The following is a 286032-nucleotide window of genomic DNA, read 5'->3' as shown; positions in this document are numbered from 1 at the left end:
GCCATGCAACCTCGGCTCCCATTTCACAAAAAGGACAGAAGACCACCAGAGAAGGTCCAGAGGAGAGCGATGAGGAGCGACTGAGGAGGAAAGAGCGACAGGACTGAGAACACAAAGGAGGAGGTGACCCGATCAAAGAGTGGAACGACAAATGGGGACAACTGATCCTGCATGGGACTTCAAGGAGAACACGGGGACACAGAGGGAAAGGGGGGCACACGTAATAATAATAATAATAATAATAATAATACATTTTATTTATATTGCGCTTTATATTTTAGCAATCTCAAAGTGCTACAGAGTAAAAATAAAATAATAAAACAAGAAAATCTATTTCTACTTTAACAAAATGTCTCTCTGAGAAGATGAGTTTTTAGATTCCGTTTAAAAACATCAGTCGACTGGGGGGCTCTCAGGTAGTCAGGGTGGGCGTCCCACAGCCTCGGCGCCACCAATGACAAAGCCCTGTCACCCACACTGCGAAGCTTGGCTCTGGGGACTTGGAGAGTGTTAGTGTGGACAGAGCGGAGGGAGCGTGAGGAGGTACGAGGGGTAAGGAGTTCCTGTAAGTAAAGGGGGACATGTCCAGAAATGCACTGATGGGTGAGGAGAACGACCTTGGACTCAATTCTGAGTGGGACAGGGAGCCAGTGAAGGGTCTTCAGGATTGGGGTGATATGGTCATGCGTTCGCACCCTCATCAGGGTCCTGGCAGCGCTGTTCAGAATATACTGGAGTCTCTGGATACTCTTGCCAGTGTGAAGGACAGCCGGGTCCCATGCCCGGCAGGGACGCCCCTACTGCATCTGTTCCGGGGGAGCTACCATGGACAGCTCAATACCTCCCCTGGGACGCTTGGTGGCAGCCTCCCTGGCAGACGATGATTCCCCAACCTGGCGCATGGCTCCATGGGAGATGGAGTCCTCCACAGCCTGGTTGGGGGTTCGGATGGCCGCCAGGGGGAGCTGCATGGAGCCTGCAGCCTGGCTGGTCAAATCTTCAGCCCCACCCAGAAATGCAATTACGGTCAGGTGATCAAGCACCTGGAATACTTCTGGGTGGGGTATAAAAAAGGTCAGCCACCACCACTCAGGAGAGCCAGAGTCGGGAGGAGGAGGACTACGCCTGAGGAGGAGTGGTGGAGCCAGAAGCAATGTTGTGGTTATTGTGAGTGTTTTGGGATTGTGTTGCACCTGTGTGCCCCACGGCTGAAGAAAAATAAAAAAGTATTATTTAAGTACGTGCCTCTGCCTCAGTCTGTGCCGGGTCGGGCGCTATATAGCGCCTTTCACACCAGGAATCCCGATGAGGAGCGTATTACAGTAATCCAGTGTGGAGGAGACAAAGACATGGACGAGCTTCTCTGCATCTGCCAGGGTGAGAGTTGGGCAGAGTTTAGCGATGTTCTTGAGGTGGTAGAAAGAAGACTTACAGAGATGTTTGATGTGGGTGTCAAAGGTGAGTTGAGGGTCCATTTTAACACCCAGATTGGTGACAGATGTGGAGAGGGGGATGTTTTGGCCAGCAAAAGTGATACTGGTGATGGTAGAAGAGCGGAGATGGTGTGATGTGCCAACTAAGATGGCTTCTGTTTTGGATCTGTTTAGCTGAAGAAAATTGAGCCTCATCCACGCCTCTATCTCCTCCAGGCAGGTAGTCAATGTAGATATTGGCAGAGGAGCAGTAGAGGAGGTGGGGGTAGTCCTGAGGTAAAGCTGAGTGTCATCAGCATAGCAATGGAAAGATAAACCATGTCTGCTAATGACATTTCCAAGAGGGAGCATGTAGATGGTGAAGAGGATGGGGCCAAGCACAGAGCCCTGTGGGATACCACAGGTGACGCTGTGGGTGTGAGATTTTGCGCTGCCCAGGGCGACATACTCAGTTCTTCCAGTCAGGTAAGATGTGAACCAGTTGTGAACATTTCCTGAGAGTCCAATGGTGTATTTCAGGCGGTGAAGGAGGATGTTGTGGTCTGTTGTGTCAAAAGCAGCTGTCAGATCAAGGAGGATGAGTAAAGAAGGGGAACCAGTATCTGCCATCATCAGAAGATCATTGGTGACCCTGACCAGGGCTGTTTCGGTGCTATGGCCAGGGCGGAAACCAAACTGAAACTTTTCAAACAGATTATTCAGTTTAAGTTGATCATGAAGTTGTGCTGTTTTTTCCAGAACTTTAGAGAGAAATGGAAGATTGGAGATGGGTCTATAATTAGGGAGAACTTCAGGATCCAGGGTGGGTTTTTTTCAGTAGAGGTCTGATGACAGCAGTTTTTAGTGAAGAAGGAATATGGCCAGCCAGGAGGGACTGGTTTATGATCCTGGTGATAAGTGGAGAGACGGCAGAGACGTTGGCCCTCAGCAAAGCTGAGGGGAAAGGGTCCAGGGAACTGGTAGACAGTTTCATTTTCCTGATGACGTCCTCCACCTCTTCCCGTGTGGCAACAGAGAAGGAGCAAAGGGGCTGGACAGTCTCAGACAATGGGTCGACAGCTGGGGTTAGGATATCCATGGTGGAGAGGTGTAAGCAGATGTTATCAACTTATCAATGAAGAAATTGATGTGCATGTTGCACCTCTCATCAGTGGCCTCGGAGTGGGCAGGTGAAGGAGGTTTGAGAAGGTGATTTATACTTGAAAAAAGTTTTTTGGGGTTCCTGGAGCTGTTGCTGATGATGGTGGAGTAGAACCTGGACCGTGCAACCTTCAGAGCTTCTGTATACGCCCTCTTGTGTTCCCTGTAATCCTGTTTGTGGACAGTCAGCCCAGAGGCCTTGAGCCACCTTCATTTCAGCTCGCAGGTGTACCAAGGTGCTGAGCATGACAATGAGATGGACCTAGATGTTAAAGGGACGTAAAAGTCCAGGAGACTGCTCAGAGACTGGTTGTAGAGATCCACGAGGTCAGCAACAGAGCTGGAACTGGTAAGGTCAGAAGAAAGAAGTTTAAGGTCCAGGGCCAAGGCATCCACATTGATGTTCTTCAAATTTCTAAAGTGAATCTGTCGTTTTGGTTTGGTACGAGGAGAGAAAAAGGTCAGCTCCATTGACACTACTTTGTGGTCTGAAATACCAAGATCATAAACCTGTAAATTAAAGCAGAGTTTGAAATGACCAAGTCAAGTGTGTAACCCCTGGAATGTGTGGGGACATCAACATGTTCTTCTAAGTTGAGAGAATCTAACAGCTCAAGAAAATCAACAGTGAGATAACCGGTGGGATTGTCAACATGAATATTTATATCTCCCAGGATTATGATGTTGTCAGAGGTGGCACAAAGTGGTGTGAGAAGATCAGTCATTTCCGGGATGAAGGCAGAGTTGGGTTTTGGAGGTCGATAGATAAGAAGAACAGTCATGGGAAACGGGGGCTTACATTTAAATGCAAGACACTCGCAGGAAGATGTTACAGGTAATGAGATAGGGGACAACCCCAGGACCTGACGATAGATGATGGCTGGACCACCACCACCACATCCAGTGCTGCGAGCTGCCTCCAAATAACTGTAGCCAGGTGGACAGGCTTCATTTAGGGCAGAGTAAGCCTCTGACTGCTGCCAGACACATGAAGTCAAGTCCTTCTCCCTGACGTGTTCTTCAATCAGTGTGTGGATTTATTGCTGATGGATTGAGAATTAAACAGTTCAAATTTGAGCAGTGATTGTGGAGTACATCTCAAAACATTAGAATCCATTCCACAAAATAAATCCAGCCGGGGATGTAAGGATCTCGCGGTGTTTCTCACAATGGCTCGGGTGTTTCCCATGCTGGAGTGCAGAGATCTCGCGATACTTCTAGTACTGATAGTAGCTGACACAACGGTGCTCTGATGACACGTCAAACGTGTGACAAGTGACCAAAAAGATGGAATGTTGGTAGCAGAGCACTTTGGCTGGTTATGGAAAATGATCTTTCAACCGGAGCCTCTATGAGTGTAACGAGGACGGCCAAGAAGTCCAAGATCTTTAATGATGGAGATGTTAATTCCAGGAGTGGTTACAGGATTTAGTCGGTGAAGTTGCAAACTGGAATAGCTGAGCGCCATTCCAACCGAAGAAGGAGAAAGGGACGCCATCCAGACATCGCCACAAAGTCCACAACAAACGGTAAAACAGTATGAGTAGACAACAAAAACTTGATAAAAGTGCATAGAATCCGCAACAAACGATAAAACAGAGCAAGACATTTTTCAGAAAAGTACGAGACTTACTGACTAACACTAAAATGAGATCGTAAATGAAAAATATTAGCAAAATTAAACTCAGACTGAGTCAGAGGGAGACGCAGCAAACATTCAACGCCTCGTCCTCAAAGATAGACCACCACCACCACCAATGGAGAAAGCAGACCCCCGAGGGCCATGGCCAGGAGAGGACAGTGAGGAGACATTCTGTGTCACCTCGAGAAGTTGGCCAGAGTGTCCACCGTGTGTCCCCACGCCCGCCTGTGTGGTGGAGTCGTTACGGCTTTGAGGCCGTGGGTTCAAATCCCACCCTGAGCGAGTCACTCCACCTGCCCGTCTGCTTCAGGTCAGCACGTCAGAGGTGGCCTTGGGTGAAGGTGTCACCCCTCCGGCGGTCACTTCCTGCAGGGACTTGGCATTGCTGTCACAGGACTGCGACTTCTCTTGAACTGAAATGTTTGTAAACTGAACTTTCTTGACAAAGCCCCCCGAAGGACACGTGTCACACGTGTAAAAGAAGGCGGGGCTCTCTGACGAGGACAGACAGACATGGCGGTGACAGCAGGGGTGTCACTCCTGAATGTCACACCATGTCACCAGGGGCCACCCCGTAATAGGGCTCAAGATCGCCAAAGGGCAAAGCCCAAGAAGATGGCACACCTGCCCTGCATCATTTACAAGGCAGATTTGAGATGCCATTCCATCAGTGGGCACGCCTACTGAAGTGTGGGGATTTGGGACACAAGTAACCGATATGGTGGGATATGACAGTGTCCCACCCTGGACGGTCACCAACATCATCACGACACACTGCCCATCGTGACCCTCTTGGCAGTGAAGGAGTTGGCATGACGTCTCAAGACAAAAGCAGTCCATCGATAAGAAACAAGAGCAGCACCACACGCCAGTTAAATAAACTGAAGCAGTGTGCTGCACTGGCATCCACCTTCTCCCATCATGGCACCATCCTCACCCGGCACCTGCCATTCTGGACAGACCATTCTGTTATGAGGCCTCAGTGCCACCTGAACTTGGGCATTAGTGGCATGAGATGGGCAGCGCCCTGTGGGTGAAGTCCTTCTTATTTCTGTGGCCGCCAGTCATGGCACTTGGTGCAGATTGTCCAGACAGAGGCCTCCTTGGCACTGTGCCCACCGTCCCGCTGTCCCCACAGTTAACTGAGGCCGATTTCGAAATGGAGCCGCTCTTTAGGCCGTTACAGCTGGCGCCTCTGGTTATCTCGACTGCGGCCCCCCGCGCTCGCCGTCCTCCTCTGCTATGAATAGCTTGTGGCTTTTTTGTCATCCGCCTCAGTGCGGCTACTTCTGCAACTGTGTGTCATGACAATGGCAGCTCCGGTCACAAAGCAGTGGAAACAGCAAAGACGTCCGCAAAGCGCCAAATCAAACGGCCGCGGCCCTCACTTGCATCATGGAAGGAAGGCGGGTGACATTTCAGGCCGAGCGTTAGAGGCAGATGACAGGCTGGGCAGAGTGAAAATGTCAAACTGAAGGCCACCAGGACCAGGCGGTGACAATGAGTGTTTTGAACCAGGAGTCCTGTCAGAAAGCAGGGACATAGGGACATACCACCACACTTGGAGATGGCATGATGGACAGCTCAGTCAGCCAGGACAAGAAACATCAGACAAAGCCCCCCATTCCTGGCCATCATCCAGCACGCTTACCCGTCACCTCTGACTGGCACAGACAGTCCCCAGCATTACGTCTATAAATGGTTCACTGGACCCCATATGGCAGCCCAATTCCTGTGAGGTGCCACTGCTGGCATCCCTTGTGCAGTTCACTAATAGGCTGGACGTGCATGACTCACCCACTGAAGTGAAGGGGCACCGGCAGGTGACGTCACACTGGGCACCACCCTGGTGACCCGATCAGCAGCTTGGGGTAATCTGACTACCCGGCCTGAGACACACAGTGAGGTGCCCCCCTAACTGCTCACCCCACACACCCGCACAGCTCGGAGTTTATACCACAGTGTGGTGGTCTCCTCTAGGGAGCCGGAGAGTGCCACCTAGTGGCAAATAGCCAGTGTGTGAAATACCCAGAGACAACAGGAGGTCCTGTCCCTGGCACTGTGGAACATACGACACAAAACCGTGAAGGAAGTGACGCACACAATCCGACTGTCACTCGGGTCAAAGCTCAGGGTCCAGGTGGGCACGCTGTCATTGCAAGTTAAACCTTCAGCAGAACTAAATGAGCCGGAAAACCGGTATGAAAAGGGCAAAGATCTCCCCGACCCCACATACCCCATCCTGCCACGGACCCCCTAAACCTCTTCAGTTGTGTAGTAAAGACACACGGGGCCGCCATTTATACAAAAGAAAGCTGGGGGGGTGAAGGTGTTTGTACCATCGCGGCTAATTGGTGGGCATTTTATGGACAGGCCGTTTCTCCAGTCCGTCACTCCATGTCACCTCTCCTCGTTCAAATGCTGTGGTGGTCACGTGTGTCTCCTGAGGACCCCAGCCGTGCGAGCGAGAACGTTAAAATACGAATACAAAGTAAAAAAGGGGTGCGTGGGGTCCACCTGTGCATCTCGCACCCCGACGTCTTACCAGCACTGCAGACTCGACTGAAACACAAACGCCCGGCTCATCTGATTGCCCTGCTGCTTCTACAGAGCTTGTGTTTACCGTGAAAGGCGCTATATACATAAGAGCCAGATGGGGGGGGGGGGCGGGCTGGACCTGGAGTGCCCATTAGAGCAGGCGTTCGGGGTCTTCTTGTCGGCCACATTTCAGCTCATTTCTGACACTCAGATGGTGGCTTCTATCTTGTGCCCGATGCTTGCCAGGCTCGACTCCAGGTGCCCCCATGATGAAGCAGCGAAGCCCGAGCTCAGCAGGTCAGACGCATACGTTTGCACAGCACAGACCACCACAGCCACGTTCAGCGTTCTGGACCCCTTCTCTGTCTCTGAGTGGTGACGCTTGAGTTAGCTTCCACCGCAGTGGCGATGCAAAGAAAAGAACTGAGAACTTGTGGTGGCGGTCAGTGAAGCCTATCTTGGCGCGCTCTCTAGAAGGAGCGTCTCGCCGCACCCGCATGTCTCAGAGGTGGGCACAGACACACCCAAACTCAGAAGTCTTTGAGGGGATCCATTTGTGTGTCAGCCCCTCGGCCTGCTGTTTTGCAGTCAAAACAAAAAAGTGAGGAAAAAGACGGCATCTCTAAAACAGCGGGCAGCACTCGCATGAATGGCAATGGCCACCGACAGGACATCATGACCGAACCACCCACTGAAAGCCCCATAATGAATGAATTAGCACAGTACAGCACTTTACATTGGTACTTCCACCACCACCAATGGGCAGCACCCACCTAGATCATGTGATCGCTCCAATCTTGTGCCAGTCTAATGACCACACAGAGAGAGAGTTAGCCAATAAAGGACAGCAAATGATTAAGGGGGCAGAATGGACAAGGCCATGGTGGGCAATTCAGTCAGGACACTTCATGCCCAGGGGCCACTTTATGACCTCAGCTTTGCGTCTCATCTGAAGGACGGTGCCAGTTTTAACAGCATGGCGCCCCACACAGAGACCACAGGGTAAGTGCACCCCAAGATGATGTTGGACTGAAGGACTGCCCAGGCTTGAGCTGGCTTAGCTTTAGAGGCGAGTGACCCCACAAATCTGCGGATGACACCACTGTCACTGGCCTGATCACCAGCAACAACCAGACAGAGACAAGCTCATCAGCTGCCCCAAAAGTGCAGGGTGCCCATCTGAGCACCAAACCAGGGAGCTGGAAAAACACCTGAGGAGGAGGAGGAGGAAGAAGAAGAAGAAGAGGAAGGTGGTTGAGCACGCTGCCTGTGACACTGCAGGGTGAGCAGCTTTAAGGAGGAGGGACCACTGGTGACGATTTGAAGTGCCCTGGCACCTTAGACGTCAGCACGCAGAATTCACTCAAGGACAGCGCTGCCTGTGTCAAGGTGCTATATGACCCAAGTGTGGGCCTGCATGGGCACAGTGCCCAGTCCACTATGACATCTCTGTCCTTGTCCTAAGGTGCGTTTCAAGTTTCAAACAGTCAGTTCAGCGGGACCACCTGTAATCATTCTGCTGAGCGGAGGGTACCCACCATTTCACTTAGTTTGGGGTCCGCGTCAGACTCGGCCCGCTTGTTGCTCCCACTGTTGTCATCGCCTTCATTTACGCCTTCCACTTCCGCTTCACAACAAGACCACCTGGGGTCAAGTCCTGGGGGCTGCCACAGTCGCTGGACATGCAGCTTACTGGACTGGCGATGCTAAACTGAACCCTGGTGTGTGTCTATGCGTTCACTACATGGCGCCTTGTGCCCGCTGCCTTCTGGGGTGGGCTCCCTGTGACCTTAGGAAGTGGACAGGCAGACCGTTTCTCCTGGCACTGCAGAGTGTTGAGTGAATTTGGCTCCCCATGACTATGGCGAGTGCTACACGTGAGGGCGGCTCACAGTGCCCAGCAGAGGTGCCCACCCTCTGTGTCTGCATCACATCGTGCTATGGCACAGGGTCACAGGGCATCACACGCAGAACAGGAGGGGGGGGCAGGCAGGACCCGTGCAGCCTTAGTAAGCCGGTGGCCGTCCTGACTGGTCCCTGTCCTCGGTCCTCCATACCGGACCACTGGCACTGGCACCAGATGCTTCCTCTGCACAGATCGCCGTTTCTCGTGTCACTCCCGTCGCTGCTCTGAGGAGACCCTTGGGTTCAGAAGTTTGCATGACAGCAAACGAACAAAAAGGCCTCAAGACGACATGAAGGACAAGTGGATGGCAGCTTCTTGGGGACAACAGCGCCAGGCACTCGGAGCACCAAGCAAATGACAGTCTGAGGGGGCAAAAAAGAAAAGCCCAGCAAGTCAAAGGGCAGAACTGGAAAGAAATAAATAGAAGCAGAAAAAGCAGAAGGAGCAAGCGGGAAACGCGAAGGGGAAGAACCTTCTAGAGCGGCGTTACCGCTTATGGTGGGCACTCGGCCTCTGCTGTGTCATCAAAACAGGCGGTGTGTTAAAATGGAGACGTCCATGGGGGTCCACTGCTGCCATTGTGCACGGCGTGTGCCTCATGAGACTCGGAGTCACGGCAGAGGACAAAGACCTTCATCTGCATGTCCAGTGGTGGCACTGACTCAAAGCGGGTGTCACCGGTGGTGTCATCTGCCAGTCGCCTGTTGTGAATTGGGCAGGAGAATCTTGGGCCGCGTGCCCGCCATCCACCAGGTCAGGTTACCGACTGTTGAGAGCTCAAAACGAGACACGGGACATGGTGGGGTGATCCCACGGACCCCCATGTGTGTTTTGCCATGGACCCCAAGACACACGAGCAGGCAGCAGGCCCTCCATGCCATCTTCTCAGTCTTTGTGTTATGAAAAGTGGCACCTGAGTGAGACTCACCAATGGTGGTGCCGGACAGTGGGGACATGTGACAGTGTCACTGGACTGTGCGTTCAGGACAATTAGGACCCCTCCATTACTGTTGCTCTAATATATAGCGCCTTTCACATCTACCTAGCTACCTCCTACAGAGCGTCATTTCTCTCAGTCACTAATGTCACCTTGTGCCCCCCTCTACCCACCACACAGCACCTCACCTACCTGCCAGTGCTGACATTTCACAGGACTCCACTAATAATAATAAATGGCACTTTTCTATTTTGATTTACTGACCACTTCATGCCCTTTTCCTGCCCCTCGCCTCCTCTCCCTGTTTAATCCATCCTGGCACCCTCTCTACCAGTCTATTATATGGCGCCTTTCCTATCTTTTCATTATGTAGTGCATTGAGACGGCCCCTCTGCCCGCCCCCCGTTTACCTGCTATATAGCGCCTTACCTACATTGAGCCCTTAGCCCATGATGTTAGGGCTTTGCCGCACTCTGCCCGCTGACAGTAAGGGCCCCGTAAGCCTCAGTGTGCCCATGATTGTGCCAGGCAGCAGTACAGGACCCCCCCCCCGCCAGTCTGAACAGCGCCCCCCCTGTCTGCCTGATGCACTCTGCAGGCCCAGCCTGGCTGCGACGCGCGACTTCCCTTCTTCTCGACCACAGACGTGCACAGGAAGCGGTGGAGGAAGTGAAAGGCTCATTTCTTCGAAGCCCACTTCTTTCTCTCCAGCCTTGGATCGAGGGTCCGTCTTCTGGATTTGAAGACTGCGGCGCTGACCCGCTCGACGCCTTCACGTGCAACAGGAAATCAAGTTTTGCTGAAAAAGGCCCGGTGCCCGTGGCATGGTGGCCGGCCTACACACTTCCTCCATGCAGCTATAAAGCAGCAGCAGCAGCCGGGGTGGTGCTCGACGCCAGGGAGCCATTTTCTTTGGGCTTCTCGCGCCGAGCGGCATGAGCGAGTGACTTGGCGAGGCAGGACCAGAGGACAAGGACGCACTCGCATTGTCACCATGAACTTCAGCCACGTCCCGAGCAGATCTGAGGTCACACAGTGGGGGCCAAGCCAGCTGGCGGACTACCTGAAGTCGGTGAGTGGGGCGTCGCGCAGGGCGGGCGGCGGAGTGGCACTCGGCCTACAATCCTCTCACATCTCCACAGGAAAGCTGGGCGCGCCGCTCTCATGGATGTGAACGTTTGAAAATTGAAAGGCCGACTAGCGGGTCTGTGCTGAAAGCTGCCACCGTGGTGCGTTGTGTTGTGCGTTGGCGCACTCGGTGGAGAGGGCGACTTTGTTGTTTCCGGTCGAAGGCAAAGTCGGACGACAAAGACGCAGAGAGACATTAAAGATGGATGCCTGTCCACCCATTGAGGCACAAGCCATCCATCGGTGGGCCGTGATGCGGGCGTAACTGGGGCACCAGGCTGAAGGGCACCTGATACAGTGCCTTTAAGAGGGCACACCATGGCAGTGAGGAGCTCTGAAATGGCGCGTGGGCACCAAATTAAACCAACTGGTTGTGTGTGCCCCCGGGCGAGTTGGCTGCCCACCATGACAGTCCTGGCCACCCCTTTGCTTCTCCCCGTGTTCATGTCGGACACGCAGCTGAAGGGGACTCTGTGGCTCTCTGCAGACACCAAGATGGGCCGACGGATTGAAACCTCAGCAGCACAAGGATGTGAGGACGGTGACTTTGGTGCCCCTGGGCGATTTGGGCAGCAGGCCGTCCTGAAGTCTCGCGACTGATGGCTGATGCCAAGTTAGGCCGAGCAGACAAATCAGGGCGGAACTCTGAAATGGGACCCCTGTGGCAAACCTAAAAACAAACGCAGTGACTGGCCTGGCACTGGGCAGCGGGTCCACAGTGGCTTAGGAGGTGCCATCGTCGAAGGCAGAAGCAGAAATCATTCGGCCACATTGAGCTGTGTCACCGACCATCGGCCACACGTCAAGGTGGAAACACAAGATGGTCTGCAATCCCCCTAAATTGGGGGCGGGCAGGTTGGGCAGCGCAGTGGGGTTCAAATGCCAGCCGTGCCCTCTGGAGTGGCTCACCACCTCTGCCTGCTTCTTCTTCTTATTGATGTCTTTATCTAAGATGACACCCAACATGTCACCGGGGTACCTCACGGCTGAAGCGACTTCCAGGTGGGCTTTGCTGTGAAATCTGACTGGGCTGCTCCTGGGTGGTTTTGGTTATGAAAGGCGCTATATAACATGGCCAGGAGGGTCAGTGTAGGGCGCGTATCCCACAATCCTGCTGCTCTGTTCAGTTCCACAGCTCTTAAGCCCAACTTGTTCTGCCATCTGCATGACTTGGTGGGCCAGCGTAGCCATCAGCCAAGTACTCAGTTGTACCCTCGGTCCACCAGAAGGCCCACTGCTCAGATGGTCCCAGAATTCTAATGGGCGTCTTCTGATTCTCGACATGATGGCAGAAGACTCGGCAAGCTGAACGGCGACTGACAGATGATGGGGGCACGTGGCAGGGTGCGGGCACCCCAGGTTCTGTTTATTTACCTAACTCCCTTTAATCCTCCCTCCCTACACACCACTGTCTTGTCAGCCTTTAGCTTTAGGATGCCCTCCATGATGCCCTCCATGACAGTCATGTGAGGATTTCACTGTTCATACAAAGTCTGTGCCCACTCACGTGACGCATGACATAAAACAGATAAGTGTGCTCTGCCAAGTGGGTGTGACAGTGTGCCCACCTAGGAGTGGCAGCAGCGCCCACTGGGTGGCACTTCAAAGTGGGTTACAGCCCCTTGAATTGTCATCAAGTACACTTTCCAGATGTCACTGTGTCACTTCTTGTCACTGTAAAGTTGACAAGACGCCGGCACGACTCTCTACGTCCCACTCAGGCCCACCGCTATCAAAATGAAAAGTGCACAGAACGACACGGCCAGCTTTGGGGTGCCAGTTATTAAAATGGGGGCTTCTGTACACCCTGAACCACACACTTCCTCGCCCGGCCTGCTGATAGGGACAGACAGACAGAGAAAAGAAGCCAATGGGCATGACTGGCAGTGCCCCTCCGCCCAATACTAGCTGAGGTGGTGTTGGCTGTCTAAGGAGAACCTGCGGCTCCTCAGGTGCCCCTCCTGCCCTCACAGCAGCGAGTGTTCGACGCCATGGGCTGCCCCTCCATTACCGACTTTCTTTCCACTTGGCTCTCCTCGTCGTGCGATCTGAGGGGCGAGCGAGATGCCCAGAGGTGTGTGCCCTCAGGTCCCCATCCTCCGCCAAACCCGCCAGCTGTTCTTCCAATAGTTCAGGTTCACCATCTGTGACTGGCACATTTTACTTTGGGTGACGCCTTGGTGACCCGTGACGATGTCTTTATCACATTTTTACAAACAGTCAGTCAGCCTGCTAATGAGGAAGACTCCGGTCTGAAAACAAACATCTCGAGGTTTTCTTCACTGAATAAGAAGAGTGGGGCTCACGTCACCCAAAGTAATGGGGGATGATGGCGAGTTCTGACCGGGGGCACCGACGCTGAGATACAAACTGAACAGCCATCATGTGCCCCTTGTGGGGGGTCAGGGGTGGTCCGGGCACAAATTCACTCCTCATGTAACAGTGCCATTAGTAACACTCGCTGGCCGGTCACAGTGCCACTTCTAAAGACCACCAGCCCCTTCCTGAATGATGCCACTCGTGTGGTGAAGCTGTAGAACTTTTACCCCGATGGTTTACGGGTCCCGGTGGTCCGAGTGGATGAGGGCAGAGCGCCGTTTTAGTCAGTCAGCCGAAATTGCTTTCAAATGATTTCCACTCAGTGATGTGCCAAGAAAGCCTCGCAGTCAATTCAGGTCAGTTTACTTGTGGGCAGCGCGGGCACAGACCACCGTGACGAGTCCTCGGCTCAAATGCAAGTGCAAACGTCACACGTCACTAAACACGGAGTCCGCTAATCAGACTCACAGGAATACAAAACGGCTGGACAGCGAGCATCACAAATGGCGCCCCCTCCATCACCAGACGGCTGCCCCCCGTGTGAGTGAAGGGAACCTTCCGGCTTCTGTAGGCCGACATGTCAGCGGCACTTTGTTGCATTTGTGTTGTTGAGTTTCAAAACGGGAGCTACGATGAACACGGGCGCCACTCTTCTCTGTTGATTCCTTTTTATATTTGTGAGGCTGAGCCACCGGGGGCCCACCGGGTCATCGTCATGTGCCAGTCCTGCCAGGTGAAGATGAAGAAGAAGCAGACAGCTGGAAAAATCCAGAAGAGAAGAAAATGAAGTGTGTTTAAAGTGGCACACCGGTGAAGGCCTGGGGACGGAGAGGTCACATTCTGGGCTGACAGCGTGTGACACTAAGCAAGTCACTTCACCTGCTTGCGCTGTCACTGGAAAAAAACCAAACCAAAATGTCACCAACTGCATCTCAAATGTCACCTTGGATGACGACGTCAGGCAAACAAGTTTAAGTGACAAATGTCCAATCACTTATTCTTTACAGAAGAATGGCGTGTTTACCTTCCAATAGATCCTTTAGTGGGGGCCAAGGATCTTGAAACGGGGCAGGGAGGGGGGGTTTGGGGGTCCGCTGCCCGCTTTAAACTAAACGCCATATCAGGCGGTGTCCACACTCGCTCCTCGACACTGTCGCGTTTATGTCGCCTTTTCTACAGCAACCGCACGCTGGCATGGGACACGCGGACACGGCAGGGCGCCGCGCACCTCCACCGCACTTCCACGAAGGCAAACACAGCCGATCACCTCAGCGCGGCGCTCTGCTCCCGCCCGCCCCACAAGCCTCCGCGGCGCACATGCGCCCTCCGCACATGCCGCCCATAATGCTGATTGGCTGATCGCCTGTCCGTCACGACTGTGACCCGGCTGAGTCCCCGAAAAGCGGAGTTCAACTCGAAATGTCAAAAAAAAAAAAAAGAAGCAAAAGTCAGCACGACAACGGGGGGGCGTGAAGAGCTGCGACAGGTGACGAACGAGTCCTAGCGCGCTGGAGACCATTTGGGCTCTTTATCGTGAACAGCCTTTCGGTTTGGTTTTTCTCTCTTTCCGGGACACAAAGTGAAGCCAAGCCGAGGGCAGGTGAGGGGCAGGCTGGCCACAGGGTCACGTGTGGCGACACAGAATGAGGGGCTCCAGGGCGGGGGTCCTGCCTTGCGCTCTGTGCTAGAGGGACAGGCGACCCTGGCTTGAGGCGCTCGTGTGACGTGGCGCTGGCTTTCACGTACAAAACCCAAAAGCTGAGCCGCCGGCAGTGGGCTCGTACAAGCTGCACTATTAAGACCCTCCAGCACACCCCCCGACCAGAAAGTCACCTGAGCGCAGTGGAGTCACACAGGGTGTCCACAGGTAACACGGCTGGGCTCATCTGCTGTGGTCGTGTAAGCATATTCAGCGTTAGGGTCCAAGGCTCTTACGCAGTCAGGGTGGTCTCTGCCTTGCCCCCAATGCTTGTTCCCTGCTCTGGTTAGAAGAATGGATGGATGGATGGATGTCAGAAAGCGTGCAATGCGTCTTCTCAGCTGCAGCCAATTACATCACGAAAATGAAACAAACCCACGCGGGGACAAACGGCTTGAAACTTCCACCAAAATGGCGGACAGCGTTTGGCATCCAATTGTCTGCCAGCTCCATCGAGCAGCTCGTCACTTCACCCACACGACGTGTAAAAACGACACACTCCTGGAACTGTGATTCTCTCCGTTAGGAACAAGCGGTGTGGCGCACGGTTTGGAGGTCTTTATAGTGACTTGCCAAGACTGCCTTTGTTACGGAGAGAGGAGCGCGTGCTCATCAATAGTGACCTCTAGGGGGCGCCACTGTGCCCACTTAGCTCAGTGCTGAGAATGCTGCCAGTGGTGCTCTGTACTCGTTAGCACAGGGGTAGCACTGCTGCCCCACATCAGGGAGACCAGGGTTCAAGTCCCAGAGACACGCCGGTGCGGTCAGGTGGTGTGTGTGTTCACCTGCCCAGGTGTTCTTCCTGCCTCCCTCGCACCTGATGGTGTTCGCTGTGACAGGCGCCAGCTTCCCTGTGACCCTGTCCTGTATAAGTGGCTGTATGGATGGTCTGCTTTAAGCCCACGGGTGGCGGGGGGCTGACAAGTACCTTCTCTGACTTTGTCATCGCTGAGGCCACAGACGAGGTGTCCTCTCATTTGTGTTGTTGCCCAGGTCTGAGTCTGGACGCTCATGGGGTAAGCGTGCTTTGAGCCTGGTAAAGGCGCTATACAAATCAAATGTACCCCCATGCACCTTTTCCAGGGCTCACACAGTCCTGGCCATCTTATCCCTGATTTCCCGGACTTGCGTTTGGTGGCAGGGGTCACATGTCACTCGTCTTTGGTAACACGTATCCTGTGACTGAGATTCTGAAAGCTGCCTGCAGCTTTTACTTCACACATTATAAACTTGGGTAGCAGGCCTGGGCACATCTCCAGAAAAGCACTGCAGGCATTAAGAGGGTTTTAAGATGGCAGAAGCGCCAGTGTGCCACCATTGAGTTGGCGGCTCCCGCCTTGTCGCCTCTTTATTGCTTTGTGCAGATCAGTGAGAGCGCCTTAGTGGAGGGACTTAATGGGACTTGGTGCACAGGGGGGCACACAGCAGCATTTAATAATGGAAGAAAATGACTAAGGGAGCGGGCGAGGAAAATGAAATCTCCTCCAGCAGATGGCAAATGGTGTGCCGCTAGAATGAGGTCATTACTGCCGAGTGAGACTGTACAGTGTGCCAGCGTGCCACCATCACCCTGGATATTTTAATTGAAGAAAGTCCTACAGGGCAAGGCAGAGGAGAAAACAGGGTGGCATAGCAGTAGGCCGTGCAGAACATGACTGGCACCAGACGAGTCATTTGCCCTGCCCGGACAGCGCCCAATGTGTAAAAACGTAAAGCGCCTTGAGGGGACGTTCAGCGTAGAGAAGTGGCTGCAGAAGACGCGGGGTGACGGGTCGCTCAGTCTACCCTTTGGCGTTTTAATGGCCCCTTTGTGGATAATTCCCTGTTGTTTTATTGTGCTGTTATCCTCATTCGGACCCCTGTGTGACCCCCAGATTTCAGGCCCCCCATTTTCTTTTGTAACTTTTCCACTTTTCACTCTGAACGTCTGCTCTCAAAGGGAAGATGGCCTCGTTGGTTTCTGCAGGGAAGTCCCACACACGTCTGGATAGGGGCCGGGAATCTTAACTCCAACCGGCAGGGCACAGTGGCACAGCTGTCACCCTCACAAGACATTTGATTGTTGAGTGGCCCCACCTGAGTGCAGGTATGGGCCCGTCCAGGGTGGGTTCCTGGGTCAGACTCTGCCCCTGTGGCCCTCCCTTCCATAAAGTCCTGAAAACCATTAACACCATTTTATAGCACCTTTCAAAGAGTCCAGTCACTGGTGCCAGCCCTCTATATGCCAGGCAGTTCTGAGTCCAACAGGGTGACCTGCACTAACAAACGGGGCCCTCTGGGCACAAACATCTGCCGACGGTAGATCAGTGAACTCTTCGAGGACTTTGTGAGGTCGGCTGGGAATCGGGCTCCCAAAATGGGCTCCGGGGAAACTGGAAGGTTAGGCGAGAATGTGCGGGCGGAGTGTGCGGAGAAGAGCCGACTGGGCAGCGTCGCTCAATCCGTTAACTGACTATTGGTGCCACCTTTGGGCAACGGCAGTAAATAACTGGAAAACAACTGAGTAAGATGCCCACCCCAGGATGCCAGATGAATGTAAGGGACATCCTGTCTTTGCTCAGAGGGTCCCCTCTTTCCTCACCTCAGGCACCTTCAGCTTTATCTTGGAGGTCTGTCACACAGTGTCCTCATTTGGCACCAAGTGACGCCCGCTGGGACATCCAGGGATCGGTCGACTCCCTTTGTTAGCAGGGTGAACTTGTGGCTCGCTCGTGCACTTGCTTTTGTTAGCGGGGTCTGGACCTGCGGCCCCCTCGTCCAAGTCCAATACAGGACAGTTTTCTGCCACTCCAGTCCTGCACCCGTTGCCCTTGCAAGTAAGAGGGGCTTCTCCAGCCACGGGGTCTCCAGAGAGCAGATGTTACGACCGGGTGGAGCGTGGAGAGCTTGACAGGGGGAGCCCAAAGTCTTGCCATTGGGGTCTTGGGTGGGCACAGGACCACCTTTTTTGGTTGACTACCATAAAGGCCGCCAGTTGTTGAGTTTGGCTCTTTGTTTGAGCTTGGGTATTTAGATGGCACCTCTAGGATGTCACTTGGCTTGTGACCCATTGTTTTATCTGAGGTGACTGACAATGTTTGAGCTACAGTTGGTGGCACTTTTTACAACTGGAGCATAGGCAGGTGGCGTGACTTGCTTGCTGTCACATAGTGGTGTCTGAGGTCCAAAGCCTTACCCAGTGTGCCACACTGCCAGCCCCGATTGTCAGAACGGGCCCCGTCAAGAAGAAGCCGATTTTGAGCGTTTTAAGCCAGAACTTGAATAATGCCAGTCTGTCATACAAAGTTCCCCAGGTGATGCTGACACATTGACAAAAGCCCCCTGGGCGTGACTACCCTGTGGTCACTGGCTGAGTCTGTCACCACACGGTTGGCGCCCAGCTGTGCATTTTCAGCAGACATTTGTCACCAACCCCTCGCTTCTTGTCCTTCCACACATTAATGTCAGTGAAACAAGGGCACCCCCAAGTGAGCTGACGTCCCAAAGCCAGAGGGGTCCGGCTGCAGACCACCGGAGCCTTGGGAGGATCTTCATTGAAGAGCCAATCAGATTACACATTTGTATCACATAGTTTAAGTAAACCCACAGCGCTACATGACACGCCCACTATGAGGCACGCCCACTCGCCAGTCATCAGATAACTCCTCCCACAACCCTGAACTGTTAGATGAGATGTGCCCGCAAGATGACTGGGCACATCGCGTAACATCACTGGCGTGCAGCACCAAAGCCCACCAGACATCTGATTGGCTCCTCAATGGTGCAGAGCACTCGCCTTCTGCAGTTTGACTCTACTGGTGCCCAAAGCACGGGAGCCAAACGAGGCCTGTGGTAGCCCAAAGTTGTACAGAGCCCGTGGGTAGCACCGCTGTGATTGGCTGCAGGCAGGCCACGCCCCATGCCACACCTCCACGTCACTGTTTTACTCCGGCCTCTCAATTCCAAGGCTGCTCCATTGAACTCGGCCTCGACGGTGGGTCGCCGTTCCTCCGAGTTGTGTGGGCTTCCTCAGGACATCACTGGAGCCACTTGTTTAGACTGTTCAGGTGGGCATCCAAACAGAACACAACAGGAGCTGAGCATGCCATCCATTACTGCTGCCAGGACAGCCATTCTTGAACTGGCATCTCAGCTCCTCCTGGTCTCCTTCCACGACTTGGTATACTGCACGAGATGAGCTCCACGTGGTGGGAGGGCTGCTGCACGGGCAGCGTGGCAAGGGTGGGCGTTTTGTCTCTTTAGTCGTATTTGAGTTTCGATGTGCAGCCCTGATGAGTCTCCATTTCTTCTTTTTGCAGATGAACCTGAAAGACTGCGACAAGGTCGTCAAGAAGCACAACATCAACGGGCACCGCTTCCTGGTAAGTAGTCTGCCAAAGGGCACTGAGTCACCGTCCTGCCATTAGACTCGGTCAGAGCACCCAGCGTCTGGCTGCCATCGGCCGCAAACTAGGATGAAGTGGGCCTCAATCAGTGACAGGACCACTCGGAGCTCCTCGCGTGTCGTTGGGGCGGGGGGGGGGCACCGCACCGCACCACACCACACCACTTGACATGCTATGCCAGCATTCAACAGGGACCCGAGGTGACGGGAGCCGTTATCAGCATATCCACATCCATCTGTCTTCCTGTTTACTTATTGCGTGTGCTACAAAGAGTCCTGGCAGCACCACCTCCTGGCAGAGAGACGTCAGTTGTGCCACCCTTAATGGCCACGTGGCACTGAGTGAGTCATTTTGGCCACCAGGATTACAAAAGCAAGAAAGGAAGTGCAGTGCAGCGTGCTGCTGTGGAGAGGCACTATATATACAGTGACAACAGCACCCTCCGAGCATGTGACAGCGAGTGACTTCAGACTGTCCACACGAGGAAACAAATGAGCATCACACTATATAGCGTCACAAAGCCTAACAGCCAAGTCAGAATGTGACCCCGACAGAGTGACGTCGTCACCCCCAGGGTTGGCAGCGTGCATACGGAGCACACTCTCAAAAGGCGCTATATAGTGACACGACTCTGACCACCTCTCAGTATTCCCAACATGGAAGTGACTTTGAAGAGGCGCTATATTGTGACATGCCTCTGTGTCCCTCTGAACTCAGTGTCACCACGACTGAGTCATGTCACCTCTTAGCGCTCACACTGTAAACGTATGGAGGCGTCTCTCCCAGAACTGTAAAGCGACCTGGCATGTTTACTGTGGAAAGGCGCCATACACTGTCACATAGCAAATGCCAGGCGAGACGCCGCCTCGGTGGCAAACCAGCACAGCAATAGTGGGAAAGGGGCGGGGCTTGACAAGGCCACCACGGAGTCACCAAGTGAGCTTTGTGCGGCTTTGGGACATCAAGGAGGCCACCACAGAGTGTCCTGTGACAGCAGCTGCTCTGAACTTCTGGACTGGACGGTCCGGTGGAGCTGCAGGCTGGCCGACATTCAGGACCACCGATTAGGGAGGAGATGTAGCAAGTGCCACCTGCTTACTTTCTTGGATGCCCAGCCTTGAGTGGCACCATACATGGAAGTCAGACAGGGAAGCAAAAGGTCCCGGGTTCAAGGTGTGATCTTGACAAAGTCGAGACAGACGGGCACTTGGGACTTAAGTTTGACTTTCCGAGATTCTCGTCGAGTCTCAAGTGACCAGAAAGCCATTTAGTGACCTCCTCAACGCTGGACTTGAGGACAAGATGGCCTTAGCACGTGTGCTGCGGTCACATGGGGTGTAATAAACCAAAGGAAAAGGCAGGGATGGCACGAGGGGCACCTGGACCACAGCCTGGATGGGACATCAGTCCACGGCCCCGGCCGGCAGAGGGTACACGAGCAGAAGGGTCACTGCCTTGACCCCCACGTGGTGTTGCTTTGTCCTTCATCACCTCACCATCGTCCTCTTCTTCTTTCATTCCAGGAGCTCTCCGAGAACGACCTGCAGAAGTTCCCCAAGACGCACGCCCCGTGAGTAGACCAGGGCGGGTGGGACACCGAGGGGTCAACGCTCCCAATGACTCCTCAAAATGAGGGTCACATTGGCCACCCCACTGCATGGGGTGTCATGATTTAGTGTCAGTCATTCACCTGCATCTCCAGTGCCCCCCCCCCCCCCCCAGCATGCCCCAGAGGGTCTTATTGGCCTCTGAAATCTTGTTGGCATTCAGACGAGGGGGTAAGTGTCCCCCTTGCCCCAAGAAGCAGATCCTCCTACACGTCCCACCGCTCACCTCTCATCTTTAAGACTGGTCACATGACTGCCAGGGTCGCCCCCTGCTGGGCAGAGATGAACCTGCATGGGTAGCCAATCTGCCAACACCCAGACCAACCACATTGTGCCCATTCTGTGCCATTTAGTGTCCTCCAGTCTACATAAGTGATGCTGTGTGACACGCCCGCTCACTTTTGTCTTTGTCCACGTGCCCACCTCACATTTTCTGGTCCTAAAGCCCCCCTCACACTCGTTGAAGATTTAGATTCAGCAGACAGTTGTCATTTGTTGAGGTGTTCAGACTCCCCCAGGGTGTCTTACTGCCCAGTTCCTGCCCCATCAACTAAGACTGGACCCTCCAGGACCGTCATGTGTGCCCCTCAAAACCAGTTGCCAAACCAGTCTATGCATGCCCAGGACCCCTAGGTGGCGCAGGCCACGTACATCAGATGCACAAGGAGGGCAGATATATGGGCACTGCTAGCCCACCGCTCTCTGGTCTCGTGGCTGTCATCTGTGTCCCCATGCAGGGAGTCCCTGTGAGGGTCCAATACTTGTGCCTGGGCTTTACAGCTGTACCCTGGTAGTGCCATTTGCTGTGGACTGTGTACCCCAATGCCATGCAGAGACGAGAGGGCAGCACTGCAATGCTGGAACACCAGGCTTGGCCTGGCTGTGCTGGAGTGTCGCCAAGATGCCCACAGCCTGGCCTGTTGGATGGCACTGTGGCTAATAAACACTCAAAGGGAGGCTGCAGTGCCCATTACCCACAGCAGCCTGGCACAAGTCCTTTTGGTTGTGGCTCACTTGACCTTCAGTGTTTGTCGAACGTGTTGGGCACTGTGGTCTCTGCCCGACTGTCACGTGAGGCGCGTTGGCGTCGTCGGAGGGTTTTTTTTTTAGTCTGCCATAAACGGCTGACTTCACTTTTGATGTTCACCTCGATTGAAAGCTGCGTGCCCGTGCCATCTGCTATTATGCAAGGAGCAAAACTTGAAATGGAAACTTGCGACACATCCGGTGTGCTTGTGGCAGGGCGATGTGACGTCACAGGCAGGTCACATGGACCCTGTCAATGTCACAAATCCTTCTGGCTCTTTATTCAGATCACACAGTGGGCAAGGAGGGCAAAAGGGGGGCCGGCAGGTCTGAGTCAGTGCCTGGCAGTCAGGAGCTAAAAACACACACAAAAAATAAATACAAGAAAGACACCTGGGCAGCACCATAAGGTGCCCACGTCACTGGGCCATGTGCCCCATCATCAGCTGGCACAAACAGCACAATGTATAACTCAGTGGAAAAAAGTAAAAGGTGACACATATGGGTGTGAGCCCCCCGAGCTTGAAAATGGATGGTCACGGTCAGGGTGCCAGCTCCTCACTGGGCACAGAAGGTGAGGGGATGAGGGTGTTGCACAGGGAGAAAGTGTAGTGAGGCCTGCAGGGGCCAACTTGGACCTTAAAAGGGATTGAGGATGGCAAGTAAAAGATAAAAGCTGCAGGGCAGACAGCAGGTAGGTAGGCATGAAAGGCGCTATATATGAGGGCAGACTGGCAGACAGAAATGACAGACAGAGGGAGACAGGAAGGGAAATACGTACAGAGCAGTAACCGACGTCAAAAACTGAAATGAAAGGCGCCATATAAAGAGGGAGCGGTGAAGGGGACATTTACAGGGCAAAGGCGCAGATCTGAAAAGCGAGATACGGCATGAAAGGCACAGTATGATGGACAGACAGGAACGAGGCGGCCGTACATACTGTATATAGTGCCTTTCAGGTGTAGCGTGAGATATGAAAGGCGCTATATGGGTCATGAACTAGACTGCCCTTCACGTCTAGTTAAAAACCGAAAAGCGCTATATAAACGCAGAGAGATGTGAAAGGTGACCTGCAACAGGGACTGATGGCCATGAAAGGCGCTATATGGGATAACAGGCAGCCACTGTATAACTGTATAGAGATGGGTGGAGTCAGAACAGGTAGCTGTGAAGACATTAAATGGACACAAAGACTCGAAAAGCGCGATGTAAATGTGGGCACAGAACAGAGACTACACACGCAGTGGTGCGGCCAGGTGAAAGGCGCTATACAATCAGGTGGGCCATTTCACTGTCCTGCCTGCCCACCCCTTTAGCCTTGACCAGCAGCGCGCCTGCACTGGATGCCAGCCCCCCGGCTGAGGTACACCCCACATTAGCACAGGCTGCCCGCCGTTCTGCCCGTGTACCTTGGCATCGAGTCTCTGATCCCCCAGTGCGTTGGCCAGTCATTTCCTGTGGACGGTGGGCTCAGATGGCCGCTGGCTGGAACTTTTTTTTTCTTTGTTCACAGCTTAGTTACTCGTCTTTGCATCGAAATCAAAAAAAAGGAGGACCGCCGAGGCTTTTTCAGCAAAAAGTAAGTGCTGTTCTCGTTGCTTTGCCACCTCCTCGGTGCCCTCACGACACCCACTAACCAAGATCCTCTTCTTCACACAGGCCAGCAGCTCCGAAGTACCAAGAGCAAGGTAAGCAGGCTGATTTCTCGTCAAACTATCGGGCACAAGGCAGGTGCCAACCCAGGAGGTGGTGCCAGTCCATGACACTCACATGGGGCCGATTTAGGACCAGCAGCTGGTCTGTCACCCAGGTGACAAGCAACTTCCAGTGAGTGACGGTGGGGATACATGTGCCCCCTCCAGGGTGGTCCTGCAGTCACAGGCTTACCTTCTGGTCTGTTTATGTGTCTCCCAGCACATGAAGACTACCTAAACAAACAGCGAGGTCCAGCAGCTCTCTGGTGTCCCCCACCTCAGTGGGCTTTATGCCCAAGGTGTCCTCAGAAAGGGGGGCACAGTGCCCCTCGATAGCTTCTTGCTTTACTGCACCCCAGAGCTGCTGGTGGCCCGTCAGCCTTTCACTAAATGCAGCAGATCCACTACAGGGGACCCTCTGCCGGCTGGGTGTGACACCTTAAGGGAGGCCTTGTGGGGCTGTGATCTGCTGGTCACTCTCTCGCTCTCCTGGGGGTCCCGCCGACTGTAACTCCGACCCTTGTTGGCCGGTCAGCACACAGCATTCTTAGCACTGCAGCCCCTTCCCCCGACGTGTGAACCTGACCCTGGGTGGGAGGCCAGTCTGTCACAGGAGCCGCTGACACTCCCACTCACACTGACCGCTCACCCTGAGAGCTGACCCCGAGTTAGGTAAAACTTGGGAGGGCCACGCTGTGAGAGAGAACACTAAGCTGAGCCCCTTGGGGTCCACTTGGTCACCATGTTGGTCACTAACCACCGTTGTGTCTTTCATTGTCTCCTTTCTTACAGAATGCATGCAAGACGAAGCCGGCTGGGACTCGGAGGAATTTGTGAGTTGTGCTCCGTCCTCTTAGTGAGGGGGCCTGAGGCGGTAAAGACCACCGTGACGTGAGGGGGAGGCCAGACGAGCTGAGGGAAAAGCCGCAGCCCGAATGAGTGGCAAACGTCACCAAAGACAAACAAAATGGGCACTGCCATCTTACATGGGAATGGCACATGACTGGCAATGGGCGTGGCAACTGCAAGCAACAAAACAGGGCAGTGTAACTGTGACAGCCTGGCCATGACAGTCACGAGGGGGGCTGTGAGAAAGTATATGCCCCCTTCCTGATTTTGTCAGTTTTTGTGTCTTTGTTGAAATAAAAAACGCTTTAGATCTTCAGATGAAATGTAATCCAGTGTCAGTTCTGAACTGCAGTTTACGATTTTGAAATCCTAAAGTTACCCAACACCTGCCTTGCCCGTGTGAAAAGGTAATTGCCCCCTTTATTTACTCCCTCAAACAACAGATAATCTGAGTCAGCTGACTGAACACAGCCAGTCCTGTTACTTTAAAGCCCACCGTTTTTTGACCCTCACCGTGAGAGTGAAGTCCTCACCAGAAGAACACCATGGGTCCTCAATCAAAGGAAATTAAAGAAGAAAAAGGCTGTTGAAGACTACCAGTCAGCACAAGGTGACAAAACGTTTGTAAGGCGCCACAGTGGCAGCCATCATGGAGAACAAGTGGAGGATCTTCCGTTCCAAAATGACCTCAAAGGCGCCGCGAGGATCCTAGAAGACCACCCAAAGCCCCGCCGGTCTCTCCAGTTCCAGACTAAAGACTGTGGGAGAGGAGCACAGAAAGACCCGGATGATTCCCAGACCTTCGTGAAGAATGACAGACAAGTCAAAAGGTGAACTCCGTGGATGGCAAAGGGTCCGCAGGCAGAAGACCAGAGCCACAATAAAAGACGGCGCTGCTGCTGCGGCAAGGTGGGGCTCTTTGGAGGACCTGCCGCTGCTGAAGGTTCAGCCATAAATTGTGTACTTGAGCAGATTATCCTCACAGAGAACGTCTGCTCCTCTGTCTGTGAGCTGAAGCTGAAACGTCACTGGCTTTGTGCCGCAGGGTGACGAGCCAAAGCACAATGGCAGGTCAGTAACTGAGTGGCCCGATGACCTGAGGTGAGCAGTTGATGCCCACAAACCCACCAACCCAAGAGTCTGAATGAAGAGCGGCTTGTGTGGAAGAACAAGTGTGCTGCAGCCAAGGGTCGAGGCAATGGGGGCAAAGACTTTTTCACATGGATACCTCAAATGGAGGAAGTCGTCCACTCAGGTTCTCTTTCTGTAATGACGCATTTTGTCTGAAGGTCTCAGGCCATTCACTGTGCCAACTATGGGTGGGGGGAGATGTGATCAGGAAGGGGGCAATGACTTTTTCACATCGCTGTACAAAACACACCAAGTGGCGTTGCCAGAGCTAGGAAGGGCTGCCTTGGGGGTGGGGGTCCTAGAAACAAGACGTGATACGGCCCACCGGGGTGCTGCCCAAGGCCACAGTGATGTTGTGTTGTTTCCTTTTGAACCCCAAGCAGAGAGGGAGCGCTAACCGCTTTTCTGGTTGCTTCCAGGAAGACGACGATGACTACGAAAGCCCAGATGCAGAAGACGACATTGGCAGCGATGGAGATTACGAAGACCCAACCGAAGATGGCGAGGGGGAAAGTGACAACGAGTACGAGCCACCGCCTGTCGAGCCCAATGAGGAGCAGCAGAGCAGGATTCACGCGGCCAAGCCCATCAGCAACAATGCCGACTACATTGGTGAGATGCCAAGCACGAGCCTTCACCCTTCATAAACTCCAAATTCTTTAAAGAAAGCCAGCAAACCAATCATTGTTGACTGTGCCCTCAGATAACCCGAGCCGGGCACCTTCCATGAAGATGGCACCAAGTCAGCCCCCCATTCCTCCTCAGCGGCCAGGATCCCTGCCAGGCGGCCGCACCAACGTGAGTATCGCCTGTGGCAGAGCCCATTTTGTGCCTGCTCTTGTTCCCGCATGTCCTCATTCGCCTCTCTTTGGTTCCCCAGATGGCAGTCCCTCCGCCGCCCAAGAGAGAGGAGTCTCCTCAGCGAGGCTTTAGGCCACCCAAAGGTAAAGACGCACATTGGGGACGGGTGGTGAGGGGGTTTGTCTGGGTTTCACATGACTGGTACATTAGCGGCAGTTACTGGTTGCACATTAAGGGGACGGCTGGAATGAAAACCTCCAGGATTTGAGTGGGACCCCCAAGTGACCGCTGTGGTGTCTCGCATGACCCTGAGAATCGTGGCCACCCTACTTCTCTTTTTGTGGCTCTGGAGGCCTATAAATATCCGAAAGGGACAACAGGACAACGTCTCGGATCGGACCCACGGACGGGACAGAAAAAGGTCAACATTCCGGGGGCCGGCGCAGACGAGAAGTCAGGGCTGCAGTGGACCACACGTCTGCTCGGCAGCAGCTCCTCTCCTTGACAAGTTTCAAACAGAGAACTGAGACAAGCAAGCTGGCATCCTGTCTGATAAGCACTCCTTAGGGGGTCAGTTCTGTTAGGATGTGGTATTGGAGGGCTGATAAACTCCAACATGGCCGACTTCCACCAATCAATTCAGAGCTAAATGGGAAATAGTTTGGCTGAGCCACAGGTACAATGTGTGTGTGTGTGGAAGGGGGCCCTCTAGGACCAGGTGATTTGGGGTCTGCCGCGATCACACCGCTGACACCATTTTCTTCCTTGCAGCAGCTGCCTCTGCACCTCTGGGACCTTCGATAGACAGAAGTAAGAAGCCATCCACCTTGGAACGGGGCGCAGCGGGCCTCCCGGACAGAGACGCGCCTGTATTGGGTACGTTCAGTCGAGTCGTCTGTAGGCTCGTCCCGCTTCATGGGCTTTGTGATCCTTCACTTTGGTATTACGTAGAGCAGGAAATACACGAAAGGGAGGCTCTGGGTCAACGCCGAAGCCCCTCTGGGACCACCTAAACTCAATGCGCCCTCCTACCTCCCAGCCTTCCTCTTCTTCCCTCTGAGCGCGTGTGAATCCCCAAAAAGCAGTCCACGTGATCGGGGAGGGGAAGGGCACCACTGGCAGGCCGGGTACCTCTGTGCCCTCCACCTTCTTCCTTTTACACGACCGGGCATCACCTGGGAAGGTGGATATCGAGACTATGCTGTAAAAGCTCGGCCCATTTTCAAGTTTCCAGCATATGGTGAGCTTGTGACGTGCCAACAGCCAGTTAATGTGCCAGTGCTGCATGAAGGCCTGCCAGGTATGACGAGTTCGCCTTCAGTCTCGGCCCTTTCTTCTTCCATTCCGTTATGGACATCGGGGAGAGGAGCCACGACACCTGCTGTGTCCTTCTGTCCTTACAGCCACCTCATTGGCTCCCAGCTCTCGCACACTGGAGCTCCACCCCCATGACCCGAGACCCGCCTGACCGATTGGCTAATTTTATGGTTATGTAAATGAAGGCACTGACTGAAAAGTCACTTAGGGTGACGCCACCCTTCATGCCCAGGTGAGGCGTCCTGTGAAAAGCCCATTTCTGGTTTTAGGCAGAGGGTTTGAATGTCACCTGTCATAGTGACCAGGGTACTGACAGGCCACAAGTGACAGCTCAAGATGTTCTTGTGTTTCTTTTTGTAGGAAAGAAGCCCCCCTTTGCTGACAAGGTAGGTGTCTTTTACTTTACAACTCGGTCAGGGGAATGACGGCCATCTGCTCTTCGGCATTTACACCAACCCGATACGATGTCACCGTTACTGAACCCTGATGGGGCTGGCAGCCAGAAACAGTCTTGGGGTCTCCCTTGAGTGTGCCGTGAACTTCAGGCAGTAAAGGTGACTGTGACACGAGGCACATGGACCTGCTGGTGTCACCCCAGGGACAGGACTTTACAGTGTCTCACGATCTGCCTCCACTAACGGAGAAGAAGAAGGAGATCTGAGGGTCAAACCAGTGCAAAAAACTCACTGCTGGTGGGCCCATGCCAGGCTTCACCTGGTGTCACCTTCCTTCAGGTCATTCCCAACACACACACACGCACAGAGCATGTGAAGATGTCATTGTTGCTTTGCCAGGCCAGCTGATAGCTTCTTCAACGGCCCCTTATGTCTTACAAACAAGCACAAGTCACAGAGCAGGATGAAGAAATGTCACCTGCAAGAAGAGCATGTGTGCTGCTCCAGCTGTGACAGACACATCTAGTGGTGGTGTCAGTTTGAAAGTGGCAGCAGGTCTCCAAAAAGCCTCACCCCTGACAGCCTGGCCCCAAACTCAAATGGCAGGCCCAGTCAAAAACTGTCACGAAAAGGATGAGCGCTAAACGGCAATTCCAAAGTATTTTTATAGATAAAGAATCGTTTCTTATCAAACCAAAGCCAAGGCAGACCACAACTGGAGCTCGAACCCGAGTGTAAACGGCAGCCACACAATACAAACAAATGGCCCGACCCCAACATTCTGGGTGTGACAAGTCCAAAAGTGATGTGACATGGAAGGGCGGCCCCTCATGGGAGTAGAAGGGAATAAAAATGTTGCTGTCTACTAAAATGACGCCTCTCTGTTGCTTTCTAGGGCAACGTGCCACTGCCCAGGTAGGTCCATTACTGTTGATTCAGTCACCCTTATTGTCATTTATATGTCATGTCTCATTGTGTGTTAAGAAGTAACGGAGTATGTGACAAGTGACGCCATTTAAAAAAGGGAGCGTCTACCCGAGTGAGTGAGTGACAAGTGTCCAGCTGCAGTCAGGACAGTTTTAGGCCTCGGACAGATCTGAGCACTTCAGACACTATGACAACGCCCCCTTCTGAAGCCCGCCCCTGTTTTGCGGGTTACCTGACGCCCCTCATGACGATTTCAATTCCCTTTAGCTCCTGCACTCAAATGTGGATTCAGCGTTTATTACATTTCTAAACTATCGCGCTCCCTCAGTTCTACATGTGAAGCAGATGTTTTGGTGTCATACAGTCATATGAAGAAGTTTGGGACCCCCTGTCAGCCTGCATAATCATTGACATTCAACACAAAAGAGAACGGTGCTCTGTCTGTCATCTCCTAGGAGTCCTGCGCTGTTTTCTGAACAAAGATTTTTAGTGACGCAGTATTTATCCAACCCGCTGAATCCGAACACAGGGTCACGGGGGTCTGCTGGAGCCAATCCCAGCCAACACAGGGCACAAGGCAGGAACCAATCCCGGGCAGGGTGCCAACCCACCGCAGACGAAGTATTTAGTTGTATGAAATTAAATCAAATGTGAAAAACTGGCTGTGCACAAATGTGGGTCCCCTTGTCATTGTGTGACTTGAACGCCTGTCACTGCTCAATGCTGATTGGTTGGATGAGCTCGTTAAGCCTTCATAGACAGGTGTGTCCAATCAGGAGATATAAAGGGATTTAAGGTGGTCCATCGCCAGTTGTCTTCCCTTTGACTCTCCTCTGAAGAGTGACAGACAGCACAGGATCTTCAAAGCAACTCTCCAAAGATCTGAAGACAAAGATTGTTGAGTCTCCTGGTTTAGGGGAAGGCTACAAAAAGCCATCTCAGAGGTTTAAACTCTCAGTTTCTGTAACTAGAAGGAATGGAATCAGGAGATGGAAGGCCACAGGCACAGTTGGTGTTAAACTAGCAGGTCTGGCAGGCCAAGAAAAAGACTGGAGTGGCGTATGAGCAGGATTGTGAGAATGGTGACAGACAACCACAGATCACCTCCAAAGACCTGCAAGAACATCTGGCTGCAGATGGTGTATCTGGACATCGTTCTACAATTCAAACATCTGTATGGCAGGGTGATGAGAGAGAAGCCACAAACAGAGTCGCTTGTTGTATGCCAGTGCTCATCTAGACAAGTCAGATTCATTTGGGAACAAAGTGCTTTGGACTGATGAGACACAAATGGAGTTATCTGGTCAGAACAAGAACACCGCATTCCAAGATAAACACCTGCTACCTACTGTCACATTTGGTGGAGGTCATGCTATGGGGCTGTGTGGCCAGTTCAGGGACTGGGGCCCTTGTTAAAGACGAGGGTCACATGAATTCATCCCAATATCAACAAATTCTTCAGGATTCATGTTCAAGCATCAGTCACAAAGTTGAACTAACACAGGTGTTGGATATTCCAACAAGACAATGACCCAAAACACAAAGGCGTTTATGCAGAGGGAGAAGTCCAATGTTCTGGAATGGCCATCACAGTCCCCTGACTTGAATATCATTGACAATCTATGGGATGATCTGAAGCAGGCTGTCCATCAAATTGAGCTGAACTGGAGAGAATGGTGAACAAGACCTCCATCCAGAGTCAGACACTCGTCAGAGGCTATAGGAGGACAAAAGGAGGCTCAGCTGAGTATTGAGGTCACATCTGTGTTGGGGGGCCCACATTTATGCACCTGTTTAATTTTGTGATGATGCATATTTTCTGTTAAACCAATAAACTTCATGTCACTGCTGAAATCCGACTGTCACCATAAGGCAGGTCAGATATTAAAAGGAAGTTCAGCCAATGAAAAACACAAATCCAAAGAATTAAGAGGGGCTCCCAAACTTCTTCATATGACTGTGTATTAGAAACAAACTGAACAAAACATCTTGACATTGTGTATTGTACAGGATATGCCGGGTGTCATTCACGAGCGAGACCGCACTTTTCAATACGTTAGTTATATGCTGCGCTCAATGGACTAGCGGCTCTGATACTAAGGGTCTACTCAGAGGGCTGACCCCATAGAAAAATCGGAAATGCGAAGGAGAAGACGAAGAAGAAATGATACGTGGCACTCAGCTACGAGTAACGCTCCATGTGCTTATAGGCTCTGAATCGAATAAATCTGAGAATTGGTGTAAAGAGTCAAACCGGTCACTAGTAGGCGCCGGACAATTACGGGCTCTTTACACTCCTGTCTTTGTTCAATGGTTAGTCCTCCATTATTACTGGTCAGCATCAATCAGGGCGCAGTTTATACTCCAGAGGAGGTGTGAAGTAGTCGTTTGAGTCGTCCAGCTAAGACCTCTTCTGTTACCCCCTGGGGGTGACGGCTCGAGACGTTTATTACATCGACACGACACTTCATCCTGGTGAAGCTTTTTTTTTTTTTGTTTATAATAAATATTTTTTCGCTGGCCACCATTACTATAACAGCACATTTAGCACAAAGGGGGTGGGGCTGTGGAAAGTGGGTGGAGTCAAAAGAGGCGCAGCGGACAGGGGCCTCAGAACGTCTCCGGTCCCTGACTCTGTCCTGACTGCAGATGGACTCTACTGGGGTGAGTGGCTGACCAGCCAACTGCCTGCTCAGGTCTCGCTGAAGGCCCTCACCCTGAGATTTTTTAAAACGTCTTTGACAGAAGCTGATGGCCACTCACTCTGACTAAAGGGGCGATCTTTCAAGTGCCTGTCACAGGGGGGGTCCTCAGGGGTGCTCCCGGAGGGGATGCAGGTTTTTCTTCCAACCCGACGTCTTCATTAGAAGCCAATCCTTGCTGATGAGAGTCTCGTGGCTTTCATTCTGGCCATGCAGCACAGAGGGGGGACATGGGACATCCACGAGTTTATGTATTGAGAAGAAGCCACCAAGAGGTGACATGATAAGGAGACAAGCAGTTAACTTGTTCTCTGAGGACACAGCAGCGGGTTTACAAACACAAAGACGAGCCATAAATTGGTGCGACATTGCAGGGTACCAACGGTCAGAGATGGCACAGAAACATCAAATGGCGAGTCACGGTGGGCTGAATGGCCTCTTCTTATATTGTAGACATTCCCTGAATTGGGGGGTCACAGAAAGGCCAGGGTGGCACTGGTCGACTCAGACAGACAGCTGGCCCATCCAATCAAAACTGAGGGAATTTTATGGTTGGGACTCAAAGAGGAGGAAATAAAATGGAGATTTGTTTAAGGCAAATACAACTTATTTTTGTGTAGCCCAAAATCACACAAGAAGTGCCGCAATGGGCTTTAACAGACCCCGCCTGCCTCTTGACGGCCCCCCAGCCCCTCGACTCTCTAAGAAGACAAAGAAAAAACTCCCCAAAAAAAAAACCTTGTAGGGAAAAATGGAAGAAACCTCCGGAAAGGCAGTTTAGAGAGAGACCCCTTACCAGGTAGGGTGGGCGTGCAGTGGGTGTCAAAAAGAAAAGGGGGGTCCATACAATACAATACACAGAATAGAACAAATCCTCAATACTGTATAAAAATAAAAACTTTACAAGTACAGAGCAGAATTTAACAGCAGATGATATCCCATAAGAAGATTTGGATTTGTTTAGAGTCCTGGGGACCTCAGCCATCAAGCGGCCTCCCCCATTGGCTGAAACAGCGCTGGGCCAGCCAATCCGATGACAGGACCCCTCTACCCCATGATTCCTGTGATTCTCCATCAGGGATGAGTTTACCTTAGGCAGGCAGAACAACTTGACAGGTGGGCCGTGGGCACCAAGTGGCACATTTGGGTAATGAGAAGAGAAACAGAGCAGGTGAGGGTTGGTATCCAATTCTAACTCTCATGTGACTTCTGTTTTAGTGCTAATGACAATCTGCGCAGTTCATCAGCAGCTCTAGGCTGGGTGTGCTAAACTGAAGTCGTGAGTCCGAAGGGGCATCTCTTACAGTAGCAGGCAGATGAAATATAAATGACAAAGACGCGGCATCCTGAAGTTTATGTGGAAACTCACTGGTGGCACTCGTCAGGCTGCTTGTTACTCTCTGCGTTCTTTCAGTCACTTCAGCACCGGACCCCCCAGTGGTGTAGAAGCCTTGCCACGTGTGGCTTGTCCGTGATCATGTCCGGTCTCCATTTACTTAGTAGATAGATAGATTAATAAAGTATCTATCTACTTTCTCCTTATCCACCACCGAGTCTGAACAAATGTCTGCTCTTTATGGTCTCACTTCCTCTACCCAAACGAATGGCAAAAGGGCCGACTGCCATTAACTCCCCTGAAAAGACTGATGAATAATCGGAGCATGATGTGCACACTGAATTGAGACACGTACACCACCGCTCCCACGGGAGGTTTAGGACCACCTGTACCAAACTGTAAAGGTCCCCCAGCACACTGCCATCTGCGTCTTCTCCCTTGTCACGTGTCCTACTAATTCCCTCTATGGGGAGGGCAGCGACGGGATTAGGAAGAAGCCGAGTTTGAGTCTTCTGTCCACTTCCCCTCCTATTTGTGATTTCCATTACCTCCACACCCTTCACATTCTTCTTCCTCTTCTTCTTCTCGCCCCCGGCTGGCTGCTCTGAGGCACATCCCGTCCATCTTGCCCAGTGCAACATATCCAGAGGAAGGTGACTCCAATCCAAAGGGACTTCTCCACATTCCACACATGTTGCAGGGTTGGAGTTTTCTCCTCTCCGTATTCTCAGGGCTCCATTTTGAAACGCTGGCCTGAAGTCCGTATTAAAGAGAGCGTCACGTGACGACGCCAGACTGGGGGTTTCATGACGTCCCTCTGATCTGAAACCTTCCAAATGTTCAGACATTCTGCCACCCTCTTAGTCCTCCGCCATACGCCTCTTCGTCCCCACAACCTTGTGAGAGGCTTTAATCAAGAAGGGGAAAAGACGGAGCTGATGGTCTTACTTAGCAAACGTCCTCAGTTGAGTCTCAAGCCCACTCTCCCTACATGCCGCCACACACACACACTCTTCAGTATAACAATGTGACAAACACAAATGCACCACGGGTGCCTGTGATGTGACAACTGGCCCAATGTGCCTGTCCCATAAAGTCCAAATCAAACATATAAATGGCGGACTTAGCAGAAGATGACATCAGCAAATCATTTGAATTGAGGACTCAAACCCAGGAGGTCTGCTTTGTGCAGATGTTTCTCCCCGACGCCGCGTTTAGTGTTGTTGTTCCGGTTTTCTTGCTTGATCTCGTCTTCACTGAGCACTAACTGCCCTCCAGATGGCACTGTAATGTCTCCCATCTGCCAAACTCTCGCTGCGGGGGGTCGCACTCTGATCCTGGAGTGCCGCTGTGACCGCAGGTCCTCGTTCAGCCCCTCTTCATTGTTACTGCCTTACCCTGGAAGACTCCGAGGTGCACAGTGAGCTGACCGATGACCGGCTGACTCGGACCCCCGCTGGGCCACCATTTTGTTAACTGCCTGCCATTCCTGTCCTGTCCTGATCTTACTGCTCTCGCTTGTTCTGCACTTCCAGAGGGGCTGCTTCTCCTTTGTCTGAGAGCCTCCATGTTTTGTGGAGAAGAGCAGATCCAACCTTCTTAGACCTTCTCTTTTTTTTCTTGTCAAGTATTTGATGACATGACAGACACCTTGGATGAAGGTCACCTGTCACCTGTTTGCTTGCCGTTTGGGATGGTGGGTTCTGAACATTAAAAGGTCAAAAACACAGCTGGGGGGCTGCAGGCTCCCTGGACTGACCCGAGAGATCTGTGGCCCACACATTTTATTATAACAGCTGATGGGTGTGAAAGGGACAAGGCTGCACCCACCGGATAAGGGAATGCCACTCCGAGGCAGGCTGATGAAGGGCTGGGGGTCTCGACAAGTGAGGGAACTACAATGAGGCTCGTCGATGTCCCTCAAGCAATAACGGCTTCAGATTAGGAAAACAAATTGGAATAAAAGCCTGCAGCCACTGCAGCTCTCTGGGACCCCCTGCCCTAAGGTGGTCCTGATTTCAGCTTTCTTCTTGCCGGTTAAGTAAAGATGCTCTTTTTGCTGCTCTTCATTCAAGGCCTTCATCTGTAGAAAAGCTGCCAAACGTCAGCAAAGTAAGCAAACCTCCACTCGCCAACGAGCGGGCCGATGCCGGCATGGCTCGCAGACCACCTGCACAAAGGTAGGCCGACTTTAAGGCTCCACCGTCTCTTTTATATTTACCAGTCACAGGGGACAGGGTCCCAGGACCCTGGGTGGTACGGGCTGTGAGGTCTTCAGTTACCTAAACGCATTGTGAAAGGCGCTATATAAAGTAACGAGCCTCTGAAGGGCAAGCTGAAGTCTTTAGGGTCCACTACAGTCCTAGGAAGCCATCAGATATGCGCAACGTTTCGTCACACCACCCACTCCTGATGTTCCCTAAAGAGCTTGGGGCCTGTTGTGACACTCGAGTATTGTTGATTTAGTGTTTCTTGTTAGTTTGCAGCCACCATCTTGTTGCACTTTTTGTTTTTGCCATCATGTGACACCCCGAAGCTGTGCACTGTGACTCTGCTACCAGGAGGGGATTCAGGGCTGCGATGTGCACTTCCTGCTCTCCAAATCCCCTCGACAGTTTGCTCAGTTTGGACTCGACGTTGGTCTCGGTTACTGTTTGTGTAGTCTTTGTTATGTGCATTGTGTCTTGTGGGCCCTATAAAGGTGAGGGGTCCCCACAGTTCCTGGCAGTTCGATTTGATTGAGTTTCTGGTGTCTCTGCTTAGGCCTCTTGTGGTAGCTCTTGATTTTTTGACCTTTCCCTGCATTACTGGATTGGGACTTTGTTTCCATTAAATTTCCTTATTGTTTTGGGCGACTCATTTTGCCTTTTGTGCTCTATGGAGCTTCACTGCTATTGAAGAATAAATCTTGGATGTTATGAAGATTCTGCGCAGCCCTTTGTGTTATTTGCTGGGGATTCTGACAGGACTTCCCCCTCTAGTGGGCACTTTTGGAACTGTCTGGGACTTGTGTGCTTTCACGGCCCGTGGTCGTTTGTTTTTCTGGGCTAAGAGATGTCATCTGGGTTCATTTGGATTTCTTTTCTTGTGATGACATTTCTCATCTGGCCGTTGTTGTGGTTTCATTTTGATTTCCTGACCTCCACATTGTTTCTTATTCACTGCCTCCATCTTCACTTCCCTCTACCCTTCTCCAACTTAGGTGTTGTGAATTTCAGACTTCATCAATTTTTTGTGGCTCCTACTGTTTTTTCTCATTCATTTTCTGTACTATTTTCCATGTGTTTGAATATGCAAATTTCAAATATTTCATTATTTCCATTTTAATTGTGATAAAAATGAATTGTTGTTTGCTTTTGAGATAGGGGGTTTGCCAAGACCACGATAGAGTCAGACTGACTTGGAGGTGGCACCAGTTGTTCATGGAGGTGACATTCCATGTCCAACTCTGGCTCTTCTAAATACAGTGTACGGTGGAGTTTCACTCCCACCTTTGTTATGTGCGGTGTGTCCTGTGGGTGGTCCGCCTGCCCATCAGAGGGTCCCCACAGTTCTTTGAGTTTCCTGGTTTTGACTGTGCTCACTCGTTTCATGACTTTCCTGTCACCTCTTGGCAGAGACGTCCTGTGTGTGTGTCACCAAAAACACGCTGCTGGTCACATTTCATTTTCCTTTTTTTTTTTTACTTTGCAGGCCTTGGGCTCAGGACAGAAGAGATGAGGTAATAGCGAGTGCCACCCAAGTTGAAAGATGGCGTCCAGCCCCCCCGCTCTTTTAATAACGCCTCTCTATTCTTGTCTCCTTTTTCTTTTCTTTTTTTCCAGCCACATGACGATGGTGAGTAGCCCACCCTGCCACGCGCCTCACTGTGTGTCTGCCTTTGGTGCTCCCTCCTCATTTTCTATATTTCATCACAGGTTTGTTGCCGCGACCTCCGGTTCCTCAGCCCGGCAATTCTCCGTTCAATTCTAACACCTACCCTTCCAAAGCACTGCCACCCAAGCCGGGCTCGTTTGGTGCCGACAGGTAGGTGACCATCATATGTGACAACCCGTCCCTTGCTGAATGAAGAGGCCCACAGGCTTCAGCCACCAAGAGCTGCCACCCTACTACACCTACTTGCGCCCTTTTCACTTCTTTGAATCCTTGCTCTGCTACCCTGTGACATTTGCCAGGACGGCCCACCTGCTAACCTGACTTTCTGCCCTTTCTTCTCTTCTTTGGACACTTGGGCAGGACGCCCCCAGCTTGACTAGCTCAGCTCCCTCTAAAAGCCTCTGCTCACATGACAAGCGTTTGTGCCATTTCTAAATGTGTCTTCTCTCTCGTCAGCCAAGGGGCCTCCAGGACTTTGCCGCCTCGACTCCAGCCAGGTATGTGACCGACGGAATGGGTGGGCTCATGCAGTCGTATCTTTAAATATGTTCCATGTCCAGTTTCCCACGGGCGAAAGCAGTCAGCCATGTCGTGACGCAGACAGCTGGTGCTTGTTTATGTGGATGGGTGACTCTTTGCCAGTGGCACAGACATTGGCATGACGGGGCAGTAAGCGTTTAGACTTCACCTTAATTACATATGGGGACATGGCTCCGTCATTTTACAAAAAAGGTGGTCATGAGCATCGGCCATTTTAAACAGGGCACTGCTTCTCTCCTGCAGTGAGGTGAGCAAGTGTGGCCACATTTGAAGAACCCTTACTAACTAACGTAATGCTCTTAAAAGAAAATGTGACATGTAGCCCCCATAAACGTTAGTCAAGGTCCACCCACAGGTGAACAGGCAGCCGAGACCCCACAATCCTACAGATAGCATCAAAGTCTGTGTGGTGCAGAAATAAGCACCGAACTGGAGAAGGCCAAGGGTGTGTGCCAGGGCAGAAGTGGAGCAGGGTTGGCACAGAACAGCTGAAATGTAGAAAAGGGGACCACCACATTGGTGGTGCAGACGCCTCTCTGGCCTTGAGACCTTTCCAGCCGTACTCTTAATATGTTATCAAAGTAAAGGACTGGAATGTCAGCCGCTACCTCATTTGGTGCCCAGGTGGCCATGAGCTTCTGTACAGCTGCTCTTTTCAACATAAACGGGCTGTCCTAGGAAAACGCCAGTCGGGAAATCCAACACAATCACATTTTTAGTTTACTGTCACCTGTTAATTGGAGGACATAAATGTCAGATGAAGCGACTGGGCAGATCCCCCATACAGGGTGGGCTCCTACCTCGAGTCTGATGCTGCTAGGATGGGCAGTGGCTCTCTGAGACCCCAACACTTCTGGAAAATGAAAGAAGAATAGACAATTTAGTGCCACGTCTGCTAAACTGCTGACAATTTCTCTCCAGTATAGTAAAAAAATCCTGGAACAAGACGTGACTTTCTCAGAGAGACGAGACTTTGTGCCAAGAGATTTAAAAAGGCCCGGGGCGGAAATAAAAGACAAAGAGTAGATGACAAAGAAGAACGTCGTAAAGAATTCAAAAACGTTGGTGCGGTACACATGCAGAGCAGGTTAGAGATAACGGTGAGAATGAAAAGATTTGTTGTTTGGTGAAACCCACATATGCAAGTGGCTGGCATGTAGCGCCGGCCGGGGGGGTTGGAGGGCGATGCCCCCCTAGTATGATCATAAATAACACCGTTAACCATTGGCTGGGTCACCACAGAGCAGAGACCCCAGAAAATGCCAGAGCTATGGTGGGAGGTCACAGAGAGTGTGAACCATCTTACAGTAACAGTCAACTTCAATGCGCGTCTCACAACGGCGATGCACAAAACCCAAGCTGCACGCCGGAGATGGGACGATGACGTTTGCTTAACACACCAGTCCTGTCCCTCGATGGGAACAAACTGGGAGTCGTCTGCATGAGCGAAGCGGGCGTCCAAATGAGTCGACTGAACCAGCAGGGCCTAAACGTTTCACATGGTGATGCTGTTTTGTCTTTGTTTTCAGGTGTAAATGTCAACCGGTCACACTCGAGGGGACCCAGTGACATGAAGTCACCAGCACCCCCACAGCAGCCTCATCGGCCCAACGCAGCGGCGTCATCTTACGCTGCAGACAACCAGGTAGCCGCCCTCGGGTCCAATACCGTTGCACGAATGGCCGTATTTAAAGGGCCTTTTCTATTTATTTTCTTATTGTAAACCTGAAGATATTCATAGTACTGTGAAAAAGTTTGTGCACCCTGCCTAATCTCATCTGGCTACGGATGGTTGGCAAATGAATGGCCGGAGATCATTAGACACAATACAAGGTCAGAGGAATTCAACAATTCACAATGAGGACTTTATTTATTCAAGGAGTGATATCCTACACTCTTAGCAGCTTTGTGAGAAAGTAATTGCCCCCAGCGTTTCAAAGCTTAGCTGTAACACCTCTGGAAAGTAAATGCTTCCTGTCATTTGAGGTCGGTCTGCCACAATGCCCAACTCCTCTGTGCTTTAATTCAGACACATTGGCAGGTTGGCGAGCGTCCACTGCTCACCTTGGGGTAACGTCAGGACTTTGACCAGGTCACTTCAAAACTCCCAAGCCATTCAGTCGTGGACTTGCTTTTGTACTTTGGCTCTTTGTCCTGCCACACAACCCAAGGACACTTTAGCTTCAGCTTAGGGACAGCTGACTGGATGTTCTCCTTAAGAATGTTCTGGTCAAGTGGCTCCTTCAATAACCACCTCATCCCTCCAGCACCAGCATGTTTTCTTCATGTTCATACCACGTCATGTGTTGTTTGGCTTTTCACTCGTCTCTCTTTATTCCAAAAGGCTTGGAGATCATTCTGGTGCTTCTTCGCACTGATGTTCCTCACGGTAGAGCAGAGGCTTCCACTTTGCTCCTCACATGTTTTTCTCTGTCTCTTTCTTACTCTGGAGTCCTGAACACTGGCCTTAGTGGAGGCTAGAGAGGCCTTCTGTTTCTTGGATGTTCTTCTTCTTCTTGAAAGAGTTGTCAGTAGAGCTTTCCAAACGTCCTCCACTTGTAGTTAACGGCTCTCACCGGGGTGCCCCAGTTACGGCTTTGTTCACTTTTTCCATGTTCTCTTCTCGACCTCGTTTGATGGAGGCCTTGTGTTCTTCTAGAAGCTTTGTGGTGACGACTTCACGGTCATGGCGAGGGCCAGTATATGGGGAGCTTTACACGGACAGGGCAGGCTGTGTTCAGTCAGCCGAGTCAAATGATCAATGAAATTGAGTAATAAGGGGGCAGTTATGATGTGTGCACGGCTTCTTCTTTGCATGCTGTTCTTTATTATTCTTAGCTAATTGGAGTTTGTCTTTCTTTTCTTGTCACGGTTTCTCTGACATCCTGTAAAGCACTTTGAGCTCCACCTTGTGTATGAAAATGTGCTCTACAAGTAAATGGGCGTCTGGCCAACCAGGAAAAGAAAATCTGAGCACATGACACCCGTCTTAGTGCCGTTACGCCCGTCACCCGTACCCTTTAGAAATGTAACAATGGCCTATAAAGCCTTAAGGATTTATACTGCTCCTTCCTACAATACGTGTTGGAGTGCCTGCCCACCTACACTTCCAGATCTTCTAATGGTGGTCAGCTTGTCACTCCAAGAGCCAAGCATTGTGGAATGTTTCACTGACCGGCCACCACCACAGATCAAACACTGCCATATCGCCTAACAAACAAGATATGCCCAGAATGATCATCTTCTTCAATGAATCAAACACAATCACTTTTACTAATCGCTGCGCTGCCCTTCAGACTTGAACACACAACGCAGAGTTTCCTAATAGTCCATTCTGTGTGAAGAGCTGAAGCCATTCGTTGTGACAAATATCCAGCAACAGAGAATATCGGGAAGGGCCCAAATCTTTTTCACAGCACCCTGGTGTACGGAGCACTGATAAGCGTGGACCTCTGGCCATGTGGTCAGTTGGTGTGACCAGGTGCCGCTCACTTCCTCTCCCCTTTGTATTTCACTGTGCCTCCCAGCGCTGCCTGCCACCTGTGGAATGAACCACATGGAGGAGGGCGAGCTTTGCTGGGGCACACTGCTGACGACGATGATGATGATGATGCTAACTGTGGTCTTTCACACAGGATCTCAACTCTGAGTGGTACATTGCGGGGATAAGTCGCAAGGAAGCAGAGGAGTGCGTCTGGACAATGAATCAGGTACTGTGTCATAACAATGGTGTCCAGGTGACAGGGGGTACAGTGGAGACGGTGGCTACCCAAAGAATGTCTAAAATACAGCGGCATCTCAGAGGGTGCAAGTCGTGTTCGCCGAGTCCGAGTGGTCCACCTGCCCCTCAATTCTGTGAAATCACCACAGGCACAGCTGCCTGAACCTGTGTGTGTGTCTGTGTATGTATGTGTGTGTGTGTGTGCGCGGAGCAAAAAGGGCATCCGCATGAGGGGACAGCTTATCACAGGTGTACTGAAAATGGACCACTAAGGTGACACACATGCTGGTGACCAACAGAGAAAGACGCAGGTCGGCTACAGGCAGTAATCCACATTAGAATAGAAAATCCATCACACCTTGAGATGGGTGGGCAATGGCCGACTAAGAAAGGTGAATACTGCATGAGCTGCGCCAGCGGCTGGGGGAATTACAAAAAGAGCAGTGACTTCTAAGGCTGGAAGGACCAGGATTAGCAAAAGCTCCTTCAGGCCATGTTGGCTAGTGGCGGCAGTGTGATGGCACATGGTCATCGAGTCCCATCGTGTAAACAGTTCAGCGTTTAAATGCCATGGAATGTTTGCTGACAAGCTGGTGCCTCCCTGTGCGTGAACCTTCATTCAAGTCCGGGTGATGCTCAGTGGCTGACATAGTGGACTACAAAGGCTCAAATCTGTAAGATGAGATGGTACTCTTAGGGTCAGCCTTGGTGTGAAATTGAATTTTCACGTTTCTTAGCGACTCGCTGAGAATCAAATTTCTTCTGGTTGTTTTCATGTCTTACTTTGTCTTAAGGTGTTCAAATGCCATCTTTGATTCCTAGGGTGCCACCATGTTGTGGTTATTTTATTAGCAGCTGCTGTTAGTGTGTTTGTTGCTCTGGTGGGAAGACCACGCGGTGTCACAGGTGGTCCTGTAGAAGATGCTCACGGGTTGTCCGAGATTCAATCACAAGGAAACTACCCGTTCACGTCTGAAGCGGTTCTGCTTTTTGGTTCTTCCCTTTTACTCGTAATAATGTTGGTTTTGTTTTTCGATAAACGTCATTCTCCCATCCCTTTTTAATCTGCCAACTCTCCATCCTCCAGTGAAACAGGGAATGCTGTGAATCCCAGAGTCCGTTTATTTTATTTTCCGGCTTTAGACAGTTCTAATGTGTGGAGTCGGGTGAGCCAGCTGTATTTTTGAACTCGAGAATTCATGAAGATCTGCTTGGCGTGGCCACTCAGTATTGGTGTGAGTTTTTGTGATTTGAGTATCATTTGTGCCACTTTCTTTACCAGCTGCCACAACGCTTTGTGTGGGTAAAGGAATTACATCCGGTGATGTCACTGCCACTACGATTTAGAAGCTGGTAACATGTAGTTACCTGAATTCTTACTAACTTAAAGTGTTTTAGATTTTGATTCAAGGCAAATGATCAACAAAGCTGTGTTTGCTGAAGACGACTGGTTATCGTTGTTAAAGACAGGGCTGACTTAGTGGTGTTGACCTTAGCACAATTACTTCTCACTAAATCTTCTGAGCCATCTTTTCCTTCTGCCATTTTCCACCTGCCACTTGTCAGTATGTGACAATGCCACAGTTTGGACACCTCATTAAGTCCATGTGCTGACGCATTGAGACTCTTGTGAGAACCCAACCACCATGACAAGGCAGGGGGGCCCACAGAGCAGACGTCAATCCTGGGTGGCTCAGCACCACCGTCTGTTTGTAACTGAACTCCCACCTTTATGAAGCAAGCTGGCATTCTGGTGCCAATCCAACACAATAAAACGTTGTAATGTAGAAATTCATGTGAGTTACATGAGCGGGTCTGCTAAAAGGAGAAAGGGGGACCAGGAGAGAAATGTCAGGAAACAAAAGCATGAAATTCTTAAACCTGAGCGACCAAAACAACGCAAACAGAAAGTAGAAAACAAAGCAGATAATCAGAAGCAAAGGACCAAAAGCTGAGAGTTCTATGAAAACAGCAAAGTGCCAAGGACTGCAGATACTTACAGGCCGGCTTTTAGACCACCGCACCAGGGACTCAACTGCTAAGCTGCACCCCAGTGGTGCCTCACGACAACCATACAAAAAGGTGGCGGCCTGCTGATAAAACATGAATACGTTTTCAATCCGTTAAAATATCCACCTGAGAAGGTTTTTAACATCAGCACTGGAACCTTCAGAGTTAGACGTGGGCCCACAATGTATTTAAAGAGAAATACAACAAGACAGCAAAGCAAATCGTGCCGTGGAGAGAGTGTAGCGCATTTTCACCTTCGTTTTTTAATCCATCCTCTTCATCCTCCTCATGATTTTGACACCAACTACTGCAGGTCCTTCGAATATTTAAGCTGTGACTTCCTAACAGCCGCACCAGTGGGTTTGTCACTCGTGTCACTGCAGTCTTTGATTATTTTGTGCCATCTGCCCCCCAAATCAATATCAGGATACACTTAGGGAGCAAACAAGAGTAAGAAAACAATAGCGAAAGCGGTAAAAAAAAAAAACAATAACATTCCTCCATTTCTCATAAATGTAAACCTCACACTACTGAGCGTTGCTGAAGGCAGAATAAGAAGAAAAACACAAGAAACACCAATTACACAACTGATGGCTCACGGATTCCCAAACTGGGGACACCAAAGCCTCCGTCTTCTCGCAGTGTAGGCGGCAGCTGTCAAGTGGCTCTGGAAGACAGGAGTACACAACATGCGACGCCACCTTGGCGCTGTACTTCCTGACTCTCGGAGACTGGATTAAAAAACCAACCCCTGTGTGTGTTCTCTTTGGTTTGATGTTGTAAGTTACGACTCTGTGCTCAGAGCTTTGGACTTGGTCTTAGGATTCGGAGGACGGTCCTTCATTATGGTGGCCTTTTCTCCAGAATTCCCCAAGCGTGCACTAAAACTGTGTGACTAAACTAAAACACTGTGCCCACCACCATATCACGTATCACTTCTCCACCCACGGAGGAGGGCTGACCACATGTCTCCATGCCCCCTGTGTATTTCCCAGGCAGGATGAGAGACACGAGGTCCTCAGCATGTCCTTTATCTGCCGCGTCAACGACTCTGCTTACTGGGCCTCAAGCAACTTACAGAGCTCTGCACCGGAGCACCTTTGGGGTTTTTACTCTGGTCACTACCTGACCACAGGAGAGGACATGGATGTACGTTGACGGGTAAATGCACTGTCGAGGTCAACCACACGAACCTTGTAAAACTCTGTGGAGCGTCCGTGTTCAGAATTTGAGAGATGTGAAAGATCCCACACAAGACTCACATTTGGCCAAGGCCCACTAGATTTTACGTCGGCGTAACTCAGGCCTTTGTCCTCGACCCAGATGTGACATTCCCTATTCAAAGAGATGATGGCCTGCCAAATAACGACTGCAGACACTGCAGTTTTAGTAAATCTTTAATGGTTTCTATGGACTCCATGTCTTTGTATTAATACTTTCGATGCGGGCATCAACCAAAGTCGACATAAAGGGTAGAAGGCTAAACGTTGAGAGAATTCACCGAGACTGCACCATTTAGTCTTACCCAGTACATGGAATGAAAGAACCAAAGATAAATCGAATTGCCTTTCATTTTCCTCAAATCCCAGCAGTCACTTGATGATGTTTTGTGTATCGCCGATCACTCGCATTTGACAGTCTGATGGCGAGTGTGTCAGCCATGTAGGACATGTTACAAAGAAACAATGTCACAGGCCCCCAAATGATCACACACCGGGGTCATATATTTGTTAGTCGTACATCGACAAGTCAAGTGATAAAAATGGATGTTGGTGCTGACAAAAAAAAACAAAAACAAATCGGAGTTCTCTTAAAAGCCTTCAGCTTGTTACCATGACAAAGAAACAAAGACCCTCAAACGAGTTCAGGCATAAGTGGCTTTTATACACAGCAAGTATGAATGGGTAACAAGAAAACATTTTAGAGCTCCCTAGAACCTCAAACTTACTCAAGTCTCACCAACTATGGAGAAACCTTGTATGTCACATCTTTCACGTTTTCATCAGTGATGTCACCTGTATAATCACCGATTTCTAGATTTCACTTTTCCTGAGCTTCACGTACACAATGTTGTGTTATTCACAAATCAACACCACCTGCCATTCAAATCACGTGATCGTAATCAGACATTTTCATTGGTAGTGGAGCTGCTAGTGTTTTGTCTTGCAGTATGTGTCCACACGAGTGTCTTCCATCGTGCTATGACCGGATTGAAGACATATTTGACCATCACCCCTACCTTTTGACATCGTAACTCCAAAAACTTGAAGTCAATTTGGGAAACAATGTGATTTGTGATTTTTCAGTCCATTACTGTTACATATTCTAACTTCAAACAACATGTTTCAGGATGGAGCCTTCCTCGTCAGAGACAGCTCTAAGCGGTCCACCACTCAGCCGTACGTTCTAATGGTTCTCTACCAGGATAAGGTGTTTAACATTCAGATTCGCTATCAAGAGGAGCAAAGAGTGTACCTTTTAGGAACCGGAATCAAAGGAAAGGAGGTAAGGATCCCAACTTCTTTACAAGTCCCTGTTATGCTGCACAAACACCCTAATGGCATTTAGGCACGGTGTGCCAGGGGGAAACAGTCCCAAGGTCATTATGGTAGATCATTTAGCAGGCGGTGTGTATCAAGCGACTTTCACTGCTGGTGGTTTTATATTTAGCAACACTGCCATTAAATGAAGTGTAAAAATGAGTCTAGCTCCGTGGTGGTCTCAAGAACACGGTGGTGGGCTCTTAACTGCAGTGACAGCAGGATGTAAAAGTGTGACTTGTACTTTAATGTTACACGGTTTCAGGAGGTCTGTCTTCACACAAGCTAACTGAAATTTTTTTTAAAGTATCTGCCACAAGAAGGAGCCAACAACTAATATTGTCACAATTTATATCATGAGGCTGAAAAATATTATACATTGATATTAACAGCACTGCATCTGTAGCTTCTAATTCCTCATGGCTACTTCCTTGAACTTTTACCAATTTACTATGCGACCATACCACCTTTTCATAGCTTCGTAAGACAGAACGTCTATGAAATCACCAATGCAAGACCACCGCATCAGGTGTGAGCACATTCTAATGATCTCTTTGACCTGTGTGTTTTACAGAATTTCTCTTCAGTAACAGAAATCATTGAATACCACAAGCAAGCCCCCCTTCTTCTCATCGATGGCAAGGACCGTGGATCAGGGCACAAGAGGCAGTGCTGCCTGACATACCCGGCGCAGTACTGAGGGGGGTGCTTGGCACTCCTGCACATCTGAAAGCTGTAGAAGGCACATGGCATTTCTTAAACTTTACAGCAAGTAGCGGAATGATTCAATAAACCGTAATTTATTCACAGTAGCCCAGCACGTGCCCTTTTTCTTCTCCCGTGTAGGCAGTCTGAGTAGCAGGCTACTCCCAAAGATTTCTCGGAGCTGTAATACATGTGTGTAGTTTACCTAAATTGTGCCTTTTAATACATGCGTATGGACTATTCTTATTTTTCTCTTCTTCACTGGTTATTTTGGTGTCGTGACTTGGATTGCGGTTAGATTAGAATTGCCTGTTTGATTCTTTTGCCACCTAAACCTTGCCCTCCACATTAATGGTACTGAAGCGGCCTTGCCATCAGTTCAGGCTGGTGGTAAACCTGGAGCTGCGTGGTCCTCGGAGAGCTGCAGAGAAGGCGCCGCTCCTGGAGAGACTTCCCAGAAGTGAGACCCTCTCTCCTCGGCCACATTCAGCATTTTCACTTTCTCTGGGTGACTGAAGCACACGGTCAGACTGCACTGCAGGAGCTGAGTCTTAACTGAAAGAAAGCCAAATGACAAAAGACTTTTTATGTTTGTTTACATTTTTGTTTGTCTGAATATGAATAGACATTTCATGCTGAATCTTCAGGATTTAGATTTCAAATGAAGCAAAGCTAACATAAAAGCTACCAACCTGAGATTGGGGCGGCCGACTGACTTTTGAAAATGTGCTCTTCATGTGAAGCTGATGTTTACTGTTGTTATGTTATATCCATTTTTAACAAATAAACTCGTAATGTGTTTGCTGCACTTCATAAGTGGACGTCGTGGTGTTGTCACATGCCAAATGCATGCCCCCAAGGTGACCTTGGGATTCAGAGAGTCCCATCCAGGACTGGGCCACACTGCCAGCCAGAACTGAACTGGCATGGAAGAAAGTGGGACAGAGAGCAGGTCAGGAGGGCAACTCGGGGTCAATGGTGCTCTAGCCACCAGTCAAGTGAACGCAGTACAGTGACATTCTTACTTGTTCATCTCCTCAGAACAGCTGACAATAAAGCAAGATGCACACAGCATGTGACATAAATACACACACAATTATATAAAGGTTGTATTCATAAATATTACACGCACAGTACTAGGCAGCAGAGTTTAGGCACTTAGAATGACACAAAATGGCCATCTAATACAAAACTATCTGATTGGTGTGTCAGCAGAAAGGAGCCGCCTTCAGAGCTCCCAATACTCCTTTTGTAAATAAGTTAAGTAATACAAGAAGATATCAGAATATCTCAAAGCCCTGACATCATGCAGAGCACTCTAACACTCATCTAGTCCAGAGAAGTCCTAACAGAGGTAGTCTTCATGGAAGAGAAGCAACCAAAAGGCAATTCCTCTGGAGGTGGAAATAAAGCCAAACAACTCATGAAAACACAAGGACTGGGGTGCAGAGAAACGGCTAAATGCACTCTGGACTACATGAGTCCACGTTTGACATTTTCCTAGTCGTGATACAATGCCTGGGTGTCACACGGTTGCCAATCTGAAAAATTAACCAAAATGGTGGTGGCTTAAAATGAAATACAAATGATATTACAATTCTGTTGCACCCCGGAAATGCAGCCATGATCACAAAACACATAGAAACATGCAATCTGCACGGCCCAAACCCCCAGATTCAGCACTTATTGTCAGAAGGACAAAGTAGCAGGCTGACCTGCCAGGTCTTCTAGGTCTTCACACAGAGACTCCAAATCCTTCAGAATTTTCTCCAGACTCATCTTTTCAGTTTCTTTGTGCATCGTTCCTGAAACAAATTAAAAAACAATGAGTGCACTGCACTCTCATTATGCCCTCGACGTTGGGTGAGTTGTGGCGTCACCACATACAACTGCTTAGCGTTTTGTTCTGCAGTTTGTCTTTTTGGCCAGCGTGAGTGGACAGGGTGAAGAAAACACAAAGATTACCTGCACAAGGACCTTAATAGAGGCGGCTTGGGATTGACGCCCAAAACTGTACATGATTTCTGGGATTTGACAGAAGCGTACGTACATCACAGAGTTTTAAACACCAGGCAGAACAGCCAGGGAGAAAGGAAAGAAACTGACTAAATCAAACAGATCAACGACTGTATCGGCCATAACCGGTTACCTGAAGGGGTGAAGCACAAACTCGTCTAGTGGACCCCGGGGTAGCATGCTGAGGTTTTATTTTTACTGAGTGCTAAGCAGAGTTGAAGAACATTACTTTTAAAAGTACCTTAGTTTTTGTTGTAGATAATGAGGAATGTAACTAAGTCATGTGTTATAATTACCTGCCCTAAAATGGAATGTGTTATTAACAGTGCGGTACTTCAGAAATATGATGTCTTCTTTTGTATAAAAAGCAGCACGTTTCACTGGCCCGTCAGTATTTATTATTAAATCCTAAAGCCACAAATGAACCTTCATGGAATGGACCAGAAAGAGAAGCAAAAGTTGGTCATTTGATAAATTCATTTAGTCTTTCATGTGCTGTGACCCAAGGCGAGCCCCTGAAAATGGGTGGCTGAAGGCACAATATTCTTTTCCCTTTACAGGATGGTTGTACTTTGGCTTTGTGATGAACAGACCACCTATAAACTCAAGTGTGTACCCGGTAACTCGTGCCAGCTCTTTTATCCTGACATTCAAAATTTTTTAAAATTAAATACTGTTGTAAGAGCCAGTCTTAGGAAGTTAATGTTAAATACACACAAGTATCGGTTCTCAGTATCACAGAGTTAGATTATGGGATAATCTTTTACCCCTTGTAAGTTAACATGAACATAGCACATTCTTAGACTCCGACCACCTCCTTATCTTTCTACAAATGTTAATGAACACATGAAGCCGACTCTTTGAACATATTTAGAAAGAAATGAACCAAGATAAGTAAGCCTTAAACCAGGGGGCCCCCAACTCCGGTACTGGAGGGCCACAGAGGCTGCAGGTTTTCATTCTAACCCTTTCCTTAGTGGCCACTTTTGCTAATTAACTTCTTTTCAATTAAATTTTAATTGACTTGTTCCCCTGAATTGCTTCATTCCTTTCCTTAAATGGCACCCAAAGAGAAATGAAACGTGAAGTGAGTGACCAACAGAAGACCAGCGAAGTCAGGGCCTCAAACTGCAACCAATTTCACTCCAGCCAGCTGCTTCATCAGGCGCCGAGTCTTGTTAATTAAACCCGCTCTTTAATTCCATGGCTTGTTGCCTTTTCTCGTTGTGCAATAGCAGACATTTATGAAACTGTGGATTTTCTCTTTCCTAAGAGCTCTGTTAAGATGTTTTGGGGACCTGAGCAGATCCTCATTCCTAAGATCTTCATCTTTCTTTATTTTCAGATAGATATCGTATGATGGTCACAGTTTGCTGGTCAGGCTTTGGCTCATTTGGCTCAGCTCCTTATTGTTTGGCTGCTAATTAAGGAAAAAAAACAATGAAGGGGTCTGAGTCTTCAACAACAAGTCAATTAAAACAAATTCAAAAGAGGTTATTTAGGAGTAAAAGCAGGTCACTAATTAAGAAAAGGGTGAGAATGAAAACCTGCAGCCTCTGCGAACTTTACTTTTTTTATATCATCAATTTTTTTCTCTATTTTTGTATAAACTATTTTGCTTTGAATTTTACTAACTTTTAAAATAAATTATTTGAACATGCATCACACTATTAATGCCCGAATTGTTCTATGAAGAACAGTGAGCTAAAGCAGCAGACCCTTGGACATTTTGGACAAGCCCAACTACAACTGTATATTCCTTTTTTCTAAATGATGTCCTACATTAGTAATGCAGTAACGCAGATCTGTGTTTTTTTTACCTGAATGACAGAAGTACCACATTAGGCGACTCATAATCTGACAACATAACACCCGTTACTTTTAACGTGCTACTCCAACACTGCCGTTAAGACAATTTACATCCAAACTCCAACAAATCCAGCCGTCTGTTAACAAGTGGACTACAGTGGGAGCCTCAGGAGCGGATGAGGTGTGTAGCTTGTGCCAGGGCTGACGATTTGTGCTGTGGTGTTTGGTTTGTGTCGTCATTATATAAGAAAGTCACCACTGTGGTCGTCTTGGTTTCTGTTTGAGTCAAAAATCTGTGCCTCGACTCTCTATTGGTTACATTTCAGTTTAACGACGGCGATGTGCTCTGTGGGGGTGATACTGGCCTTTGCCCAACTTTGTTGCCTTGCTCATTACAATTTCATTGTTCACTCTCGGTTTGTTGCATAGTGACACGACTGAAGACATAACACCACCACACTGCCATATCTGCACTGCCCCTCAGCTACTGCTAAAGTCTACTGGTATTCAAGTTCTCTGACATTTTTTCCAACATAAAGAAAGCAGCAGTTTCACAGTCAAACATGGCACCAGGGAGTGGAGCTGTTAATGGACACTGAAGACAAGAAAATAAAGACCCTAGAAACCTGTTCTATAGCACCTTTCACATCCATCTACGTATTTGGGCTACTTCCACTCACTAACTAGCCCTGGAGCCAGAGAGTGGTGATGTGTAGCATGTTGATCAGCACATACAAGTACGAGTTTCACTGGACTCCACACATGAGACAATAAGACCCGTATGAACATGTAAACCCAAAACTTTAGAACTGTCAGCAATGTAAGCTCATAGAAGCTTGTCTCACAGGGCTGATGGAAATGAGGGAATCGGAAGAGGAGAGCCAGAGAACTGTCAACATGCAAGCAGAGGTATGAATCAGGAAATCAAAAGATCGACCATCAATACTGAGGAACATGAACTAAAAATTTGGTGATCAAAAAAGTTCGAACTAGTGTACCTGGAGATTCTCTTCTCCGGATTGAACTACACACTAAAAGGTGGTTTTATTTTAGCAAATATCCACGAGCTTGGGCTCTAGCAAAACCTTGGTGCCATTTTAAACAACAGTGTGAATTGTGAGACAAATGACTGGTAAGCATCCGGCCCATGTAGATGAGCTCAAGTACGCCGGGTGCTATTAGTGAAGCAGGGAGGTAAGCTTTGTCCTTCAATCTAGGAGTCTGCAGCCCTCCCCTCATCTATACTCTTGAGCTCTAAGTGTGAACTGTGGCTGCAGTGAGGGTCCTGTGCAGGCCTATAAGGAGCGCAGCAAAACGGGAGGACCCAGAAGCAGAACTGCTGCTTCTCCCCATCAAGAGGAGCCACTCGTGGTGGCCTGGGCACCCTCCTTGACGCCTCCCTAAGAAGATGTTCAGGGTATCGCCTGGGTACTGCGGGAAGATGCAGGTCAGGCCCAGGAACAATGATATTTCTCAGGTGTCCTGGAAGCTTCTGACAATTGTCCAAGTAAAGCCACAGAGTGTGTTCATATCACAGCTCTCATTAGAAGAAGTGGGGTGAAAATGAGGGCGATGATGGTATCTTTTTTATGAACAGACTTAACAAATGGGTTTGGAGTTAAATTAAATGTAGTTTAATGAAACTCGAACAAAAGAACAATATTCACAATCCACACACCAAGAACACAACATGGAGTCAACCTGGTATTTACTCAGGAATGCTTTGTTATGAACATACAGAACTCCTCTTACTGGTAACTGTAAGCACTTTTCATAAAGGTCAGTAGCAACTGCTTAAATCTGCCAGAGACAGTAAAAGTAACACTCTAAAGTTTACATCTGGTTGATAATACAAGAAGATTTCAATGGGAACTGAAGAGTCCAACACAGGAGAACTAAATAATCCAGTAATAAACCAGATCTACGGATACAGGACTACTCTTTAAAGGCCCATTTCTAATCCATTGCCTGATTTATATTGCAAGCTGACACATTTGCTTTGCACTCCACACTTTCCTGCTGTGCAACCTTTATACTCGACTTGCATCTCAAATATCCGTCTTCCATCTTCTTCATTGACTTCATCACTTCAGGGTTTGTGCGGAGAATAACCATGTCAGTCACCATGCAGGTCAACTGCACTAAAAGAAATCATAAAATCATATGCATTAAGCAGATACCCACGTGGTATGGATCAAGAAAATCACCAGGAATATTAGTATTAAAAGGGATGACCCCCCCCCCCCTTAAACAAATTGGCTAATCCCTTCAATGACTGCATGAATCTCCCAAACCATTTCTATATACTTATATAAATCACATTCCTGCAATAAACAGACATGTGCTAATACCTGCAACTAATCTGACATCCATACCTAATCTCCACGTCTTACAAACAAATGGTGGGCCACAAAAACACACCCCCTTGTTAGGAGTGGGGGATAAACTGGTTGATCCAGTGTGCCAGATGGAGTTGTTCTTCTGGAATGGATAATTCTATTTTACCGGTATTCTGAAAATTTTTGGAAAACTTGAAAAAACAATTAAACATCACACACACACACACACACACACACACACGTGTACAATGCGATTACCTGTCATTGCTTTAGCATCGTCGTGTACGGCCACGAATATTAATTGTGTACAATAGGTGAGCTCAGCCCTTCAAATGCATTACCCATAGTGCTGTGCAGTGAAACCCAATTGGCAGGAGGAAGCCACTTCTTGTACGGAGTTTCCTTGGCACAGGTACTGGTATCCGTTTGAGGGAGCTGAACACCCGTAATCAAATTCACTTAAGTAGCAGAGCACTAATAAGAGTCAACAGATAAATGGGCACCAGTGTGCACAAGGCATTGGTAGTATATGTTCTACTTGTTAAAAAAATACGTTTAGATCAGAAAAGTACAAACAAAAGCATTATAGTGGTATATAACAAAACTGACAGATCTTTGGTGGCAATTTATGCAAAAACATCTGAATCATTTTACATTGCCACTGTTGTGATTCCTGCCTAATGAAAACAGTAAAAAGGGGAATAAACCTCAAAAGATAATAAAACCTACTCTGCAGGTCTGGATTAACTGAACAGCCCTCACCCTCGGGTTTTGGATAAACAAAGACAATGTCCTTTAGAATTATATGTGAATTAAAGAATCCCCAAGAAATGAATAACCACAAAGAAAACCTAAAGAGGGGCCAAATCCAGTCAATGCTGGGGAGCACAAAACAAATTCCAGAGTACATCAAGAATGCAATGCTGAGGTTGCTACTCCATATGCAGCTTTGTCTCAAGTAGTGGTGGGGGCAGAGCCCACCTGTTATATCACGAGGCCCCCCACCCCTTAAGGCTCTACATAAAGAGGACAGGGCAATAAACAAGGAAAACCAATGCAGAGAAACCTAATACAATACAAAATTGAACAGGGATTAATAAACATAAAAATTAAATAACGAACAAAGAACAAAATCAAAATTAAAACACAATAAACAAAACTACATTTAAATAACAGAAAAAATAAATAAATAAACTTAAGCCAAACTAAACACAACAGTGAATGAGTACAATTCCCTATTAAAGGGTAGAAAAACGTGGCTGTTCCCCCTTAATTTCATGTGGGACCCTTCCATTTCTGATCACTTGTATATATGTTTGTTTTTTTATTATTTTAATTATTTTCCTTGTAATTGTGCTTTTCCTTTAGATTTTCCAGCTCTCCAAGTTGCATTTTTTGTACAGAAAAAGGGAAATCCAAAAAAAAGTTGTTGTTGATAAACTGGCAGAAAGCAGACTTACATACAACACCACATTATTCATTAGTTATTAAAAAATGTGTAGCTTATTCTTAATGCAAAATATATTTGTTTGCATAAACTTTAGAAAGAGCCTGTATAATGAATGGTGAAAGAGGACCGGGACAACAGATCAGTGCAGTTTGCACGTGAATTCTTAAAGGCGTATTGTTCAATACTTCAGTCAGTCCTTTCCGTTTATTAACAGTTTGTCTCAGGTGTGAACTGATTTACCAAAGGAATGAAATCACCAGAACTGGCTGAACTACTTAACAAGGTGAGAATGCTGCGTTTATTGGCACAGACAAGGTACAGGACTGGTGACGTGACCACATAACCAACATAAAACCACCTGTAGGACTTCTTGTGAAAGTCAAAATAACCAGCTGAGGTGTCCATTCACAGAGGATACACGCTTTTATAAATGTGACTTACAAGTGAATCCCAAGGCATTTTAAATACATTTATACTGCTAGCCACCTTGGGATTTTATCACGGATCTATAGAAATACAGCACAGTGACCTTACCATTGCCCTAAGGCACGTGTGTGCCCCTGTGTGTGTATCCATTTATATTGTGGCAAGGTGCAGAAACGACAGACTGTTGGATCAAAATCTGGGGAGGCATCCGGGTCGTCCTGTTTTTACATTAAAGAAAAAATAAAAGTAATGCCCATCTTGGTGTGAAATGGGCAAGGTTTAGGAACAAAAACAACAGAACGGTCACTTTCTAAAAGGAGCGGCATCAACCGGTTCGTCCTCATAACAACTGACTTCTCCTTCCAGCAATCTGGGGTTCTTAAGGATGGCAAACCAGAAGGAGCAGAGTTTGGTTTGGCTGCTGTCCTGAAAGTCCCCACATCTTATTAAAAACCAAGAAGAGAACTGGTGTCATCCGATACAGGTCTTGAGCACTGTTGGCTTAATTTTTGGCTTTTGGATTAAACAGATATTACTGAAATCTGGAATACACAAACTCACTCTGCTTTAGTGCAATGCATCAAAATGATCACCTCACTGACATATTAGTGGAGGGCTTACACTCAAATCACGTCTCATGTCACATAACAAGATTACAAGTCCTCTAAAAAAAAAAAAGATGGCGCCGACTGTTGAGGCACGCCGTCAGCCACTCTGGCTTTTGTGTTTCTTGTTACTCCTGCTTTTTTCTCGGCTTACTTACTCCTGTGATGCTCTTCCTGACTCGATCATTCGTTATAATCGCTTCACCCTTTTGGCTCTTCGAACGAGTGCGGGGGTTTCTCGACATTTGACTCCGGAGTTCAGTCAAACCTTTGGCCGACTGTTTGAGGAAGTCCCGGCCTTCCTCGTCACTGTCCACGGCTTGGCCGGTCGCCGATGGAAACGCCGCCGCCGTGGGAAGCGTGGAGGCACCAGGGCTCGGCTCCGAGCCTCCCGGATCCTCTCTAGGAACAACTCTCCTGGCTCCCAACATGAGTCAATGCTCCCGAAATGCCTCTTGCCCTCGGATGCTCCGGTACACTTCCCTGCCTCGCTCCGTCACCGCCGCCGGGGAGTGAACTTTAACAACCTACGCCGCATCACGACAATGTCAGCCGCCACAGCTGGTGCGTCTTTGTTAACGTCGTCCCAGCCGGTTCGTTTTTCACATCCCCGGCTGGATTTATTTTGTGGAATGAATTCTAAGCTGCGTAAAGTGGATTTTAATGTTCTGCGTCCTGTACAGAGATTTACTTCACAGTCATTGGTTAAATTTGAACTATTTAACTCTCAATCTATCAGCAATAAATCCATACTGATTGAAGAACACATCAGGGAAAAAGGACTTGACTTCATGTGTCTGACAGAAACCTGGCACCAGTCAGAGGTTTACTCTGCCTTAAATGAAGCCTGTCCACTTGGCTACAGTTACTTGGAGGCAGCTCGCAGCACTGGGCGTGGTGGTGGAATAGCTGTTATCTACCGTCAGGACCTGGGGTTGTCCCCTATCTTGATACCTGCAATATCTTCCTGTGAGTGCCTTGCATTTAAATGTAAGCCCCCGTTTCCCCTGACTGTTCTCCTTATCTATCGACCTCCAAAACCCAATTCTGCCTTTATTCCGGAAATTACTGATCTTCTCACAACACTCTGTGCTACTTCTGCCAACATCATAATCTTAGGAGATATAAATATTCATGTTGACAATCCCACAGGTTATCTCACTGCTGATTTCCTTGAGCTGCTAGATTCTCTCAACCTACAACAACATGTTGATGTTCCCACACATTCTAGGGGTCACACTCTTGACTTGGTCATTTCAAACTGTGCCCCAATCAGGAATCTACAGGTATTTGATCTTGGTATTTCAGACCACAAAGTTGTGTCATTGGAGCTGCCCTTTTTCTCCTCCCGTATCAAACCAAAACGACAGATCTACTTCAGAAATCTGAAGAATATCAATGTGGATGCCTTGGCCTTGGACCTTACATTTCTCTCCTCTGACTTTATCAGCTCCCTCTCTGTTGCTGACCTTGTGGATTTTTACAACCAGTCCCTGAGCAGTCTCCTGGACTTCCACGCCCCTTTAACATCTAGGTCCGTCTCATTCTCGTGCTCAGCACCTTGGTATACCTGCGAGCTGCGAAAAATGAAGGCGGCTGGGCGTGTCCTTGAGCGGCGGCTCAAGGCCTCTGGGCTAACTGTCCATAAACAGGCTTACAGAGAACACATGAGAGCGTATGCAGAAGCTCTGAAGGTTGCACGGTCCAAGTTTTATTCCACCATCATCAGAAATGGCTCCAGCAACCCTAAAAAACTTTTTTCAACCATAAATCATCTTGTCAAACCTCCTTTACCTGCCCATTCTGAGACCACTGATGACAGATGCAACATGTATATCAACTTTTTTAAACAAAAAGTTGATAATATCCGTTTACACCTCTCTACCAAGGATATCTTGCCCTTCCCAACTGTTGACTCATTGTCTGAGACCGTCCATCCTCTTTGCTCTTTCTCTGTTGCCACACGGGAAGAGGTGGAGGATGTCATCAGGAAAATGAAACCGTCTACTAGTTCCCTGGACCCTTTCCCCTCACCCTTGCTGAGGGCCAACATTTCTGCCATCTCTCCACTTAAAACCAGGATAATAAATCAGTCCCTCCTGGCTGGCCATATTCCTTCTGCACTAAAAACTGCTGTCATCAGACCTCTACTGAAAAAATCCACCTTGGATCCTGAAGTTCTCTCCAATTATAGGCCCATCTCCAATCTTCCATTTCTCTCCAAAGTCCTGGAAAAAATAGTTGCAGCACAACTTCACGATCATCTCAAACTGAACAATCTGTTTGAAAAGTTTCAGTCTGGTTTTCGCCCTGGCCATAGCACTGAAACAGCCCTGGTCAGGGTCACCAATGATCTTCTGATGACGGCAGATACTGGTTCACCTTCACTACTTATCCTCCTTGACCTGACAGCTGCTTTTGACACAATAGACCATAACATCCTTCTTCACCGCCTGCAATACACTATTGGACTCTCAGGAATTGTTCTAAATTGGTTTACATCATACCTGACTGGCAGAACTGAGCATGTCGCCCTTGGCAGCGCAAAGTCCCACACCCACAACGTCGCCTGTGGTGTTCCACAGGGCTCTGTGCTGGGCCCTATCCTTTTTACTATCTACATGCTCCCCCTTGGAACTGTCATTGGCAGACATGGTTTATCGTTCCATTGCTATGCCGATGACACTCAGCTTTACCTCAGGACTACTCCCACCTCCTCTACTGCTCCTCTGCCAACATCTACATTGTCTACCTGCCTGGAGGAGATAGAGGCTTGGATGAGGCTCAATTTTCTTCAGTTGAACAGATCCAAAACAGAAGCCATCTTAGTTGGTACATCACATCATCTTCGCTCTTCTACCATCACCAGTATTACTTTCTCTGGCCAAAACATTCCTCTTTCCACATCTGTTACTAATTTGGGTGTTAGAATGGACTCCCAACTTACTTTTGACACCCACATCAAATATCTCTGTAAGTCATCTTTTTACCATCTCAAGAACATCGCCAAACTCCGCCCATTACTCACCCTGGCAGATGCAGAGAAGCTCGTCCATGCCTTTGTCTCTTCCAGGCTGGATTACTGTAATGCACTCCTCATTGGGATTCCTGGCAAGAGTATCCAGAGACTCCAGTATATTCAGAACAGCGCTGCCAGGATCCTGATGAGGGTGCGAAAGTATGATCACATCACCCCAATCCTGAAAACCCTTCACTGGCTCCCTGTTTCATTCAGAATAGAGTACAAGGTCTCCCTTCTTACCCATCAGTGCATTTATGGACATGCCCCTCTTTATCTACAGGAACTCCTTACCCCCCATAACTCCTTACGTTCCCTCCGCTCTGTACTCACTAACATTCTTCAAGTCCCCAGAACTAAGCTCAGCAGCATGGGTGACAGGGCGTTTTCATCGGTGGCACCGAGGCTGTGGAATGCCCTCCCTGATTACCTGAGAGCCCCACAGTCGACTGAGGCCTTTAAGCGAAACCTAAAAACTCATCTTTTTAGAAAGTCATTTTGTTAAAGTATTTTATAGACTCTTCTGTTCTTTTTTTTTTTTTTTTTTTTTATTTTATTATTCTATTTTTACTCTGTAGCACTTTGGGATTGCTAAAATATAAAGTGCAATATAAATAAAATTTATTATTATTATTATTATTAATGTTTTGGGCAATCGTATGTGCAGGAAGTAAAGGCCTTCTAAAGGAGTTTAAATGGGACTCCCGGCTCAGCATGTTAAACTGTACAGGTTAGGATTTAATCATAATCTCTAAAAATTACTGACACTTCATTACAGGGATTTTAGAGGTCTAGAAATCTCATGGTCACATTGTTTTTTGTACAGGATAAGTTTTTAACAATGTTGAAAAGAAATAAGAAAAATGAAAAGACATTGGCACAGAATATTATTAGCATTGCCATTTTGAGAGTTTTTTGTTGATGGTTGCTATGCTGTTACTAAGTAAGGTCAACCAAAACTATGTGGTGCATGACATCACAAGTCGAGGCTATAAAGGAACAGACATGGACTCTCCCTAAAGACCTCTACTGTTACTATCTGTACGTGTATTATTCCCACACCGTTTCCCAACTGATTTTTGATACATGTCTTGAGAACTGTTTACCTAATTTTTAGTCTTTCTGGTTCTGACCCTTGGCTTGTAAATTTGTGACTTAGTGCCATTTCCTGATTCAATTCCACTTCAAACTGCTGCCACTCTGTGCTGTCGGTACAATATCTGGATATTACTGACCCACAATCCCAAAACCTCCCCAAGGCATTTAAAGCAGCCAAGTAAAGGGAACACACCTGGCACAAAATCATGTGCTTTTGACTTCAACTGTGTACTCCTTCTGAACTATTATCAGCCTGCCTGCCTGCCTTCCTTAACTACAGAGTTATTGCTACAGTATAAACTCAGCCAATGAGCAGTGGGCTGTTCTCAAGCAAAAAACATTTGTCTGAAAAACCACATAAAAAAACCCCATACAGACACACATACCTGAACACAAATAAGGAGAAAAGAGTTAAACTTTAACTGCTGTAGCTCAGGACAGCAAGACCTCTGCAAAATATTTAAAATGCATCAGTTGTAATTCCGCTCCACTGTCCAGCGCACAAGACATTCCAGATTAAACCGCACTTCAAAGTGAAGCCAGCTTTAACCACTTACCGTTTCAGTCAATGACTTCTTAAAGATCACTTTAAAAAACATATGTCGCTTGGCCGGTATCTGAGAGACCTCCTCTGATCCTTACAAGAAAAATCCAAGAGATACAAATATCTACTATAGAACTGCTTCTTGTACGAGGACCACCATAAAAATGACTTCCAGTCCAAGTAAGTGACCAATACCAATGTCATCAAATGTACTTGGCTTGTGTTTTTTTACGTCCGAGTCACTCATCAGATCATTCTTTTAAAAGGGGTCATCTTGTACACTATATTCTTATCAAAGTACATATTTGACTGACAGTGCATAACACCCGAGGTCCAGGACCCCCACCCTAATTAACCCTATGAAAACCCAAAAATCAAAATTGTGGTGGTTGCTTCAAAATTCAAAATGCGGAGTGGTGGCTCTGAGGCTAGGGGTCTGCACTGGCAATCGGAAGGTTGCCGGTTCAAATCCTATAAAATGCCAAAAGGGACTCTGCTCTGTTGGGCCCTTGAGCAGGGCCCTTAACCTGCAATTGCTAAGCACTTTGAGTAGTGAGAAAAGCGCTATATAAATGCAAAAAATTAATTTAAAAAAAATTATTAAAATAAATATTATTAAAAACATGTTATAAATCACGGTGTCCAATACCAGGTTTTAAAATAAAGTATTGCAGTGAGTTTGGTCCCTGAGGCTTTGGAGGAGGAAAAGAAAAAAAGAGCGGGCAGCAATCGTCAGAGAAAAGAATGAGCCGGCGTCCCAGGCAGGTGTGAGGGCTTGTCTTGGTGAGGGGATGGATGCCAGCTGCTGATGCTGCAGTACCAACAGTGTTTGCATTGCAGGGGAATAGCAAGAGGCTTGCTGCATCTCATTCCCTGCTAGCATTTGTTGCTTAAGAAGCATTTCTGTGGACTGCAGTAAATTACAGAAGATTCATAAAGTATTCAGACGCCCCCTAAAGTGTTGCAGCCTTGTGCTAAAATCCTTTAAACTCATTTCTCCCTTATCAAGTAACACTCAATACCCTAGAAATAGCTGCACGGGTAGTTAGAGTACCTGCAAAGCGCTGCTGCTGCTGCTTGACACACCTCTGACGGTGCCACTGGGCCAGATTCCATTTCTGTGTACCACGTGGTCGGTCTGCCTAAGTTTGACACGTCCTAACTGACAGCATTCTCCACAGCTAATGTACTGCATAGTAACAAAGCAAGATGTCAGCCAAAAATGAAGTACTAACAGGAATCACCACGGGGTATTTTACAGTCTAACGGTGTTACTCAACATAATTGCTTACTTCCATGGATATTTTTTTTTACCTTTGGAGATTAGGAAGGTTCAGTAACTTGCTCAGAATTGCACAGTCTGTGGGAGGCAGGGACTGAACCTGGAAATGCTCTCACTGTAAGACGCCATTTCCACAGGTAGATGGGTTTTCAAAATGGATTCTTATAAAGACAAAAAGTTTATGCCTCGCATCATTAGAACATTTGAACACTCTAGACGAGAACAGGCCATTCGGCCCAACAAAACTTGCCAGTCCTGTCCACTTATTTCTTCCAGGAAAACATCAAGTCGAGTTTTGAAAGTCCCTAAAGTCTTAAATGTAATAATGAGTGCTGAAATGAAACAGGAAAAGACCCCAATTTTCAAAAGAAGTGGGGCTCAAACCAAAGTTGTCAGTAAATTCGTTTTTCTTTCACTGAGATTTTTTGTTTCCATCTTAAAAAAATTTCAATAAATTAGCATACAAGAAGTATTGTTTAGGTAAAACGCTGAACAAGAAAGCTCTGGGCGATAATTTAATTATTATAAAAGGAAGCACATTTCAATAAATACACTTACATACCTGGAATTCCTTCAAATGATGTACATTCATAATTATGAATCTCCAGGATAAACTAGAAGTTTCATCTTTATACATTTCCTAAATATAATATTAAAGCTATGCTAAGTGAAAACATCATTAAAATGAAGGGCAGAAGCAGCCTAGTAATATTACCTGACACTTGTTCCATGTCGTCTATCATTTTTTCTAATTCCTTGTCTACATCACTAGGAACTCCTTCAGTAATATCTTCAGAAGGACTAGATGCTGCAGCCTCGGCCATCTAAAAAGTTTTAAATTAGAATTGCTCTGTTAAATTCATAAGCTTAGAAAGCACACTGCAAAAATCAAACATGTGTTTTAGAAATCATGAACAGCAAGAACCAGAAGCGGGTTGATGGCCTGCTTCCAGGTGCTTTTTTTTATTAAGAGCAAAAATGCTAAAGCAGACATTAAAAGAGTGCACTGATGGCATCAAATATTACCAATGGTTATTTGTGTACATGTTGGCTGGTAAAATACAAAGAAAAATACTGATGGTAATTGGCATTGTGAAACTCTTCAAATGCTATGACACGGGAGAAGGATATTTAAAGGGAATGACAGAAAAAATTAAGTGCGAGTACAAACGAGTGCAGATTCTACAGCTTCAGCACTGCAGTCCAACAATGACAGGACACATCAGGATGGTAAACAATGGCGTTGTCCTGCCTTCACACACTGTTGGACAGAACGGCTGTACGAGTTTTTCCCACCTGGAAATTTCACATGAATGTCCTCACAGTGACAGGTCCAACTCAGACAATTCTGAAAAACAACACTACCTGAACTCCCGGAGATGTGATGCTAATGCTGATTTTTCACACTCAGTCAATAATGAAAATGTATAATTGGGTCAGCCAGAAATGACATTTTTGCAAACCAAATTGTATTTGGAGAGACACAATACACTTAATGCATTTAGGTTGCTCTTTGCATTCAAACAAAAGTTATGCTTATCATTAAATACCTTCTGCGCAGTAAAAATATCAAACCAACAGCTACCAGAACTTTCTTACAATTCTGAACATAAACTCATGTGAACCCATCAAATCTGGAAGTTGAGAAGTGGGACCTTGAAAAACTCCCACTGCACACGAACGCAGCACAAAACACAACTTGCAAGGAGCAAGGCACAGTGATCATCAACAAGACAGTTGTACGCCGCTGATTAGCAATGCAACACACAAACTACTGGACAAGCAGGTAAGAAAACAGATGTAGGAAGCTTCATCTTCAACATTGTTCTCAATAAGGTATTTTGTACAGTGCTCTTTAACTAGTACAGACTCCAATCAAATGCACTTGCACATATTTGAAACTACAACGTATTAAAAGGAGATTCTTAAAACGTAAGCACACAAATTATGTTAAGTGCACAGCAAAACAGATGTTATTTCAATTAACAAAAACAGATCATATAGGCGAGTATACAAAGTTCTTTAAAAAGCTTCAATCAACAGCACTCCTGGAGCAAGCAAACCTGAAGCGGTCCACAGGTGAATAGGACAAACAAAGTGAAAGTACTGATGACATAGAGACTAAACTCCGTCCCTCTGCAGTGTCACGAGCACACGCTGGCCTGACCAATATGGAGAGGACTGAAACTGGGAGTCGCAGCTTGGCCATGCGGTACTGGCACCACATACAGCAGGAGACCAGGAAAAGAAACACAACGTGGGAAAACAAGTTACACTTTAGAAGATTAGATCAGGCTGTGAATGTTACCAGGTCTTCAAACTAAATGTGACCCTGCAAATGAGAGATGCTCTGTGTGTGTGTGTGTGTTATATTGTATACAGGTCTATACTGACAGCAGCAACACAAATTCATCAGGAACAAGAAAACTGGGGCACAAATGGACAACTACAATCAGATTCACTTTGTAAGAACAAGAGAAAGGAATTTACCAAGATACACATCTGTTTCTGTAACACAAATGGACTTTTTTATTTATTGGAACTTTGTTGATTATTCCTGATATAACCTGTACAGAAAAATCATGAATACATGAACTCTAATGGCTTCTAATCGCATTTTATAAAAAGTTTACATAGGGTCATAGCTGTCACACGTACAGAGTACAGAAAAATTCTTATTTGCATTTGCTAATTGTCTAGAATCAGTGGCGTAGCTGGGGGGGCAAGGGGGGGGGGACATCTGTCCCCGGGCGCAGCATCCAGGGGGCACCAAATTGATGTTCCCCATTACATTTAGGCAAACAGGAGGGGGCATGAAATCTTCAGTTGTCCCCAGGCACTGAAAAGCCTAGCTATGCCTCTGTCTAGAATCAATATCATCATGTTACTGTAAGACAAGTAATCAATGAAAAGTATCAATTCTCATATCATTTTGCTTTATTTTCTACTCATTCCTTCTCCCATCCAACTGGCCTATCTAGTCCAGGGTCACAGCCTACCTGGCAGCACTGAGCACAAAATGGGACGGAGACCAGCCTGGGACTTGGACACCACGACTCTGGAAATTTGAGATGGCAGCAGCACTGTGTCATGGCGCTGCCACATTTCACAAACATTTCTTGTTGTTAACTGTAATATTCATCTTCTTTACAAATGAGAAAACAAAAATCCTTGATGATAAAGAGTACAGTAAGCACCGGACTAAACCAATGAAGAACAAAATTTGCCATGTTTCAAGGGGCACTAATGATGTAGATGATACTACTCACTATCCCAGATCATTCAGGCACTTTCTTTTAAATTTTCCAGGTTGCCACTAGCATATTGTTACATTACGAGATGGGCCACACATTCACGGTCTGTAAAAAAACAAAGCCCTCATTCTTTAGAAATTGCAGAAAAACAAAGAATGAAATTCTTCACAACCACAAATAACTATGATAACTGGAAAAGCTGTGGGACAAAAAACTTTGTTTTCACACCAACTGACCTTCCATTAAAAGGATAAAAGTTCATCATTTCAACTATGCAAAGACCACAAATAAAGGTAACAGCTAAACTTGGAATGAAATGGGACTTGGCATAAAAAACTGATGGCTGCACCACAGACGTTTACTCCAAAGAGCCCAGGACTAAGCACACAGAATCTTGACAAAGGGCTAGAAGTGGGACAGCTGGCCACTCGCACGTCTTTCAGTTTCCTCCTCCGCTCCACAATGTCAACCATGAGGGGTGGGGACCTCTGGACCCCGTGCTCTTTGCCCACCTGCTGAATGACGTCACCGTACAAACCAACTCCTCCATGAAAAGCCGCCGCTCAATGCTCTCCTCTTCGACCACCGCCTCCTACTCGGCTCATCTGCTGACTCTTCGTTTAAAATACAGAAAGTCTTTATGAACCAGCAAAGCAGCTCATTTACCAAGGCATGCTGTGGTTTAATCCGATCACACAAGTACGTGTCTTAAATTATAAAAGGTTTAGGCATCTTTTGTACATTTTTCTTTCCAGTGGCTAACAGATGTATTGATTGGCACAAATGCTGCACTTTATATAAATAAATATGACATGCAACAACATCCAACGCCCCTTACGAAACGCAACCTTAGGGACGAGCTATTATTTCTTGACATTAGCGACATGTTGCAGGTTCCCTGAACCACCGGACTTATTTTTCTGAAATGGGCCTCCATGTCAGCGGGTTGCGTTCTCTCCACTGAGATTCGGCGGCTGCCCGCTCGGTGCTCTGATACTCGCGTTTTCAAACATTTTGTCTCCGTCTGTCTTTTCTGAGTTTTAGTCTCCTACTATAATATTGAACCACTTTGTGATATACCCTGCTGTTAACGTACAAAACACATACTTGATTTGAAGCTCCTAATTTATAGTACCTGTACTGTATATCCACACACACCTTGGTGATTTTACATTAAAATCGTGTGAATGGCTTACTTCGCTTACGCTGCTCCTCGACTATGTTCTCCGTCAAGTGTCCGCACACTGCAGTTTCTCGGCTTCCTCTCCTGAGCTACCGGCCTCGTGTCCACGCAGCCCCGCGACGAAAACGCGAACGTGGGCGTCCACGAGTGGACGTGCGAATGTCATTAGGTTTAGGCGCGAACACATCAGCCAATCAGGAGAAGACCGCTGGAATGGCCGGATGTCCTTGTTAAATCGCGCGTGCACTGCCAGCTCATCACCCCTGTAATTCTGGGGTTTCTTATCGGCAGTGTTTTAATAGACGTTTTATGAGATGTAAATGCCACAGTTTGCTCCTTATGATTAAATGTGCGTTTGACTGAAGCGGATTTCCACGATACGGGCCGCCTTCTGCCCGAGCGCCGACGCGTAACGTATTTCCGGTAGCTGCCCGCCTTCTTCGCGTGTTTGCTTATTGGTTGGCTGCGGCGCCTTTTCCTTTTCCCGCCTCTTGTCGGACTGCAGGTAATGACATCTGCGGGAATTCATTTCTTTGTATTTTGCTTTCTACAGCGTTTTGGTTTTATGATTCTACCGCATTCTTTAATGCTTAAAAATTGATATTTTATTCAAATGGACACTTGTCTGTTTTTTTTGTGCGGAACTGCAAGGATCTTTGTGGTTAATAGTGAAATAAAGCGGGACCACCGTTAGGGAGTAGAATGCTGTGATTAGCACCAGTACTGTAAATACTTTGTTAACATAAAGTGTCAGTTGAGTGCGATTTGATTTGGTGAAGTTTATAGAAGAAAAGAGGCTGTCAACAAGCAGTTTAAGGTCACACAGTGGTTCACAAAGAGGGTGACAGTGGAGGGAGTTGGTAATCAGCACTGGACACTCGTCTATAAAGTAACGGGCCTTCATTACCTTTTAATTACTCATAAAAGTTCATCAAATTAAACGTTGTGGTTTTTATTAGTACACTTGTACGAACAGTTGAATGGTTGCATTCTTTTTTCATAATCCTCTTTAATAAAATCCCTGTGTGCGTCCAGGGTGTCCTGTGTGTGTCTTCTGGTGAAGTGCGCATGCGCGAGGTCGCACCGCGTGTCGCACGGTGCCGTGCGCAATGTTTATGCCTACTGTTCTAGCGCCCGTTATTGTAACGGGGTTAATGTCTCGTAATAATAATAATAATGATAAGTTGCATTTATAGAGCGCCTTTCACAAACCCAAGGTCGCTTTACATACAGAGTAAAAAAAAAAGAAATTACACAGAAGACAAAAGTTCATAGAAGAGGAAAGTTTTCAGTTGAGATTTAAAGGCACAGAAAGAGGGGCAAACTCAGAGAGGGACTGAGGAAGAGAGGGGCCATAACACTGATGGACCTGCCTGTCCTCCCAGGGTGGAGAGTCTGGTGCGTGGGACAGTAAGGAGATGACCATTCGAGGACCTGAGAGAGTGACAAGGAGTGTAAGGAGCTGAGTGAGGTAGAGGGGGGCAAAGGTTATGTAGGGCTTTGAAGGTGAGAAGCAGAATCTTGAATTGAATCCTTGATGGCACCGGTGACCACTGAAGCTGGGAGAGAACTGGGGAGACGTGAGCAGAACGCTTTGTGTGGTTGTGGATTTCTGAATGTACTGCAGCTTCTGTGTCGATTTTGCAGGGAGGCCAATGAAGAGGGTATTACAATAATTAATACGAGACATTATAAAACAATGAACCAGAGTCTGAGCTTCATTAAAGAACAGAAATGGACAGAGGTGGGCAATGTTACGGACATGATAGAATGAAATTTTGGAAAGAGACCTAATGTGTAGCTCAAAGTTAAGTGATGAATCAAACAAGACACCAAGATTTCTGACAACAGGAGCAGGTTTGACAAGTGGACCATCAACAGAAACAGAGAAGCTGGACGCCTTAGAAAGTAGGGAGTTTGGACCTACCAGTAACACTTCGGTTTTTTGGCATTAAGTTTGAGAAAGTTATTTTCCATCCATAGCTTAAGATCAGTGATGCAGTCAGTGAGTGTGCTGGGAGGCGAGTCTGTCCTAAGATATAACTGTCTATCGTCTGCATAAGAGTGGAAGTTAAGGCCATGTCTGTGAATAATGTGAGCTAAAGGAAGAATATAAAGTAAAAAAGAGTAACGGCCCAAGGACTGAACCCTGAGGGATACCACGTGACACGGGTGAGGTGAAGGATTTCTATCGGCCGAGTGTGACAAACTGTTGCTTATTAGCGAGATATGATGTGAGCCATTGAAGGGCTGAGCCAGACAGACGTGACAGGAGGATTTCATGATTAACGGTGTCAAATGCTGCACTTAAGTCAAGAAGGAGGAGAATATGAAGTGAACCATAGTCTGCAGACTGGAGAAGATCATTGACTACATGGAGAAGAGGCATCTCAGTGCTGCGCTGTGTGCGAAAACCAAACTGAAAAGGCTCTTAGAATGTATGGTCTACAAAGAACGCATGGAGTTGTGTAGTGACCACGCGTTCCATCACCTTAGCCAGAAAAGGGAGATTAGAGACAGTCCTGTAACTGGAGAGAGAAGAAGGAAGGATCCAGGTCAGGTTTTTTAAGGACTGAGGTAACTGCAGCAGTTTGGAGGGCAGCAGGGACAGAACCTAAAATGAAACCTGCATTTATCAATGAGACAACAGGAATACTAGCTATGGATGAGCAGAGACGTGAGGACAGGAGGAGGAATGAGACTTATTAATAAGTTCAGAGATGGGATTTCAAAGGAACAAAAGTATGTACAGTAGTCCTATTTTATTTTATGTTTCTTTCAACTCAACAAATGTCTTAATATCTGAGGAAAAAACAAAGACCCTTACATGCACCATAACAACCCTTTATAAGAAGTGATTATTGGTTGGGAAAATTAGCAATTTTCATGAAACATTTTGAAAAGTAATGAAGTAGGTTAAACATTGTTATTCTTCATAGATAACATCGATAACCGCCACCAACACAAACCCGTCTCATCCTGCATGCTTTTCCTTGAGCTATAATGTAATACAATACCATTTGTTTTGTGTAGCCCAAAATCACACAAGGAGGTCAGCAAAGGGCTTTAACAGGTCCGGCCTCTTGACAGCCCCCCAACCTCGACTCTCTAAGAAGACAAGGAAAAACTTAGTAGGGAAAAAAAATGGAAGAAACCTCAGGAAAGGCAGTTCAAAGAGAGACCCCTTACCAGGCAGGCTGGGCACGCAGTGGGTGTCAAAATAAAGGGGGTCAACACAACACGATATACAGAACAGAACACAAGTCATCCTCAATACAGTCTAACAGTAATATTACAAGTACAGAGCCGAATTCAACAGTCCATGATATCCCATAATACAATAGGCGGAGTGGTGGCTCTGAGGCTAGGAATCTGCACTGGCAATCGGAAGGTTGCCGGTTCAAATTCCGTAAATGCCAATAGGGACTCTGCTCTGTTGGGCCCTTGAGCAAGACCCTTAACCTACAACTGATAAGCGCTTTGAGTAGTGAGAAAAGCGCTATATAAATGCAAAGAATTAATTAATTAATTTGAATTTGTTCAGCTGTTAGTGTTATGATGCTTAAACCGCCGTCGGAAACACAATGACACCATCAACTGCAGCCACAGTGCCCTCTGGTCTGGATTTACCAAACCGTCGAGAAGGGTCTGCTCCAATTACTTTGGACCTTTTCAAGTTTAAAGAGGACAAAGTCTGGTCAAGAGGTAAGTCTGGTCAGTTTAACACATCGAGATTTCACACAACTTGGACGCTGATTCTCGTATTGATGCCAGTCATTGATTCATTTGCAGAAGAGGGCAAGTTAAAATCATGTGCTTAGATAACAGAACAAACTTGACTGGGGCTGAAAGAGAGCTTCATGAAGCAGTTACAGATCGCGACCAAGAAAAAACGAGCAATGCAGCGATGAAGAAAGAAAACCAAATGGATTTTCAATCCACCATCAGCCTCTCAGCAAGGCGAAGTGTGGGAAAGACGAATCAGAAGCATAAGAAAGACTTAACCAGAAAACTCTGGACGATGTGAGACCCAATCACTTGCTGTTCCTGAAGACACAACCCGACATGACTCCGGGACTCTTTCCTAAAAACGTCCAATACACTTGAAGACACCAGAAGCAAACCTGATACATGGCCAGTTTGTTCTGGAAAACATCCAAAGTGGCTAAGAGCAAGAAGACGTTTTGAAGCAGGAGACGCAGTTTTAATAGTAGATGACTGAAGGGGTGAGTCATCAGGACAATGGCAGGTGCCAAAGGGGCAGTCAGAAGAGAGCAAAGCCAACATGGCTGTGAATGAACTGTGCCTGTGACAGGAAAGAGCCGACCATGGAAATGTGAAACGCTGAAGTGTCTCTCTGCAGTTCTTTAAAAAACGATATTTAGAGTACAGGAATAGTTTGTGGCTCCTTCTGAAGTCATTGCCGGTCACTTTCAGTGGCTAATTGTCACCTAACTAGTTGGAGCTCCACGTCCACAGAAGTTGGGTTTACGCTGGGAATCTGAAGAAGGCCTCCATCTACGGAGTGGAATAAACACACGGATCCCACGCGTGAGGCGACTGGCATCGCTAAGCCGTTCCAGGCAGGATATTCGGAAAACAGGATTTAAAAATCAGCACTAAACGTGTGCCTTTAGCTGTCATCCAGAATAGCAATTAGGAAAATGTCCTGATGGTGTAGGGTTACACTTGTCATTCTGAATAACCTGACGGCCAAATCCCAGCCGCCACAGACCCTCGATGCGAATGGCTGGCTGGCCTCTCTTCAGTTTGATCTTTTAGATTTTTGTAATCTCGTTAATGGATCGTGTAAAAGGTGACAAGACAGAGACAGCACCTTAATGGTGTGTGGAGGAGGCCGCAGTAAATGACAAAGCCGTCACAGACAGCGCTGGCAGCGGTGCCGCCCACTGAAGCACGTTTGTATTTTTGTGAATTTACAGAACAATTGTTTTTCACTGCGGTGGGCTGGCGCCCTGCCCGGGGTTTGTGTCCTGCCTTGTGCCCTGTGTTGGCTGGGGTTGGCTCCAGCAGACCCCCGTGACCCTGTAGTTAGGATATAGCGGGTTGGATGATAGATGGATGGATGGTTTTTCACTTTTCATTTTTTTACATTGGTAACAGGAATTGTCCTTTGGTTTTATCGATCAATGAGTGAAAGTGATTGTGTTTCCTGACTGCATATAATAATAAAGTCAAAAGCACCGAGCCCCCGAGGTGATGCCACGTCTAATCACGGGCAGCATTAGGGACTCCGATATCTGTGGGCGCTGAACGGGATTTGGTGATCGTGAACTGAAGCCTGCTGTGTCACTTCAGCGATACAAAGGCGCTGCTTACAGTTAAAGGCGCTACGAATGTGCCGTCTGCTCCACGTCTTGTTCAGTGTTACTGTTAGGATACAATGAAGTGCGCCAACTCCACAGAAAAAAAAGAGAAATAACAGAAGATGATAACAGAGAGCTGGGCAAAAAACACCCACAAGTATGGCAATGCGCTGTCTGGATGAGTGTGTGCCACCGACCGAGGGCAAGGACACAGCAAAAATCCAAAGAATCAGAGCAGAAGAACGAGCAGCTGATTAAAGAAGGAGCCCACTTCAAGGGCAGGGTCCGCACTGCTAATCAGAAGGGTCAACACGCCACTCCGGTGGGCCCCCAACCTGCAATGGCTTCGTCCTTGAAGTGACGTTAATCTCCGTCCAGCCCTGCCAGGGAAAAACCTGGGGCTTGGTGGCAGAATTGGCACTCCAGCCACCAGAACAAGAACCTCCCACTGGCACCATTGCACCTGAACTCGAGTGGTGCTGAGGGGTCACCCGTCGTCCTAATCTGGGATCCTGAGGTGGCTTGTCATGTGGTGAGTGTGGCAATGCGCTGTGTCAGCGTCAGCTCCTCCTCAGTTAAAGGGAAGAGGGCTCAGCGATTGAGAAGATGGCCATGAGAGTCTCTGGGACCGGACCTGGGGACCATAGTGCCACCCCTCTGTACATGTCTGGATGGCACAGAGTCCTCGTGCCAGTCCACTCGCTCATGAATCCCAAACTAAATTGTAATCCCCTGGTTTTGAACCCAGCGTCGAATCTCATCCTGGTATTTGAATTGTCTTCAATGGAAATGTGTAACCTTGTGACTTGGTGATGTGACAGTCGGGAAAGCAGTGGGAAGAACGTTTATAAAGTGAATAACTGTTGGAGTTGCTTGTGCTTTATACAGGGTTGGTATCGGCACTCAGTCATCCACAATACTATTAAGCCAATGATAGCTGTGCCAGGAATATGCCACCTTGGTGCCACATTAGAAAGAGGTTTTGCTTGAGGTCTAAGCGGATACCATTTTCCAAATTCATAATCATAAATATAAAATTGGCAAAGCAGAACATTAATTTGAAATTAAGATCGCATAATCTATCCACAAACGGCTCAACTTTCTTAATGTGAGTTAAGACGTGTAGGCGAGACAGGATGACTGGCGCTCTAATCTGAGGTGACACGTACCCACAGAAACACACGTGGAACTGACGGACATGTCAGGAAGTCTCTCTAAAGAACAACGAAGCTGAACTCCCCTGTTGATGGAGCAGCATAGCTTTCCTCAGCACTCGAATTAACACTCAGGGGTGCTGGAGGCCAGTGTGGGCTCAAAGGTGCAGTTCAGCCATCTTACCGCAACCCAGTCGCCCCACAAGGACATCTTGTGGTCTTGAACCTTGACCTTCACACCTGACATGGGTTATTCTGTCACACACACACACACACACTCATGTATGTGTAGTTACACAGTCGGCATCACTTCACAACATTTTGAATGGACAACATGCCACCGCACCCAGACTGTGACCAAGATGGACTATGAGCCGTCAGGCCGCTGGGCTGGCACTGTGTCACCAGAGACTGTAGAGTTTGTGGACATCCTGAATGTAGCGACCTTTTATTAGCTAACTAATTTAGTTTTTAGTAATTTTGTTTGCCAATGAAAGGTGTCGTTCTGCTTGACTTGTCACTACTTTCATGATGGCTAACACGGTACAGCACCCTAATACTATGTAATAATAATACATTTTATGTATATAGCGCCTTTCCCATGTACATCCTGAACAAATGGAAACAAGCATCATGACCAGCCCTGATTTATGTCAAGGTCCAGGACTAAATGATGACACTAACACTGCCTGCCTGCCACTACTTTTCATGAGGTCGTACGAAGGCGCCAAACACTCGTGGCCTTTCTTCGCTCAGCAGGGCTCATGTGCAGCGCCGCTCTGTCCAGCAGATGGCAGTCACGGACCTCTGAGCTCACAGGCTGAGCGGGCCGCTTAGACACTGCACGTGACCTGACACGTGACACGCCGCTCGGGGCTTTACCGTCACGAAGAGGATTTGGTGGAGTTTGTATATATAATACCCGGTATGCAAATCGACACGTTCATGTGCCCCATTGTGCCAGCGCAGTGAAAAGGCGCTCAGTCAGTCCGAGCTGCATGTCTTAAAGCTCCTTTGTAATGATAGGTGAGCTCATATTTTCAAAATGCGTTTGACTGTATAAGTGGTGAGACCTGGGGACCTGGGTTCGCTTCCCGGGTCCTCCCTGCGTCCTCCCCCGTGTCTGCGTGGGTTTCCTCCCACAGTCCAAAGACATGCAGGTTAGGTGGATTGGCGATTCTAAATTGGCCCTAGTGTGTGCTTGGTGTGTTTGTGTGTGTCCTGCGGTGGGTTGGCACCCTGCCCGGGTTTGTTTCCTGCCTTGTGCCCTGTGTGGGCTGGGATTGGCTCCAGCAGACCCCCGTGACCCTGTGTTCGGATTCAGCGGGTTGGGAAATGGATGGATGTATAAGTGGTGTATGGTGTGATCATTTCCATTTGGAGCACTGAGGGTGTAAATACCCTAAGTCTGTACTCGCTGTACAATCAAGTGGGTTACCATTTTCACGCTTGCGCAGTATAATATTTGCTAATTGCTAATTATTTTTGTTAGCAGACACAGACCTTCACATATAAATTGCTGTATTACAAAGGTAATGTGAAGAAGGAGGATCTACACAAACGGTCTTCAAAACCTGGCAGGATCTCATCAAGAACATTTTAGAATAAGCATTTAAATTGAGGAAGCGGGTTCTCTCTCCTCTTTTACCCCTTTTATCTTTATTCATTTATGACTTTATTTATTCATTTGTCTTAGTTTTACAATGCTGGCCGAGCTCTCTTTCTCAGGGGTGGGGGCTGATTGGTTTCGAACCTTTGTCTTTTTGTAAAACTCGAGTTATGTGTATGGAGTGTAATTTGATTTTAATCAATTCAATCAAATTAAAAATCAAAATGTGAAGAACAATGTCCAAAAATAATTTCATTACCAGATCTGTAGAGTGTGTACTTGGGTTAGACGGATGAAGAAGGCAGGTATGGGGGGCGAGTGTACCATTCACCCACCCAGCCACCCACGGGGTCAGTTGAAGACTCAAGAATTCCACACGCGCGTGAATCGGACACCGAGTGAGACAGCGCGTGTACCCCTGATTTCGAACAGAAAGTGCGAGGCTGCTCGTGTAAATGACTCGAAGGACATATCGTGTGAACGCTGTTGTAATCGAGCTCGGGCGGCGCACTCGCGCACTCGTGCACTTACTCGCTCGCGCACTCGCGCACTTACTCACTCGCGCACTTACTCACTCACTCGCGCACCTCTCCTCTTAGATAGATAGATAGATAGATAGATAGATAGATAGATAGATAGATAGATAGATAGATAGATAGATAGATAGATAGATAGATAGATAGATTATTAATCCCAAGGGGAAATTCACACTGCTGAAAAGGCTGCTACTCTCGGCGGCGCCCGAGTCATGTCATCTCTGAATCAACACTGGATGGGGAGAGTTACTCTTCTGTAACGTCTTGACAGCAGCGGAGTGCACGGCATTTTAGACATATTTGTATCATTGTAACATTTTGTTCTTATTTGGAATGGTGTAATAAACCTTCTTGAAACATCACCCCCTTGTCATAATGTCACCGCTCATCCTCATTGTCGCTGCACTTTTTGTCTTTTTTTTCTCTCCGCGCAGACTTGTTTTATTTCCTAAGGTGGCGGCCTCCTATTTGCATGAGACCCTTGACGGTTCTCTCACCGGGCTGGCGTGGGATTCACCTGCTCCTAGCTGTCACTTCCGTTAATTCTGAAACGTAGAAGAGCCCCAAACAAAAGCGCGTGCCAGTCACCGCCAGTGCTGAACCTTTCTCGTCATTGACGCTCGCCAAGTCCAATTCTCTTTTTAATAAAAGCCACAAGTGTCCACAAACAGACAAACACTCACCGTCGTACTCAAAACATCTCCGAAATTGCCAATCGCTTTACCGGAGATCGAGCTCAGAATTCATTGTCAACACGTGACAAACTCGTTATTTGTGTGTAAACACCACGGAGACGCGGAGGGACTCAGCCGTACAGAATATCCGAGGCGGCTCGGCGTTCTCTTCGCATCTGTCGGCACGTGCGCGTGTTAAGGTACTGGGGTCGGTTGGGGGGGGGGCGTGAATGAACCGAGAAAAGGAGCGAAAAACGTAACGTCAGGTCGTAAAGCGGGAGCCCCCAAGTTCTGACCGGAGGTCGGTGAGGTGGGGTTGTGTTGGGCATCGCCTTGGCATTTCGGTGTTGTGCCCGTTAAGAGCGAATTCGTCATTCAACGGGGATTTCCGTGGCGCCCGCACTTCCAGCGCTCTTTCTCGGTTTACGATGTCAATGAGAATGAGGCGACCCAAGAAATACAAAGAGGATGACAGTAACTTGTAGGGAATTCTGAGCCACGCCGTCCGTCCATTTCCCTGCAGGTCCACTTCATTCAATTCCGTGTCCCATTTTATCTCCAAAAACCTTTCACGAACTTCAGCTTATCACAAAGAGACATCGGAATGAAGGTGGAGGTGACATACAGAGCACTAGCTGGGACACTAAATCTTGGCCTCAATGTAAAGATACAAGTCCCGTGATGCGAGTGTAATAAAGTAAAACCCACAGATTTGTTGAACTCCGATTTAGCAATGAGGTGAAGTCCTAAAGTCTGCCTTCCCTTTGTGATGGCGATGCCTCATCGTGTGTCTGTCACGCCAGCCCTTCAGCTCTGTGTGTCACCCGTCCTCCTAAATCAATTCCATGCACTTTCCGATCTCCAGCGCTCTCCATTTTGGCCTGAGATTACTTTTCGATTTTATTAAAAGCATAAACAAATGTTCAGCTCTCAGTCTCCAAACCCCAAACACCAACTTCATACCAAGTAAGCAATTGAGCAGAACTCCACCCATTCAAAAAAACAAAAGCCAATTGTGAGCGAGACTACCTGAGGCAGAGTGAGCTGGGCCCACCAATGAGAGGAGAGGGGCGGGGCCGGCAGGTAGGTTTAAAATCTCTCCGGGCAGGTGATGTGCGTTCAAACACCTGCCAGCTACACGGCTCCGCAGAGAACGTACTGGAGAGCGAAGGACCAAGAGGAATGAGCTCCTACGACCCTCAGGCACAGTCACCCCATCGGGCCAGTCCTCAGTTTCCAAGCATTGGCCAGGAGCCCCCCGAGATGAACCTCTATGGAGACAACTACTACCACCCCAGCAGCCTGCCGAGCCCTCAGCGCCCTCCAACCTACGATCTGGGGGATTACAATGGAGCCGCCGCCAACCCCTACCTGTGGTTCAACGGCTCGGGCATCAGCAGCTCACCCTACGCCCCTCCGTCGGGCTCGGCCTCCTTTGTTCCACAGCCCTATGGGATGCAACGTCCATTCCTGCCAGGTGCCCCAGCGGACCTGAGTTGGTTCTCTCTCCCTTCACAAGAGGATCTCATGAAGTTGGTTCGCCCGCCCTATTCCTACTCGGCGCTGATTGCCATGGCGATCCATGGTGCCCCAGACAAGCGGCTCACCCTCAGCCAGATCTACCAGTATGTGGCGGATAATTTCCCTTTCTATAACCGGAGCAAAGCCGGTTGGCAGAATTCCATCCGGCACAACCTCTCCCTGAACGACTGCTTTAAGAAGGTGCCACGTGACGAGGATGACCCAGGTAAGAATCTTTAAAGGGGGCTAATGTTCTTGGTAGTTAATTATGCAGGATGGTAATGGTGACGTAACTCCCAGTAAGAGTCAGTGTTGTTAACTCTCGGTGGCTCAGAGCCCGAGTTAGTATGGGAATCTCCAGTGCAAACGCTGGCACCACATCCTGTGGGTCTGTCACAGGGGCCGTGCCCAGCGCCCAGAGCTGCCCAGACTCCACTCACTCATCCAGCATGTGACATTTTAAAGTGAAACCTCTGATAAGTAAAGCCGCCGTGCCCTGGTGTGGAGCCCCGTGGCACCGTCCCGCTTGGCCGCCCTCACGTTCTGCGCCCGGAGCTCCAGATCAGACTGCACTGAGCGAGCGAGTTGCTCCTCGGCCGCCTTCAGACGCTGCTGTCCCCTTAACTTACGTTTGCCTTGGAGGTTCTCACTGTGCCTGAACTGTGTGAGTACCCTCACCGTCTCCTCTGTGTGTTCTGTGCCAGCCGCTGGTCCACAGCTCCCCGAGTTGGTAATGTTTGTTCAAATGATAAACTTCAGAACATTCACACAGCTCAGAGTAACTCAATCGCCAGAGCGCCTCAAGTACGACGACGACAACCCCATTGAATATCTCAGCACATTCACAAAGAATACCAAAGTCGCTCAGACGTAGATAACTAATAGGAAGGCTCTGTAGATCGTGAGTGGCACCATGAGGGTTGGCACAGCATATCTCAAAGACTCCAGAGTGCCATCTTCTTTGCATTCCAAGTGGCATTTACAGCGACTCCCATTTTTGTTTTCTGTTTTTTTTTCTTCCAGGGAAGGGCAACTACTGGACGTTAGATCCAAACTGTGAGAAAATGTTTGACAACGGAAATTTCCGAAGGAAGAGAAAGCGAAAGTCGGACTTGATTCCCAGCGGCGGCGGCAGCAATGGCAGCGTCCTGAACCCCGAGCGTCCCGACGACGGCTCCTTGGAGAGCGGGAGTCCCCTGAGAGGGTCGTCCCTGGAGGACGGCAGCCCCAAGAGTCACGAGACCCTGCTGGAGACCTCCGAGGAGCACAACTCCAACACGCCCCTCGGCGCCACCTCCGCCTCCCCCTGCCTTGGCAGCTTTCTGTCCAGCATGACGAGCTTTGTGAACCCCGGCTCCTCTGCGCTGGCCAGGCCTGTGGCCTTAGGACTTGGAGGAGATCCGTCCCAGAGGGCCGGGCAGGTCGCCGGGGGCTTCAGCCCGTATTCCCACAACGCTGCCAGCCTCCCAGGTGTCACCGGGACAGAGTGGTCGGCTTCGGCTGCCCCGTCTCTCGGCTACAGCGGCTCAGTTCTGAACCAGTTCAACAGCCATTTCTATCCGGGCTTAAGCTCTGGGAGTCTCCTCTACCCGAGGGAAGGAACTGAAGTGTAGAGAAGGGGGGTCCGACGGGGGGACTTTAAACGCCACCCTGACCGCTCTACCTCCGAGGAAACAGGAGAATGGACAGCCTGGCACTGCCGGCGTGGGATGGAAGGCAGTGCCGTTGGGACTTGCTCAACAACATCTGGGGACTCTGAACTTTGTGACTCCTTCCAAGGGGTGAGGGCGGCATCTGTAAAATAGACGAGGAGAGGCACTGAGCCATCTGCCAGGCTGTCTGTCATGGCGGCCTCATGGCGGCCTCTTGTTTTTCTATGGTGTAAATGTCGAGGGCAGCGCTGTTCAGACCAGCCTGAGCCGACTGTGGCGTGCTGCTGCCGCTGTCACTGCTCTGTCCATGCCAGAAGACGGGGGGTCTGGTCGCTCAGTTTACCCGTGAGAGTGCCAGGATTCACCTGTAGCGTGGGCTGCCAGGAGCGGGCTCAGCGTAAGCCTGGTTTGCTGTAAATAGCGGCCTTTTGGGAGATGTGTTGAAATAAAAGTTGTGTTCAATCCAGCTGTCTGCCTCACCCTTCCTGTGTTTCAAGTCCTTCTTTACAACGCTGCCATCTTGGCACCTGTACCCCGCCCTCATGATGCCTGCTCTCGTGCCCTCCTGGTAAACCTTTTAAGTGATTTGTGTAACCCCTCTGACTTAACAGAGCGCCTGCGGGGGTCCATGTCGCTGACGGTGGGCTCGATGGTAAGGCTGGCAGCACTTCCACTGGTTCTGTCCTCGTATGTCCCTGACGATGCTGTGACTTTGGCGTTTCATTCAGATTTCGGTTTGTCCCCCATGTTGTTCTGTGCTGTGGACGCCCTCGTTAATATCGTGTGACGTCTTTTTATTAGGAATCCATTGGCCACTTTCCTCACGCCAGTGTTTCAGTGTGGCACAGGGCACCATGTGGCCCACACTTCTCATGCCAGTCACGCTCACCAAAGTGCTGCTGCCCCGTCCTGCCAGTTTTGTCTCCTCTCCGTATTCCAGATATAAAGACGTCTCTTTTGTTCTCGCTGCCCCCCCCTTATTCCCCCCCAATCCATCAGACGTTTCTGTTTGGTTTGTTTTTCTTATTAAGATAAAATGATGCCAACTGCTACTTCATGCATTCGTTCTCCGGCTCACTTTATCCTGTCCAGATTGGCAGGGAGCTGACGATGGGCACAGAATAAGAGAACATGCAGAGTGCACAGGGATGTGAGGTGGCACAGCTGCCCGCTATACCTCAATGATTTGATTTTACTCACAACTAACCAATGCAGTGGGCACACAGATCCTGTCTTTTGTATCAAATTGCTGTACAAAGTTGGCAAGTAAGACACACAAAGCTGGTTAACATGTAGTGCTGTGCGGCCGGGCATAGACAATGGCAAGGTAAGTCACTGCCAGGCCTTTCTCTGCTGGTGGCCCTGGAGTGGGCACCATATGGTCAGCTACTGTCAAAAGGTTCATTCATTCCTGGGCGGAGGGTTAGTGCTGGCACAGCTGCACCCAACATGCTGCGTAATGCCAGGTGTTCCAGGATGTGCTCCTGGTGTCTGTCCAGATGATCTCCGTCCTTCTTCTTCTCCACTGCTATCTTTGTGACCATCAGCTGGTCATCTCAGGTGAGGTGAGGGTTACTCCAGTCGAGGACTCTGCTCAGGCTGTGCCACGTCTGAGTCCTCATCGTGCTGCGTAACCCAATGATGGACGACCAGACGTTACCCTTCAGAATATTCCTTCAGTAATGGGTGGTCTTCACTCCTGCAGCGCCTGATGTTCGTCTTGTCCAGCGCCAGCTTGTCCTGTGTCCTCCACAAAGTCATCCTTTGACTCGCCTCTCATTATTCCAGAAGGCTTGGCGCTCGTGCCAGTGCTTCTATGTACCGATGCTCTTCTCGGGGGGCCGAGCCTTTACTGTAGTCTGGAGTCCTGAATGCCAACCCAAGCTGAGACTCACGAGGTCCGGCGTTCTTTTGATGTTCTGGGCTCCTCTGTGATGTCACAAGGGAGTCGTCACCGTCCCCTTTGGGTCCTTTTGCTGTTTCAGATGTCCTCCATTTGACATGACAGCTGCTTCAGTGCCAGGGCGTTAGGGATGGCTCTGCCCCCCCTTTTGAACAATTTGTTTTTGATCGAATCCTCGTGTTCTTGTTGTGGCGACGACTTGAGGAGTCGGATTATCGATGAGCTGAGCTCAGTTAGGGTCGAGTGAGTGACTAAGGGGGCAGCACGGGTCTATTCTAATACATTTATTACTTCTATGTATTTAGGTGAGGTGCGTCGTGTGCTGGGTGGGCTGTATCAGTGCATGCCCCCCAACCCCTCGCTATCTCTCTCTCTCTCATCTGCTTCTCTTTATCTAATATGAAGATCTGAAGTCATTCAATGTGACAGAAATACAAGCAGAGATGTGGAAGGGGCAAATACTTTTTCACAGCACCATGTCTGCTTCAATAAAATATCTGAAAAGCGAACGGCGAAGGTCTGACCAGCGCTGACCTAACCCTAACCGTAACCTTGAACCTTGAACCTTGTTGGTGGCGCCCTCTCTGAAAGTGGCAGCGTCAAGTGCCATGAACAGAGGAGTCACCGTCACGTTAAGAAAACGGCCTTAGTGAAGGCGAGACCCTCAGTCACGGCAGCCCATCCATCATCTGTGGGCATCCTGCTGCTTAAGGAAAAAAAAAAACAAACAACAAAGTGGTTTGAATCTTAGGGAGCAAGTCGGGTGACAATGTGCCACTAGCAGCAGGAAGAACTTGGCACCGGCAGCCGACTCTGAGAGCCCTGACTGGCACGACTAGCAAAGGCCTGTGCGGCTGTCAAGTTATTTAGGTTTACTGCATTAATGTCTGCCCAAAGTTGAAAAAGGCCCTTAGCTCATTAAAGAGGGGCGGCACGGTGGCGCAGTGCCTCGCAGTTAGGAGACCTGGGTTCGCTTTGCTTCTTCTTCCCATGTCCTCCCACAGTCCAAAGACATGCCAGTTAGGTGGACTGGCGATCCTAAATTGTCCCTGGTGTGTGATGTGTGCCCTGTGGTGAGTTTGTTTCCTGCCTTGCGCCCTGTGCTGACTGGGATTGGCTCCAGCAGACGCCCGTGACCCTGTGTTAGGATATAGCGGGTTGGATACTGGATGGTCAAAGAGGACTGAATTAGGAGTAAACACCTGATGACCTTAAACTCACCGTTTCATAACACACTCCTTCATTATTACTCTAATAACTACGCGCTAGTTACTAAAACCAACACGCTTCCTTCTTCTTTACCATAAACTACAGCCGTCACGAAGTCACAAACGTTTCACATTAAAAAGGGGAATTTTTTAATATATCAGTGATGTCTCCACATTAAGCTTTCTAAATCCTCCGTGAGGGTGGCACGGTGGCGCAGTGGGTACTGCTGCTGCGGGTTCACATCCTGGGTCCTCCCTGTGTGGGGTTTGCTTGTTCTCCCCGTGTCCTCCCACAGTCCAAAGACATGCCAGTTAGGTGGACTGGCGATCCTAAATTGTCCCTGATGTGTGATGTGTGCCCTGAGGTGGGCTGGCACCCTGCCCGGAGTTTGTTTCCTGCCTTATGCCCTGTGCTGGCTGGGATTGGCCCCAGCAGACCCCCATGACCCTGTAGTTAGGATATAGCGGGTTGGATAATGGAGGGATGGATTCCTCCGTGATGCTTTTTACTTTTTCGTTCACTGTTGCCTTCTCTGTGCCCTCTTTGATCAGCTAAAGGTTGGGCAGACATTAATACAGTAAACCTAAATAACTTGACTGGGGTTAAAGCAGTAGAAGTGCCCATCCCATGAGGGTGCCTATGCCGCCAATACCCTGGCAGCTGCTCTGACCAGTGTCGTGCCACCAGAGCAGGTGGCACGAGGGGTGAGAGTCGTTGCCCTGTAAATTAGTGTCGGCTTTCTGGCCTCTTCAATCAGATGTCGTTCCTTGTAAGTAAGTGGTGGGCACCCAAAACAAAGACCCCAGCGGGCAGCTCCTCCTGGCTCCAAAATGTACCATCTGCTCTGCTTCGCTTGGCGTCTTTGTGGTTCTGACCCCTGGCTCAGGACGTGTCCACCTGAGGTGTCCCGAGGCGTCTCCTGATTCCAGCTGCATTCCTTGCCATTTTGGACTTGCTGCTCCTCCGCTGCTTTCTCTGGTTTTAGATTTGTTTGCCTTCAGCTTTGCCTTCTTGTTACTTTTTTGTTTTCTTGGTACAATTTTGAATTCTTCTTTGTCACTTCTTTGTTTTGTGCCCCCCCAAACCCCCCCCCCACCTCCCCCCCCAGGACACTTTTAACATTAGAGCTGTCTCTCCACTGCTGGGCCTGTGCAGGCCATAAGCCCGCGTCTTGGTTTTGGGGCCAGACTGGCATGGAGTGGTGAGGCAGGTCCGCCTTTTCCTTTCTCGGCGTCGTGAACTGGTGGACGTCACAGCATGTAAAATATAAGGATGTGACACACTGTGGAGATGGCGGTCACCTGCCAGCATGGACAAGGACAAGGGCGACTCGCCATGATATCTCACACCACAAAAGGAAACGGCACGCACAAGGGACCAGGAAGAGCTGGGGTGCCAACCTGAGAAACTCCACTAAATGAAGGAGTTGGGGGACAAAAAGAGCAGCTGTGTCCATTGAGGGGGTCTCGGGCGACACTCCTGGGGGTCAAATGGTGGCCTCCAGGCTGAGGCTCCTTAATAGTTTGGAGACCGGAGGGGGACACCAGTGAGGTCCTCGTCAGACTGATGTGTGAAGGACATCGAGGGTCACAGTAATGCGGTGATAAATGATAATTGTCGATGATCGATACAAAGACAGAGCCGACTCGGTCACCAGTAGACAAATCAGAAAGAAGGACCTGCAAAGATGAGGAAGAGTTGGGAGCAGTCAGTCAGTCTTCGTCCAACCTGCTATATCCCAACATGAGGTCACGGGGGTCAGCTGGAGCCAATCCCAGCCAGCACAGGGCATAAGGCAGGAACAAACCCCGGGCAGAGCGCCAGCCCACCGCAGAGCTGGCAACAAAAGGCCAAAACATGAAAACAGGAAGCAAGAGCCCAAGACGGGAGGAGGAGGAGGAGGAGGAGGCCAAGAGCCACCCTGATGTGCTGGATGCGTGGCGAGGAGCAGGAAGGAAACGCGGACATCGCTGACTGGGTCTAGTCACCAAGTGCATTGTGGGTCACGACACAGAGAGACAAGGACCAGAAACGGGCAGACGCAGACGGCTCATTCTCTTCTTCTTCTTCTTCTGAACTTCACAACACCTCCGGGGTTTTCTTGCCGAGACAAATCATTTGTGTTGTTGATTTCTTGTCAGATAACTTCACTTTATAGTTGTTGTCAATGCTGCAGCGATTTTGAGAGCCTTGTGTCGCCCACTCCCATCATGCACCAGGAGTGTGAGCGGAGATTGGATTGGATCAGCTGACCGCGTGCTCCTCTTTGTCACTTTGGCCTTGAAGTGACACTTTGAATTGTCACTTCTTGACCTTAGCGTTGCTTTTTCACCTCGTGGTCCCACAATTCAAAGCTCTTCCTCTGTCCTTCGAGTTCTGAGCTGCGTCTCTGTCTCTCGTTTCTTTCTACTTTTGTCATCGACAATTCAAAGTGCTTTGCTGTTCTTCTTTCATTGGGACCCCACCATTTTGCGAACTCATTTTTTTGGGTGGTTGCCACCATGTTGCATGTGGCAGGGATGACTAGGAGAGGGTGACGTGTGACGTCACCATAGCAACGGTACACTGGTCACATGCTGACGTTGTTGTTGATTTTGATGTCATTTAGTGTTTTGGACTTCACGCTTTTAAGTCATTTGCTGGTAACGTCACCGAGAGGGCCGAGCGTTACACTTGAGTGGCATTTTGTTAGCCGGATTTCATTTTTTTGTTTGTATTAAAATTATTATCAACATCATTTGTTTTTTAGTATTTGCATATAATTGAGAGAAGCGCCTATTGAGATAGCCCTGTCTGTCTGTCTGTCTGTCCGTCCACATGAAACATCTTGTCCCCCAATGGTGTTGAAATGTGGCCCACTTAATCTTCACGGACGTTTGTCAAGTCAGTTAGGTTCTCTTTCCGTTGAACAGATGGCGCCGTTTTTTATTCCTCGTTGTAAATGTGCCCGTCTTAACCATCTGGGTGACGTCAGCTACGCATTAGGGTGCCATTTCTGGTGGCCTTTCACACCAGCCGAGCCTGCGTGCTTTGCTGTATTTTCCCTCTTTTTCTTTCCCGAGTACACGTCAGGTGACACACGCAAGCCCCCCGTGGGGAGAAACACACACAAGACGTGTCACCTGACTGAAACTCTGAAAGAGCGGGGGGCTTCAAGCTGCAGCGCCCAGTGCACCGCGGGGGCTCCAGCAGACGTCAGGGGTCAGGGTGTGCTGGGTGACTGAAGGGCGAGCAGAGAGTTGAATTTACCACCCGAGTGACCCGCTGGGGTTTTTATCTTAATAAAAATAAACTCCAGTTGGGCACAGGAGGTCCACGAGGGGTAGCAGCACGTCAGCCGGTGCCATCTGCATGTCACTTCAGCTCGAGGCTTCTGTGCAGGAAAGCCACCATTAGGCCCCCAAGTGTGCGTTTCACGTGCAGAAGTCACGCGGTCACATTCTGGTGTCACAGCTTCTGACTTTCACTGACGACTGGCTCTTTGATGACGTCACCAAGAATGTCAAACGTTCACATCGGTGAACTTTACACAGCGCACTGCTGCAGCTTCTAACTTGTTACATTTTGAGTTATTACTGCGGGCTGCCATTTTGTTTTAACGCCTCAATCTCATTGGTCAGTTTGAGCATTATGATGTCACCTATAGTGTCACCTCCCTATAGCATATCAGCAGGCCATGAGCTCCTTCTGGTGCCCAAGACACAAACAACTGCAGCAGGTCAGCAGGTACAGCGCTGTGACAACGATCTTTAGACGTTATATTAATAAACATACGCATATTAGGAAAGTGCAAAACGTACAAGAAGAGGCCATTCAGCCCACCAAAGCTCCTGCTGTCCACCACACTCCTTGGTCACTTAGTCCACATGTCTGTGCTTCTCTTCCTGATGTTGCTGTGACATTTCCCCTTCACAAGTCCCCAACTGTGTCTCCCGTGTTCTTGATGACCTCATTTTAAAGTCACCGTCTCAATCCACTGGACTCATGCCCTTCATCATCTTAAACACTTCGGTCAGTCAGGTGTCCTCTTCCCTGAATCAGCCGAGTCGTCTTCTCTGGACCTTCTCTAGTGCTGCTATGTCCTTATGGAGACCCAATCTGCACCCAGGACTCCAGATGAGGCCTCACCGGTGTGTTATAAGGACTTGAGCGTCACCTCCTGGGACTTGAACTCCACACATGTGAATGGCTTCTGAACACGGTCTGTCAGTGTCTCATAAGGTGGTCTCTCGATTTTCAGACCTCCCATTGTGTATTCAGACCTCACACGTGTCATTCTTGACATTTACTGACATTGAACTTCATCGTCCACAAATCTGCCCGCCCCTGTCTGCTGTCCAAGTCCCTCTGTGATGATTCAATGGATTCTCTGTGATCTGCCAGTCCACCTATCTTGGTATCATCTGCAGACTTCACCAGCTTGTTCCTTATGTCCATCCATCCATTCATTTTCCAACCCACTGAATCCGAACACAGGGTCACGGGGGTCTGCTGGAGCCAATCCCAGCCAACACAGGGCACAAGGCAGGAACCAATCCCGGACAGGGTGCCAACCCACCGCAGGACACACACAAACACACCCACACACCAAGCACACACTAGTGACAATTTAGAATCACCAATCCACCTAACCTGCATGTCTTTGGACTGTGGGAGGAAACCCACGCAGACACGGGGAGAACATGCAAACTCCACACAGGGAGGACCCGGGAAGTGAACCCAGGTCCCCAGGTCTCACCAACTGCGAGGCAGCAGCAATACCCACTGCGCCACCGTGCCACCCTTGTTCCTTATATTCCTATCTAAATCATTTCTTCTTCTTCTTTCGGCTGCTCCCATTAGGGGTCGCCACAGCAGATCATCTTCTTCCATATCTTCCTGTCCTTTCCATCTTGCTCTGTCACACCCATCACCTGCATGTCCTCTCTCACCACATCCATAAACCTTCGCTTAGGCCTTCCTCTTCTCCTCTTCCCTGGCAGCTCCATCCTTAGCATCATTTCTAGATATTAAAAATAGCAGCAGCTCCAGCTCTGCCCCCTACTGGTCACCCCTCTTAACAACACCTAATTCTGATGAGGTTCCTCACACCATCACCCTTCCTGTGTCTGAGCCAATTGACACTCCTCACCCTGAACTGCCATTTCTCTCAGGTGGCACCAATAATCTCATCTCCTCCTCGCTGGTCGTATCCTTCTGTTGCCTCCTCATAGAATTCCAGCCTGTTAGTCAAACACAACCTCCCTCTTCTGAGCCCATGCTAACTGTCCTATCCTTGCCAGGTGTTGCTCAATCTTCTCCTTAGTAATTCCTTCCATTCATTTTCCTGTGATGCCCCTTAAGCTTACTGGCCTGTAGTTGCTCTGATCTGCCCGCTCACCCTTTTTATATAATGGGATGATATTTGACATTTTCCAGTCCTTCTGGGTCTGTCCAGTGGCCAGAGACTTTCTAAAAAATGTGTGTCAAGGGTTTATATCTGCACTTGCTTGCCTCCTTTAGACCTCAGTGGCCCATATGATCTGGTCCTGGTGATTTGTGTGATTTCTGCCTATTTAATCATCACAGCTCTTCTCTCTCTTTACAATTCCCAAATCCCTCAGCACCTCCTTAGTAGTCCCTGTTACTGCTCTGAGGTTATCCACTTGCTCACCTGTGAAGAGCTCATTAAAATGTGACTTTAGAGGGTCCGCTATTCCACTGTCTGTATCTTTTAATCCCCCTTTACTGATCCTGATGCTCTTCACCTCCTCCTTGACTGATCTTTTACTACTCAAATACTCAGAGAATCTCTTAGGGTCGTCTTTCGCCTTCTCTGCAATTTTCCCCTCTAATTGTCTTTTAGCCCCACTGAAGATTTTAGTTTTATATGCCTTATTTGTCTGTTTTATCCTTTGCAGCTTCTTTTTCAGCTGTTTATTAACCCACTAAAAAGAGTTCTTTTTTTAATTTCCTACTAATTCCAAATGGAGGTCTGTGCCCGTCCTGCATTACCACATTGTAACTGTTCTACTGGTCCTCGACTGTCTCCGCACTTCAAATCTACCAAACCTGACAATGTGTGTGAATCAAAGCACAGACAGACAGACAGACAGACAGACAGACAGATAGATAGATAGATAGATAGATAGATAGATAGATAGATAGATAGATAGATAGATAGATAGATAGATAGATAGATAGATAGATGAAAGGCGCTATAGATAGATAGATAGATAGATAGATAGATAGATAGATAGATAGATACTATATAATAATAATAGATAGATAGATAGATAGATAGATAGATAGATAGATAGATAGATAGATAGATAGATAGATAGATAGATAGATAGATAGATAGAGTGAAAGGCACTATATAATAGATAGATAGATAGATAGATAGATAGATAGATAGATAGATAGATAGATAGATAGATAGATGAAAGGCGCTATATAATAGATAGCACTTCATGCGTCCTGAGGATGACTCTGAATACATACATACAAACATTCATGCAGTACATAAATCAATAAATAAATACACGCACCTAATGGTCTAAACACACACCTGAATGACTATAAAGGATGAAAATTAAAAAGGAAACCAAAGGTGTGCCTTGGCAGTGCCAGTGCCAGTGCGGTGCCATGCAGACATATTGCTGTCACATTTCTTGTGCTGAATGCCATGCTGGCTGACAGTCATCAGTGCTGGTGTGTCACAGAGAAGATGTGCTGCGCTGTTTGTCACTTTGCTTTTACTCCCCTCTTTTGCTGCCACCTCCAAGTGGTCCCATCAATGAGCCCACCTCCTTAATCCACTTGTCGATTTGGTGGTCTTCTCTTGAAGTGATGTTATCGGCCCAGCACACATGTGAAGGATGTCACACCTGCTCTGCCCTTTCTTCCGCTGTCCCTCGGTGTCATGATGCCAGTCCAGCCTGTCCTTGATGTGGACCCCTGAGTACTTGTGGCAGCAGTGACCGGACACAGAGGCTCTTTGGTGTGCTTCATTTTGCTGATGTTCAGCTGCTGACAATTCTCTGACTTGTCCCCCCCCCCAATAATCCGCTCCTCTCTCTCACCCCCCCCCCCCCTTATCCCCTAATCAGCCCATAAGTGCAGAGTGGTCCGTGTGAGGACTGACATGTGACCAGAGGAGATGTTTAATTGTAATTCCCACTGATAAAGATGCTGCAGCCAAGGACTGAATGTATGGATATGCCGTGACATTTTAAATTGGAGGACTGAGCTGGGTGGTGTGTGTGGTGAATAACCGTATGGACTTAAAAACTTCTCCAAGTGTTCCTCAGGCCTCCTTTCTCTAATATTGCATTTTGTCTGAAAGTCTGAGGCCATTCATTGTGTCAGATGCAGAAAAGAAGAGGAGATCCAGAAGAGGGGCAGATACTTTTTCACAGCACTATAGAAATACAGAACACCTCCAGGTCCGCTGACTTTTGGCCAAGTCCTTGCTGGTTTCCTTTGTGTTCTTCACTGGGGTGCCTTGTGGCTCGTGGCCCGAGGACTTTGCTGAGATGTCACCAAGGAGGGTCGGAGGGCCACGGAGTGAGCTGACACTGCTGTCATTATCACGTTTTTTTCAGTCGAGCGCCTTGAGTCGGGGGACTGCGATTCTCCCCTCCTTTGTGCAGATTTTGTTGGCCCCCCGGCCTTCCTTGAGCATCTGAGGCCTAAGCTGGTAGCAGAGGAGGAGGTGCGTGCCACCGGTGGGCCTCGTCCTAGAGTCACCTGCCACGGCTGAAAGTGACAGGCGCTCGCCCGACATGGCGCTGGGGTCTGGGCCGCTGTGAAGTGTGTGCTTTGTTTACGGGTAAACTGCAGTTACGCGCCCGAGGCGCTGCCTTTGCATCAGTAAACAGCTGGCTCACTCCTCCAACGTGAAGAATAAACAGAGGGGGTCAAGCAGGCACGGCTCAGTCAGACGCACCCGCCTCAGGGCCCGGGAGGGCTTGATCTCTATCAGGTCTCAACCTGTCATGTAACGATGACTCAAGGAGTGTGGGGGGCGCGGGGGGGGGGATGTCAAATATCACAACTGCACATAACGTGCCTCATGTGGCAAACGGTCTTTCTACACTTAAGTGCTGGATGGCACATTAAAGTGGGCCACGTGCCACCAGAAGCTGAGACAATGCCATTCTCTTTATTGTGATTTCTGATTGCAGGGTCACCCTTTCTGGGGTCAGGCGGCCGATGTTGGCAATCAGCATGTCTGCAGCGCCAGGGTAAGGCCAGTTTGGGTAGGCCTTGCCACATAGTTCATGGGGTGTGTTGTACTGTGCCATCGCTGTGTGCCCACACCTCCCAGGCCTCCTACTGTCCCAGGCAAAGTTACTGGGATGTAATGGGCAGGAGTGCTGGAAAGGGCAAAGCGAAGAGGGGAAGACCACCGAGGCCTTCTATGACTGATGGGCTGGCAAAGCTCAGGGACGTACAGTTCTCTTCATTTTTTTGGATCGTAGAAGGACCCGGCGTGGTGCCACATTGAGTTGACGGTGGTAACCTGCAGCTGGACCTACCTGCCCACCGACTTGTTGCACTGCACGTGTCTGCCAGTCTGAACTTCATGAACTGACAGGCCTGAGCAAAGAGTCAGGGGTCTGGGTGGACCATTGTGACATTCCAGGGTAGGAAGACAGAAGTTTCAAAGTCCGCTAGTCCTGCTCACTAAAGATGGTGGTGCCCCGCTTGCATGGGGCACGGATTTCACTGGACCACCTGTCTGTCTGTCTTTCTGTCTCTGTTTAGTCCTCCTTGCTTATCACAGCACCGCAGAGAGAGGATGTGTCATCTGTCACTTGGCACCTGAAGTCACACTGGACTGTGGACGTGTGACAGTAATGACCAGACAACCCTGTGGAGGACTCCCATGAAATCCACCTCACCGTGGCAGTAAACATGTGCCCATTTTGGGACAGCACAGAAAGTCCCCCCCCTTGTTACATTGGACCCCCTGGACTTGTTCTTGGACTCTGTAGCTGTTAGAAGCAGAATTCAGTGCCATCCTTGCCAGTCGTCTCCTGTAGTTTATTGATTCTTATTCATCATGGCGTCTCAGGACACGTGGACATTAGGAGCCCCTCTGCCACCGAGGGCCTGAGCTGTGCCATTGTTTGTAGCACTGCGACTGCTGTGCTAGACCCGCTGGCCTGGCTGTCTTTGTCACTCTCTTAGTCTCTGCCCGCTGTCACTGACCCTTCACTTGGTGTTTCTGCTCATGGGTACGACACGCTGGCCATGGAGTGAGAGATCGGAGTGGTTGGGGGCCTCAGCCCTGGCACCATGCTCAAGGTTTTGACAGTGAGTGTGGCATGCTGTGCCAACTTTGGCCTCGCCGTTGACCCCTTAAAGGTTTGTTTGTTTTGTTTTGTAGATTTGTTGTCACTGCAGTTCTGTTGTCACCCGGTCTGCTCTTTTGCTTGTGTGACGTCCTCTCCATTTTGTGTGTGTGTGAAGCGCGTTACGTAATCACAGCGTGAACTGAATGCCATTCAAGATTTCATCCTTACATGATGGCCTGCCTTGTTCTGCACGACTGACATGAAGACGGGGTGACAGTAACGGGCTTTAGGGGCAACACACCGACAACAGGACACGGCAGCCAAAGAGCCACTCGGGGACATCAGACAGCAGACTCAAAATCGATACTCTGTGCTGGCATCAAACTCCCCTCACGTCTGCTCCCTCAAACGTGCCACCCTCAGTCGATGACAGTGACCCGGCCGTCACTTTCCATTTCCGGATTATTGTTCTCGCAGTGTGTGGACGCTTAATGCTGATTGGTAGCCACCTGCATGTGGCCAATGGCGTTGGCTTTAGAGGACAACCCGTTCAGCTTTGTTGACATCCACCTTGGCACAGTCAGGTCTCATGCCACCTGTGTTTCTGTCCAACCCAGCGTACCTCACGCCATGCGTTCTGTAAAATGGAACAGCCATCTTGGGTAAAACATCGGTGGGTTCCAATGCCACCATCACTGCACTGGAGGTGGTGGGCTCTTTCCTAGGACCTTCCTGTCAGAGTCCATGCTAGCCGCAGCGGTGGCTTTCGTCCCCCCAGGTCCTGTTTGGAGGTGAGGCCACAGCTAACGAGCCGCCGTCCTGGTCTTGTGCCGTTTGTTTACCTCTAAACACGGGCATCAGGCCCACTGTTTACGTGTCGGGTGGGCGACTTCCTTAGACAGACGTTCACATTCATCTGATCTTCTGCTAACGCGCCGCTGATAACGCTGGGATGGGCGGCCCGGCCGGCCGGGAGTCACGGCCAAAGCAAGGCGCTTATCAGGAGTATCAGGGGACAAATGGCTTAGCGTTTTAGGGCACAGGGACATCAAACAGGGAGAGTGAAAGACTCTGAGATAACAGAAGCTGCGCGCCTGCAGGGTCTCGGTGTCACTCTCTGATAGGCAGGCAGATGGCAAAGGCGCCATATTGTGACATTCTCACCATCATGCAGCCAGGACTAGCGAGGAGGTGAAAGGCGCTACATAGCCGCTCTGTCACATGAGCAGACCTGCCATCAACAGTCAGTGGGGCACCAGTGGTGTCACCACACCATCAGAATGTGCTCGCCAGTGGTCCTAATGTCCCTCTTTACGGGGTTCGACTGGCGACTCTGGCCGGGTCACAGTGACCACCCGTCACTCCCGGCCTCCTCTTTTATTTTACGGACACAACGAGCTCCGCTTCAAACACAAAACTCTGCAGACTTTGATGTGGCCTCTTAAGTGACGGTCCCTCCGTCGACTAAAGCTAACGGGCACTGGGGGTCCTGTAAAATCAACAGACACGTGGAAACAAAGACTGGACGTGGTCATTAGTGGTCACTCTGCAGTACACACAAGTGCCACTCGCTGCCAAAATCGCTTGATGTGATGGGGGCTTCAGGCCACCAAGAGGTACCAAACTGGGGCTGGGGTCCCAAGAGCCAGTCATTAAGTGACACAAGGCACACATTTGGTGTTCAGAGGCTTTCCAAGCTCGTGTGTGTGTGTGTGTGTGTGTGTGTGTGTGTGTTTGGGGGGCCTCAGTAATAACACAGCGTGTTACGTGGAGCCGACTGACGAAGACGACGCGAAGAAGAGCAGCAGCAGCCCAAGTCTGAAGCTCAGGGCACCTCACGTGAAGAACCGATGACAAACCCAAGAGGACATGTCCCCAATGTGACCATCACTCGAAATATAAAAGTCCAAAGCCAAGGCTGTGGCCGGGACGGGACGGGGGGGGGGCAACTAAAAAGGGGGCATCAAGTGAACAGAACACTGGACAAATAAGAACGTGTCCTCCTCATTCTGGTCTTCAACTGCCACCATCCCCGCGTGCCCCCCGTCCATCACTGACCAGTCCTTGCCGTGAATGTGAGGGACTTGCAAAGTGAGACGTCCAGCCGAGAAGACCCCATTTGTACCCTTGACTGTCACACGCTGCATTAGAAAAGGGGCAGGTGAGGGTCTGAGAGCTGCCAGTCTGCCGTGCTCTGGAAAGCGGGAGCCCCCGAGAGGTCAGGAGGTCAAACAGGAGTGGCAAGGGTGACCCCCACCCAGGACTGTTTGAGCCCCCCAACTTAGCTGGGTACCCGCTGGCACACTTTGTTTCCCTTTATTAACACAGCAAATCAAAGGCGGCGAGTCGAGAGGGCAGCAGTGACCGTACGTGAAGTGGCCCCCGGGGGTCCGGCTTTGGTGTGCATGTCCCGCTGCTGAACAGGGGCCTGTCTCTTTAAAACTCGGGAAGACTTGCGAAGATTTGGCTTTTCTCTTTTTTTTGCTGGGAAACCGTTAAAACTGAGAAAGTGCCAGTCAGGAACAGGTTCCTCCTGTCTGAACGCCAGCAGCGGTTAACTGCACTTTGCCCCCTTAACTGCTTTCGTGTCAAATTGATCTTCTTACAGCTGCCTTCCTCGGGCTGTCCCTGCAACTGCTGCTTTGTGTCATCTGCGGCAGGCCCAGATGTGCTGAGACAGCGAGAAGGGCCACGTGTGGGGTGGTCGTGTCACAGAAGGGCAGAGGTACCACCACAGAGCGAGGGGGGCAAACTGAGCTGACCGTGCCTTGTGGTATAAAAGAAGGGGTTGTGTTGTCACACAGATGGGGACAGGGAGAGCCCAGTGACATGTCAGTAAGTTTGGGTGGATGGAAATAGAGAGCCTCGCTTTACTTAGTAGGAAACGTCATCATCATCATCATCATCACATGATATAGCGCCTTTCATGTCTGTCCTCATCGACCGACCTCTTTCTCAGTATTATATAGTGCCTTTTGTGCTCATCTCGCCAGTCTAGCTGTCCCGTATGCCACCCCTCTTGCCAGTCCGACACGCCGGCACACCCGTCTGTCTCAGTATTATATAGTGCCTTTCACGCTCCTCTCATTTACATCATCTATCCCTCCATTGTCTCACCCTGCTTTATCCTGATCAGGGTCGTGGGGAGGCTGGAGCCTGTCCTAGCAAGCATTGGGTGTGGGCAGGACCCGACCCTGGACGAGGGGCACAAACACACCCACCGCCCCACCCGACCTGCATGTCTTTGGGACATGCAAACTCCTCACAGGGACGTAGAAGCCCACGCCATCCTACTTCATGTCACGTCTCTCACACCTTGTCCCATATAGTGCCACTCATGGGGTGCCCTTCACATCTCTCTTTCATAGCACCTTCCAGGTGGCTCTTTGCACAGCACTGGCATCCAGACATCGGTGGTCCGGGCTGCAGAGGGGCCGTCACAGGTTGACATGGAGGACTTTAGCACCTCCCGCCGGCCCCCCGCGTTCCTGTTGTGGATGGGCTCCTAACTGACACGAGGAAGAGGCGGCACACACAAGGCAAGCCCGGGCATGCTGAGGCCCGGGTGCTCGCGTCACATGTCGGCGTCGAACTCGGGGCAATGCCAGCCTTCGGGAGGCCTCGGACAGGATATGCGGCCACACGCCAGCCGAGCCGCGGCCACTGCCGCTTGTTTATTGCCACAACAGGCCGAGCTTGACGTGTGGCTTGGGTTTCAAATGCTAATGGCCGACTCAAACGGAGAGCCTCTGCTTGCTTATAAACACGGGCAGATAAGCTTGTGGGGGCCGTCACCGTCAGTGCCATCAATGCCTGCTTTGTTGAGGCTCTTCAAAGGCACAAACCAGACGTGGCCTGCGCTCCGCAGCTTTAAGGCTGGAATGTCATGCATTCCTGCTTTGGAGGCACTGAAATCCAAAGCGACCTCCTCCTCCTCCTCGGTGCCCACAACGTGCTCTTCGGTTGTCGGCGTTTTTATGGACTCGTTCATCTCGGTTTGTTGTTTCCAGATGTGTGCCTCTGCCCCCCCTATCTGTCACCTCGATGGGCTCCTGCTTTGTGCCCCCATTGGCGAGGCTTCCTGTGGAGGGGGAGGACGAGTGGACACTGCTGGCCCACCAATGCCATTGTAAATAGTGTCACCTGTGCTGCTGACATGACTCGTGGGCACTGAGACAACAACAGAGTGACGAGCAGAGGGATCAATGGGACAGGCGCTGCATATTTAATAAAGGGGTACACAATTATGAGATGGGCACACAGACAGGACAAATGGCACCACAGAGTCAATAGGGGGACAAAAATAGCACTGGGGGCAGAACCCCGTTTAACTGATACACCCAATGGCACTATTAACAGGACAAGGGGGTCTCCTCATGGAGGTCTGCAGTTCGCTCGGGGACAAGGCCAGGTCCAAACAGCAGACCACCTCTTCATAGAGCAGTGCGGTGCCAGTTCTGGGCACTGTGGTTGGGTCAGTCGCGGCTATGGGTGGAAAGGGAGAGACTGCCCACCACAGCAGAGCCACGAGTGGGTGACAACAGAGGTGTACACACTGTAGATGTGACAGGCAGCACAGAGCTGGGGGACACATGTGACAGAGGAAGAGAAAAGGCGCTATATAGTCAGTGTAGGGAGATGATACACCAGAACAGCAGCAGCAGGGAGACACGCGCCAGGGAGAGCCCGCATACGTGTGCCATGCACTGGGTGGGTGTGTGAGGCGCTATATGGCTTGGTGTAAACGTGAAGCCACTTCATGTCACACACAGACACACTGACTGAGATGAATGGCTGCCCAGACTGAAGTGGTCCTTGTTGTTAGGTGTGCAGTCCGGTGACATTCTTACTTGCAAGTGCCAATCAGCACATGACCTGTTGTCACTTGTGGGCACCATGATTAATAATAGCTGTGAAAAGGCGCTATATGATAGGTTTGTAGGGTCCTTACTCTCACACGCACTCACATGTGCCAATCAGCACGCCACGCACTGTCACTCCCTGGTGCCAGGAGTAGTGATGGACAGATGGACCTGAAAGGCGCTATATAATTGATACATCGATGTGACAAGCAGATTAACCCTATGAATCCCTGAGAGGAGGTTTCAGAGGTACGACGTCCTGCGTTTTCAGGACCCTCATGTTCCGTCAAGTGAAGTGGCCGCTCATAGCCACGCAGGTGGTCTCCGCTCTCCGGCTCCATGGGTGGTACTTTTGCCCAGTAAAATCTCAGCCCAGGTCTGCCATTTGCAGTGCATGTCATCAGCACAGGTGCCAGCCTCCGCGTCTTCCACACCCACCAATGACATGCCCTTTTATTTCTGTGCCCATGACTAGCTGATGGCTTGCGGACCACTGGGGTGCCACACAAGTTCTCCCCCCCCCCTTCTGCGTTTGAAGTCATTTGCTGAACTGGTCAGGCTTGGCGAGGTGAGGTCATCCCTGAGGTCAAGCGCAGGGTCTTCCATATTTGTGTGGTGGGTACACAGGAGGGTAGAGTGGAGTTCCAAAGGGTCCACTGGTGGCACCATTGCCCTTAACGTGGTCTTTTTCTGGGCAAACATGGGATGTCTGCCATGGCTTCAGCAGCACTCAGGGAATTACGGGGTGTGGACAGTGGCATGTGGCAAGTGACATAGGCCACCGTCACAGTGACCATCTAGAGCCAGGGTAGGGGACAATAATGACCAGCAGGGTTGGGTAGCTCACCTGCAGGGACTCTGGTCAGCTACATCCAGTTTGGCAGTCTTGGCCCTTTCATGGTGCCAGGACACCATCAGATCTTGGTGGCACCGTGTCATAAGCAGTCTTCACAGGCCACAAGTGAGAGGGTCCCCCGAGGACACCTAAAAGGGGCTCCAGGATCAGGAGCGCTGGCTGTTGAGTCTGAACGCTGCGTCATGGCACGGGGTGCACATTCTTCATCAGCTCGCTCTTTGTGGTGCCCTATTGGCGTTGCTGGTGTGCCCCCTGCTGTTGACACCACAGCGTCAGGTTGGGTGACTTCTTTCCTTGTTTGCATGTAAACACAGACGTGTTGTCACATTTTTCTCATTTACAACATAATAAAAATGTGATCACAAAAAAAGGAGTGTGACAATGACATGACATGACATGTACACTGAGGCTGGCCCTGGCACCAGGTCTCCGTACGATGGGAGATTCCAGAGCAGACCCTCAGACTTGACCCACTAGAGTCATGCTGGAAGTGGTCACGGAGGAAAGTCAAGCCAGGTGCCTGTTAGAGCTGCGGGCACCGCATGCCCAGTGTGCCCTGTCTGTCCAGCTCGTGGTGACCCAACATCCAGGGAACACTCCACCCAGAACAGAAGGGACAGGCAGGCAGACTGGCACGGCTACACTACACAGCGGGCGTGTGACAGGTGGGCCGTGAGGGGCACATTCAGTCCATCATAAACATGTCATATGTGTGCCCGTGGTCGGTTATCAAAGAGCCACAGTTCTGCTGGTGCCCACCTCTTCTTGGCATGGCTACATTATGCACTTGGCATGTGCCTTCAGCTAACGGGTTCAAAGATAGAAGCCCTGGGCACAGGCCTGAGGGGCAATGGGGGTCTTTGAGGGTCTGTTGGCCATGTAGTTAAGGGGGGGTTGCCTTTCCGTTTGCAGTAAACCATCAGAGAAAAAGAGTGCCAGGGGCCGGGAGACCATTGTGCCAGGGTGTCTCGGGGAGTAGCGGCGGCCACAGACACAGAGTGACGTCCACCAGCAGCGCTCCAGGCCCCTCGCTGTGCCCTCATCTATGAGCCCGCGTCCGAGTGACGAGAGCAGCTCCAGCCCCGGGTACTTTTGTCCCCTTGTCCCCTGTCCCAGTGCCCCCTTCTTTGACTTGTCTTCGTCCTCGAGTTGCTGATGGACCCCAGCAGAGCCCCCTAGAGTGCCCATTTCTTTCCAGGATGGGGGCTGGTGGGCCGGCCACTCTCTCCTGGAGGTTCCTTTGCACCCTCTTCTTGTCCCCACCCCATTGTTTTTGTCACTGCACACAACACAGGTGGCAGTTCAAGGTGACTTTATCTGATGTCATCTTTAACAAACCGTAAACAGCTGACTGGGGACCCTGCACTGAGCTAGCGGGCCACTCGGCTTTGGGTCCCGGACTTTACAGCCTGGTCGGGCGGAGGGGGGGGGGGTCTTTGCCTAATATGGCGCCTTTCACCGAGATGCGGCGCGGGGGTCAGCACAAGGCCCCCCAGTAACGCTCCTCCTCTTGACGTGTCTGTCTGCCACCTGCTGCCTCCTCCAGGAGGCCGTGCCAGTTTGTGCTGGTCCCAGCTGCCTCCCCAGCTGCGGGTCCCGAGTGATCAGCTTTGGGGCGGTTCTGCCCGCGCGAGCGGCACGCCGCTGTTGACACAGTAAACACTGAGGCATGTCGCCCGGGCAGGGAGCGGCCGAGACCCAAAACAAAATGCTGGCGTCAGGCATTCCACTCACTTGGCCAGGAAATCAAACTGGTTCTGTCACCCTGGGCCCTCATGCGCGAGCGCGGGGTCTGAACGCTGCCACAGACCGTGTCCACTCGGCTGGGGGTCCTGCGAGGGACTGTTCATGGACACTGATGGGTGCCCACCAATTACCTCACTCAGCTATACACCGGGCACCTCTGGCAGCTCCTGTCACCTGAGCCTGTGCCAGCCTTCTGTCTGACCCCAATCCCTGTAATAAATACCCCTTTGAGTCCTCCTCTTTTATTAAATGCCCGTTCTTAATGCCCCCCCATCCTTACTTGTAAATCCCCCCAATAATAATTACCCATGTTGTGCCCATGAATGCCCTCCTGTCACGTTTCTGTTTGCCCATCAGTTAAACAGCCCTGCCATTCCCCCCCAGTGACTCTCCTGTCAGCCCCCCCCCCACCCCATGGCCCCCTAATCCTATAATCCAATGAAAAGAATTCCTAACCCTAACCCCTATTGTGCCCCTGCCCTCCATTAACTGCCCGCTGCCATATAATGAATACCCGGCCATTGCCCTCCTCTCATAATGAATGCCCTCTCCTGTCTGTCTGCCTTTAACAAGTACCCCCCGCCATGCCCATCTGCTTGTGATCCACCCCATCCCATATAATGATAGTCTGTCAGCTGTTATACCCCATAATAAGTGCCCTCTGTCTCGCCAGCGCTTATAATAAACCCCCTGTTTTACCCCGCCATTTCCTTTCTGTCAGGCTGGCACTGCTGCTTTACCCCAAATGCACGCTGGGTGGCACATGCAGTCCGAGATTAGCATCAGTACCTGGGCATAGTGACCTGGCATGGGCAGAGTCACCATCTTGACAATAAGTGACAGTATGTGGACACTCAAGGGCGAGTGGTCTGTCAGTGAGGTGCCCTTTGACCAAGAGGGTCACAAAGAGAAAAATCAGAAAGAGATGGCAGTGAGCAGCACCGGGCATCAGGTGTGTCGAGATGTCCACTGTGCCATTGTGGGACCCCCTTCTAAATGGGCCCTGAAGAACACTGGTGCTCTTTGCCACATGGGCACATCCTTCATTCCATTCTGGTGCCCTCCACTATACAGAATGCACCCTGTACACAGAGGCCCTGCTTCCATTTTGGTGCCCGCTGCTAAATGGGTGCATGCCCGTCTGATATTGTCACTTCATTTAGTTGCCAGTTCGGTGTGTCTGTGAAGTGTCCAGGGACACAGCTGTCACATCAGGATGAGGACCCTTGCCCACGGCTCAGGGACACCTCGCTCAGCTGTGTTTAGCCAACTCTCAGCTCGCCGAATCACAGCCCGCTCTGCCCTCGTACACCGTGCTACGCCGTGTGTTGTGTGTAAATACAGCTGCTCAGAGGGCACAAAGACGTGGGCGGGGGCCACAGACGAGACCCAGTTTGTGCCGAAAATGACAGCAGGCATCCCCTGGGGAAGGAAGAAGCTGCAGGACAACTTCAGTGGTATATCCCAGATGCCAGATTCTGCCTGTGCCCACCTGGCAGAAATATGACTGGCACCACCGAGAATCACTCCAGTCTGAAGGGGGGAGGGGGCAATGGCAGAGGGCAAACAGACTGGGTACCTGTGTGCCACCTGTTAGAAGGGTTTGTTCACATAGAAGAGTCTGAGAATAAACTCCTGATAGGACAGCAAGATGCCAGGGGCTGGGAGGGCAGCGCTTTCTTAAGAAATATGAAAAGGACACCCTATGGCATGAGGTGACGCTGTGCACCGTCTCCAGTTTGCCTCACTTTCTGGATTCCGTACCTGTAATACTAATGGCCCCCCTAACCCCCCCCTTCCACTCAGTCCATGCTGTCCCCTACCTCATGCCCCCCATTACCCCAGTCAGTGCCTCCTGGTGACCCAACTTGATGAGTTCCCCATCCGTTCCGTCCCCCTTAGCTTTCCTCTCTTCCTGATCTTCAGCCCACAATGTTCACTGTGCCCGCGCTGGGTCCCTCAATGCCCTCCTGCCATGTTTCTGTTTTCACTTGCGGACCCCACTGTTCTTAATACCCCCACCTACCTCCTGATTCCATAATAAATACCCTCTTGTTTGTAAGCCCCCATAGCTAATATACTCCTATATCGTGCCCCCCACTGACCCCCGCCACACTCTCGGCCCATCTTGCCCACGGTCCCTTAATAAACAGCCCTTAAGTGACCAAGTCGTCTTTAATGTCCCCACTTAGCTCATATTTCCCGTCAGCTTTCTGTTTTCTAGCACATCCTCTCTCGTGTGACAAAGACCCCACCAGTCCATAGCCAATATCGCCCTGCCCTGTCTGTCGTGCCCCATCGTGCCACACCCCTTTAGTGAATACCCAGTGTTGCCCCACTTAGTCACCTCTCTCCCACGCCAACCCTCCACCCCTGAACTGCCCCCCTTACTTGTACCCATTTAGTAAAGACCACCCCATCTTCTCATCACGAGCGCCCCCCAGCCATGCCCTTCCCCGTGCCCATTCCTGCCGCTGGCACTCCTCTGTCCTGACCCTTGCCCTCTTCCTTGTCCTCCATGGCTCCTCCTGTGACAGACGAGTCCCCGTGTGTCCAGTGTCCTTGCTGCCACACTGGTGGTCCCGGAGCGCCTGTATTTCCTGCCTCCCCATCACGTTGAAGGTGCCCATGCAGGTGCCCGGGGGGCTCCTCTCTCCACAGTCCTCCTCCTGCCGAGTGGCGCTCGTCCCATCAGTGGCCTTTTATACAAGAAGACTCACAAAAACTCGATGGCTTCGAGAAAATATTTGAAATGTCAACACAAGCAAAGTGCGCACAACAAGCCGATGTCGTCACCACCTGGCCACCCAGCGCCTGCCCTCACTGACTGGGCCGTGACAAAGGGGGCAGTGGGGGGGGTGGGTCCAGGTTCACCAGGGGTTACAGGGAGACCAGTCCAGTGGGCCACAGTGCCCATCTCCCTCGCATTCTGCCCGGCTTTGCCAGCTGCTGCCCACTTGTAATGTGCACTCAAACCCCAATGCAGACGCCGGGTGGCTGCACGTGCCACTCACTGTGGGCCGTCCGGTGTCCCTGGAAAACGTCCCAGAGTGCAGCCCCTTGTGTCACTTGTCACTCGTTGTGGCTTCAGGGAAGTCGGCGCTCACAACAAACCGCGGGTGTTATGAACACAAACAGCCGCAGAGACGCCAAGTCGAGTAAACACACCGGCTGGCATCTGGACGCAGGGCATCACCCAGCCAGCCCTCTGAGGAGCTGCCGCTGGGCTCCCCCAACCTGACATGATCTGTGCTCTCCATGCCATCCTTGTCTCTGTCGCAGATGGTATTTCCCCATTCCAGCCACTTGCCCCCCAGCATCAAGCTGTCATCTGGGCACCGAGGTTGGTGCAGCAAGTGCCTGCATTGCTTGTGCCTGCTGGTGGACTAGTGACCCTCCAAGGCTGACTTGAGTCATGCAGTGGAAGGGAAGAGGGTGAAGCAATGCCATGTGGAGAGTGGCACTACAGGCAGACATTGGTGTAACGTGCTGCCCCCAGGAGTTCTGCAGACACTTTGCTGTATAGGTGGATGCCATCAGGGCCAGGGGGCATATGAGTAAAGCACGGGCAAGTTGGGGCTGCACAAGAAGTGCCAACGGTGCCCCATCTGGCAGGTGAACATAGTGCGGCCATTTGCCACCCGTCACAGTGGACAGAGGGAGTTGTAGTGACACCTGGGGCCAGTAGGGGGAGAGCCGCCCAAGAGTTCCAAAGGCCAGCCAGGTGAACCAACAGGGGCTGGCAGAAGAAGGTGAAGTGAGGGGGGCTTCAGCTGGGCGACCCCCCGGGCAGACGTGGGTGTGGGCCCGGGGCTGCTGCTTGGCTCTTTGTTCCTCCTTTTCTTATTCATTTTTACTTTAACATTTGTGGGTGCCCACTAATCGTCCATGACAGACGTATGGAATGGGTAGCCAGATGGCATATCATTCCAGAGTTGTGTGTGCCCAACGTCTTTGCCATGTATTACATGCATCCTGCCCACCATGCCACTCTGACTTGATTTACAGAATACAGTACATTTTAAGTTTGTGTGCCCATTACCTGCCATCCATCCTATGTCAGCTGTAGCCCACGGGGGGCTTGTGGCCAGTGGAGTGCTGGATTGTCTACCTGGGTAATTCTTGTGTTAAGAATACCACTGGGGCAGAGCAGTGGGCAGATCACCGTGTTGAAAGTGCAGAAAGCTCTTCTTTCTGAGCTTATGCCACCTTGGGCACCTGGAATCTGTGCAGGTGGACACGTCCAGGCAATGAGAGCTCAGGTGGACAAAGACCCCCCTGTCACAGGATCAGCGAGCCCCCTGCTTATACAGCGCCTGTCCAGAGTGAAAACGCTGTGCTGAAGAGTGCCCGTCATCCTCCTGCCCTCTGGACTGTTGTGGATGGCAACACTGTGCAGAGCCCAAGCCCGGGGGGGGAATGCCGGCACTTTTAGAACTGTTAACTTTCCCGTATAGCGCCTTTCACTCCAAGTGCCATTAAAAGGTGCTTTACAGTGTGAGGGTTCAGTGTGCCCCACGACCCACTCAGCCAGGGTTTGGGGGTCCTAAGCTGCCTTCCTTCATCAGGAGTGCTTTCTGTTACGCTGGCGCCCCCTTGTGGTCTCTGGTGGCGTTTACTGCTGCGGCTCGACGCTTTCGTGTAACGGAATGCAACCCCCTCATACCTCAGGACAACGCGATGCCAGGCCAGTTTTGAAAGGCCATTTAACTGGCACTAACTGCTGCGCCACCACAGACTCCACTCAACCTCTTCATTCAAATCAGGGCTGTGGGTCCAAGTGACCAGGCTGCTGTCCTGCTCTCTCTGGCCAGTCAGGGCAGGTGGGGGTGGGGCAGTCGTCCTTCAGTAAACGCAGGGCATTGGCGCCATCTTGTGGGCACGCGCTGTAACTACAGCCCGAGAGCCAGCGTACGGTATCGTGGCAGTTCAGAGATGCCCATTTAACCCTGCAGATGGCCACTCCTAGTCCACTCTGCATGACCCCTGCCCATGGGCACAGCTGTCCAGCAGGCATCACAGGCCCTCAGTGGTCCCTAAAAGTCACAAAGGTTCACTGGACGTTGCAGTGGTGCTGTTTGTGATAGGCGCTATGAAAATGATGACTGACAGACAGTTGAGGTCAGCAGCTCTCCTGCCAGGGTGGTCTCAGGTGTGGTCCGAGACGGTGCCCGAGTGTTGTGCCCCTGCTTCTCCGGCAGGCCCAGGACTGAGTGACCCCAGCAGGAAGTGAGCCCATAAAGCAGACTGACCAAGTGAGCTGGCCGCATGTGAGGGGTCTTGTATGGAGTGACATATCCAAACTAACATCTGTCTCTCTCCCCCCCCCCCCCCCCAATTTGCTTGTCTCAGGAGAACGGGAGGTGAAATCTGACATAGTGGGCACCACAAATGGAGCCGTCGGTCCCCTGGTCTGAGGTGGCACCTGCAGGGCGCTATATATCATATATGTGTGTGTTCTTTAATGTGACTATTTTTCGGTGTTCAGAAAGGCACCTATGAATAAATAAAATGTATTAATTCTTCTTCTTCTATGGCTCTAGTTAGTTCAGTAAAGCCATCCCATCGTCACCTGCAGTCAAATGAGCAGGTGACCAAGACGCCCCTCATGACATCCTGAGGTCACTGCAGTCTGGCTGTCACCCTCTAGTGGCTGTCGAGAGCCTAACAGGCCTGGCCACATGGGCATCGGGAAGCAGAGGGCAATAGGGGCAATGATGCTGAACGGGTCGACTGAGAGGAAAGGCGCTACAAACATGGCATGGGACAGTGGGCATGGTGGTTGACAGGACTGTTGTGCCCACATTTTGACAGCTTGGTAAACTGGTTGTGTGTAACCAGCAGTGGCACAGCTCACACTCTTCTCCAGTGGGCTCCCGTTCACTTTGACTTGTGGACCACTGGTGTGACCAGTGCCCCCCCAACCCAAGGTCATCCCTTCATATTTCAGCACTTCATCAACCTCAGGATGAGTGGCCAGAGGGCACCTGAAGGACCAAACAGAGTGCAGGAATGTGTGGACCCCCACTGAGACCTTTAACTTTAAGGGGTGCCAGCAGCCAGGATGGAGAGGCAGTGACTCATCGAGTAGAGGGCACAGAGCATGGAAAAGGCGCTATATAGCACAGCTAAACATCACGCGGGGTCGTTGGGCTTGCCCATTTCCAGAAGGTGGCACATGCCCACCGATTAGAGGCAGCCACAAGGACACTCTCAGTAGAATGTGACCCGAGGCCACTGGCCATCCAAGTGAGACTGCGACTGAAGTTTGGTGAGCTGGACACCGATTGGGCTCTTGGTGCCCGTGCCCGTAATCGTCCCACACTGGTGCCCTGCACTTCATTCTCACAGCCTGCCCCTCCCTCAACACGACCCCCACTCTGTAAATTATTAACAAAACCCTTAGAATTGCACCCCCCCTGCTGATTTAAGCCTGATGGAATACAGATCTTACAATTTAATAATCAAAGAGCGCTGGGTGGGTGGGCACGTGTGAGTGGGCACACTAGTAAAGAAATGAGGGCGAGGTGCTGCAAACCTCCATTAAGTTGGGATTCACACTGCGGGACCCCAGCCTTGGCACACACTGGTGAAGGTTTTGTTCTCAGAATCGGACTGGGTGGGCACACAATTCACAAGATGACAGCCAGCGACCATGATGCCCAACAGAGCCAGCCCAGGGCATTGTGGGAGATGGCAGCACATACTGCGATGAAGAAAACAAAAGGAAATGTTCAATTAAAAAACAGAATCTATTTCAAGTGTCACCGGCAACGAGCCATTAAAAAAACAAAAAAAAAAAAAAAAGGGGGACTTGACGAAGGGCGCAGCTTTAGCGCTCCTCGTCCTTGTCATCGTCGTCTGCTGCCACACCAAACACCTTTCCGGTCCTCTCCGAAAGTCCAGACGGCTGCCAAGCGCCTCAGACCGGGGCGGGCAGGCAGGAGACCTCGTCCAAGCACTGCTCGTACGCGTCCTGGTAGTCGTCGTGCTGCTTGATCATCAACACACAGGTGGGCCTCTTGGACCCCGCAGACGAGCCCAAGTCCTGAAACACAAGGGGGACACGGGAGTGAGATGAAGGAGCGGACGGGGGTCTCTCTACAACAGGGTGACCTCGCCCCGCTAACAGCAAATCAGAGACGGTGGCCTCGGACAGTCGACGGGGACGTCACACGGCTCGGTCCGGGCTGGCACGGTCACTTTGTAAAAGCGTTCATGGAGTAAACCAAATGCCCAAAGAGCAGTGAGACCACCAAGCTGGACAGACGGGGGTCCTGCTACAACAGCTCAGGCCAGTCCAGGCCGGGTAACGCAGATGAGCTGCTGAAGCCACTGCTGGGTCACAGCACAGCGATTTCTGTTTGCCACGTCCACACACCACCATTTCTAAACCCTGGAAATGCCAGCTCAGGGCGCGGACCCGCCTGCAGACGCCATTTTAGTTCAGGAAGCCCCCCGCCCCGCTTGCATTTTTACATAAATCCGTCCTTCACTAAAAACACATAAACCTTTCCTACTGGACGTGCACAGTTGGTCAGTTTAGGGCAAGAACGCCAAGTGAACTGAAGGGGCCCACAGAAGGGACCACCTGCCTGCCTTCACAGGTCACAGACCCGTTCAAGGTGGGAAAAACTGCAGAAAACAGCGACTGGGGGGACCACCAAAGCAAACGTGGCAGGAAATTCAAAGCCGTCACCTGATGCAGAAACGTTAGGAGAGATGACAACAAAGCAGAAGCCAGCGCCCAGTTGAGTGACAATCGGACGTTCGCGTTTTCAACAATCGCCATCCACAAGGCGACGTGAGACTCGTCCCGCTCAAAGGTGCGCCCTCAAAAAGAACGCGAGGGACACGAAACACAAAAGTCAGCCAAGCAGAAGCAGGGCACATGACAAGTGACACTACAGGGGACACCCTTCATCGGTGTGTCAGCTCGGCCAACGTCACCACAGTTTGGAGTTCAGAGTCGAGCCACGAGCAGGGCTGTGTGGAGGGGGACGCCATCAGGGTACAATTCGTTATTCCCAAAAAGAGCGTCAACAGCCTTCCGGTCCCCTCTGCTACTTGACACGTGCAGTTCTGGACAGAAGACAAGGTCCCCCTGTCATGGCAGCCCACCCAAGTGACGTCAGGGTCCAAAACAGGCTCCCAATAGAGCAGCGCCCCACTTACCACTTTAGAGGGGATGTAGACGTAAGGAATGCTCTTATCTTCACACAGGACGGGGATGTGACAATAGACGTCAATCGGCAGGGTGTCACCAGCAAGGACCACAATCCTGTGGGAGAGACAGAAGATGAACACGGAGTCAGCCGAGAGGGACATCGACACATCGTGAATGGGGACGCAGCGCACTGCAGTTGAGCGCCGCGGGGACAATGACATGGACCTGAGGAGACAGATGGCCTCTTGCTACCCCCCCCCCCCCCCCCCCCCCAACAGTAGACACACAACGGCTGGTAATGTCACTCGCATTTCAAATCTGCAGATTTGAACTCCATTTTGACTTTTTAATTTATTTTTAACTATATTGGTGCCACCGTCTGCCACTGACTAAGTGACATGGTGGAGGGCATCAACAAACTGTACTGCTGTGCCATCTGTCTCAGTGATGACCTGAGTGCCCGGCAGTGGGACTGTCCCTGTCTCTCTATGGAGATCTGCCAGCCGAGTGGTAAGGCGCTATATGCACACAGGAGTGGCACAGACCAAACGCTGTGCTTTGCACCTTCACTGCCCCCCTTTTCTTGGTCTCACCTATGTATTGGTGGTCTCGACACATAAAAGGAGAGCATGGCATCAAGTACTCCACAAGTAACAAAGTGCGCTCCAAGTGAAAGGGGCTCGCAAACTGGGGGTGGGCACACGACACAATCAGACAGAGTGGCACACTCACCCCTTCTCTCCCTTGTTAATGAACTTCTGCACCTCCTTCACTCCACGCCGGACCTGCTTCATCTTGGTGGCTGAAAAGCACAAAGAAAATGACGGGTCAAGTTTTGGGAATGACGTGTGACTTGCATGATGGGCTTCATAGAAACGGGAAACAGTGCCAGGCGTGTGGTGCGGGACCGAGGGGTCCGAGCCGCCCAGGGCCAGCTTACTTGTGAAGGATGAGGCACACCAGGCCCACTCCTAGATCTTCAAATCCATCCAAAGGTCTCCTAAAGCATGCAGGTGGTTTTCCTCCCACGTCCCCAAAGCGTGCAGGTCTGAGTCTCTGCGGACCCTTCAGTGTCTAGATGCCCATTTATACGCATGGCTCTGCTAATCACCACACGGGCCCTAAGCTGCCTTTTATCTCCTTCGCGTAGCTGGACATCACTTTGTCACCAGACGCTCAACAAGTAAACACTCTTAGGACCACCAACAACCTCCTCTCAAAAACCCCAGAATTACTAAAGAGAAAGAAACCATCACACTTGGCAGTGCCAGCGAGAGGCTATAAAGACATGTTGGCACAGGTGTGTGTGAATGGCCGTGTGTCGACACAATAAACCCCTTTAAGCTCAGCAGTAAGCTCAGGGACCTGCATCTGCACACTTCATGGGGTCTTTAACCTCTTGACAGGCAGACCACCGGTGGTCACACCTTATCTTCCCTCACCCTGGCGCTCCACAGGGCTGGGTGTCGAGTCCTCTGCTGTACTCGACTGTGCCATCCATCTCTGTGCAGTCTGTCGATGACACAGCTGTGGTGGCCTTCATCTCCAATGACACTGAGGAGGCAGGACGGCGGTGACAGGACAACAGTCTTCTCCTGATTGTTGGCAAGACCAGGGAGCGGGCTGAGGCACTAGAAACCCTGCAGTATCAACAGGACTCTGGTGGAGAGGGTGGGCACAACACACGGGCAGCCCTCCCAGACACTAAACGATTTCTACAACCACACCGGGCCATAAAACGGGTCGGAGGGGCTCTGCAGAGTCACAGGCACCACCTCCAGGGCACGGAGAACACGCTGGCACCTTCTCTTGTGCTGCCATCAGGATAACCAGAGAGACTGGGTGGGGGCTTCAGTTCAGTCCACAGCCCACCCACATCCTCCACGAGGGCCAGCCTGTGCCGTGGGCTACGTGACTCCGTGTTGCTGAGCTCTACAAGTCGTTTGTCACAAACGTCGGTGACAGGCACAGCACCCAGGTGGCACGGAGATTTCGGTCGAAAGTCGTCTATTAATGTCGCCGTCATTTTATCTCTTAGTCTCTTAACTGTAGAGTCTTGGAGCTCAGCGACTACGCACTTCACGCCACGCGGTCCTGGAGGCGATGTGATGCGATGAAGGTCCCCCGGTGGCGTCTCTTTACACACTTCGTCTACCGCCAGCCTCTTGCTCATCTGTGCCCGCCTGTAGCGGACTGGCGTCCCGGCAGCAGCGGCGGTGTGACGAACGCAAAGGACGGGCGAACAGAAGACACTCGCACACGTCCAGCTTTTCACTTAATGCGCGATTTCACGTTACCAGCGGACCGGACACCGCCACGACACCACCGCAACAGGGCCTCGTCGACCCCCGACCCCCCAAACACACACTTTCTGTGGCTCCCCACCTTTCTTGATGCACTTATACAGCTTCTTGCTGAGCTTCCTGGAGGCCAGCGGCTGTGCGATGGCGTTCACGTTGGCGATCAGCTCCTGGTACGTTTTCTCATTACCACCTGACGCTGCCGCCTCCTCCTCCTCCTCCATCGCGGCCTTTTCTTTCTTCGATTTTGTCATAGCGAAAGAGTCCAAGGCTCCGCTTTACAAAACAAAAAACTGCGGAGTCGACTCGACTCCAAACGCGAGTTAAACTGTGAAAGGAAACAAACAACAACACCGAGCGCGCGCACGAAGAGCACACGTGCTGCGTAGCCGATTTCCTTTCCGGGTCAATGGTGATAAAGACCACGGATGTGACGTTGTACGCGCCCCTTCCCACCGATTCGAAGAAATTATGGGCGGGATAAATGTCAGTCATAATCGACTCAGCGAATCATGCTGTTGCTAGTGGCAGCCTTCAGCCAATCATGCTTGCCGCTGAGTTGGTGCGTTAACACACGAGCACCGTCAAGCTGCGCCTGCCGCCCGGTGACTCTCCGTTGAGAAGCCGGCAGCCGGCGTGAGTTCACCGAGCGGGTGGACGGACACAGATACGCGGACGGAGGGCCGGTTAGCGCCGCTCTTGAGGAGTTTTGTGTTGAACTCTCTTCGGTTCGTTTTTCTTTTGTCCGTCGCCTCCAGACTCCTGAACCCCCCCCCCCCGATGTCCAGTGAGTCAGGACGTCGACACCTTTTTGAGGCGCCCACCCTGTTTGTGACCCGAAAACAACACACTGCAGGAAGCGAGTTAACCAATAGGAGTCCTTGTGCATCAGCGAGCGCAGAGGGGCACCCTAATGGGATACGAGGGGCCACATGGGGATCGGCAACGTGGGCATGCGGAGGGTGTCGTTTTTGATATTCGGTGGTCCGAGCCCCATGAGAGTCACAGTGTCAGAAGGACATGCAGATGTCATTGTCGACCATTTCAAGGGCAGTGACTCTGAATCTGAGGTCGTCTTGGATTTCTGATCTTTTATTAGCCCTCTAAGGACGTCCATCAGAGGGTGACAGGTGACACCTTTCTGGTACAATCGACAATATTTAGACTTTAAACTGAAGGGCACATCTTAATATTTCAAATTGCTGACACAACTCCTCGTTTTTGTGATGTCTGGTTACCTCATGAAGTCAATCTTCACGTTTCTTCTGAAGTTCCCACATTAGGGGGGTTTACGTGAATTCAGAGCCTTACAGGGTGACTCTTATGTGTCATCTTAAAGGGAATTCTGCTGTCCTGAAGGGAGATCAAACTCAAATGCTGTTGGACTTGAAAGTGAAGAATTGAATTAAACGTCCACAGTTCCCGTTTGGTTTCCTTCATCTTATTGTTCAGCGTCGTCTACAGCGACTAACGTCAAAGTCTGAAAAACAATAAAAACACAAAGAAAATGAAAGAAAGCCATAAAACAAGAAGCACTGGAGAAGGGACAGGGACAGCCTCGACCCATCGTCACTCCACCGGATTGTCTGGTGACAGTGTGGTGACAAGTCCAGCAGGACGTCTTTGGGTGACTCCAGCGAGTCCTTAGTGAGGTCGTCTGAAGTTCCAGGGTGGCAGCATTAGTGACGGATATGAAAGGTAAACGGCCCAGAAAGAGCCCTGTGGGCTCCAGAGTGCAGGGTGGGTGCAGCGAAGTTCATGTCTCGGACTGTAAATGGACATGCCACACGGTGGCGCCATCACGCGTGAGCAGAACAAGAACATCTCAGAAATGCCTAAGTGGCAGGTAAATTAGGGGGAGGAGCCATCAGTAGTGCAGACAGCTGGGCGGGGCTACGTGTTTGAGTGGCAGTTAGCTGGGCGTGGTCACATGGGTCAGGGGCATTCGACTGGGTGGGGCTACACGGAGCTCCAGGGTCCCCATTGTCACCTGCACACAGCCCAGTGAAGCTCTCACTTGCATGTTGTAACTGACGTGCCACATGGTGCTGCTCTCTGGCGCCATCATCTGGGACTTGGGCTACCTGCCCTCGAACCTCCTGCCTTCTTGGGACCAGCATGCATTGCGGCTCTAACGTGAACTCGGGGACCACAACAACCACACAACTCTTGTTTCTAAATTGCGTTCTGCTCTGAACTGGAGAGCACAAAAAAAAAATCAGAAAAATGCCCACTAGAGGGGGCAAGAGCAGCAAGTCACAAAGAGGGTCTTTATGAATAAACAGCACAAAGGCAAAGCCTTCAAAATCGGCAAATCAGAGGCAACAAACACCCAAGACAAAGAACGTCAAGGGGGCCGAAAAGCAGAAAGCCACCAAAATAATACAAGAGAGAAGTCGCACACCTCGTCACATTCAGCGAAGCGCAAGGGGCTGAGGGATGGCTCCGCCTTTATAGGCGGTCCTGTGCAGTGATGGGCCGGTGACCCCGCCTCTTGGGGGACCACCCACAAAACCCAAGGAACGGAGAAGAAGATTCACCGAAACGTAACGACTAACAATAGAAAGTTAAACAAAGGAATCCAAAGGAACAAAACGGACAAGAAGCCCCCTTTTGAGGGCCTGCCTGACACACGGACCCTGTCCTGTCCTCGTCTGCACTTTGACAGCCTGACCCTACAAGCTTGTCAACTCCTGTCACCTCACTTCTCCAGAATGACACAAAGTGCCACCCTCTAGCAGACTGCTTGTCACAGAGACACTGGGACGTTCTCACTGTGCCCACGAGTGGGACTGGCAGTGTGTGCCACCCTGTGGTGGTCTGGCTCCTCGGGCTCTTTGCTTGCTGGGATGGGCATGACTCTGCCGTGGACAAGCAGACTAAGACGTCTTGTTTCATTGATGATCACTGGGGTCCACCGGACCCCCCTAACTTTGAGCACTTCATTCGGGTCCCCTGTGAGCTCCGTCAGACTCGCCCGTTGCCTGCACGTGGTCTTCAGACCCTTCACTTTGTCACCGTTTTTTTGTCACAAATCCTTTCCATTTCTTTTTTTCCTCAGAAGGACAAAACCAAAACTTTATGAGTTGAGGAATTTTAGCAAATGAATTAAAAATCAAAACCTGCGATGTGCTACTGAGGTGCCCCCCAGTCTATGAGTCAGCATGGAGATGTTTGAGGTCCACCTGTGGTCACTTCGAAGGACTGGCCCGGTTAGTAGCAAAGAGCGAGCCACCTGGAGAGTTGCAGCGTTGAGGGGTCTCCACACGTCTTATGGCATGGTGGGCTCTAAATGTCTGCTCCACGTTACTGTGTCACATCATCATGGGGTTGAGGAAGCCACCCATGGAGCCTACAAGCTGGGCCTTCTCGCTCCAGAGGTTTGTGACGTCACCAGGCCGGTGTGACCTCGGGTACTGCCACCTCTACCACACCTCCTGCGTGTTTTGGGGTGTCACCTGGTTTTCTGTTATAATGACATACGTGCTGACGGTTGTTGTTTGAGCTTACGTCCTCCTTGGGGACAACGGAGCGATTCTCAAATGGAATGTTTGGGACTGGCACAGAGGGCCACCTGCTCAAAGTGGGCTGACATGGCAGAGAGGACACAGAGAGAACCTGGGTAGACATGGGGGGCTACTTCCAGAAGGACAACTGTGACACTCTGCTGGTCTGGGCCTTATGACAGAGTGACCACACAGAAGTCTGTCCTCGGTGGAAGGGACAAAAACAAAACTGCAGCTGCGGTGAGGAGGACCACCAGTGTCGGCGCTCAGGGCCAGCGGAGTCACCTCATCGTCACGTGTGACGCAGGCGCTGCCACCGGCACTCCACCTGGCTGCTGTTCTCTGTGTCTGGGTGGCCCCATGGTGGCAGGAGGTCTCATCACCAGTGACAAGCCACCGTTTCCTTCGAGGTGTCACCAGCCAGAAGTTTGAACGGAGTGACTGGCGGTCAGAAGACAATTTGGAGAGGACGGCCAAAGTGAGACCACAAGACAGCCCACTCCTGGGAGGGCCACCACGTGTGCCCATTCTGATGGCCGCTGCTCCTTCTGTTCTTCCAGTATGGCACCTGCCAAAGGCCCCCCACCGGACTGAGCTCAGGACTCCATTTGGACCCCCGCGTGTTTGAATTGTCCTGCTAACCCTCGGCTCTCTCCAGGACCCCACTATGGACCCTCCGCCACATTTCACTGGAGGTTCTTTATCTTCCTTCGCTGCATTGCTGAAGACCTCCATGTTGGTTTCTCTGGTGGGGTCCGCATTGACCTGTAAAGCACATTGTGGTCTTGTGTGGGGCGTGCAGGGCGGCTTGGAGGTCTCGTGTATAAGTGTTGCGTCCCCCCGTTTCCAGGCTGACATCACGATGTCTAAACACTAAAGTTGGCATGAAGCCGTGGCCATTCTCATGCCAGCAGGGGGCATACGCCCGTATTCTACTCTGGTGGCACTCGGCGTCAGAGTGGTCCTGCCGTTCAGATTCACATCGATGGGTGGGATTTACGAAATTCACTGAAGTTCAATGCATGTCATTAATTAGTTTAAGGCACCTGATTGTAATCAGCTGGTGACAGCCGAGTGGCACACAGGAGGGACAAAGTCAAACCGCTCACTCTCAGTGCCCACTCAGACACTCAGAATATCGTAGCCCCCTAGATCTGAGGGTGGAGTCACAGCTCTGCCGCAGCTGATTGGCGGGTTGTGTTGAGGGCACAGAGGATTATCAGGGGGCAGCCACCAGTCCTGGAAGGCATTTAGAGCACCCGTTGCCACCTCAGCCATGCCAGAGTCTGTCAGAGACGCAGTCAGCCAGCCAATCAGCTGCTCCGGCAGAATCCCAACGACCTCACTGGACACGGGCACACAGCCTGAGCCGCTTTATGGACCCTTGGCACTGTTGGCATGGCACGCCCATGTCATATGTGGCTCATTGTTTTTGATTGCCTTATTATCACTTTTGTTATTTTATCATTTTATAGGAAAATCCGTTTATGGAGGATTTGCATATCAAACCTCATTGGCGCATACAAGGACAATAAAGGAATTCAATTGGAGAGATTTGGGAACTCTGAGACCCCCAAAAACGGGGCGACACGCCAAAACGCAATTGACATGTTGGTCGAGGGCCGCTTGTCTGTCACCAAGGCAACCGCAGGTTTGCAGCGCCACAGAGGCAACGGCAAGTTCACCGCCTCCTCGGGTGCCCGCTTGCTGGGCCCGTTTGCTGTGCCTGCAGAGTGGCAGCTCCTGCTGCAGTAACTCACCTTGCTGTTGCCATTCCTGTTTGATTACAGCGGAGCTCACAAATTCAATTGAATCTACAGGTGGTGGTGGTGATGATGATGATGATGATGATGATGACCGAGCTCTGCCCTTGGCGCCATCTGTGGTTAGAGTACCAAGATGTCTACTTGATCTCACTGTCAGGGTGAAGTGCAGTGAAGTTTAGAGAGAGATGTTACCTTCATTTAAATAATGGATACTGTTAACAGTTAAGTGGGCACGGTGGCACAGCGGTAGTGGTGAGCTGGCACCCTATCCAGGGATTGGTCCTTCCTCGCCGCTCTATGCTTGCTGGGAGAACAGATTGACGGAGTAAGTAAACACATATTCCGAAGATGTTTTAATGTTCCTTCAAAGTTTGGGAGAACCAGAGTCCTAAGCCCGGAGCGGGTTTGACATTTATTACAGATGCCATAGAGGGTCGTGCACAGCCAAGCAGGCATCTTGTGGGAGGCAGGACCAATCCTGGGACGGGGTGCCAGTGTGCCCCCATGTTTAACACCTGACGCCAAGTGTACATCTTAGTATTCTAAATGTCCATGGATGTCATGTGTTGTGTGTGGCCGTCGCTGCATCTGGAAGAGAAGCCCATAGAAGAGCACGTGGTGCACTGGCACTGCCAGTTACGGTCTACCAGTTCAGGAAACGTTTGTGAGCCTAACATGAAAACCCCAAAGCTGCCAGCGTGGCAGGGAGTTGGAAGTGAGGGCAGCAGCAAGCAGGGAGTGTTTGTCATCTCAAGCAAATCCTTCGCCATTCCCTGTGCGAAATGGAGGACGTCTGCTGGCACAGGGAGAGCTGGCATTCGCAGCAGAGAGTCGATTAAAACTCTTGGAAAGTAAGAGTTCAGATCCAGACTTCAATATTTCAATATGCAAAGATAGATATACATATAAGTGTGTGTGTGTGTGTGGGGGGGGGGGGGTCTACAATAAAACAAATCAGTTCTCAAATTACACATAAAGGAAAAATCACCTTGTAAAATCTTAGAAATAGTCATCATAAAGTCGCAGTACTGACCTTGGCCACCAGATGGAGTGCGCGTCTGTTGTAAGTTCATTAACCAATGAGACAGTCGCAATTAACATAAGCGCCTTATAAGAACGACAGCGACGATGAAAGTTCTCAGAGCAGACGTCATTTAACTTTAACATTGGAATAACTTGTTGGTTCTTAATGAAATATTTAGACTCAAACAACTTAATACGACAAAAACAAATGAGCCGAAGTTACGTCGCTCCGTTTGACGCCCACTGCCTCTCTGACGACCTGAAGAGCGGGGGTGGGGGTTTCACGCACGCGCACTCGCTCTTTCTCCCTGCTGCCCAGTCAGCACTTCTCTCGTCCTCCTCTTCCTAGTTATACGCCTTTATCTTGAGTGACTTTGTTAAAGTTCAGGTGGTCTCGGACAGACCCCTGGTCTTTAGCATCGTGCACAATAAAGAATGCTGAATGAGGAGGAGGAGGAGGCCCTTACACTGTAGAAAGCAATTGAAGGGACTCTAAGCATCACTTCATGAGGTGCGCGCCAGCGGGTTAAAAAGGCCACGCTGACCGGCACAGTGCGCCCCTTGGCAGACACCTAAGCTCACATTCCCTCGTTCTTTGATTGGAAAGCTAAATTGCAGCTCGCGTACCTCAACCTTGCTTAGTCTCCGCACGAAGCCCCGCCCACGTCTATTTGCATAAGGTCACGCCCCCTCCCACCGCACTGTTCCAGGTGTACGTGCCAGTGAACGTGCCAGTATTAGGCCTGGACCCTGTACTGTACTGAGTGTTGGCACAGATGATGGAGGGGCACACGCGGCCCGACTTTTTTTTTGGTAATTCCTGTTCTTATTTAACCCTTGAAGAGCCGTTTCCGTGGCTTTGTATTAAATTCCAGTCGCTGATCTGCGGTTGAAAACACGTAAGGCTCCGTCCAAAGAGCCCCCGTGAATATCTACACACAGGACATGGCACGGCGGGTCACTAACTGAGGGACATCACGTAGTTCAGATAAAGCAATTCAACTCTGGGGGGGTCAGCAGGACTTCTAGGCACCGATAGGCAAACATGACGAAGAAAACGAGCGAAACAACCGGCGAACGGCTCTGAGCGACTGGCACACCGTTTAGAAAGTCACTTCAACATCTGGAAGAGCCGCACGCCAGCTGTTTAAGGCACTGCTCGGGTGGATTGATGGCTGTCGTGAGAAGTTGACCCCTTTTATTGGCTGACTGAACAGGTGGGCACACGGCAGTGTCGCCATTGGTGGTCTCCCTCCTGGCGATGCCCAGTGTGCCCCTCCGCTGTGCTCCTGAGGGATCTCGACAGATAAATGAAAATGTTGGACGAGTGATGAGCACATTTGGGGTTCCTGGAGTCTGCAGACCCTCGGGACCAGGAGATGCCACAGTGTGTCCCGTTCTCGACGAAGGTCCCACTCAACTATAAGGGAGGTGTGCTGGTCCACCAGACCACTGCCACTCCTCCAGGGTCCCAATGGTAAACTGGACAGACAGACAGACAGGGTGCCAGGAGAGCCCAGCTGTGTGCCATGCCCTCCTCGTGTCCAGGTCCCCTTTTTGCCACATTGATTGATGTGTTCCTTGGTGTTAACTGCCACCTGAATGGATGCCAGGGGACTCGCTCGGTGCCACCCAAAGAGCCAGGAGTGCATCACCAGGGTTGTCCTCTCTTAAGCGCAGGACAGCTGGAGCCGATCCCAGCAAGCAGTGGCCAGTGTGGCATCGCCAGTCCAGGTACCCACGTCAGTGTGTGAGGATGAAGGTCTCGCACATTCAAATCGTCTTTCCCGTGAAGTGCCCAGTAGTGGAGGAGCCACTGGTGGCCATCGCTGAACATGGGGGTCCACATTCAGGCGTGGAGAGAAACACAAACGGGGGGGCCGCCAATTTACAAACAACTTTATTTACAAATTCCTGTGCAAAACGAGAGCCTCGTCCCCCCCAAGGTGCCCCCACGACACGGCCAACACACCGCTTGTCTTCTCTGGCCAGGACGTGATGAGCCTGACCGCCATGTTCTTCACCCGCAGGCCAAGTGCCCATCCTCGGCACTGGGCAGGCCTCAACAGTCTAATTTACAGTGGCGCCACGCAGGGCACTGACTGAGGGCTGGAGGTGACGCTGCTGCTGGCACGGTGGCACTCTGTGAGCCTCTCCTCCTCATTTCTTCATTTTCATATCTGCTTCAATAGCACAGCGGCGGCCTCTGGTCCCTCCGTCCTAAGTGAATGAAAAGCAACAAGTCAGCAGATGTCGCCCAGTCAGGCCGGTGGCCTTCTGCTCTCACGCACACACACACACACACACACGGCGGTGAGGCGCACCTGCACCAGGTGAACAGGAGAGACACAACGCCACGCCATGCCACGCCACTTCAAAAAGAAACCCAGAGATCCTCACGCTAATCAGACACATGAAGGCCACAAAACGACGAGCGCCACAGACGCCAACTTCACGTCACTGTCACACATCGCACGGCACTAATGAACACTTCTCCTGTCTACAAGCGGGCACAACCACCACATCCACACCCGGTCATCGTGCCGACACGTCTTCGATGCCATCTGCACACCTAAGAGGGCTCACGTCATGACATCATGTGTGTGTGGATACATCTGCACACGGCCCTAAAAGACAAAGCTTCATGGAGGTGACAAAAAGAGGGGCACCACACTGGAGAGCCCACAGATGGCACCTTTACCAACAGGGAGTCGACTGCAGGGCAGTGTGCCATGCCACCATCTGTTGGAATGAAAAGTGCAGGGCGTTACAAATTGGAGCCGCTGACGTGTCCAACGAGCGTAACGGGACAGACGGGGGGTCCACACAGACCTGCCTGCCATTTGTCACCATCTCCAAATCCCGTTCTTCAGGGAGGCAACAACACACCACAAAGACCTAAAATGGTCAGCGGCGCCTCGTCCTTGGAAGTGTTAGCTGGCCGACTCTGCAGACCTTCACCTTTTACAGAAAGACCCCCTAAACTGTCATCAAGCGTTTCTACCGTCTGAACAACTTTGTGTTCTCGGTGTCCACTATTGGCGGATTTTAACAGACACGTCGACGTGCCGACTCATTAGGACGACATCAACGAGGAGGTCCGCTGCTCTGCCATCACACCTCGCCCTCGGGTCACATCTGCGGTTCGCTTACCTCCCAGTAAATCAAAGGCTCGGCCTCAGAGACCCTCACACATTCCTTACAATCTCGGCCGTCTGTCCTTCACAATGCGTGTCTGCGGCTCCCTTAAAAGACGCGCCGCCGTGTCATTAATTCACACCTGAACTCGACGGGACTTGGGGCACACGAGGAGATGTCCTCCGATCAGATACTGAAACACAAAAGTGAACGCCATTGTAACAGAATACCGGAGCTCTTCTATCGACAACGAGACGGACAGTGTGGCCTAGTGACCGTTAGTGACCGCTCTGTTAAACACGGCTCACAACTCGTCTACCTCTCCGCCATGTTATGTTCCCTCAGCAGCCCCCTATTATAAGCGTCTGTCACGTATCCCCCCCATGATGACATCACTACGCCTACAGTTAACTCCCCACCCCCCCACTAACAGCCTCCATTACTCCAATTCTGAACAAACTGCTTTAGGCCCAAACATCCTGAGCGACTGTCGGCCAAACTCCGATGGTCCATTCAGATCTAAAGACAGCTGCCTCCCAACTCCAACTACAGTAAGTTCTGTTTCTCTGACGGCCTTCTTCAACACTTTTAGACGTCGTCCCGTCTTTCCAAAGACCCCCTTTGTTTCAATTTGGGTTTCGTCCTAAACGCATGCAGCACAGCGACTGTCCTGGTCAGAATCACAAATGATCTTCTCTGGGCAGCGGACCTCAGCTCCACATGTGACTCCGAGTCCCATCAGATACTTGGAATCGACTCTGTGGCCTCGTCCTCCTCACTATTTATAAGGGGCTTCCTTCACTCAGGGAGTCCCGCAGGGTTCTGTGTTGGGGCTTCTTCTTAGAGGTGGCACCTTGGTAATAAATGTCACTGTCACGCTGACGACACACAGCTCTCTCTAGCCACTAAATCCACTTCAGCTTTCCATCCAGATCCTCAGACGGTGCGTCTCTCAGACATCATAAAGACACGGCGGACCTCACTGGCTCTACAGCCACACTTGCTAAGGTCCTCGGATTCAATTGACAATACGAACACAAACCTCTCTAGCGGCCATCACTCTACACAGGACTCGTTCTTTTTCAGTTCTGTTTCTCCGACGGCCTTCTTCAACATTTCTGGACGTCGTCCTGTTCTAACCCAACGCAGTACTGAAGTCTCAGTTAACGGCCGAGTCACCTCACCTACACATCACTGTAGTGCCATCCTAGCTGGCGTCGCTTACAACGTCCTCAGAATTGTGCTACTGTTCTCAATCCAGCGACTCCGTCAACTACACAACACGACACACAATCCCGCTCTCAACAGACCGACGCTCCTCTCGCTCCCTCAGATCCTCGTCTGCACTTCGCCTTTCTGTACCACATGTCGCAACTCGAGCGTCGTCTCCCAGTGCCCCTCAACTCCGGAATTCTCTTCCCTCTTATATTCGTTCACTCGACTCAAGTTTTAAACTCTTATTATCTTTTCAAGCTGGCACACCAATTACTGCCAGTTATCTTTGTTTGTTTACCAATTATTGCTTTTTATCGTTCTCTATTTTTATTTTACTAATGTTGTTTAATCTTAGTGGGTGGCACGGTGGCGCAGTGGGTAGCGCTGCTGCCCCGCAGTAAGGAGACCCATCTGGGTTTGCTTCCCAGGTCCTCCCTGTGTGGAGTTTGCATGTTCTCCCCGTGTTCTCCTCCCACAGGCCAAAGACATGCCAGTTAGGTGCACTGGTGATCCTAACGTGTCCCTAGTTAGTGTGTGCTTGGTGTGTGTGTGTGTGTGTGTCCTGTGCTGGCTGGGATTGGCTCTAGCAGACCCCCGTGACCCTGTGTTAGGATATGGCATGTTGGACACTCACTGACTGACTGACAGTTTAATTTCATTGAGTGCTAAGAAAGGCGCCCATTAAATAAAGTGGATTATTATTATTATTATTATTACACCGACAGTCGTTTCATTTTCGTAATTCCTTAAACGCTGTTGTGTCCGTCACAAACGGACGCTCAGAGTGACGTATGGGCGGTCATTTTCACTCGTATCCGTTTCTTGTGATGTTTCCCAGTTCTGTACATTGTGAACTGTTTCATCACTTTTTTAATTTCATGCACACTTTTTGTCTGAGATTTCCATTTTTGGGGGGTCTGTACTTTGCCCAATTTCCCACCCTGCCCGCACTCGTCATCAGCAGTGTCCACAGAAGTGGCAGACAGACGAGTTTGCTTAACGCGGCCGACAGGATAAACGGACGCACTTCATGGCACTGGCTCTCCGTACGCCGATGCCCACTCTTGCTCGGCCAGTGGGCTGTGGGGGTCATTTTTTTGCCGTTTCCTTGACGCCATTTCCTCGTGTGCTCCTCCCCCTTCTGTGGTGACGCAGCCCCCCCTGGTGATCATTCCCCCCCCCCCCCCCCCCTTTCTGAGGTGAATCTTCATTTCTCACGACTTTCAGGTCATTTGTGGTTTTTTTTGGGGGGGGCACTCAGGATTAGTTTGTATTTGAAGGCCACTTTCCTCAGTTCTGTGGGTGGCATTGGGTGAGCTGGCCAGACTGGCATGGAGACCCCTCTTTTGCAGGCCTCCTGCACTTTTAACTACAGTAAGTGACAGGCCAGTGCTGGCAGTGCCACATGTACTGCCAACCCAAGGAGTGGCATCATATGGCTCAAAATGTCAGCAGCTCACACATTGAGGGTTGTGTACCAGTTTTGATGTCTTTTACCAGAAGGCGAGTCTCCTGAAGGAGTTGACACTAAGACCACTAAACTCGTAACGTCGGCTCACCTTAAAGCCCTTGGCACCTCCTCAGCGTCTTTAGTTCTGTGAATGTCACTCAGCACAGGCCGCCACCCCACCGACGGTGCCCACGTGTGTTTATTGTGGTGTGAGGTGCCCACAGTTCTCTCGTCAAGTGGAACACACGCACTTCAGATGTGATCCGAGGATGACGAGAGGACACGCTGAACACAAAACTAACAGAGAAACGTCTTCCCCATTACGGTGACAATGACGTGAAGTGACTGATGTGCGAAGTCCAAAGATCAAATAAATGCCATCAGCTCAGAGGGAGAGGCAAACTCCTTGGAAAACGTGAATGACGTCACTGACAGAAAAACAACGAGGAATTTAAAGAACACCAATTCACAGCGGGTGTTACAGACGCAAACCGAACGTACGTTAATATTATATAATAAGAATAAGAAGAGCAGCTCACTATTCAAAACGGGGAGAGAGCCGAGGCTCGAACCCGCAACCGTTTGGTTATCAGGCAGCAGCAGACGACGCGTCACCTTTCACTTGTCACTCATTCCGTGATTTCCTTTTGTTCAGTTACATTCCTGAATAAAGGCACACGTGTTTTGTCCTCTCTTTTGTGAAAGTGTTTAAGTCTTCACACATCACACACTTCACGTCTTTGTCACCGTAACGTGGAAGGCGTTTTCTGTGTCCTGTCATCATCCTCAGATCACACATGACGAGAGGTCATCTGCTGGGCACCTCACACCACGATAAACACACGCGGGCACCGTCGGTGGGGTGGCGAGGGGTCAGCAGGCGGCCTGTGCCGAGTGACATTCACAGAACTAAAGACGCGGAGGAGGAGGAGCCAATGAGTGGAAGGTGGTCCGACGTTACGAGTTTCTTTGTAGGCTTCAGGGATTCTAAAGTCAAAGGAGAAAACAAAAACAGCAAACGGAGTACAAGGATCAGCGCTCAGGCAAAGAAACAAACGGCAAGAACACATCGTCAGGGGGACTGGGAATTAAACCTGCAGCCACGGGGCGACCACCGGCTGGGGACCCCCCACACGGACACATCGCCTCTTCAGTTTAAAAGGGGTCCAGCACTTTTAGGTGTGCATGATGAGCAAGAAGAACACGGAGCCGCTCTGTGAGCTCAGGCGTCACTCACGTGTCACACACACACACACACACTCGCGTACATTAAAACGGTTTAAATGAGCGCAGCTGACAACGTGCACTGCAGCTAAACGACGCTCGGAGTCACAAGAGAACAAGTCTAGGGGTCCAACATCCTAATAAACAGCGGCGTGTGTACAACGAGGACCACGGAGCGGCCCAGAAACCACCGGATCCAATCAGACACCCCACTCGGGGGGGCAGACGGTGGAGGACACATTTCAAACGTCAAACTCATCCCATCACACGACATGCAACAGGGACCCTCCAATGTGGCCGTCTGCAGCTTTGTTTGTTTGTACTTGTTTGTGTCACAAGTGAGCCAGCCCACCGTGCAGCTCGGCCCCCCACGACTGCGCTAGCTTAAACCTGTTTGACGGCATGTGTGTGTGTGTGTGTGTGTGAGAGACTTCACACAGTGAGGGCAGGAGGAAGGACGCAGCACTTTCACGGATTCAAGCTGGAGGGGCGAATGGCAGCTGAGCACCAAGGACCACCTGGACTGACAGGAGGACTGACAGGTGTTAAGAAGTTTGTCTGTTAAAAGTCACAAATAAAACAATTGTCACTAAAACCATCTGAACTCAGTCAGGACACGGCCCACTTCCAGCAGCAGCCTTCATTTATCAAGCTGGGGGTCCACAAACCACAGAGCCAAGAGGCGACGCTGCGTCCGCAACACACAAGGGCGCCGATCACAAACACAGAGAGAAGCACACGGTGCAGAGCACAAGCGGTCACTCGGACCACCGCCGTCAAAGTTCCGCTCATTCCGAAGCAGAGAGGTGGGCCACATCAAAGATCTGGACCCGTCAGATGACCCCATCAGTACTGAGCAGCACACCAGGACTTGCAGCCATTCATTCGATACTTACAAAGAGAGAGAGAAGGAAGGCAGGAGAGCCCATGGGGACACTGTCCTGTGAGAGGACAAACAGAAACGCCAATCAGATTCCACAGAAACTGTTGAGGACTCACAGCCACACAAATAAACAACATGACAGACAAACAAACACAAAGAGAGTGACAAGGAAATGGGTCGATCACACAGAGAGAGGCTGACAGGTGACGAGTCAGTAGTCATGTCACATGCATATTCACACACAACTGATGTATGCCGTGTGTCTGTAGGGTGACTGGATGTTAAAAGTCATTGACAATGGATGGCGTGCATCAGTAGCCCACAGGAAGAGGAGATGATAAAGATGGAACACCAGAACAGAGCAGAGCGGAGGAGAGGAGAGAGGAGCTGCCGCTGTGCACGATGTCTCAACATCACCGGGCAGCACACTTACTTTGTCGGAGGCGTCCTGCTTGCGTGCCGAGTCCCGTCCTCGCAGGCTCTTGGCGCTGATCCCGGACTCTGAGGTCTGCATGATCAGCTGGGTGGCCAGGAATTGCTGGAAGAGAACATCAAGTCACTTTTTGAGACGGCCGTCCTCTGCTGTGTTCTACAACACTTGTGGATAAAACGTACAACAGAATACGTCAGACGCATCACGTCTTCATAACGGAGCAAATGGGAGGGCGACGAGCTGGCAACAACCTTCAGAGTCCTTGTCATCACCCTGACCGACGTCACCAGTGCATGCTGGACAACCCTTCAGGGCTGGAATGTGCAAAGCCGTCGGGGACGTCACAGGACTCGAGGGTCCCGCAACCATTCAATGGACAGGAGAGCGAATGCAGCTTGATGGAGCGGTCCACCTGATCAGCAGACTCATCTGTGGGGGTGAGAATGAAGGACCACGGTGGGTCACACTGGGCCACCACCTGTTTGTCAGAGCTGGGACTGCACGACATGGCAAAGTCAGGCCATTCAGAGGGCGAGTGGGCAGACAGCCTGCTATTAACAGAGACCACTCCGCACGTTGTCTGCTCTCCGTCGCCCAGCAGGTTTGGACATCACCAGTTCAAAGAACAGGGCACATGCTTCAGGGACACATCGCTTTTGGACGTTCAAGGTGGGCACAGGAGCATTCGCCTGAAGCATCAGCCTCTCACACATCAAGAGGAACGCAGTGCGGACCCTTCTGTGTGCATCCTCTACTTCTTCAAGATAATTTATGAAGCGGAGCACAGTAAAATGGCCACCTTTCAGCGTTCACCCTCTGGCTGCACGCACACTGCCACTATAACCGACTTCTCCCTTCCACTTTGTTGGTTTAAAAGCTCAAATTAAAATTTTGCAAATCATCCAAACCTGATATGACACGATGTCTTGAGGCACATTTGTGGGGAAGGTGACCCAACAAATCCTACAGCACTCAGTGACCTCCAGAACACTTAAAATGGAAAACATCTGGAAAAATGACCACCCCTCCTAGGGCGGAGCTAAACTGAGCAAGCGTGGGAGAAGGACCTCGGTAAGAGAGGTGGGACCTGAGTGGAGAGGACAGAAACTTCCAGGACGACCATCACTGCAACACTCCACCGATCTGGGCTCTGTGACAGAAGCCTCTCCTCAGTAAGAGACGCATGGAAGTGTTCTCAGAGTGTGAGAAAGCAACACTCGAATTAAAGTGTCTGGCCTCAGGTTCAGGGGTCACGTCTGGAGGAAGCACTCATTAGCTCATTCCAGGGCTAAAGTGTCATGGTGGTAGCATCAGAGACTGGTCAGGGTTGAGAGAACGCCAAACAGAGTCCTTTGTGAAGACCCCCTCAGAGCGCTCTGGACCTCAGGATGGGCCTAAGAGCATGGGGACATATCCTTGAGTGGAGTGCAGACATGAACCATGGAGACCAACCTGATGGAGTTTGAGAGGATCAGCAGAGTACAGCGACACAGAATCCCCAAATGTAGGTGTGTGAAGACTCGAGAAGACCCTGGGCTCAAATGGCTGGCAAAGCAGCTTCAATGCGGTACCAATTAAAGGGTCTGAGTACTCGTGTTAATTGGATATTGTAGTTTTTAATAAATGTGCAAACATCTCTAAAATTCTGTTTTTGTGTTGGGGAAATTCGAGTGGTGCTTGACGAGAGGCAAAAATGAGTGACAAAAGTGAAGGGGTCCGAAGACTTTTAAGCCCACCACGTGTCCGCCTCAGACTTAACAGCACCAGCCAGTCTAAAGCATTGGGATGATTTGTGTCACATGAGAGTGAATTCAGCTGCAGTGTGAATGCCAGAGGGTATCGCTTACCCTCAAACAGTGGGCAGTCAGTCAGTGCACGCACAACACAAAGGACGGCTGGACAGGCGATGCACTTTTGGGGGAGTCACAAGTTAAATTAATAGCAAACAGTGCGACTCTCCTCTCAAAGGTGGTCTTTGGTCCTGTTAAAACACCTAAAATGTGACAATTCGTAGGCCGTAAGCCACTTACTGGGCACAACACATGCAAACCTCAGAGTCCTGGTGATATAAAGTGACTTGTTTGCGGTCAGTCGCTGTCCACACAACACGCTGCTAAGACATTCTGTTTCGTGTTCACGAGCCGCGTTTGTTTTTGGCTGGTGACAAGCGGGCAAGAAAACTGCCTTAACATGTCTGATGTAAAAGAGAAGACCCCGAGTGAGTGCGGACCCTGGGGCTAGGTGTGATTTATAGCGCACTCCTCACGGTGGCTTGTTGTGAGAAGTTAACATGAACAGAGCATAATGAAGGGACACGAGCTCAGCTGTCCACTACCATTCGTGACATCACTTCAACACAGTGCTAGTAGGTTAGTGCTGGTCTGTCACTGCGTCACCGCACAAAAAGCATTTGGTGACCAGACCAACGGAAATTGTCTCCGTCCGATTAAGATGATCTCTTCTGTAAGCCGTGCTGGGTAAACAGCGTCTGCCGAAGGACTGTGCTCTGTGGTGGCCACTGGCCAAGTGCGACTCCCGAGACGAGAATCGGCGACCTTTGGGTTACAAGGGGGAAAGAAAACTGCGGACAGCAACAGGGGACCCTCCCACTACCTGGAGATGTGTGGTCATCAAGGCTCTCTCAGCCCCAGTGCTCCTGAGCGTAGTGCAGACCACACTGGACATTTCTCACGTGCAATGGAAACACCCAGGAGCCGCCACTTTTTTCCAAATTGAGTCCTTATAGTTTTTGGAGTTACTACGTCTTTCCTGATGTTCTAAGGTAGTGGTGATGGCCAAATGTGTCTTCATTCCAGTCATATCATGACGGAAGACACTTGTATGTACTCAGTATTCTATAAACTGCAAGATTAAAACCTAGCAACCCCACTGACCAATGGGGAAAGACTGCCTACCAATGAAAACTGAGGATTACGACCACATGATTTACATGCTGCGACTGTGTACGTGAAGCTCAGGGGAAATGAAACCTCAAGACCGTTAATTTGGGGAGGGGTCATCATTTACTCAATCTGCTGAAAACGTGAAAGACATACGAGGTTTCTCCATAGTTGGTGAGACTTAGCAAAGCAGACAGAGGAACTGCCTTCAAATAAAAAGAAATCCTTCTGGATTGTAACCTGGTGGTACCTGAATCTGCTCCAGGACGTCCCTCTGCATCTCCACAGCCATATGGTAGACATCGTGGTCAGAGCTGTTGTACATCACAGCATTCTGGAACATGAGCATGATATCCCTCTGGAACTCGGCGGTTGTGCGGATGAGACCGTTCTCGATGTTCTTCTTTATTGTGGACAGGTCCATAGGCCTGCAAAGGTCACCATAATCCATTAGTTTCCCAGAGCCACTCGTCTGAATTCACTGCTCATTAAAGCCACTCCTGCTGTAGTGCAGAATGCACTTTTGACTCCCAACAAGACGCACACGGAGAAGTCAAGGCAGGCAGACACACCCCAGATGATGCCCTTAAGCCATGGACACTGGCGTTCATAACCCTAATTGGCACTCGGTGCCTTCAGCTTTTTCTTTTCTCATATCTAAGGAACCAAATTTGTATTTAAAAGAAAAGCAAAAAAGTCAAAGGTGGTTCTGTTTGTGGAGATGTGCACTGAATGATGTTACAGAGGCGGCACTGACAGGAAAAGGGCACTGACAGGGTACCAGCTTGTCACAGAGTCCACTCACACACACGCACCCTAGAAATGGGACCACTTAAGCAGACCTGTAGGAGAACAGCTGGAGAACCCAGAAGAACAGCACAGACACACACGGGGAGCGCGCCAACGGCATGCAGACAGTCCGGTGTGGGATCTGAACCTGGCAGCGCTAATCACAGTGCACAGGGGTGCCACCTGAGCCACAAATGTGTCAACTACACTTCAGTGGAATCTCTCAAAGTCACACTTACAGCCTTAAGACTGCTGACTGGCTTTAAAGCTGCAGAAAGTTCAACTCGGTCAGGAAGAAATTTATGGAAAAAACCTAAAAACCTCAGGATTTTACTGCATCTGCGCATGTTATTTTACATTCTGTACACTCTTTATTGTTATTACTCTACTGACAGTCCAGTTTATGACTAAATATGAGTGGGAATATCTATGCGCAAAATGAAACACTTATTTAAAGCTAAAATGACAGAATGGCCGGCCAATGGTTTGAAAGTCTGGATAATAACTTTACAGCCGTTTATAAAACGTTGAGTAGATAAACATCAGTAAGAACAAGTGGCGACATTCCAAAAAATGACTCAAATATGAACATCAAAGTGCTTAATAAGTAAGAGTCTGAGAACCCCCTTTGTGTTAAATTTAAGGGCTGAGTGGGAATTCCTCCCAATTTTAAGAATTAAATTTCAAGCCCTGAAAACCCACCCAAAAAAAAAAAAGCTGTAAGGGGGTCCCAATGAGTGGGTGAGCACTTGGTCTGAAAATCCTGCTAACTCACATCAACCCCAAGGAGTGCTGCAGTGGGCTTTAACAGGCCCTGCGTTTTGACAGCCCGACTCCCTAAGACAACAAAATAAACGTTAAAAAACACACCTTGTAGGGAAAACAAAAGGAAGAAATCGTGTGAAAGGCAATTCAGAGAGAGAGAGAGACCCCCTTCCAGGGAGCGAGTGTCAAAAATACAACACAGAAATCAGAAGACGAGTAACCAGCCCTCTTCACAGAGCTCGGTGACCTCCTCCTCAGAAATACAACACAACGGTAAACCAGCCGAGGGATGTTGAGATGTCCGCCGTGCTGGACTCTTTGGTGGGCCGCACTTTTGTATTTACGTGTATCCAAGTAATAAAAATCTCTCAAACTCCAGTTCAAAGGGCCCTTTCGGAGTTTACCCACAGTGACCAGCTACCCTCCAGACCTTGGGTTACGCAGGGTTGACATTTTTACAGCCAGACGCCCACCGTGTTGCAAATCCCTTTTAGTCGCTATGTTTGACCCTCAGGCCACGGGGGGAAATTAAAATCCTCTCGATATTCTGAGAGCCTCAAAGCCTTGTTATGCCACTTAGGAATTCAGCCAACTGTTTTATGCCAGCACAAGCGCCCTCAAAGATGGAGAAAACACAAAACGAGGCAGAATGAGAAAGGCCTGAGCAGTGAGTACCCAAAGGCAGAAGATCACGACAAAGCACCTTTGTGTTTCATGTAAAGTCACTCAGCCCAATGAACGTCAGGGGCATCAAGCTACACGTGTCAAGAACGGGCACATTAACAAAGAGCTGCCATGGGATTAGACAGGGAGATTGCACTTCACGAATACGCTGGGACTCTGTGAAGGACCACCAAAAACAGAGGAGATTGTTGACCTCCTGATAAAACCTCACAAACTTAAGTGGGAATTTGAGGTGCACAATTGGAGCCGACTGAAGGGCGCCTCAAAACGGAGCCGTGGCCCTTTACTGGACTTAACTGATGAATGTAGGGCGGGGTAGGAGGGCAGAATCCATGGGCACCTAATATGGATTCTTGTCTAATGAGACGACATGACAGACTGATACTTAACCATTAAACTGCCACATGCTTGGGGGGGGGGGGGGGGGGGGGGGGTTAATACACCCCTGACGCCAAATGGTTTTTCAGGAAATGTCACAATTCACCAAGAAAAAGTGACATTTTAATGGAACACGTATTTTTTCATGCAAAGAGCATCACAATTACTGCAACACTCATCATTTTACACACTGGCAATGAACTGCAAAACTACTGCAACAATCTCTTATGTATAAGGTGCAAGTGACGCCACTGATGAAATTCAGCAAATCACCGACTGTGCCAACTGCACCTGAACTGGCTGCCAACGCCGAGGCCTGCAGGCCAGTCTAGTGCAGCGGCTGAACCCCAGGGACAGTGATTTTGATTCGCTAGGGGGCGCCAGTGGTCATGAGGGGGCTGCTTGACAAATGTACAGCATGGACTTATACACTTCGGCGTGCTGGCAAATTGCACTGGGAACCAACTATAGCCGGTTCTGGCAGTTTAAGGGTTAAAAGTACAAAACAACGTAAGGAGCCATGAAAACATTCAAGTGGCGCGTCTGTGTGACATCTGGTGGATCCTCAAGGTCAACGCTTCTTCAAATGTTATGAAGGCTGGCGTCCTTCAACATCTGCAATAAGATGCTGCAGATGTTCTATCAGACGGTTGTGGCGAGCGCCCTCTTCTACGCGGTGGTGTGCTGGGGAGGCAGCATAAAGAAGAAGGATGCCTCACGCCTGGACAAAATGGTGAGGAAGGCAGGCTCTATTGTTGGCATGGAGCTGGACAGTTTAACATCCATGGCAGAGAGAAAGGGCACTAAGCAGGCTACTATCAATCATGGAAAATACACTGCATCCACTGAACAGGATCATCTCCAGACAGAGAAGCAGCTTCAGCGACAGACTGCTGTCACCGTCCTGCTCCACTGACAGACTGAGGAGATCGTTCCTCCCCCACACTATGCGACTCTTCAGTTCCCCCGGGGGTGGGGGTGGGGGGGTAAACGTTAACATTATACAAAGTTATTGTCTGTCTGTATACCTGCTTCTCTTTAATTTAATATTGGTTTTTATCAGTATGCTGCTGCTGGAGTAGGTGAATTTCCCCTTGGGATTAATAAAGTATCTATCTACCTACCTACTAGGGGGCTATTCTCATCGAGCACAGCACATTCCGACTGGCCAGGCTATTCCTTTACTGGTTTCATTTTTGTTTTGGTTGCCCATCAATAATCAAACAGTATTGATCAAGAGAGCACCCATTCAGCCAACTACCAGGGAAACTGTCTGAATAAATGTGTGATGGGGGTCTTGCATTTTACTGAAATGGTTTCATATCTGTCCATCAGGACGGCATGCTGTGCGCCGAGAGCCAAACACGCTCACCACGTCCTGTAAAGGGACAGCAGCAGTTTCAGCTTCAAGTGTGACCGGCTGGCTCACATGTACCTGACGAGCCCACAAGGACCGACTGCATGGTGAAACACGATGGTCCTGCACTTGTAAGGTACGACGACATGGAAAGACCATACCTGTGCACGATGCTGTGGTAGCCGGGTGCGATGTCGTCAGTAACAGGCTGCAGAAAGACATTGGCATACCTGCATTGGAGAAACAGCAGCTATTGACAAAGCACCTCACTTGACATGACAAAGATTGGTCAAGACTTTCATATTTTTCATCCCACTAGCAAAGGGGTTTTTAGTGGTGATGGAGACCATAAAATATGTCGATCCTCACCGATGATTAGCGGCAGCTCTCCACACTAACATGATGGCCTTTTTCCAAATCTTCTGAGCCTGAATTGCTTCTTGGTCTTCACTACACATTGAGCTGTGAAAGAGAAGATTGGAGGTAAGCACTGGTGATGTGCAAGTTACTTGCTACTTTAAGTTTGTGGCCAGTCAAAGTTCAGCAAAAGGACCCCTTTTATTGGCTAACCAGAAAGATTACCATAGGCAGGCCTTCGAGGACCCTTCTTCAGGCGAGCCTGCATATTGTAATCTTGTTCAGTTAGCCAATAAAAGGGGTCCTTTTGCTGAACTTCTCACTACATCCATAATGGCTAACAGAGTGCAACACCAGAGTACAAGAAAGATCAGGCTTATCATTTAACAACTCTTAAGAAAAACAAAGAATAAAAATGCTCTTTGCTTCCTCTAACTTGGGGCAACAACAGAAGTAAAACGTAAAAAGACGCTGCTTCACACAGACGTCAACAGCATCCAGGAGGGTCCTGAAGATGACCTGCTCCCCACCGGAGGTGCACATAAGAATACAAACCACTGCACTCAGGCCACAAATTAAAAGTAAAGCATCGAGAGACCAAAAACAGAACAGCACACCCGCCATCTTGGTGAGACTCATGGGAAATGCAGTTAAAGTGACCAAGAGCTCCACGCAGATAAACAGAACACTCTCACCATCTAGGCAATACGCAAAGACGAGGACAGATCACGTGGTGAAATCTGTGAAACAAGGACATCATGAGTGGTCAGTAGGGGGCACTAGTGAGAGCTCATCTACTGTCCCGAGTGCAGTTCTGCTTCACACACTTTAAAAGGTGGGCCGAGCGCCTATGAACGGATGGCCATGTCCCACTCTGACAGCCCAGGGACGTCAACATCTGCAGTTCTAAACAACAGCTGGACCTATGGGAGGTCTTCTAATTCTTAAAGGTATCGATAAACAATGGAAGTCAAGGGGAAAGAACTTTCAAGAGGGAACTCAATAGCACAACTTCAAACAAAGGATTCTGGGAATCGTACAAAGCAACTGGCGGAGATATTAGGACGGGGCTGGTGGGCTGCTTGCCATTACTCACAACTGGGAGGAAGCAGGGCTACTAGGGATGGACTCGGCCAGCGCGCTCATCTGAAGCTGGGCGTTGTGAATACTGTAGCCATCGTCGCTCTCGCTGACTGGCGGCTCATTCTCCGTCTCCGACAAATACGCTTCGTTCGCCTCTTCCTCCTTCGGCTCATCCATACTTGCCACCTCGCTGCAGCCGTCCTCATCTTTCATGTCCTGCAGCTGCAAAGAGGAACAAGACGTGTCCCCGAGCTCCTAGAAAGGACACATAAATCTTCAATTGACGAGGCCTTCACTTTACAGACTCCCAAGTTAACTTCTCTCAACACACTCTCTGCTCACCTTTGAAAGCGATTTGCACGATGTCCCAGCTACCTCTTGCCCACCTTCTGCAAGAAGACAAAGATAAGCTCAGCGTCATTCTAGTCTGTTGATTAGAGAAGACAACCCCAACAGCAGACCTGATGAGCACCTACCGTGGCAGTCCAACTGCTGCTCCGAGTCCTGCTGAGACAAGTCGTCGCTCTCACACTTGACTACAACATCAGTCGGGGAAGAGTGGGCATGTGGCAACACCTGATGGTAGGAGACAACAGTGTCAAACGTAATTAATAGCTCTGAATGCAAACATTCCTATGAGGGTCAAATGCCCCTTGTGAGAAACCAATCAAATGCGAGTGTGAAAAAGATGAAGGCATCAACTACGTGAGCTTCAGTTCTTGCCCTGCCACCCCACCGATGCAGCTGGACAGCGCCACGGCCCACTTTCATGGCCAACTCTCCTGGCTTCAATCAATTATTGACACAGACGTCGCAGGACCACTTAGTGTTCATGCATACCTCACACTGCGGCACTACATCTTCCACACTCCTCGTTTCACTGTAGTCCAAGTCTGCTGGCACTGCCGATGACGGGGTCTCCATGGCCAAGTTTCCTGCTAATGAACTGGGATCGATGCCCGATGACCTGTCCACCTCCTGCTCTGTCAGCTCTTGTTTCACCTCCAGGCCATCTCTCTGGGTTTGTACCTCAGGGGCCATGCCGCTTTGGGCAACGCTCTGGGACAGCACAGCGATGTCTTCCAGCAGCTGAGGCCCTTCTTCTGTCTTATGGGTCAGCTCTACGGCCCCTGTGACGACGTTATGTTCCGTTTTGAAGGACTGTTCCCAAGGATCTGTCAGAGCATGAGCATCAGTGGCGTCTTCACACAGTGACAAAGCGGCCTCAACTGCAGCTGCGTCCAAGGCTTCCGAATTGTCATCAACCTGGCAGAGACAATCGAGAGGAAGAAAAGAGTGAAGGGCCTGCGGCTCAGCCTGTAAAGAGCTCCTCGGGGTGGGGGTTTGGGGTGCACTCAAGGCTGACAGACGCTGTGGTGGGACAGCCCTGGCTCCAGCTTCATTTCTCTTGGTTTTATAAATACGATGTTCTAAATTCGGTTGGTGTTTCCACCTTCTTGCTTTGTTGATGTCACATGCTTTATGGTTGTGTTATGCTAATTAACGATTTCCAAGCCTGATATTCTATTGGCCCTGCCTGCTGTATGTTGAGCCTACTGGGGGGCTGTCACATGATGTTGGCACTTTAGTCCCCGCCTCCTGTACAGTTTAAGAGCCCAAGATGGCAACTGCAGCTTTAGGATTTACTGCGGTCTACTTGAGTGAGTTATTTTTTGGGAGTAAGGACTGGCTTTGTCTGTTTTAGGCAAACCCTTTGAAGCCTTCCTTTTTGCTTTGGCTTTTGTTAATATTTCTATAATTTACATGGTTAATAAATGTAACAATGTTAAGGGACACTGCTTTAGTTACAGTTGCCCAGACGTCTTGTGTGTTCTCTTTTCCTGTTTTTTTTTTTTTTTAGATGTAGTGGTATTTTGTCCTTTATTATCTTGGGCCTGTACAGCCTGCTACCCGCTTTGGCCAAAGGCTGGCTTTGGTTTACTAGGCCTTGGAGCCGAGAGCCAGGCAGACCATAACATACAGGGCATGGGAAGGCCAAAAAAACGAAGTAATACTGACAATCGGCTTACATCACTCACGTCACTGGTGCAGGCCTGTCCGTAGTTTATGAACAGAAGAAATGCACCTTTTATTTGTGTATTTTTGTTTTATAGGCATCCTCCAACTTGGGGGTTGGTGGCAGGACTGGCATTGGTTTAAAAAAAAAAAAAAAAAAAAAATGAAAAAACCTCATACTGTTCCTGGGGTGCGGAGGTGTCACCTGTGGCATAGCTGTACTCGGGTGAGGTGGGTATGACAATGTGTTGTAAAATCAGAATCCCTGCATGCTTTCAACCTCCTCCTCCCCAGTTATTCTGTAATTAATTGCGTCAACCGCCTACATGATCATGAAACTCTAAAAAAACACATCACAGGTCTGCTCCAACAAAGTAGGCCTCACCACCTCAGGCAGCCTGGCCCTAAACTCAAGAGGCAAGCTGACAGCCTGCACAGGCTCAAAAGTGGGGCAAAAGTTTGAAAGTCAAGAAACAGAAAAACTGAGCAAAAAAAAAAAATAATAATAATATTTCTATATTTCTATAGAATCCAACCAACTATATCCTAACTACAGGGTCACGGGGGTCTGCTGGAGCCAATCCCAGCCAACACAGGGTGCAAGGCAGGAAACAAACCTCGGGCTGGGTGCACACACACACACACACACACTAGGGACAATTCAGAATTGCCAATGCACCTAACCTGCATGTCATTGGACTGTGGGAGGAAACCCACGCAGACACGGGGAGAACATGCAAACTCCACGCAGGAAGGACCCTGGGAAGCAAACCCAGATGGGTCTCCTAACTGTGAGGCAGCATCTCTACCCACTGTGCCACCGTGCTGCCCTATTTTTATAGAATGAAATATTTAATTCTTTTAATAATGAATTTGCTTATGGGATTCAATAACAATATACAATGGAAAATAAAAGCAGGCATCAAAAAGGAAACAAAAGCAGAAGTGAACAAATCCAACAATCAGAAACCAGAGGGGGTACCTTACTTCAATGGCGGGAGTCAAAGTACAAGACAGGAATGAAGAAGCAGCTTTCTACTTAACTATTGGGGGGGGAGACAGGGTGGAGAACCAATGAATATACAAGCGATGCTCCATTCGTATCACTTCAGAAAGCTGAAAGTGACTCTCGGGTAGCATTTCTGACAAAACATCAGCCTTCAAATTAAGGAAAGTGTAAAATAATCAGTGAAAACCAGGACTATGAGGGATGGCAGGTGAATATGCGGTTCTGGTAAACTTACAGCAGAAGAAATGGGGCCCACAACTGACTGGGCAAACGACCGGCAGCAGCAATACACACTTCCACTAGAATTAGAAGAGAAGCTGCTTTGACCAGTTCAGGAATTTTCCCTTTTTCCTAGAAATAAGAGGACACCCCGAGTGTCTGTTTAGTAAAAGCAGCTCACGTTTTGAACTGGTGGACCATCTTGAAAATCTAGCAGGGTGCTGATAAATCTGAATGTGGCCTCACTGCTCAGTTTAACAACAGCCAACTTCTAAAGCTGGGAAGCACGTTAGCCTGCGATTATCAAGGTAAATATTTCATTTTGTTGGAGTTTTGGGTTGTAATTCAGAGAAGCCTTTTCTTTTGCTGAGGACGTGTGTACAGAATACGGCAGGTGAATACGCAACGTGCATACATTTTATGTGCAGTTCATGTTCTATTAGTAGGTGAAGTGTGTAAAGGATATGTTTGGTGTTTTTCAAGTCAAAGTCATGGCATATATAAACCTGCCACATCTTTAGATATAATAATACGCTGCTGTGGCTGTCCAGGATTTGTCTGTCCAGGATTTTAAATCACCAGGAGCTCACAAACCGTTTGACCTACTGACCTGAAATGTGGTACACGTATACTACGTGATGTCTACTGTCCGCTTTCGGGGTGATGATTGACCTCCAAGGTAATTCCTCTTTTTATGGTATTATCAACTCTCAGCAGCAGGGCAGGCGTGTGGCACATGCGTACAGGCGCCATTCTCATCCCTACCACCTTCGTCGTCACTTCCCCTACCGCTTCAATCTGCCTCAAGAATGATTTAAGATATGAAGACTTAAGTGCCAGCTTAAATGAAAAATGAAAGAAAACGTACTAAGTAATTGCAACACAAACACGGACTTCATCAGTTTTAACGCGAAAAGAAGAGAAGCAGCAGCCGCTAGTGTGGAGAAAAGAAGAGCTGACCAGGAACCTCTGAGCAAACGAATGATAAACGTACAGAGGAAGAGGATGAGAACTAGAAGTCGAGTGTATTCACTGCACGTTATCGTTATAGCAGTGCGCCGTTACTGGTGTCTTATAAATAAATAAAAACACACTTGCTATTGCTTTTTATAAATGGAGCTTAAAAGGTACTGCAGTCCCAATGTGAAGAACAGTCTTAAAACCTACCAACTACGTCTGCTTTGACGTCACAAAGGTTTCAGTTTAAGACATTGTGCCTTGTGCGTTTTGGAGGCGTTCTTGTGACAGGAACAGCGCATACCAGATTTGCCCACCGACTCACTCGGCTCCCATTTTATCGAAGTAACGATACGTTTCTTGATTGCTTGTCTGCTCTCTTGAAAAACATCAAACTTACGGTTCAAGAGGTTTCATTTTAGTAAAAACATTTATTCCATTGTCAATGAAGTCTGCGGTGTTTCTATTTTTTTTTATTAACCCATGGGATATGGAGCTTATACTGTATGTATGTATGAGGCTGGGGTTAACTTTAGTGTAAAAACATTTCTAAAATGTAAAGAAAAAATCCAGATGTGGGTATTGGAATTGGCCGACTGGGATCACACAGACTTGCAGTTCGCCACTTTGCTCTAAAAAGAACCTACCTGGAGCAACTCTAACATCTATACATGAATACAAAAAGCATAATAATTAATAAACAACCCAACATTAAACAAATAAGGCATAGTACAAAAAAAAACACCTTCAACAATAACATGGAATAATACTCAAAAGAAACCAAAAAGGCTAAACAGATAAAACAGACCTGGGTTTGACCCTCCTTAAAGCACAACTGTAAGACCTGAACTCTGTCGCAATGCCATCCACTGCAGCACATCACCATAACAATGTCCGAGATCAGCCGCATCTCCTTGGGTCCACCCAGTAACGCCCCAGTATTTGTCTACCTGTTAAACGGCACGTTATTTGCAGCGATCGCCAAGCAGTCGCACGTTTTCAAAGTCCTGATACAATGGCTTGGAATGGGGACCAGCTTTAAACAGCAGCAAACAAAAGACCACATCCATGAAATAAATCTGCAGTGCCTCGTGTCCCATAATGCACAGCTCAGGTATGCAGAATTTCCATAAACCACATGGGGTGTACCCTCTCTTACACGACGCTCAAACAAGATGGAGCCTTTGATTTGCAGACCCGTCCCCTCCACCCGTTGTACTGCCGGTACCCTAAGCCTAACTTCACAGTATTTTGGTTTTTGCTGGCGGTTTCTTAAACTGCCCCTGTAATTTGACCTTCTGCTTGCTTGTCGAAGCCTCTCAGATGTACACGAGAACTGTCCATCTAGCTCCCCATTTCACTCACTCTTCTTTAACTTTTAATCTCTCTCAAAGAGCACATGAAGTGCCACAGTAGCCAATGAACGGGCAGAACTGGCCAATGAATGAGTTCAGTTTAAAAGCTGCACCTCATTTACGTGTACACCACTGATGCACACAACTGAATTTTATTAACATGGCTTAATTAATAATATTTGAGCATACCGGACGTACGGATTGTCTCAGTGATTTGAGATTTTTTTCCTGGCAGTGTTAATATTGTTTGCTGTTGTTTAATCTGGGTGCCCAGTCATCTAGTAATGTACATCTGTTCAATCGGCAGACCTTGCTGTCCACAGTGACTTGCTATAATTGAGTAAACATCCGTTTGGAATCAAGTGTTCCAGAAACCTGTCCGCTCCGTTCTTCATGAACACACCAGATTTAACAATTCCCTTTGTTATCCTTACAGAGAGTCTGGGGTAATTTAAGAGGAACAAAACAAACATTTTAGAAGAGTATTCCTTTAAAAATAAAGAGGGCACCTGGTGGCAACCTCTTCCTTGGAGCTGTTTTGATGGTCAGCATGTGCACCAAAAAAAAAAAAAAAAACTTGCTGGAATATGAACATAAATATGCATGAAAAACTGTACTGTAGCATCAAAAATGGCCTCTGTGCCCTGACAGTGTGACTGTACAATGATTAACAAGTGATTAATCACGGCACTCCATGGGCATTAGCGATACGATGTCAAACAGCCCAGGGTAGTAAACCTTCAAGCCAATCCTGGCCAGCTGCCTTACCCTTTGATGACCAGAGTTTCCAGTGACTTTACATTCAAAGTGGACGGGAGGGTGTGAACCTGCAGGGTCTACCGAAGAGCTCAGGTGGCTGGAGACGGCCGCCACCATTCATTGAAAAGCCCTGACTTGAGGAAATGACATACCTTTTCTTCGATGATCGCGATGATGTCTCCTACAGTATCCAAGTCCAGCTCATCACCCATGTAGGGCACAGAGACCAAGTCATCATCCATGCCAAGGTCTCCCTTTGAGTCTCCGGTTACACTGCCTTCGGCAGACCTCGGCACACAGTCGCTGGCGAGCATCCCCGACATCAGGCCAGAAGCATCACCGGAAGGAGGACATTCTGCAGACGTCTCCGCTGGGGACTTCATGTCCATCTCACAGACTGTGGAAACACACCGTTAGTGGCCAGACTTGACACAAAAGACAGACTTTCATTGCTTTATCAGAGCTGCTGGGTTCCTTTAGTTAGGACCACCCTGACAAAAAGCAAACCTCTACAGAAGCCTTGTATTATCAGCTCTCCCAGAACGGCGTCTTATGTTCACATTCAAGCCTGCCTGCTCCAACGGGTGACAGAGTCTAAAGAAAGTCTGCACATGCTTTCCAAACATTCTCATTTTTTCAGAATGACCAAAATTAAGGCGCACACACACACACACACACAGTTTTCAATTTGTAACACAGCCTCCAAGTGAAAGAAGGAACAAAGAAATTCCAAAAATTCTAAATGAAAAGCGAGAAGAGCGTGCTGGAATGTTCACTAGTTCTAGCATAACCAAACGCCTTCCAAATTACGTTACTGTTAATAAAAAAAATAACTAAAACCACAGAAAAAACAAACATTTACTTCATTAAAATAAAAACGAAGGAGTGAAACACACCTAAAACTGAACAGATGGAAATGAAAATGCGTGGCTTCCATCCGTTTTAAAATAAACCCCATGGCCAGTAGCCTGTGGCTGACGGTCCCTCGTTTTTCACTAACTGACCACATCGTCAGATCACTAGAGACAACAAGCATTTGAGAAGACACCCAACGATGAAGAAGGCATAAAGTACTGTCTGGGCATACTTCATGAGGATGGCACAGATGTGGTCAAGAATGGGTATGTAATCAATGGAGGCGCTCAGGTTTGTGGAGCTCCACTAAAGGCAAAGACCCTAACAAATCAGAATTGACACTAAACCTCTCTGTAGACATCTTTGTGAAAGCAGTTTAAGGATTGTGGTGAACTGAAAAGCCCACCAAAAGGTCAAAAGACAGGCCATGGTGGTCGATAAACTCAAACTTTCTGTGCGCTCAAACTCCAAAGCGCACCAAGTGCAGCTATGGCCACTCATTGAACCAGAAATGTCAAGGCGTTCATGTGAATGACCCGCTTTAATCGGGTATCTGATCCAAAGTTACAAAGTCAACAGCCGACTCATTGAAAAGATGGACTCGGCGACAAGGCCAGTGACGCACATCTTAAATAATTGTCAAGAGTGCCAAGGGGCTCACTGTGTCCCCCCCTATGCTACGGAGATGTTTCTAATCCTTCATCGGGTAGCCATTTTTTAAGCTAAAACAAAAGCTGAACCGAATCTCTGAAATTAAAAACCTGATTGAGGTAAACCACCACCAATATAAAGTGAAACAAATGACCAAAGCTTAATAAAACTAAAGCAGAAACTGAAATGGTAGGCACAAATGACATAGAAGTAAAACATCAGTCAGACAAATTCAAACCCTGAACAGGGTTGTGGGGGCCTGATGGAGTCGACCCCTGCCAACATATAGGGGGGGAGGCCAGACCAAACCCTGGACAGGCGGTGCCAGTTAGTCAGAAATAAAAAGGGACTTAAAAACTGTAAGCCTTGCCTGTTAAGTCACGCTTGGCTGTTATGAGTAAAAAACGAAAATGAAGCGAAAAAAACTTAAAATGGACGAGTCCCTATCCCCCTTTACAGATGGAGCCAAAATATAACACAGATAACCTTAGCTCGCATCTTTCATACGCCTTTGTTGAGGTCTTCATGAGTCAAGTCACCGACTGCATGTGGCAAGGCATACGCGGGCACTGCAGACATTAAAAATGTTGATTTTAAAGCCATTATAATAATAAAAAGGAAATCAGAAATATAACCGTCATTTACAATTCTCATTAATGAGAAACCATTTTGTTTGCTATGACAGGCCTGCAGGTTCGGGAGCAGAACGATACTTTTGGGGTTCTGAAGAGGCAATAAAAAAAAAAAAAAAAAAAAAAAAAAAAAAAAAAAAAATCAGTTCTTGGCACACCCGCTGATCACATATCAGTCCCAAAATGCACTGTGAATGGGTGCGTTAAAGAAGCAGGGGCGATACAGGTTGACCATTCAAATTTACCAAACGGCCATTCATGGAGGTCTGGAGGAACACGATGAAGACATCAAGGCGAAGTTAAACAAACCTGAGTTCTTCTTCTATCCCAGGTCAGCTTTGGCCTTCTAATTTGACTTTTTTCATACGCCTTTGAATTTTATTCAAACAGCGGCCCTTGACCTAACACCCCATTAATATTTTTGTGATTCTACTCCTTCAAAATAGCTATTTCTTGTTCACACACCGTGACCCGTTATCAATTACAGCTCATCAGAACTGCACTCACTCCTCAGCACAACCTCCGAACAGTACAAACGTACCGCGGTCGCCTACGTCGTTACGTTACGGGAGTTCGGCTTACTTTACTTGGCTCTTCTTTGAGCAGCAGATGTTGTCGTTCAGTTGACTGCGACACTAAGCACAGAACATCGCGCTCGGGCACAGTCATGCACACAACGGTCAGCAGGGGGCAGAGAAGACACACACCTGTGACTGGAGGCTCCAGGATGGTGGCAGAGAGCACGGCGGGCTGGCAGGCAGGCTCCGAGGGTGACGGCAGGGGCAGCAGTGAGGGTGCTGGTTTAGCAGAGGCAGGCTCGCTGCTGACAGAGGAGAAGGAAGCGAGAGACGGGGTGAACTGCACTGGACCTGCCTCTAAAAGCCGGGACAGTGTGGGAGCCCCTGAACATGTAAAAGCAGACACAAAACAGGCACATTTCATCAGGCGAGACAAGCTGAACACAAAACATTTGGCAAACAAGTCATTAAGAGAGAAAGTTGAGGGCAGTTAGGGCAGGGAGCAGCAGAAAGCAAAGCTCTGTTGGCTGCAGCAGTTTGGATACCAGCTGATGACCTCTTTAACAGCTTTAGGATTTACATCAGTCGCCAGGTTTAAGGACAAGAGACATTCTCTACATGCCCTGCTGAGTGACAGAGGCCACTCTTGAGGGAACCAAAGGGGACAGCAAAGATAGCGCAGAGGACTTTAAAAGCATGTAGGAGATGCAGCCCAGATGAAGGACACACAAGCTCTCATGACCGGAGGATCACCTCAGGTTACCAACATGGCCGTCAGAAGTGTAGCCCACAATGGTGGGCAGTGTAGGGCTGAAAACGGGGCAAGGGAGGCTGGGCAAGGCATTCGCTTTATCCACTGGTTACCTGTAGCAGCTGGGGATGCAGGGATAGCTGGGGCAGCTGGTGGCATGTCTGTACTGTGGATTCCTGTGACCATTCCTCCAAACTCCATGTGCACTCCGGGATTACCCATGTGCACATCTGCCTCACTGACCTGAAAAAGAAAAAAAAAAAAAACCCACCCTGAGAGTGAGATTGGCAAAAACAAAAAAAGAAAAGGCCAAAGTAATCATCATCATCATCATCATCACCAGGAGCACAGGTTTAAAGCCTCCCCCAAATCTTTATCCCACACTGCACTGAGGCCCATCCTTTTCAGATCATTTAATATCACCGCTCTGCGTCAGACTCTTCACCCAGCCACACTCTGACTTCTGCTCCAGATGCCCAAACCACCTCAATGTGTTTCTCCAGTCGGCTCCACAGAGGGTCTTCCTCCTAACTCAGCATTAGTCTTCCTCTCACTCCATGACACTCCACCCACCTATCAAATCATTGCCATCTCTCTTATTTCCAGCTTTGTTTCATGTTCTACCTTCTTCTGCCCCATCTCACTCTCATTCATAAATCCTCCCCTTCAATGCCATGGAGGCTCCTCCAAAAGGCTTAATGATGAAAAGCTCCCGTAAATTTCTTCCCTCCTCCTCTCCATCTTTTTCCTCACATTTCTGCCCGCACCTCTGTCTGCATGTCACCCCCAGTAGCAGAACACCCCTACTTTCTCCAATTCAACTCCAACTAAACATCCACCTCTTATATCAGCATCCTACACCATTACACTCTTTCTACCCACAATGGTGGCACACGCCACAAGCAGACAACCCCTCACATCAGGTCTTCTCACCTGCACTCATATTTGCCAAACTTGTTGGGCCAGGTAACTCCCAACACCTTTAACACACATGCCACACAGGCAGGTGCCCACCTCCTCCACACATCCAACCGTGGCCTCTCTTCATTTGCCTGGAAACCATTAGCTCCCTAACAAGCTTGCCATTTAAGAATCTTCAATTCTGCTTTATTACTTTTACCATGAGAACAAGATGGGTATACAAGGGCTGCCATGGCGATCCTTCAATCCCCTCTCTGGTCACCACATCCACTTCTGTCACAGAAAGCAACAGACTCAGAATGGAGCGCGGGTCCAACCTCTCCGACAACCATCGTGCTGCTTCTTCAGACGCTGCCATCACCATTCATCCACACCTTACTTTCGAGGTGCCCACTTCGCAACCTCTCAAGGTACCATTCAAGGTAAGCTCAAAACATGTGACGTTTACATCTATGACGTCACTGATGGAAGATTACAAAAGATCAATAAGTAAATACACAGACACACTCATACCTGGCTATGTTTATATACACACACACACACACACACACACACACACACACACAGAGTACATCTAGCTACACAGACGCCCTCTCATCTCTCTACCTAGGCAATAGGAGGAGTGTGCGACCTCAGGATGGCACTGACCTCACCTGGACTGTTAGTTCCTACCATGGCACCGCTCTGCCAACAGCTGGGAAGTCCTGGACTGCCTGGCTACAGTCACATGCACTCTTTGTTGATCCCAAATTATGTTTTCATTTCCCTTTTAATCCAGTTAAGAGTTCATCGACTGCACAGATGATTACTTACAGATGGCTCTTAAGTTTAAACAAATGCTCCACCCAAAAATGATAGACAGACAGATGGATGTGAAAGGCACTATATGATAGATAGATAGATGGATGTGAAAGGCACTATATGATAGACAGACAGCATAGTTGGCAGGATTAGACAGACAGACAGCGTAGTTGGCAGGATTAGACAGATAGGATAAGTCTGTCTGTCTATCTATGTGCTTTATACTGATGACTAAGAAAATAATCCCAAATGCTCAGGGAGATCAAAAATTTAAAAAGTTCAATAGAATAGGCATCTATGGTGGCTAATGCTGTACAACTGAACTGAAGATCTGCCCCTCCCCTTCACTGATTGGTCAAGAGTCCTCTCTTCCACTCAAAAAGTCAGCCCTATGCAAATTCCATTGCCTGTTAATGGTGTGCACTGATGTTCCCAAAAATAATCAACATAAAAATATTTTAGCAAAAAATGCATGTTTGGCATGCTGTGAGCAAACACGTGTATGACTGACATGTGAAATTTGCGACTCTAGTCTCATGATGTTTTCCCATATTGTTTGCCGTTGTACTACACTGGTCACCATTGGTTTTTTTTTTAAACTTTGTTCTTGATGAAAATGTGGCATCAGAAACTCCTCGGTCACCACTACAAGGCACATGCGGTAAGTAACATGTTAAACACGTATTTCTGAGCGGGGCCTTCCTTTCATATGAAGTACCTCCTGAGCCTTTTTAGTTTTAATGTAAAAGTACGGCTATATTAACAGCAGAAGCCGGCCACTGTTCAAACTCTTTGCCATGGCTAACTTTTTACATGCCGACACTGTACAACACACTCCCTTACACTGCAGGGCCCTTGTGCAGTCCTTTCCTTCATTGAATCTTATAGCAGTTTGTGAATTCTGAATATTTCACTCACTGAGTGGGGTGTAAAGACCGATGGCTCTTTTATTCAGGCTGAAATAACACCTTTTACCGCCAAGTAGCAGGCTTGATCTTAACAGCGGACCAGTCCACGAGTCATGTGCACCACTTGTTGAAAAGCCACGTTCATTTAGAAACATGGAAAAAGAAAGTGAAGTGTTTCAGAAATGGGTCATTTAATTTCTTGTAAATATCGTGAGATTTTGGAGCTCTTTTGAGAAAAACTGTGCTGCACAGCGATACGCGGTTGGCGAGGCCACTTGTCGAGTAACACGTCTGTCTGTCTGTCACCTGATGGTTGATGTGAGAAGCGCTCTGACCTGGTCCTGTCGCTGCTCGTCTGCGGTGTGTGTGTGTGTGTGTGTGTGTGTAGTGAAGTGGCAGCTCCTGCCTGCTCCTGTTTTGAGGTTTTCTTGAAGCCTTTGGACTCGGCGTCTTCTCTTGGGTGCAAGACAGTGACTCACGTGTCACAATATAAAGACTACAGTAGCAAAGTGAGTGCAAAAGAAAAGAAGTTGAACAAATGACACAATAAGATCAATGAAATGAAATCCAATTTTATAAAACTAAAATTAAACAATCTGCAGCCACAGGGTACCCTCCAGGACTGGACCCTGCTCTAAACTAAAAAGACTTGATCCAAACACAAACACAATCCTCCTGAATGAGGAATCTGAAGCATTCCGTTATCCGTACTGCATCATCGCTCAGCCCTAAGCTCAAGCGCAGAAAGTGATTTCCAGTTTTCTTAAGATGCATAAGAAAGGTCAATGACAACAAAAGAACATACGGCGCCACACTGACCTGCCACTCCATCTGCTGGCCTCGAGTGCTCACCAGCACATTCATTTCCAACATCTGCTAGACCAACATCTCCTAAAGGTAGACTCTGCTCGAAGTTGTGTTCAGAGAGTTTTTAAATATGGAGGTTTGCTCACTAATGACGGTGCTGGAGAGTAGTGAGGTGTGGTGTGTCCGACATTCTCTGGACAGTAGTGACCGCTGACTACACCGCCCTTACCTGTCAAGCATGTATCGTTTCGGCTTATAGTGCCCTGTAATCTACCCATTCCTTCCCGCATCTCGATTATATGCCAATCATTTCATTTGTACAGCACCCTGTGTCACTGCTCCCTATCTGAAGGGTGAACTTCTGTTACCCAAACTTACAAGTCGAGGACTGCTGGGCAGCAAGCTTCCCTTCTTCAGTAGCTCAGAGAGCAGAGGCGATGGCGGAGGAGTGGCCTTCTGCCCTAACAGCTTCTTTTGAGGAGAGTCGTCAATTAGGCCGCTCAGATTGCTGTTCTCCAAGGATGAAGAGTTAGCACATGGAGGTCCAGGCGTCTCTGGAGCAGGCATGAAGACGGGGTTTACCGAGGGGCTCACCAGGCCTCCAGACACAAACTGCACAAGGCACAAAGCAGAATTAAATGGCGCCTCCATAAAGGTGAACAGATGGCTCCAACACAAGTGCTGCATTGAGGTTGACACAACTAAACTACTGACAGCCCAAACACACCACATGGACTTTGTTTCTTTGTAAAACGACTTGTTCTTGATCTTCAGTGAATCAGATTTCAAATGAAGGGCAAAGTTCTTTAAAACCCCCAAGTGAGCCACATGCAGGGATCAAAGTGGGCACCAGCACTGCCAAGGTTACCCGGCCCGGCTGAGGTCTCCCGATTCTCACATGCGAGATCTTTGGCAGCACTTCGCATTACAAATTTCCTTCAGAGTTCACGAGAGGAGAGACGGCAGAACCTCATAATCTGGCTTAATAGCACAGCGTCTGCCGAGGAAAAGGGCTGCCCAGTAAATTTTGCCACATAACGTTTATCACTGGTAACTGCTGCTGAAATCGCCAGGCTGTTACTGACCTCATCTCCACCCGGCTGGGGTGTGCTGACCATGGGATAATCCATGCTGGGGGAGCTGGCACCCAGCGGTGAGCGCACGTTGACACTAGGGAGCCTTTTCGGAGTGTTCTTTGCTGCTTGTCGTGCTGAAAGACAGACAGGAGACATTTTAAGGCTGACAAAGAGCATTCATGAAGGCCGCTAGGCAGGCTTCACATGTGGAACGACGTACAGCACGCGGTGGTCAAGGCGAGTGAGTTATGTTTACTTGAGAGAAGAAGTCTTTGTGGAACAACAGCGAGCCCTGCAAGTCTTGTAAAGACAACCTACAGAGTGCTGGAGCTTCAAAGAACAATCTGACAAGCGGCGAGCTCGGCCGCAGCATTAGCAGCCATTGGTAAGTTCACCCTGCTTGGCCAGTCGAGACCAACGGAGCAGGTAGACGTCAGCATCGCTCAAAGCTTTATATTCAGTGTTACTTTTAATTCAGTTTTTGGAGCCCCATGTGGCCTTCTGTGTGTGTGGGCTGAAACTCGAATTGTGTCCAATACTTCACGGTGCATTAAGAGGGTTTAATCAGAATCAGCTTTATTGGCCAAGTATATGTACACATACAGTGCATCCAGAAAGTATTCACAGCGCATCATCACTTGTTCCACATTTTGTTATGTTACAGCCTTATTCCAAAATGGATTAAATTCATTTTTTTCCTCAGAATTCTACACACAACACCCCATAATGACAACGTGAAAAACGTTTACTTGAGGTTTTTGCAAATTTATTAAAATAAAAAAACTGAGAAATCCCATGTCCATAAGTATTCACAGCCTTTGCTCAATACTTTGTCGATGCCCCTTTGGCAGCAATTCCAGCCTCAAGTCTTTTTGAATATGATGCCACAAGCTTGGCACACCTATCCTTGGCCAGTTTCGCCCATTCCTCTTTGCAGCACCTCTCAAGCTCCATCAGGTTGGATGGGAAGCGTCGGTGCACAGCCATTTTAAGATCTCTCCAGAGATGTTCAATCGGATTCAAGTCTGGGCTCTGGCTGGGCCACTCAAGGACATTCACAGAGTTGTCCTGAAGCCACTCCTTTGAAATCTTGGCTGTGTGCTTAGGGTCGTTGTCCTGCTGAAAGATGAACCGTCGCCCCAGTCTGAGGTCAAGAGCGCTCTGGAGCAGGTTTTCATCCAGGATGTCTCTGTACATTGCTGCAGTCATCTTTCCCTTTATCCTGACTAGTCTCCCAGCCCCACAGCATGATGCTGCCACCACCATGCTTCACTGTAGGGATGGTATTGGCCTGGTGATGAGCGGTGTCAGGTTTCCTCCAAACGTGACGCCTGGCACTCACACCAAAGAGTTCAATCTTTGTCTCATCAGACCAGAGAATTTTCGTTCTCATGGTCTGAGAGTCCTTCAGGTGCCTTTTGACAAACTCCAGGTGGGCTGCCATGTGCCTTTTACTAAGGAGTGGCTTCCTTCTGGCCACTCTACCAAACAGGCCTGATTGGTGAATTACTGCAGAGATGGTTGTCCTTCTGGAAGGTTCTCCTCTCTCCACAGAGGACCTCTGGAGCTCTGACAGAGTGACCATTGGGTTCTTGGTCACCTCCCTGACTAAGGCCCTTCTCCCCCGATCGCTCAGTTTAGATGGCCGGCCAGCTCTAGGAAGAGTCCTGGTGGTTTCGAACTTCTTCCACTTACGGATGATGGAGGCCACTGTGCTCATTGGGACCTTCAAAGCAGCAGAAATGTTTCTGTAACCTTCCCCAGATTTGTGCCTCGAGACAATCCTGTCTCGAAGGTCTACAGACAATTCCTTTGACTTCATGCTTGGTTTGTGCTCTGACATGAACTGTCAACTGTGGGACCTTCTATAGACTGTGTGCCTTTCCAAATCATGTCCAATCAACTGAATTTACCACAGGTGGACTCCAATGAAGCTGCAGAAACATCTCAAGGATGATCAGGGGAAACAGGACGCACCTGAGCTCAATTTGGCAAAGGCTGTGAATACTTATGTACATGTGCTTTCTCAGTTTTTTTATTTTTAATAAATTTGCAAAAATCTCAAGTAAACTTTTTTCATGTTGTCATTATGGGATGTTGTGTGTAGAATTCTGAGGAAATGAAAAATGAATTTAATCCATTTTGGAATAAGGTTGTAACATAACAAAATGTGGAAAAAGTGATGCGCTGGGAATACTTTCTGGATGCACTGTACAAGGAATTGGACGCCGGTTTTACCTAGAATTGTCTCTGATGCTGTGAGATTGACTTAAGTGTTCATGAGAGTGATGGCCTGAGGGAAGAAACTGTTCAAATGTCTGGTAGTTTGGGCGTACAGTGCTCTGTAGCGCCTACCAGTAGTTGAAAAAGGTTGTGACCAGGGTGTGATGGATCTGCAGTGATGTTTTCTGCCCGTTTCATGACTCGAGATCTGTATAAGTCCTGAATGGAGGGCAGATCAGCACCAACGACTTTTTGTGGCTGAACCAAACCAGACTGTGATAGATGAACAGTCTGGATTACTGCAGAGTAAAATTGGATGAGCAGCTCCTGAGGCAGGTTGAACTTCCTGAGCGGACGCAGGAAGTACAACCTCTGCTGGGCCTTTCTGACAATTGTGTCTATGTTTGGTGCCCCCTTCAGGTCCTGGGAAATTCTGGATCTCAGAAACCTAAAAGTTTTCCACAGCAGACACAATCCTGTTGAGTAGTGTGAGAGGGGGCAACACTGGGGGGGCTCCTCCTGAAGTCCACTGTCATCTCCACAGTTTTAAGCTTGTTCAGCTCCAGGTTGTTTTGACCGCACCAGAGGGCCTGCTGTTCGACCTCTCGTCTGTATACAGACTCGTCACTGTCCTTGATGAGGCCAATGACTGTCATATCATCTGCAAACTTCAGGAGTTTACACAAATTACTGCACCTCAAGAGACCCGTCTGTTAGAGGGAGAACAGCAGAGGGGAGAGGACACATCCCTGGGGGGCACCAGTGCTGACTGTTTGTGTGCTGGATGTGATTTTTCCCAGTCTCACTTGCTGCTTCCTATCTGTCAGGAAGTTTGTGATCCATTGGCAGATGGGAGCTGGTACAATGAGCCAAGTGAGTTTGGTGTGGAGGACTTCAGCTCGGCGTTCAATACTATCATTCCAGAAGTCCACAAACAGGATCCTAGCATATGTCCCTGCAGAGTCGAGATGTTAGAGGATGTAATACAGTCCCATGTTGATTGCATCATCCACTGACCTGTTTGCTTGGTAAGCAAACTGTAGGGGGTCAAGCAGGGGGCCTGTAATGTCCTTCAGGTAAGTCAACACCAGTCTTTCAAAGGATTTCATGACCACAGACGTCAGGCCTGTAGTCATTTAACCCTGCGATGGAGGTTTTCTTGGGAACTGGGATAACTGTGGAGCACTTACAGCAGGAGGGAACTTCACATAGCTCCAGGGATCTGCTGAAGATCTGTGTAAATATGGGGGCCAGCTGATCAGCACAGACTTTGAGACAGGAGGGTGACACATGTAAGGTCAAAATGTAAGGTTTCTGCATTTTCTTTGTCCAGCCAGATTTCTTTATGAATTTCATTGCTATTGTTGAACTGGTTTTTCTCCACCACACCTGGTCTCCAACAGAAGTCTAAGTGTCCTTCACAAAACCCTTGACATGTATACAAATGACTGGGCAGCTCATCTTCAGAACGAGACACAGGCCTGCCTCTCAGATAGAAGGCTTGTTTTATGATAGGCCCGATCACTAAGACCTGAGCCCTTACCACTCACAAGATGGCTGACCTGCTGCTTGGCGCAAGTGCTGAGTGATGTGAAAACACACAGCTCGGCCAGAGAAAATGCACATAAGGCCAAGAACAAGACAGAGAGGCGTACTTACAGTAAAACAACTTACCCTGGTATGCCGCATCTGTAGCCTTCCTTTTCAGTTCAGCCTCCTCCTCCTCTTGCTTCTTCTTCCTTTAAAGATATGGCAAAAAAACATCAATTGGTTCACAGGAATACAAATCTCATTCTACTGCACTTCTCTAAATGAAAATTAACAGGACAAAAAGATAATAAAATCAGAGGCCGAGACGACTTGCCGATTATGAAACTGGTTGGCCCAAAAGCCCGAGCATGGGGTCCCCCAGACTGAAAACTTGTTATTTGGTGTTGCTCTCCACTGCCTTCTCTTGCATTTTTAAAGGACTTTGTACAGCAGAACTTTATGAATGGCATTAAATTAAATAATGTTGACCCCCGAGTTAACTGGCCTTATGCAGACACCGACCTCAAATTTTTCCATAAAAGATAACTGAGTGACCACCCCTTCCATTTTATTTACAGTAGAACCTCTGGTCACGAACGTTTCCGAACACGTATAAATTGGGTTACCATCAAAAAGTTTTGCAGCTGTTCACGACCACACGCTCTGGTGGCGAACAAACACACTGGCGGCCAGTTTCTCTTCCGGTTCATACGTGCCAATCATTTGCCATTTTCTTTTGTTTGCGTATACAGGGCCTAACAAAGCAGCGGATGTTGCAAAAGGAGTTATAATGTCAACCAAGCAGAGGCCTCAAGTGCTGGAAGAGGCGGAAAAACTGTTGCTAGTGTGGCTGAACGAGAAGCAACCTGCAGGGGACAGCGTAAAAGAGGCGAGGACATGCACGAAAGCCAGGAAGATTCATGGTGATTTGCTGAAAAAAAAAAAAAAAAAAAATCCTTCGAGTGGTGAAGATGAGGAATTTAAAGCCAGTAGAGGACGGTGTGAAAAGTTTCGTAAGAGAAGTGGCATTTCATTTTTTTCCCTGTGCTTAAAATTTAAAACAGCGTGCGGTTCATGAGGGTCTAGCGCCAACTCTTACAATGTTAGTATTCTATGTTGTTCAAGGTCTTCTCAGTGTTATTCAATGTTTCTACATTTAGTTTACTATTACACTGTGCATTCTATGGTATAATTAACTATTTTTGTGCTTAAAAAACTTAAAAAAAAAAAAAAAATATATACATATATATATACACACACACACACACACACACACATACATACATATATATTTACATACAGTTCGTACAGACTGGAATGGATTAACTGTATTTACATACAATCTTATGGGGAAATTATGTTTGGATCGTGCCCAGAGTTTTGGAACGAATTACAGTCGTGACTAGAGGTACCACTGTATTCCGTTAGTGGTATGAGGTCTACTCTAAAGGGCATTTCAAAATAATTAATAATCATTCTTTGCATTTATATAGCGCTTTTCTCACTACTCAAAGCGCTCAGCAATTGCAGGTTAAGGGCCTTCCTTGCTCAAGGGCCCAACAGAGCAGAGTCCCTATTGGCATTTTACGGAATTTGAACCGGCAACCTTCCGATTGCCACTGCAGATCCCTAGCCTTTCAAACCCAAGCACACAACTCAGGCTGCCAATTTGAGTACAAAGATGAAAAAAGAGAAACTGAACTTGGAAAACTGAAGCAACACACCACCTGTGTCCACATATTACAGGTCTCTCTATTATAATAAAAAACTCCTGGGACGAGACGAGACTCTCAGAGAGACACTTTCATGTCCTATGAGATGAGACTTTGTGCCAAGAGATTTAAGCAGGCCCGGGGCCAGAAATAAAGGACAAAGAGTAGAGGACAAAGTAGAACGTCATAAAGAATTCAAAAACGCTGGCACGGCACACATGCAGAGCAGGTTAGAGATAATGGAAGTAGGAAAATTCAAAAGTCTCAAAAAAACTGATAGTAAAGATCGCATTAGCGCAAATAAATGGAAATTATTACTCGGGGAAATAACAGAACAGCGAAAACAGATTGAATATATTGCTTGTATTTAAACTTTTAAGTCAGAGACTTGTAGATCGTCTAATTCGTGTGGCCATCAGGGTGTTTCTTCCTAATGAAGAGGAGTATCGATGAGAATTAAAAGATTTGTTGTTTGGTGAAAGTGAAATCCAACCACGCGAGCGGCAGAGACGCAAAGGGGATGGCGCATAGCGCAGGCCGGGGGGCTGGTGAGTGAAGCCCCCTAGTGTAAAATAATAATAATCATAAAACAAAGAAGTGTGATAGCGGGGGTGCTGCATACCGAGTTCATATCCCACGCCTGGTCACTTACACTTTCTGCCCAGGTCTTCGCTGGACTTCCACCTAACTTAACGAAATTATATCAGTGGAGGAAGACTGAAGTTTCACAGCAAGGCAGTTTGTGTTACAGCTCGTAGGGCGGCAGACCAACCAAACGTCACATGTCGATGAGCACAACTGTGTACATGTGACAGTAAGGACCCTATAAACATTCAAATACATAAGGAAATGAAAGGCACTAGATGACTGGTAGATATGAAATGCACTACAGTTCTGAACTTTATCAGGTAAAGCAGTGCTTGGTGATCATGGCGGTGCCAGAGTGTGGCAATGTGTTGCTTATCGATTAGCACACAACAGTAAGAATTTCAATGGACTCTGTACACATCTATCTACCTATCCATCCATCTGATGACACCATCTAGTTCAGCTCACTAGTCTGGGCGCCTGCAGTAAGAATTGAACTGAACTCTGTACACACGCAGCAATACAAACCTACACTCCCAAAGCTGTGCAGATTAAGTCAAATTGACCTGTGCAAGCAGGTGTGTAGGCGCACGTAAGTGGGTCCTACGATGGTCTGTCTTGTGACAAGCCCAGTTAGGAGAGACTCCAGTCCCTAGCAAACCAGGACGGCATTAAACAGGTGTATAAATATTGTAATAATAAAGTTAAAAAATTAAATGTGAGGCAAAACACATCGCGACGGCCTGAAGCCATCGCATGGACGCTAATGTGGAAGACCCTACATGATCTGGAAAACTCTGCAACTCGACCAGCCGCTGAAATGAAGGAGCTACTCTTCATCAATGATGAAGAGGAACCTTAACCCAGATCTGCAGTGGAAGCGGCTGTGTACCATCTGCTTCACAGCCCCATGCCCGTCAGTACGTGTAAGCATCTTCCTCCAGCTCGGACGCATTAGAGCAGCAGCAGTCAAGCAGAATATGGGCAACATGTGCACAGTGGAAATAAGGCATCAGAAAACATCCAAAAATGGCAGAAGGTGTGAAGTGCTTACACCTTTTAATCATTTAAGGTTCTCAGTTTCTGATTTTATAGTGTGCCCTGAGCAAAAAAATAACTTTACAAAAAAAATAAACCACCACAGCTATTTGCCAGCTAAATTACCTACAGAAAAAAGCCTAAATAAGTGCGAGACTGGTGGGTGGGTCTGGGCCTTTAACTTCTTGACACGGGACGGCCACAAGTAAACTAAATCACTGGACTGCACAAACCCCATGGAATTTCTGGGATGCGTATCCAAAGAATTCTTCCTGATCTGTGGAAGCGGCCCTGGTTTCTTAAACAGCTGGCAGTGCTACTTGCGGTTTAGATGTTCATAGATAATCGGAGATGACTTTACATGAGAATATCATTCCAGAGGTCTTCCAACTTGCTGTCCAGGTGACCGGCTTGAATCAGTTCTGCTTCTTTCTTCAGTTTCCTTTAAAAAGAAAAACCAATCAATCACAGTATGGACTACTGTATGTGAATACAATGTCAAAATAAAAAGGTTTATATTGATGGATGATCATCTCCTTCATCAGGACAGCATCAGTTTCTCTGCACCAGAAAAGGGACTAACAGATGGAAGCACAAAATGACAAACCTGCTTACACAATTGGTCAAATGAAATAAACACACAAAGGCCCCAGACATTTTATATTAATAACCGACTGGGACCGACAGCTCAACACAAAGACATCAACGGAGAACAAAGTCCATCATCCGCACAAAAGGACATCCACACTTCCGCGCTCTCCTTTAAAGGTGGCGTCCGACCTCCGCCCACACCCTAGCGTGTTCACTTCGCTCGTCCTCCACACTAGACACACATGTGCAGCTTGTGTTCACACACACACAAACAGTAACAGCAAATACAAAAACACCAAAAGTGACTGATGACAAGGCGGACTTGTCACGGAGCGTAACGCACACGTTTACGGGGTGCACAGCTGCCGAGAGTCTGCAATGAGCAGGACCCAATCAGGGTAGGGCCACGTAATAAGCAGGAACCAATCAGAGCGCAGTTAGAGCCTGCAATTTCAAAACTCTCCGTTTTTCACCCATCCAGACTACAATGCTGAGCTGGCGTTCTGGGGAGCGATTTCAGGTCTCCATTTATGGGAGTTAAAATCACCGGGGTGTTGTGGCCGAAAGGCAAAATCGGAGACAAATGTCTGCATCAGCCGACTCCATTCATTCTTTTAAAAAACAACTTAAAACTCCTCTATTTAGGAAGGCTTTTAACTTAACGGAACATTCTGCCCTTTCTTTCAGTTTACCTCTTATATCACAAATTAGGGTATTTGTTAAGTTTTGCTTTTAGTATTTTACTCTGGTTTACTGTTCTTTATTCTATTTAATGCTTTGTTATCCGTTTCATTGTTCTATTTAGGAAAACACTTGTATCCAATGTTACATCCACCCTGCTGCTTTGTTTTTTTCTAAGACTCTGAAGCGCCTTAAGCCTGGTAAAGGCGCTATATAAATAAAATGTACTATTATTATTAGATAGATACTTTATTAATCCCAAGGGGAAATTCACATTATTATTATTATTTATAACTGAAAATGTAGCAGCCTCAGACGACGAATGGGATGCTGGCCTATAACCAGTCAGATGGACGTACGGTGGTCCGATGTGTGCCAGGTGATGTACCTGTGTAGCTCCTGAGTCTCTTTGATGATTTTTTTCAGCTCTTCGATTCTTTCGGCTGTCAGTTTCCGAACGATGACATCTTCCACAGTCTCCACCACCTCCCCCTTTTCTCCACGTTTCCGTCTATCCAAAGGGGGGGGGGTAAAAAAAAAACAAAAGTAAGAGTTGATTTCTCCAGTGCTGGAAAGGGTTAAAAACAACACACAACAATGAAGACAACATCTTACTTTGGCGTTTCTGTTGTTTCTAGAAGCTCCGAATACTGAGAAGCACAATGCTGGGGGGAATCAAAACGTGTATTTGCAATAAAAATTAATAAGAAAGTCAAAACATTTGTAAATGCAGAAAACCTGCAAAAGGAGATGTAGTGGCAGCACTCAACGGCCAACGTACCTTCTGAGAGAACCAGTCTGGCGGCCGGCCGGCCTCTGCAAAGGGCTTGATAGCTCTGCTGACTGAAACCCTGACAAAAGTAAAAGGTGCCGATTTAAACACACAGGAAAAAATGAACAACACCGCAAGTGGCATTTGTAGGGCAACACTGGCAGAAGGATCAGAGCCAGTTGTCAACGGCAGAGCCATGGCTTCATTAGCAGAGCCACTAACGGAGGGCACCAGCGACCCCTGCAGGCTACGGAGATCTGGTGCGGATTCACATTGTCAAAGTGAAGAGATTCGGCGGCACGCTGGGAGTCAAGAAGGTGACGGGGCTGCAAATGTCACCCTACCACAAAAATGGTCGCAGACTTCAAGTGTCTGCAGCCTCCGCTAGTCCACCTCACAATGACTGCACTGTGCACCGCTCGGTGAGATGCCCTGGCACCTAACAAATGTACGCAGGGCCACCGACTCGCCTTTCACATGATGGGCACCCCTTTCATTGCCTTCCTTGAGTGTGCAGTTGGTCTTTTTTTTTTTTGTTCACCTTCAGAAACCCCACGTCCGCGGCCGCCCTGTCTGTTCAATCCGTCGCTGAACAAACTGACTGACTGACCGACCGGTCAGCTCAAAAAGCTCCCGACTCCGACATCGCGCCCCTCTTACCAGTTCTGGTCACCGCTCCTCATCACCGAAGAGGCGAGGCAGAGCTTCTCTTTGATGGACCACGGCTCAGTCGGGCCGAGATTCATTAGCTTGTGTTCTAAAAAAAAAAAAAAAAAAAATAGGAAGCAAAAGTAAATATGAAAATATCACAAGCAACTAAGCAGCAGTTATTCTGTCAGTTGTCTCGTTTGCTTTGCTTGGTAAGATGAAGCCCCACAGTCCGCTTTTAAAAAGACACATGTCGTCATTGATTAGTTTGGTGTTGAGAACCACCTTTTTCTCTTAAATATTACATTTAGAGGAGCTCTAGTCACTTCCCTCTTCTATACTAGATTGACTTCTTGCGCGTTTTTTATTTATACAAAAATTACTCACTCCCAATACCAGCCGCCATTTCTGCTAAAAAATCCTTTGTCTTGTTAGAAACTCATCCGGGTTATCGCTACGCGCTGTCGTAGGGTTTGCTGGGAAATGTAGTCCAAAGAAAAAAAGCAGGCATGCTTATCTATATACATCATATATTCTAACAAGAACTCTGTTTATCAGCGAGGGGGATTAGCTCAAATGGTAGAGCGCTCGCTTAGCATGCGAGAGGTAGCGGGATCGATGCCCGCATCCTCCAAGTAATTTTTTTTTTCTTTTCGGTTTGGTTAGTATCAACCCCTCGTTATTTTCAAGATCGTTTTGCTTTGCTCTAATTACTTTATTTCGAATCTGAATGTCCGCCTGCTTAATGCATCACTGTGACGGTGACGGCCAAGTCCAACATTTTGATTTCTTTTTGATTTTCTTCCTTTTTAGTAATACTGGTATGAGTTCAGACCATATATAAGTATTTATTTTTCTATTTATGCATTTATTTAAAGAGCTTCGGTAAAAATCAAATTTCCCCTGGGGACAATCAAAGTACTGTCTAACATGCTTTGGCATAAAAATTAGCTAATATATTGTTACACATTATTAAGAGGAGACATTTACATTGATTCTCTTGGCAGACGCTTTTATCCAAAGCGACTTACAAAAGAGGTAAACATAATCAAGTAACTTTAGACAAAGGCCAGTTCTTTCAGCACGTGTCGTAGGACAGGTAACAAAAAGTCGATGGCCACAAGTTAAAAAGATGTTAATAGATAATAAATATACAGTATAACTATGGATTACAACGCAATTAATCTTAGTCTAACAACAAATTAATCAAGTTTTTTTTTCTTTTTTCTATCAATTAGAGAGATATGACAGGTTGGCACTGTGTTACCGTCCAACTGTCCAAAGATGCACTCTGTTCACCGGACACTCGTTTTGTCACAAATCATGGAATCCCTGTCAGCGTCTCTTCGTCGTTCTTGTTTTCCACTCTGGGCTCCTTGGGTTGCTGCGACCTTGGCACGACTCACTTCTCGTCTGCCAGCTTTGCTCGGCCCTTTCATGCGGCTTCCTTCTCTCGCTGGACCTGCACAACCCTCTTCTTGTGGAGCTGTCTCTTCCTCCCTGGAGGCAGTAGGTGTTGCCATCCTTGTGCCTCATGTCGTGCCAGCCACATACCCTTGTCTGCCTGCGAGCCCCTGTGCTCTGTGTGAGTGTCATGGCAGCGTTGACGTCTCTCACCTTGCCTTCTCCTGCCCAGAAGTTTAAATCTCCTTCACTCCCTGATTAACAGGACGATGAATTAAACAAGGGCACATCCACATTTCCTGGGTTTAACAAACAGTGGAAACACAAGTTAACAAAATGTATTGTTAGCAACTATCAATGAGTACACATATGCTGATAGAAACCAATATTCTCAGACTTGTTCATTTTCCAAGTCAGATAAATATTGTACATACATTTTCCAAGACAGGAGCAGTTCTTTTATCACAATTTTGTATTCTTTGTATACTTAAGCAGTTAAAACTTCAAAGCGGTGACTCTTTTGCAAGACACCAAATACTGACGTCCTGTAGACAGCCATGACTATAATCAGTAACGGGATTACCCATGAAATTTGCCTTTTAACTTCTCACCCAGGTCCCAACAATGGGTGCCTATTGCCTTTTCATATGCTGTGTTTTAAATGTCATATTTACATGTTCCTCTGCCTAAGAGAGAAATGGAGCCACTCAGTGTACAAAAAATGTCCCCCTCTGACATTGACAGAACAGACATAAGAGACAAACTCAAACTGGGATAGACTCCGAATGTCTCACAGCCCTGCTCAGGATAAGCGGTTAAGAAAATGGATGAATGATCAAAGTATTTAAAAACATAAAGGGAATTAGTACAGGCGATCCCAACTGTTGCTTTAAAATAAATTCCTCAAGAAGCGCACGAGGACACAGTCGCAGATCGTGCAGGGCACATTTCGCACAGATGTTTGAAGGTATTGGCCCTGTATGCGCGCTCGTGGATGGCCGGATGTTGTGCAGTTTTTGCCTTCACACAGACAGGTGGAATGATTTACCAAGTAGTGTGGCAGAGAGGGGGGCTTTTGGGACCTTCAGATCTTGACTTGAGGTGATTTTGGACAGCCTTGGTGAACACCATGAGCAGTCTCTTCTCGTCACAACTGACCTGAAGGAGGAGAATCACCGTGGTAAGGAGACTGGCATATCTGTGTTAGTTTAGCATTGTCTCATTTAAAGATGACTCAAATAAAATATTTGCAATAATAAATAAAACAAACTTAAAATACTTCATGGTCATTTTTAAATGAGTGAGATTATGTGTGACTAATGTCAGGTATTTTCTGTCTTTGTTCGTTTTTTTTATTCATTTATTCATTTTGAATTTTTCCTTGGGATTAATAAAAGTTTATCTAATCTGATGAATCCGACTGACCGCGAGCTCAAGTGACAATCTCACGTTGCCCAGAGCAGCGGTGGGCCCTCCAAGACCTCAGACATAGTATGGTCAACTCAGCACGTCCTCCAGCGGACACCCAGACCCCGAACTGGGCCTTGAATGTCCCCAAACTGTCCTGTCCCCGCTTGACGCTGCTCGTCACGACATTCTAATGCAGACAACAACACTCACCGAGCGTGTAATCTCTGGCGCTAATCGCCTTGCCCCCAGTCACGTGTATTTCAAACGTAAATGTGCCACTGTTTTGGCGACTAACCCCAAATCGACTGTCCAACACCGCCATTTCGGCTCACCGCTACAAACCAACTTTCGTTTTTGTGAAAGCAGCAAACTCCCTGTGGAGCCAAAATGGCGGCCGTCACGCTCCTCCTTCGTTACGATTGGCGGAGCTCATATTGGGCGGACCAATTGAGAAACACGGTTATCCGGCAGGCGGAGCTTCACCGCAGTCTTCAATTGGCTACGAGCAGATTACACCGCGATTTTTAAATTGGTTGGTTTAGCTCGCAAAAGAGGGACGGGAGAGGCGGCGGGCGTTGCTGTTTGAATTGCATTAGTCGCATTGATTAAAAAAAGAAAGCAGCCGAGGAGTGGCGGACAGTGGTAAGTACGTGAAAGAATGTTAGAAGTAGCCGAAGTAAATTCTAGCAGGGGCACGTTGGCCTGCTTGGCTGGCCAGCTCTATATGTGCAGCTTTTGTGATGGTCTTAGATCTTGCCTGAAGAAGGGGCCTGAGTTGCCTCGAAAGCTTGCATATTGTAATCTTTTTAGTTAGCCAATAAAAGGGGTCATTTTGCTTGGCTTTTCTCTACATTCACAATGGCTAACACGGTACAACACCCTAGTACTACGGATATACAAGAGTTCCGTAGAGAAGAACGTTTGGACCTAAAAACGTTAGTGAGGTCAGTTATTTGACAGTATTGGCAACCGTTAGCGTCACATTCGGGTCTGCGATTCTGTTCGGTGCCAAGTCGACATTTTTGTTTGTTTTGCGTTTACTTCTGATGTATTGTTGTGAGCTGCGTAATTATGCAATATGTTAACGTCGAATGCATGACCATGATATTAATAATGGGGGGACGGTAGCAGATTATTATAAGTGTAAAAAATAAAATTGTACGTTTAACTGTACCAGCCGTCTATAGAGCTTTGTTGTGTGCGGGACGGTAAAGTGAAGCAGGGACGGATGTCTGACACACGAGAGTCCGGGAAGTCCTCGATGTCTGTGCCAGTAATCCTGCATTATCTGAATCTGGTGGCCGTCACAGATTCTCAAAGACTGAATAATTAGTGTAGCTGTTTACCACAGCTCTGCATGCTTAACAGAGTGGCTCGAGTTAACATAAACGGACAAACGCTTAAAGGGTCTGGCGGAATGACGTTGTGTCCCGATCCAAGATGGCGGTCCTCCTAGAACTCTGTGACGGAGTCATCAGAATGAACACAAGCGACCCAATGAGCGTAATCTGCAGGACAGAGCTTGTGTGATCACCTACCACTTACAAGTGACCGGTCATTGGGGTGGCCCTTTACCACAGGACAGACTGCTACATCACTATATGTCTTAACAGCAGCAAATGGAGAAGCCTTGTGGTTTGTGTATATACCGAGTGTTTAAACGCGGCTGCAGCAGCTCTCTTTTGGTAAAGGCGTGTTTGCATTTCCAGTTAGGCAGTAATGGTGATGTAAGATGTGTAGTCGGTAGGTGGATGCTGTGGTTCTGCTGGAGTCCTTTCAGTGTGGTTGAGCACATTTACTGATTTGGGTGCTCACCTTCCGTGGCTCTTCATCATCACCTCCTTTAGATGGAGTGTGACTCCATTTACTCAGAACACATTTTTCTGTTCACTTTTTCACAAGCCAGCTTTAACCTCCCATTGACTTCAACACCTTCATATCTATGAAGAACGGGCACACGTGGCACCTGCAGCAATGAGTCGTTTCTGATATCTTTGAATGCTGAGGTATATCCCAATTTTACAGAAAGGCTTTTCTTTGCCACAGTATCTTCAACACATGCGGCGTCCTTTCCACACAGGTAAGACACAATTATATTCAATGGTGGTCTTATTAGGGGCCTATTTGGCTGTAGGTCGTTGATCATAATTGGAGCTTGCTCTCTGACAGACCAGGTTAGCAAGAGCCTTATTAGATAGATACTTTATTAATCCCAAGGGGAAATTCACATTTATTATTATTATTACTCTGTGCAGTTCAAAATCTTCAGTCCTACTTTGAGCGCAGCCTTTGTGAGGTGGTGTTGGAATTTTGACACTTGTTGAGCCGTCTCCTTGTTTCTTTCCACTTTAAGAAAAATTCCTTCACAACCTTCTCCAGAAGTATGGCATATATGTCAGGCTCTGAAACGCTGGGCTGTGGTTGTGTAATTCGGGTCTTGAGAGTGTGACACATCTGTCCACTTAAACACTTCCAGTGGTATGGAGTAGGGCATTCAACTTGACCCTGCTGCATGATGTCGTGATTTGCCCCACTGATGGTCTTTCTTACTCCTCTATGAAGGAGCCTTAACTGCCTCGAAAGCTTGCATTTGTAATCTATTTAGTTAGCCAATAAAAGGTGTCATTTCACCCAACTTTCTCCTGTATCAATCTGTGGCTAACACGGTACAACAGTCTACTCCTATATGGTAAAGTTCATGAAAAGTCAAAGCTATGGTGTGACTGGCGTCTGTACGTTAACAGGGCAGTTTTGGTGACTTTCTCATGTGATCGATGGATGCATGGGTTTGGAGGTTTCTACGCTTTGTTTAAAATTTTGAACTCTAATGGCAAATGTGTGAAATTTCACATCTTAATGAGTCTTCCTGCCTGCTAGAAATGACAGGGTAGTCTTTGTCTTGGGATCCGCTGGTGAATGTGCTAAAAATGCCAGCAATGCGGCTCTTATCTTTTCAAGGTCTGAGAGACTGAAGTTCATGGTGGCCAGAAGTGTCCAACACTGCGCCATGCTGTACCCTGCTCAGAGAATCACAAGTCAAATGATCTCACTGCTTGTATATTTGGCTAACTAGTTTCCATTTTTTTAAATGGTCTTTTCTTGTTGATGTGTTAATCTTGAAGTTAACTAATAATTAATTGACAGCTTCCTTCTAAAAGTCCATCCCTCCATTAATTTTCCAACTTGCCTTAATTTAAATCAGTCTGGTGGAGAACTGGAGATTGGGTACGAGACAGGAGATGACACTGTATGTGATGCCAGTCCATCGTACCACCACTCACTCATGCAGGGCAATAGGTTTGTCTTTAGTAGGCAAACTGAGATAATCGGAGATCCCACCCAGTCGTTGATGGCACAAAATAAATTCCACACGGATTTCTGAAGCTGTGAGGCCACAAGCTGTTGTGCCTCCATAACTCTCAATATTCTACAATCTAAATCCAAGTGTGTGTTTGTCTGTTTGCTATACCACTATATTGTTGGGCTCCTCTCCCCGGATTTTGTACAGATTTTGATATTCTACTAAAACCTGTGTAATTCAGGTCAGATCACTAAGGGGGCCTCACACTTTACCCCAGTGATACTCTGGGAAACACAGGATTCAAACCCACCAAGATACCCCTACAGTTCAGTATGCTGTGGTGTTTTCTTGTGAAGATCATTAAGGGATTGTGGTGGGACATCAGGACAGGTTTGTCCTTTTATTTCACAAACTTGCTCAATCCAGCATTGTGTGGTGGCATTGACTGTCCCTGCAGCATTGGGTTCAAAGCAGGAGCCAGACATTGGAAGGAGTACAAGTCCATTGTAGGACACTTCGCTGCCTTCACAGAAGGCCTTTAGCTTATGCCCAGTGGCCAGCTGGCATAAACTGCATGGCTCCATTGGGGGGTGTCGGGGCTAGAGACTTGTAATAGGCCTTTAAAATGAAAATGGTGACTTTCAAAGTGCTGACCTTATGCAGACACCCAGAACAGGTGAATCGTGACTTCAGGCTCCACCGTTATTTCATTTGTCTCTCTGGGCCTCATTACCCACATCCTGCCATTAAACCCGTTTGTTTATTGGACTTCTCCTTTGGGTTTGAGTCGATTGAAGTTTCTGGCTGTAACTGGCTAAAAGTGTTTGTGTCTCTCTGGGGGTCCGACCCATCTGGAATGGATTACAGCATAACATCTGAACCGTCTGTTTTGTGTCTGTGTTTAATTTTGTGCAAATAGTTCTGTTCAACTTGGTCTTTTTTTTTTTTTTTTTTATCCCAGGTGTGACGTTTTCATACAAGATGGCAGTCACCTTACCCTCCCCGAGGGGCTTTTTTTCTGATGAAGAGGAGGCCCCAGTTTTCGAGTCAACAGCTGCTGACCTGCCTTCAGGAATTCGCAAAGGCCTGCTTTCGGAGTTCTCGGTAATCTCGCCAGGAGCAGATAACTTGCATGAGCATAAGGTCAGAGACCGGTCTTTCCCTCCACATTAACTTCACCCTTAAAACGTCCTTTCTTTCTTTTTCTGATTCTTTTTGCATTTTTATATTGATTGGCTGTCCCCTATAAGCACAGTGCATGATTGCTCATTCTCTGATTTATTGAACTTCCTATTTTACAAACCCCTTTAAGAAGTGGAGCTGTGATCTGTAGAGGTGTGCTAAGCTTAGGTGGGTAGTGCCCTTTGTGAGCAGCCACTTTTTAGAAATCGTCAACAAGTGTTGGGCAGCTTCTCCTCCTTTCAGGGACGAACACCACTAGCCAAAATATGCCATGCAGTCCTCTTGTTTTCTGTTCCTGGTTGAAGTCCATCTGGACTGTTCCTGTGATTCCCACCTTGTCTGTACAGCATGTAGGTGGCACTATGACAGCTCATGCGCAGTGCCAGGTTATCATGTGGCAGTTAAAATGTCCTGCTTCTGTGTGAATTGTTCCTTGTACATTGCAGAAAAATCGGGTCAGTCTGCCACATAAGGAGACTGCACATGTATGTTTAAGATTAACCCAATCCCTAGGAGTGGGCATTGGCGCTATACCAGGTCTGTCCATAACGGATGGATTTTGAAGAAAATGTTTTAGCAGTATGTCAGTAGGTGGAGAACATTTAAACGTAACACACCTGTTATTGCACGTCCTGTAAATCTGTGCTGTCGGTGTGATAAGTGAGGCTGCCCCTTTATGATCATCACTACTAGCACGGTGTCCAGTTTAACTTGATTGGCCAGTCAGTGCTACTTCTGTGAGACAGCATTGGGTCGAGCAGGTTTGACTGTGTGTGTGTGTGTGTGTGTGTGTGTGTGTGTGTTTAAAGCCGGTGATTTAAAAATGGGAAGCGAGGACAGAAAACAGCAGAGTCTTGTCCTTTATGTGTTTGTCGGTGACCTGATTAAGCTAAAATCTGCACTTCTGTTGGTTCAGGCTAAGGAGGTGAATGCCTGCTACTGAATCCATCTGAGTAGCAGAGCAAGAACAAATGGATAAGAGGTGCGGCTGTGTGGACAACTGTCACATTGGCTATTTGAAAGGTGACATCTCCGTGTCATAAGACTTGGTCACCAAATAAGGTGGGCAGTCCTAACCGGACTGTTGACAAGTCTGTTCAATGATCTGATTGTTCCTTTTTAAAGACGAGTCTCCCTAGGGCCAGCATGTCCCCTGAGACGTCTCCCAGTCTGTAGAGTCCCACAGTTGATTACAGTACAGAACAAATCTGTAGGAAAGGACAAGTGACCGTTGTAAGGAAACTCCATTGTCTTGGAATGGACACATCAGTGATGATTCTTCTTGGCTCTTTACTGAATCTGTTACTTTTGGGTTTTATGTTTGTTTGGGAATCTTAGTGTAAAGGACAAAAGCTGTCGGAATAACCTTAGCAGTAACATTACTGGTGTGCAGCAGCCCTCCCTCTCCACTGAATCAAAAACCAGTTGCCATTCTGTTTCCAAAGATGAGTTACTTGCTGTCAGGCTGCTGCTTTCATTTTGACTTCATTATTCTTATTTGTAGAATGTTTGTGTGTATATACAGTATGTATGTATGTACTGATTGTAGCCATGCTTGTCATGTTGGCTTATTTTCTTGTATCTGTGTAACATTGTCCTGTGTTTTGTGAGGTCTTGCTGCAGGTCAGTTTCCTTCTGGGACAGTAAGTCTACATTATACTGGTGTCTAATAAAACTGTCTGAATTTGTAATGATACCCCACTGCTCTCTTCAGTTTATCACAGAATTAAGTGAAGTGTGACTTGAAATTAAAACCCACCTGCAAATGCCTAACATTAAGTGTGTGATGATGCTTATCTGCTCAAGGAATGCCTGAAAACTCGGCTTCTCCTTATGTTGAGACACTTGTGATGCCCGTTGTGTTCTTGATTTGCATGCTGCTTCTATACAGCAATATGCCAACGTGCCTAGACACGATGCAGCACACTACACTGCCTGAAGTAAACTCCTCTTTGTGTTTTCCCCCTCATGTCAGCCCCAGAGTATTCCAGAAGCGAGTCCTGAGGATGGCAGTGAAAAGGTAAAGGTCTACCTGAGAATTCGCCCCTTCACCGATTCAGAGCTGGAGAAAGGAGAGGAGCAGGTGGGTGTGACCCTCTGTTGTTCAAATGCATTTGTCTTAAATTATTATCATGAATAATCTTCATCTTGGGTTGTCTTCATAGAACATAGCAGGTTAACCTTACTTTGTATAAAATTCTTTTGGCCATCTTACATATAAATGTCTGCTGTCTGTCTGGCCCCAAAGTGCGAGGCTACAGCATGAAGTTGAAAGAAAACGACTCTGCTGCTAAAGTGAAATCACCGAGCAAAGACAAACGAAATAGAAACTCACTTAGCCACTGACATTGGGGGGGGGGGGGGGGTCGTCTGCAAAACAAAATCGCCAACTCTGCTTTTTAATTTTTATTCTGACAATTTCAGTCATTTGTGGGAGTCCAGTCATTTTACAGCTAGTGTAATATGATTTGATAGCAGCCAATGCTTGGCACAATACCAGCCCATCACTAGGCACACGTGAGCTGACATTATCACCCTAAATTGACCCTTTATAGCAAACAGGGTGGTCGTGTGTAGGGAGAAAACTTCACATTTCATTTAGAAATCTTAGTGCAGATGCTTTTTGAAAGTTTTCTGAGTTTCACCTTTTGTTTGTAATTCATGATAACACAGCATGGCAGACTAAGTTTATGGGCTCATTTTGGCAATGTTGAGTGGCACTTCTGCCACAGATGCTAACTTTCATTTACATGTTTTTAGTTTCTGACAGAAGAATACTGGGGACTAAAACGTTACTGTAATAAGCTAAGCTTGTCTATTAACAAACCAGAGTGGTGTCGCCAATGGCGTAGCAAGGGGCTATAATGGCGTGAAGGTGTGTTCTTGATGGGGTGGCAGGTGTGCCTTAAAGGTGCATGGAGTGTTGTTTTTTTACTGCATTCACTAAACCTGCTCCCCTGTATCTGAACCCCTCTTGTAATTAAAATGTGTATGTTGAGTGGAGTCGGCTCCAGTGGGCCTCTCTGCTGTCTAAAAGCAATTTAGGGAGGAGGAGTTGACTCCATTTTAGAGATGTGCTAAGCCCTAAATGCTTGGATGACGCTGATAATCAACCCTTCCTGTGTTACATCTACAAATTCATACTTTTTCAGCCGGATAAATCAATGTGTATCGGCAAACAAAGCAAGTTTCTTTATGAAATGCAGAGGTGTGTGTGGGTTTGTTTATTATGCACCAGCCCAGCTTCATGAATATTTCTGTTTTGCTGTTAGTTTGGTTCATTTTGTAAATGTCATACATTCTAACCAACTTTAATAAAATGGAAGCAAACTCCGAGTAAAAAGTTCTGTAATGGGCAGATGAGACAGTCTGCATCAGGAGATATCAAAATGGTGGCTTTTATACTCGCAAAGAGACTCAAAAGAGAGCGTTTTTGAAATGAATCTGCTTAAGCTTGTTGCAAGTTCAAGTACCAAGTGACATCGGGGCACACGTTTGATTCTACTGGCAGCCTTGAACGGTCACATTATCAGGAGACCATGGAGTAAAATTGTGTTAAGTTCACAGGTACGACAAGAATGATGTGCAGTTTGACAACTGTAAAGAGAGCTCTGCCCATGTGGATGTTTTGGTTTGACAAAAGCTAAATGTTAATTGCTAAAAGAATGTCTGTTTAAAATTACAAAATGGTATTAAGCTAAAACTGATTTTTTTTATAATTAGATACTTTATTAATCCCAAGGGGAAATTCACAAAAAATTAAAACTAAAAATATCTCCAAACTAGAGAAGCCCTGCAGTGAGTCGAGTGTCTTTAGTGCCTTCTGTTTGCTTGGCGCCCTGACCTTTATCTTCATTATTTTGAATGGCCCTAAATGACACCAGAAGTCATTGATTGATTTCTAAGCTGTGTGTTCTGTGGGTGCTCACAATGTCTTCTCTCCCTGCTATTTTTGCTTCGCAGGCTTGTGTCTCCTGTGAGACCTCCCAGACTCTGCTGCTGCAGGCTCCCAGAGACTCCTTTGCCATGAAGAACACTGAACGTGGAGTCGGGCAGTCGCTGCACAAGTTCACCTTCTCACAGGTATGGTCTCAAGCAGGCGTGTTGTCTTACTGCTCTAATGGAAGTATAGGAGAAGACATGAAGTGACGACGTGTACAGAGATCATGACCTAACTGAAGTCTGCATGAAGCTTTAACATGATTGGTTACATCTGGTTGTTAATGGAATGTGACAAGTCATTGATCTGATTGACCGTCCTGTTCACATAGGCACATGTGACTATTGAGGTGTTTAAGTACACTACATACATGGCATGCACGTCCATCTCATTCAACTCTTTACATGACAATAATGTTTTTAGTTTTGCCATTTCTGTCAATGGGACACTTAGCCTCAGCATTACATTAGAGCAGGGCTCATGCCTTAAAAGATGACTTTTTCTCTTAAGCCTTTTATGTTTTTGTTATAAAGTCACTAAAAATGCCTTTTCTTAATACCTCAAACCTTTATTATGGAGATTATTGAAATAACTTCCTCCAAATAATGAAGCTGGGTTCCTTGTAACAGCACACCTACATAACATGCTAGGTGCACATTGGACCAGGGTTCAAATCAACTCCCACAAAGCATTCTCTCTCTTCCAGTGGCTTATTTCTGACCTGCGCCAGCGCCAATTCATGTATAGAACTGTAAAGGAGTGTTAATTTTTCGCAGTGGCATGGGATGAGTACTTTATAAGTCCATCATTAGCCTAAAAAGTAATGTTTCTTCATTCCTGTCAAACTCCTCTCTGTTGCCAGCTTCACACTTAAAGACCTAAAGTGATGCTGTTGATGGTTCTGTTGCATAAACTCGCACTGTAATGTCATACACATACTGTGTAACTTTTATCGCAAGACCCAAAAAGCAGCAGCTGGAGGTTATTAAAATAAGAACTGGACATTTCAGTGACTCCGTGATCTCTCTGTCTATTGACGTGAGGCCTTTGGGCTCTGCAGTGCACCAAGTTGCTATATGAAAGGAAACCAATTTCCCTTTGGGATAATAGTCTAGGGCAGCATGTTGGCGCAGTGGGTAGCGCTGCTGCCTCGCAGTTAGGAGACCCGGGTTCACTTCCAGGATCCTCCCTGTATGGAGTTTGCATGTTCTCCCCGTGTCTGCGTGGGTTTCCTCCCACAGTCCAAAGACATGCAGGTTAGGTGCGTTGGCGATTCTAAATTTTCCCTAGTGTGTGCTTGGGGTGTGTGTGTGTGCGCCCTGCGGTGGGTTGGCGCCCTGCCCAGGGATTGTTTCCTGCCTTGTGCCCTGTGTTGGCTGGAATTGGCTCCAGCAGACCCCTGTGACTCTGGAGAATGGATGGATGGATAATAAAGTCTACCTAACCTATGAAGAACTTTCTGGCCATAGAAGCTTCTTCAAAGGCTTGTGTGCTCTTCAAATCTCCACTGATAAGATATGTGAAGGTCACTTCTGCCCTTTCAAGTTGCCTTTTGACACTTCCCAACAAACGTGGCGATCATTGCAGCATCTTCCATCTCTCCCTAGTTCTCTGTGTGTGTTTTGTGGGATTTTTCTTTCTTTAAACCGTACAATCTTAGACGTGGTTTGCACTGACCGAGTGACAGATTGACATGATGACATTCTATCCTGGGCTGAGCCGCAGTCTCAGGGCTCAGAATGCATGGCTTCACTTCATAGCTTTAGTCCACTGTGTCAGGCCCGGCACGAGTGAGTGCGCCCCTAGAGGTGTTGGTTCTTACCTCATGTCCACTGATACTGCAATGGATTCCCATCCAACTAGACCCTGTAAAGGAGGTAATTTCTAGGAAAAGGGATGAAGTCTACAGGAAAATCGCTGACCTCTTGTCTAAATCTTTTGGGGCAGTTGCAGAAATGAAAGCCTTTAATTTTCCTGTGTTGTTGTTCTTCCTCCAGCAGTTTTGCTGGGTACTTTTTCTGTGGTCGTTTTAATGCTTCTTGCTAGACACAAGTGGCATGAGATTCTGAAGACCCTGGCATTCTGGCTGAGTTGGGCTGTCAGTGGCTGTGTGTCTTGCTGTTGCTCTTTTTTCCCATCTGTTCGTTTTCCGTTCCTACACCAGCAGCACTCGATGGGCTCCTTGCTCTGGTATTTCAGTTGTGCGTTTTATTTTTTAGATCTTTGGTCCTGAAACCACACAGAAGCAGTTCTTCAATGATACTATGAAGGAAGTTGTGAAGAATGTCTTGGATGGTGAAAACCGGCTAATCTACACCTATGGTATCACCAATTCCGGAAAGACTTACACGATCCAGGGTACGTCCACTTGTGTTTGAGTATTACAGAACTCCCATCCACAGGTTATACCCTTTCTCCTGGTCAAGTGGTCTTGTAATGAGGACAACCCCATGTGAGTTTATCGCTGGGTTTTGCAGGTACGACTTATGATGGAGGAATTCTACCTCGTTCTCTCTCTACGATATTTAACACGATCAAGGGAAAGCTGTATAACAGGATGGACCAGAAGCCTTCACTGTGTAATGATGTGGTCTGTTTGACTAACAAGCAGATCCAAGAAGAAGAGATGAAGAAATGGACTTTTCTGAGAGAGGTACACCTTCAGTGACTGGAGTTGGAACTTAAGCACTTGATAGATCAATGTTGTGCTGATTCCTCTTCTGCATCTTTGATTGATTTGACAGGATGAGCAGACTCCGCTGAAGGACAGCAGCTTCAGGTCCAGGCTGGGCACGAGTGTCAGCTTCGACAGTGGCATCGGGGGTGTGTCAGCAATGGGCAGCCATTTTGATGGTAGGTACTGCGTGTCTGTTTCTTGGCGTCCTCTTGCCAGCTGGATGAAGCAGCACTTGTATAACAATCAGTGTTGTCAAATTAAGGTGCCACCATATAAACAGAAAAACAAAACTCCTTCATCCTCCTCAATCATAAAATGTCAAAGTCTGACGCAGGGGTCAGAAGTTCCTCTGTTAATCTGTGAACTGATGGTCTCTTCTTAGTCTGAAAGGTGCGTTCCTGACGTCTGTCTTTTTCTTCTCCATATTAGATTCTGAAAGCAGATATGCTGATGTAGAAACTGTGCCTCTGGCCAAAAAGAGTGGTGTGCGCTACTCCTTATGGGTCTCGTTCTTTGAGATTTATAATGAATTCATTTATGATTTGCTGGATATGAATTCCTCCAAACAGAAAGGCAAAAGGCAGACCCTGCGGCTCTGTGATGACAAGTATGGGAATCCCTATGTGAGAGGTGAGGGGTCTGGGGCTTCTTAGCTGAATAACTGATGGGGAGAAGGACAGTGAAGCATTGTGACTTTATGGAATGCAATGCAATCCGTGCCCCCTGCCGTCCTTTTTAATACATTGATGTGCCGGTTTGACTTTAGATCTGAACTGGATAAACGTCTGCAGTGCAGAAGAAGCCTGGAAGGTGTTGAAAGTTGGCCGTAGAAACCAAAGCTTTGCCAGTACTCATCTTAATCAGAACTCTAGTCGCAGGTATGTTACCTTCCTGAAACGGTCTTTTACCCCTCAAGAATCCTCCAGAACGCCAGTCATGGTACACTTGGGCTCTCGAGGACTAAAACTAAAGCCAACTGAAAGGCCAAATGTAGGCAAGCAGTTACAAGTAAAGATCTACCAGCCTGTTGAGGCTTCTCTGCCTGCTAGGCCTCATGTACTGTGAGCCGGTTGACGGGTGGGTGTTGTGCTGCTGTTGGCTAACAATTTTGTATTTTATTCCTTGTTTTTTCAGTCACAGTATCTTCTCTGTCCGCGTTCTACACATAAATGATGAGCAGCCTGATGTTACCCCTCTAATCAGCGAGTAAGTACCTGTGCAACATTCATGTTCTTAGTAATGTCCACATCATGTCCTCCCAGAAGCTTGACTTTGACACCCTTGTTCTAATGCGCTGCTAATCTGTAAACTCTTTAGTCCTCTCGGGACTCGTCCACTTAAATGGTGGGAGGTCATTCACTCCACGTGTCCATGGTTGGTCAGCTACTGGCCAAGGTGTCCAAGTATCTCCTTCACAAAGTTGTTTTTGGTTCAAATCTTAAACTCGGCGGTTTGTTGCAGATTCATGCGACTCTTGGTTTAAACAAGTGCTTCATGGTTTCTTTTAAATGTGTCTCTGCTAAGTGATCTCTGATGTCATTCCCTGGCTAACAGAGAATTGGCAATAAATTTGTGTCTTAATCAGTGCCCTGCAGGGTTTTTGAAAGCCTTGATTAGGCCCCACTCGGCCCTCTTAAATAATATTCTCAATCCCACTTGATTCAACTCCAGGCACTTTGGTGGGACGGCCTTTCCCAGCAGTGTTGGAGACAGGCCTAGAGGGGGCACCCGCCAGTTGCTTGTGGGATCGTGCGCACACCCTCAATCACACCCTGTGGGTTTTACACCCCAAAGAGTGTAATCCTCCCTTTTGATCCCAGGATGCACTTGGTTGCTTGCCTACACTTTATTCTTGTGCTGGTTTGCTTTTTTGATGGCGTGGTGTGTATGGAGCTGCACAGAGGATTTCAGATGTGGGTCTCGCTAGCACCACCTACAGGCTGAGCGTAATATCCTGTGACCCTTCTGTTGCCAGTACAGTGAAGGTGAAGGTGGCACCAACGTGTACGCCCCTACATTTTTGTAGTCCAGCATTGCCAGTCTGCCTGTAGTGCGAGTTTAACCCCCTGTCCCCATAATGTACTTCGCTGGTTCTTCTGGCTAATCCAGCATGTCTTCTGTGTGTTATGGAAGTGGATCTGTTTTTAGAATATCGTTTATTCATTTATATTTTTCAGTTTTTTTTCTCTGCTTTGCTTCATCTATGAAGTGCACTAGAAAGTAAATGTGGTGGTGTAACACCAAGAAGTTTCCAGAAACTGTTGCCTGACACTGAGGTCAGGTGTGAACTGAACTTCAACTTTAAAGTGCCGAGCCTGGAGTCACATGAATGTCACCTCAGCGGTGACATTCATGTGACTCCAAATATGAAGTTGGTAGACATTTTAGGAGTGTATGGGGGGTCATGAAGTCACTGGAAAAGGGTGTGTGTGTGGCCACGCCCTGTTTGTGAATATTTGATTCTAAGGACATCGTGTCTTACATCCTGGGATCTCGCCCTTTTTTTTCCTTTAGGTTGTCCCTGTGTGATCTTGCTGGATCAGAACGGTGCAAAGAGCAGAAGTGTGGGGACCGCCTGAAAGAGGCCAATAACATCAATACGTCTCTTCACATGCTGGGCCGCTGCATCGCAGCTCTGCGGCAGAACCAACAGCAGAAGTAAGATCAGACTCTTGGGTACAAAATTCCAGTTACTTAGCCATCTGTGGAGTGGGCACAGTCGACATACCTAGTGAAGATGACCACAGAAACTGGAGTTATGATCATATCTGAGCTCTTAAGTGGCATCTGCCTCGCTGTCTGGGCTTCTCCACTGTACTGCTGCCATTGGTCTGGATGGCTTTATGGACACGGACTCTCGCCGGTCACCTTTTATGTTTTGTATAACGAGCTGCGGTGTTTTGGACAGTTAGTGGAAAAGTTAGAGTGGTGGGTGTGCTGCTGTGAAGTGGGACAACAGAGGGAATGGGGAGGGCCATTGTAAAGGAACTGGGTGACACCCCAAGCCAGTTTACATAGTGGGCACTGTTCTGATTACGTTAATGGAAGGTGGTGGTCCACAGCTGTTCTATCTTTAAAGATATGCTTGGACCTCCAGTTTGGGCCTCCAGCCACCCCAGGTAGGAACCCACAGAAAGGCTTTAAACTCCAAAGAACCTTTGATTTTTACAGAACATTCTGCCACTTTGAGCTCTTTGGTTTTCTTTAAGCTTCACAGCCTTTGAAGTTAAAATGTGTGTGTTTGTGACGTCACCACGTTGTCCTCATTTGCTTCTTCCAGAACTAAACAAGTGGTCCCGTTCAGAGACAGTAAGCTGACTCGAGTCTTTCAAGGCTTCTTCTGTGGTCGGGGAAAGTCTTGTATGATTGTCAACATTAACCAGTGTGCCTCCTTGTATGACGAGACTCTGCATGCCCTGAAATTTTCCGCAATTGCCACACAGGTAGGCGTCTTTACTCCAAGAGCACTGCTTGAGCCAGTGTGGCTCTGAAGAGTAAACTCCCAGCACCCATTGCATTGCTGACACATCAGCCACGTCCTCTCCCTTCTGACCCCTCTGAATGTTTGTCTCCTCAGCTCATCCACTCTCTGCCTTCGAAGTCGAGGGTCGCCTACATCCAGTCGCTTCTTAAAGAGCAAGGCCTGCGTACCAGTGAGGGCACCACTGAGATCGACGAGTCTTGTGATGAAAGTGTCGACTGTGACGACTCGGTGTACCCTGATGCAGAAGTTCGTACTTTTACATTTTTATCTTTTGGTTTATGGTAATGAGGGGGGGGGGAAGAAAAGTTAAATGAAGCCAAACGGTAGCAGATTGCCACTCTTCCTGACTAGCTGGGAACGAGGGCTCCAGAGGAAGCAGGGGCCTCAGAGGTGTGTTAAGAATCCATCTTGATCACACTAAACACCATAAAGTGCTGGGAGTAGAAATGCTAGAAAAGATGGGACTTCTGGGTAAAAGCATGCCAGCTGTGAAGAATTTGGCATCTTAGTCTTTATGTGAATGTTTGTTTGGTCGGGGGGGGCAGACACCATAAAAATGTAATCCATGTTTTAGTTCAAGGCATTAAATGCTGTGAGTGAAGGTCATGGCCAGCATGGAAAGAGCACTTCAAGTCGAGGTGGAGATGTTCTGAGCGTTAGGGTTGGCACCACTTTTACACATTGTGTCGTTTTTCAGGCCCTGCTGAATGCTATTGAAATCCTCCAAGACAAACTGATACACGAGAGGCAGGAGAAAGAAAGCTTGGAATCCCGCATTCGAGATGAGGTCTTCAACGAAATGATGGAGCACATCAATGAAAGGGAGAGGCAGTTCAGGTGAGAAGTGTGAAAGTTCACTGCGGATGACCACTCCGCTGCCTCAAAGCTTTGGTTTCGGCACTACATTTGCGTACGGCCTCTTTTGGTATTTTAAATTGTAGGATTCTCCCGACTTTTCATAGCAGAGACTCCCAATTTCCAATCATTTACATGGGATGGTGGGGTGGTGTCCGTGTCCCCTGTAGGGTCCAGTCAGTTCACACCGTTCTGTTCTACTCGGCCTCCAACAATGAGCCACGATTGGCACGTTCTGTAGGATGACATTACAGTTTTGAAAGGCTGCCCCTTGCTAGGCTGAGGGTCCTTCTGGCAGCAGGTGCCATTACGAGACCCTTTCCTAAGCTGGCATAAGAGCCCTGCTTGAATGTTAAAACTGCTGTTCCTTCTCGAGGACAGAGTTGTGCCTCAGCACTGCACTTGTGAGCTTGGAGAGAATGGCGTCAATGATAACATTAGTACCCTAATAGGACTCTCAAAGCCCAATGCCAACCCGACACCCCCCAAACCCCCCACCCGGACTCCTTGAGCTTTGCCACTGAATATAACATTTAAAGGAATGACGCTTCAGTCTGTTGTGGAGCTGTGAGGTTCGTGATCATGTGAGAGGACGCCTGAGCAAGGCCTGTTTGAACCGCGGCACAAAAACTCGCCATTAGCGCTTAGAATGGCGGGCTGTGATTGGTGCCCTGCCACGCTCCGCTTTGCTGTCAATGAATGATTAGGTGTTGGTGCTGGCATTGTGTTTGAAAATCCACAGACTCGGACAATTAATGACAATTCATTCTTTGTGTTCTGTAAAACAAACTCCCAAGTATAAAGTGACCACCTCGTATACCGGAGTGTTCATAAAGGGTGTGGGAGGATCACAACATCGGCCACTAAAAATGAGTGTGGTCTTCATGGCTTAACCGGCGAACGCACCCACCGTGTCCCTTTTATTTTTTGTACTCAGAGACTCAAATGTACTTCTGTTCATTCTGATGCTGTTGTGAATGAGTTAAAAAAAGAAGATGGCATGCGAGACCTTTAAAATGTGTCACTCGCTTCGTCACGATGGGGCATATGTGGCGCTTGTATTGCTTATCCAAGAAATCGATGAAGTAAAGCCCCACGAGTACATTTGGATGTTGGCGAGGGCTTCAGCACATCGCAGCACACACTGACCTTGTAGGGTCCACAAAGCGGCTTGCTGTCGCATGTCGATAGTAAACTGAGACTGATGTCCCATTCCAACCTGAACACGCTGCGCGGATCTTGACTTGCTGACAATGCTGTGATCTTCACGGAGGCTCTGATGGGGGCTCTCGAGTGTCTGGGCTTGTGAGGGTCCTGATAAACACAGAGAGCCAGACCTTTAATGACCTCTCGGGCACATCAGCAGTCTGTCTGTCTGCGGAGAGTGTCGACCTCGTCCTTGAGAGGTTTAGTGACCTCAGCGGTGACATTCATGTGACTCCAAACATGAAGTCGGTAGACATTTTAGGAGTATATGGGTGGTCATGAAGTCACTGGAAAAGGGGTGTGTGGCGCCTCCAATATCTCTAAAGACTTGGACCTTTGTCCTTTTACAGAGTCCTGGGGCTCCCTGTTTGAGAGACATGGACGTTATTGGTGACCTGAGATGAAGACTCTGCACTCCTTCATGTGGGTCTCTTCAGATGGTCCTTAGGGGTCCACTGGTTTGACTTTGTGCTGCTCACAGGGTCCTGAATGAGACACATGACCTGCATTGTGAGGGAGTGTCAGTTACAGCACTACGTCCATGTGGTATGATTACCCGAGGGTGACCTGGCTCATTGTTGAGGACCCCTTAGTGGCTGGACCAGGCCGGGGGGGGGGGGGGGGGGGGCTCATGTAACACCTGGTTGCAGTAGGTAGAGGGTGGGACTGGACTGCATGTCTGCTGGGGGGGTTCCAACTGGGATCCCAAGCTGCTTTGTCATGTCATGTGGTGTGCTATACCAGTGCCTGCTCGCTGGCCCGACCGGAGGACAGAGGACGTGTCAAATTAATGCAAGGAGGCCATGAGAGGTGTGCGTACTCGTTCTGAGCATGAAGTGTAAACCGGCCCTTAGCCTGCATCAGCCACAGCATGAGTTGACATTCTGTCACGCAGTCAATGAGGGGCTTCAGGGGACCCTTTTAAAACAGGCAAACCCACCATGAAGTGCTAGTGAAGGATGGTGTGCTACCTAAAAGAGCCAGAGATCCTGGGCACTGCAGTGAGGCACACATTCAATCTTTGAGCACGTGGGCCTCTCTTCACAAATGTGAGCGAAGACCATGTAGGAGCAAATCAAGTGGAGCACTGAGGACCGTCTGTCCGACACTCCATGACTGATGGTGCCTGCTCAGCAGAGTCGTCTTCATGGACAGTTCAGCATGAGCGAGGTCTGCCCACATTGGGTGACCCCTTAAATGACAGAGAAAGCTTGAGTTTGTGACAATGAACCAGGAGGTATCTGTGAACACTTCACCCCAGTGGAGCCAAAGTGGCAAAAGCGATGGAATCATCAAAGGTACAGGAAGTCCAAGTCGGTGCCAGCCTGACCCGCGTACACGGCGATGCTCGGGGTCAAGTTAATACTCTGAAAAGAGCTCCGATTGTCATTTAGGGACATGTGGTGATGAAGACCATCCCACTTCTGCCTTATGACGATGCCCACAGTGGGCTCCCAACTGAAGAGCATTTGTAAAAGAAACACAAGTGGGGTTTGGGTTGTGTCACCAGTATGGCGGCTCTTCATCACTGTGTTTGAAAATTAAAGTGCCCACCGCAGGAGGGGGCCGCTGCTTTTTAAGGCCAACGTGACTTTGTTTTGTTTTACAGTGAAATGCTGGAGAATGAGAGGGAGCTGCTGGAGCACCGATATGAAGCAAAAATCGAAAACCTGCAAAACTCCTGGAGAAATTATTACCTGCAAAAAATTGAGGTGAGTCTCGAGCATCCAGTGGTCTCTGCAGTTTGGTGGGCTGCAACTCGAGACGGACCACCATGGGGACGTGGACCGGCTAGTTGGGATCGACACGGCAGCCTTGGGGTTTAAAGTCCACGCTGGCCGTGTCACAGTTGCGAGGGTCGTGTGACCACCTTGTGTGTTGCTGTGCCTTTGTGTCAACGCCCGCAGGTTTAATTCTTGTTGGCCAGTACTCTGTGACGGTGTAATACACAAAAGGGACATTGCTGTCCCCATTTCCACACACTCGGGGTGGTTTGATTCTTTCACGACGTCATTATTGTGACTTGTCGTGTGTCCAGGTGACTGGAGGCACAGCCGTGAGGCCCCCCGCTCATTCTGTCTGCTGGCATCGATCATCTCCAGGGCTGCCACACTTTTGACATGTTGTCGTCCTTTAGAGCCTCGATGACGCCGAGTGAAGAACAAGTGAGCTCAGCCCATGAGACGTGTCTTCTGTTTTAGCATGAAGCTCACTGCAGATCAGGGTGATCCAAGTGGGGAGGAAGACCACCTCCTCTGCTCCTTCATCACTGAATAAGCCATTTGTCTCTGGGGGAAGTGAGCCCACCCGTGGCTCTAATAGCTGGCATTGCCCCTCAAATTCTATGACATCACAGCTGAAAGAATTCTGCATGAAGGTGATGATGTTTGAGGGGTGTCTTGTGTTCCCAAATCTTCACATTCTGCCCTGCAGACCCCCGTATTTGCGGGTTTTTATTCCTTTTTTTTTTTTTTTAGGGGGGGTTCTTGCAAAACATTAAGAAATTTGCTCCTGTTTTCCCCCAGCAGTCAATGCTTCTGCTTCTTTGGCACTTTTCCTTTTTGTTCCCTGATTAGCAAACGACACTGATGGGCGCTGCCATCCTGACTTGTCCGCTCCTTCAGAGACGTTTCTTATAAAGCACAGGCCAGTCGGTCAGTGTGGCATCGGGTCGTCACTCGCCTGTAGCATTCGGAATGCTGGCCACGCCGATGTTCTTTGACCTCCTCGGCATTGTGTTCACCTGCTGAGCGTTACAAACCTGTAGGTGTGGTGGGGGCGGTCAGTCGAGGGTCTATGGCTGTGGCGCTGGGGGTCTAGCGTATCCCATGAAGAGCCGCGGTGTCTGTGTTCAGCGCCTGGTGTGCACAACCCATGCCAACCGTTGTGTTGTTGTGGGCTACCCCAGCACAAGACTTGGTGACCTCCACACGAACATCACCAGCACTTGGGGGACAAACGTCCGCCTTAGCCTTCAGTGCGATCACAAATGTTTTGCCACACAGCTACTTGTGCCACGCTGAATGTTTAGGTGGCCAGATTCACTGGCCTTGTGGTGGCGTGTCCGTTGGTGTCACTCGATTGTTGTGACAAGTGGCTTCACCGCCTCTCGTTTACACGCCGTTGTGCTTTGGTTCGCAGCTCCGCCCCCTCATAAATATTGATGAGCTACCTTTCACTTGCCAAACACTTTGAAATGTTTGATTTTTTGCAACATGATTTTCTCCACTAGATGGCAGCAGAATGCCATCCTGAGCGCCGTATGTTGGCAGGCTGTTAGGTGAGAGGGGGCACAGGGTTAATGCCAAAGAGGAAACTCGACCGGAAAAAGAAAATGGCAGAGGACAGGAGAATTCAAGAGTGAGAATGAAATGACGCCCCCCAGACCAGACTCTTGAACATGTCCTGCCACGAGGCCTGTCTTTGGGACCCTAATGACCCCCACTGGGTGGGCTCACTGAACCAACGCACACGCAATGAGGGGAGGTCCCCAAGCCCAGAGTGTCTGTCTGCCTTTCTATGACGTTCTCTCTCATCCCGGGGCAGGAACACGAAGAGCAAATCAAGGAGCTTCAGAGTTTACAACAAGACCACGGTGACCAGCTGGACCAGTCGGCTGTAAGAGAGAGTGGGATGAGGAGGTCCAAGAGAATCTCCAGTCAACAGGAGGTGCTGGCGCACTGTCGGGAGGACCTGAGCAAGACCAAGGCAGAGCTGCTGCTGCGGATGACGGAGCTGCAGGACAAAAGCAAAGGTTGGTACGGGGTGGGCCGGAGACCCTGAGCTTCGACGTTAACCCAAAACGCAGTCGGTGGTCCGTCCCTCCACGCTTCATGTGAGGTTTGTCCATCGAGGGCTGCTTTGATTTTTTTGTGTTGTGCGCTTGTCGTGGCTTTGAGCGCCGCTGGGCTGATCCTCGGGTTTCACCAGCCTGTAAGACCAGGGGCTCCTGCCATCCGCAGCACGTGGCACACTTGAAGAATAAACGCCAGCCGTCTGGTGGCAAGTGGACCCTCAAGGAGCGCCGTGTGCCACACTATTACAGCACATCTTGAGGGGTAACGGTGTTGGGCATGGCAGCAGTGCCACCTGCACTGTACAGAAGCCACAGAGTGCCAGGTAGACATCGTAAAGACACATCACAAAAGTGTGGACTGTGTGATCAGCCGATCTCAAATTCAAGGCCCACCCTGCAATGAGGTGGGATTCTGGCGTCCAAGGATAGAGCGACGGGTTTGTGCATCTGGGCGCACACTTGCCAGGTTGAGGTGCCTTCTGGGTAGTGTCGCTTGCCAGAGCCCCAGTGGCACGTCTGGCCGGACTTGTGCTGATGCCATTGTGACCAGTCGCCCACCGGCCACATTCCTGGCGTTTGACGAAGTCCTGAGCTGCACGATCTGTAATCACATGGGTGGGCTTCATGTCCCTAAAGTGAGGACTACCCAGCGATTGGCACGGTGAGCAGTATACGCCCACACCAGACGCTCAACGGGGCCTGCAGTGGTCCTGGTGGGCTCTACTGAATGCCCCTCCAAGTGTCTGCTCCGCCTGTGGCCAGCATTCTGGTAACACAGACCCTCGAGCTGTGGTGGGGCTTTTTCTGAATGTCATGTGACATGCTGGTGCAGTGAACTTGATACAGAAGGTCCAAAGTGGGCCGGCCATCGGACTGTCCTGCTTGGGGGACACTAAGTTGTGATTTGATCCCATTTAGAAAGCTTAGTGACATGTGTGTGAGTGGGTGGCACATGAGGATGTGAGTGCAGCACGGCCATCACAACAGACCTGCTAGTGACCGTCATGAAGGTGCCGGGTGACATGGCCTCGGTGCCAGCAGAGCAGTTGGTGCCTCGCAGCTCCAGGGTCACATGGCATCGGGCGGGGGGACGTTGACGCCTGTCTTGTCCTGCTGGCCTGAGTCTGGCTCCTCTTTCTTTTTCAGAACTCCAGAGGTATCAGGATTTAGTGTCCTTGCCACCCTCTGCCAGCATGTTGACGTCTGCAGTGGACCGCAAATTGGAAGAAGGCCAGAAGGTGGGTGACTGCTGGGTAAAGGCCTGCGCTTTGGTGCCAGCCAGACATTTGACTGCAGTTTGTCCGGCTTACTGCCGCTATAGGTGGGCGAGATGCCCCCTAGACATTCCAAATGTGTGTCTGTGACAGTTGTCACCCTGTGTAGCCATAAGTTGCCCCGTGACATCCCACCCTGTGTGTTCCACTTGCAGAGCATCCGACTGCTGCGGTCCGAGCTTCAGAAGTTGGGGGAGTGGCTCCAGTCAGCTGAGCGGGCATGCTGCCGCAACGCCAACGCCGAGAAGCTCCGCCAGACGCTGGGCACTTGTGATGAGATCCTGTCCAAGCAGGTGAGGCTTTGTGGTTTGGTTGTCATTTGATGTCTTGCATGAAGAATGTGACGTCATTGTCACAAGACACACCATGGGTGACGGCCACAGATTGGTTAAATGTGCCACCATAGCAGAGATGTGACAAAGTGAGCGGGTTGGGGGGTTGAATGAAAAGCCAGGGGTGACTTGGAGGAGTGAGCAGGAGGGCGGTCCGTGCATGAGGGGTGAAGAGTCTCGGGACTCCAGGAGTGACCCTTCTGCCATGCCGGCGTCCCACTGGGTGGTCTCATGACTTTCACCTTGGCGATTGCCCAGAATGCCGTTGACAAGTTGACCTCAAAGTGCCACGTGGAACTGACCTGGCGGAGGTCAGGGGTCAGCATCGTCTCCAATCTCTGCTGATTCAGGTGGTCCCACAGTCGGTGACTGCGGTCAGTGGTGGTCTTTGCTCTTCAGGGTTCAATGACCCGTTTTTTCATTTTATTTTTTGTGCCTTGATGTAGATGCCAGTGCTGTGGTGTCCCAACAGCTGCCTTCTGCCCCCCGCTTGCTGGTTCTAGGTTCCTCCTTGTGCCCACCAGGTGAGGCATGTTGCACCAAGTCCTCCACGTTTTGCCCTTTTCTTTCCCTATTAACGTCCCCCATCCCACCTAACGTCCTCATTGTGTGATCGGTGGTCTGGGTAGGAGCGGCCCGTGCCATTGGCAGACGTTCCTAAGTGGGCTCAGGCATGCTGTCTGTTGAACCCCCAGTGTTGCGTCACCCTGGTTTGATTTAAAATGCCAGTCGATGTGTGAAGTTCCAGCAAATGTGCACCAACGCCAGCAACCAAAGTCGGCATGGGTACGAACCGCTGGGCCCACCATGGGTGACGAGGACTGAGCCGTCCATTTGTGCCCACCAGCTGGCCTCTGCCCTGATAGTTTAACTTTCTTAAACTGAACCACCTGAACTCCCCTCGTGATGCGGGTGGCACCACAGCTGTGCATGCCAGTCCAGACGAGTCCCTGACACGCATGCAGCACCACCTCTGGGGGGTCCTTTTGTGTTTCTGACCCCCAAACCCTCCGCTGCTGGCTTGTGGGTGTCCACCAGACTCTGGTCAAGATGGACCTTCTGAGGGTCCCTGTGACCCACCCACCGATGTCTAGTTTGACCACTCGTTGGCCCTTTGTACTGCAGGGGGGCTCAGGCCTTGATGGCATTGATGACTGAGCTGACTTTCCTGGCATGCTGACAACATAAACATGGTGGTCAGTTTGTCACCAGCGGGACCCGTGGTCTTGTGCTGCATGAGGAGAAACTTCTGAGCAGGGTCTGCCACACGCCGACTCTGACCGAGGGGCCGTCCTCTGGTGTGGGCACAGCTCGTGTGGAGCACGTTACCCAGAGTGCTTTGCAGTTGAACCCACAGTGGAGTTGGTCACCGCAGAGTAGCTGGGCATCGATGGGCACGTCGCTAGTCGTTACAATGTGCCAACACGTTGGACAGGGGGTCAAGTGAAGCTGCCAATTTTCAGTTAGGTCGTACCCCCTCCACCCGCTCCTAGTGGGCATCACTCCCTGAAGGCCGCGTTTCCAGTCACTTGGGATTCCAACTGGGGAGGCTTCACCAATGGGGACGTGCCCGCTCAGTGCGGACCACCCTCTCGCCACTCGTTATGTCGGGGGGCTAACGGGTCTCCTTGCGTTTTCTCAAACAGGACCAGACGCTGGCCGAGCTGCAGAACAACATGACGCTGGTCAAGATGGACCTGAGGAAGAAGACGGTGTGCATCGCCGAGCAGTTCAACACGGTGCGTGCCCTCAAGGAGAACCCCCCCACTTTGTGCAAACGGCGGGGGGCCGCCAACGAAGAGAACCTGCAGCCCCAGAAAAAGCCCTTCCTCCGTTCGCTGTTCAACAAGACCCCCACCCGCCCGGTCCTCGGCCCCAACGGCCCGTACGCCAGCATCCTGCGCTCCCGCCAGAGGACCCCCGCACCGGTGACCCCCCAGAAACGCTTCAAGTGCTAAGGACTCTGTTCTGGGGCGACGGCCACTGGGTGGTCTTCCTGTGTTTTTGTGTTTTTAGTTCGATAAACGCGTCCCACGCTGATGGCGTCGTTTTTCTACCTTCTGTGCAATATCTGTCAGCGTGTTTGAATTAAAGGTGGCATTTCGTACGTCTGATGAGACCACCTGCTGGAGGTGGGAGTTCATGTGTTGGGTGGGGGCACAAGTGGTGATGCCAGGGTGTCACCTCAGCCCATGGGCAGCTCTGGGGGCACACACACACTCTGCACTGATGTGCCCACATTCATTCATCAGGGGGGATGTTCAGCTGACTCCAGAGACCCTAATGGAGACCACCGTGAGCTCAGCTTGGCATTTTAATTCATGGAGTCCACTGCTGGAGTCCTGGCTCTTGATGGGCGTCCATCTTGTCGTCGTTTTCTGGTTTCTCAGTTCGGACCCCCACGTTACCCCCCCATGTGCTGCGAGCTCCGGTACCTTTGAGATGGGCGCTGGGTGTTGTGGTGTGCGCTTTACGGCCCCCCCACCCCACAGGTGACAAATGACTGTCACCCCTCAATTTAGTCGGCTGTGCTGTTTAGATCTTGAAGGACAGCAGCAGTGTGGCCCCCTGTTGTCAATAAGGGGGTCCGGCCTTCATTTTATTAAACAAAGCGCAAACTGTTAGCAGGCTGTAATGTCACTCGACGGTGACACAGTGGGAAGGTCGAGCCCCCCAGTGATATGGGGGCTCATTTTGAGGGTAAGTGGACCATCCGGGGAAAGGAGCTGCCAGTTCTCTTCTTTCCTTAACCTTGGAATTTTGAGATGGGGGCTCCAGCAAGCCCCCCAACAAGTTGAGCAATGACAGGACCCTCCACCAAAAATGTGTTCTTGTTTTTAATGAAGACAAAGTGGTGACATCAGTGCCACACAGTGCAGCCCACCACAGCAAACATCCATTCAATAAAGTAAATAACCTGCACCCGAGGGTGGGCACACAGCTGGACGTCTGCTACTGGTCAGCTGACACAACATCGTCCTTTTAGCTGCTCCTGTTAGGGGTCACCACAGCAGATCCTCTTCTTCCATCTCTTCCTGTCCTCGTCATCTTGTTCTGTCACCCCCACCACCAGCACGTCCATAAACCTTCTCTTAGGCCTTCCTCTTCTCCTCGCAGCTCTATCCTTAGTACCCTTCTCTCATTATACCCCTCATCTCTCCTCTGCACATGTCCAAACCAACTGTCCCACCTCAGCTGACCCTCTAATGTCCTCATTTCTAATCCTGTCCATCCTCCTCACACCCAATGCCAATCTTTAACGGCCACCTGCTCCAGCCCGTATCACATAGCTGGTCTCACTACTGTCCTGTAGACCTTCCCTGTCACTCTTGCTGATACCCGTCTGTCACCAATCACTCCTGACACTCTTCTCCACGCACTCCACCCTGCCTGCACTCTCTTCTTCACTTCTCTTCCACACTCCCCATTACTCTGTACTGTTGATCCCAAGTATTTAAACTCCTCCACCTTCACCAACTCTACTCCCTCATCCTCACCATTCCACTGATCTCCCTCTCATTCACACACATGTATTCTGTCTTGGTGGTCCTACTGACCTTCATTCCTCTCCTCTCATATCTCCACCTCTCCAGGGTCTCCTCAGCGTGCAGATCACAATGTCATCAGCAAACATCACAGTCCATGGGGACTCCTGTCTAATCTCGTCTGTCAGCCTGTCCATCACCATTGCCAATAAGAAAGGGCTCAGAGCCGATCCCTGATGTAATCCCACCTCCATCACTCCTACCATAGACCTCACCACGGTCACACTTCCCTCGTTCATATCCTGTACAACTCTTACGTACTTCCCTGCCACTCCTGACTTCCTCATACAATACCACAGCTCCTCAGTCACCCTGTCATATGCTTTCTCAGGTCCACAAAGATGCAATGCGACTCCTTCTAGCCTTCTCTAAACTTCTCCATCATCATCCTCAGAGCAAACATCTCATCTGTGGTGCTCTTTCTTGACATGACACCATCCTGCTGCTCACTAATCATCACCTCACTTCTTAACTGATCTTCCACTACTCTTTCCCATAACTTCATGCTGTGGCTCATCAGTTGTATCCCCCTGTAGTTACTGCAGTCCTGCACATCCCCCTTATTCTTAAATATCGGCCCACCGGTACACTTCTTCTCCACTCCTCAGGCATCCTCTCACTTTCCAAGATTCCATTAAACAATCTGGTTAAAAACTCCACTGCCATCTCCCCTAAACACCTCCATGTTTCCACAGGTATGTCATCTGGACCAACGGCCTTTCCATTTTTCATCCTCTTCATCGCTGTCCTTACTTCCTCCTTGCTAATCTGTTGCACTTCCTGATTCACTATCTCCACATCATCTAACCTCTTCTCTTCATTCATCAGCCTCTCGCACTCCTCTTTCCATCTGCTCATCACACTCTTCCTCGCTTATCAGTATGTTTCCATCTTCATCCTTTATTAACCTGCTGCTCATCTTTCCCAGCTCGCTCCCCCTCTGTAGCCCACTGGTCCTTTTCTTCCTCCTTAATGTCCAACCTCTCATACATCTCATCACACGCCTTCTCTTTACCTTCACCACCTCTCTCTTCACCTTGCACCTTATCTCCTTGTATTCTTGTCTACTTTCTGTGTCTCTCTGACTATCCCACTTCTTCTTTGCCATCCTCTTCCTCTGTATACTCTCCTGTATTTCCACATTCCACCACCAGGTTTCCTTTTCCTCCTTCCTCTTTCCAGACGTCATACCAAGCACCCTTCTTGCTGTCACCCTTACTACGTCTGCTGACTCTTCACTGCCACCCAGTGCCAGTCTCACCTTCTCCCTAAACTCAAACTTGCAGTCTTCCTTTGTCAATTTCCACCATTTGATCCTTGGCTCTGCCCTCACTCTCCTCTTCTTGATCTCCAAGGTCATCCTACAGACCACCATCCTATGCTAACTACACTTTCCTCTGCCACCACTTTGCAGTCTTCAATCTCCTTCAGATGGACTCTTCTTCATAGGATGTCATCTTCATCCACTCTTGTACGTCACCTTGTGTTCCTCCCTCTTCTTCACAGCCATGTCCATCATTTTGGACGAATCCACTATCCTCTGACCTTCTTCATTCCTGACGTAACCCTCCCCATTTATCTGGGCTTAGGACCACCATAAAGAAACACACTGGTTTGTGCATCCCCTGTGACACAACACCCCCCCACCAACAAAAACCAGTTCAACTCACTCATTGGTCACCTTGGCACATCACAGCCACAGGGCAGAATAAGGAAAAGAACAAGTGGTGGGCCATGCAGATCTCAGGGGGTCCACTCAGGGGTTCAGAGTGAGCAGATGGTGCTGAAGAACCCACTGGCACAACCTGCTAGGGCACAGCCCAGCCGCTGGCCATCAGAGGAGCTCCACCAGGTGCATTGTGGGACTCGCCTCAATGGAGGTTTTCATTTTGTTTGTTCAGCGTTGACCACCAGAGAAGCCCACCGGGTCACAGCCCACCCGCCATAATAAAAGGACAAGTGGCTGTGCAGGTGCCTTCCCTGTCATTCCAACAGATGGCACATCATCCCACAGGCAGTGGCTTAAAAGAGAGGTGGGCACCGTAAACGTCAACAGGGTGATCGGTGGGGGGCACTGCAAGTCCTCCATAAGAGCGTGAGCTGAACAAAGTTGGTTAGTGGAGGATTAAAGGGTATTTTTTGGGTGGTGTACCCTTATGGTTCCTGCCATGAAGCCCCCCCCCAATAAAGAGCTGGGTATCATTTTCAACAGGCAGTTCACAGATGCCCACATCTGCAGGATCCCAAAGTTGTCCCCAGTGGAGGGGCTCACTGACCCCATGGACTGCTGCTGTGATTGGCCAGACTGGAATGTTCTCCCCTCCGATTGGTTGTTTCTTTTCCCTTCACCAGTACCCCCCACATGACCAGTAAACTCGGGGGGTCTCGCCCACTGCTCCCCCACCTCCTTATTTAAACCCGTCATTCCCTGGCAGCGCCGACTTCACCTCCTTTTCAGATGTTGACGGACCAGCCATTGCTGTTCCCCCCCCATCGTTGCCAGCTGTTGTGTCCTGAGGTCCACTGAAGATGGGGGTCACCTGCAACCCGACTGGCACTCTGTCTTTCAAGCTGGAGTGACACTGCTGACGGGCACACAGAGGTCAGGCCATCATGGCCGTTGGTAAAATGACAAATGAAGACCCCCGCAGACTTCAGTGATGAGGATTTTTATTACACTCTCAAACAGCGGCTGTGCCACCAAGCTCTGCTGGCCAAGTCAGCGTTGGCAGGCAGCGGCACACTGCGGTCGACGAGGTCCCAGCTATCGCCGTCAGGCCCTCCGCGTGTCCCCAATAAAATGTCCAAGCCAAGGCCAAGCTGCCACATGGCTGTGCTCATCTAATTGATGCAGGAGGAGACAAACAAAGCGAGAGCCCACCTTAGTGTCTCAGCGCCGCTTGGCAAGGACTGGCACCAACTAGCACAACAACAAAGTGCCTGCCAGTGGGTTCTGAAAAGGAAACATGACGACCTGGCGCTCCTCAGGGTGTAACGGAAGACAAATTGAGGGGGGACATCCTGCGCACGGGCGTGTTGGTGGCCGACAAGGGTCCGTAGAGGAAGGGCAGTGACAGGTCGGTGGACGCCGGGTCAGCCTCGCCACGCACCTGGGAGATTTGGCGCAGCAGCGCCTTCCCCTCCTCGCGGGCCTGAGGAAGACAAAAAGAGACGCGGTCAGCTGGGAATGTGTGACCCATATTGTCACCAGAACAAGCCACAAAGAAAGAGAGAAAGTGCCCAGTGGTGGCAGCACCAGGCAGCCTGGCCCTGGCATTGGCCTTTAGCCCCCCCAAAGTGGCTCTTAAAGGAGAATATTCTGGAACGTCACAGATGACCACTGCATGGTGGTGACCTAAAGAAAGGCTTCCTGTCCCATTGCGGTAACTCATCAATATTCATGAGGGGGCAGAGCCTCCAACAGAAAGTGGCAAAGACAGCTGAAGCGGAACGGTGGCTCGATTCGAGTGACAGGGACAATGACGTGGCACGTAAAGGCTCACTGAGGTGCCAGGCAGGCAAGATGTTCTGTTCAGACTGCGGTGACGATCGATGTTGGTGTCGGAGGAATCGTGGAAGTTGGCAAGCCTGACGCCAAGGTGCAGTAAAACCTCGATTAGGGGTCAGGAGTGAGGCTGTGACGGACATGTGCCACCATGTCACACACAACGTGGAGGAGCCCCTAATGAGTGGCGGGTGCTGCAGCCCAGTGAAGAAGATGAACGTGAGGCGACTGGCGGACCACTCAGACGTGCGTTTCAGTTTTGTTCTATCGCTCGCCGCTTTGGCCATTTTGTCAATGAGTAATGAATTCCGGTTTGTGCGACGATGCCACCAGCACATCCACGTTTATCGGCCCTAACCACGCGCAGCACATTAACTCGAACAAAAGAGAAGAGCTACACAGCGCCATTAAAGCTGAAAGTGTGTGAACGACGCTGCGCTGGCACCACAGAGAGTTGTGCCAATGTACGAACAGGGAGGCACCGGAGGGCACAGGGGTTTGCTTTGGGGGTCACTGCGGTCCACAAGGCACACGTTGCTCGTCAGGATCAGCCACTGGCATTCAACAAAAAGAAAAAAGTGTGCAAAGAAAGTCGCGTCCACCGCCCTGATGGTGACATCGGGCTGCGTGTTGGTGACATGACGGGCCTCTCCTGCCGTAGCCAAGTCGCTAAGGGGGTCAGTGGCCTGCTGCTCATCTTCCTCGCCTTTCTCCTGTGCCCGTCGTGGAGGTGGACTGACCCGCTCTGCCCGGAGCTGTTCACCGATTCTCTGGTTTTGATATTCGGTGTGTGCTCTGCCCTTGGACACGGAGGCACGAAGCTCTCTAGAGTGGCGCTCCTCAAACTCGTCCTGGGGACCCCCGGGCACATTAAGTCAACTGTTAGCTCCCAAGTTCTGTGTTTTGGGAACAGGACAGGAATCGGAAAACTACGTCTGGTCAAAAAAAAAAAAAATCGGTCTGTCCATCCGTCTGTGTCTTATAGCGCCTTTCACATCTGTCTGTCTGGATGGACCAAGCAGTTCAATGGCATTAAGGTGGTCTTTTGTTTTTTTATATATAAACAATACAGTCACTCGGTTTTAACAATGCCAATGGGCTCACCACCTATGGGAGGGGCCAAGGAGGTCGGGTGGTGGGTGAAGGCGGGGACCTTGACGGTTCGATCCTCGGCTACAGAAGGTGGCTCTTGGGACGTGGATGTCACCTCTCTGAGCCTGAGCTGGTGCGCGAGGTCCAGAGGTTCCAGCGAGATACAGTTGGGCTCACCTCGACGCACAGCGTGGTCTCCTTGTGAAGGGCTGGACTCTGTACCACTCTAGAGTTGCCCCCAGTGAGAGGCGCCGAGCGGGTGTGGGCATACTTATTGCCCCCCGACTTAGAGCCTGTTCATTGGGGCTTACCCCGGTAGACGAGAGGGTAGCCTCCCTCCGCCTTCGGGTCCTGACTGTTGTTTGTGCGTATGCGCTGAACACCAGTCTGGAGTACCCACCCCTTTATGGAGTCCCTGGAGGGCATGCTGGAGGGCATACCTTCTGGGGACTCCCCTCGTACTGCTGGGAGACTTCAATGACAGTGAGACCTGGAAGGGCGTGATTGGGAGGAATGCCCCCCCCCCCGATCTGAACCCGAGCGGTGTTTTGTTATTGGACTTCTGTGCCCGTCACCGATTGTCCATAACGAACACCATGTTCAAGCACAGGGGTGTTCATATGTGCACTTGGCACCAGGACACCCTAGGCCTCAGTTCAATGATCGACTTTGTGGTCGTGTCGTCTTGGACACTCGGGTGAAGAGAGGGGCGGAGCTGTCAACTGGTCACCACCTGGTGGTGAGTTGGCTTCGATGGTGGGGTAGGATGCCGGTCAGGCCTGGTAGGCCCAAACGTGTTGTGAGGGTCTGCTGGGAACGTCTGGCAGAGCCCCCTGTCAGAAGTAGCTTCAACTCCCACCTCCGGCAGAACTTCGACCACATCCCGAGGGAGGTGGGGGACATTGAGTCCGAATGGGCCATGTTCCGTGCCTCTATTGTTGAGGCAGCTGACCGGAGCTGTGGCCGTAAGGTGGTGGGTGCCTGTCGTGGCGGCAATCCCCTAACCCGTTGGTGGACACCGGCGGTGAAGGATGCCGTCAAGCTGAAGAAGGAGTCCTACAGGACCCTTTTGTCCTGTGGGACCCTGGAGGCAGCTGATAGGTACCGGCAGGCCAAGCGGAATGCGGCTTCGGTGGTTGCTGAGGCAAAAACTCGGGAGTGGGAGGAGTTTGGGGAGGCCATGGAGAACGACTTGGAAAAGGCATTCGACCGTGTCCCTCGGGGAGTCCTGTGGGGGGTACTCCGAGAGTATGGGGTACCGGCCCCCCTGATAAGGGCTGTTCGGTCCCTATACGATCGGTGCCACAGCTTGGTCCGCATTGCCGGCAGTAAGTCGAACCCGTTTCCAGTGAGAGTTGGACTCCGCCAGGGCTGCCCTTTGTCACCGATTCTGTTCGTAACTTTTATGGACAGAATTTCTAGGCACAGCCAGGGCGTTGAGGGGGTCCGGTTTGGTGGGCTCAGGATTGGGTCACTGCTTTTTGCAGATGATGTTGTCCTGTTTGCTTCATCAGGCCGTGATCTTCATCTCTCTCTGGATCGGTTCGCAGCCGAGTGTGAAGCGGCTGGGATGAGAATCAGCACCTCCAAATCCGAGACCATGGTCCTCAGCCGGAGAAGGGTGGAGTGCCCTCTCAGGGTTGGTAGCGAGATCCTGCCCCAAGTGGAGGAGTTCAAGTATCTCAGGGTCTTGTTCACGAGTGAGGGAAGAATGGAGCGTGAGATCGACAGGCGGATCGGTGCGGCATCCACAGTGATGAGGGCTCTGCATCGGTCTGTCGTGGTGAAAAAGGAGCTGAGCCGCAAGGCGAAGCTCTCAATTTACCGGTCGATCTATGTTCCTACCCTCACCTATGGTCATGAGCTATGGGTAGTGACTGAAAGAACGAGATCGCGAATACAAGCGGCTGAAATGAGTTTCCTCCGCAGGGTGTCTGGGCTCTCCCTTAAAGATAGGGTGAGAAGCTCAGAGTAGAGCCGCTGAGTCAGATGAGGTGGCTCCTGGACGCCTCTCTGGTACGTCCAACTAGCAAGAGGCCCCGGGGAAGACTCAGGACACGCTGGATGGACTATGTCTCCTGGCTGGCCTGGGAACACCTTGGGAGAAGCTAGACGAAGTGGCCGGGGAGAGGGAAGTCTGGACATCTCTGCTCAAGCTGCTGCCCCCGCGACCCGACCTCGGATAAGTGGAAGAGGACAGACAGATGGACAGTTTTAATGACTTCTCAGTTAGAATTCTTTTTTAAAGACACACCAGCTCTTCACTTGTACATTTTCTCAGTTATTACTAACAACGCTTGACCACATCCTGGACTTTTGTAAATTTCTTCTCCGCCGGCCACTGGACCAACGTGACGCCTGCTGGCACACAGAATCGCTTCAGGATTAATATTAAAATTATTAAAGTATCGACACATGGAGCTGCTTACTACCAGAATTCCTACTGAAGATGAAATCAGAAACACTTCAAAAAGAAGACGGCGATGAAGATGACGAGGAGGAAGACGCGGCTGGCAGATTGGATTTGGCGACGCTATTTGATGCTGGAAACGCCTGCAGTGGACTGGTGGCATCCTACCAAAGGGAGTGACGGCCGCATTGAGAGGTGAGCTGCGCGACTGTCTGCAGATCCCAAAGTTTAAACCAAACGGCGCTTTGTACTTGACGTGTGAAGTGGAGATTTGTTTTTAATAATCTCGATCACTTTAACAGGCCGAGTCCGTTTGTTTTTGTCAAATTCGCATTTCCCGGTTATAGCGAGCAGACGGCGTCAGTCCCGTTAAACTCACCGTTTATCGACATATTCAGATGTCCGAGCACTTAAAACACACAGACCTCGTTGATTAACAATTTCTCCATCGTGATCCTAATCGTTTTCTAATCAGCGGCTCCTTTCGTGATTCCGTGTCGTCTGTCTGCTCGTATTTAATTGTCATTAATAAGACACAACGATGGGGAAACTGCACAGAGAGAGGACACAATAGAAACAAACCCACAAGAGAGAGCGAAGCATTGAAATCGATAGCAGAGACATCGCCGATGGTCTCCTAAACGCTCGATACGTGTGCAGACAGGCTGCTGCTAATCAGATGAGCTCCGTCACTCATCAGGAACAAACACCTGCAGCCACAGGGGGTCCCCAGGACCGAGTTTGGGAAGCGCCGCTCTAGAAGATTCCAGAAGAGTCGTCCTTTGGAGTTTGCACTCTGACCTCGGCGCCTCACGACATTCAACACGAAACGAAAAGGGAAACGAACGCTGAGAAGGTAAAGGTCAAGTGAAGTGTGACCAGGCCGGCCGTGTGACCCCCAGTAAAGCCCCCAGTGGTGGTCCGGTACTCACATCGTTGTAGTCGCAGCACCTCTGCGCACAAATGAAGGCCTCGTTGTAGCGCTTGCTCTTGAAGTAGTACTGGCCCAGGTAGCGGAAAGCTGTGCTCAGCTCCAGGTGCTCCAGAATCTCCTACGAGAGCAGACAGACAGACATGGCGTGAGTCAGGACAAGGGCGCGGCTCGGTGACACGTGACAGGGCGCTCACTCACTCACCCCGCAGGAGAACACGTCCTGGATGTAGATGATGTAGCACTGAGTGGCCTGGTCAGACTCGTTCAGCTGCTCGTGGAGCCTTGAAAACAAACAGGAGGAGAGGTGAGGAGAGGACAGGCGTCTCAAACGCTGCTTTACACGTCACCAGAGCGTCATCACAGGACTCACTTGGCCAGCTTCACCAGGGCCATCCTCTCCACGTCACCCACGGAGTACGCCCTCCAGTAGCACTGCAGTGGAAACAAACACACAGAGACGCTCGTCAACAGGTCCTCGCTCAGATCTTTACAGATAAATGACACACACACACACCCGAGAATGTGCCCACCTTTAACCAGCGCCAAGGACACTTTGATTTGATTGGCCACCTTTACATGCCATGGGGCAGATGGGAAATGCGTCAAAACAATAAAAGAGGCGACCGGGCAGATCCAAGTCACCGTAGGCCAGTAAGCACTACATGCATTATGGGTAAAATAAACAAAAGGAGGAACCAAGAAAAAGAGTGGGCATCACATGCCAAGACTAGGCGTAGGGGGTGGGGTGGGTCAAGGTGAAAGTAGGGAGACGTCCAGGTGCAAAGGCTTATGGGAAAGGAGCATCGAGTCCGGGGTGAGTTTAATTCAAACACAAATGAGCGGACCAAGAGCATCAGCAGCAGGCCAGTCGAGTCGGAGGACGACACTAAACCAGGCAGGAGGGCAGAGGGACCACCGGAGAATCAGCCCACCGATGACACTTGATGTAAACAAACAGACCGAATACACAATGGAAGGTGTGCCACACCTAACTCAGGAGCCGTGGTGGACAGGTCAGTGTCTGCCATCCAGACAGTGGGCAAACGCCGTTAAGGTGGCTAAGAGGGCGTCGGGTTATATAGCGCCTTGATGGACAAGTCGAGGGGGTTACACTCAAGTTTCAACACACACTGGTGTAGTGTTGCTCACTCTAGCACAGCAAAGACAAAATGGCGCCACCAGAGGAGGGCGAGCAGGCCGGGCCAGGACTCGAGACACTGAAGGAGCCGAGCTTTTCGATTTAAGCAGAGGGACATCACGTGGTAACACGACAGAGGTGTTCAAAGTAAATGAGGCCATCCAACGGATCCCAGCCGTCCCTCTAAAATGACACCTTCGACCAGAGCACAGGGACACAGGTGACAGCTTGGACAAGATGATACTTTAGAGAATGGGACTGGTGTGCTTGGTGGGCCAAACAGCCCCCTCTCACCAAAACGGTTCAGACGAGCTTCCCATGTGACATAAAGCTGCCCTCTCACCTCATTCATAGCCCAACATGCCACCTCTGGGGCGACACCGAGTTTACTTTGTCCCCTCAAAGGTACCTCCAGAACGCTGCTGATTTGAGGTGGCACTGCCTCAGCATGAGATTATCTAACGGCGCACACCTCAGAGACTCCATGCGCTAAACGTGGACACGTGTGACAGGACAGCTTAGGCAGGGGGGGTCACCACTTTACAGTCAGGTACGTCGTCAGGCCAAACCAGAGGGGGTCTTCATCAAGGTGCTGGAGACCCTACCTGCACTACAACAGGTACAGTACACAGTGCTGTGAAAAAGAATTTGCCCCCTCCCTAAACCCCTCTGTTTTGCATATTTGACACAATGAATGGCTGCAGACCTCCAGATAAAAGTGAGATACTGGAGACAGGGAACCAGAGGGGCTCCCAAATCAGGACTCTACGCTTACTCAGAGTTGTCCACACCACCTGCTCGTCCGTCTTGGCAGAACCGCGTGAATTCAGACATGTCGGCAGGTTGGCGAGCATCAGCTTCTCCTTCAGGTCCACACTCACCATGTCTGTTGGCTTCAAGTCAGGACTTTGACCAGGCCACTCGAAAACATCTCAGCGACTCCACTCTAGACGTGCTGCTGTAGTTGGGCTCTTCCACCCAAGAGACGCTTCAGCTTCACGTCACGGACAGACGACTGATGCTTCTCTGTAAGAATATTCTGGTCATGTGGATGATTCCTGGCTCCTTCAATCATGGGGGGGTCTTCATAGCATCTCCACCTCCATGTTTTATTGCAGGTCTGACATTCTTATTGTCTTAACGCAGGGTTTGAATTTTGACTTGTTTGTCTTTATTTCAAAAGGCTGGGGGTCACCCAGGTGTTTCTTAGCACTGGTGGTCCTCCTGGATGGCACACTTGCTCCTTTCCCTTGGATCCCATTTCTCCCCAGACTGGAACACAGACCTTAGCGGAGGATCGAGACTCCTGTAGTCCTTCAGATGCTGTTCTGCGATCTTCTGTACGTTCTTGAGTGAGCCGTCGTCATGTCCTGGCGGTCATTTCAGCAGGCCGGCCAGTCCCAAACGCTCTCCAAGTGTAGTGTTGGCTCTCACTGTGGTGCCTTAGACGTGGCTTTGTCACCTTTTCTTGATGAAGAACTTTTAACTTCTCTTGTCCTCTCTGGCAATTCCTTTGATCGGGGCCTGCTGGTCTTGTAGAAAGCCTGTGGTGAGGACTTGACGCTCAACATGTGGGAGACAAAGGGTCAAGGAGGTCTGCTCAGCCATTTGAGGAAGGAACTAAAAGGACAATTACCTTTTCACAAGGACACTACGGGTTTGAGAGGAGTTTATAATTTAAAAAAATATGAAACGCTAACTTAGAATTGGTGTTGTCAGAGTAAACATTTTTGTATAAAGATCTGAAGCCATTCACTGCAACAGACGGGCACTGGGCACAGAGTCAAACTATCTGGACAAACAAGAACATTCAAAACGTGAACCTCAAACGCACCTTTTTGGCCTCCGCCAGCTGGTTCAGCTTCTCATAGCATTCGCCCAGGGCCACCAGCATGCGAGAGTCATTGGGCCTGCAGACAAAGAGGGAAGGAAACACAACAGTCTTACAATACCCCTTTGTGAAGGAGAGGGGTCTATCTGAGGGGGCTTTTATGAATCGTGATGTAAGGTCTCAATCTGTCCCGGAGCCCCCATTCACTACTGGTCCTGTTCTTGGGTCCCCATTCCCTTCACGCCGTTGTTCACAAAGGCCCTCAATCCGCTGCCCACACATCTGTACCCAGGGGGCTCTCTGAATGTCCCACCGTCCTTGCCTTTACAGTCACTGCTGTCACAGAGCACAGCCACTCTACGTGAAAGTCCAGGTGTCTGTCTGATGCCTCTGCGTTAACGTAACGTGCAGAGGATGACCAAGTCATCTCAAGAGCTGTCAAGGGGGCAGAGGAAGAGGACCACCGACTCTGCCAGGACAGCCAGGTACTCGGTTAGCTCTCCTTTAATCTGTAAGCAGTGTGCTGTGAAGGTTAAGGCTTTGGACTTCAGGCTCTGAGGTCAGGGGTTCAAATCCCGCTACTGTGTGAGCACAAGCAAGTCATGTGACCTGCCTGCGCTCCAATTGGCTAACCAAAAGAAATGGAACCAACTGTATCATAAATGTCACCTTGGATAAAATAGCGTAAATGTAAATCTTTCATTCGGCCCGACATCCCTAACCAGCATCACTGGTTCAAGCAGTAAGCCTTTAGATGTGAGCATCGCTGACTAACACTTGGGTTTTGTGATGGCCGGTGGGATGTCTGCCCCCGTTAACTGCTTCTCGTACCTGAAAGACTTCAGGGGTTTGGCCCAGTTTAGTCTATTGCAGCTACAGACTGGTTAACATGCAAAACCAGTGCAGCTCCAGTTATCTGCATCAGCCGAAATGAAGCAAGCCGATCAGGTACACTGGAAATGAAGAGGGGTGCCTCTACACTCCCATTAGATCAGTAATAATATGAAACACGGCCATTCAGACTCCACAATGTCCCACTACATCCAATACACAAACTGGTTAGACTTGGGGACCAAGAGGACAGCAGCCTGGCGGTGTAGTGCTTAGCACCCTGTGCCTCATACCGGAGCTCCTGGCTGCCCAGTCACTCTCCGTATGCGGCCTGCAGTTTGTGTTGCACTCCCTAAAGGTTGTGTGTGCCATGTGTTGGCTCAGCCCTACGACCCCACAAGATGAATTACGCAGGCTCTTAAAATGGCAGAATGGATGTACAGTATACATAAGTAAGCTCTCAAATGTCCAAAACTCTGCAGACAACTACGCGCTGGATTTCTCTTCAAAAAAGGTTTGTCAAATGGCTTCAGCAAAATTCAAAGTTTGATAAAAATATAAACACAGCAAGTATGAAGGAAATTCAAGAAATACTTAAAAAAATCTACAACAATGGAGGCAAGGAGAGAAACGGTCCATGCTGAATAAACAGGACCACACCATCATACGCGAGCAAAGACAGAAGCCCACCTGAGCTGATGAGCCCTCCTGTAATAGTAAAGGCAGTAAAACGGCATCTTCAGGATCTCGTACGTCTGTCCCAATCCATACCACGCTCGGTAGTCGCGCTTGTTGACTTCAATTGCATGTCTGAAAATGAAACAACAGAAAGCGTCTTTGGGGTCGAGGGGTCAGCCGTGCAGCAGCAGAGATGGAGTCACTCGGCTGGACGTGGCCTACCTGTACGCCTGAATTGCAGCAGATGTATTCTTCATCTCCATGTACTCGTGGCCCATTAGTGTCCAGGCACCTAAGCAACGTGGATTGAGCTTCAGCGCCCTCTGAAAATACAAAGCTGCCTTCTCATGCTGAGACCGTAGACTGTAGTAGTTTCCTGAAAAAGCAGACAACGTTGGGTAAAGTGCCAACTTGAACTTCAGCCAGGAAGGGTCTCCACTGATCAATCAGCACATTTTTCCAAAAAGAAAGATGCAGAGGGCTGAGTCAGCAGACAGCATGAACCCCACCTGGACTTGTGTGGTACCATAAAAAGAAGCACAGACCCACTGGAAAACAGTCGTCCCATCACAGAACTAGCCCTGGTGAAACCAGTAAGACTAGGAGGAGGAGAGGGACGACGTGCGGTGAAAATGTAGAGGAAGTCACACGTTTGACATCGAATAACGCCAACCAAGCACACCTAAAAACTGCAATGTCCATATTGTGCGGGCAGCTGACGAGACGAAAAGTGAAGTAAACGAGCATTTCTCAAAAAAAAAAAAAAAAAAGACCACCTCTCGTCCACCATTAGTAAGAGGAAGACACTGGAAAAGAGATGATGAAGACTGCAGACAGCTTAGAAGAGCACCGATGGCCACTACAAGTGAAACAGGAGAAGTGTGCACTGAGGCCTAAGCAGACCACAAGCATCAATCTGGAGAAGCAAACCATCCAACATGAAGACGATGTGAGGTACGACGACTAGCAGGTGCGCCCCGACGAAGCAAAAGGATTCCAAGAAGAATATCAATCTAATAAGGAGGGTCTAACGTGACACAAAGATGACAACACACCTGCTCCCTGTTAATACGGACACCAAAGCAGGAAAGGCATCAACTCAAACCTATGGGACTCGATCCACCATAGTAAGTACGTCCAACAAGACGAGAAATCATCGTCATTAAAACTCTCGTCTACCTTCATTCAGCAGGGAGGGTTAAAGCGGACACAGACGTGCACTGGTCAAACACAACGTGACAGGAGTGCGCCGTCATCGTGATGGTGTGAAGCGCTCAAAGTGACCCTGTTATTAAACAGGAGGAGGCATTGATAAGAGAACATCAAATACAAATCAGCAGCTCTGAGGACAACGCGGGCCTACCTTCATAGCTCTGAAGCCCCATCACCCATCAGCCCACCTAAAAGCACAGTAAGCAATCCTCTCTTCTAGACCCTGGCCTGAGGCCTTTGCTCCAACACTAGGCTCTGTGGTAGTTTTAAAGATCAAGCCAAAGCTCAGATTAACTCCCCAGGTCAGGACTGCCCACCTTTTGCACCATGAACACCAACTAAAACTGCCTTTACCAGCCCTGTTAGACCAAACCACCACCCACAAGTCTGTGCGTCACTCCCATGGAGAGTCACTTATGTTTCCATATGGCACTATGTCTGTCCCCTCTCGTGATGGATGGAGGGCTCCAGGCCACCTAAAAGAGTTCACCCACCCCAGAATGGGCAGTGTGTTGGCAAAAGCTTCCGATCATCATCATCATCATCATCATCCAGCCTGCAGCTTTTCACCAGCCCTCCATGACCTCAAATTCACTCTTCTCAGCAGACCTGTCACCTGTTATGTTCAGATACTGTGACACATTTTCACCAGGGAAACATCTGTCTGTCTGTCTGAAGGGTACACAAACACAGGGTGTTGCCCCCATATGCCCAGAATGGACTCTGGTAGGCACCCCTTCTGAAGAATAAGTTATGAAGAGCTAGAAAGGGGACAAATCCAGAAAACACAGGACATGTGGCAACATACCAACGTAAAATAAACCTTCACTTGAAACCCACCAGGAACAGAAAGCACGGGGGGGTCTACGAGAGCTTGACAAGAAAAAATGAGGGCAAAAAGGGACCCCATGGGACACAATGGCAAAAGAGACAAGGAGCAGGAAGATCAGAAAACGGGGGGTTTGGGGAATCACAAAATGAATCTGAGGAGTCCTGGATATTCAGAGGGATTTCTGGGTAATGAGCCTCACCTCGTCTGTTACAAAGTCCTAATGTGCTCTAAACAACTGTCCTTTACGCCATGTGGCTCAGCACGCAGACAGGTGCCAATAAACCGAGACCTTCCCGTCATTATACAGACACCTGACGGTCCGCGTGCCCGTTAACCCATCGTTACACCAAGGCCATCACTGACTGGCACATTTCTCAAAGCTGTCCGTGCGTGTCATGCACACATCTGAATGAGAGCAGCTTACCGATCACGCAGCAGGTTTCCACTCGGTATTTGTCAATGTCACACAGGTTATGGGCGAGGTAGCTCAGCTCCGGCTTCATGCTCTGCAGCAGAAATATGAAAGGCACATTCAGACACTCACACTGGCAGGAAAGCACAATAAAGAACTGACTGGACATGTGGCTCAGGACCACCGTGAGGAGGGCTCGGCTGCCACTCCCAGAATGCTATCCCTAATATTGAAGACCCCCCGACCGTCCACCACACTGGGCCGTGACCTGCTGTAAAGGAAGGCCTCCTTGATTGTGCCATAAATGGCCTCGATGTCCCCGAGGAGGCCGTCCATCACTTCTGCTCATGGTGGGGTCACAGTTTACACTTTGTGATGCTTCAGGTCGGGCGTTCAAGTAAAGCCCCGTGGCACCGCTGTGCCCGCAGGCGCTCTTCCCAACCCAGTAGGTAAGTCCGACTTTGGACTCATCAAATGGTTTCTTTAGCAGGACCTTCTTCTTTTCTTATTGTGTATTCAGAAACATCTGATAGGAGGATATTTACATTGAAAACTACATTTGGAAATGCGGATTCTTTTGAAATTCTTCACTTTCTTTCTTTCTTTTTCACTAATCTTTGTAATTCACCTTGCTCCACAAGCAGTGCAGACACGGGTACAAAGGGCACTGGCCGCTATGGGGGAGCAGCTGGCGAGGCTCTTTATACTCGGTTGTAATCGTAACGCTGCGGCTCTCCTTTAGTCTGCCCTTTCTGGTTTTTTACCTCAGTGTTATGTGGTGGTGTTTGGCATTGAATTGTGCCAGCCCTCCTGACCTTGGCACAGGACCTCAGAGTGAATGGAGAGATTAGCGTCACCACTGACAGATAAAGTGCCACTCCATCACACTTACTTACGTTACTGTAAGTGGGGCTCAAGTGTATTTAAAATAAATAAATACATACATACGTACATCTACATGCATAGTGCTTGACGTTTTTATTTTCAACACTGTAAGTCCAATTGGGAACAATACCTCTGAGCTGCAAATCAACACTACAATATACACAGGACGTGGGCTCAAACCTTTAACTCACACGTTAGAAGTTTCTTCTATTACTCCACTGACAAATGGCACACACTCACATTCATTTACTTGGCTGACACCTTCATCCAAAGTGACATCCAACACTTGAGGTAGAGCTGGTGACACGTCTTCTGCTTTACCAATTGGAGAACAGGCAGGTCAAGTGAATTGCTCGGGGTCACACAGTGCCAGTGGTGGGATTTGAACCCACAACCTCAGGGTCTGACACGGCCTGGTGTGAATGAAACGTGAGACGTGGCCTGTCCAGCTCTCCTAGCCAGGAAACGCATGTCACCACTCCAAGTGTCCATTACCAAATACCACCAAAGTCAGATTTTAAATCAATATGCCAAATGCAGCATGCCAGCAGTGCCCAAGTATGCCCTGCTCTAATTCTGTTCTGCCCACGGCTCCTAATGTCACTACATGAGACTTACAACTGCTCGGTTCAGAGTATCCTGCTACTGAATGTGACATAGCAGAACAGCGTGCTGCGTTAGCCTCACCGTCACCACCCCATAAACATTTAACACATCCACTGTTTAACCAGCTTAATCCGGTTTGGGGATTGGAGGGGCGCAGAGTCTATGGCAGCATCAATGGGTGGTTCATAAGAGGTGGCCCAGGACAGTGCACCACTCCGTATCCCCCACGCTAAGTGAGCTTTAAAACTGCCAAATAATCCAACAAGCCTTTGTGGAAGAAACCCAAGTGGGAAGACAGGTGGGATGTAAAACCTAGAGATCCCTGGAATTGTAAGGCCACAGTGTGCCATCCTGCTCTAAAACCTGCAACCCGCCTCACTCCGACAACCCAAAAAAAAATGTTCCATCTTACCCGCACATACAGGAGGTTGGAAAAAGTATCCATGTTTTCAATTCGGTAGGGATCCTGCTTTCGGAGCTCATTAAACATGGACAAGGCTTTATCGATATCTAGAAGTAGAGAGAGAAAGAAACCTTTAAAGCAAAGACATACTTACCATGAAGACACCATGGCATTAGAAGAGCACTGCACATGCACTTGGCATTTTCTATGGGCACAGCTCTGAGTTTTGCCCTTTGCATGTTTATGGCCTGTGTTGCATTTCCCTCAGGATTTATTAAAGTTGTAAATGCTGCAAAATTGGAAGCAAATGTCTTAACTCTTGAACTGGCTGCTCCCCCTCTAATACGGGCTGGCCACTTGTCAAGTTATGGCGATGGCACCTCCCTGACTGACTGACAGACTGGCTGGCCCACACGTTATCCCACGAGGCCTCGTTTCAAAATGCAGGTGTTTAGTGATGTCACCCCCTGTACTAACAAAATCATTCAGCTCCCCATGTTAATCTGCTCTGTACTCCAGTCAGTTTTAAAGCCTACTAGTTTACATTTCACATCGACAAGCATCAGCGAGTTTAGAATCGGACAAACCTCGGATATTGTGGTAGGCGACAGCGATCTGAGAGATGATGTAGGTGCTTTTGGAGAAGCCAGCCTCAATCAGGCTCTGGTACTTCTGCAGGGCCTCTTCAATCATCTGGAGCTCCGTATACATGTGAGCCAGAAAGAACTCCTTCACCCACGTGTCGGGCAGCGTCAGGGACTTGAGCTGTAAACAACCAATGGACGTGTAAAGCAGGGGCGTACGGTCAACTCACTTAACGTGCCTAGGACAACAGAGCCCTGCCCAGGACTGCCACTACCATGTCTTTGTTGGTGATGAGGTTGCACAGTTCCAGCCAGGCCCCCCAGTGTAAAGGCAAGCAGTGAGTTGCTTCCACAAAGACATCAAGAGCTTCTTTGAAAAGATCCAGCTTCCTCAAAACAACGCCATATCTAAAACACAATAAAGCATAGAAGAAACAAGAAGAACAATATGCTGTGGAATAAGCCCCGGACACAGACAGGTAGACATGTTTAAGCACCACCACACGTTTACTTACAGCAATAAGTGCACATAAAACCCCCCAAGACTGCCCCAAAGTCCAGGCCTCACACTCAAATGCCTCACTCTTCAGGCCGCCTCCACCAAGCTCTGTCCTTCTCCTCGCCCAACTCCAGCCTTGAATGAAGGGAGGTGGCCCCTTTTATAGCCACCCGGATGAGTTCCAGGTGCTTCCCGGCAATCTTCCACTGGCACTCCCCAGTGTGGCGGAAGTGCCGGCTGCGTACCCAGAAGTACTCCGGGTGTCCCCGATCCAAACCCCCGGGTGTGGCAGAAGTGCTGAGGTCCAGGGCTCCCAAGGCATTCGGGCACCCCCTGGTGGTGACCACGGGCCCTACAGGGCTGAGCTTCAAAGTTCTCTACCCGTGGTCCCCAAAGCAACCAGGGCGGTTGCCCCCTTGTGGTCTGGAGGAGCCGGTCCTTCTGAGCATCCCACCCCCAGCCGTGTGCCACAATGCCATCAACTAAAAATTGGCCCGTTGGCTTCTTGTACCTACTTTGTATGATGTGGACAGTAATTACTTCACAAATAATAGAGATGGCATCAGCTAGACACACCTGCTACTAATGGCACCAACTGGGGTCTTTGTAGAGAAGGTTTGGGTGACGCAGTTTCACTCGGGTCAACTCTGAGAACATACAGTATGTTGCTTCCTTATTTTGAGTACCACCACTGCCACTTGACCCGTTAAATCCCATGTCTAGGATCTTGGATGGTGGCTCCCCGTGTTTAATGGCTGCCAGACTCGTGTCAAGTGGAGACACAGTGGACGTTTTGTGTGGCCATCAACACATAAACCGATCCTGCTGATTTTAAGAGTAAAATAAAGCTACCTAAGGATAGCGTAGTAAATATCCAATGCTACAAAAGAAGAGGATTATTGTCAACATACAGGTAGAGGCCAAATCCATCCAGGTCCTTGGCTTTGTGCTTCTTGCTCAGCTCCACTCTGAGCTCCCGCAGAGACTCGTTCTTTACTTGTCCTTTCTCCAGCGGCCCTGCACCACAAACAGACAAAAGGAAACATCAGGGCAACCATCAGCAAGTGCTGCTCCGACATCAGTCACATGACTAAATGACCCTACAGCCTCTGCTGCTTGTAAGCCTCAACTCCTCCTGTCCTCACCCTGCCAGTTACAGAAGAGCAGCCATGAAGTTAACGTCTCCCAACAGAAGCCCTAACAGGTGGGACTGCTCTTAAACTGGAGAACTGAGGGGACAAACTTCAGGGCTAAGAATTTGTTTTTATTTTATATTAATTAATCAGGGTGGTGCCTTGATCTTAGGAGAAAACCTCCTCTTCACAAGTAAAGGGGGAAAAAGAAGAAAAAGAGACAAGAGTCCTACCCAAGCTGTCCACAGTTTCATCGTCTTTCTTCTTCTCTCCAGACTGTAAGATGCAGAGAACAGTAAAGATGAACACGAGAGTTTGTTTTAACACAACAGAAAGACAATGAGCACTAAAAAGTTATAAAATACAACGGTGACGCAGAACAAAAAAAAAAATAAATAAAGGCTCTTTAAATCAGAAGATACAAAGCAACAACAACAACTGAGCACCTGAACTCAGCAGATACTCTTCAAGTGCAGGCAATTAACACCTAAGGCTCATCTGAGAGACCCCGAGGTTACCTCTCAGCGCCGGCTGTGCAAATCGGTTTTATTTCAAGAAAGTAACAGAATATATAATCAAGGAGAAAGAGTTGGCAGAGCTTACAGAAAAACAACAAACTTCAGAAAGAGAAAGAAAAACACAAACACACAAAAAACAAAACTCAACCTGACCAAAAAAATGAAGGGCGGAAAACATAAAATAAAAGACGTCTTCTCCTGATAGGGGGGCTTATTCCACTGTTTTATTAATCAAGTCTTGTCATGTTTTAAAATAAGCTTTGGGCAGACCCTCTGAGTGAGGATTTGATTTCTTTTAATTTTAAATTCTACACAACGACAAAACTGAGTTATAAAAGGTGGGCTGGGCTTCGTCCCTCTAAGTCTACGCACTCGTCATGTGATATCGGCCGTGACGATCAATCTCAGCTGTTAACGGGTTAGGAGCGACTGGAACACCAAGGCTGCTGAGAAACATGTTTGTCCAAAATGATGTAAATTTGGTGCATTCACAAAACATGCAGCCCAGTGATGCTGGAGCTTTCTGGATCTTACCCTGGACAGTTTTAAATGAGACACAGAGTGTCTGTCACATATGGAGTGAGAGTGTTTGCTGTATGCGCCTGACCTCCACTCCTCACCGGAGGTGTTAACTGAAAGGTCCTTTTCACACCATGCCTGAGGACCACTGAAGGGAAGATTCTTTGAGATGGTTTTATATGTTATTGAGACTGCAAGACTGTTCAGTACTCCCTCTGGAATAGAAATGGGCAGGAGCTGTGGAAAGCTGAGCAGGTTTCCTTTAACAAAATTTCCAATTCAATAATAGTGGCAAAAATTATGTTGTTGAGAAGTTCAATTTCAAGATTAATCGTTCGTAAGATGCGAATGTTTAGATCTTGGGACAAGGCATGACTTTTTGAAGAGACTTTTTGGAAGGAAGTCCTGCGAGATGGTGACTTTTGCCAGTTAGATTCTTTCAAGTCCTGCCCTACGTGCAACTATTTTCAAACAAGACCACAGTCATCTCACCTCTCAGTCGTGTCAATGCTTTTGTCAGACACACTTCCTGTGCTCTCAGCTCTTATAAAGTTTATCAGGACAATAATTTTATACGTTCAAGATGACACGTCAACAACTAAGCAAAGAAGAAAGAGCAGCGTGTTGAAAAGAGGCGTTGGAGAGAAAAGAATGCAAAAACAAACAATCATCATCTAAGTGCAAATTCTGAAAATAAGGAAAGTAATAATCAGCCCGGACCGAGAGGAATTGAAAAACCTCACAGGTCTAATCGGGGGCAGAAATAAAAGACAAAGAGTAGAAGACAAAGTAGAATGTCGTAAAGAATTCAAAAACGTTGGGGTGAAACACAAAAGAGCAGGTCAGAGATTATGAATGTGCTAAAACTCAAAAGTCTCAAAAAAAAAACGATAGGAAAGATCACATTAGCGCTAACAAACGGAAATTATTACTCGGTGAAATAACGGAACGGCAAAAAGAGATCGAATATATGGACATATGACAGAAGTATGTAGATATTGTAAAGCTTTAAAGTTTAAGTTGGAGACTTGTGGATTGGCCAATTCCTGTTGCTATCAGGGAAAAGTAGTGTTGTCAAGTCGGTTTATTTATTAGAGAGAAAGAAACGAAATTCACTCACGGGAAAGTTATACATTGTGTTGTCACGATGCAAGTCCAAACACAGAATCAAAATTCAATGCCATCTTGAAGAAAAGTTAATTCCAAATATTGTTTTTACTGAAGTTTTAAAATAAAAGTGAAAAGAATGAATTTGTAACAATTCTCATGAAAATAAAAACCTTTTTAAATTGTATATCCAGTTAGCCAAACCTGGGGCTTGGCGAGTGTAGTGAACAGGGGGTGGAGCTCCACAGTATAAAAATACTCACACACAGATAGATAGATATGTAAGGCTATCGATAGATAGATAGATATGTAAGGCACTATATGATTGATAGATATGTAAGGCACTATATGATAGATAGATAGATAGATAGATAGATAGATAGATAGATAGATAGATAGATAGATAGATAGATAGATATGTAAGGCACTATATGATTGATAGATAGATATGTAAGGCACTATATGATAGATAGATAGATAGATAGATAGATAGATAGATAGATAGATAGATAGATAGATAGATAGATAGATATGTAAGGCACTTTATGATAAACTATATGAGAGACAGACAGACAGATAATGTAAGGCACTATATAATAGAAAGACAGACAGACATCTCTCCCAAGTGTATTAATCCTGAGCATTTCCAGAGATTAAACACTGTGCAGGTTTGAGAAGTCTGAGGGGACAGCACAAATTTGAAGGAGAGTCCTTGAGGCCAAACTCAGACCCTGGGGAGGCACAATGGCAGCCGATTTTCATTCCAGACACTTTCTTAATTAGTAGCCAATTACCGATGCTAAGACAAATTAAGGATGTCCTATTAATTTTAATTGACTTGCATTTTAAGATTCAGAATCTTGAATTGATGCTCTTCTCCTCAACCAGTAGTCAGAACAAAGCAAGCCAACAGATCACCAGCTAACTCGGGGGTCTCACATATACTTCCTGGAGGGTTTCCCTTTTTGCTTCAAACAGTTTTCTAATGAGAAGCCAATTCTTGCGGCTAATTAAACACATTTCTTAGTTCTGCTACACCAGACATTGCTAAAGCTGTTGGCTTGCATTGCATCTCTTTAATTGTTTAGCTGCTGGTTAAGAAAAAAATGAAACAGAAGTCTGCTCCATTAGCAGCAATGATTGGTTACTAATGAAGAAAGTGGCAGTACCAAGAGCATGCAGCCAATGTGGCCCCCCAGCTTTAGTTGTGTTCAGGAACACACACACTTTGCACTTGTGTGGAAGAAGCCGCCATTCCAGTTTCATTGTTAAAAGCCAGCGGACTAATTATTAGAAAGAGGTGTGTGGGCTCTTGGACAGCAACACTGACAGGAGTTCAGTCCTTTCTGCTGGATTTTATGACTTCCAATCGGGCCTAAACCTTCCTGAATGAGTGACGTGACGTGTTCACCATGCGATGCAGAAGCCCGGTGCACATCAAAGAGGTTTGGGAGAGGCTCACTTACCAGATATCTGGAGTACATGTAAAGAAAATAAGCTTTCTGGCTTTTGCAGCCTCGCAAGAAATAGGCAGCACGATCGTACTCCTTGAGATCATAGAAGGACTTGGCTAAGGTGTAGGCGTCCAAGTCTTGGGCATCTTCCTAGCAGGAGAAAACACAACTGTCAGCTCCTTATCAGCACAACAGACAGGAAAGCTAAAATTGCAGCAAGGCAAGAGCTGCACAGTGAGGACAAAACAAGCAAGAGAGGGAGAATCAATGCCATTAAAATGGAAATTTTTTTTTTTTTTTTTTTTTAAGTCATTTCAATTTATTCTTGTTTTTTTTAGCCCAACCCTTTAAAATCCCATAAATTGAGTTAAATTCTCGATTCCACGGAGTAATAAAGAGCTTTATGGCAGGCAGCAGTGCTGCATTGATAAAAGGCAGAATGAGGACGGGTGTGAATTCAGCCACCGATTACTGTTTAGACTGGCATGCCTGCTCTTCTGTGCCATTATCCATAAACTGTCTTAGCGAAGGCCACAATCCAGGGTGCCCATTGAGACTTGAGGGGAAGGTGGAGTCTGGCATTTTGACTAAATTGTATTCATACAAGTAAACCATCCTTCTACCTTCTAAGAAAAAGTCAAAAGGACATTTGCTCCGTTAGTGACTTCACCTGACAAACACCTGCCACCATGAAGGTCACTTCCGGCTCCACAAGCACTCCATGTCACTACAGCAGAATTCCTGCATTGCAGGGTCAGGACAGAGATGTGCAAGAAAAGCAATGACGAACATGTGTGAACAGAGCTGAAAAAACACGGCCCGCTCCTCAGGGTTATAAAAGGCCGAGGCCTGCTGTCTGTCTCTGCAATGCAAGATGGGAACCGAGCCTGGACAGGACGACTGCCACCTACAGCACGCCACCCATACAGGGGGTCTGGCCAGTTAACCCAACACACTAAATCTGATTAAAGGTCTACCAACTTGACTTTCTAACACTTGTTAAGGGCTGATTTTACACAAATGTTGGGACATTTGCCATCTCGCCAAGTACCAGACACTCATGGAATACGTGACCAAGTAGCATGGTGAAGAGCAGGACCTCAGGGACCCTCAAATCGAGACATCAGGTTGTTTTAGACCATCTAGGTGGATTGGATCTGCAAGCTTTGTTAGGCTCAATGGTCTGTTCTTAATAATAATAATAATAATAATGTTTTATTTATGCAGCACCTTTCATACACTCAAGAACACTTTACAATTCAAGAAACACATTAACAAGACAGCACAAATTACATACAAGAGAATGAATAATCTGCATTGAAAAGATGTGTTTTTAGCAGGAGTTAGAAATTAATAATCGATTTTTCCTCGTGAAGGCTGAGAAGAAGAGCATTCCACATTTAAGGGGCCATCACACTGAAAGCTCTGGCACCCAAACTTACTGAGCTGTGTTTAGGTACAGTGAGTGAGTGAGCGTCCGACGATCTTAATATTCTTGTCACGACTGATCTGTTATTCTAAAACGTCAGGCCCTTTATTTAACTATTAGTTTTCATTTTTATTATTATTACTGCTACTACATGATTTTACTCAACTTGCCCTCTCTGTTTGTCTCAGTCAAATTTTGCAATCAGTTTTTTACCAAACGGATTTCCTTCAAACTTTGCATGAATGCTGATCTCAGGTGACAATGCAGTGTTTCATCAGTTCTGACCCGGGATCTGTACGTTATTTTAAATTTCGCATTTCCTTATGTTATACTTTTAGAGATTACACACACACACACACACACACGTACAAGTATGATTTAAGGCCAGTACAAAAAGTGCCAGAGAACTGGCTGAATCTTGGCTATCAGACAAAAACGTCATTAACAGACATTTGGACATAAATCCAGCACATGCAAACTTAATTAGAACATGTTCATAATAAATAAAACGTTACGACCTGTACCACCCCCCCCAAACGAATTGTGTTATATATTGTCTTTGATTCTTGTAAGTCTAAGCATTATCCTCTGATGAAGGCTCCTGGTAGGGGCTGAAAGCTCAGGAATAAAAACTACTTTATGATACGGGGTTCATTTTTTCTCCCTTTGTGGCTCTCCAGCTGCTAATATGCAAACCGTAACACAGACCTTTGCTTCCATATTTTTATATATATATGTGTGCTTTTAGCCAACACACATACAGTGCATCTGGAAAGTATTCACAGCGCTTCATCACTTTTTCCACATTTTGTTATGTTACAGCCTTATTCCAAAATGGATTAAATTCATTCTTTTACTCAGAATTCTACACACAATACCCCATAATGACGTGAAAAAAGTTTGAGGTTTTTGTAAATTTATTAAAAATACAAAAATTGAGAAAGCACATGTCCATAAGTATTCAGAGCCTTTGCCGTGAAGCTCCAAATTGAGCTCAGGTGGCTCCTGTTTCTCCTGATCATCCTTGAGATGTTTCTGCAGCTTCATTGGAGTCCACCTGTGGTAAATTCAGTTGACTGGACATGATTTGGAAAGGCACACACCTGTCTATAGAAGGTCCCACAGTTGACCGTTCATGTCAGAGAACAAACCAAGCATGAAGTCAAAGGAATTGTCTGTAGACCTCCGAGACAGAATTGCCTCGAGGCACAAATCTGGGGAAATGTCTGCTGCTTTGAAGGTCCCAATGAGCACAGTGGCCTCCATCATCCGTAAGTGGAAGAAGTTCGAAACCACCAGGACTCTTCCTAGAGCTCGCCGGCCATCTAAACTGAGCGACTGGGGGAGAAGGGCCTTAGTCAGGGAGGTGACCAAGAACCCGATGGTCACTCTGTCAGAGCTCCAGAGGTCCTCTGTGGAGAGAGGAGAACTTTCCAGAAGGACAACCATCTCTGCAGTAATCTACCAATCAGGCCTGTATGGTAGAGTGGCCAGACGGAAGTCACTCCTTAGTAAAAGGCACATGGCAGCCCGCCTGGAGTTTGCCAAAAGGCACCTGAAGGACTCTCAGACCATGAGAAAGAAAATTCTCTGGTCTGATGAGACAAAGATTGAACTCTTTAGTGTGAATGCCAGGCGTCATGTTTGGAGGAAACCAGGCACCGCTCATCACCAGGCCAATACCATCCCTACAGTGAAGCATGGTGGTGGCAGCATCATGCTGTGGGGAACTGGGAGACTAGTCAGGATAAAGGGAAAGATGACTGCAGCAAAGTACAGAGACATCCTGGATGAAAACCTGCTCTTGACCTCGGACTGGGGCAATGGTTCATCTTCCAGCAGGACAACGACCCTAAGCACACAGCCAAGATATCAAAGGAGTGGCTTCAGGACAACTCTGTGAATGTCCTTGAGTGGCCCAGCCAGAGCCCAGACTTGAATCCGATTGAACATCTCTGGAGAGATCTTAAAATGGCTGTGCACCGACGCTTCCCATCCAACCTGATGGAGCTTGAGAGGTGCTGCAAAGAGGAATGGGCCAAACTGGCCAAGGATAGGTGTGCCAAGCTTGTGGCATCATATTCAAAAAGACTTGAGGCTGGAATTGCTGCCAAAGGGGCATCGACAAAGTATTGAGCAAAGGCTGTGAATACTTATGTACATGTGATTTCTCAGTTTTTTTATTTTTAATAAATTTGCAAAAACCTCAAGTAAACTTTTTTCATGTTGTCATTATGGGGTGTTGTGTGTAGAATTCTGAGGAAAAAATTAATTTAATCCATTTGGGAATAAGACTGTAACATAACAAAATGTGGAAAAAGTGATGAAGTGCTGGGAATACTTTCTGGATGCTCTGTATATCTGAAAAATTAGAGTTAGTCAAGTCATTAGCACTCAAAAGGTAGGCCATTGTAGACAATTTTAAAAAATCATTTTGATTAATTGGTATTGAAGTCTTGTCCAATTATTTCAATAAGACAGTTAGGCAGCATTGGTCAAGGGGTTAGCGTGTTGGATGTTCAATTGAATGGTCAAAGGTTCGAGCCCAACATACACAAACAGTTTTTTAATTTTACCAATTTTTCATCATTTATATACAGTGATTTGCCAAAATTGGCTCAGTGGATAAGCATCTCTAAGAAAGACTCAAAGTTTGATTCTCCAGCAGACAAACACACGTGTAACGTTTCACTGTGCTTAGAGTTTTCCGAAATGAACCTGAATGAATGTCACGTTCAACTTTAAGATCGCAGGTTTGATCCCACTCTGTCACTACGTCATTTCTGTCAAATCACCATCTCACCCAAGTGAAGGACTGTGTGGCATTAGGGTGGCTAAAAATATACAAAAAAAGATTTAAGTGACACGATTTCATTAAAAAATTGCACTAAAAAAATACTTTAATTTTGACTAAAAATAAAATGGTGGGGCGTTCATAGAAGAATTAATTTAATTCAATTGAAATGCATAGATTCCTTAAATGATTAAAATAAATAAATAAAACAAGTCTCCAATTCGAACCATTATCCTACATACTTTAGTTAACTTTTCCATGGTGTGTCATTTTCTTCCCATAGTTCAGCTGGTTAGAAATCTCCCTTTAACCAATCTAAGCAGGTCCCCGTCCGTCACGAGGCCCACCCACACAGCTACTGTCACTCATGTCTGTCAGATTTTAAAACCACCACTTACTCAAACGTCTCCGAGATGTGACAGAAAAACCAAAGAGCTGACAAACACTCAAAGGACTGTGACGACGCGGGTTCTGCTCCACTGCTGCCATCTCCCTTTTGGGAGCTCTTGAATCCGACACCGTCACTAATGTCACCGGATGAGCTGATCAGCGAGGACACAACGAAGCAAGGGGAAGGTGCAAAGTGCTTTTATTAAAACAATCCAACAAAACAGTGTCCAAATAAATATTGCAGCGCTCTCAAAAGAATGTTAATAAATAAATAAGCCAATAAAACAGGGCTGAGGCAGTGGAGGTTCCAACAGCTGGAAGCAGTCCTTTAAAACATCTGCTTCTCCCAACCACGCTTTGCACCGAGGGAGTCGCCTTACCTGCAGCTGACCTTCTCCTACTTCTGCTGGTCTGGTGGCTTCCCGATCCCTGGCTTTGTTCTGCTCTCCCCAGACCGAGACTTGGCTTCCCCGGCGACTAGGGCATCCACCTCCCAAGCCTCCTGACTCCCGTGGTGAGCCATCTTCCTTCCGGTCACGCCTGCTCCTCACCACTACCGACTGCCCCGGGTGCCAGCTGATCACCCTGCTAGGGCTCACTTCTTAGCCGCTTTCTGCCGTCGACACTGAGCCTGCCTTTGCTCGCTCCTGCACCTGATTTCTGACGCCTTCTTCTCTCCCCCCCCCCCCCCCCTCCGCACTCGCGCTCCTACTATATAGAATGGGGTCGTGGCTCAGGTGTGGCGATTAGCAGTTCCCGGCTTCTACTGATGTGGACGATTCCTCAGCTGTGCACCTAAGCGAAGAAACGCCCGCCTCAAATAGCATTACAGAGAACCTCTCTGGCCAGACTACCACGCTCCCTCTATAAGGCGGCGATTATCTATTTAAAAACTGAGCTTCTTCATCTGAGCTGAGGACCCGCTATACCACAAGAACGTGCAAACTCCACACAGGCAGCGAGTAGGCAGGCTGGCGATGTCTGGGAACTGGAGCACCAAGCCACCGGCCAGTTGCTGGTGTTTTAAGGTCTTAATTCACACCGTTTGGATGGTTTAGCTCATGTGTTCCAATGGCGCCCAGAATTGTCACTTACATGTGTATCAAGTGAAAGTCAATGGATCAGTAGGAGAGAATATGTTGGGAATCTCCTGCAAGTCCATGGAGTCTCACAGAGAGGGCTATGGACAAAATCACATGGAATGGGCACAGCGCTTCACATGGAGACGCATTTGCAAAACTTCAACACCATCTGGTAGTTGGCAGCTGGTAGAAGTAAGTAAGTAAGTAAGCACGTATAAGAACACTAGCTGTGAAATTTGAAAAGACAACGGTCCTCAGTTAAAGTGCCATCACTTAAGCGAGCATAGCGGAAGTGCTTTTCCCTTTTTTATTTATTTTGGGCAGGCAGTGCAGAGTAGAGTACAGTAGTGTAGTGTAGTGTAGTGGTTTAGGCTTTGGCCTTCAAATCTTAAGGTCCAAGGCTCAGTCCCATTACTGTCACCGTCTGCCCCTGAGCAGGTCACATCACTTCCCTGTACTCCAATTGGAAAAACAAAAGAAATGGAACCAATAAGATCTCCAAGGTTTTAAAGTCAGCTTGGGTAAGGGCATCAGTCATAGAATAATAATTTTACTGTTATTAGATCCTGGAGCCAGTTGCTTTTGAACACAGTATACACAATTATTCACAAGTAAACACATTCCTGCTTATTCTAGCGACTTGGCATTTGTCGATGGCCACATCAAAACACAACAGGAATGCGTATTCTTTGGAACTAACCCTGGTAATTCTTTATGCCCCCTTCTGAAGTGCCATACAGCCGTTATCATGCCGCTCACTCCCCCTCTCACGCAGCTGCCCTTCACCCCCTGGCTACTCAGCCACAGCTCCCAAAACTCCACAGGTCAACCAAGGGATCATCGTTTATGTGCTGATGCAGTGCTCCATACTTCCTGGGAGTTCCAGCACACTCCTCGTTATTTGTGAGTAGTGCTTCACAGCACCAAACACTGCCCAGGGGTCCGGCACCCTCCTGCTTCTCCCCAGCTCATCGTTTTTGTAAAAGTGCTTCACGCCAAGAGGCCAATGAGCAGAATAGATAACCAGGACAAACGCCAATCTGCACCCAATAGTGCCAGTAGTCAGCAGCAGGTGGAGGGATTAGCTTACCCCTGAACATCGATATAGTGAAATGTCCTTTCTTAGCAGATACCTAGTGCCCTCGATGTACCATCCTGCCAAATTTCACCTTTTTAACTAAATGGGAAGTCGTCTATACAGCAGATGTGAAATGGACTAACAAGAAGAGACGATTCAGTCAGTCCAGCTCTGCGTGTTTAGCTCGTAGCTCAGTTGTCGTCATATCTCATCCAGATCGTCTTTTTAAAGACGTTAAGGTTTCTGCTTTCACTACATGACTTTGTACCAACTTTATCATGGACCCAATTCTAAATAAACTGCTCAAAAAAAAAAATGAAAGGAAGACTTTGAAAACACATCAGATCTCCTGCTGGCTATCTCTACGGATATGGTAATGTGTGAGGAACAAAAGGAAGAAATGAAAATGGCTGAGGGACCCCCAAAAACCAAAGTGAAAAAAATGATGCAGCGGCAGGCAACCTCATTCATTGTGCCCAAATTTCACTGCAGCAACTCCAAATCATACTCCATAGTTTGTATGCCAAACAATATCGTAATCAGACTCTGGATGGTGTCCTGGGGGACCTCCTCCCAGATCTGGACCAGGACATCACGGAGCTCCTGGACAGACTGAGGTGTCAGATGGACCGAAATCATAATGTCCCACCCAGAGGTGTCAGGTGAGTGAGTGTGGGGGTGAGGGGGGGCATTTAATAGGATCAAATCCGTCATCCTCTCGCCACATGAGGCCGGGCATTGTCGTGCACCAGGAAGAACCAGCATTAGGTCTGACAATGGGTCCAAGGATTTCATCCCAATACCCAATGGCAGTCAAGGTGCCCACTGTTGTCTAGCCTGTAGAGGTCTGTGCGTTGCCCAATGGATATGCCTCCCCAGACTGACCATCACTGACCCACCACCAAACCCATCATGCTGAACGATGTTACAGGCAGCATAATGTTCTCCACGGCTTCTCCAGACCCTTTCACATCTGTCACATGTGCTCAGGGTGAACCTGCTCTCATCTGTGAAAAGCACAGGGCGCCTGTCAGTGGTGGACCTGCCAATTCTGATATTCTATGGTAAATGCCAATCGAGCTCCAAGGTGCCCACTAGAGGACATAGTCGGGCCCTCAGGCCACCCTTATGAAGTCTGTTTCCGTTTGCTCAGAGACATTCACACCAGTGGCCTGTCTGCCTGCTGGAGGTCATTTTGTAGGCTCTGCCAGTGCTCATCCTGTTCATCCTGTTCTTCCTTGCCCAAAGAAGTAGATACCAGCTGATGAGTTAAGGACCTTCTACGAGGGGCTCTGCCCAGCTCTCCTAGAGTAACTGCCTGTCTGTCTGTCTTCTGGAATCTCCTCCATGCCCTTGAGACTGTGCTGGGAGACACGACAAACCTTCTGGCAATGACACGTATTGATGTGCCTGCCATCCTGGAGAAGTTGGACCATCTGTGCCAGCTCTGTTGGGTCCAGGTATTGCCCACCTCATGCTACCAGTGGTGACACTGACCGAAGACAAATGTAAAATGAGTGACAAAACAGATGAGGAGGGAAAAATGTCAGTGGCCTCCTGTTAACCCATTCATTCCTGTTTTGGGGGTCGTCTCATTGTTGCCCCCCCTCTAGTGCACCAAAGCAGCTGAAACTGATGAACAAGCCCCTCTGCTACTTGACCGATACTCGGATTCAAAAGGGGTCCTTTCATTTTTTGGAGCAGTTTATTACAACCAGTCAAATACACAAATAATCGGCCCCTGTAGGAGCGCCAAAGAAAGAAATCCTCCGAGCAGAGGGAGAAGCAAAGAATGACATTCACAGCCCATCACCTGGGAATTGATCTTAAAAGAGTGCAGAGCAGCACACACACACACACACACACACACACACTTCACTGGCGTCATAAAGGGAATGAAAAACATCTGAGAAATCAATGCAGAAGGCATGGAGCACGACTGGCCGCGCCAAAGTGGGCACAGCCGGGTAAGGAAGATGAAACCGTGTGGAAGAATAATTTTAGGGTAACGCAGCATTCATCTTTAAGAAATAGCATAAAGGGTTAATAGATGTGGGAAACGAGATAAAGATCAAGTGAACAATAATAAGTACACTGAAATATAAGAATAAAATACTGAGATGGTCAAGTAAAGAAGAATGAATGAAGAAGAATGTACCAAAAAAAAGGCTGGTGAGATATGCACAATGAACTGAAATCAGCAAATGTCCAATAAACAACGAGAACGGATAGTCGTTATATGCACAGAAACTTCAAGGGTGGTAGCTCCTCTCAAAAGGTACAAGAAGAACCAGAATATAATATAACAGACTTTTATTTTCTAGAAGTCACTTGGATGGAAACCAACAAACCAACCTGATTGACACTGGATGTAAATTCAGTTTACAAAATAACCCTCCATCCTTTGTTTCTCAGACCATTCTGACCAGGATGCCATCATCTACATGCTACACCGATCCCTCTCCCACTTGGACAGAGGCAGTGGTGCTGTAAGAATTATGTTTCTGGACTTCTCTAGCGCCTTCAACACAATCCAACCTCTGCTCCTCAGGGACAAGTTGGCAGAGATGGGAGAAGATTCATACCTGGTGGCATGGATCGTGGACTATCTTACAGACAGACCTCAGTATGTGCGTCTCAGGAACTGCACGTCTGACATTGTGGTCAGCAGCACAGGAGCGCCGCAGGGGACTGTACTTTCTCCGGTCCTGTTCAGCCATCGGACTTCCAATACAACTCGGAGTTCTGCCACGTGCAAAAGTTCGCTGATGACACTGCTATCGTGGGCAGGAGGAGGAGTATAGGGACCTAATCAATGAGTTTGTTAAATGGTGCGACTCAAACCACCTACACCTGAACACCAGCAAAACCAATTAGCTGGTGGTGGATTTTAGGAGGCCCAGACCCCTCATGGACCCCGTGATCATCAGAGGTGACTGTGTGCAGATGGTGCAGACTTATAAATACCTGGGAGTGCAGCTGGATGATAAATTAGACTGGACTGCCAATACTGATGCTCTGTGCAAGAAAGGACAGAGCTGACTATACTTCCTTAGAAGGCTGGCGTCCTTCAACATCTGCAATAAGATGCTGCAGATGTTCTATCAGACGGTTGTGGCGAGCACCCTCTTCTACGCGGTGGTCTGCTGGGGAGGCAGCTTAAAGAAGAGGGACGCCTCACCCATGGACAAACTGGTGAGGAAGGCAGGCTCTATTGTAGGCACGGAGCTGGACAGTTTGACATCTGTGGCAGAGCAACGGGCACTCAGCAGACTCCTGTCAATCATGGAGAATCCACGGCATCCACTAAACAGGATCATCTCAGACAGAGGTGCAGCTTTAGTGACAGACTGCTGTCACCGTCCTGCTCCACTGACAGACTGAGGAGATCGTTCCTCTCCCAAACTATGTGACTCTTCAGTTCCACCCGGGGGGGGTAAACGTTAACATTACACAAAGTTATTGTCTGTTATACCTGCATTGTTATCTCTTCTTTATATTTCTCTTCTGGTTCGTCCTGCTTCCACTTCAAAACCGGTCCCACCCACACGCCGCCGACACGGCATTTCTTAATTCCTATTTGTCCTCTTCCATGTCATGCACTATACTGGCCTGCTGAGCGTCACACATCCAACAAGTACTTGAGGCGCTGCCACGACAGTAAAGTAGCTTTACCACCTTTGCGGGAGCCACCTGTGTCTTTACAGCAGCTTCTTACACAGCAAACATCACAAGCTAAAAATGATCGTGAACACATTCGAGAACACAACTCTTCTCTAGTGTTTGCTTCCATGGGTGCACAGATAACTCAACCTCCTGGTCACGGACCACACACTGTTTGAAAATACACGGGCAAATGTATCACCAAATCTCTCCACTATACGCTAACACTTCTACCTCTCCAGGATATGGACAGTTGTATGTTTTTGACACAGCGATTTCTGAATTCCTCTCCCACTGTTTTCTGTTCCCATTCTTACACCACCGTATGCTACGGCAGGCGTCGGCTAGTCACTCTTTAATTTAATATTTTCTTTATCAGTATGCTGCTGCTGGAGTATGTGAATTTCCCCTTGGGATTAATAAAGTATCCATCCATCTATTATTCCGATCATTCTGGCCAGGCTGCTTTCAATGAAGACATTTTGCCGAGGAGTAATTAAAAGATCCAATGAGCAGCTTTTCTCCTGCCTGATTACTGACTTGTTCTGTCAGAGGACGTTTGTCTCTTTCTTTAATAAGATGTTAAATTTCGACCACAACAGACATACATACCTCTGTGAACTGAGCCGGAGGAGGCAGCTTGCTCAAAGGTAGTGGCTCAAGACAGAAGGCCAGCTCAGATGCCCTAAAACAGATAACATCAGACTTTAATTATTAGAGCGCCTTTCAATCAAAAAAGGAGCACAAAACAGAATAAACGATAAATGAGAAGGGAAAGACATCTTTTAAAAACAAACCCCCAGAGAGACTTACCGAGTGAGCGGCCAAACTCTCAAACACCGACTAGCCAGGGGCTTTACACTCTAAAACACCAGGACTGCATTCATGTGCACAGAACAAAGGAGAAGGGTCAAAGGAGGCAACACCCAATAGAAAATGTCAAATAAAATAGGGTTTACAAAGTCCCCACTGTGTTTAACATCTGCAATTCAACCAATAACGTTTGAAAGAACAATCAGGCTTACCGAGCCTGCTGAACAGAAACAACTTCATACACAGACATACTAAATAATGACAAACACAGAGCAGAGAGGGGACAAAAAGCCAGCAGGGCAAGTGGGCCAGCACCTCTTTACTCTCGTTTTATTGCTTTCATTTCTGGTCTTAATGGGACTCCATGGGTGGGAGAACGTTACGCGTCTCAAACAGACTGTGATACGCCTTGACATTCAGCCGCTAGCACTGGCCTGCGGTGGGGACACTCACCAGGCACTGGGCCCCAGCCCTCAGAGTTACAAACTGGACACTCAAGCGCCCCCTATCCCCCTTAGCTCCTTAGGCCAGCTCCTTGGCTCATCTATGGGCAGAGGGGAGTGGCACACTGCAGGAAGTGTCAACAAGGACACCCGATTGACTTTAATGATGGAAGAATTAATAATAGTAATAATAATACATTTATATAGCACCTTTCCCACGCTCAAGGCACTTACAGAATATAAGAATTTACTTCCAAAGCTTTGCTGCCTGGCAACATGATGACCAGGGGGTGTTACCTGTGTGGCGTTTGCATGGTCTCCCCGGGTCTGTGTGTCTCACTGTCCCGAGATATGTGGATTATGTGGACTGGCAATGCTAAAAAGCGTGTGTGTATGTGTGTGTTAACCCTGTAACAGATCAGTGCTCTGCCCAGATGTTACTCCTGCTCCACACCCGATGTTTGCTGGGATTGGCTCCAGCCTGCCTGCAGCTCTGCACTGGACAAAGCAGGTTTAGAAAATGGATGGACAGATTGTCTTCTTCATTTTTAATAAAGACTTGTATTACTAAGATGAGTTTTTAATGCTTTACTTTTGTAGTCCTAGGGTGTTGTACCGTGTTAGCCATTGTGAATGTAGTGACAAGTCAAGTAAAATGAGACCTTTTATTGGCTACTAAACAAGACAATTACAATATGCAGGCTTTCACATCTCACCTGAAGAAGGGGCCCGAGTTGCCTCGTGAGCTCACATATTGTAATCTTTTTTTTAGTTAGCCAATAAAAGGAGTCATTTTACTTGACTTGTCAAGGATTTACTTTTTAAATTGTCCTCATCAAGTAATGTGTAGAAATGCACACAATACAATGCATAAATAATCAGATATTACGTTTCCCAAGAAATGAGGCCGAAGGAAGACCGTGAAAATGCCACATGCTGTACCAACCTTCTGCACTCCTTTCTATTCTTTGTGAATAACATGGGCATCCTTCTACAAAAACCACCTGCATGGCGGCGCTCTCTCTCTCGCACGCGTGCGTCTGACAGGTCTGTTGGAGTCCGCTAGTAACGGAGATGTTCAGCTCTGAATGGAGCAGACTCTGAAAAGTGACTTGATGTCACACAAGAAGCAGAGCCCCGCCAACACAGACCGATGATCATCGCTTCAGGGGGCAAATTAAGACCCTCACAGCAACATTTTTAACCTGCTGTTGTCATCTTTGCAGAAAACAACCAAAAAGGAAACTACAGCAACTCAATTGTGAGAGGATGGAAAGCGGACATGACAGAGGAGCTGTACAGCTCTACTTTGGTAACGTCTGGTAGCAGGAGACAGAAGAACACTGTGACCTGCCTCTAGGAGAGACCACCCTATAAAGAGGAATGATACAATATATACACATACTATGTAGAAACAGCAAATAAGTTAAATCTAAATGGTAAAGGGGCTCACAGTGGGTATCCCAGCGACCCTGTGTATGGCATTAAGTCTGAATTCCACCCCAGTCACTCCCAATGTCGAGTTTGAATGTTTGTTCGGATTTCTTATAAAAGTCTTAGGGTCTCGGGCAACTTTAAGTTACCCTGATGGGTGAGACTGCACCCTAAGATCTGATGCTGGCATGATAGGCCCCAGTGCCCATGCACCTAAAACTGGTATTTAACCAGCTCATAAAATGGCAAGGGATAGTCAGATATCTAAAAGGAGGAAAATCTAGAAGAGTCATAACTATGCAAATTGAAACTACGTGAAGAAAATGTCTGCGGTGGGCTGGTGCCCTGCCCAGGGTTTGTTACCTGCCTTGCACCCTGTGTTGGCTGTGATTGGCTCCAGCAGACCCCCGTGACCCTGTAGTTAGGATATAGCAGGTTGGATAATGGATGGATGAATGAATGAAGAAAATGTAAAATTTGTATTTCCCCTTCATAATAAAAAGTGCAAACAAATATAAACAAAACTGAATGGACATGAAAATGTGAAATATGGGGACAATCCAACAGAGTCCAGCTGCAGAAGAGACAGCCTGAGGCATCGGACAGATTCAGCGACCCGAGACATTCTGAGGCCTGTAAGCCGACGCCCCTGTTAGCGGCATCTCTTTTAACCCCACCCATTCCCAAGAGACACTCCCCTTTTTCGCCACAGTACTGACGCGTATATTAAACGCACCTCCTCTGAGTTCCTGCTCTCAAACAAGTGGGCTCGGTAGTTTGGAGATTTTGATCTCCGCATTTATTAAACTTCTAAACTATCGGGGTCTCTCAGTTCTGCATCCGAAGTAAAACCACAGAATGGATGTGTCTTTTCTTATTGGTTTTATATAAATATGTGAAATGCTTCCAGAAAGCATTTGATGAGGTGCCACATGAGAGACTGGGCATCAAACTAAAAGAAGTGGCAGTGCAGGGTGATACAAGTTTCACTTTTTGAATGGAAGTACTGAAACAAATCAACTTTGTCATGATATTCTAATTTTATGACCAGCACCTGTACAGGTATATATATATCATCTTCTATAATACGCTACCATGGCTGTTCGTTTGTCTGTCCAGGATTTTATATCACCTGTAGCTCGCAAACCGCTTCACCTATTGACTTGAAATTTGATACACATATAGTACGTGACGTCTACTATCGCTTTCGGGGTGATGATTTTATTACTCTTTTTATTTTTTTTTATTGTAGAATCAACTCTCGGCAGCGCGCAGCAGGGCGGCCGTGCGGCGCATACGTACGAGCGCCGTTCTCATTCTCTACCACCTTCGCTAATCATTCTTGAGGAAGATTGAAGACTTAAGTGCCAGATTAAGTGAAAAATTAAAGAAAACGTACTAAGTAATTGCAACACAAAAACTAACTTAATCAGTTTTAACGCGAAAAGATGCAGAGGAAAGGAGAAGCAGTGGGCTGCTAGGGTGGAGTACAGAAGAGCTGCTCAGGAAGGAACAAACACATCAACCTCTGAGCAAACGAATGCTAAACGTACACAAGGAGACTATGAAAACTAGAAGTCAAGTGTATTCGCAGTGCACCATTACGGATATAGATCTATAAATGATTTAGATATGAATATAAGGAACAAGCTGGTGAAGTCTGCAGATGATACCAAGATAAGTGGATTAGCAGATAATTTGGAATCTGTTATATCATTACAAAAGGACTTGGATAGCAGACAGGCTTGGACAGATTTGTGGCAGATGAAATTTAATGTCCGTAAATGTAAAGAATGACATGTGGGAAGTAAAGATGTGAGGTCTGAATACACAATGGGCAGTCAGAAAATCGAGAGTCCACCTTATGAGAAGAATTTAGGAGTCATAGTGGACTCTAAGCTATCGACTTCCTGACAGTGTTCAGAAGCCATTAAGAAGGCTAACAGAATGTCAGTTTATATAGCGCCTTGATGCGTGGAGTACAAGTCACAGGAGGTTCTGCTTTATAACACATCGGTGAGGACTCATCTAGAATACGGTGGGCAGTTTTGGTCTCCAGGCTACAGAAAGGACATAGCAGCACAAGAAAAGGTCCAGAGAAGAGCGACTGGGCTGATTACAGGGCTAGAGGGGATGAATTATGAGGAAAGATTCAAAGAGCTGAGCCTTCACAGTTTAAGAAAAAGAAGATTAAGAGGAGACCTGACTGAAGTGTTTAAAATGATGAAGGGAGTCAGTCCAGTGGGTCGGTGACTTTAAAATGAGGTCACCAAGAACACGGGGACACAGCTGGAAACTTGTGAAGGGTGAATTTCGGACAAACAGGAAGTTTTTCTTTACACAAAGAACGACAGACACTTGGAATAAGCGACCAAGTAGTGTGGTGGACAGCAGGACTTTAGGGACTTTCAAAACTCGACTTGATGCTTTTTTGAAAGAAATAAGTGGAGAGGACTGGGCTGAATGGCCTGTTCTCATCTAGATTGTAACTAATGTTCTAATGTGCATTTTCAGAAGTCAGCTAGGTCTAGAGTAAGTCTAGGTAAAGCAACACATAACATTAAAAGTGTCCACTGAATCCAATTAGTAAATCATTTAATTGCACACTTACACAACAGGTAAAAATAAATGTTGCATTTCTCACATAAACCCAAAAAGGTTTCTGGCCTCATAGTGTGTGAAGTGCTCGAATATGTTGAAGGCCTAAAACTGTCCTGACTCTGCAGCTGGATACTTCTTGGAAAATGTGCTTCCTGTTCATACAGATGAATATTTTTAAAATGCCAAAGTACAACTTCACAACACACACTTTTAGAATGGATTTCAACATTACTTCAACATAATAACTTCAAAAAGCTGCCAATTAGCCAGAATGTATGGACGGTCAATTACAAGTGTAACAGCTAAATCACCATACTGCCCTTACCTACTGTCGTGGATTAATAGGCAGACCACAATCTGCAATGCCACAAAGCTGTCTGTGAAAACAGGAGAGAAAGCCATACCGCATTCCCCTTGGGAGGCTGAGGGTCCCTCGGTGTGGGCAGAACGTTGCTGCATGCGTTCTACCAGTCTGTGCTTACAGAGGTGCCACTTCACATAATCTTATGAGGGCAGTTACATTTGAAAAAGTCATTCCAACAGACTTAATAGGTAAACGTGGAACGCTGGCAGTGCCCTTAGGACTGGCATGGACTCTGAAGGTGGGCACAGAGAGACACCGTGGGGAACCCCTTCAGCACAACCCAAGTGTTCCAGGGAGTGTCACCGGCGGTGTTTTCCTTTCAGACCACAGGTCAGTAAATAAAGCCGATGATACACACGCACTGTACTGTATATGGAAGGCCCTGTTCGGACTTGAGTGGGGCTGCACGTACAGTATAGCTGGCTGATGTCGGTGTGCATTTCTTTCATTAACACTACAATTTCCTTCTGGGATCAGTGCAGTTTTTAACTAAAATGAAACACAATGACAAAAGCTTTTATGACAGCAAATTCATCAGACAAACAACTTTAAATTATAACTATCGCAAGTAAACACCGACGAGCAGACGGGCATCGCCGGACTTCATGTAATTGCAGTTTTAATGCTGTCTGTTATTGTTTGGCACATCGATACAAAAAGACGTAAACTGCTCGAAGTTAATGCTTCAAAATAAGAATACAACACCTCCGGACCTTCTCGTATCGATAGTTTTTGTCCACGTTTCAGTCCCACAGTCTTGTGGTGTTGTCGCACTTCAGTCCATTCCTTTCTCTTTCTCGTATCTTTTCCCTCGCATGATCAACTGCCTTTCCACGCGTTTCCTTTGACCCGGGTGTGCAGAGCCTTTCCCCTGCCATCCCCTCCGTCTCTCAGTCTCCCATTCTCTAAGCCGGCCCGGCCAGCGTCCCCTACCTCAGCTCCTCACGAATTCCCGCTACTTCCCTGACAAGACGGGCACTCCTTGCTCGTTTGCCTTATTTCCGTGTCACTCTGTCCGGCCCTTTGTTAAACACGCGCTCTCGCCACGGTCCCCGGCCTGTCCCCTATCTTGGCACCTTACCATTTGCAGCTGTGCGCCAGTCCGCGTTCTCTGCACAGAACTACGATTCCACACAACTGCCGCTTGATCTCCACCAAGTCCATCTGCGCCGCCATGTCTGAAAACAATCGGCTAGCCACTCAGCGCAGTGTCACGATTCACGTGGAGGTATCTCTAATTGTTATTGGTTGTTGGTGACCAATTAGATTACAGCTTTGGGCCGGCGGGTAGTATAGACCCCGCCCACTTAAAGAGACCGCCAAACTTTAGGTCTGTGCGTCGTGGGGCTGCTGAGGTGCACAATGACGACCGACCGACAGACAGACAGGAAGGGAAGGTAAGTTCGTCCTCAAAAAGAGCGAATTTCACTTCGGGATCAGAAAGGGTGAATTCACCTCAAGATGCTGTGGTAGTTTAAACACTTCAACCGTTAACATTTAATTAGATAGATAGATAGATAGATAGATAGATAGATAGATAGATAGATAGATAGATAGATAGATAGATAGATAGATAGATAGATAGATAGATAGATAGATAGATAGATAGATAGATAACTTTATTAATCCCAAGGGGAAATTCACATGTAATTAACATTACATATTAACAGCAAACCGAGGCAATGCTCAGACTGTACTGTCCGGTAGCGCAAGCGTTTTATTCTTTCTCTTCTATTATTATTATTATTATTATTGTCCTTTGTAATATAGCAACAAGCCCCCCCACCTCCAAAATGTAAAAGGTTCCTATACTTCGTATTCGTATGATATCTGTATCTGTGCCCTGTTTGTCTGCTGCTGTAACCCCGAATATCAGCCCATCTGTCAGTTTTGGACTACTTGGAGAACAGCTGACCTGCACAGGGGGAGGACATGAGCACACCACTCGGACCCTGACCGAGCCTGAAGTGGGCTGCCATGCGGCATCTCTAATGGCCGCAGCGCTTTGCTGTTCGTCTATGCAGTAACGCACAATTATCATGTCGTCTCAAATAAACACCATCAATTCTAAACACCTCGTTTTTATTATTTATTTAGTGTTCGGAGCGCTTTTAGCCACGGACTCATCCCCTCCACGTTGTGCCCAGAAGCGCCTCTTGGGTCTTTTCTGCCCACTGCTACCTGACAATTCAATGCTTCCTCCGGACGTCCCAGACTGAATGCTGATGCCGCTGAAGTTCACTTGTGTTCATTGTGCGATTTCTGCACAATATATATTTATTACTTTTTCATTTATCTATTGCTTGATTGTCTTATTTGTCCTGTGAGTCCCTATCTTTGTGTTCCTTTTTCTGCTTCTGTATGCATCTGAATTTCCCACTGGGATTAAGTGAAAAGTCAAGCAAAATGACACCTTGTATTGGCTAACAAGAAAGATTATAATATGCAAGCTTTGCTTGACTTTTCACTACATTCATAATGGCTAACACGGTACAACACCCTAGTACAACTGGGATTAATAAAGTTGATCTAATCTAATTTAGTAGATGTCTTTATCCAAGGCAGTTTACAAAGCAAGTGTGGTCAAGTGAAGTACGAATAAATCCAGAATAAATGTTGTTGTGCCAAATGGGCTGCCTTGTGTAATAATGATGCCAGCAACAAAAAAATAGCACTTGGTGGCACAAAAGCTCTAGTGTGTCTCTTAAGTGGTCAGGCACCAAATGAAAAGCCACCTTCTGCAAATTTGTAGTCTTCCTACCTGTAGGGTGAAGTCACTTGCCTTCATTGGGTGTCTTCTTGTAGCTGTGAGCAGAGAAAGAGACAATATTGGTAGTGACAGCACCCCCTCTAGTCCTGGGTTGGTATTGCTTGCCTCAGATGAGCTCAGAAGGTGACCCTCTAATGTGTATGTGTGAGATTATAATTATAATATGCACAAGATGATTAGAAGGAGCAAACATCCAATGCAAAAGGCACCAAGATAAAAGAGAGCAAGAGGGAGCAGTACAACTACTACTATCTAATTGTGCTGGCATCTAGACCAAGACACAGATCAGTATCCAGAACGCCTAGTCAGTACAATGGCAGGTGTCCGGTAGCAGAGACACTGAGCAGTTTCAAAAGATTTCATGAAAAGGTGCCTCTTTAAAAGACACCTAAACACGAGGAAATTGGGAGCAATTCATAAAGGCAAATAGAGATCATTCCACAGCCTTGGAGCAAACATAAAGGAGCAATGTCCAGGCTTGGTACGTCTGGCAAAAGGAGAGATGGTCAGCAGACAGGCAGAGGCAGAACAGAGACATCTTGAAGGGACATATGGTGAGACCAAAGACTGGAGGTACTGAGGAGCAGAACCATTCAGAGAATCGTAGGTCAAGACAAGAACTTTGAAAGGACAGGAACAGGAAGCCAGTGGTGAGGCCGAGGCAGAGGTGTGATAAGAGTGAGATGAGGACCAGAGAAGACCAGGCAATCTGCAATCTGGAGGAACTGGACAGGCTGGATAGCCCAGCTGAGAGAGAACCAGGGACTAGACAAGGAAATATGTGGCATAATTAGTGAGGAAGGGAAAAGTCCTCTGAATATTATGAATAAAGAAAGCACATGATTGGCTCATGAAGAAGTATTTTCAAAAAATTAAAGTGAGGAGTCCAGAGTCATGCTGAGACCCCTAATTGTGACTAATGGGTGACATCTTGGCTTAAAGCCAAATCTGAGGAAAGAGAATTCAAAGGCAAGATGAACACATCTGACTTTGAAAGATTACGTTTAAGGTGATGAGCGTTCATCCAGGATGGGGTGGCCAAGGGACAGCTGGAGCTCTGGGCTGAAGAAACCTTTTGCGTTGTAAGAGGGAAGTGAGAAGAAGATGTGTGCATCATCGGCATGGAGGTGGCAGGAGAAGCCAGAAGAAGAAATAGCATTGCACAAGGAGCCAATTCAGTGAGAGAGAGAACATGTTCATTGTTGTAGGTGACAGTGTGACAAATGTCTAAAGTGACAAGTGTGAGAATGTGAAATGACGTCATGTACTCAATAAATGGTGAAGGGACTCGGCTTCAGAGGCTGCCATACATGCTGTGTGCTTCAGGGTGCGGGCAGCCAGGATGCTCAATGGATATGCAGTGTGTGTGCGTGTGTGTGTGTGTGTCTCTGGGAGCTGTGTGTTTAATGAGCTTTGTCCTCATGTAACCCGCTTACTGTATATTTTATTTCTGTTTATTATTGTTATTATTATTGTGTTACTGTGTGCGTTTTTAGTGGTTATTATACAGTCTTGCCTTCATTTCTATTGTTAAACTGTATCGGCCTGTGAGTCTGGGTTGTGCCAGGGGTCACCCTGATAAAGTCCTTTGTTCTCAGAAATTTTCTGGCACTGTGGGGCAGAGCTCCCAGTTTAACACTGATTGGTTTAAAGGTCGTCACTGTCACGTGTACAGAATACGGTGAGATTCTCAGGTGCATGTGCTAATCAACATGTAACACGTCACCATCATCAGTGAGTATAAGAGCCTTTATTGTACCAAATGCAGTGTAAGAGAATTGAATTGCAACGTTACAACGATAAAGAGTTGGGGTACTAGCCTGGTAACCCCATATACTTGAATGGCAAGAAAATGGGGGAAAAACCCCATGAGATAATTATGAATCGGTATTTTCAGACTTCAAGAAAGAACTGGCAAAGATGGCAGAGCTTCCAGTTTTCAGGAAAAGGTGGGCCCAAGTGGACGGACACCAGAAGTGACATCAGTGATGTTCTAGCTGTCAATCAGCCAGTCTGCAGAGGGAGGAGGAGAGAAGGGCATCAGGGCACAGCGGTAGAATCACAGTCACTAGAGTCCTTCAGCTGCCCCTTATGCACACACACACACACACACACACACACACACACACACACGACAGCAGTATTACCTTCAAGTTCTACAAAGTGTAACCACACCCTGGGATTAAGAACTTGGGGGGGTGGTGGGCACCTGGATGAGACAACGCTGAAGGCACCTCCGACTAAGAGAGAGACAGAGAGTTCATGCCAAGGTTATTAGAGTTTTGACTTCTTCTATTAGTTTTTATTTCTATATTTTTTCTGCCGTTACTTGGAAATTCAGTTTAGTTTCGGTTTTCCTTCATTGTATATTTTTAGTTTTTATTTAGTTTTTATTTCACAAAGACATTTCTATTTTATTTTTATATTTATTAGTTTCAGTTTTAGTTTTAGTAATTATGGACTGGTTAAAGAGCTACTATGGAGTTTAGTTTTGTGTCACAGTCAGACAGAACTGTACACTTAACAGGTTAGGATACGAGTTGAAAAGCTAACTACATCACATCGTTTACTATAGACTGTATATGAACAATTTTATAGAATAATTTTAAAAAATATTTTCTTTATCATTTCTGCTGAACAAATGTGCGTTAATTGTTGCCGCTTTTTAATCTTTTTTTCCCCAGAATAGGGCAATTTGTAATGAAATTTAGGTGACTTTTAAGGTTTGAGTGTTTTTTTGCTCTAAATGTCTACAGCACACAACATATCTCACTCCAAGACAATGTGCTTATAATGAATGCCTTCAATATTCCATTCAAAAATCTCCCATACTGGGCTTCGTTGTTTTCCTGTGCAAAGTGGCAGGTGAATTATTGTCAACGAAACGCAGGCACCTGAGATACCTAAACTGAAATGTTACTCACTCGTGATTCTTCTGTCCATACAGTAAAGGTTTTGTTGAGCAGCACATTCTGACTTCAGGAGTTTGAATTACATCTTGATATACAAGAAGCGCAAAGAAAGGCGGCACAGTAAATTGCTTTCTATTTCACACGCTTTACGCTCCCGTAGTCCGCTCACTGTGTCACTGCAAATGCTGTGCGAATAACCGCCCTCTGTCACCAGCCGCCATTCACTGGGTTAATAGATGTGGGCAGCTCGCGGTGGGTGAGTTTCGGTTTTAGAGTTAAAAGTTTCAAGGGTTAGAGACTAACAGCAAGAATATTCATTCAGAAATGAAAGCTAAAAATATTTTTAGTATGTCATTATTTTATTTCAGTTAGTCTTTCCAGCAACTTTAATAGTTTTGTTTAGTTTTAGTTTTTCATTTCAGCTTTTTTAATTATTTTATTTCCGTTTATGAAGATGTTTTTTTAATAATAGTTTCAGTTTTGATTTGAGTTTTCGTTAACTATAATAATTAACCCTGGTACATGCCAAGCACTACAGCACCCTGCCAATGTTCATCTGGGTCTCCCAGCAGGCTGTTCCAGTGCTTAATGGACATTTAATACAACAATCATTTAAGCTGTTAATTGTGCCGTGCCTGCTTTGTGTTGCTGTGGTTGTTTTGTCACCGTGTGGCTTTGAGGCAGCACTGTAAGCAGGAGGACTTTTTAAAACCCCCCTCCATTTGTAGAAGTAACGCTCTCGGCTGGACAAAGACAGACGCTAAGACGTACTGCGTCACCACAGATATTCTTTTCTTTTAAGTTGCCGCTGCAGCCTGAGGGTTGTCCTAATCTTTGCCTTCTTCATGTGGTGGTGCTTTTAAATGTGAGGCGCCTCTGACACAAGATTATCGGTAGCGATGTGCCATTTTGGCTTTTGGCCTGGACCCTTTCCGATGTGAAGCCCCCTTGACCTGTTCCTTGTTGGGATGCCTTTGCTGTGAGACACCATCAGTGTGGCTCCCCTCGGGCAATGCTTGTCATTTTCTACGCTCTGTGCCTACACAAGCAAGCTCTGTGTCCAGCCATAATGGCATAGTGTGTGTCACAAGTGTTATGTATTCAGCTGTGTGACAGCTTACCGCAGTCAGCCGAGCAGAGACTGACAAGCTGTGCAGGAATGAATGGCCCGTTCTCATCAGGACAGAGTGGGCACGTGACTGATAATCACAGTTAATAGGTTGCTGTCAGCTTTGAAGACCTTTATGTTCTCCTGTGCTCAGCACTGCAGCCTCATGGGTCTCAGGTCCTGGGCTTGGGTCTTGACCCGGTGGCAGTCGCTGTGAAGTTGGCACTTTCATCTCGTGTCTACATGGCATTCACGTCCACACCCCAAGGACATGCAGTTTAGGGGGGCTGGTGGCAGTGAATGAGCCCTGCATGAGTGTGAAGCCGGGTGTGTGCGGGAGTGGACTGTGTGCTTTGTGACTGATGCCTCCCATGAGTAGAATTAGGTGGGTTTGAGAACGGTATGTCATGCAGTGTGTGTTGAGCTGGAAGTACTGAGATTGTTAGAGAAATGAACATTTTATTTGGACCTAAAACTCCAACCGAGATGAAAAAAGTCGAGGAGAGAGAGAATGCCAAGGCCGGTTATAAAGGAGTGGAAGGACATACAGTGTGAGTCGTGTGGAAATGAAGGTCAGTTAACAATTAGAGTGTTTCATAAGAAATCTGGACATTCATTATTGGGTCCTCACTGTTGGCAAACAAAGAACTGGACATGCAGTACTCGTAAAAGAGCCACCATCGCTTGGCCTCCACCTGTCATTCCTTCCTGTCAGTCCAGGCATTGCGTGGCTTTGGACATTACATGGTGAGTCAGAGCCTCTGCTCCGGTGAATGTGTTTCTTTCTGTGCTTCTCTGTCTGTTCCTGACAAAGTGAAGCAGAATTACAAGTCAAACTAATTTTTCACTTTGTCTTTGTCTAGAGCTCCAGTCCCGTTTTAGGACGTAGCACTTTTGTGGGCTAAAGGAGTGTGGTCTTCAGCGGTAGCTAGGAGCAAGTAGACTATTTGGTAAGACATTTACACCACCTGCAAAATACAAATTGTCCAGCAGGGAGCGCCAGCTCCGTGGGTGGGCCAGACTCAGCGCTGGTAATCGTTCTGCCTCAAAGCCACAATGGCAACCAAAATCGATGATGTCACAAATGAGTCATTTTATACGTGGCTTGTATTAAAGGATTATGCTGAACAATCCATATCAGGCTCTGCCAAGAGACTCCCTGTAAGGTTGGCAGGGTGAATGATGCTGTAGCAGTCGGGCGCCCACCTCCAGCTGAGGAGTTCTCAGGGCACTGGCTGTTGCCTTGTCCGGGGACCTCAGCATGTCTGGTGTCCTCCAGTGGCTGTGGAGTTCTCAGGCAGTAAGCAGCCATTCAAGGAGCTTGGGAGCAGTCAGGAGGGAAAGGGGACAAGTCAAGAGATGAATTGGCACGTCCACTTGTGGAGAGGGAAGTGAGTAAGATAAAGGGCAAGCAGGCCTGATAAAGGGCTCGTCAAGAGAGGAAGGAGCAGGTCAGGAGGTCGGGAGGGGACTAAGTCCGTCTGCAAGCAAGGGGGCTGAGTGTTGTCTTAGCCAGGATTCCTGCCCTGACTGGGGTCCAAAGTCTTTTTCTATGTCTGGCATGTTAATGTTGTCTGCTTTGTTTTCTATGTCTGTCATATGTTGCATGTGTTTTGTGGGTGGTTTCCCTAGAGGTGGGACCACCTGCCAATCACCACCAGGAATTGCCCCCCGCTCTGTAAATCCAAGGGTCTTCCACAGTAGACTCTTCTGTCAGGTCACATCAGCTTGGGGCGCATACACTGGTACAGCGTGTCACCGCAGCCACCACATGAAGAAACACATTGGGGTCTCAGTGGGCAACCACCCTGGCAGACATGCGGTCCAGTCCCACCCTCAGAAATGACAATTTCTCTGCCAGCCAGGCGTTATGTGGGCATCTTTTTGACCTGGTCCAACAATTACGTAACTGACGCTCCTTCACAATGCAGGTCATGTGCCTCATTTGGGACCCCACAAGCAACACAAGTCAAACCAGCAGCCCCCAAGGATTCTCCGGAGAGACACAGGAGTCCAGTCTTCATCTCAGGTCACTGGAGAGCGTCCATGTCTCACTAACAGAGAGCACCAGGACTGGCACAGCACATTGCCGCACCCTCCACACAACAAAACAGCTCGGGATCCTGGTTGATAACCAGGCAGATACGCGGTCCAGTCCCATCTCCCAGAAATGACCCTCTATCTGCCGCAGCCAGGCGTTATGTGGGCGTCCACCTTGGCCTGGTCCAGCCACTCAGGTCCTCAACAATGAGGATCACCCTCGGGTAATCACACCACATGGGCTTAGTGCCGTAACTGACGCTCCCTCACAGTGCAGGTCATGTGCCTCATTCAGGTCAAAGTCAAACCAGTGGCACCCAGGAGGGACGCACATGAAGGAGTCCAGTCTTTGTCACAGGTCACCAGATAGTGTCCATGTCTCACAAACAGGAAGCACCAGAACTCTAAAGACTTGGACCTTCATCCTTTTGCAGAGATGCCAGGCTGATCTTTTGATCTGGTATGTGTGCCAGTGTCCTGCCGTCTCATCGTTTGCTGTCAGTGAGAAGGCTCCTGCTTTGATAAGCTGAGGTCTCAGATGTTTTGGCCAAACGCTGTGCAGGATTTTGTTTTGTGTCATCCTTCTCCTTGTCCTGATGGCGTGCGTCACTGTGTTTTGTGGTGAAGTCCATATCTTGTCCTGTGTGTCTCTACCTTTCCTGTCCATCATGGCATAGCAATGTGTGGCCGTGCCATTGCTTGCACAGAGAATGACCCAAAATGAACGGCCCAAAGTGTTTCATGGTATTGTTTAAGGCCGTGCCACTGTGTCTTTCCTGTCGATGTCACCAAGGTTTGAATGTCTGTGAGCATGGCCTCTTTCATGCCCCATGCATGCCCACACCTTCATTCGCTGTTTGTGCCCTGCATGCTGTTGTTTTCCTGTCACCTGAGGTTCACTGCCGCGGTGAGAAGGAGTTGTTGCCCAATTTCAGGCCGGCTGTGGGCCAGTAATCCAAATGAGGAGTTACGTATGTGGAGTGTGTCATGGCATACGCTGTTGACTGAGAACAAGGCCAAGCTTCAAAGGTCAGTGGCAGACAGACAGCCCTTAGCACTTTATCGATAGTCTTCTTCACTAAATGTTCTTTGCAGACTTGCTTCTCAAGCTAAAGGTTTCTTTCGTTTTTCATTTCCCTTGAGAGGGATTTTGGTCCATAATGGGACATTTAAAATGATCTGAACTTTTAAAGCCTGTTCCCAGTTTTAGGGGGGGCCAGGACAGACCTGAAGCCTGCCTGTGGAGTTGGGAGGTCAGGCTGCCTACGGTGTGGCCTATCCTAGGCAGGCTAGGGAAGGCCTGGTTTTGTGGAGAGAACATTAGAACAGTTTGGACGAGAAGAGGCCATTCAGCCCAACGAGGCTCACCAGTCCTGTCTGCTTAAATCTTCTTAAATAACATCAAGTTGAGCTTTGGAGGTCCATAAAGTCCTACTGCCCACCACACTACTTGGTCTCATATTCCAAGTGTCTGTGCTTCTCTTCCTAACATTTGTGTGAAATTTTCCCTTAACGAGTTTCCAACTGCGTCCCCCCGGTGTTCTTGACAAACTCATTTTGTAATTACTGTCTACAGCGTGCGCTGCTCTAACGTAACAATGGAGACTCATCAGGAGATAAACGGGCAAGGCGACGGTCAAGAGGGGAAGTCAAAGTGCAATCAGACAAGTCCCAGCCAAAGGTTGCACTTCAAGATGTAGTCGAATACGTCTAGGTGAGGATGCAAGGAGCATTTGTGTAGCTTGGGCACCATAAACCGAACTCTGTCTAACTAGGAGCTTCACCTGCCTGGTCACCGATCTCTGGAAAGAAGGAACTTGCGTCACGTCCTGGCAGAGCCCACGACTGACACGGCAAAATAATGAAAACAAGAGGCAAGAATGCAAGATGACAGGGAAAAGCAAACCATGTCACATAGTACAGTAGTAGAGGTAAGTGGAAATAAAATGTCCCTTACTGTCTTTATGAGAGTGAAATATTTCATAAGCAGGCCGTTTATTTGAGTTCAAAGCGTGTCAAACACACAGAGCACAGCGATTATGCCCGGCTCTCTCATACTACCCTCAGCTGTTAACAGCAGCTTGTCTGCCAGCTGTGCCATGCTGATGTACCTCTGCCACCAGAGTGCAGCTTCACTCTTCATTCCCGGTGGCAGGCTGCCATCTTCCTCTGCTTGGAGTGCAGTCCCTCGCTGTGTTAGCTGTCACGTGCCGAGCTTTCCTTCTTGCCTTGAGTCGGGGTATCCTTGGCTCTTCTGCATTTAAGGTGGGGCACCAAAGACTGTGGCCTGGTGGTTAGGTTGTCCCCTCTGGGATATAATGAAGGCCAAGATCTGGTAATCGTAACGCTAAAGGAAAACTGTAAGGCAAATGTCATCTGCTAAATCAGTGCTGTGATGCCAACCCTGCCCACTCTTCATGATGTCATGCAAGGCCAAAACTAATAAAGTTCATCTTCTTCCAGACAAGGAATTCTCTTAGGTTTATTTCCTTTCTTCACCCATTGAAACCAGTATGCCAGTTCAGTTTTAGTCGCCATGCAGTTAATCCAAACATTAATTTACTTGTGGAATCAAGAACTGCGTTGTGAGGTTTTTCAGATAAGTCAGAGAAACCCTTCGAGGTGAGGCCATTATACTTACCAGTCAGTGCAGGACTCTGAGCAGGTGACAGTAGTGTCCCCGTGACTCTGATACACCCTGACAGACCCCTCTGACCTTCTCCGAGCACATTCTGTTTCATGGAGCGCACACCCTGACCTCCTATACCTCCTATACCTTGTTAGCAGACATTATCAGTATGCCACTGCCGGAGTATATGAATTATCTATCTATCTAGCGAGCGATCTATCTATCGATCTAGCTATCTATCTATCTATCGATCTAGCTATCTATCTATCTATCTATCTATCTATCTATCGATCTAGCTATCTATCTATCTATCTATCTATCTATCAATTATATAGTGCCTGTCACTCTATCTATCTATCTATCTATCTATCTATCTAGCGATCTATCTATCTATCTATCTATCTATCTATCTATCTATCGATCTATCTATCTAGTGCCTTTCACTCTATCTATCTATCTATCTATCTATCTATCTATCTATCTATCTATCTATCTATCTATCTATCTATCTATCTATCTATCTATCTATCTATCTATCTATCTATCTATCTATCTATTATATAGTGTCTATCTATCTATCTATCTATCTATCTATCTATCTATCTATCTATCTATCTATCTATCTATCTATCTATCTATCTATCTATTCTCTACTCCACTTGTCCTGTTCACGGTGCGGGTGGCACTGCCTACCCCAGCAGCACTGGGCCTGTTATGTCTTATGGCCAAGGGGCCACACAGAAGACAGTGAGCCCCCTGAAAACAGAACATTGGCTAGATTCGTTTATTAACGTATTGTGGAAGATCAGCCTGGACACACACACACAGACAAACAGACAGACAGACAGACAGACGCCGAGACAGCCAATGTCTAAAACACACACGTTTATTATTTTCCGCTCCGTACACACAGCACGGTGCAGCGATCACTCACAGTCCTTTCTTTAATTCTCTTTTCCTTACGGCTCCGCTCGTCTCTCGCATGCTCCGTCCTCTTCCACCCGACTCCTGCCCCCTTTTAATTCAGACCCGGATGTGCTGCAGGTTCTCCCTGATGATCTTCTGGCAGCACTTTGTGGTGTCCATGGCTCGGGAACCATTCAGGCGCCCCCTGGCGGTGAACAGGGACCCCCAAAGGGTTGAGCTTGCCAGCTCTGTATCCATGTCCCGGATCCTATCCAGGGGTGCTGCCCTCTTGTCCCTCTCCTGGTCCTTCCCTTCCCTTGTCGAGGCGTCCTGCTGGGACGAGGTCCCTGGTCGTCTGCCGCAGTATTTTACGCTCCAAAACAAAGCTGGTCAACAAAGATGTTCTCACAGGTATTTTAAAGGCGTTTCAGAAATGCACTCAGACATCTTCTGTTTTTAGGCCTCATCTCTGATATTAAACCCTTATTAAGGTGTGCAGGTTTGGTGAAGTGAACCTTCAGGATTAAAGTGCGTCTATTGCTGTTTGTGAACATTTTCAAACTTAGTAGCCTGCTGTGACCCATTTGGACATGTTGAGACAGGAGTCTGAGACCCAGCGCTGTGCCAGCTGGTGATCAGATGTCAAGGTGTGAACTTCTGTCTGTGTGTTTCGTTTACATCTCTAAAATGCATTTCTTGAATTCTCATCTGGACTTTTTTCCCTAGAAATCTCAGAGCAGTCAGCGACAAGGGTGGCAAACGGTTTGATCGGGACATTTCTGAAATGGCCAGTGGGCTCCCAGTATGCAGGTACTTATTGACTAGTGCTGTACCCTTAAGGGGGGCATTCTTGAGGGCAAGTGTAGCAGACAAGAGTCAGGAGTCACCAGAGGTATTTATTATCTGGCATTCTTTTGGGGAACGACACATTCACACATAACTGTGTAATAATGCTCAGTTTCCACCTTGCAATTGCCCAGCTTTTGCATCCAATGCCAAGACGAGTCTGTCACGCATCAGCCAAACACGCCACCCCATTTTGATTTGCTAAAATCAATTTATGACTTAAGACATAATCTCATCTGCCAGCACGCAGAGCCTTATGCTAATGCCTCGAAACCAAAGCCGTCTCGAAGGCAGTCACGTCTCCCGAGTGTGCGGACTGTGTGCAGCTGGGCCCTGGTGTCCCTGTGAGCAGCACTGCAATGTCACCTTGGGCCACAAGGGAGCAGTGTGGCCTGCTCAGCAGCCGCAGTCTCGAATCGACTGAAAGATGAAAAGACAGAGGACGTCATGGAGGGTCCTGATCTGCAAGAAGTCCTAGAGGTGAAAGTGGCATTAGGATGGCCCAGGTGATGGGAGAGCCACATGCCAGTCTGGAATGGAGGGCACTACCACAAGTGATTTCTATTCGACACCAGTAGATAATGGACACTACAAATGTGTCAAACATTACAATGCAGGTACAATGGGTGGGATTACACTCTTCTTGTAATTCAGGGGGTCTCTGCATTAGTTGGAGCTGCTCAGAGCACTGCCTTGCAGACGTTCCTGTATCTGCCTGTTTTGCCCTCGTGTATTTCTTTTGTGTTTTGCACCGAGTCTCTTTTTTTGGTGTTTATATACAAAAGTTTTTATGAATGAATCAACTTCATCGAAAGTGCAGTAAATAGAATGAAATCCACATTTGGTGTGCCCACCCACCCCTCAGGTCCTCGTGTTCCTCTTGTCCTCCACCACAGCTCTTTGCCTGGTTCAGTGATGTGGCGATCAGGGCTCGGTGGCTGGCCATGCCCTCTGCTGAGTTTGGGGTGGAGTGGCATGGTACTGCATGATGGATAAGAACTTCTCACCAGTGATGGGGTCATCAGCGTGGATCAAATCACCAGCTCCTCTCCTAAACCTGCAGGGAACCTCCCATGTGCTTCAGTGTGACCTGCAGGAATTCGTCCATCGGCCACTCCAGTCCTTGGGTGGACAAACCGCCTTCTCTTAGAGCTAAACATGTCCCAATTAGACTCGTCAGTTCTGGGGCACCTGCCACCAGTTTTCTGCACCCTGGTGCTTTGTGTTTTTGTGAGTCACATGCCTCTATTTACACCGTTTTGGTCACAACTCTACCATGAAGACCACTTTTGGTGAGAAGTGTTCAGACTGTAGATAGATGGTTCCTGACAGGTCTCAGCTGATGGCAGTGCTGGACGTTGACATTTTGAAGGGAAGTCAGCTCCATGTAGTTCTCGTTTGCCACAGCTGACCACTGTGTTTCCAGTCCTCAGCCCCTTCTGTGTGTTTGTGCTTCTCCAGGAGAGGTTGGACAACCCATCAGATGACACCTGTCTGCTTGGCAGAGACCTTGGTGATGCAGGGTGACCACCTTGTGTCGTGTCACTGTTACCCAGCACATCTGTCGCCACCTCCGTCTGCCCATCCCCTGCCCAGTTTTATATCCACTTTGTGTTCAGCCTACACCTGAGATTACGGACCTTCAGCGCTGGCGTATTTGTCTCCAAAGGGCTCACGTGTTTCAGCTGGAATGTGCTCCATTACTACGTGAGTTTCTTTCTTTTTTCTGGTATTGCTTCACAGATGTTTGGAACTGTAAAACGTGCTCCTAACCCTGAGGACATCAAGGAGTCGTCTAAGACAGAGAGTTTTGTGAGCTACCTAAAGTACAGAAGAGCTCTTTTATTTTTCAGCTCATTGTCCTTTATGTCATAAACACTTGTCTTGTCTTGATGTTGCTGTGGTAGGCGGCTTGTTCACCGTTGGCGTCAGAAGTTTCCGTCCAGTTGGGGTGAAATCTTTAAGGCTCACTTTATTTATGACCCCTCCACAGATTTGATCCTAACAAACTATCAGTCATTTAAGATGTCGACTTTATGCAGAGCAAACGTCAGTTTTTCCACCAAAGTTCACAGAGCTCAGAGAAGAAGTGAGATAGTAAAAGAGGATGAAGTGGGATAGTCAGAGAGATGAAGAAAGTAGAGAGGAGTACAAGGAGATAAGGCGCAAGGTGAAGAGAGAGGTGGTGAAGGCTAAAGACAAGGAGTATGATGAGTTGTATGAGAGGTTGGACACTAAGGAGGGAGAAAAGGACCGGTGGGCTACAGAGAGGGGCCGAGCTGGGAAAGATGAGCAGCAGGTTAGGGTGATAAAGGATAAAGATGGAAACGTACTCACAAGTGAGGAGAATGTGATGAGCAGATGGAAAGAGGACTTTGAGAGGCTGATGAATGAAGAGAACGAGAGAGAGAAGAGGTTGGATGATGTGGAGATAGTGAATCAGGAAGTGCAACGGATTAGCAAGGAGGAAGTAAGGACAGTGATGAAGAGGATGAAGAATGGAAAGGCCGTTGGTCCAGATGACATACCTGTGGAAACATGGAGGTGTTTAGGGGAGATGGCAGTGGAGTTTTTAACCAGATTGTTTAATGGAATCTTGGAAAGTGAGAGGATGCCTGAGGAGTGGAGAAGAAGTGTACTGGTGGGCTGATATTTAAGAATAAGGGGGATGTGCAGGACTGCAGTAACTACAGGGGGATAAAACTGATGAGCCACAGCATGAAGTTATGGGAAAGAGTAGTGGAAGATCAGTTAAGAAGTGAGGTGATGATTAGTGAGCAGCAGGATGGTGTCATGCCAACAACAACAACAACAACATCTATATATATAATTCACTAAGTCCATGGCAAGCAAGACGCACGCAAGACAGCCACGTCTGCCAACTCACAGAGCCATGCCCACCAACAATTCACTAAACAGCCGACCAAGGCGTGAGAGAGAAAGCATTTACCAAGAATGTGTTCATTAATCAAGAACGAAAGTCGGAGGTTCAAAGAAGATCACATACACGATGCCGACTGGCGATCCGGCGGCGTTATTCCCATGACCCGCTGGGCAGCCAACTGGGTAACCAAAGTCTTTGGTTGCAAAGCTGAAACTGAAAGGAATTGACGGAAGGGCACCACCAGGTGTGGAGCCTGTGGCTTAATTTGACTCAACACGGGAAACCTCGCCCGGCGCGAACGTGGCTCACAGGTGCATGCGACTGAGGCGGTGAGTGGATAATAAAGAGTCGACGTGGCTCACAAGTGCATGTGGACTGTACACAGACAAAGCAATTCAGGTGAGGAGTTGGGGGCGGACACATGAGCAGGCAGTGCGTACTGAACAATGACTAAGTGATGACTTAAGAAATCGGCAGACTAGAATGGGCGTCAGATGATCAAACTCGCCTATCTAGAGGATGTAAATGTCCTAACACGGGTTCCGTAGGTGAACCTGAGGAAGGATCGTTACTGGTTGTGCCGACCCGTCGTTGGACGGTTAGGACCTGAAACCTCTCGGGCCCGCTTCCAGAGTTCCATCTTGGCATTGACTTACAGTCGTATCCTCAAACCCACCCCATTTGGACACCTGTGTCTTTCAGGAAGTGTTCACCCACCAATACATAATTATGTGGCGTATGCTACGCCGCAGGTTGGCTTGTTTATTTCTAGAGCACATTTTCATACAAAAAAGTAGCTCAAAGTGCTTTACATAGTGAAGAAAAGAAAAATAAAAGACAAAATAAGAAATTAAAATAAGACAACATTAGTTAACATAGAATAAGAGTACCGTCCGATGACCAGCGGGGACAGAAAAAAAAAAAAAAAAAAACTCCAGACGACTGGAGAAAAAAATAAAATCTGCAGAGGTTCCAGGCCACGAGACCACTCAGTCCCCTCTGGGCATTCTACCTAACATAAATGAAATAGTCCTCTTTGTATTTAGGGTTCTCACAGAAGGACTTGATGATGATGGTCATGCAGACTTCTGGCTTTTAATCCATCACTGTTGGAACATCACGGTGCTTTGAGTAGATGGTGGTGGCACAAGCCGCCACCACAAAGAAACCGGAAAAAGAAACAGAAGAGAGTAGGGGTTAGCCAAGATAGAGCACCACAGATGAGATGTTTGCTCTGAGGATGTTGATGGAGAAGTTTAGAGAAGAACAGAGTGGCACAGGATATGTACGAGGGGAGTGTGACAGTGGTGAGGTCTGCGGTAGGAGTGACGGAGGTGGGATTACATCAGTGATCGGCTCTGTGCCCTTTCTTATTTGCAGTGATGATGGACAGGGTGACAGACGAGATCAGACAGGAGTCCCCGTGGACTGTGATGTTTGCTGATGACATTGTGATCTGCAGGTTGAGGAGACCCTGGCAAGGACAGGAGTTTTACTGAACAGTCAGTGTGGGCTCAGACGAGGGAGGTCGTGTTTTACAAACAGGCTGGAATTCTGTGAGGAGGCAACAAAAGGATACGACCAGAGTGAGCAGATGAGATTATTGATGTGGACTTTCAGAAAGCATTTGATGAGGTGCCACTTGAGAAGTTGGGCATCAGACTCAAAGAAGTGGCAGTTCAGGGGTGTGGAGTGTCAATGGGCTCAAACACAGGAAGGGTGATGGTGTGAGGAACCTCATCAGGACTGAAGTGTTAAGGTAAGGTTGTTCTGCTGCTTAATCACGGCACTGCCGAGTGGAGGCCTGTGGCGTGTTGATTGGCACATGCCAGTAAGGCCCAGTCTACACCACGACGTTTTCATTTAAAACTGCAGACATCGCTCTGTTTTCGCCACACTACCCCGGCGTTTTCAACCCCTCAGCAGAGTCGTATACATCTGAGCATTGTAATGTGGGCAGACTCTCAATGCCCTCGGATTTCTTTGTGCTTTTTCCGTAGCCCTTCCCTGATTGGATTCTGCTCCTGACAGCATCTCATTCCCTGATTGGCCACAGCACAGAAACACATTCCAGCAGAGCGGACGCAGAGGAGTTGGTTTCCGTGGCGCTTCTTGTGTGCTGACCCGCATCCATCTTAGTTGTGTTCTGTACGGCCTGACCGCTGCATACAAGCCACACGTGAGTACTTGACAAGTTGCTCCAGTTTTGAGGTAAGTCCCATGGCTGGTGGCGTCACATCCCGCTGAGTGTAAGCTAACAGCTATGGTATATCCATTTTTGGTCCTTTCAGTGAAGGTGGAGATACTTTTGAAAGTGATGTGATAAAGCTGGCATGGACGGCAGCAAACACCATTTAAATGTGAGAGTTTCAGTGGACTCTGCACTTGTGACAGCAAGGATCCTGTAGGGTTAGGATTAGGGTTAGGCCTCATACCTGTGTAACGATGAAGAACGGGAGGCTGGGCATTGCCCTCCAGCAGTCTCGGTCTGGCAGTCCTGACCCCACAAAGACCACCTTGTGCCCAGGGGTGACAGCAGACGTGTTCACTTGGGTTTCTCTGCTGTTCTTCTCCTAATTCCTCCGAGGCTGACTGGAGTCTCTGAAATGGTGACATCTGCTTGCTCTCAGTCGTGCCCTCTGACCCTTAGGGCGCACAGTGGATTCACAGGATGGACAGATTTGTTTGTTGGTGGTCCACGTTTGACAGGGCATGGGTTTGATTGTGTGAGTGCCATTCAGTGAAAGGCTGAGGGGTGCATTGAAATGAGGGACTGCCAGGGGGGCCGTTTGGGGTCCTTGTAAGTACAGCAGGCCTGAGCTGAACCTGGAGGTCATTTGTGCTCTTGGTCAGAAGTGACCCTAGGAGGGGATTTAGAGGTCATGAGAAAGGAGAATGCCAGGTACAACACCGGTGACAAGTGACAATGGCAGTGTGATGACGGAGCCCACAGTGACGCACTAAGCCGGTGTGACCCTTTGCCTCTAAAATAAGACGTTAATGTGCAGGTGTAGCCAGTTCTGGTTTTTAAAAGTGTCCTGGGCTGGGTGACGCTCCTCGATGTCTTGGCACTCACAGGATGACCGTTTAGGTGGGCACATTTTTAAAATCCACCTGTCTAATAAAAGTCAAGTCAATGCGAGCTGGCCCGTCTTGATGGGCGCGTGGCCATTAGTGTGGTGACAGGTCAGCTGTGAGTCACGGGGAGCAGAGCTCAGGAGATGACGTCGAGCAATTTGCAAATACAAAAAACCAAAAAGATAATGAGGTGATCACAATAATCAGACAAACACAAATGGACGGAGGGGCTCATAAAAACCTCTGGGTGTTAGTGAGTGCAGACCACCTGCTGGGACGCGGGTTCAATTCCTGCTCGGGCCGTGGACTCATCACTTTGGCGTGGCTTTCTTCTCACCTCCCTCCAAAGTGACCCTGCAGGCCATAAAGTGGACTCCCATAAAGATTTCAGGCGTTTGATTATCCGAGTGCACGTCAGTGACCTGGAGGCCATGGAGCGATGTGTGCAGAACAAATGACTAATAAATGCAGTCACCTATAAGTCACGGCCACCCGGGCTGACGTGCCATCGAGTGCCTCGTGCTTCTCCTCGGATGTCACCATTTCTTGTAATTGAAGCCTGGCGGTGGCTGGCATGCCGGTCACTCCCAGTTCTGAGGTCATTAAATCAGCACGGCACCCGGCGTGTGAACACTCGGATTAATCAGCGTTAAAAGCCCCTCGTGTGAGTGCTGCGGCCATTGATTGATCGACTGTCCCTGCAGACATCTGCCGCGGCCCGCTTTTGTTGTCTGCCCTGATGATTTACTCGCGTCTCATCTCCACTTTACACACTCGCCGAGTTTGGTCTCGTCTCACTCGTGTAATCCCACTCGGGCCGTCACCTCAGAGTTTAATGCCTGACAACTGGACGTGTCTTTTGTTTCCCCTCGTTTTATTTCCTCGTGCCTGCATCTGACATTCAGGGCACTTCAGGTTTTGTGTCATCTGAGGGTCTGGGACGGGTGCCGGCAGCTTATTGTGCTTTTAGCACTGCAATGACATCTGTGTCACACCTGTGGCGGGGTCCACACTCTTGTAAGTTCTCTCGGCTGCCCCTTGTCTGCATTTCTATTTGCTGTCTGATCTAAATGACTTCCTGTGACGCTCCGTGTCAAAGCTGGTCAGGGAGCATCCCAAATTATTTGGGAGATTTCAGGATTGGAATCAAATGTGGGGGCACCTGCTTTCTTCTCATTCTCTCCACTGTCACAGAAGGCAAACTGCTGCTGCCCCATGGTGCCCACAGTGCTGCCTGCCTACATAGAGGCCGTGGTCATCTTCTCCAGCACCTGAGTCTTCTCCTATCTGTCCATCAACCCCAACAAGTGTTACTTTGGTGTCCAGTCCAGGATGGTCAAGCCTCAGTGCTCAAAGGAGGGGCTGCAGATCAAGAGAGAGGGCCAAGCCCCCCTCGGTGCTACCGCCAGATTGTACCACACTCCCCTCATCGGGCAGCGCCTCTCACCGAACTGTCCCCACTCATGTCATAGGGACTCACACGCCTGGCTGGCACTGCTACCTAAAGATGGCCCATAGCTCCATTCCCGTGCTTGCCACCCTCTGTTCTCTAAGGATCTTTTATCCTCCAGAATGTCGTGGCTGGCACAGGCTTGGGCGCCATGTTAAGTCGGATCGTCGACGGAGCAGAGCACCCTGTCATGTGCCTAAGCTGGAAACTGGTATGCAGCCCACCTGAAATACCACCTGTCACAGGTTCACCCTGCCGACAGACCTCACGCCCCTGCAGTGGATGCCAATCCCAGAACAGCCTGGTGGTTTCGGGTCATAAGGCCTCTCAAGTTCAAAGTAGAACATCGCAAGGGCACCCTGCATGCCAACGCTGACGCCCTCTCCCGCATCCTAAGAAACCCAAAGAATGAATAAAGAAGAAAGACAAGGAATTGTGTTGAAGAAGAGGCTTGTAAAAGGAATTTAGCGAAGGTGAAATGGTGAACCTGGGACTGGGCATTGGGGTTGGGTGAAGGATTTGGGGGCTTTCAGATGCCCTCTAGTGGTCACACACCCTATAATCTGTCCATTCATATTGGGCAGCTGCAGTGCCAATACTGACACACCCAGGTTAACCAAATGTGCCCGTGACTAGGATGTGAAGAGGGCCGGGCAGAACATGCCAACTCCACACAGGATACCCATGAGGCAGTGATGCTAGCCATGGTGCCACCCTAAAGCGATCCTTATCCTAATCCTTATTTCTATACACGTATTCTCTTTTTGATCCATTATTGAATAGCAAGGGGCTCTTGAATTGGTGCCCACTGTTTATCTTTCACCCCCAATGCCCGCCTTGACTTTCGGTTTCCCTTTTGGGTTTTCTTTCTCGTCTTTTGAGTTTCTTCCTACTTTTAGATTTGCTGGTTTAACGTTTTATGTATGAGTGTTTGTTTTGTGTCCAGTGGGGGGCGCTCCTAGCTAAGCCTTGTCACGGCTGCCTGTCACACGTGCTTTAATCGCCTCGTCTGCTCCAAGCTGGCACGCTCTTCAGATCGGAGGGTCACTCCGGTCCAGGCTGACGTCTAGACTCTCAGCTTCTGACTGAATATCGAAGTTCGGTGTTTGCCTGAGGACTCCCCTGGTCAAACCCACCGCCATTTCCTTCCAAGCCGACAGTGGATTGTGTCGCATGTTGAGGAACACATCCAGGTGAGAAGTTCACCGTGCCTGAATGTGTGACAGTAAGGACTCCATAGGCGCACTGTCACCTCCTACCACACGCACACCTCAACATACCAGCAGCATGCAAGGCACGACATACGTGGGCAGGTCAGTGCAGTCCATCTGGCTTTGGTGAGATGGGCGATGAGCTTAATTGGGCGCACTGTCCTCCTTTGTTAGGGACCCTGAGCACTCATTTCTCGTGTTTACGCCAAGTGAGTCCTCAGGTTGCCAGAGCTGAACTGTCCAGCACTTGGGAGAGACGGCGAAAGGCGCTACATGAAAGAGAAGGTTACATAAATGAGTCCTCAAACCTGCCAGGGCTGACACTGTAAAAAGACAGAGTCCAGTATGAAAGGCGCTATAAGGAATAGGAGACGAGAGACCTCCACCACACACTGTCCTGCCAGAGCAGCTCTCGTCAAACTGTGGAGGTCAGAATGAAAGGCACTATATCAACTGGAAGAATGCCAGTTCAGGCCCCCCTTGGACAACCATAAAGCAATCGCGCTGTAACCATAGAACAGTTTGGGAATGAAAGGCGCTATAGCAGACGAAGGGGTACCCACCTGCCATGGACCACCTTGTAAATTACGAGTTACTGAGGTGCGTTACGTGTGAAGCGTTTCAGCTTTGAAAGGTGCGGTTTGTCACAGAAGGCTGCCAGTTTTGTCCCCTTTGCTGACTCCCTCAGAAACCCTGAAAAAAATAGAAAACAAATTCCGTATCCTGCCAGTTGTGTGTTTGGCAGAGTCTCCCGTGTTGTACGTGAAAGGCGCTATATCATCGAAAGTCTGTCCAGCCCACTCCAGCCCTTGTGCCAGCCGTGTACACCTCATCTGCTCCACTTGGCACGCGCACCTCATCTTCACATCCCAGAAGACACTAGAAGATTCCAGAAGAGACTCACTCACACACACACACATTCAGTGCCAGACCTTTGACTGTAGTGGCCTGGTGACCTCAGCCAGCCTGCCGTCACAGATCAGCAGCCATCTTCACAAACCCCTCAAAAGTGTGGACCACAGGACCGGAGGGTCCAGCGGAGGCAGTGGGGTCCGTGTTAGAGGATTTGAACCCCTGTCCAAAATCCTAACCTGCCTAGTCCAAGAAACGAGCCGGTCTGTCGTCACATGTCTCACACACATCCTGTCACTTGGTCACCTCACAAGAGAAGCAGGAGACAGTGACAACACAGAGAGGGACGTGAACCCACATCCCAGGAGCCGCACCACTCAGATGAGCCCCACTGCACACCCCATCATGGTGTTCGGCCTCCAGCTGTGGCTCCCCCTCTGCCTCCTTGGCATGTGCCAGCATGTCAACTGTCTGCCCAGTCTGGGCGTTAGAGAAGTCACTGACCGCTTGCTGTGTCCTGTGTTGATCAAGGGGCTGAAGATCACAGCCTGGAGCTGCCATGCCTACTGGACCGTTTGTGCCCATTGGCACCGTGGGTTGGGTCATCTTATGGCAGGCATCTGTGAGAGGCCATCGCTAAAGTGACACTGATGTTGGATTGGTGCTCTTTAGGGTGTATTGGGTATCAAGTGACATTACAAGGCCACTCATCTGTTTGTTGGCTAAACCTGCCATTTAGGGGACACGGGCACTTGGATGGCATTATGCTCCTACTGAGGTGGTACTGAATGGTGTGGGCACTGACTGCTTGGCTCTTTTAGTCACCATGTGTTTCTCTCTTCACCAGAGCACAGGTGCTGTGTGCCCCAATGTAGATGTGGCATCGTGGGTCACTGAGCCCTGAGGCAACTTTTGTGCCGGCCATGCTAGCCAGGCTGAAATCTCCGAAACACGCAAATAAATCTGAAGGACAAGACTCGGAGATTTAAAGGAACCCAAAGTAAAGCGCCATCCTGGCGCATCAGTCTGCCGAGAAAGAAATGCAGATGAGCTCTGATCCCTGAGACGAATGAGGCAAATTCCACGAGCAGCCCCCATCATGCCTACCCTATCGAATTCATGAGAAGTGGGCGCCACTAAGCCGCCTCTGTGAATATTCCATTTGGGAACAGACATTCCTTACTGTGCCAACATGTGAGAGGGTGGCCCACCCGTTCACTAAACAGAGGGACACAGTCAGTGATGGAGGTGGCATACGGGCACAGATCCTCACAAGGGGTTCAAGTCGAGACGCTCTTCTTCACTTGTCCTGCTCAACAGGAACCTGAGGGTCTACCGGGGGTCCATGGTGAGAGCGAGCCAGTGGCCACAACCACAAGGTGAGCCGTGGAAATCCCACTGCTGCCCCTTTGTGTGACATGAGGCTCGGAGGACTCTCTATAAACCCAGGCAGCACATTCGGTGTGTGACCCCAGGTGGGGTCCCATGAATTCCACCGTAGAGATGTGGAGCGCAGCACATGACCTGACCTGACCATTTGTTAGTGGTCACTCCTACTTAGAATATGACAAGGACATTGATGCTGATGCTGTGTGCCACCTTGGTCATGGTGCCCTCTGGGTGCAGTATGACATCCATGCCACTTGCTTCTGCCTTTGTTGTCGTGGATGTTTCATGTTCCACCATAACAAGCCCACTGATGTTCTCCTGCTAAACCCCTGAAAATGGAGATGCCACACGGGTCTGGCGGGCTGTGGCCAGCTTTTGACAGGGGGACCATCTCTGGATTGGGACTTGTAATGTGGTGGGGAGACTTTTGACCCAAGGTTTAGGTAATGTGCTGGGATGGTGGCAGGCGGGTGACGCACACAGCTCAGGACCCTCACCTTTAGCGCAGTGGGCTGGCTGTTGCTGGTGTCCCCTCTCCCCTCCCCTGCTGTCCCCAACGCTGCTCATGAGGATTCGGCACTAAAGGTCTGCTGGACGTGTGCTCTGCCGTGTGGCCTTGGGGTCCTAGCGGTGATTATCGCTGGCTCTCTGGCCCCCCGTATCCATGGAAACACCTGCGTGCGGCCGTAGCGCTGAGGTGGCTCAACGAGAGCCGAGTCTGTTTGGACGCAGGACCCTCTGACCAGTCTGCTCCCGGAGCAGACGAGGGCCTCCAGGCGTCCTCTGGACACATTCCAGGTCGCTGTGACAGCTGGACCCTCGGCAGGCCCCCCGCTCCGGGCCGCATTGGCTCGGTCAAGTGGAAGAGGCCGAGCGGGGCCGCCGGGGAGAGCTTGCGGGCGAGAGGCGTATGGCGGCCGTTTTGGAACTCGAGACGAGCGCTGGGAATGTTTTCAAAGGGCAGGCCTCATCTGCAGAGCAGCTCACAAAGTGCGGCACATCTGAGGCCCCTCCGTTACGTAAGCCGATGCCCTCAAGTGACGCCGCCTGTGCCCGTCCCGCGTTCCACTGATTTACTGCTCTGGCGCCAAGCCCACTGAGAAAGGCCCGTCCTGACTGTGGTGGGCCGCTGATGTCCTCAGCGAATGCCAACGCCGGTCACTCGTTCTCATTTTTCATGCTGGTCTCCCTTAATGAATGTGGGCCGTGGCACGAGGGTCTTAATCTGAGTTTGGTGAAGCCCAAGTTGTGAAGAAGAAGGTGACTCCAGGGACTTGGGGGGTCCATTTGTCCAGTCAGGTGGGAGTGCAGAGCTGGAGAGGCGGGGAGAGCTCAGCTGACCAATAGCAGAAGGTCACACGTCGGTCATCGTCCTGTCCTGTCCTGTGCATTGAGCCTTTGGAGGTGCGTGGGACTGAAGGACGTTGGCAAGAGAAGGTCAGCACACTGGAAAAGGGAGCACCACGGGGCAACACTGCACCCAGTGGGGGACTCATAAGGGCACAGAGCGTGCCACAACTCAGGCCATCGGGAGCGCTTGCTTGTCCCAGTCAAAGACGTTCTCCAGGTGTCCATTGCAGCAGTTTGTCCCTGATGCCGGGCTTCGGTCCTCAGTGCAATTCCTTTTTGTCACCACTAGGGGTCCTCTTCCTGTTGAACTGAATGAATTCTGCAGACCCCCATAAGGTCCCCACGCAGCCCGTGTTGAAGACTAAATTGGTCTGATCCCCCAGCATGCACTGGGTGTCTGTGCCCAAGACAGCATCAAGCACCATTCTGTCTTTCCTGAATTGTGATGACCACCACTTCATAGGGGTCTCGCCCAACCTGGAGGTCATCTGGCCCTTCGCTCGTCATCCATGGTCTCTCCACGGCGGTCACTTCTGGGTCCCCCAGTTCCTCTGCTGATGTTGCTTTTGTTCCCATTGCCAGTGTGCCCGTCTGTCATGTGCCACCTTAGCGCCAGTGTACCCGTACATTGCTCTCTTGTAGGCTGACTGTCCAGTTTTTAATAAGCTCGCCATGCAGCGGTCTGCACGCACTCTGTCTTCAGTGCCCACGGTCTGTCCCAGTCTCTCACTTAGGTATCTTCTCTCTGTCCAGTTGACTAAGTCTCCTGTGCCCCTAAACGTAATGTCCACCTTCTTAGCTCCATGTCCACTCTCTCATTCTCCTCACTCTCTTAAATGTCAAGTCTCTGTCTTGCAGTCGCAGTCCCCTCCTTTTCTTCTCCAAATGTCCACTACCTCAGCCTGCTTACTGTCCCCTCATTGTCATTCTCGGTCCGCTTGTGTCATTTCACTTTGCCCTTCAGGCCCAGTCCTCACTTTCTTATCTGAATGTCCACACTCTGGCCACTCGTGTCCTTTCTCCCGGCCCTCCTCGTCCAGTCCCGCCTTGACCCTCGTCTTCCTCCCTTGTCGGTCTTGTCCACTCTTTTGTCCTGTGACCCTCACGGGTTACTGGGTGACCATCACCGAAGTGCCGACCCCGTGGTGACCTACATGGGGGTCTCGTGTGCGTCTCTCGCCTCGCCGTTCAGAATGTAAACGAGTTGCCGGCTTTGCTTTATTGGCGCGCGCCAAGCGAGATAAACGAGAGTGGAATGAAATCGATGAGCTCGATCTTTACGCTCGTTACCAAACTGTACAACTCAATCAGATTTCTTCCAAAGCTTCAAAAGAAAACTTTGGCCACTTGGAGACATGTGCTCAGCCATGGGGGGGTCACGGGGGTCCTCATTCATGATTTCTGTAGTTTGAAATATTACACGAAGCCAAGGGGATGTAGAACTGGAGCTGCTGTTGAGGTAGCACTGCCTGTGGGGGGCGCCAGCGAGACAGACACTGCCCTATAGGACGGCACCCCCAACCTGCCAAAGGGCTGAGGTCAGTGACATCCCAGCATGCTCTGGGGCTGACCAGGCATTGTGGGCCAAGCCTCTGACGAGCTGCATGGTGTCCACAAACACTTTAGTGCAAGTCATGATGGTGCCACCTAAAGGCGAACTAAAGACCAGCGCACTCGAGCAAGAGTAGATGAGACATACTGTAGACAGGAATAGACATCAAGAGCAAGAATCTGAGAGTCCACTATGGGTGGGCAAGACAAAGGAGTTTGCTGGGTGGAGCCGCTCACTTATGGGTGACCTCATGGTGGCCCTGGTGTGCTTGTTGGTGCAGTGGCAGCCGTTATTCACCCCATTTCATAATACGGAGGGCCGCCTTTCACTGTGAAAGACTCTAATTCACGAGGCCTGGCATCAAGGAGCTTGGCCATCGGTGCAGGTTCCACTTCTCCACGGTCACCTGCGCCGTCCACTCTGTAGGTCTCATGTCTCATCAAAGCCTAATGAAAAGCCCCCCTCACATGGAGGACTGTGAAACTGTGTGAATTATCCCACTAGGTGGCAGCACTTGGAAACAGCTTTATCAGGCTGAGTGACATCAGGCTTGGGGACAGATCATGAAATGCCATGCTAACAGACCGAGGTGACCACTTGTGGTGATGGAATAGTCAAGTGCCTGACCAGACCCCACGTGTCCACTTCCTGCAAACGAGCCTGGCCAGCTGTCACCTCACTGGCTCAGCTGATCTTAAGTGTCATGTTACACATTGAAAGTCACGTGTGACAGTTAGGAGACCCTTGGGGTGACCGAGGCTGATGATGCCCTTTTCTGTCACCTCACACTTGACACCTTTTAGCATCGACTTGCTGACCCCTGCTGAACACACAGGTCACCTCTTCTGGTTGTAGTATGTAATTACAGGCCTCCATTCTGGGCGCCCTGTGTCCACACGTCATTGACCTCGAGGTTTTGGTCACAGCGTTTAGGACTAACAGCTTGTCTCCTCCCTGGCCTGGAGGCCCACTTGCCTTAATGACTTGAAATGCATTTCACATCCAGGGGACTCTGGGGACAAGTCAGATAAAGAGGGGACAAAGTGAGACGTCCACATCAGCATCCGAAAGCCAAAGCAATCAAAATGACGATGCTGCCAGGATAGGCTCCGCCTCCGCAAACTCTAACTGGATGGATATGTGGAGGGATGATAGGTAAAGATGATGATGATAATAATAATAATCCATTTTATTTATATAGCGCCTTTCCCAAGCTCAAGGCACTTTGCCTACCGCAAATGAACCTGGTGACAAGGTATCCAGTGAGTCTCCACACGGGCAAGCAATGCCCTCTAGGGGCTAGGGTGGCACATTGTGAGCCTCAATGCCCCCCAATTTAGGGAGTCATGTCATCTGCCAGCACAGCAGGTGTCCACCTATGTGTTCAGGTGAGGTGGCAGTCACACTGCAATGGCACATTTCAGTCCCAGACTCCTGACCAGTTCTCAAGACAGCGATGACCCTGGTGGTCCCCTGGCACCAATCCTGAGCCTCAGCTCACCAGCCACAAACTGCAGGTTATCTACGGGCCGCATTTCTAAAAGAAGATGAGAGAGCGTGGCCTGCTGTGACGTGCTTTGTCCCCCTCGGGGGACAGCCAGGCCACCAACTGAGTGGAATGGCATTTCCGGAAAAACCTATTGGAGTGAGCCAAGGCTAATAAATAAGTGGTACAGGTCACGTGGGCACGTCTTCTGCTCTGGACGAGCTGCACTGAGGCATCTTCTTTATTTGCTTAAAAGAATTGCCATGAAGTGTCACCCACTGTCTCCCTTTATTTTGCATATGGCGCCCTTTCCAGCGGGCACAATTACATTATAGTGAGCAGACCCAACATATTTCAATTAAATTTTATTATTTGGCTGACTGCTTAGTCCAAGGTGACTCACAACATTCGAGATACAGTCGCGTACCCTTCTTTAGTCCATCCATCCATTATCCAACCCACTATATCCTAACACAGGGTCACGGGGGTCTGCTGGAGCCAATCATAGCCAACACAGGGCACAAGGCAGGAAACAAACCCCGGGCAGGGCGCCAGCCCACCGCAGCCTTCTTTAGTCTTACCCTTCATTTGGAGCACAGGCAGGTGAAGTCACTCGCTCAGGGTCACACAGTGGTGTCAGTGGCAGGGGCTGAAGTGCAAAGCCATAACTGCTACGCCACACTGCCTATAAAATAGAGAGATGTGTTTGAAAGGCGCTTTAAAAATAGACTCCAGATAGACGTGGAAGGTGCCATATAATAAATAGTGATAAATATTTATACTGTATAGCAGACTGATAGACACTATAAGGTAGTCAGATATGTGAAAGGCACTATATAATAGATAGATAGATAGATAGATAGATAGATAGATAGATAGATAGATAGATAGATAGATAGATAGATAGATAGATAGATAGATAGAGTGAAAGGCACTATATAATAGATAGATAGATAGATAGATAGATAGATAGATAGATAGATAGATAGATAGATAGATAGATAGATAGAGTGAAAGGCACTATATAATAGATAGATAGATAGATAGATAGATAGATAGATAGATAGATAGATAGATAGATAGATAGATAGATAGATAGAAAGGCACTATATAATAGATAGATAGATAGATAGATAGATAGATAGATAGATAGATAGATAGATAGATAGATAGATAGAAAGGCACTATATAATAGATAGATAGATAGATAGATAGATAGATAGATAGATAGATAGATAGATAGATAGAGTGAAAGGCACTATATAATAGATAGATAGATAGATAGATAGATAGATAGATAGATAGATAGATAGATAGATAGATAGATAGATAGATAGATAGAGTGAAAGGCACTATATAATAGATAGATAGATAGATAGATAGATAGATAGATAGATAGATAGATAGATAGATAGATAGATAGAGAGAGTGAAAGGCACTATATAATAGATAGATAGATAGATAGATAGATAGATAGATAGATAGATAGATAGATAGATAGATAGATAGATAGAAAGGCACTATATAATAGATAGATAGATAGATAGATAGATAGATAGATAGATAGATAGATAGATAGATAGATAGATAGATAGATAGATAGAGTGAAAGGCACTATAATAATAGATAGATAGATAGATAGATAGATAGATAGATAGATAGATAGATAGATAGATAGATAAATAGATAGATAGATAGATAGATAGATAGATAGATAGATAGATATAAAAGGCACTCTATGAGTGAAGGATATGACCCCACAACCTCAGGGTTTGAGATTCTAACCCAGTCTTGGCCACTATGCCACACTTTCAAATATAAATCTAGGCAGGGACCAGTCATGGATGGGGTGCCAGTCCACTGCATGCCAGTTTGAAGTCGTCCGTTTGCCTAAATGACCAAGCAGTGTGGCGGACAGCAGAGTTGCAGCGACCTTGAGATCTCGCTAAGGCACTTGATTTTCTCAGTGAACAGGATGGACGAGCTTTTTGGACTCAACGGCCCAACTCTACTCGTCACAAATGTTCTGGCGTTTTAAAATTCATCTTCAAGAGACATCAGAGAAAAGCCTACAGAGATGCTGGTAGAACATGCAGAATCCACACAGGCGGTGAGTGGTAAATACGGGCAATGGGCATAGCTTAAGACTGCCCGCCTAGAGACACACATTCAGTGGACGGACGTGGGCGCCGTTTGTGCGTTCAGCATGTAATATCGCTGTAGGCCACCAGGTGGCACAGCAGTTAGTACCGTGGTCCAGCGAGACCAGGGTTCAGTTTCCTGCCTGTGTAGCTTGATTGGAACTCCAAGCACCATACACATTTCACACTTCCATGCCATCTGAACTAGTGTGGTGCTGGGGCTGCACACGGGTCCTAATCTGGGGTCCTGAGGTGGTACATCATGTGGTTGGTGCCGCAGGGCGCTGTTATCAGCGCAGGCTCCTGACCTCAACTCCTCGTATGTTCATCTCGAAGACATGTGGCTCTAAATTGGAGATCGGCGTCCCGTCCCGGCCGAGTTGCCCCCTCAGCACTGTCTGCAGCCCCTCAGCTTGTGTGTAACGCTCGTCTTGTTGCAGTCTCGATGCCCGCTGTTTGACTAGCGTCTAATTTCCCTGGCGAGACGTCGAATCTGACCACCAAAACAGCTGTAATCACACGACCCCCCCCCCCCCCCCCCCCCCATCCCGTAAAATGAGACGAGACCCAAACTCGTTTCTCATAAAAAATCTAAATTTAATCTCCAGATATCATCTTTTATTCCCCTGAGCTGCCCGTCCCCCGCCCCAGATCGGGAGGTCATGAGAATGTGGGAGCGGGCGGCTCAACGCATTCCTGTGGAACGGCAGCGGGGGGCCCCCTGTGTGTGACTTCTGCCGTGCCATTAAGGAGCTGGCAGGTGGCGTCGCCGTCGCCCTGCTCTTCCTTTGATTAGTTAAACAGGCCGTCTCTTTTAGTGCACCCTGGGGCGCTCCCGAGATAATCCGGCGCATCACATTATCGGAAAATCAGGCCTCTGTCCTATTACTCACGCTCGCGCCTCCCGCGCCCGCCCCGCACGCCTCATCAAATTAGACGGGGGGGGGGGGGGGGGGGGGGGGGATACGCGCACCTCCACGCGGCTCTCTGGGGTCTGCTAACAGCCGACGAGTCATTTATTAGAGCGCGCCAGGAGAAGGAGAGGAGCATTAAATCAGCGCCGGGGTCCTGGGGATCTATTCCGTTAAGTGGCTTCTTTATCAGCGCCAGGGACGTTGTAAGACAGCAGTGGCATTGGCAGGTGGCAGGAGGCGGGCGGGTGGGCGTCTTATATAGTGCCTTTCCACATCCACCGTCATCCAAAGGCGCTTAGCGAAGATAAATTCAAGAGGAAGGAAATAATGCATGAGGGGGTTAGGGGATTTGGTTTGGGTCGGTGGGCGCTCTAAAGTCACAGTGCGGCCGCCGCCAGGGGGAGCAAGTGAGTGACCTAGACGGGCCTGCGCGTTCACATCGAGGGAGTCCGTCTGCCCGTCGGTCAACTTTTATTTTGACTCAAACTGACGCCCGACTCTCCCGTGTCGCTGTGGCCTTTCCTCCCTCGTCCCAAACTGTCCCAGAGCTGATTGGCGGCGCCCTTCAGGGTTGGCTCCTGTTTTGCACACAAAGCTGGCAGCCTTGAATTGATTTGGTTTAACAATGTCATGTTGTTGTTTTATATAGCGCCCTTCACCATGGTAAAGCTGCCAGCCAATTTAAATTCAGCTCTTGTTGGTGTCCAAGCAGCACTGGCACTGGCTGATAGCAAGGCCTGAGTGCCCGTGTTGGCTATGGTGACAATGGAAAACCTAGGAGGAGGTGTGGCCAGACAGCCAGGACTGTGTCTCCTGCTCCCTGAGGTGTGCCACCAGGTGTGAGATGAGCTGCCACAGGGAGATGCGCCATCTCTGGGTGCACATCAGGAGGTCCAGTGGGGAGCTGCGGCTATGGCAGGGACTCCCTTGTGTTTCTGTGCTGCCCAGGGCCAGCTGCCCTCCATTTGTGCTGGGATCTTGCTTTATCGTACGGTCAAAGGCCACCCAGCCTGAAGTCCCCGAATGTCGCAGAGGTCCTCTTAGCTCCTAACACAGGCCCAGAATGTCCCTTTCACCACTCTGGTTGACTAACACTAAGCTCTTGCTTACTTTCATCTCAATGCCACCTGTCTACCATGGCACTTGCTGGGTACATCACAGGTCAGACAGGGTGGGGTTTGAACCTGCATTCTGCTGCTTAACAGTCCCAGAGTGGTTTCTGGCTCCTCCATCTTATTCACTCTGTTGGGTTCCACATGAGTTTGGAAGCCTTGGCACTGATACAGCGCATTGCCACACCCGCCACACGACCAACCACCTCAGGGTGCCATATTAGAACCCGAGCGCAGCCGTGCAAAGGGCGACACCTCAGCAGCATGCCAGTGTGAGGGGCTATATAAAACACACTGACTGGCGAGCCGGCTCGTGAAATTCATTTGCTGCCCTCGCCCCTTGAAACTCACCAGGCACAGGTGGCACTGGTGGCTGCTTTCACTGTCCAGCCCTGTCAAGCACCGTTAGCCGATACAGTGTCGACCGATAGGCAGGAGTGGTCAGTCGCTCTAACGAGCCCGCGGTCTTCCATGCCTGGGGGTCTATGACTTGTCCACTCTGCTCACAGGTTGCACTTTGATTGTCTGACTGGCGTCCGGTGCTTTGTCCCCATACCTCACACAGACTGTCCAGTACATCCACCTCTTTGTCTGCTGGGCTCGCCCACCCTTCATGCCAGGTCACATACAGACCAACCTGTAGACCACAGAGGCCACAGTGTGACTGTCCATCCTGTTTGTCACACGCACTCTGGGCCAGCCTGGACCTCCTGACTTGTCAACACGGGTCACATAGGCTGTACATCTGGTGACGTCGTGAGAGTGGACCCTCATGTGTAACTCGCAGTCACCATTCACATATCGGCTGGACCGACTGTCCCTCTTGCCCACACACACACACACACACACACACACACTGCCCAGCTTGTGCCTCCTGCCTGGTCTCATGTCCCACATGCTGTGTGGTCTGTGACCTCTGTCCCGAATGTCATTCACGCTGACCGCTCCTTTGTGTATCAGCCTGCTGACCAGTCGACCGTCCACACACTGACAGGCCAGCTCATCTCACGCACACGCACGCAGTGTCCAGCCCAGCCCACGCCAATGTGTCACACGGTGTGTCCTGCGCCACGGCGGCACTTAATATTCCGTCCACGGCGGTCCGCACCCCGGCGTGCCGGCACTCTCCGAGCCCCGCGGTAGCCGAGAGCTATTAGGAACATTAGCGCTGGATAATAAAGTTGTTCCGCTCTGTCAGTCACAGCATTAGCCGAGTGTCAAACTGACCCCAAAGTGTCAACAAGTTAATAGTCTGTGGATTGCCGTTATTATTACTTGTCGCTGTTTGCTAAAGCCGACGTTCCCATAACTCACCAAATGAGGTGCGAGCCGGGGGGGGGCCGGCGGTCAGCGGCGCAGGTGGACACAACGGCCCACTCTGCGTCTCTTAAGGAGTCGAGTGGCGGCTCGGGGTGGGCTGTGTGGAGGAGAGGAGAGCTGCCCGCCGCTGCTGCCCCGCCCCTTCAACAACAATGGCAGTCAAGAGAGAGAGAGAGAGCCTGGCATCGAGTGACGCCAATGACAATCGGTGTGGGACAGTCAGGTGACACACCTTTATGTTTACCATGGAGGGGGCTGTGGTGTGAATTCTTCCATATAGGGGGTCGCCATACCATCGACACACAGTACCAGTTAAACCTGCGCTGCAGTCTCTTCTGTGTATCCCCCCAGTTGAGGCCACATTCCAGTAGCGGGGGGGCCATTCTGCAGACCCAGCAGGGGGAGCTGTAACCCTCCAGTTGTGTCGCAGGTTGACTCATCAGTATAGCAGAGGGGCACTCTGTGTGGTGAGGACAGGGGACTCTGGGGGACAAGCTTGTGGCAGCAATGGCAGGGTGGGAGAAACAGGTTGAAACTGGCGGGCACGACAAACGAGTTCTGCTCTTCTTCAGTGTTACTCCTGCAGACCCCACTGGTGTGGCCCCCCTGGTGAGGGCGCTGCACTGTGCTGTGAACGGTTTCTATCCACTAGGGGGTGCTGTAACTAACGTCCCCAGCAGGGCAGAGGGGCTGTACTCTCCAGGAGAGGGCACTGTGCCCGCCTGGGCCTGTCAGGTGTGACCTGAGTGTTGCGTGTGCTCAGGCTGCTTGACGTTTTCTGCGTTTTCCTCCCTAATTGGATTTGTTTGGCGCTCCTGGCAGCGTTCCTGTACCTGCCCGCCGTAATTAGATGAAGATTTGCGACGATTGCCAGCAGGAGGCTCTTGAGGCCTGATAACCGAGGTCCTAGCGTGCAGTCCGTGTTCCAGCGTTTAATGTGCCTAATGGACTCGATGTCAGATAAGGCACCGTATTATCAGAGGAGCGCTTGGAATACAATTACGGGTAAGGCGGGCCACGTGGCATTGCACAGGACCTCAGAATGGCATCATATAGCGCCCCCTGTGACAGTAACACGATATCGATGCTAACAGATTCTCGTCACACGGTCTCGGACGCTGCAGTGGACAGTCAGGCCAGGTTGTCATGGCTGTGGCCGGGATTGTCACTATGAGCTGACTCGCTAAGGCACCGGTCACTTGTGCTGGCTGCAAGTCCAGCGAGGTCATCTTGAGGTCCACCACCCCTCTAGTGGGCAGGCAGGTCACCTCAAGTAACCACAGAGGTCATTGCAGAATTTGATGCCACTGCGAGGTCGGGCCTCTCATGCTGCTGGCCTGCTGGTCCACGCACTGATCCAGGGTGACAGGCAGGTTCTGGGAGGTTTGGCGGGCGGCCATCTCCAGCAGATGCCAGCGGAAGAGGGGCGCGCCTTAATGTATCCGTAACTCGGTTTCCCGTCCACATGCCCACCCGCCCAGGCAGGCAGTCCGTGAGCGAGCGGACTCCACAGCTGCCCAGGCCTGATAATGCAGCCGATTAGAGGCGGTTGTACATGACGTGCCCGCCTGGACTTCCTATTGATTGCCCGCTAATGCGTATTGAATTGTAGCTAAATGTGGCCAGGGGGCAGCAGTCTGAAAAGTCAAAAACTCGCCGTCAAAGACGCCTAATTCTCTTTGCATCGACCGGCGGGCTCATCAGCGAAGCTCGCGTAATTAACTGGCAGTGGTGCTGGGTGAAGGTGTGCGGGCAGCCGGCCCAGGGGACTGTCACAGGTGCCCTTGATCTTATCTGCACCCTCCATCCACTCACTGATAGCACAGCAGCCGTGCCATCTTACTGACGGTGTCACTTTGACTCTCATCCCTTCCCCCTATGTGTGTGCCCTCACCCTGACTACTGTGCCATCTCAATGGTAACCCTAACCTGGATGTGCGTGGTGGTGGCCTGTGGAAAGTGTCTGCCACCTGAGCACTGTGCCATCTGAGCCACCCTTCAAGCCCGTTATTTAGATGTCCACTTTGTCTTGTCCGGCCATTGAAGGTGACCTCACTAAGCTGTCCACTTCAGTTCTCGCGTTAGCTTGTCCACTAAATGGCTTGGTCATTCAGCAGATTGTCCTTGTGTCCACTCATTGGTGCCATGTTGGTGTCCACCAATCCCCACTCCTGTCCACCCCATTGGGCAGTTTCTGCCCTCGACTGAGTCGGGGTCGTTACTAATGTCCACTCTGTCATCCACTCCGTTGCCCAGGCAACAGCCAGATATCCAGTCTTGTGTCCAGTTCCTGATCAGTGACATTGGCTTGTCCATCTTGTCCACTCTTTCGTCTCCTCTCTGATCTGATCAGTGATGTGAATGGTCCTGGTGTTGGCACTCATCTCCCAGGGGTGTCCGCTCACTCTCTCACTCTCTCACTGTTTCTGCTGTTTTGTTCAGTTCATGTCTGATGTCCACTCTCTGGCCTGCTCAGCAACGTTCCTGTGTCCACCCGTCAGGGCACTCAGTTCTTCGCATGGCCTGATTAAAGTTGGCAGGAAAGGCGCTATATAAGATGAGGAGCGTGTAGAGGACAATCACAGGGTGGGCCTGGGATGGACAGGAAAAAGTGCCAAGGGGTGGGTGGACGCTGCTGGACCCCCTGGCTGGCCCTCGCTCTCTCTCTTTTTCTGTTTTCGTTTGCTCGCTCACTCCCAGTAGCCCTTTGTCACCCTGCTGACTCACTCGCTCCTTCTTTCCGTTTGCTCCTCTCTCTCTTCCCTTTTTTCTCTGTCACTGTCACTCGCTTTGTCTCTCGTTGTCTTTTTTCCTCACTCAGCTCCTTCGCTCTTTCTTTTCTTTTTATTTCCCTCCCTCTTATTCACATTCTCTCACTCTTTTGTTGTGTCCTTCACCCCTCCACCTTTCACTCTCACTCCCTCTGTCACTCTCACCTCACCCCCCCAGAGCCTTTTTCCTCTCTCACTCTCTTTCTCTCTCTCTCATATCTTCCCTCCCTCTCTTCTCTTTCACTTTTTCTCTCTCACCCCATCACTCTCTTCTTCCTGTTCTTTTTTTTATCTCCCTGCCCCTCCCACTCTCCTTGCTCCTTTTGCTCCTTCTCTCTTTTCCCATCCCACACACTCCCCCCTGTGCCCACCCTCATCCTAACCTTCCCGTGTCGTTGCTTTTTCTCCTGACTTCAAAGGCCCCATTGGGGGGCTATTTTGGGGGCCATTTTGATTCCCCCCTTTCCCCCCCCCCATACCCTGGCCTTTACAGGCCGTCACGGTGGAGATTTTTCAAGTGAAATGTCACTCCCAAGTCGTCCTCCTCCTTCGTGGATGGCTCTTAACAGCCCCCTGATTCAATTAGAGCGCCTCTCATATTTCACTGCGGCGGGTCAATTCAATTACAGAAACACAAAACTGTATTTTCAGAAATGTAACAAATGTAACAGCGGGCACGGCAGAGCAAGAGGAAAAAGAAAGTGGAAGGACCCCCAGACTCCGGCGGGCCGTACATTCATAAAGTTTCAAGAAATGGGCATCAGGAGCCCCCCACGTCAGGCGTCGTCTCCAGCGTTTTTTAGTCTCTGCCAGTGGCAGTCCGAATGCCAGTGGGCATGTGAGGGTGACACCACAAAGAGGAGGACAACACCATCAGACAAGAGGAGGGCCGTGTGGGGGAAGAGCCTTCTTAATCAAGAGGGTGACAGTCAGGGGGTACTTACTTTTTCTCACTCCATGTTTGATATACAGTCCACGTTGTGGCATTTGTCCCCTGGGGACTTGCTGAAGGTGACATGGCGTGCTGATGTACAACCAAAAGGGGGTCTTTACTTTTTCACATTACACGATCAACTTAACTCACTCTTCTACTTTCCAGATTGCAAACTGGACTCCAGTCATCCACCTCACTAGTCCGACTGTGACTGGACCCCCACATTCCCCACAGAGCCCTGGCCTTGAGGCAGGTGGGTAGCAGGACACGGGTGGCAGGTGTCATCCCTGGCGTGGCCAGCAAGGCGTGGGTGGATGTATGGGCAGAACCCAAGGAACAGATTGGTAGATTTATGTGTGTGAAAGGCGCTATATAATAGCTAGCTATAAAAAGACGGGGTCTCCAGGGGTGCCGCCACACAGATCCAGCATCCAGGGCTCAAATCCTGTGCCACGTTATCTTCTGTGCGTGGTCTTCATGTTCTCCCTATGTCTGTGTGGATGTCCCTCTGGTGCTCCATCTTTCCTGCGACATTCCCCAAAATGCATGCAGGTTGGCTTAACTGGTGATTCCATGTCTGGGTGTGTGCCCGGCCATAGACTGGCACCGGGGGGTCCAGGGCTGTTTCCTTCCATGCTGTGCCCCGGCACTGAATTAGGTTTCAAGAGTTTGATGGCATATAACGGGCAGGTATGAAAGACAATATGTAAGACAGATTGGCAGCGCGACCCTTCCTCCAAGGTGCCCAGGGTGCCCGCACCTTCCTTCACTCACTCTGAGGCGATTTCTTGGCTGACTTTCCAATTCTTCTGCCGTCTCTCTTGTTCTCTTTCTCAGTTTCTACTGAAGCTCAAATTCAGGCCCTGTGTTGTTGTGGGGGCCGCAGCCCGTGTGCCATTCACCCTGAATGGGCTTGCCCCCCAGTGTTGTGCTGCCCTTCAGTGACAGTGAGTCAGCTCTGCTCCACCCTCTACGTTTGGTCCCCCTCCTCCAACTGCCCACTTCACTAGTCCGACTGCCAGGGGACAGCCATGTTGTCCCACGTAGAGCTTTGACATGCAGGTGGGTGACACATGATGGTGGAGGGTCCATCCCTAAGGTGGTCACAGCACTGCCCTCAACCTGAGAAATGCCCTACAAAAAGAAAGCTCAGTGAGTGGGACCCCTAAAATGACCTCTGAGCCGAGCCAGACGTCTAGCCGTCCAGATTGGTGTCCCGCCCCGGTCTGCATAGGCCCCGCCTCCCGGTGACGCCCCCCCACTGACAGCGGTCTCACCTGTTTAAAGCCTTTGGTGTCTTCAATCAGGCTGCCGGATGACAAATATGAGGAATACCAGAAATCAATGAGTGTGTGGACAGAGAAATGGGATTTGCATCGGAGAGCCATCTGGGATATTGGCGGCCTCATTATGAATGGGCACGACTTCATCACCTCGCCAATCGATGGTGGCGCCCGCCTCCGCTGACCACTCCATTCGTCTTCCTTCTGCAGATTCCATTTCTTTAAGTTGGCTGATGAATTCAAGCGGGTCAGTGGGCACCTCGAGGGGCTTGGGGTGAAAGACAGAGTGGTCTAGAGCCGCGCTGCCCACTCTCACCAATTCTATAGTGCCTTTCAAAGGTGTACATCACAGCTGTGCATGTCACCTTTTAACGGTTTTGGCAGTGACAGGTCAAATGACAAGTAATTCATGTACCGTTTATATAGCGCCTTCACTACATGAGAGAGAGAGAGAGACTCATTGGGACATTACAGGTGGGACATCAAGAGTCACACTCAGGGTCACACGGTGTGTCACCAAAGGGTACTGAACCCTAGAGGTTCTCATTTTATATAGTGCCTTCCTAGAGTGTAGGTGCCCATTTTGTTTAACAGATTTAGGCGCAGCAGGTGAACTGACTTGCCAAAGGAGGTACATGGGGGCACTGAACTGGCCTTTATATGGCATCTGTCACAGCGATGTTTGTCCTACAGTGCCTTACAGGACCAGTGGTTTTTCAATGTGGAGACTCACGAAGGGTCACAGCACGCTATGTCAGTGGTGGGCATTGAACCTTAGTCCTTCAACAGTGGGTGGCACCGTGGGCAGCATTGTCATTTCAGGTATTCAGAGTCATGGGTTCAAGAATGGGTGTACACGTGATTCGGCCCAATGATGGACTGGCATCCTGCCCCAGACTAGCTCCTGCCTTGTGCCTGATACTGCCAGGTTAGCTCTGCCACTCTGTGACCCTGATTAGGCCTGTCTGTGAATGATACCAACTAATAGTGACCACCGTCAAGGCCCCCCCAGAGGTGCAGTGAAAGCATCATTCCAGATGAGCGAGGGCAGGTGAAGTGGCACAGTCGAGGTCACTTGCACTATTGCTTGTAGCATGCCAGTCCTGGCTGATGATGTGATGGCCACATTACAGTTGACTGGGTGGGTAGCACAGTGGTCAGTGTGTCTTGGTCTGCCTTTCTCCTGGCACTATGAGCTCCTCCCTCATCCCAAACATGTGCCAGTTATATTTAAACTGGGCGTGCCCCATGATGGGTGGCATTTTGTCCAGGGCTGGTGTCTGCCTTCTGCTGCTAAGTGGATTAATAAACTGGATGGGCAGAGGGCACAATAAGCTTGACCTGTGAGCTGCTGCTGGTACAGACAGACAGTAGGGGGCGGTCTGTCTTACCAGTGTCTCTCACTAGGGGGCACATTGGCTCAGCCTGTAACTTTACTCTGTGGCTGCCCGCCGTTACTTGGTGACACCGGATATGCGCAGCTGGCAGCCCAGGGAGCGTTTAGGCCGAAATGTCAAACAAATCTTTCGAGCCGCCGAGCGCTAAGTGTGCGATTAAGCAGAAAGCCGCAGTGATTCATTATTCACGAGAACTGCCCACTCGGGACGATCAATCGATTATCAGCTGACAATCCAGCGCACCCCCCAAAGCTCCGGCCGTACGACACCCGTCCCTTATTGAGAGACCCTGCAGCCTCCTTCACGTTAAAGGCCCCTCTGGTGCCCAGCCCTGTCCTTGAGCCATCTGATGCTGTCTTCTCAGCGCCACAGCACCTTCTAAGGGGCACTGAGGGTGTGGGGAATCAAGGAGGAGAACGGGCCATCTGAGCAGGTCACCAGCCTGCACACTCTGCCAGTCCTCACAGTGACCGCTGGCTTGTGCCCACAGCAGCTGCCTGGGTGTAGTGTCCGTCCAGCAGAGCTCCATGTCCGTGTTCAATCTCGAGTCCTCACACAGAGTCACCACAGTCACCTGGGCCACCTATGCCCATTAGTCATCAACATGCATGCTGTGACCATGGATGGTGTCCTCGACTCAGGATGCACTTGGCACTACTCTGTCACCCTGAGTGTCACTGCCTGCTGTCCGTCTCTGTATCAACTCCACCTTTGGTGAGTGTTTTTGTGAAGATGAAGAGCAATCAGACCCACCATCCGCCGGGCAGCCATGGTGGCCGGTCAGCTCTTCTCCCCACCCCACATGTTCTGAGGCTCAACCAAGAAGGACCCTTCATGTCAGTGCCTTTGAGACCCCCACCCAGAGTCAGCGTACAACCTGATGTCCTCAGACTGGACTTCACTCTCCATGCTGACGCTTCAAAGCTGCGGCGCAGCACCACCCGCTGCTCCATATGGAGGTGACTCTGGCCCCCTGTGTGCCACCATCACTCTTCAGTAACAAGTTACTGGGGTCATCAGGGCTCCCTGACTGACCCGAGTCATCTCAGTCGCCCAAGTCACCTGGCTCACTGGCTTCATCTCAGTCACCTGGGCCATCTTGGTCTTTCAGAGTGACCCGAGTCACCTGGCCCCTGTTTCTATGGGACAGAGGCAACAGTTGCTGGACATCAGAGTGGTCCCCATATGTCATCTGAGCACAGACTGAGAAGCCATTCAGATGTCACAAGTCTTGTGGACATTGGCTGTTGTCACTTTGAGCCGTGCAGTGGCACTTTATGTCATATAGCACCCTGACCAAGACCCCTTGAAGTTGGCCTTTCTCATTTCTACCCTCAGAAGTTTAAGTGAGGGTCACACAGTGAAGCAGAAGGGTTTTATGGCACCTTTCACATGTACCTCCCACCAAAGGCTCTGGGCATGTGTGGTGTGGGCACTTTGTGAGCCCCACCACATGGGGGCAGAAGTGGACCTTTACTTTTTATTAAACAGCCCCCCACTCCAAGGTCTGTCCAGGTGTGGCTCAGGAGTTCTACAATGCAGAGAGAGGAGACCAAACTTGGGCTTATATAGTGCCTTTCATAGTGAAGGTGACGACAGGTCCAGTCCATTCCTTCAGCTGTCCAGTTTGTAGCCCACTTCTCCAGTTCAGGATTGAGGGAGCCAGTGCCCCTGGACGGGAGGCCACTCTGTCACAAGTTCAGGGACACCAGTTTAAGTGTCATGAAGTGATGGCGCTCAGGGACTATGCGCCTTCTAGTTAGATATAGCGCCTTTCTTTGGATCACAATTCCACAGTTTTGTTGAGTTTTGTACCCTTGTTAGTGGGAGGTGAGTAGTGGTCATTATATAGTGCCTTTCACAGTGAACTCCAGTTCTTTCGATACCAGTGGCTCACTGAGGGCCATACTGGTCATCTTTGGGCTGGCGGGCATGAGTTAACTCTTTGATCACCCCATGCTGCACCTCAATACCCTATGGTCACGCTGAGGTGTGTGGCACCCTGTTGAGTGTGACAGGTCAGAGTCCACAAACTGGGCAGCCTGGCACACAGGGTGACATTATCACAAATTGTCACAAAAACCTTCATGGCGTTTCTAACGTGACCTCCTTGTCCACTCCAACCAAGGCGTTTGTCCTGAGCTGCTCAGTAAACTCGTCCACCTCAATTTGTGTTGTCATCGGCAGACACAGATGACACATCATTGAGTTTTTTGTGGCAGTCACGTTACATCAACACGGGACTCACGTTAATGTGACTGGACACACGTCTGACCTCCTGGCACGGCCGCCACACTCATGCCAGGCCACTTCAGTGGCACACACACACTCTCTGAACTCGGGTCCCAGCCCAACGCTTATCCTGATTGGTTATTGTTGCCCACAGCAGAAGGCGACAGTGTGGCCCCCTAGTGGCTAGAAGGCTGCATTGTAAGGCCCTCTCTGACCAGGGAGCCCCCGAGTTGCAATACTTGATGGTCACATTCTGTAATGGGCAGCCCAAGTGGGCATCAAAAATGGCCAAATATGTTAAAAAAAGGTGCTTTGAAAAAAGGAGAGGCAGTCGATAAAGGGGGGCACTAGGGGGCAGCAGTCCACATATGCATACTGGGGGCATCACATTGAAAGAAATGCCATGGGGGTAGTCTTGTACCCTTTAACGCCTCAAAGGCATAGCAGGGCTGCCTTGTGCCAGCAAGGAGTGATGCCAGGGTGCAGTGCACACTGCTACCAATGGAGGGTGGTCTCCTGAGAAGGGCTAGGGTGCAGGCAGTGTAGCTAGGGGCTCACAGAAGGTGCCCAGCGGGTCAGAGTGGGTGGCCCGCCTTTCTCCACCCCTGTAATCCTCCCTTCTGTCAGTCAGTTTGGCGTATTTGGGGCTTGTCTTTCCTGTGCCAGTCTGTAGCTGATATGTCAACAGCCGCTAAGTGGTCCTCTGAGGTTCTGGGATCCCGGGAGCCCCCCCAGCTGGTGTTGAACCCTGGTCCCCAGGACATGTTGCTCTGTTCTGAGTTCGGCGGATGGTGGGCGAGCGCCTTTGCCGTGATGACGGTAATTGCCGGCTTCTTCTTGTCGAGCGCCATGGAGCAGCTGTCTGTAGCCCCCTTATCCCCATGGAAACGGCCCTTAAAGACAGCCTGTGGAATCAGTGAAGCGGCTCGTGTCGCTCAGGATGAGCTGGAAATGAACAAAGGCGCGAGATTAGCAGCGGCAGCAGGTCCTCACTCGAGCCGCGCCCTGGACCACGGCGCGCCACGCTTGGAGTTTCGAAATCCGCCACTGGGCAGCCCCTGGCGTGGGCAGCTCGCAAAGTAAGGGGCCACCCAACCAGCGTCTCTCAGGAGGCGTCACTCTGGGAGGTCACCCAAGCCCCTGTACCATGTAGGCTGTGGCAGCCAGGAAAAGAAATCTGGCCAGTCACACTGCATGGCGAGACTGGCATGGCGATGCCACCAGAACACCCCACTCTGATCTCTGATGCCATATCGTCACAGACCACCAGATGTCATCCGCTGTGAGTTGCCCTCCACGGGTTGAAGCAGGCCTCGCCTGACAGGAGTCACCAGAGGGAGGGCACAGATGTGTGTGACTGTACCAGCCTTGGGCGGGCATGGAAGCTCTGCTAGATTGCCAAGTATTCACTGGAAGAGGATGGCACCGGGCATCAGATTGGGTGAATCCTCCCTGTGTGGGGTGCCAAGCTTAAGGAACTGCCCCTGGCAGAGCACCCCCTAAGGGTGACAGAGTTTGGGACGGTGGCCAGCGCTCGACTCATCGTCGACATCAACAGCTGGATGACGGGGTCATTTGACGTTCAGGGACAGGGTACCAGAGCCAAGTCTGGCAGCTGGTGCCATGTATCACATCCAGTCCGAATTCCAGCGCCCGCAGCTGTGCCGCAATCCCTCACCATTGTGTCGTCCGACTTCGGCGCCCCCCGTGTTTTGACGTCGTCTTTCATTTGTGCGCAGAGACGCCATTGGCTTCCAGATGGAAGAGCAGAGAGGGGACAGATGGAGACGTCGACCGCCAGGCTGGAAGGTGCAAGTGCCCACATCACGTTAGCTATATGCCAGGGTGCCCAGCCGCGTCTCTGTACTACTCGCCAGCTTTAACAGTTGAAAAGGCTCAGGCGCTATATACAGTAAGCCATGCGCTGCCCCCGCGCTGAAATGCCCCTTGAAGTGTGTGACCAGGGGTCCATCCGAGGCGTCACCCAGCTGAGCAGAATGTTTACCCCCATGGTGGCACTGTGGCCCTGGTTCAAGATGTGGACACCAAGAACAGTCCTGGAGGAGTCCACTCTGGTGCCCCGTCACCTTCTGGGCCGTTGTCCCCACTGGTCCGGACCCTGACATTCTCTCGACTGTGGGTGTCCCCGAGAGTCGCCTCAAAGTCACATGGGTTCCACGACCAGGCGGGGGCTTTGGCTTCGGATCTCGATGCCCAGATTGTCTGCAGGCTCTGGTGCCCACGCAGGTGCCCTCCTCAGTCTGTAATGGAGGGGCTCGCCCACAGGGCCACTAAAAGCCTGTTTGTTGTCGGTGATCAGGACACCCACGCCGAGCGCGGCGAGACCATCTGCGTACCCCAGGGAGCGATCCTTCTCGAGCCGCGTGGCCTCTGTGACCGGAGCGCTGGCAATTGGAGTGACGCTCTTGGATGAGTGCATTAGCAGACGGGCTCCGCTTTCAACAGAGTGCTGCTAATTACGCGGCGCGGGGGGGCCGGACCCCCAGGATGAGGTAAACATGGCACTTGTGCTCAAGGAAGGACACGAGAGAGGACAAGGAGAGCCAATCAAAAGGGCTTTTATTAACAATGTCAGACCTTCTACTTTTATAAAACAACAGAGACGGGACCGGAAAACAAAGACGAAGCCATGAAGGACAAGATGGCGGGTCGATATGGGTATCCACGTCGCGCCACCTGCCACCGATGATGGAAGCTGAAAGCTGAAGCTGAACGGCGTGTCCGGGAACATGGGACCTGCGAGTGAAATGCGCTAAATGACGCACGGGACCCCCAAGACGGCCCAACTCGGAATGCCGCTCTCGGCTGGCACAGCCAAGTGACGCTGTGGGGCCTGACGGTGACATCGGCCTATGAACCCGATGACACAAACTCCACTCTGGTCTGCTCTGGGTCGCCTGCATGAGCCCACGTAAAGTTATTATGGCACAGCCTGCTGATGTCTCTGCCACGGGCCTGGCATGTGTTCTTTGGCATAGACGTTGGCAGTACCTGAGGGGCCGGCCTTGGTCACAGGTCTGATTACGAGCCCGGGGGACACACCTGACTCTGCTACTGCTCCCTGATTGTGCCCCTGGTGCTTGAATGACACCAACTTGGGCCTTAAAGTGCCCAGTCCAACATGCTGTCACAGCCAGCTGCCAGTGTCCCTGGTGTGCACCCGCCCTCTGATGCCAGGTGACTGGCAGTAACTCCCATCTGGCACCGGTGCCCACTCTGAATCATTCTTAACCTAATCCACTTAGTCTGTCCTGCTACCATTGGGCACAAGGCAGGGTCAGCCATGTGCCAGTCCAGCACAGGGCACACTGACCCAGGCCACTCTCTTCAGGCCATGTAGGCATCAGAAGACCTGAACCTTTGACTCTGGAGGGGTCTCATGGCAGACCCTGCGGCTGACCGGCTCAGGCCATCAAATTAGTGGAGGTGGAGGTCCAGCTGACCAACCCAATGTGACGTGTCCCCTCGCTGAGTGATGAAGCCCCTTAAATGATGACCACTCCATAGCCTGACTGTCATGGACCACTACTGACCCCTCACTTCATACTCATTCTTCTCAGGGTCTTCACACGCCTGCTAATGGGAGCCCAGCTTGATTACATGCGAGCGTCCATGAAATCCCGGTGGCATTCACGTGTGGCACCTGAAGCAGACAGACAGATGGACGGGTGGACATGAAGCTCAGGGGCCGGGCAGGTCAAAGGAGCCAACCCTCCAGCACAGGCCAGCTGCCTCCTTACTTCACTGGGCTTCACTGACCCCCAGTGTCCACTAGAGGTTTCTCTGGTCATTCTGCATGGCATTGACATCTCTGACTTGTGTCCACTTTTAGGTTCTGTCTGTTGGCACAAAGCACAGCAGCTGGCTTCCACGAGAGTGACCGTCCCATTTTGTACCCTCACGTGGACCGGCCTTGTGATGCCCGCTCCCTGAATGAGGACATTTGCCGGACTGTTCCGCCCCTCGCCATTGTTGCCAGTGATTGTCCACTGCTTTCTGACCTTTCCAGGTGGAATCGTCCAGAGGAGGCAGATGCCAATCAAAGAGAGGAGGACAGTGACTTGGAGGGTCTCAAAGAGCGAAACGAGCAAAAAAGAAGAGCATAAGAAGAGCACAGCGATGGCACCGCGCCACCGCCGCCTGCAGTCTCTGCCAGTCTGCTCCTCGTCTACAGCAGCGGAAGCAGCGCCAGAGGCAGGAGTGCCGCCGACCACCCAAATCCCGTGGCTCCGGAGTGGCTGTTGGACACAGTGGCCTTCTCAGAAATGGGCTGATTGACCTCCACTCTGCCACCTCCACTGACGACGACATCAACGTGCTTTACCTGAGGGCAGAGGACAGATGGGCATGAATATTAATGAGCTTACGTGATGCGGCGGCCTGCGGGCACAGGCCCCCCACGCAGTTGAAATCTCTAGGCGTGCTGCTCACCTCCACAATCCCTGGCAGCACGTTCATGTCGTCGTCCTGGAAGTGCTGGGAGGACCTGGCCGACGTCTGCGTGCCCTCCAGGGTGTGATGGGCATCGCTGTTTAGCGCTTTGATGGCGTTCTCTGCAAGGGAGAAGAGAGGAGATTAACACATGCGCCATCTTTCTCACACCTTGTGTGCTTCCCCTATGACGTCACCTCTGATGAAGTGCCCGCTGTACCAATCAGAGTTTAGTCAGCTGGCACCTTCTCTCTCTCTGTCTCTGTCCCTGGTGTACCCTTACACATGACCATGGCACTCAAATCCCTAGTGAGTGCTTCCCAGCATGATGGCATGGTCAGTATGAATGCACAACAAATGCCTCCATGCGCCAGTGTATGTGCCCTTTGACCTTCAGTTTGCTGCCAGTCTTACTAATTGGAACAAACTCTGGATGCTAAAGTGTTAATATGCCACCATGTCTACAAACTGTCCAGAAGTTGAACCCAGGGTGCTGGGCACTACTGCCATATTGCTAATTCACCAGTTTGCACAGTCTGATCATAGTATTCAGTAGATGCTGGATCAGGTGATGGCATCTGTGCTTGTGGCACCTTTTACCACTTGATCGAGATGCCAGTGCCCGCTTCTTCCATGTCAGCTCTTTAAATGCAGATCACTGTGCCAGTGTGCTGCTCCCACCCATTCTGCAAAAACAATTTGCACTGCAACTTCTCTCAATTTGCCAACTGTGCCAGCATCAGCCATTTGCCAGCAGCACATTGTACTAGCATGTACCTATCACATAAAAAGCGCTGTAGGAACAAATACACTGTGCCAGTGTTATCTCATTCTGTGACCTTTGCCCAGCTCTGTCACTCCAAGCCATTTGCCAACAGCCCATAGTGCCATTGTGTGCCATTCACATGCAAGTCTATTCCACAATGCCCATGTGGCATCACTTTATCTGGGTCTCATTTGATCAGCGGGCACCCCCTTTAAGTCATTTAATAAGTCATATGATTTGTCAATGGCACTCTTTGTGTATGTGGCACCCAGATATTGCCCATCATGCCGATGTCCTGCTATTAGTTTTGCTGTGGGCACTACCTCATTCTCTGTCAGTTGTTAAAATTCATTAGCGTGCCACTGCCTGGTGCCTCACACAATGAACCCTCTTCATGTGCCACCCCTAATGGCCGCTCCCTCGCCTGCAGATTTCCAGGCACTGTTGCTTTACACAGATTGAGCCCACTCTATGTGCCTGCTGCCTTGACCACTGGGTCTTCATCCTGCTGTGCCCACCCATGGTGCCCGCTCCCTTATGCCAGTGTTACTCACGCAGACAGCTGTTCTGGTTGAACATGGTCAGGATTTTTTCACAGTGCTGCCGCTGGTTGCCGCTGGCCTCACAGGTGCACCAGTATGCCACCTCGGTGCCATTGTTGGACATGTAGTTGGGCGTCACGATGGTACCTGGGGGCACACAGACATTCTTGAATGGCGCCTGTCCGTCTATCTTTTTTTTTGCCCCGCCCCCTTACTGAGGCAGTACCCTCCGCGGCCTTACCAATCAGACCAACGTAGGACCTCAGACAGGCCATGGCGTTGTCCCTCGGGCAGGTGGTCCGCGACATTGACAGCGGCTGACAGTTGTGCTGGAAATCCACCAGCCGAGACCTGAGGAGACAGAAAGCCGTCAGGCAGAACACATGAAGCGAGGACGGAGAAATCCAAGATGTCACACGAACAGCCAGGGAGGGTGGCAGGCGGGCGGCATGACAACCTGGCATCTCGTAAACTTACAGCACCTGCCATCGATTGAATGAAGAGCGTCAGCAGCACATTGGCATTCAGCAGGGGCACTGAGTGCCAGTTTGGCCCAAAAGGCAGTAAGTAGGATGGAGGGAAGGGTCTGCTGGCCAGAGTGCCCAGCCTGTGCCCCCTGTGGCTGCCCTCACCTGCACAGGTCGTCCTTCATGCACATGTGCTGCAGGGTCATGCAGTTGGGCTTCTCCCTCTCCTCGAAAGAGCAGGATGGCACGATGGTCTTCCTCCTGCGCTCCCCACACAGCGTGTTGTTGCACTGGCAGAAGAGCACGCCAAAGACGTACTCCTCGGGCACGCGGTCCAGGAAGCGGCGCAGCGCCTTGTGGCACTTCTGTCGGTTGCAGGTTTCGCTGTTGGGGGCTCTCTTGGTGCACGCCAGCACGTACTCGGAGCGCAGGTTGCCACACTTCTCGTAAAGGCCGCAGGCCTGTGCCGCCTCCAAGCACTGATTCTCCACATCGGTGGGCACACTCGACCCTGGAAAGAGAAGTAGGATGTGTGACTGCCAAGGGCCAGCAGAGGGCGCCATGGAGTAGGGGAGCATTTGGGGGCAAACATGAGCCTACCTGAGAGGATGCCCGCTAGCCGAGAGCCGTCTCCATTCCACGTGGGCTCCGTGTCCATCTCCACGTATGGCGAGACGTCCAGCTCGTGGTATCCTGTGGGAGGCATCAAGCGGGCATTGAGTCATGTCATTGTAATTTTGTATAGTGTCTTTCAGGGCAGTCACACCTGTGGCCTACTCGTTAGTCACAGCTCGGTCATTTGTCCCTGTCCCACTGACTTGCCATCCTGCCTTCAACCAGGCTGCCAGCTCACATCTGCACAGTGACATCTCCAGCCAACTGGTGACACTTGTGACAGCCAGCCGCACCTCACAGAATCAGGACCCTGACCATCAGGGTGCAGGATTGGGCATGCTATGTCTTGGCACACCACTTTGGCTATTCAGCTGCCAGAGGGCACTCATTTCAGGTCTGATGCCCTGCCCTGGTTCCTGTTAAAAGTTCCCACCTGGACCCTGAGACCCCATTTCATTTTCTGTGCCCATCACACTGCACATTCCCAGTCAACCAATGAGCACTTAGCACCCGCCACGAGGTTAGGCAGCTTTGGATGGGCAGACCCTTGTACCATCACACCCCGAAGCCCACTTCACACCTTCCACACTTTGCTACCCGATTTACGCCCTCCACAATGACCACATGGCACACCCTGCATACTCCGGGGTCACCCTGTGCCCTCACTCGAGTGGCACTCACTGCACACTTCACCGCATTGTTACCTTGTGCCCAATCTTCTAATGAAGCTCCTCCCACTGTTGCTTAAGCCCCTCCTCTCGCCCTCCCACACACCGCTGTGCCCACCTGCCGCCCCTGTGCCGACGCTGGCTTACTGTGTGAGAAGCGGCTGGTCCAGTACACCTTCAGGCACTGCTCCTCCTTCTTACTGCCGCGGTGGCATTTGCACCCGGACAGCGGGCTCCTCTCGAGCTCGGCCTCGGCGCTCACACACTCCTTCCGCGCGTCCCACCCCAGCAGGGACATGGCCTCCTCGATGGCGCAGTGCTCCAGTATCCGGTAGCTGCTGTTGCATTGGTGGTCCAGCAGGCAGAGCCTCTCTGCATCCACGCAGTCAAGTGGGGGTCCGCCATGGCTGGCCTGCGTGCTTCCTGGTGGGGAGAAAAGCAAGAAGCAATGGGCATGTGGGCACCGGAGACAGGCAGTGGGCACAGAGATCAGGTCAAAGGTCACCCAGTCATACCAGCTAAAGCAGAGGTCTGGAATGGGGTCACCAGCTGTGCAGGGTCCCCCCGGCCCCCAGTTTGCTGTGTTGCTTTTCTTTTGTGTCTCTCACTTTGTACACCCAGCGGGTCTTTGTGACATATTAGTGCGGGCAGGCCTCAGAAGGGTGTCACAGGACGGGTGCTGATGGGACACCTTGATTGCCCTGTAAGGTGCCTTATTAAAGGCACTATATAAAGCAGTCTGACCATCAGAGTGACAAGACCCCCGTGTGGCCTCTGCTCCTCACCTGGTAGACGTGCCACATGGAGGTCTGTTGGCATGTCCTATGCCCAGATGGGTGCCACTCCAGTAAAGGCTGCCACTGTGATTTGTGGCCTAGCGGTTATGAAGCAGCTGGTGACGAGTTCAGCTGACTCCTTTGGTCACAACACGCCATGACAGGCACTACAGCACAGGTGCAATTCATGCACACACTTATGATTTGGAAGTTGCTTTGGACGCCAGGGTCAGCAACATGGAGGCGGAGCCTGGACCCTCGATCCCTGACAGTGACCAGCCAGCCTCGGCTCTGAGGGACAGGGACACAGTGCCTGGGAGTGACCTGCTAATGCCGAATGACCGGTGTGGAGGGGGGGCGGACACCACAGACACCCCTGGGGACTCCCTGGACGGGCAGAGGAGGACAGCGATGACAGTGGACCGCCTCAGGTCAGGGGTCACTTGGGTGGACTGAACGTGGGTATGTAGTGCCTTGTGGTGACACGGCAGGACATTTGACAAGTGTGTGAGGTGGCCGCTCAGGGTCACATGAGTAGTCGGGGACCTGAAGATGTCAATATAGCGCCTTTCAGTGATGGGTGACATGTAAGACACTTGACAGGTGCAGGTGAGCCGTCCAGGAACTCACAGGACGACATGCTAGAGCATCACACAGCGAGTCTGAGCCCACTTATATAGCGCCTTTCATAATGAATGCCACAGGTACGTCAGGAGTGCTGAGGGGGCAAGTCGGCCTGTGACCCACAAGATGGCAAACCCTCTCCAAGTACAGAACTACATGACTGTCCCCTCCATGTCACTGCAGCAGGTGTGCCAGCGTTGGCGGTGACAGGCTCAGGGTCACATGAGCAGTCAGAACTGGGAGACTCTTTGTGGGGTGTAAAGTAGCTTTCTGTGCTGGCACAGGGTTGTCATTTTATATAGCACCTTTCTCCAAAGTGTGGCCTAACGCTTTGACGTTTGCTGATTTCCACACACGGGGGTCCGTCAGTTGTGTGGACTGCACTGTTGGTGACCTCGTGCTCGGGGGCCAACACCACAGCCACTAGGGGGCTCCACTGCCTCCCATTTTCACAGTTGCCCACTAAAAGGGACACTCAGTCTGACCCTTCGTAGACTGTGCCCACCCAAAACGCCTAGAGCCCTAAGGGGCACACATGGGGGCACTCCGCCCAACACTGTGCGCTTAAGCACCGCCTGCAGTGACTGAGCAGAAATGACAGAAACGGTGGGCATAACAGGGCACTCTACCAGAGTTCAAAGAGTACCCAGTGTGCCCAGAGGACCAACGAGGTGGCACTGAGGTACTTCGGGGGTCAGCCCAAGACCACACCAGTAATACACCATCTGGAAACTGGCCTGAAAGACCCCCGAGATGCTAGGGGTCGGCGCCGTCGGGCGGGAGTGAAACGGCGAGCGGAGGAGGAGCGCTGAGGCAGAAAGAAAGAAAGTGAAAATAAGGAAATGAAAAAATACAAAAAGAATAAAAAGAGCAACAAAAATCAGAAGGGGTCCGCAGTGAATGTGAGGAGGACCCCTGGCATACGCGGCTTGACTAAAGCCTGAGACCACCGGGGGGGGCGGAGGGGGGGGCATGGGCTGCGCCGCGTCTAGAAGGGCGAGTTCGGCACCGGACACTCGTGGGGTCGTCACAGAGGGGGTCGCCTCCGAACGTGTTAGCGCGTAGTGAGTACGGACCTCGTGGAACTGACCAGAAGCCAGACGAGGGTCGCGGGGAGGGCGGAGCCAAACCCAGCAAGTATCGGGGGCAAGGCAGGAATAGAAAAAGAGCGCGAGAAGTCGGGGATGTCGCCGAGGTAGCAAGGAGCGTGAAAGAAACCATCAGATCAGTCAGCCTGAAAGCCACCATTCCGGGGGGGGGGGGGGGGGGGGGGGTCGCAGGGGGCCTGGGATCAGACAGCCGTCCAGTCCTGGGATTGGCCGATAATCGAATAATGAGGATGATGATGATTAAGCAGGCGCCGTTATCCAAAGCGACTTACAAAGCACACAAGAAGGAAAAGTGCAAGCATCCAAACAACGGAGAAGAGAATAAAAAGAAACGAGGAAGACTACGTCATGAGACCAAATGAGGACCCCCAAAGTGTGTCAGCGCAGGTCCAAAAATGTCTGATGACAACGCGCGTCTTCAAAAGACACCAAAACACGAGATGCAGCACGAACAGAGAAAACGAGAAAGACATTATAATAGAATAGAATAGAATAGAAAATAATATAATATAATATAATATAATATAAAATAATAAGATAGAACATAATCGAAGAGAAAGTGCCTTGCATTTAACGTTCTTGAAATTGTCACCTGATGTGTTTCTGATGTCGCACGTCGCGCTCCTGGCCGTCCTGTGTTGTTGTTTTTATTTTTGTCCCATTTTCTCTTTCACTGTTGTCACTCTAAAGTGTCACTTTTATAAAACCCAATAAGCCGACTGGCATTAAACGTGGTGACGTCAGGTTCCCGTTCTGAGTCGCGGTGGGCCGCCGTTTGTCCGGGCAGCGCTGAACAGAAGGCAGGAGACCCCCGGGTAGGACGCTGCTTCCCTCCCGATGTCGCGTCGTGTCCGAATGTCCAGCTGTTCCGTTATGCCATGCTTGGCTCCAACACATACACAACACACCGAGACCCCCGGCGGACGCACACATTCACACACACACACACACACTTGCCTGGCGGGACTCCCGCGTCCTGTGCGCTCGTCCTCCCCCCGCCTGTTTTGACCACCAGGACCGATGAAGGTCGCGCACGGCTAGAGAAACCGATCGGCTGCCGGTCGCCTTCACGTCGTTACATAACGAGCCGTAAAGTTTCCGCCATGCGGCGTCCGTAACTTTGCCCGACTGCGAGCGTCTCCCCCTCGAAGTGCGTGCCGGGGGGTCCCGCGACAGATGCGGATGAAGATGAGCCACAGCAGGACGTCCCCGGGATGTCACAGCTCGAGCGCCACTCGTCCGGCGGTCCCACTCGTGCGCACTCGGTCCGTCTGGCGGAGTCCAACGCAAGAGCTCGTGAAGCCCACCCGGTGTTCCCCGACCCCAGTCCAACAGATGCTCCCGTGGAAGTTCCGGGTCTCCGCCGCTCCTCTCCGAGCCGGCACACCGTGCGGCGCAACCCCCCCACACACACACCAGACCTCCGGCCGCCGCGGAGAGGACAGGATCGAGGACGGAGTGACGGTGGCGCTTACCCCCCAGCAGAGCGGGCAGAAGAAGTCCCAGAAAGATCATGCTGGAGCCCCCCAGAGGCGCGCCGATCAAGGACACATCGCGGCTGGCCTCAAGTGTCACTTTGTCATGCCGCAGCGGCTCCGATCGGTCCTTCCGTGCACGAATGCCGAGCGCCGGCGATCCAGATGAGCAGCCGCGCGCCTGTCGCTGTCCTACGAGCTGCCCCTGCACGGGAGGGCGCTTATATAGCCCCAGCCCCGGGATGCGACACGCGCGCGAGGAAGGAGGGAGGGATGGAGAGAGGGAGGGACGAGAGATGGGGGGGGGGGGGGGGGGGGGGGGGATGGGGGGGGGTGTCTGCGATGACACAATTCGCTCAATACGAACTTCTCGTGCGGCCTCCGGGGACCGAGGAACAAGTGACACAAGTGACGGAACGGAGTCCTCAGCCCATCGGGACGCCTAAGCCGCAAGAGACCAGGGAAGACCACCGGAGCAGCCCCTCGTAGAGAGCAACGGCGCGCTCGCCATTCAACGCAATCGATGAGATTCGGAGATGGAGGACCGCGACCACCCCAGCTGGCTCGTCTGGTGGTCGTCAAAGGTGAGTGGCCGGCCGGTTCAAGAGTCGACTCGGTCGGGCCAACCGTTTTAGACCCGAACGTTGCCCTGGCATGTAAGGCTCGTCCTCGTCACTTTTATTGTTTTTTATTATTTTTATTTTTCTTGTTCATTGTCGCCGTCCGGTGGCTCATTTCTAGCAGTGTGCGGTGACGCAGCACTTGGCCCTTTCCAGCTCTGTCATTGGTTTGGGGAGCTTTGTCGCTTTTTCAGGTACTGTGGTGCCCCCGAGGTCTGCCTGGAGGGGACGCGCGTGAGTGCGGCGTGTTCTCGTTAACATTCACAAATGTCACCGAAAGTGACACATGACAGATGGCCGAGTGATCTCCAGATGTTATCAAGAAAGCAGGTCTGGGTGCACATGGTCAGAAGGACAGTAGCTTTAGGGGGTCTGGAGTGGATGAATGAAGGTCGATGGCCTTCTGTTGTCACTGTCACCTCAGATTGCTTCTGGAGCCTTGTCATCATTTCTGGCCCTCTTTGTCACCCTTCATGGTACTGTATGTCACCTGGGCGGGTGAACTGGACTGTGCTCAGGCCTGGAGTGAAAGTCACTGGATGTGGCCCAGGTCACTCGGCTGGTCATTCCCTTGGTGCTGGGTGGTCCTGAGGTGACAGATTTTATTCTCTCCCTCACCACACAGTGCCACTTTGGCCACACCCCTGTGACTGACCAGCACCCCATCCTGTCCCTGCCTGCTGTGCCAGTTCTGAACAGATTGACCCCTGAAAGGCCTGGGACTTCACTTTGTGGTTCATAACAAAGACATTTAGGATGGCACAGTGCAGTGCAACACAAATTGGCACCTGATCAGCGGTTATTGAAAGTATACCAGCTCAGGTGGCACGGTGGCACAGTGTTTAGCAGGGCTTTGGGTGTTTGCATGCCCTCTCTGTGGGTCTGGATGCCTTATCCTCCTCATTCTCCTTCCACTTTACTGCCATATGCCAGTGACATCCATGTTGATGCCCCCCATGCCAGTGTGGCCCTGAGCCCCTTTCTCTGCCTGGGGGTCCCACACTTGTACAAGTTGCGGTAGGTTTGCTTCTGCACTGTGTGCTTGTCATATGTAGACTGGCAGAGGGGCATCTTCTTCTGGGCGCTCTCCTCATCTGCCCCCTTTACTTGCAGATGCCCCTTTCTCACCCCAGGTGTCTTAGGTGGGATGTTTTAGTGACACAACTGGGGTCTCTTTTCCTTGCTGTCCTCCTTTGCCAATACCCAAGTCTGCTGATTGCAGTTTCTCTGGAGAGCCACCAGTTTGGGGTGGCGTTTGGGCAGCTCGGCAGCGCCCCCGAGCCCTGAAGGTCAGCTGCTCCAAGCAGACGCGGCTCCCCTCAGACGTGGCAGAGGATGGCAGGAGGAGGATTCATGGTGTTAGGCGCGCGCCACTTCGACACGCTCCGGTGGCAGCAGATGAAGATAACGCAGATTTACGGCCCTGCTGGCTCATCACTCGCGGCGCCCCTCGCCCCTAATTTAGGGACTTGCCTATTAAGCAGAAAGGCTGGCGCGCACATCGCCGGGCCTAATGGACGCGCTTATTGAATTTGATTTTTGTGCTGATTATGGATATGCGTCTTGAGCTGCCCATCTTTCTTTCTTCCAGGTTGCGTGACAGCCAAGCAGATGAAGGCCAGAGGTAATCACTGGCAAGAGAGCAGGCGTGCCAGTGGGGTGCCAGGCCCCGGCCACTTGAGGGTGCTGCCCAAGGCCACACGTGCAGGAAAGCTCCCCTTCGCCAGGGCCCATCCATCTGTTTAGCTCACTGGACCAGATGTCCAGGTCGATGCCACCTGGCTCTGAACTGGGGGTTCTCGAGTGGAGAGAAGGGGGCAGGAGGGAGAGCAGGAAGGGGCGGCTCTGCCAGTGTGGATGAATTCCTTATTCAGAAAAAAAAAGCAAGAAATTACATTGGGCACCGAGTGACAGGCAACAGTGAAACATCTGGGCATCCTCAACCTTATCACACCACCAACCGGTTCAATGAACAATCTGTAGAGTCATATGGCATCAATAATAATGCCACCAGTTCTGGAGGGCAGCGCCATTCATTCATGTGATAGATGGATAGACAGACAGACAGATGGGCATGAAAGGCGCTGAATCACAGATAGACTGGCATGTGATGCACTGGTGTCCAGTCTGCAGATTGTTCCTGCCTTGTGCCCGATGCTCGCTGGGACAGGCTCCAGCCCCCCTGCACCCTGCTCAGGATGAAGCGGGCATGGCATAGATTAATGGTCCCTGCCTCCTTCTGTGCTGAATGTGCTGGCCTGGTGGACCTGAGTGTGCTGGGGGTCCGCGTCCTTCGGTCACTCGCTGGCTCCTTGTTTTTGTTTCTGTACCCGCCCCTCTGATGCCCTGGACCTTTGGGGGCCGCTGCTTGCTGCTGTGCTTTTCTTTTCGTTCTCCTCATTCATTGATAGAAATGGCGGGGGGGGGGCACTGGGGTGTGGTGACGTCCCCAAAGCCCTGATGTTGTACCCTTTCTGTCCCTGTGAGCTCCCGCCAGTGCTGGATATCTCGAGACACCTTTTTGCCCCCACAGTGACCCGGTAACTTTGCTTGCCAGCTTTCTCCTCGCCAGCCCCCCACTCCACACCTGTCCTCGGTGGCACGATGTGTGCCTGCTAATTATGTCATCTGTTTTCCACTGGATTCTCCCTCCCACTGCCCTCCTGGAAATTAGCGGCGAGTCATTTGAATGTCGCCCGCCGTTGGCGTTTCTTTAATTACGACTCTTAAGGACTGGCAGGGCCTCCTCAGCGCCAGTGTGCGAATCGCACTTAATGTGCCACTTAATGGTCCCTGGCGCTCTGTCAGTGGGGAGGATGTGCTCACATTACTCAGGGTCACCCCCAGTGACGAATACGGGCAGAGGCCTGTGCCATCCCAACCAATCCGAGGCAGCTGTGTGCACACCCAGGGGGTCTGCGTGTGTGTGTGTGTTACCAATGGAAATGGGCGTCAGTCTTTAATGTTGTATGGAGTTGCTCGGCTGAGGTGAGGGCACCACTGAGGTGGCACACAGCACCTTCAATGGAGAGCTGACAATCATGCCTGGTGGGGGGAAGCTAAGAGGCCCTCTAGACCCTTCCAGCTGTGGTGCCCCCCAAATAGCAACAGGGTGTGAGACCGGAGGGCTGGGGGAACGGTGCTATGCTCCTTCGGGACACAAGGGGGCGTGTGTGCCATGACAAGGCCTCAGGAAGGCCTGGCAGGGGTGTAAAACAACTCCTTGGCAACAGAGGCCATGTTGGCTTTTTGAATGACCAGCAGGACCCCCTAACCCGTAGTGGGGGGGTCCCTGGCTGGGGTCTTAGGGTTGTAGAGACACCTTGGGCAGCTGGAGGGAGCTGTGTAACGGACTGAGACCGAGGGTCTGTGTGTGGTAACACGTGGGCATCACTGGAAATGCACTGCTTTGTTATCCTGGTCTGACTGGCAAAGGCAGTCCAGTCACCTGAGCCAAACCTGAGAGAAAGTAAACTGGCATGGGCATCTCTGGACTGTGGCTCAAATGACACTGGGCATCCATCGTGTGTCAGCCAGTGGGCACAAGATCAGCTGTTCTTACCAGTGCTTACCACTGCCTGCTGCCAGCACCGGGTGGCACTGTCATTCTTCATGCCACCTGTGCCAGAATAGTGCAGGATCTGAAAGCTGTCACAACATCTCCTGGCAGAGGTGGCAGAATGCAGGTGCAGCTGAAGAACAATCACGTCATCAATCAGTCTTAATTTCATATAGCGCCTTGCACAGTGATCATGCCATGCTGTGTGATGCCAGGGCCAGAGGCCAACAGACTCACTGGACAGAAGAGGGCCAGATGGGCAGAAGCCAAGGACCACGAGGTTCATGGTCAATGCTTCCTTAACTGAATTCCTTAAACCCACAGTTTATGCGATTGGCACCAGAGCAGTTTAGGTTGCTGCTTCTCACTGCCAGTGTCCCGGGTACAAACCCCCCCCCCCCCCCACTGTTGTGTGTAGGGAGTTGGCACTCAGTGGTCCTCCTCTCAATGATGTGTGTGTGCAGCAGGTTAACTGGAGGGGGCACAAGTGGTGGCCTGGCACCCTGTGTACAGCTGATTCCTGCTTTGCATCTGAGGCTGCCAGGGTGGGCTCAGGGCCCCCAACAGCCCTGAAATGCATGTGGTGGGTTGGAGGGGTAACATTACATAACGTGTAGCACCTTTCATGTTTTATGTTACCAGTTTGTGCCTGTCATGATGATCCACTCAATGAACGCATGTGCCATCTGTCATCTTCTACAGGGTCTTTTTGTCTGATGCCACCCCTGCTGATTCTTTTTAATTTTCTCAGTCTTGTTGGGGTCCGCTGACGGTGCCCCTCTTCTCGTCCACAGAGGGCCTTTTTATGTTTTTTGTCATCTCCCTGGCATTTTAGGAGCCACTTTGGCTGTCCTGTGTCCCCTGGGTCTGCAGGTCTCTCAGCTCTTTAGGAGCCAGCGTGGGTCCACGTCGTCGGGCTCGCCAGGGGTTCTGTTGGCACTCCTTGGGGGTCAGCATTGGGGCTTCTGCTCCGAGCCGATGGGTGATAACCCAGGGGGTCTCCTACTTTTGAGCTCTTTAGGAGTCGGCATGGGGCTCGGCCTCAGTCTCCGGCTTTTTAAGGTGCCCCTCATGCCATCCACATAGGTGGGTCCACATTGGGCCTTTTTTACATTTTTAGTCATCACAAGTCCCTGATTGGCTGATTGGTTTTCTTGTCACTCCACCGCTGGTCCAGGGGGCCTCTTGGATTTTTTCTTTTTTGTCCTTTCTATACACAAGTGAAGCCAGTTCAGGGTTGGCACGGCCTTCCTTTAGGACCTGTGCTGCCCCCCCACACGGTAGGGTGTCACTTAATTCTAGTGCACGGTGAAAGACGCTATATAAAAGTAAAGCTTATTGTCATTGCAGCCCCCCCAGATGTTTCCAAGTCACATCACAAACCAGTCAGAGGTGGCTGGAGATGTGGCACGGTGGTGGAGGGCCGGTGGAGAGCCAATGTGACTGCAGGGCAGACGGCGGGCAGCTCTGATCCTCCGTCTGAGGACTGGGACTCACCGGCAGGACCCTCGAGACGACCCCCCACCGCCACCTGCGTTCTCTCAATACACAACAAAGGGGCACTGAAAGGCTCTGCCAAGGCCTGGCGTGACACTGAAGTGACGATGCCGCCAGCTAGCGAGGTGGCTGTGCAAACAAGCTGTGCATTGTCAGGCACTGGAAGGACAAATATTGACACACTCCGTGTCCTCGACACCTGCACACACACACCCTCAACTGTGGCTGGCGGCAACGTGTCAGAGTTTACGCAGCGATTAGGGGGATGAGGACAATGAGGAGGAGGAGGAAGGCCACTTGACGGATTCAAAGGCGTCCAGCTTCCCGTCTCCCACACACAGAGAGTCCCTGAGGAGCATCTAAAAAAAAAACGCTGATTGACAGCCGCATTCCTGCATCCCACCATGTGAGCGAGGAGACCCACAATGCCCTTGGGGTCCTCGGGCCCACTGCTCCCAGCCAGAGGGAGGGATTCCCATCAAATCACGAGGTGCCATGACATCATGTGGACTCGAGCTGAGGGCTGTCACTAAGCTGAGGTGCCACACTGTGTGGCAAACCAGTCCTAGTAGGAACACCTGGGCACACTCAGACCCCATCATGGACATAGGAGACCGCAGGAGGAATGTGCAGACACCACGCTGAGCTGAGAGGCAGCAGTGCCAATGGCCGTGCCCCTCATTGCCCCTCTGAAAGGAGAAAAAACCAACCTGACACACAGGGTTACATCTTTGAGCCATTCTGGGGCTGCCCAAAGTGGCCAGGGTCACGGAGATCTCACTCTGCCCCCTAGTGGTAGCATTTGCATACCTGCACACTGGGGACAATGAATCAGCAATGAATGACTGTGGAGCACCTTGGCACTGATGTGGGCACATGCCACGCTAGTACACCCAGGATACTGTGAGTTCTGGTTATCCCACGGGCACCTGGACAAGTGAAGTGGACCTCATCGAGGAATTTACCTGGACTCATCTCTGTGGTAATTCATGGCTGGAGTGCCCACCAGGTGGTGCCCTCATAACATCTGGCGGGCCACCTGTAAACCACCCTGCTGCATCTGGAGCCCTTGGCACACTGATGATTCCCCTCAGGGTGCCACTCCATTGTCAGACCTGTGACAACACAATGACAGGAGACCCCCACGCTGGCCAGTGTGGCTGGGGGGCAGATGTTCAGCCAGCACCACACTGTCTAAGGAGTGGCAGTCACCAGTAGGACCCTCGGGATGAACTCGTGTGCTCATAATACAAGGTGAAGAGGAGCAGTACGGGCACCAAAACGCTCGGCCAAGGCCTGGCGTGACCCCAAATCAGTCGGACCCCATCAGGGCTTCATCTCATGGGCACAACACACTGAATGAGCAGAAGTGAAGCGGACCCCCAAGCAGATCCCAATTCGGACCCTAATCACTGCGCTGTCCAAGTCAGTCAAACACCAAAGTCAGTCATGAGGGACAGGAAGGCCACATCTACGCCCCCCCCCCCCCCAACTAGAATCAGCCTCAGTCCTCATGTGTGACAGCGAGGGGACAGTGGAGCGGGGGGGGGGGGGTGTCACAGTCCACGCAGAATCCCAGCAGCGCTTTATGTTTGTGGACTGGGGGGCTCCAGCAGGGGTCATGGCGGCTCCCTGGGGCGATGGCAGGGATGACAAGGGACGATTCTTTCGAGCGAGGCGACGCATTCCAAGAGTCACATTCAGCGAGGGGTCAGAGAAGTTTGAAGCTGGCAGCCCCCCAAAATTCCAAATGTGGTCAGGAGGGATGGGACATTCCAGTGTGAATGGGGCAGACAACGGGACCCTTGAGTGCCAGGGGCTCCTGAGGCCACAGCACAGAGGTGCCCTGTGTTCCCGGGTGGGGGGGGGGGGGGGTCGCGCCTGAGTGCCCCTTTTGTTTTAGACGCTGCGGTCACCGAGGAGGAGTGTGAGAGGAGATGAAGGTTGCCCTCTGAGCAGCCCAGACAGGCACCCTGTCCACCTCGGCCACTAAGGGGGCACTGACAGGAAGAGGGACTACTACCACCACCATCATCATCATGAAGTAAATAGGCAGGGGCCGAGGAATAAAAACTTTCCTGAAAGCCACTACCCCTAGACACGTTTCAATTGCAAGGCGCTATATACCATGACAGATTGATATACTCCAACCCAATGGCAGGTGCGCCTTCAAATGGCCGTTTCTGTGACGCGTCGCATGTCGCCTCGAAGTGGAGCTCGAAGAACTGGCGGCGCTAATTAATCGCAGCAATCAGGCGGCTTATTGAAAACAGCCGAGCGCAATTAGCGGAATTCAGCGCGTCACCCCCGAGTGAAATGGCCACTGTGCCCACCCCCCGCCTGGCATCTGAAGGACTCCGCTAATGCCCACGTCGTCAGTTACGATAACGAGCGCACCTGTTGAAGACAGACGTGCACGTGCTGGGCGGGCGGGCGAGCGCGCGCGCGCCTCCGCATTCGCACCTGGCCGAGCGGCCGCCTCCACAATCGGAGCTCTGACAGGCGGACAATGCGCAGACACACGAGGCCGAGACCACCTGCGCGCACACACACGCACGCGCTCACACACACACACACGCGCACGCACGCGCTCACCCGGCCGACAACCGATGTCTGCTCGCCGCCGTCGCGCACCTACAGGAGCGGAGGACTGGCACGCGCACAGAGGCTTCAGTCCACCCGGCCAGCCGCACCCACGAGAACGCGTACGCCTGCGCACTCCCGATCGGAGCCCCGAAAAGCGCCCACCTGCCTTACGCGCGCACATCCGTTTTCGGAACCCCTTTTGTTGGAGTCCACAAGTCAGGAACCAAGCCTGGAATGGATGCCAGCCCATCACAGAGGACACCTTCATACAGACCACCTCAGGCAGGGCCCATCTGCCAGCTGACCAATTATTTTAACTGGACACAGCCCACTGGGTCAGCACCACCAAACACTGAGCCACTGTGCCTTCAGTGGCACAGGTCGCTCCTCTGGCCCTTCAACAGTAGAATTGCTGTGTTTAGGTGGGCACACAGTGAGTCAGTGGTGGGATCTGAATGTGCGATTTCATATAGCGCCTCTCCGTTTATTTCTGAACTTCGACACTGTCAGGGCTGGCTAATTAATGACCCGTTTGGGACCCTTGAGTCTGTGTTGCTGTGATTTGACACAGCGCTAGCGGTCTGACCGTCCCGCAGGTTCTACATTGATAATGGATGACTTATTTGGGACCACCAGGAGAGCTGACTTTGGGGTCCTGTGACTGTATATAGTGCCTTTCATTCACGAGTAACTGCCATCAGCGGCCAAATTCATTTTTGTGTTTCTACCATTTCAGTCCCGAATACTAAAGCACTTGTTACATTCAGCGCCTTTCCATCATGGCACAGGCCCCCTTACTCCCTCATTTCTGTGTTTCTACCCCACGAATGCCAGTGTCCCTGGCCCATCCTGTGCCATGCTGTTAATGCCCACCCCCCCACCTCCATTCCCCTTTCCAGTGCTGGCCGGACCTGAGCTGACTGCTGCCGCTCTTAGCCTCCCCACACTATCCCTGATCAGATGGCTTGCCCACCTTCATTGGCGCCGGTGTGCCAGTCCGCCATGCCTCCCCTGGTCACGGCGCTGCGGCTGCTGCCTCTCAAGCTCGTCCGTGAACTCAATTAAAGGCAGCGTTCCCACACAATCCTTCAAAACGGCGACAAGCGCGGCTCATTAATCCGCTCGAGTTACCGACACCCTGCTATTACCCTTGAACGCCAGCTGCAACCAGAGCGGCACATTTTAGAAGCTGCCAGCTGTTTGCAGCTGTGCTGCGGTGCCCGGCACTCGACTCGAGCCCTGAAGAGGAAGGTCACGGGGCAAACGCGTCTCCTGGCAGACGGCACCCACCTCACACCTGTCGGATGGAATCGCCCGCCCCGGACCCTCACGTCACCTCCACTGCATGCCAAAATGAAACGCCGTTTGGTCCTGGAAGGTGGGCATCACGGCCCTTGGGTTGAGTTGGTGCGCCGCGTGTGGCCCGGACTCCTTCACAGGGCAACAAGTCTGTCAAAAGAAAAGGAAAGTTAAAAGGACGGTGCCCACCACGAAAGGTGCTATAAGCACCCAGGCCATTACACCAGCAGAG

General features: G+C 49.4%; 8 protein-coding genes and 1 non-coding gene across 14 annotated transcripts; 4 read left to right on the top strand and 5 right to left on the bottom strand.

Annotated features, from left to right (window-relative positions):
- Positions 1 to 10247: 10247 nt before the first annotated feature.
- lcp2a (lymphocyte cytosolic protein 2a) lies at positions 10248 to 47112 on the top strand. 2 transcript variants are annotated; one of them, XM_028813201.2, is made up of 21 exons: positions 10248 to 10668; positions 19041 to 19103; positions 20651 to 20697; positions 23274 to 23339; positions 23420 to 23448; positions 24247 to 24287; positions 25854 to 26046; positions 26138 to 26232; positions 26315 to 26378; positions 27010 to 27111; positions 27913 to 27938; positions 28843 to 28862; positions 34988 to 35092; positions 36606 to 36633; positions 36737 to 36749; positions 36830 to 36938; positions 37245 to 37285; positions 38858 to 38973; positions 40964 to 41038; positions 45409 to 45564; positions 46174 to 47112. In XM_028813201.2, exons 1-21 carry the CDS (start codon positions 10591 to 10593, stop codon positions 46297 to 46299), a joined length of 1593 nt encoding a protein of 530 aa, XP_028669034.2. In that variant the 5' UTR covers positions 10248 to 10590; the 3' UTR covers positions 46300 to 47112. The 2 variants fall into 2 exon arrangements, with proteins under 2 accessions (XP_028669034.2, XP_028669032.2); XM_028813199.2 differs by having other exon boundaries at positions 10249 to 10668; positions 27007 to 27111.
- A 4654-nt stretch (positions 47113 to 51766) lies between these two features.
- Positions 51767 to 65764, bottom strand: syce3 (synaptonemal complex central element protein 3). Of its 2 annotated transcripts, none has more exons than XM_028812553.2 (3): positions 65352 to 65764; positions 61608 to 61716; positions 51767 to 52270 (listed from the first exon to the last, which is right to left on the bottom strand). In XM_028812553.2, exons 2-3 carry the CDS (start codon positions 61714 to 61716, stop codon positions 52086 to 52088), a joined length of 294 nt encoding a protein of 97 aa, XP_028668386.1. In that variant the 5' UTR covers positions 65352 to 65764; the 3' UTR covers positions 51767 to 52085. The 2 variants fall into 2 exon arrangements, with proteins under 2 accessions (XP_028668386.1, XP_028668385.1); XM_028812552.2 differs by having other exon boundaries at positions 51768 to 52270; positions 65343 to 65764.
- A 10008-nt stretch (positions 65765 to 75772) lies between these two features.
- foxi3a (forkhead box I3a) lies at positions 75773 to 77884 on the top strand. The gene is made up of 2 exons (XM_028813198.2): positions 75773 to 76376; positions 77174 to 77884. Exons 1-2 carry the CDS (start codon positions 75812 to 75814, stop codon positions 77761 to 77763), a joined length of 1155 nt encoding a protein of 384 aa, XP_028669031.1. The 5' UTR covers positions 75773 to 75811; the 3' UTR covers positions 77764 to 77884.
- Positions 77885 to 104395: 26511 nt separating this feature from the next.
- Positions 104396 to 108550, bottom strand: nhp2 (NHP2 ribonucleoprotein homolog (yeast)). Its single transcript, XM_028813197.2, has 4 exons — positions 108215 to 108550; positions 106562 to 106631; positions 105838 to 105943; positions 104396 to 104710 (listed from the first exon to the last, which is right to left on the bottom strand). The coding sequence occupies exons 1-4, from the start codon at positions 108381 to 108383 to the stop codon at positions 104585 to 104587; spliced, it is 471 nt and encodes a 156-aa protein (XP_028669030.1). The 5' UTR covers positions 108384 to 108550; the 3' UTR covers positions 104396 to 104584.
- Positions 108551 to 116370: 7820 nt separating this feature from the next.
- Positions 116371 to 155553, bottom strand: brd8a (bromodomain containing 8a). 3 transcript variants are annotated; one of them, XM_028813194.2, is made up of 22 exons: positions 155486 to 155553; positions 155111 to 155207; positions 154460 to 154529; positions 154294 to 154343; positions 154067 to 154189; positions 152768 to 152848; positions 149213 to 149277; positions 145325 to 145449; positions 144618 to 144851; positions 140916 to 141045; positions 140241 to 140435; positions 137548 to 137792; positions 131921 to 132346; positions 131557 to 131656; positions 131423 to 131469; positions 131094 to 131335; positions 130010 to 130102; positions 129802 to 129870; positions 125918 to 126095; positions 122768 to 122872; positions 122348 to 122392; positions 116373 to 116644 (listed from the first exon to the last, which is right to left on the bottom strand). In XM_028813194.2, the coding sequence occupies exons 1-22, from the start codon at positions 155502 to 155504 to the stop codon at positions 116585 to 116587; spliced, it is 2799 nt and encodes a 932-aa protein (XP_028669027.1). In that variant the 5' UTR covers positions 155505 to 155553; the 3' UTR covers positions 116373 to 116584. The 3 variants fall into 3 exon arrangements, with proteins under 3 accessions (XP_028669029.1, XP_028669027.1, XP_028669028.1); XM_028813196.2 differs by lacking the exon at positions 140241 to 140435 and having other exon boundaries at positions 116371 to 116644; positions 155486 to 155538; XM_028813195.2 differs by lacking the exon at positions 122348 to 122392 and having other exon boundaries at positions 155486 to 155538.
- A 106-nt stretch (positions 155554 to 155659) lies between these two features.
- On the top strand, positions 155660 to 155732 carry trnaa-agc (transfer RNA alanine (anticodon AGC)). Its single transcript has one exon. It is a non-coding gene; the product is annotated as a tRNA-Ala (tRNA).
- Positions 155733 to 158442: 2710 nt separating this feature from the next.
- On the top strand, positions 158443 to 182066 carry kif20a (kinesin family member 20A). Of its 2 annotated transcripts, XM_051933953.1 has the most exons (20): positions 158443 to 158554; positions 162175 to 162356; positions 164371 to 164478; positions 166359 to 166478; positions 168555 to 168693; positions 168813 to 168988; positions 169080 to 169188; positions 169442 to 169642; positions 169779 to 169890; positions 170147 to 170218; positions 171527 to 171670; positions 172293 to 172455; positions 172590 to 172742; positions 173194 to 173333; positions 176167 to 176269; positions 178104 to 178311; positions 179500 to 179591; positions 179783 to 179920; positions 180406 to 180483; positions 181606 to 181634. In XM_051933953.1, exons 2-19 carry the CDS (start codon positions 162195 to 162197, stop codon positions 180460 to 180462), a joined length of 2397 nt encoding a protein of 798 aa, XP_051789913.1. In that variant the 5' UTR covers positions 158443 to 158554; positions 162175 to 162194; the 3' UTR covers positions 180463 to 180483; positions 181606 to 181634. The 2 variants fall into 2 exon arrangements, with proteins under 2 accessions (XP_051789913.1, XP_051789912.1); XM_051933952.1 differs by lacking the exon at positions 180406 to 180483 and having other exon boundaries at positions 181606 to 182066.
- Positions 182067 to 186157: 4091 nt separating this feature from the next.
- On the bottom strand, positions 186158 to 223380 carry cdc23 (CDC23 (cell division cycle 23, yeast, homolog)). Its single transcript, XM_028813193.2, has 16 exons — positions 223260 to 223380; positions 217136 to 217208; positions 206100 to 206237; positions 202723 to 202765; positions 202268 to 202373; positions 201133 to 201265; positions 200861 to 201038; positions 200283 to 200380; positions 198392 to 198473; positions 196146 to 196299; positions 195936 to 196055; positions 194418 to 194493; positions 191816 to 191877; positions 191648 to 191726; positions 191444 to 191563; positions 186158 to 186656 (listed from the first exon to the last, which is right to left on the bottom strand). Exons 1-16 carry the CDS (start codon positions 223352 to 223354, stop codon positions 186489 to 186491), a joined length of 1725 nt encoding a protein of 574 aa, XP_028669026.1. The 5' UTR covers positions 223355 to 223380; the 3' UTR covers positions 186158 to 186488.
- Positions 223381 to 268196: 44816 nt separating this feature from the next.
- Positions 268197 to 276443, bottom strand: gfra3 (GDNF family receptor alpha 3). The gene is made up of 8 exons (XM_028813191.2): positions 276240 to 276443; positions 272403 to 272678; positions 271573 to 271665; positions 271138 to 271483; positions 270747 to 270856; positions 270518 to 270652; positions 269198 to 269319; positions 268197 to 269090 (listed from the first exon to the last, which is right to left on the bottom strand). The coding sequence occupies exons 1-8, from the start codon at positions 276277 to 276279 to the stop codon at positions 268935 to 268937; spliced, it is 1278 nt and encodes a 425-aa protein (XP_028669024.1). The 5' UTR covers positions 276280 to 276443; the 3' UTR covers positions 268197 to 268934.
- Between the last annotated feature and the right edge of the window lie 9589 nt (positions 276444 to 286032).

This window comes from Erpetoichthys calabaricus, chromosome 11, assembly GCF_900747795.2.
Source record: "Erpetoichthys calabaricus chromosome 11, fErpCal1.3, whole genome shotgun sequence".
NCBI classification, from domain to species: domain Eukaryota; kingdom Metazoa; phylum Chordata; class Cladistia; order Polypteriformes; family Polypteridae; genus Erpetoichthys; species Erpetoichthys calabaricus.
The sequence above is the reverse complement of the archived record's forward strand: the minus strand, read 5'-3'. Positions and strand labels throughout refer to the sequence as shown.

What these genes read in the sequence shown, in the direction of transcription:
- syce3 (XM_028812553.2), bottom strand. Translation starts at nt 61,716, where the DNA reads ATGGCCGAGGCTGCAGCATCTAGTCCTTCTGAAGATATTACTGAAGGA. An exon ending in CGACATGGAACAAGTGTCAG is followed by an intron (nt 52,271 to 61,607) that starts GTAATATTACTA and finishes GATTTCTTTTAG; the next exon opens with TGCAGTTGACCTGCATGGTG.
- gfra3 (XM_028813191.2), bottom strand. Translation starts at nt 276,279, where the DNA reads ATGATCTTTCTGGGACTTCTTCTGCCCGCTCTGCTGGGGG. An exon ending in TCTGCCCGCTCTGCTGGGGG is followed by an intron (nt 272,679 to 276,239) that starts GTAAGCGCCACC and finishes TCTCCCCACCAG; the next exon opens with GAAGCACGCAGGCCAGCCAT. An exon ending in TGCTGCCAGGGATTGTGGAG is followed by an intron (nt 269,091 to 269,197) that starts GTGAGCAGCACG and finishes CTCTGCCCTCAG; the next exon opens with GTAAAGCACGTTGATGTCGT.
- brd8a (XM_028813194.2), bottom strand. An exon ending in TGCATCCCCAGCTGCTACAG is followed by an intron (nt 140,436 to 140,915) that starts GTAACCAGTGGA and finishes TTACATGTTCAG; the next exon opens with GGGCTCCCACACTGTCCCGG. An exon ending in ATGTAGTGCCGCAGTGTGAG is followed by an intron (nt 131,657 to 131,920) that starts GTATGCATGAAC and finishes TCCTACCATCAG; the next exon opens with GTGTTGCCACATGCCCACTC.
- nhp2 (XM_028813197.2), bottom strand. Translation starts at nt 108,383, where the DNA reads ATGACAAAATCGAAGAAAGAAAAGGCCGCGATGGAGGAGGAGGAGGAG. An exon ending in GTATAAGTGCATCAAGAAAG is followed by an intron (nt 106,632 to 108,214) that starts GTGGGGAGCCAC and finishes TGTGCTTTTCAG; the next exon opens with CCACCAAGATGAAGCAGGTC. An exon ending in TCTACATCCCCTCTAAAGTG is followed by an intron (nt 104,711 to 105,837) that starts GTAAGTGGGGCG and finishes CTTGTGTTTCAG; the next exon opens with GACTTGGGCTCGTCTGCGGG.
- lcp2a (XM_028813199.2), top strand. Translation starts at nt 10,591, where the DNA reads ATGAACTTCAGCCACGTCCCGAGCAGATCTGAGGTCACACAGTGGGGG. An exon ending in TGCCAGGCGGCCGCACCAAC is followed by an intron (nt 26,233 to 26,314) that starts GTGAGTATCGCC and finishes TTGGTTCCCCAG; the next exon opens with ATGGCAGTCCCTCCGCCGCC. An exon ending in AGCCCCCCTTTGCTGACAAG is followed by an intron (nt 27,939 to 28,842) that starts GTAGGTGTCTTT and finishes GTTGCTTTCTAG; the next exon opens with GGCAACGTGCCACTGCCCAG.
- foxi3a (XM_028813198.2), top strand. Translation starts at nt 75,812, where the DNA reads ATGAGCTCCTACGACCCTCAGGCACAGTCACCCCATCGGGCCAGTCCT. An exon ending in ACGTGACGAGGATGACCCAG is followed by an intron (nt 76,377 to 77,173) that starts GTAAGAATCTTT and finishes TTTTTCTTCCAG; the next exon opens with GGAAGGGCAACTACTGGACG.
- cdc23 (XM_028813193.2), bottom strand. Translation starts at nt 223,354, where the DNA reads ATGGCGGCGCAGATGGACTTGGTGGAGATCAAGCGGCAGTTGTGTGGA. An exon ending in TGAAACTGTGGACAGCTTGG is followed by an intron (nt 202,374 to 202,722) that starts GTAGGACTCTTG and finishes TTTGTGGTGCAG; the next exon opens with GGCCGCTGGAGAAAGGACAA. An exon ending in GGTGCTGCGACTACAACGAT is followed by an intron (nt 186,657 to 191,443) that starts GTGAGTACCGGA and finishes TGTCTTCCTCAG; the next exon opens with GCCCGCGAGGAGGGGAAGGC.
- kif20a (XM_051933952.1), top strand. Translation starts at nt 162,195, where the DNA reads ATGGCAGTCACCTTACCCTCCCCGAGGGGCTTTTTTTCTGATGAAGAG. An exon ending in TTTCCGCAATTGCCACACAG is followed by an intron (nt 172,456 to 172,589) that starts GTAGGCGTCTTT and finishes TTGTCTCCTCAG; the next exon opens with CTCATCCACTCTCTGCCTTC. An exon ending in ATGAGATCCTGTCCAAGCAG is followed by an intron (nt 179,921 to 181,605) that starts GTGAGGCTTTGT and finishes TTTCTCAAACAG; the next exon opens with GACCAGACGCTGGCCGAGCT.